Source organism: Vipera ursinii (assembly GCF_947247035.1).
Source record: "Vipera ursinii genome assembly, chromosome: 1".
NCBI lineage: Eukaryota > Metazoa > Chordata > Lepidosauria > Squamata > Viperidae > Vipera > Vipera ursinii.
Window position 1 is genome coordinate 358,680,679 of NC_139512.1, and position 222,224 is coordinate 358,902,902.

The 222,224-nt window shown below is 53.4% G+C and overlaps 10 protein-coding genes across 12 annotated transcripts in view; 5 read left to right on the plus strand and 5 right to left on the minus strand.

Annotated features, from left to right (window-relative positions):
- Positions 1-12,483: 12,483 nt before the first annotated feature.
- TRAF4 (TNF receptor associated factor 4) lies at positions 12,484-23,427 on the minus strand. The gene is made up of 8 exons (XM_083359867.1): positions 23,191-23,427; positions 17,687-17,738; positions 16,789-16,893; positions 16,492-16,653; positions 15,465-15,626; positions 14,662-14,817; positions 12,675-14,192; positions 12,484-12,644 (listed from the first exon to the last, which is right to left on the minus strand). Exons 1-7 carry the CDS (start codon positions 23,331-23,333, stop codon positions 13,560-13,562), a joined length of 1,413 nt encoding a protein of 470 aa, XP_083215993.1. The 5' UTR covers positions 23,334-23,427; the 3' UTR covers positions 12,484-12,644; positions 12,675-13,559.
- An 11,680-nt stretch (positions 23,428-35,107) lies between these two features.
- NEK8 (NIMA related kinase 8) lies at positions 35,108-54,125 on the minus strand. 3 transcript variants are annotated; one of them, XM_083379716.1, is made up of 15 exons: positions 54,027-54,125; positions 52,780-52,985; positions 47,233-47,465; positions 46,289-46,420; positions 44,657-44,865; positions 43,748-43,827; positions 43,413-43,594; positions 41,983-42,133; positions 40,516-40,592; positions 39,745-39,862; positions 38,658-38,808; positions 38,328-38,494; positions 37,536-37,694; positions 37,282-37,440; positions 35,108-35,731 (listed from the first exon to the last, which is right to left on the minus strand). In XM_083379716.1, exons 1-15 carry the CDS (start codon positions 54,071-54,073, stop codon positions 35,703-35,705), a joined length of 2,100 nt encoding a protein of 699 aa, XP_083235842.1. In that variant the 5' UTR covers positions 54,074-54,125; the 3' UTR covers positions 35,108-35,702. The 3 variants fall into 3 exon arrangements, with proteins under 3 accessions (XP_083235842.1, XP_083235841.1, XP_083235843.1); XM_083379715.1 differs by having other exon boundaries at positions 43,413-43,827; XM_083379717.1 differs by lacking the exons at positions 52,780-52,985; positions 54,027-54,125 and adding an exon at positions 51,174-51,203 and having other exon boundaries at positions 43,413-43,827.
- A 2,998-nt stretch (positions 54,126-57,123) lies between these two features.
- TLCD1 (TLC domain containing 1) lies at positions 57,124-67,785 on the plus strand. The gene is made up of 4 exons (XM_083379875.1): positions 57,124-57,355; positions 57,781-57,863; positions 60,881-60,963; positions 67,066-67,785. Exons 1-4 carry the CDS (start codon positions 57,165-57,167, stop codon positions 67,450-67,452), a joined length of 744 nt encoding a protein of 247 aa, XP_083236001.1. The 5' UTR covers positions 57,124-57,164; the 3' UTR covers positions 67,453-67,785.
- A 6,938-nt stretch (positions 67,786-74,723) lies between these two features.
- Positions 74,724-85,484, minus strand: RPL23A (ribosomal protein L23a). The gene is made up of 5 exons (XM_083348637.1): positions 85,381-85,484; positions 79,962-80,142; positions 77,663-77,839; positions 74,990-75,059; positions 74,724-74,844 (listed from the first exon to the last, which is right to left on the minus strand). The coding sequence occupies exons 1-5, from the start codon at positions 85,403-85,405 to the stop codon at positions 74,830-74,832; spliced, it is 468 nt and encodes a 155-aa protein (XP_083204763.1). The 5' UTR covers positions 85,406-85,484; the 3' UTR covers positions 74,724-74,829.
- A 12,871-nt stretch (positions 85,485-98,355) lies between these two features.
- RAB34 (RAB34, member RAS oncogene family) lies at positions 98,356-110,217 on the plus strand. Its single transcript, XM_083350403.1, has 11 exons — positions 98,356-98,423; positions 99,015-99,117; positions 99,373-99,464; positions 101,416-101,481; positions 101,969-102,070; positions 102,185-102,249; positions 102,856-102,907; positions 103,588-103,669; positions 104,457-104,547; positions 107,847-107,954; positions 109,124-110,217. The coding sequence occupies exons 2-11, from the start codon at positions 99,064-99,066 to the stop codon at positions 109,189-109,191; spliced, it is 780 nt and encodes a 259-aa protein (XP_083206529.1). The 5' UTR covers positions 98,356-98,423; positions 99,015-99,063; the 3' UTR covers positions 109,192-110,217.
- Positions 110,218-112,043: 1,826 nt separating this feature from the next.
- Positions 112,044-121,078, minus strand: LOC310650890 (adenine phosphoribosyltransferase-like; the record flags this gene model as incomplete). The annotated part of the gene is made up of 6 exons (XM_083379714.1): positions 120,991-121,078; positions 119,503-119,652; positions 117,680-117,773; positions 116,830-116,976; positions 116,453-116,548; positions 112,044-112,198 (listed from the first exon to the last, which is right to left on the minus strand). The coding sequence occupies exons 2-6, from the start codon at positions 119,623-119,625 to the stop codon at positions 112,044-112,046; spliced, it is 615 nt and encodes a 204-aa protein (XP_083235840.1). The 5' UTR covers positions 119,626-119,652; positions 120,991-121,078.
- Positions 121,079-133,292: 12,214 nt separating this feature from the next.
- On the plus strand, positions 133,293-140,132 carry PROCA1 (protein interacting with cyclin A1; the record flags this gene model as incomplete). The annotated part of the gene is made up of 4 exons (XM_083379823.1): positions 133,293-133,551; positions 135,264-135,396; positions 137,827-137,961; positions 139,303-140,132. 4 exons carry the CDS (start codon positions 133,293-133,295, stop codon positions 140,003-140,005), a joined length of 1,230 nt encoding a protein of 409 aa, XP_083235949.1. The 3' UTR covers positions 140,006-140,132.
- Positions 140,133-142,403: 2,271 nt separating this feature from the next.
- SUPT6H (SPT6 homolog, histone chaperone and transcription elongation factor) lies at positions 142,404-196,259 on the minus strand. The gene is made up of 37 exons (XM_083349579.1): positions 196,171-196,259; positions 189,447-189,576; positions 187,455-187,610; positions 186,371-186,441; positions 184,655-184,850; positions 182,402-182,486; positions 181,114-181,387; positions 178,104-178,205; positions 176,741-176,857; positions 176,493-176,582; positions 172,980-173,122; positions 172,133-172,284; positions 170,676-170,774; positions 169,818-169,947; positions 168,310-168,460; positions 167,789-167,943; positions 167,493-167,688; positions 166,094-166,233; positions 165,863-165,980; positions 164,347-164,423; positions 162,925-163,060; positions 161,375-161,512; positions 160,294-160,461; positions 159,414-159,541; positions 157,420-157,627; positions 157,161-157,308; positions 155,802-155,944; positions 154,419-154,559; positions 152,203-152,398; positions 151,854-152,092; positions 151,638-151,751; positions 151,104-151,228; positions 150,551-150,663; positions 148,714-148,791; positions 148,295-148,461; positions 145,611-145,804; positions 142,404-143,384 (listed from the first exon to the last, which is right to left on the minus strand). Exons 2-37 carry the CDS (start codon positions 189,550-189,552, stop codon positions 143,198-143,200), a joined length of 5,181 nt encoding a protein of 1,726 aa, XP_083205705.1. The 5' UTR covers positions 189,553-189,576; positions 196,171-196,259; the 3' UTR covers positions 142,404-143,197.
- Positions 196,260-196,455: 196 nt separating this feature from the next.
- Positions 196,456-201,805, plus strand: SDF2 (stromal cell derived factor 2). Its single transcript, XM_083379639.1, has 3 exons — positions 196,456-196,642; positions 198,584-198,780; positions 201,072-201,805. Exons 1-3 carry the CDS (start codon positions 196,477-196,479, stop codon positions 201,357-201,359), a joined length of 651 nt encoding a protein of 216 aa, XP_083235765.1. The 5' UTR covers positions 196,456-196,476; the 3' UTR covers positions 201,360-201,805.
- A 1,793-nt stretch (positions 201,806-203,598) lies between these two features.
- BLTP2 (bridge-like lipid transfer protein family member 2) overlaps positions 203,599-222,224 on the plus strand; it is a 32,509-nt gene continuing 13,883 nt past the window's right edge. The window contains exons 1-11 of the mRNA XM_083379726.1: positions 203,599-203,729; positions 206,948-207,077; positions 211,966-212,015; positions 213,209-213,368; positions 213,451-213,569; positions 213,861-213,921; positions 214,800-214,980; positions 215,326-215,437; positions 220,898-221,022; positions 221,813-221,880; positions 221,980-222,134. Coding sequence (XP_083235852.1) covers positions 203,659-203,729; positions 206,948-207,077; positions 211,966-212,015; positions 213,209-213,368; positions 213,451-213,569; positions 213,861-213,921; positions 214,800-214,980; positions 215,326-215,437; positions 220,898-221,022; positions 221,813-221,880; positions 221,980-222,134 — 1,232 coding nt within the window. The 5' untranslated portion in view covers positions 203,599-203,658. The remainder of the gene's footprint in view (positions 203,730-206,947; positions 207,078-211,965; positions 212,016-213,208; positions 213,369-213,450; positions 213,570-213,860; positions 213,922-214,799; positions 214,981-215,325; positions 215,438-220,897; positions 221,023-221,812; positions 221,881-221,979; positions 222,135-222,224) is intronic.

Sequence of the window (222,224 nt, forward strand, 5' to 3'; positions counted from 1 at the left end):
GATGGCACAGCCAGGACTTCGGGGGCTTCGGGTGGGTCAAACGGGTGGGGCGAGTCTGAATTTCAAGAGAGGGGTCCTGCCTCCCCCCCTTTCTCACCCAGGGCCTTGTTAAAGGCAAAGAGGGGGGGCTGCTGGTGGCCTCTGAAATGCGTGGAGGGTTTTGAGGGGTCCCTGGTGGTCTCTGAGCTGGGCGGCTTCCTTGCAGACGTTTCATGACCCAACGAGGGAACCTCCTCGGTGGTGCTGGTGCTGACGAGGTTGCCTCGTTGAGCCACGAAACCGTCTGCAAGGCAACCGCCCAGCTCAGAGAGCACCAAAGACCCCACGGTCCTCCTCCTCCTCCTCCTCCTCCTCCTCCCCTTCCTCCTCCTCTTCAACCCCCTCCCTTCTAGCACTGATGATGTTCTTGTTCCCTGGTTGGGTCATGAAACGTCTGCAAGAAAACCACCAGGCTCGGAGAGCACCAGAGACCCCACAGTTCTCCAGCCCCCTCCCGTTCTTCTCCTCTTCCTCCTTCTCTCCCCTTTCTCCTCTTCCACTCCACAAGCCCCCCTCCCTTCTAGCACTGAAGACGTTCCCTAGTTGGGTCATGAAACGTCTGCAAGGAAACCACCCAGCTCAGAGAGCACCAGGGACCCCACCGTTCTCCTCCTCCTCCTTCTCCTCCTCCTCCTCCTCCCTTCTAGCACTGATGATGTTCCCTAGTTAGGTCATGAAATGTCTGCAAGGAAACCACCCAGCTCACAGAGGACCAAGGACCCCACAATTCTACTACTACTACTACTACTACTACTACTACTACCCACATTCCCCTCCCTTCTAGCATTGATGATGTTTCCTAGTTGGGTCATGAAAGGTCTGCAAGGAAACCACCCAGCTCAGAGAGCACCAAGGACCCCACAATCCTCCTCCTCCTCCTCCTCCTCCTCCTCCTCCTCCTCCTCCTCCTCCTCCTCCTCCTCCTCCTCCTTCTCCTCTTTCTGGCAAACCTCCACCCCCTTCTAGCACTGAAGACGTTCCCTACTTGAGTCATGAAACATCTGCAAGGAAACCACCCAGCTCAGAGAGGATCAAGGACCCCACAATTCTACTACTACTGCTACTACTACTACTACTACTACCCACATTCCCCTCCCTTCTAGCACTGAAGACGTTCCCTACTTGAGTCATGAAACATCTGCAAGGAAACCACCCAGCTCAGAGAGGATCAAGGACCCCACAATTCTACTACTACTACTACTACTACTACTACTACTACTCACATTCCCCTCTCTTCTAGCATTGATAATGTTTCCTAGTTGGGTCATGAAACGTCTGCAAGGAAACAACCAAGTTCAGAGAGGACCAAGGACCCCACAATTCTACTACTACTACTACTACTACTACCCACATTCCCCTCCCTTCTAGCATTGATGATGTTTCCTAGTTGGGTCATGAAACGTCTGCAAGGAAACCACCCAGATCACAGAGGACCAAGGACCCCACAATTCTACTACTACTACTACTACTACTACTACTACTACTACTACCCACATTCCCCTCCCTTCTAGCATTGATGATGTTTCCTAGTTGGGTCATGAAACGTCTGCAAGGAAACCACCCAGCTCAGAGAGCACCAAGGACCCCACAGTCTTCCTCCTCCTCCTTCTCCTCCTCCTCCTCCTCCTCCACCACCATTCATCCCTGAGCTATGAATATTCTCTTTTCTTGGCCGCTGACTGTGTTGGCGCCCGCTTGGCACCCTGGCCGCCTTCCTCGCTCGGCTCCTGGCCAAAACCTGCAAAGCAGCACAAAGGTCTTTTCAGGTAGTGCTCCCTCTGTCCCCACCCCCTTCACACACACACCCCGGCCAACCTGCTTCCTGCCACCTTGTGCAGAACACGTGACTTGCTGAGCCTGGCAGGGCTTCCCCAGAGCGGATGCCAGGAGGAGCAAAGGGAAGCCTGGCATAACACACACACAACCCAACTGGACAGAGAGTCCTTGACTTACGTCCGTTGATTTAAGGACCACTCAAAAGTTAGGAGGGTGGTGAAAGGAAGTGACTTATAACAGGTCCTCACCTTTAGGACCGGCGCAGAGTCCCCGTGATCACGTGATCAAAATCCGGGCGGTTTGCCACCGGCGTGCATTTCCAAGGATTTGCAGCGTCCTGGGGTCACCCGAGCTCCCCAAAAAGCAACACCAATGGAGGAAGCTGGTTTCGCTTAACAACGGCAGGGGAAAAGTCATAAAGTTGGGTGCAAGTCGCTTAACAGCTGTCTCACTTAGCGACAAAAATTCCAGTCCTATCAGCCACAGACTGCTTGTAGTGCCCAGTGGAAAAGGAGATCCGAGCAGCCGGCAAAATGGGCACCTTTTCGGACTCCCCACCCCAGAGTGGACGCTTTTGCCTCTGCTGGCCTTTGGCTGCCTCAATGCCAGGTGCTCCTAGTCCACATGAAGGCCCAGGAGCTGCGCCACAGCATGGCCGCCTTCTGTCACCATTTACAGGTAGTCCTCGTCTTACAACCTCGACTGAGTCCAAAGCCAGGCAGCTGAGAAGCGGCTTTCGTCCCATCTTACGACCTTCCTTGCCACAGACATTAAGTGAATCACCGCAGTCAAGGGAGTCGCACGGTCATTAAGTGAATCTGCCTTCCCCCTTGACTTTGCTCGTCAGAAGGTCACAAAAAGGGAATCGCCTGACCCCGGGACACTGCCACTGTCGTAAGTGCACGCCAGTCACCAAGCAACACGAATTTTGATCCCATGACCCTGGGGAGCGTGAAAAACGGTCCTGTCACTTTTTTCACTGCCCTTGTAACTTCAAACGGTCGCTAAACGAACTGTGGTAAGTCGAGGACCCGCCTGTATACTCCCTTTTTGCCCAGCCGTGACAGCCACCTTAAGGGGACCTGCCTCCCTGGGTCCCTCGGGGGCTCCACCCACTGGGCCGCGCTGTGTCCGCTGCCCCCTCCCCTCGGTGCCTGGCCCAGCCAGGAAGACGGAGCTGCTGACGCCCTTAAAAGCTGCTTGGGGGGGGTCAGGTTGGCGCTGGGATCCCCACCTGGGCGAAGCCGTGCCAGCTCGGCTTGTTCTCCACTTGCAGCTCTGCCCAGGTGCCAGGAGGGCCTCCGGGGAGGGTTGGGGGGGGCAAACACCTGGCCTAGATGTATCCCGGGGGGGGGGGCTCTTAATTCCACCAGGCGCCCAAATATCGTTTCACAGACCAAGCTCACGTTTCAGGCGCTGCCAGGCGCTCCCAGGCGGTGTTGCAGTGCGGAGAACAAAGGATGACAGGCCCAAGGCCGCCTACTTTTGAATTTTATTTTATTATTATTTTTGCTAGCTTCGGATAGTTTTTTTTTTCCTTTGCCCTTCTGAGCCACCCAAGGTTACCCGGAGGTAAGACGGGCAGCCGATAAACTTTATAAATAAATAGAGGCACTCCTCGACATACAACACAATGGCATTTCTGTGACTTAGGGTGGATTTTGGCCCATTGTTCGACTTTTTTTATTGCCACAGTGCTTAAGCGAATCACTGCAGTTGTTCAGTTAGGCACGTGGTTGTTAAGTGAATCACTGAGGCTGAACACGGTTGTTAAGTGAATCACTGAGGTTGAATTAGCAACACGGTTGTTAAGTGAATCACTGAGGTTGAATTAGCAACACGGTTGTTAAGTGAATCACAGGTTGAATTAGCAACACGGTTGTTAAGTGAATCACTGTGGTTGAATTAGCAACACGGTTGTTAAGTGAGTCACTGAGATTGAATTAGCAACATGGTTGTTAACTGAATCACTGAGGTTGAATTAGCAACACGGTTGTTAAGTGAATCACTGAGGTTGAATTAGCAACACGGTTGTTAAGTGAGTCACTGAGATTGAATTAGCAACATGGTTGTTAACTGAATCACTGAGTTTGAATTAGCAACACGGTTGTTAAGTGAGTCACAGAGGTTGAATTAGCAACACGGTTGTTAAGTGAGTCACTGCAGTTGTCAAATCAGTAACAGGTTCATTAAGTGGATCCGGCTTCCCCATGGAGGTCGCAAAAGGGGATCGTGTGACCCTGGGACACCGCAACCATCATAAATACGAGTCAGTTGCCAAGCGTCTGAATTTTGATCCCATGACCATGGGTGTGTGTGTGGGGGGGGGGGGGAAATGCTGCAACAGGTGTGCAAAAAATGGTCCTGTCAGCTTTTTCACTGCCGTTGTGTCTTCAGACGGTCACTCAATGAACTGTTGTAAGTCGAGGACTGCCTGCAAAGAAATAAACAATAAAAATAATTTTACTTTTTACTTTACTTTTATTAAATTTGTATACCGCCCTTCTCCCGAAGGACTCAGGGAGGACCCAGATTGTTGGGGGCAATTAAGCTGACTTTGTAATAATGCCGCTTGGGGTGTGTGTGAAAGCCCTAATAAGCAGGCATATACATAGAATGAAGGCTACTGCTAAGCTTGTAAGCCGCCCTGAGTCTTCGGAGAAGGGCGGGATATAAATGGAATTAAAATAAATAAATAAATAAATAAATAAATAAACAGGGCATATATAAATAACAATGCAAAAATTAAAAAGGAATTAAACAAGTGCCCAATTAAAAATTACAATAACAATAAAAGACCCATTAAAAACCCTAACGTTCCCCATCAGGCCAGACCAGCTAGTTCAAATAAGTGGGTCTTCAGACCGCGCCGGAAGGAGCGAAGGTCCGATGCCATCCGGAGCTCGACCAGCAGTTGATTCCATAATGCCGGGGCGCCCACAGAGAAGGCCCTCCCCCTGGGGGCCACCAGTCGACATTCCCTGACCGGAGGCACCCTGAGGAGGCCCTCTCTGTGGGAACGCACAGGGCGGAGGGGAGTTGACGCCGGCAGCAGGTGGTCCTTGAGGTACCCCGGACCCATGCCATGTAAGGACTTAAAGACCATTACCAGCACCTTGAACCTCACCCGGAAGACAACTGGCAACCAATGCAGCTCGCGGAGCAGAGGTGTAACATGGGAGTACCGGGAAACTCCCAAGACAACTCTCGCGGCCGCATTCTGTACCAGTTGGAGCCTCCGAGTGGTCTTCAAGGGAAACCCCATGTAAAGAGCATTGCAGTAGTCCAGGCGACTACTGAACTCAGCATCAGCAATGCATCCTAATTAAAAGCCGGCCACCGTCCTCCAGCAGGTTCTCGTTTGGTGACCGTGGCCCCCATCTTTTCGTAGGGCCCCCAAAGGTCAAAGGCACCTGCCCCGGAGGCAGTCGCCGCCCCCTCCCCCCTGGCTCTTCAGCGATTTATTGGTTAAGGAAACGCACAGCATGGCTGACCAAGGCGATCACGGTAACTCGGCGCTGCTTACAGAAATAAAACCCCAACTGCCGCCCCTCCCCCACTGCCCTGTGACCCCCGATGAAACCATCCCCAGGTCTGTCTACAGAACACCGTCTTCAGGACCTTTTGGAAGAGTGTCAAGGTGGGAACCAGTCTTATCTCTGCAGGGATGATGTCCCACAAGGTGGGAGCCACCACAGAAAAGGCCCTTCTCGGCCCCACCAGATGGACCTCCTCAAAGGAGGGGACCCATAATGTGTTCTTTCCAAACCTATCTCCGCAGGGTTGATGTCCCACAGGGAGGGAGCCCCACAGAGAAGGCCCTTCTTCTGGGTCCCACCAGGTGGACCTCCTCAAGGGAGGAGACCCATAACATCTTCTTTCCAAGCTTATCTCTGCAGGGTTGATGTCCCACAGGGAGGGAGCTCCCACGGAGAAGGACCTTCTTCTTGGCCCCACCAGGTGGACCTCCTCAAGGGAGGAGACCCATAGTGTCTTCTTTCCAAGCTTATCTCTGCAGGGTTGATGTCCCACAGGGAGGGAGCCCCATGGAGAAGGCCCTTCTTCTGGGTCCCACCAGGTGGACCTCCTCTAGGGAGGAGACCCATAGCGTCTTCTTTCCAAGCTTATCTCCGCAGGGTTGATGTCCCACAGGGAGGGAGCCCCACGGAGAAGGGCTCCTGGAAGAGGAGGCATTTCCTGCTTCCCTGTCCTGGTAGGTCAGGTGGACGTAACAGAAAAGATGGTCCTTCGGATAACCTGGCCTCTCCCACTGCCCTCCTCTGGAGGACCCAGGCCAAAAATAGCCACCCCCAAATAACCTTCCCTGGAGAGGCACCCCAGGCCTGGCGGGGGCACTCCTGGGCGATGCCTGCTGGTGCAGCTGAAGCCTGCAGAACCACCCGTGCCTTGCCTCTTCCTGCTCAGCCAGAGCAGACTCCCTTACACCGGTCTGTGCATTTGGGTGTGAGAAAAAGAAAGAAAGAAAGAAAGAAAGAAAGAAAGAAAGAAAGAAAGAAAGAAAGAAAGAAAGAAAGAAAGAAAGAAAGAAAGAAAGAGAAAGAAAGAAAGAAAGAAAGAAAGAAAGAAAGAAAGAAAGAAAGAAAGAAAGAAAGAAAGAAAGAAAGAAAGAAAAGAAAGGAAGGAAGGAAGGAAGGAAGGAAGGAAGGAAAGAAAGAAAGAAAGAAAGAAAGAAAGAAAGAAAGAAAGAAAGAAAGAAGAAAGAAGAAAGAAAGAAAGAAGAAAGAAAGAAAGAAAGAAAGAAAGAAAGAAAGAAAGAAAAAAAGAAAGAAAGAAAAGTGAGGAAGAAAAAGAAAGAAAAAGAAAGAAGAGAAAAAAGAGAAAGAGGGAAATGAGGGAGGAAGAAAGAAAAGAGAGAAAAAAGAAAGAAAGAAAAAGATGATAGATAGATAGATAGATAAGGTAGGTGGGTAGGTAGATAGATAGATAGATAGATAGATAGATAGATAGATAGATAGATAGATAGATAGATAGATAGATAGATAGATAGATAGATAGGGTAGGTGGGTAGGTAGGTAGGTAGGTAGGTAGAGAGAGAGAGAGAGAGGAGAGAGAGAGAGAGAGAGAGAGAGAGAGAGAAATAGATAGATAGATAGATAGATAGATAGATAGATAGATAGATAGATAGATAGATAGACAGACCGACGAATAGATAGAGGATGGAAGAGAGAGAGAGAGAGAAGGATGCAAGGAAGGAAGGATGGATGATAGATACGGCAGATAGATAGATAGATAGATAGATAGATAGATAGATAGATAGATAGATGATAGATAGATAGATAGATAGATAGATAGATAGATAGATAGATAGGGGGCTGGACTAGAAGACCTCTGAGGTCCCTTCCAGCTCTATTCTGTCAGATTGTATTGGTTTCTTTTTGCCTAGCATTTTTGTTAATTTTAAGGTCTTAATGCTTCTCAACGTTTTTAACCCACTAATTGTTTTATGTTGTCTTTTGTGACGTTGAAGCCCCCTGGAGCAACTCAAAAGCGAGGTGGGCAGCCTATCCATGTAACGAGTACATAAAAGCTGGGCTGGAAAGATGTGGGGGGGCCCGGCTGGGGTCCTCCCCCTCCTCCTCCTCCTCCTCCTCCAATGGGGTGGCAGGGAGGGAGAGCTGCGTAGCGGGGGAGACGGGTTGGGGATGCCCCCCTCCTCTGCAGAGCGGGAGAGCTGGGGACCTGGTAGCGCCGCGGTGGCTGAAACTACGACCTTCCCTTTGCCCCCCTCCAAGTCTGGCCTCCTGTACCCCACAGATGCCGCTCTAAAGCCTCAGGGGGGAATCCTCTCCCCCTCCCCTCCCCTCCCCTCCCCTCCCATCTGTTGCAAATTAGAGGAGCAAAGTGCCCTTCAAAGCCACATCAGGCTAATTGGGGGGGGGAGAGTTTTCCTGCCCTTGTGCAGCTGCTTCCCTGAGCTGGCTGGTGGGTGTGTGTGTGTGTGTGTGTGTGTGTGTGTGTGTGTGTGTGTGTGTGTTTAAGAAAAGGACTAGCAGAGCCAGAGAGCGGGGTGAAAAGAAGCACCAGCCTACAATCCCTACGTAGCCACAAAGAAGCTCCAGGAGCCTCTGTGGATTCCACGGACTGCTCAGACTCCCAAGAGTTAAGGAAAAAGATGCCTGTGCAGAGTCTTTTGTGCCCGACAAGGAGAAAGGAACGTGGGAAAGAGAAAAAGACGAGGAGAATGAGAAAGAAGGAAAGAAAAAGGAGGGAGGGAGGAAGGGAGGGAGGAAGATTGAAAGAAGGGAGGGAGGGAGGGAGGGAGGGGAGGAAAAGAAAGGAAGAGAAGAACTGGCATCAGCCTCGAATCCCTAACCAGGTCGGGATTTCAATTCAGCATCATAGAATTGGAAGGGGCCTCGGAGGTCATCTAGTCCAGCCCCGTTCTCAAGCAGGAGACCTTGTACCCTTGGAGACAAATGGCTGTCCAGTCTCTTCTTGAAAACCTCCAACTTCTGAAGGCAACTTCCGTTCCACTGATTAATTGTTCTCATTATTAGAAAAATTTCTCCTTATTTCCAGGTTGCTTCTCTCCTTGATGAGTTTCTCCATCCGTTGCTTCTTCTCCGGCCTTCAGGATATTTTTTTTCTTTTTTCTTTTTTCTTTTTTTTTGAGAACAAATTGACCCCCTCCTCTTCTTTGCGGCAGCGCCCCCCCCCAAAAAAAAAATTTGGGAGGCTGCCATCAAGTCACCCCTAGTCCTTCTTTTCATTAAACTTGCTAGACATACCCAGTTCCTGCAACCGTTTTTTCTTTGTTGAACTTCTCTGCGCTTTTGGCACAATGCCCTTTTCTTCTGCCTCTGTGAGATGCCCCTCCCACCAGATTGCTCCCCCCCACACCAGCAATTTCCTGCAAGGTTCAGCCGGGCAAGGGGGGAGGAGGACGCCCCCAACTTGAGGGAATTAGCTCCTGCCCTACGGACATGTGGGTCGGAGATTAAAGCAGAGGCTAATGCCCGCATGCTGGGCGGAGAGATGGGGGGAGGAGAGAAAAGGTGGGATTTCATTCTTAATCCTCATTGCCCTGCTGTTCCCCCCCCTCTTGCCCCCTCCCCACACCGTGAAAAGGAGTCAGTGGGACTGAAAGCTGCTGAGATCTGTCTACTTTTCAACACCGGTGACCTTTCAAGGGTGGCATCACCGCCTGCCTGCCTCCCCACGCTGGGCACCCCGGCTGCCCCCTTTGCCAGCCTCGCCCCAGGGAAGCGGTGAGGGGGGGGACGACAAAGAGGCCTAAGGGTAACCCTGGTGAAAAAATTCGAAAGGAGAAACGTCTCCCAAAAGCGTCTGGTGGAGTTGCAAGGAAGCAAGCGATGCAAAGGATAAACAGAGCGGCGGGATTCGAACACGGGTGGCAGGCTTGGCTTCCGAGAGCCCAGCTGAGCATTTCCTGCTATTTTAAAATCTCCTTCCAAGGCCCGAAAGGCGCACGTTTCCCTGGGCGCATCCTTTCGTGAGCTGAGGCTTCCGCTGCGGAATAAAATTGGCGGGTTGCAAAAAGGTTCGTTAAGTCAGGGGTCTTCAAACGTGGCCCTTTGATGACTTGTGGACTTCAACTCCCAGAATTCCTCAGCCAGCTTTGCTGGCTGAGGAATTCTGGGAGTTGAAGTCCACAAGTCATCAAAGGGCCACGTTTGAAGACCCCTGTGTTAAGTCAACTCCTTTTGATTAGGGGCTAACAAGAATTTAATAGGCCTCCCCAGCTGCAAAGTTTCTGGGGCTGGGAGAGAAATCCTGATTTGGGGGAAAAAATGCATTTGGCCAAGGCAGTTTAACCTAGTGGTGAAGCCCCCAGGCTAGAAACAGGGAGACTGTGAATTCTAGCCTCCCCCCCCCCCAAGTATGAAAGCTGGCTGGGTGACTCTGGGCCGTTCACCAGGCGACCGTGAGTTCTAGTCTAGATATTATGTCTTCCTGCTTCTTGAGCTTTATTAATCTTTTTTTTTCCCAACAAGAGCTGAAAAAGAGACAACTCGGTAATGAATCACAGAAAAACCCTAAGGCTGGGAGGGACCTTGGAGGTCTTCTAGTCCAACCCCTGCTCAAGTAGGAGACTCTATACCTTTCCAGGCAAATAATAATAATAATATATAAAGTTGGAAGGGACCTTGGAGGTCATCTAGTCCAACCCCCTGCTCAGGCAGGAAACCCTATACCATTTCAGGCAAATGGCTGTCCCAGTCTCTTCTTATAAAACCTCCAGTGTTGGAGCAGCCACAAGTTCTGGAGGCAAGGAGTTCCACCGGTTAATCAATCAAACTGTCAGGAAATTTCTCCTTAATCCCAGGTTGCTTCTCTCTTTGGTAAGTTTCCATCCATTGTTTCTGCTTTGGAGAATACGTTGACCCCATCCTCTTCTTTGGGGCAGCCCCTCAAATATTGGAACACTGCTATTGTGTCACCCCCCCCCTTAATCCTTCTTTTTATTTTTCTCCCTGATTCCACATTTTTGAAAATCTGGTGCCCGGAATGACACAAAGCATTCAAAGTCAGAACCGCCGCCGGGATTTAGAAATGGTGTTTCGGCTAAAAATGCCACAAATGCCCCCATACACAAAAAAAACCCCAGCCTTCCCCACTCCCTGCATGCCTGTTTGAGGCTTGTTGCCCAAGGAAAAAAACCTTGCATACACACACACACCCACACACCCCTCCTAAATGTCACAGCTATTTTCAGGCCAGCACAGGAGAGTCTGGTGCAATCCAGAGAAATCCAGAACGTGCCCCAACAAAGACCTTTGCCAAGCAGCCTCCGGTGAGCTTCCGGTTCGTCCTGGGAAGGAAAAAAAATATTAAATTTTCCTGCTACCTGGCCTGACTCAGGAGAGGCGTCGGCCTGGCTGACTGGCCTCGATGGGGGGGGGGGGGAGAGAAGGAAACCCCAGACATGCAGAGGAGTGTGATTTGATTCCCCAGGTGGCAACTCTCCATCACTCAAAAGATATTATTTCCATCATTAAAGACTGGCAATTATTTCTTTTAACTGTCCATGACTCACCTGGCGAGTCAGGTATCAAGTCAGCCATTGGCCCAGGCAACGAGCTGAGAAAATCACTGGAGATTTTTAAGAAGAGGCTGGACAGTCATTTTTCTGAGATGGTAGAGATTCTCCTGCTTAAGTGGGGGGGGGGGCTGGACTAGAAGACCTCCAAGATCCCTTCCAGCTCTATTCTATTCTATTCTATTCTATTCCATCCCATAATTCTATTCTATTCTATTCTGAATTCTATTCTATTCTGTTCCATTCTGAATTCTATTCTGTTCTGTTGTTCTGTTCTAATTCTATTCTATTATTTCTATATTCTATTCTAATCTGTTCTGTTCTATTTCTATTATTTCTATTAATTTCTAGTCTACTCATTCGAACCCAGTCCTCTTCTGGTGCTTTGCATGCTCCATGCTCCAACTGGAGAGTCAGTTTCCCAGAAATGTTTGCAGCACAAAAGAGACCCCCCACCCCACCCCAGGCTCCAGCACCCAGGCAGGGCAGGAGCCTCCAGTGACCCTGGGGGCAAAGATCCAACAATTTGACCCAAAACCAGCAAAACCTGCTTGTGTGGACAGCAGATCCTCTTCAAGATTGTTCCTCCTCAAACAAACCAACCAACCAACACAAAATCTCTCTCGTTTTACGTGGATTGCAAAGATTGAAGGCTCGGCCACTGTAGCTCTTCAGGGAAATGGCTCTTCAGTGGCCTCTGGTTGCAATTGGGGAGGTGTGCCCCCCCCCTCTGGTCCCCTCAGCTTCCCTTCTTAGAGGTGGGCTGCAAGGTGGCTGGGGAGGGGTCTCCAGCTCAAATTAGCCCCTACGCTCCCGTAGTATCTTGCAATTGATTCTTCGCCATCTTCTTTTACTCCTCCTGGTCGCAATCCTGCAACCCCAGGCTGGAGCTTTGGAGAGCGGTGGGGGGGGGGGGGAAGGCTGGGAAGCCTCCCCAGGCACAACGGTTGTGTAGGTCACAACTTGTGTGGTTTTTCTTGCAGGCAAAAACGCTCCAAGGCTGGGGGATAATTCAACGTTTTTGGGGCTAGGAGACTTTTAAGTCCCTGCCCACGTTGGAGGGAGAAGGAATCCAGAGAACGCAGCCACAGGGAGGAGAAATGCACACCCAGTCATTAAAAGACCCAAACATATATCTATATCTATATATATGTTTGTATGTGTGTGTGTTTGTCTGTGTGTCTCTGTGTGAATCCCTGGAAAAAACACCAAAGACCCACAGTAGTTATGGCCTTGCGCCTCCATGGGGGATGGGAAAGTGGTGGTGGTGGGTGGGAACAAGTAGCTGCCCCTGGAATTGGAGCTCCTGAAAAGAAAGTGGGGTGCACCACAAGCCTGCAAAGGGGGTCACTGGCAGAGGGGATTCATGGGCAGAGAAGAAGCACTGATTACCTAGTTGGGTCATGAAACGCCTGCAAGAAAATCACCAAGATGAGAGCAGCAAAGTCCCCACAGTCCTCCTCCTCCCCCCCCACAAACCACCCCTCCGATTCTAGCCCTGATGATGTTCCCTAGTTGGGTCATAAAAGGTCTGCAAGAAAATCACCCAGCTCAGAGGGCACCCAGAACCCGTCCTCCTCCTCTTCCTTCCTTCCTTCCTTCCTTCCTTCCTTCCTTCCTTCCTTCCTTCCTTCCTTCCTTCCCTTCCCTTCCCTTCCCTTCCTCCTCCACTCCACACACCCCACTCCTTTCTATCACTGATGATGTTCCCCAGTTGGGCCACGAAACGTCTGCAGGAAAACCACCCAGCCCAGAGATCACCAGGGACCCCACAGTCCTCCTCCTCCTCCTCCTCCTCCTCCTCCTCCTCCTCCTCCTCCTCCTCCTCCTCGTCTACTCCACAAACCTCCATTCCTGGACAAGGTAGACCAGGCAGCTTAGAACCAAATTGGGGTGGGATTTCCTTCCTGCTCCCTCCAAATTCCCAGGAGGAGGATATGGTGTGTGTGTGTGTGGGGGGGGGCTAATCCTGTCCCTCCTCCTCTTTCTGGCAGGGGCCTTTGTGCCACAGCTGAGGCCACCCATCAATCAAGCCCCATTAATAAATACAAGAAATGGTTTATTAAAAAGAGAGAAAAAAGTAACTCAGAAAAAGGGAGAGAAGAGTAGTGATTGAGGCTACAGCTGGTGGGCAGCTCCCCCCCACTGGCAAAGGGACCCCCACCGGGCAATAATATGGCTCTTGAGTGCTGGGCAGGGGGAGCTCCACCCCACCCCCCTACCGGTCTCTGAACAGGTCCAGGACAGCAGTCCAAATGTGGGCCCTAAAGGAAGAATTGGGGAGCTGGCTTTCACACATCCCCAGCTGCTGCACGGAAAGGGGGTGCAGTGCGCATAGGGGCACCCTGCACACATCTGGAAGGCCCTGATCCGGTCTGCACACAGATACCCCTTGCCCAGCAGACTTCCTGAAGTTGCCCAGCGCACGGCTGGGATTGGCAGACCCCAGAGGGCGCTTGGGGAGAAGGTGGGGGCCCAGAGGCAGCCCAGCTGCTCCTGGGAAGAAAGTGACCCCCCCCTCTTCCCCAAGCCAGGCTGGACTCGGGCCCGAACCTGCAGCAATTAGCACCATTTCAAGGAAGGGAGGGGGGGTCAACCCGAAGCAAAGAGGCGGGTCAGAAAAAAAGCAATATCGAAACTGTTCTTCCAAAGTGGGGAAGCCTGGAGATGGGGGGAGGGGCGCTCACCCCAGCACCCCTCGGTCCCTGGGTCTTCGGCCCCCTCAGGAAATGATCTTGGGGGGGATCTCCACCGAGGCCTTGATGAACATGGCGTTGTCGCGCACGTAGTTGCGCTTCTTGATATCCTCGTGCGAGATAAACTTGGGGTACCCGAAGCCCAGCAGACTCTCGTCCAGGGAGGTGCGCCCCGTGCCGGGCTTCTGGAAGTTTTTCCAGGTGGGGTCCGGCAGGAAGGTCTCGGTGATGTGCTGGGGCTTGGAGAGGGAGGGGTCGCTCTGGTCCAGCAGCGAGAAGGTGACCCGGTAGGCGAAGGGCCACTCCAGCAGGTTGTCGTACTGGCCAGGCAGCACCCGGATGTAGACCGAGAGGTGGCTGCCTTCGCCGCTGCCGTTGCCGTTCAGGAAGGCCGACACCTGCAGCCGGTAGCCGTACCGGTGGGTGTAGAAGGGGGGGCTGAAGGACTCGTAATTGCTCCGCAGCCGGGCCTCCTGCAGCTTCCGGGCATAATCGGCGATCTTCCAGATTAGTACGCCGTCACTGCCCACCGCCAGTTCCTCCACCTCGCGGCGCAGCTCGACCAGCTCCTGGCGCTGCCGGGCCACCAGCGCGCACATCAGGCCCAGGTGCAGCTTGGTGTTCTCGTCCAGGTGGCGGCCCAGGGACACTTTGGGGCACTGGGGGAGGAGAGACAGGGCGGCTAGAGGTGGCCGGGTGCGCAGAGACGCAGCGCCAGGTTCGCCTTGAGGGATCCGGCACTCCTCTGCCTCTGTGCTTTAGCTCGGTGCACGTACAACCGAAGTGGGTGTCCCTGCTCCAAGCCAGACACACTTCCCCTACCCTCTGGTGGCTTGCCAGCCTTGGCCACGGAACCCCCCCCCCGCCTGCTACTCCAGAGACACGGCACTACAGCGGGCACAGCACAGAGAGCATTTCCACGTCCCGCTCTCCAACGGGAGCAAAGCAGAGCAAGAAGTTGGGGGAATTTGAAATAAAAATGGACTCTGTGCCGAGGTTCATGGCAGCAAGACGGGCCTGCAGCTGGCAGCTACGGAAGCGGGCAAGGGCAGGCGGGGAGGGGAGGAGGGAGGGGGGACCTGGGGTCTTTAGCCAGCTCCAGGGAAGGCAGGGAGGGCCGTGGCTTACCCGGTGTTTGCAGCCGGCCTCCTTGAAGGGGCAGAGAGCCAGCGCGGTGGAGCAGCTGTCCTTCAGGTGCCCACTCAGGTCCTCCCGGGCGATGTTGGGGACCCCACACTGATTTGGACAGGGCACGGGGTAGCGGGGGCACTGGTACTCGTGGTTCTGGAGAGGGAGGAAAAGGCACAGCGTGGCGCCTGACGGATTACAGGCAGTCCTCGGCTTACAACCATTCGTTTTAGTGACGGTGTGAAGTGACAATGGCACCGCCAGAAAGTGACATAGGCCATTTTTCACACGTCTGACTGTTGCGGCACCCCTGTGGTCACATGACCAAAAAAGCAACTGGCATGTGCCTTTCTTCTGTGGTTTAGTGGTAGACTGCCCTTCCGCAGTGAAGCTCTACTCCGCGACTGCTGCTCAGGAGGAGCTACACACTCACCCCGAGTATTTGGGGGAAACCCCTTGACATCTCAAAGGCCAAGTGGGGATGCAACAGAAGACCCAGCCAGCTCCCCCTTGTCACCCACCCCTCTGTGGCTGCTTGGGGGGGGCTTATGCAGCAGGATGCAAAGGGATCCTCTCACTCCCTGAGCCCCCCCCCAGACATGCCCCCCCCAATCTTTTATGTAGACAGGTTCCTTGGGCCACGAAGGCCCTGCAGTCGGGATCGGGATATTCCCAGAGCCCACCCATGTGGGGGCTCAGCGTGTCATGCGCAGCCCCCCCCTTAGCCAAGCAGGGGGCATCCCTCCCAACGGTTCCCGTCCCCTGAAAGGCCAGTGTGCTCTTTGGGGGCCCCCGTGACCCACCTGGATGGTGTCGTAGAGGAACTCCTTGGCACAGTAGCTGCAAGGCTGGGTGCGCTTCGGACACTCGGCCAGCATGTGCTGCGATAGCAGCCGGCGCATCATGCGCGCCCCACACTTGTTCTCACAGTAGGCGCTCTCCTGGGGGCAGACCCCCTGGTGGTTCTGGAAAGGGGGGGGAGAAATTGGAAAAAGGGAAGAGTGAGCCAGGGGGTCCTACTCCCCAGATCTTCCAAGCCAGGACTTTGGAGGAAAAGCAGGAGGATGGGAGGCCACCAGGAAACGCCCAGTTTGATGGAGAAAGTGGGAGGTGGGAAGTCTATATGAGACAGACGGGGCCAATTGCTTTTTATGCTTTGTTTTGTTTTGTTTTGTTTTGTTTTGTTTTGTTTTATTTTATTTTTTATTTTATTATTTTATTTTATTTTATTTTTTATTTATTTTATTTTATTTTATTATTTTATTTTTTATTTATTTATTTTATTATATTTTATTCAATTTCTACAACCGCCTCTCTCAGTCAGTGACTCTGGGCAGCTTACAATTCAGAAAATACAGTACGGGAAGTCCTTGACTTACAGTTTAGTGACCGTTCAGAGTTACAACAGCCCTGCAAACTGGGACATCCCACCCTTACGACCCCCGGGGTCACCTGATCAGAAGTCAGGCAACTGTCTCCTATCCATCACGGGGGCGTCACGTGACCTCCCCAGAGGGAGAGGGAGAGAGGCAAGGCTGCCCCCTTGAAAGCCCCCCCCAGCAGCCATGGAGCACCTCCCACCCCCCACAGCCGGGGTGCAAAGGAGGGGGAGACATCCAGGGCAGCCAGCCTGGCCAGTCGCCTCCTGCACAAAGGCTGCAGTTGTGGCTCACACCCTCCCCAACACACCTGCAGGCCAGGCGGAGCCGCCCAACTCCAGGGTTGTTTATTTAAGACCCCCCCCCCAGAGAACGGAGGGCAGTCAGACCTCCACTGAAGCTCCTCCTGGTCGTTCCCCCCCCCCGTCGTCCTCAGGTGCCCCCCACTCACCTCAAAGGCTTCCCCCGTGAAGTCGGCCCGGCAGAATTCGCACTGGAGGTGCCTCTGGGGACAGTCGTGCTGCAGGTGGGGGGGCAGGTCGCGGCGGCTCAGCTTGGCCCCACAACGGTTGGGGCAGGGCACCACGTTGAAGCTGCAGGTGCCCAGGTGGGCCTGGACCAGAGGGGGGGGAGGAGGAGAGGGGGAGAAGGGGGGTCACTCGGAGACGGGAGGAGGGCCGGCCGGGACCCCCCCTCCCCTTCGCCACCAACCCCCGAGAGCAGGAGGGGGGGGCGGCGGGTGGCTCACCTGCAAATGGCGGATGGTCCCGCTCCAGCGACAGCCCTCCTCACTGTGGATGCACCTGATGCTCAGGCTCAGCACCTGGGCCTCCAGGTCGGGGTCCGGGTAAATCTGGGGGGGGGGAAGGGGGGCTCTCAGGGGGGGCTGGCTCCTTCCTTCCCTCCTTTTTTCTTTCCCTCCTTTTCCTTCCATCCTCCCTCCCTCCCTGTTCTCTCTCTATCCTCCCTCTCTCTTTCTCTTTGTCCTTCCTTCCTTTCTCGTTTTTTTCTTTCTTTCCATCCTTCCTTCCCTTCTTCTTCCCTTCCTCCCTCCGTCTCCTCCCTCTTCTTCCTCCCTCCCTACTTTCCTTCTTCCCTCTTCCTTTTTTCTTCCCTCCCTCCCTCCTTCTCCTTCCTTCCCTCCTTCCCTCTCTCCCCATTCCTCCTTTCCTCTGTTCCTCTCTCCTTCCTTCCTTCCTTCTTTCCTTCCTTCCTTCCTTCTTTCCTTTTCCTTCTTCCCTCCCTCCCTCCCTCCCTCCCTCCCTCCTTTCCTTCCAGCTATCCCTTTGGACACCAAAGCCCATCCAGGTCCAATCCTCACTGGAGTTCAGAGAAGGCCTGGAGGGTCCTGGGAGCACACGCAAACCCCTTCCCAGACAGGCAGCCCCTCCCCTCCCCTTACAGCCCCCTCCTCGTTCTCCCTGCCATGGGCAAACAGGGCCTTCCATTCATTCGGCCTGGGCAGGGCATGGATTAACACACACACACACACACAAAGAGAGGCAGAAGGGGACACTGGGCAGCAGCAGGGAGGAAGTGGGTCAGAAGGTGCCAAGAGGGGCAAAATCACCCCCCCTCCTGCACACACACACACACACACAGACACACACACACCCCAGCAGAGCCTTGGCCAGCACCGGGCTCACCTTGGCGTAATCCAGGGGCAGCTGATCCTCGGGACACTTGAAAACGCCTTCGCTGCGGGAGGAAAAAGGAGAGTGAGTGGCCAGGCGGTGGGTAAGACTCGCCTCCAGGACAGCAACCAGGCTGTCCAGTTGGGGCCACAAAGATTTTGCCCACCTTGCCACCCTCCGTGCCGATACCCGCTGGCCCGGGGACAAAGCCGGCCAGCCAAGCGCCTCTGTTCCAATGCCCTGGCCTGGAAGCGCTTCACGCCCGCCCTGGTGGGTACAGGGATTACGACACTGAGGACTAGAATGTTTTGCTTTCCCCACCTGTGATTTTGGACTGGGAAATTCCACATTTCTGTGGCTTTTGCGATTGTGTCGGCTTAACTGGGCAGGAAACCCTTTTCTCCGCAGCCACAACCGAGGCGCAACTTCCCCCAAGGGGGATCCTGCTGGCTGCTGGAGGATTTTAATGGCTCAGCTGCAAACCAAGGGATCCCCGGCTGCCATTGGCCAAGCCATTTGAGACCCACGGGCCTCCTTGGCTCCGCCTCACCGGACGACGGCCTGACAACAGCGCAACGGGCAAGACAAAGATTGCTTAACAACAACACAACGGACGGTGGCTCCTTCTCTGCAGCTCAGAATAAACAGACCCAGCTGGGGTTCAGCAGGGGGGGGCAGATCCGATGCCCGGGGCAGCCCAGGACTTGCCGTGCCCACCTCCAAGGTGGCCGATGTGCCAAACTCCCTGCCTGCACGGCTGCATTTGCCAGGCAAGAGAAAGCTGGTGGTCCTCAATTTACAGCGGTTCATTTAGTGACGACGCTGAAAAAAAGTCGCTTATGATCATTTTTCCCACGATTTTTTGTGTGGTTTTCAACTCCCCAAAATGGCCCAAAGTAAACCATCAGTTGGCTTAACAACTGTCACAAAGAAGGTTGTAAAATCAGGTCGGTCACGTGGGTGACCCCCTTCATGACTGTCATGGCTTTAGTGGCCAGGCTGCATGACGGTCGTAAGCCAAGGACTATATGTCCTCCGATAAAGTGCCCCTGCATCTGCAGGTTCTAAGAGAAGGCTGCCCCCCCCCCCCGGGAAAACCTAGCCACCCCAATTTATTTTTATACAGACAGTCCTCGGACGTACGACCACAAGTGAGCCACAAATTTCTGTAGCTGAGCAAGACAGTTGTTGTGAGTTTTGCCTCATCTTGCGACCTTTCTTACCACCGCCGTTAAGCGAATCATGGCAGTTGTTCAGTTAAGAACACGGTTATCAAGTAGTTTCCCCGTTGACTCTGCTGGTCAGAAGGCCACAAAAAGGCCACGGGACCCCAGCATGCTGTGACCGTCGTAAATATGAGTCAGTTGCCAAGCATCTGAATTTTGACCACGCAGCCATAGGGACGGTGCGACGGTCACTAAGTGGGAGAAACGGTGCTAAGTCACTCTACTCAGTGCCGTTGTACCTTTGAACGGTCACTCAATGAACTGTCATAAGTCAGGGACCGACTGTATGACGTTTGTCCGGAATTCAGGTTGGGTGGCTGTCAGGGGGTCTCAGAGGTGGCTGCCCACCCCGCTCTCTCCTGAAGCCGGCCTGTCCTTCTGCAAAGACCCCCTCCCTCTGCCCCACACGCCCCTCCCCGCCACGCTGCCAGCACAACCTGCCTCTCTCGGGAAGTCAAGCCAAGCGGGCAAAGGTCCCTCTGGCGCTGGGTGCCTCACCTTCCATCTGCCAGTCAGAATAACAGAGTGGGAAGGGACCTTGGAGGTCTTCTAGTCCAACCCCCTACTCAAGCAGAAAACCCTGCGTACACCATTCCAGACAAATGGCTTTCCAGTCTCTTCTTGAAAACCTCCAGTGTTGGAGCAGCCACCACTTCTGGAGGCCAGGAGTTCCGCTGGTTAATTGTTCTCACTGTCAGGAAGTTTCTCCTTAGTTCTAGGTTGCTTCTCTCCGTGATCGGTTTCACTCCTGGCAAGAAGGATGCCCAATTCACTCCGCTCCGCGGCTCCTGGCAGGCACCCCAATTTCCTTTCTGGGTCCCCCCACCCAGAGCCCTCTGCGTGGCAGGGGGATCCTCCTTAATCAGGGGAAGTGGCATCGGGGGGGGGGGCTGGCAGCCTAGGCACAAAGCCGCCCAGGAAGATGGGCATTTATGCCACCTGCCAGGAAGTTATGGAGGGGCGCCAAGGCAGCTGGACTGGGTGGGACCCGCAAGGAAGGAGCCTGGGGGAGGGGGAGGGAACTTGGCACCTGGCCAGGAGAAGGCACATGGCAAGGAGCCCACCTGTTCAGCAGATGCCAGCCAGCCCTGCCTGGTTGGCCCTCTGCCCCAGCTCAGGCTGCCAGCCCCCGTTCCATCTGCCACCTTGGACGGTTGTGAAGCCCAGGGGTCGCCAGCCAACTCCCCTGGCCCAGCTCCCAGCTGGTGGGGCAGGGGCCAAGCAGCCCCCTCCTCTTCCTCCGGCAGCTGGGGGCACAGCCAGCTCAGCGAGAAAGGCCTGCGGGCACCAGCCCACTTCCTCATCTTCGGGGTCTAAGCCCGCCAGCCCAGCACTGGAAGTGATGTACAGAAAATACACAACTTGCAAAGTGTTCGTTTCGTGGCCATTTAAACCAGAGGTCTTCCAACTTGGCCCTTTGATGACTTGTGGACTTCAACTCCCAGAATTCCTCAGCCAGACACCTGGCTGAGGAATTCTGGGAGTTGAAGTCCACAAGTCATCAAAGGGCCAAGTTGGAAGACCCCTGATTTAAACTTACAACGGCACTGGGGGAAAAAGGACTCGTGGCCGTGTTTCGCACTTACGACCCTTGCTGTGTCCCCATGGCTACGAGATCCACATTCAGACGCCCGGCCACTGGTTCCTGGGGTCACGTGATCCCCTTTGGCGACCCTCTGACAAGCGAAGCCAATGGGGGGAGCCAGATTCACTTAAGGACCGTGTGACTCGCTTAACAATTGCACTGATTCGCTTAACAACCGTGGCCACAAAACGAGGCAGAACTCACTTAAGCAACGGAAATGTTGGGCCCAGTTGTGGCCGTAAGGCTGGGAAGGCCTTCTTCTCTTTAGTTATTCAGGGCCTGGGGCTTCCTGACCCACCGGCCCGTGAATTTCTGGGGCTTCCCCTTTTGGGGTAGCGTGAACCCACAGGAAGCGCAAGGGTTAAAGAGCAGGGGGGGCTGCCAATCCCCCCCACCAGGAGGGGCTGCAACCAATTAATCCCCTAAGCTCCTCGGCCGGAGAATGTGCTGAGACAGCAGTAACAGCAGCCCTGGCGATGGGGGCTGGGGGCGAGAGAAAGAGGAATCCCACCCCTCCCTCACTTCTGGGATCCAGGCCGGGCTGGGGGGGGGCTTCATTCCCACAGCCCCCCCCCTTCATGGACGGATGGCCTGCAAGCAGCTTCGCCCACCCCAGCCCGAAGCCCTGGGGGAAACGTGCAGTCAAACAAGCCCTAAGCCTTGGTTGGGGCTGGAGAGACCCCCCCTCCCCTAAATCCCTCCAGGCACATTCCTGGAGTCAAAGGCTCTGCTGCTTCCAACTGGGGCAGGGCAAGCGGGGGGGGGGGGGGGGAGGTTGCACAGCCCCGATCCAAGAGGGGGCTTCAAAGCTGCTCCCCCAGTCCAGAAAAAAACAACCCCAGTCTTTGAGGTTGGCAAACAGCCATTATATGACCGCCCCCCCCACTCCTTCCGGGTTTGTCTTTGTCTCCACACCATGCAAGGAGACCCTCTTCAATCCACCCACCATGGGGACACCCCCTCCAGGCTAGGAAAACAGCAGCCCTGGCAGCCCCCTCCCCAAACCCCTAAAGGCAACTTTTTCAAATGGGGTGAGCAGGGGGGGGGGAAGCCCGGCCTTCAAACCCAATCATCCAATTTGGGAAGGGTCTCCTCAATCGGCCCCCAGCCCAAGCAGGAACAAAGCTACCGGGGCTATCCAGATAGTCCAGATACCTGCGGTGTGTCTGTGTACGTTTGGGGCTCCTGCATGCACACACACACCCGCACACGTAACAACAAACAACAACATTCTACCTTGCAAAGCTTATGGCGGTTTTTCAGAGCAAAACAACACTCGGAGGCAGAATTTCCCTGGAGGAGTTTTCTGCCTCACAAGCACACAGGGCTCCCGAGATGGAAAAGGGGGCCAACCAGATGTGCCCCCCCACATCCCAAAGATAGCCAGGAACACTTTCACACGGACCCCAGACCCTTGCAAGAATCTGCGTTCTCTGCAGCCGCCCCCACTTCTTGTTTTCTTGGACTTGCCGAGAGCCGGTGGTCTGGCTGGCTGATGCGGACTTTGTCCAGAATTGGACATCCGTTTGTCCGGAATGGGACCGAGGTGTGTCCAACTTTGGGAAGTTGAAGACTTGTGGACTTCAACCCCCAGAATCCCCCAGCGAAGAAGACGACCGAGAGGAATTCTGGGAGTTGAAGTCCACAAGTCTTCAACTTCTCAAGATTGGACATCCCTGATGTAGAGTCTCCTGCTAGAGTGGGTCAGGGGGGGGCGGGGTTGGACTAGAAGACCTCCCGGGTCCCTCCCAACTCTGTTATTCTGCACACCCACCGGAGCTAGAGAACAAAAGGATCCCCTGGGAGTAAACCTGGCAGTCCCTTAAACCAGCGTTTCCCAACCTTAGGAACTTGAAGATGCGTGGACTTCAACTCCCAGAATTCCCCAGCCAGCTATGCTGGCTGGGGAATTCTGGGAGTTGAAGTCCACGCATCTTCAAGTTCCTAAGGTTGGGAAACGCTGCCTTAAACAGAGCCTTCCTCCCGTTCCTTTTTCTTGGGTGTTTTTGAGGACTTCCTCGTCCAGCCACTGCCCTGCACCTCTCCTGGTGGTCTCCCATCCCAGGGGCGGCCAAGGACGGTCCCGCTGGCTTCCCGAAAGCAGCGAAAGTCGGCGAGGTTCTAGCCAGGCCAGCTCAGCCCCTTTCGGGGTGAAACTCCGCTTCCCGCCCCCTCCGGCTCTCCGGGGACGCCAACCGGCGGCTCTCTCCCCCCCCCCCGCACCTCCGGAATAACCCCCCCCCCACCCCAGAAGAGAGGAGGAACCAGACAGGCAGCATTGCTGGCTGGGTGGAGGGCGAATTCCTCCCTGCGATCCTGCCCTCCCGGCCCGAACTTTGCTCGGCGGAGCTCTGCAAACACGGGCGAGCGGGAGGGGGGGGCCGTCTCCCGGCCAGCGGGCACCAAACAGGGCAGGGTTCAATGGGGGGGGGAAGGGTTGCCTTGCGTGGGAAAGGCAGGCGGGGTGCCCGCGCTGAGACCCCCCCTCGGGAACGCGCGGGGTCCGTCCGATCAGGCCAAGAGGAGGCGACGGGCCCCCCCCCGCCCCGAGGCAGCCCCCTCCCCCGAGAGGCAGGGGAGGGGGCGAGCAGCAGCTGGGGGCTGGGGTCTCTGAGCCCTCTGCACGTGCCCAGGGGAAGCCAGGGCCCGGGCGTGGGGTTGGGTGGGCGTGGGGGGGGGTCTGGGGGTCCCGGGGGTCCACCGACCTGAGGAACTCCTGGAGGCAGGTGTCGCAGAAGCGGTGGCCGCAGGTGGAGACGCGCACCGGCTCCCGCATGGCCTTGGCGCAGAGCGGGCACAGCAGCCGCCGCTTCGGCTTCTCCAGGAACTTGTAGTCGAAGCCCGGCATGGCTCCGGCCGACCCCCCCCCGGCCCCGCCGGCCGCCCCCGAGCTCCGCGCCCGCCGCTATTGTCTGCGCCGCGGGTCGGGCGGCTGGAGGCGGGGGGCGGGGCCAAGGCCGGCCTGGCCCCGCCCCTCCCCGCCCCCACCCCCGCCCGCCAGGCCCCGCCGCCTGCCCACTGGAAAGGCGCCCGCGGGCGCCGCCGCTGCCGTTGCTTCCGCCCGGGCTGCTCCGCGTGGAGCCTCCCGAGGCGCCGGCGGTCCCACCTGGGAAGCCAAGCTCCCAAAGGGGGGTGGGTGGGAGTCGAACCGGAGAGAGACCCCTCCCCTTAGCTTCCCCGCTGCGCCCGAGGCTCGCGTGGAACCTCTCTGCGCGGTGGCAGCCTACCTGTCAATTGCCATTCAGCCTCCGGACGCCTGGAAACGCGGCCCGGCTCGAAAGAAGCCCCGCCTCCCAAAAGGGAGGGGTGAGAGCAGGAGCAGGAGAGACCCCTGCCCCCCCCAGCCCCCCCCACCCGCTGGGGAGGGGGCAGCGCTTTCCCACCCTGGCTTGAAGAAGGTCAAGCACGGGGTGATTTGGGGGGGGGATAAACCAAGGTGGCTTTTGTGAGGCTGTATAGCAACTGATGGGAATGGGGTACCCACCCCTCCTTGCCCAGATTCCAGGGGTGTGGGGGGCATAAGCCCCCCACCCCCCCAAGGAAAACAGGGCACCAAAGGGAAGCTTTGAACTTGCAGGAGCTGAATCAACTTGCAAAATGAGACTTTTCCTCATTTTTTTTCTCCCTCAAACGCTCCCTGAAGAAGAAGTGGTCGCTAAACAGATGGCCGTAAATCGAGGACTACCTGTACAATGCTTCCTATTAAAGGCCCGCCCTCCAAAATTGTTCCTTAAAGCAGGATTTCTCCGTTTCGGCGACGTTAAACCTCGTGGACTTCAATTCCCAGAGTTCCCCAGCCTGCCTAGGGTTGCTGGGGGATTCTGGGAGTTGAAGTCCACCCATCTTCAAGCCGGCAAGGTTGAGAATCCCTGCTCTGGACTAACCCTAACCTGGGTTTGAAAAAACAGCAATGGGCACCAGAGACACAACCAACAGCAGGTTCGAAAGCTTAAATCAGTTTTTCAGGCAAATTCATCCATGTCCAATCCTGGTTTAGGGGTGGGGGCTGGAGAAACCCTCTTTTCAAAACCTTTAAACTCCAGCAAGGGTTGGGGGGGTGTCATGTGAAGGGGGGGCGATTATGGTGTTCCAGTTTCTAACCATCTGCTTTGCGGTATTGCCAGGCCAAAGGCTGCCTTGGCAGGGGTGGGGAGGGGGGTTGACTGTTCCCCCCACCCCTAATGCCATCTCCCTCCCCCCCCCTTTGGCAAAAGCAAACAACCTCTGCCTGGCTGTGCTGTGTGAGTCCTTCAAACTCTAATGTGGAGAAAATGCGTATAAACAGAATCTGCTTTACAGTTAGCATTTCTCAACCTAAATAACTTTAAGGGGACTGAACTTCAATTCCCAGAATTCCCCAGCCAGCGTATGCTGGCTGGGGAATTCTGGGAGTTGAAGTCTGTAGGGTTTAACGTGATTGAAAAGCTCTGCTTTAGAGAACAATTTGGGAGGGGGTGTGTGTTGGGGTTCTGAAATGAAGCATTGCACAGGTAGTCCTCGACTTACAACGGGTCACTTAGTGACCATTCAAGGTTACAACAGCACTGGGAAAAGTGACTTTATGACCCGTTTTCACACTTAATGACTGTTGTACCATCCCTGTGGTCACAAGATCAAAACTCAGACACTTGGCAACCAGCAGGTACTTATGCAGTGTCCTCTCTGTGTGTGTGTGTGTGTGTGTGTGTGTGTGTGTGTGATGTGATCCCCTTTTGTGACCTTCCGACAAGCAAAAGTCAATGGGGGAAGCTGGGTTCACTTAATGACCGTTTGACTCGCTTAACGACCGCAGTGATTCCAGGGGCAAGGAAGGTGGTATAAACAGGGGGGAGGGGAAACCCACTTAACCCCTGTCTCGCTTAGCCACAGAAAGTTTGGGCTCCATTGTGGTCGTAAGTTGAGGACCCCCCTGTATTAATAGGAAAGGTGCTTGTGGTTTTGCTCCGCTACATGCTTAAACATACCCCCCTCCCCCCCAGATTTAAAACTGAACAAACTTAAGGGAAGTTTGCTGAAGTCAGAACTCGTCCTGAAGACAGGGACCCTTCCTCATCAATGGAGGATACCCCAGAGCTGGTCTCGGGGGGGGGGCAGGGGGGTCTCTTTAAGTCCCACTCCGCAAATGGTAGGAGACTGGCTTTCTCCCGGGCGGGAACACAAATTGCACAGATTGGGGTGGTTTGGGGTCAGCCTGCTGTCCCCTGTCTCTGTTATGGACAGAGAGAGATAACATATGACAATAATAGAGTTGGAAGGGACCTTGGAGGTCATCTAGTCCAACCCCCTGCTCAGGTAGGAAACCCTAGGCCATTTCAGACAAATGGTTGTCCAATCTTTTCTTAAAAACTTCCAGTGATGAGGGAGAGAGGGAAGGAAGGAAGGAAGGAAGGAAGGAAGGAAGGAAGGAAGGAAGGAAGGAAGGAAGGAAGGAAGGAAGGGAGGGAGGGAGGGAGGGAGGAAGGAAGGAAGGAAGGAAGGAAGGAAGGATAACAGGCTTGGAAGGGACCTTGGAGGTCTTCTAGTCTAACCCCCTGCTCAGGCAAAAGGACCTAGCCCTACTCTAGACCATTTCAGGCAAATGGTGGTCCAGTTTCTTCTTTAAAACTTCCACATTTCAGAGATGTCCCGGGGGAGGGGGGCAGCCATTTTCAGCCAGAGGGACAGCAAAAGGCACCCAGCCAACTGGGCAAGGAGGCAAAGTTGCAGGCCGGGGGGGGCACACGGGGGGCACTGTCTTTAGTGGAAGCGAGGCTGGCTTCTCCCCAACTGGCTTTCATTGAAACCTTTTTTTTTCTTTTTCCCCAAGTCTGTTTGGAGAAGAGATTGGCATCAAGGACATTTTCTGCCTTGCCCACGGCGGGCGTGGGAGCCACCCGGCCAAGGACGCTGCGTTGATGACACCCAAAGGATGCCTTGGTTGCGCTGCCACAGCTTCCCTCTGGCCCGGCTTCTGATCCTGAAGCTTTGCGTCCAGTATCTGAGGGGCTGCCACAAAGAGGAGGGGGCCAGGTTGCTCACCAGAGCACCAGAGGGCAGGACGAGAAACAACACTTGGAAACTGACCAGAGAGAGAAGCAGCCTGGAATTGAGGAGAAACTTACTGACAGTGAGGACAATTAACCGGTGGAACTCCTTGCCTCCAGAATTCACTCCATCACTGGAGGTTTTTAAGAAGAGGCTGGACAGTCACCTGTCTGAGATGGTATAGGTTCTCCTGCTTGAGCAGGGGGCTGGACTAGAAGACCTCCAAGGTCCCTTCCTGATTCTATTCCATTCCATCCCATTCCATATTTTCTATTCTATTCTATTCTATTCTATTCTATTCTATTCTATTCTATTCTATTCTATTCTATTCTATTCTATTCTATTCTATTCTATTCTATTATTCTATTCTATTCTATTCTATTCTATTCTGCTCTGGACAAGCCGATGCAACTTACCTCTGGCGCGAACAGGCCGTGGTCGGGTTTATGCCTACCCGTTTGCCCGTTCACACAACAACGTAACCACAATTAAGCTAATTTGCCTCCTTTGGGCACTCACACAGCTCACCGGGGCTGGATTTGAGTGTTTGCTTCTTTGTTTATTAAATTTATTTGCTGCTCCCCTCATTTCAAGCGACCCAGGGTGACTCACACAGCACAATGAACACTAGGAGCAGCATCAAAAGTGCTGACAGAGCAGACAGAACAACAGAGCAAAATAAAATGATTGACGCACCGATTTGGCTCACAGGCAGTGCAAAGTGCCAGCCCTGCTTGCAGGCGGAGATGTGGTGATGCCAATCCCTTGTCCCACTGATTAACAGACTAACAGAGTTGGAAGGGAACTCAGAGGTCCTCTAGTCCAGCCCCCTGCTCAAGCAGGAGACTCTATATAATTTCAGACCAATGGCTGGCCAGCCTCTTCTTAAAAGCCTCCGGTGATGGAGGACCCACCACTTCTGGAGGCAAGGAGTTCCACTGGTTGATTTTTCTCACTGTCAGGAAATTTCCCCTGAGTTCCAGGTTGCTTCTCGCCTTGGTCAGTTTCCAATCATAGTTTGTTGTCTTGGTTACTGGTATTTTCTCAGCTGGTGACCCTCCAACTGAAGCCAACATTTCCATTGCTAAGCAAGATGTTGGGGGTTTTGCCTCATTTTTACGACTTTCCTTTACACCGTTGCTAAAAAAAAATGTTGCAGTTCTTAAGTTAGTCACGCGGCTCAGTGAATCTGGATTGCCCGTTGATTTTGCTTCTGGAAAGGTCGCCAAAAAGGCGGATCAGGTGACCCTGGAACACTGCGGCCGCCATAAGTATGAGTCAGCTGCCAAGCCTCCGAATTTGGATCACGTGACCACGGAGGATGCAGCAACGGGTCGTTAAGTGTGAAAAACGGTCCGTAAGCCACTGAATTGGAAGGGGATTCAGGATCCCAGAGTCTTTGGGAAGCTGGTCCCATCTCGGATGAAAGCAGGGTTAGAATAAGGGAATAACGGAAGGGACCCCAGAGGTCCTCTAGTCCAACCCCCTGCTCAAACAGGAAACCCTCTACCATGTCAGACATATAATGGGGAGGGGGTGTGTCGATGTGTTCCCCTGTTACGGGGGGTCACCCTCCCAGACTTGGGGTGCCAGCAGATTTATTTTATTATTTTATTTTATTATTTTATTTTATTACATTTATATACCACCCTTTCCCGAAGGACTCAGGGCAGTTTACAGGGTGATTAAAAAAAAAACAAAGATACAAAAATTAAAAACAAATTTAAAAAAATTATATTCGTCCCTGCATAAATAAAACCCCAGTTAAAATTAAGATTAAGATGGCTCAAACTGGAGCACAAACGTTTCCGGTGTAGCCCGGCTGAGCTGCCCCCTCTCGCCTGGCAGCAGATGAAACGGAGCCCGGCTGGATGGCGACTCCTCTTATCTTCCCAGGAGAAATTGAAATTACAAAGCCAGCCGCTTCTTCAGGGCTGGAATCCAAATTAAGGCACCCCAGGCCAAGGAGGGGAGGGTGGGGGGGGGGTCCAGCCCTACTTGGAGAAGGTCAGCCAAGAGAAGTCCACCCACGGTCCGGGGCCCCTGGCTCCCTCTCTTACTGGGAGGAAGATTTTCCCAACCCAGCGGTGGTGTTTTGTTTTTTCCTTTCCCCAAAAAAGGCAACTGGAATTTCTTAGGGTTTTTTTTTTGTTGTTGTTGTTCCTTGAAAACGTTTCGCTTCTCATCCAAGAAGGTTCTTCGGTTCTGACTGGATTGAAAATAGAACTGAAGAAGCTTCTCGGATGGGAAGGGAAATATTTTCAAGGAACGAAACAGACAAACCAACAAACCAGGAAAGTTCAGTTGCCTTTTGGGAAAAAAAAAAAAACATTTGTGGGACAATTGCGACCTGGAGCAGGGCCCCCCCCAACCTTGGGCACTTTATGACTTGTGGACTTCAACTCCCAGAATTCCTCAGCCTGGCCTGGCTGAGGAATTCTGGGAGTTGAAGTCCACAAGTCATAAAGTGCCCAAGGTTGGGGGAGCCTGACCTGGAGGTTGGAGATTCTCCATAGTCGAGATTTTCCTAACTTGCTAAGCGGTCACCGTTTCTCCTACCTCTCTCCCTTGTGGCCCTCATCAGCCTCCTTCCCTCAGCCGTTACTGAAAACAGTAAGCATTAATTGGACACAATACAGGTCAGTCCTCAGTTTACGACCATGAGGGACCCCCCCCCCCAACATTTCTGTTGCTAAGCGAGACAGTTGTTGAATGAGTTTGGGCCCATTTTGTGATCTCGTTGTTAAGGGAATCACTTCCAACGTTAAGTCAGTCACACAGTTGTTGAGTCAATCCGGCTTCCCCCCGTTGCCTTCGCTTGTCGGAAGGTCCCAAACGGGGATCACCTGACACACACACACCCCGGGGACGCTGCAAACCGTCATAAACAGGAGTCAGTTGCCAAGCGTCTGAATTTTTTGATCATGTGACCCTGGAGACGCTTGTGACGGTTGGAAAGGTGAAAAATGGCTGTCAGTCATTCTTTTTTCAATGCCGCCATAACTTCAAACGGTCACTGAATGAGTGGGTTGTAAGACGAGGACCACCTGAATTCAAGATCACCACTGGCCAAGGCAGAATTAAACCGGAACTCTTATTTGTGTGTGTGTGTGTGTGTGTGTGTGTGTGTGTGTGTGTGTGATTTGGAAACTTTTGCTCATGCACCCTAAAGCTGCCTTTTTCGCAGTGCCTGGCTGATCACCTGTTTGCACGTCTGTTTCGCACCTCTTGCTACAAAGCCAGGTGGGCCCGATTCTCTGCTGGGGGTGCCTTGAGCAGTTTGCCTGTTCAGTTTCGTCCTGTGATTTCCAGCCTATTTTTAAATTCTATTTCCCTTCCCTGAGATATTATTCTACGTAATTTGGGGTCCTCTGCAGATTTTTCTCCCTTGCTTCGTCCAAGCCATACATAAGAATTGGGAGGCAAGCTAGGATTGACACCAGCGGGGCCCTCTCGTTACCACTTGGCTGATGAGGAAGGAGTCTTAAATTAAGATCCCCGAGCCAGCTATGGATCCAATTAACAGCCAGAGCATCTGGCAGACATTTGACTAAATTGCTGATCAGAACGTGATGCGACATTTTGCCAAGTAGCTTGCTGAAACCTCCTATAGCAGCCCTTCGGTCTAGCACGCCTGCAGGGTGGGGGGGGGGGAGAAAGCAGATTGGCACTGAATCCGAGCAAGACAGAGTCACTGGTGGTCTCTGAGCTTCTTTTCTTGCAGATGTTTCTTTACCCAGACTAGGCAGCATCATCAGTGCTGCAGTATGTTTGCAGGATTTGCAGAGACCACCCTCCCATCACTGATGACGTTCCCTAGTTGGGTCATGAAACGTCTGCAAGAAAACCACCCAGCTCAGAGAGCACCCGGGACCCCACAGTCCTCCTCCTCCTCCTCCTCCTCCTCCTCCTCCTCCTCCTCCTCTTCTCAGCTTTCCCCTCCCTCCCAGCACTCATGACGTTACCTAGTCTGGTAGTGAAACGTTTGCATGAAAACCACCAAGCTCAGAGACCACCCAGGACCCCTCATTTCAACCCTGAGTTGCAAATATTCTCCTTGATGGTTAAGACAAGAGTCACTCACTGTCTTTGGGGTTCTTTGCCTGCCACAGTGGTGTCTCATGGTCACTTGAAGTGTTAATACCACTTTACAAGGCCTTGGTAAGGCCACACCTGGAATACTGCATCCAGTTTTGCTCACCATGATAGAAAAAAGATGTTGAGAGTCTAGAAAGAGCGCGGAGAAGAGCAACAAAGATGATTAAAGGCCTGGAGGCTAAAAGGGCTGCAGGAATTGGGTACGGCCAGTCTAGAAAATAGGGGGAGACGTGATAGCAGTGTTCCAGTATTTGGGGGGGGCTGCCACAAAGAAGAGGGGGGGTCAACTTATTCTCCAAAGCACCCGAAGGCAGGACAAGAAGCAACGGATGGAAACTCATCAAGGAGAGAAGCAACCTGGAACTCAGGAGAAATTTTTCAAATAATGAGAGCAATTAATCAGTGGAAGGGAAGTTGCCTTCAGAAGTTGGCAGTTTTCAAGAAGAGACTGGACAGCCATTTGTCTCCAAGGGTACAAGGGCTGGACTAGATGACCTCCGAGGTCCCTTCCAGCTCTGCCCTTCTGCGTGCTCTGGAGGCACACTGCTAACATGAACCAAACAGGCGTCTCAGAAGGACAAGTGGATTATTAAGGTTGCCCAGGGGGAGTTTCAGCAGAATCCTGCGAGGCTCTGGGATGCAAAACCTCAACTAAAGCCACGGCACAGAGAAGGAAGCGGGGGCATTGCTATAATCCAGCAATGGGCTTGTCCCACCCACCCCCTCCTCCTGCTTGCTGTGGAACGACAAGGCAGCTCGCCACTAAGGCAGGCTGAGGGTTGCGCTGACTGTCCCAGGTCCTTGGGTAAACCACAGAGACCTCCTGCGTGACCAGCCTGAAGGCATCTGCCAGGGATTGCCGTTCTCTGGTGCCTGTCCCGTGGAAGACCAAGTCCGCTGGCCCAGCCAGTTCCTTCCTTTTCAGATCACTTGAACAGAACGGAGCTGGAAGGGACCTCGGAGGTCTTCTAGTCCATCCCCCCCCCGCTCGAGCAGGAGAACCTCTACTGTTTCAGACAAGGGACCGTCCAGCAGTCTCTCAAAAACTAGTTGATTTGCATGATCCCCTGGCAAAGGCCTGACCTTGCGCCCCGGCTGTCCTTCCCCAAACGGATGCAGTGGAAACCGTTACAAGGGCCCCTTTCCCGCTCCTGGCTGACCGGCCGGATGCCCTTCAGCCCCCCCAGCTCAGCTCCTCTCCTCCTGAAAGCGTCTTTGGAAATCCTTCTTCCCATCGAAGGATCCAGCCTGGGAGAGATGGAGGTGGCTTTGGCCGACAGCCCCATTTCCTCCCCACCACCTGTTTTTTTTTTTTTTTTTTGCCATTTTGCAATTTACAATTCAGAAGAGAGCTGGAAGGGACCTTGGAGGTCTTCTAGTCCAGCCCCCTGCTCAGGCAGGAAGCCCTGCACCATCTCAGACAAGTGGCTGTCCAGCCTTTTCTTGAAAACCTCCAGTGATGGAGCGCCCACGACTTCTGGTGGCCGGCTGTTCCCATGGTAGATTGTCCTCACTGTCAGGAAGTTTCTCCTTAATTGCTTCTCTCTCTGGTCAGTTTCCAGCCATTGTTTCTCGTCCTGCCCTCTGGTGCTTTGGAGAATAAGTTGACTGCTCCGTCTTCTTTGGGGCAGCCCCTCAAATACTGGAATGCCGCTATCCTGTTGCCCCTGTTTCTTCTTTTCTTTAGACCGGCCAAACCCAAGTCCCGCAGCCATTCTTCGTGTGTTTTAGTCTCCAGGCCTTGGATCGTCTTAGTGGCTCTTCTCTGAACTTAAAAGTCTCAACGTCTTTTCTGTTATGTGGCGGCCAAAACTATTTTGGATGATCCCGGCTGCCCCCTGTGCTGCGATTTAATTATTCTCCTTGTCCATGGTCGTAACTTTGAATCTGGTGCCATAATGCGTTGTCTTACAAGGACAATTTAGGACCGTAAATGATGGTCGTAAGTCAAGGACCACCTGTTACCCTTTTCTTTCCAGCGTTGTTCGACGTCACAGGATCTTACGGCTGGAAGGGGCTTCCGAGGTCACCCAGTCCAACCCTGTAAGTCCAAATTAAAGTACGGGTAGTCCTCAGCTTATGATTGCCACTGACCCCAAAGTTTCTGCGGCTGAGACGTTGGTTAAGTGAGCTTTGCCCTGCCCTGCCTCTCCTGCACCCGAGGACCCACCACCGATTCTGAGACCCCCCCCCACTCCTGTCCAGCTGCATTTCCCCCCACCCCCACCCCCATCTTTCAGTTGGAACCGCCTTTCCTGGAACTTAAAGCCGCAATTCCACATCCTGCCGCAAAACGGGACCCCCGTTTCTCAGGTGACGTCTTCCAGCTGCCTGATAAGGCCCGTCTCCCCACCCCACCTCCTTCCTCGAGGTGTTCAGCTGCTTGAATCTACTTTAATCGCTCTGCACCATCTTGCGCTTCTGTTACCCACCGTTCTCTTTCTCTGAACCAGTTCCAAACTGGGGTGGGTGGTGGGGGAAACGTGCTCTGTTAAGGAAGTTACAGGCTGCGAGGGTGGGGGGGAAAAATTCAAAGGAAGGAGCGATTCGCCCAAAGGCAAAGTTATAAACTTTTAAGCTTTAATCTGGACAAAGTTCCTGCTGAAATCTCCCAGATTTCCTTTCTTCGTCCCTTCCAATTTGTCCTCCTCCAGTTTCCTGGCACTCCACCAGTTTTCCAGGATTTTTAAGCAGGGACACCGAAGGGTTCAGCCAAACTAGCAGCTTTCTCCCTGGAGTATCCGAGGAGTATAATTCCTCTGGAGGTTACTGTGGTTCGTTCAACATCCCTCGACAGGAAAGTGATAGATTTGAACCTTTCCTCCTTTATCCCAGGGCCGCTTTTAAGACTTGTGGACTTCAGTTGCGGCCAAGGCTGAGGACCCATTTCATCCAATCCTTCAAAGTTCCTGACGGAGCCTTTGTGGCTGTTCTCGAACACAGAACCAAGAATGGGAATTCAATACCGGTAGTCCTCGGATTACAACTGTTCGTTTAGTGACTTTAGCTCAAAAAGGTGAACGGTTTTCAGGCTTACGACTGGACAGCTTAGCCTTCCGGGTACAAACATTCCTTTAGCGACTGTTTGAAGTTACAACATCCCTGAGGAATGTGACTGATGACCACGGCAACATCCCCAGTCAAATGATTTGCACCCTGGGTAAGAAGATAGTCCTCGACTTACAGCAATTTGTTTAGTGACCGTTCAACGTAACCGTGGCACTGGAAAAAGGGACTTCTGACCCCTTTTCAGACTTACGACCGTTGCAGCAACCCCAGGGTCACATGATCAAAATCCGGGATGCTTGGCCACTGGCTCATATTTACGACGGTGGCAGTGATCCCCTTTTGTGACCTTCCGACAAGCAAAGTCAATGAGGGAAGCTGGAATTAGCTTAACATCTCTTGATTCACTTAACAACCACAGCAAACAAGGACATAAAATCAGACTTAACTTACTTAACCACTGCTTTGCTTAGCGATGGAAATTCAGGCCCCCAACGGTGATCATAATTTGAGGACTATCCGTGACAGACGGGGCTTTCTGCAAACCGTGCCGGGGGTCTTCCAACTTGGCCCTTTGATGACTTGTGGACTTCAACTCCCAGAATTCCTCAGTCAGGCATGCTGGCTGAGGAATTCTGGGAGTTGAAGTCCACTCCTCTTAAAGTCTATATCAGGGGGTCTTCCAACTTGGCCCTTTGAGGACTTGTGGACTTCAACTCCCAGAATTCCTCAGCCAGGCATGCTGGCTGAGGAATTCTGGGAGTTGAAGTCCACTCCTCTTAAAGTCTATATCAGGGGGTCTTCCAACTTGGCCCTTTGATGACTTGTGGACTTCAACTCCCAGAATTCCTCAGTCAGGCATGCTGGCTGAGGAATTCTGGGAGTTGAAGTCCACTCCTCTTAAAGTCTATATCAGGGGGTCTTCCAACTTGGCCCTTTGAGGACTTGTGGACTTCAACTCCCAGAATTCCTCAGCCAGGCATGCTGGCTGAGGAATTCTGGGAGTTGAAGTCCACTCCTCTTAAAGTCTATATCAGGGGGTCTTCCAACTTGGCCCTTTGATGACTTGTGGACTTCAACTCCCAGAATTCCTCAGTCAGGCATGCTGGCTGAGGAATTCTGGGAGTTGAAGTCCACTCCTCTTAAAGTCTATATCAGGGGGTCTTCCAACTTGGCCCTTTGATGACTTGTGGACTTCAACTCCCAGAATTCCTCAGTCAGGCATGCTGGCTGAGGAATTCTGGGAATTGAAGTCCACTCCTCTTAAAGTCTATATCAGGGGGTCTTCCAACTTGGACCTTTGATGACTTGTGGACTTCAACTCCCAGAATTGCCTGGCTGAGGAATTCTGGGAGTTGAAGTCCACAAGTCATCAAAGGGCCAAGTTGGAAGGCCCCTGCTCTGACTGAGGGAGCCCCCCCCCACAACTCCTCAAAGTATTCCAGACTCAGCAATTAAAAATGTATTTATTTATTTAGAAAACCTTCATAGCCGCCTGCTCACTCACAGCGGCTTGCAAGCGATAAAAAAGAGTGTAGAAAAATAGATATATAAAAAATAAAAAAACAACAGCCCCCCCCCACCGCCACCCCCTGGCGAGAACCCAGGGCCAAAGGAGCTGTTGGATGGGGCCCATCCCAGGCTGGGTCCCGCAGCCACCTGACGGGCACCGGGGACAGATCCTGAGAGGGAGGCAGCAAGGTGAGTCAAAGCGGCCTCTGAGTCACTGCTGGGAGGGCCCTCTCCCCACTGGGAACCCACGCAGCAGCCTGAGTCAGCATAGGGAGAAGAGGCAGCCTGGCCCCACGGCTCCCCCCCCCCCGTTTCCCCAGGGCCCTGCCTGCCGCAGGAGAGGCTGCTCTGCCTTGGGAGGGGGGCACGGAGGCCGAGCAGCCCTGCTCACCCCAGGAAGCTCCAGAGAGGGGAGGGGGCAATCTTGCATCAGCCGGCGCTGGGCTCCCTCCCCCCAGTCCAGCTTCAGCCTCCCAGATGAGGGGTGGGTGGGTGGGGGTGTCAGGATTCCCTGAAAGCCCCACCCCACGGGGGTCCTTTCTGCTTCTGCTGCTCTCTCCCATCTCCATCCGTTAGTTCACTGCGGGCTGGATTCTTCCACTCCGGCTGAAATGCAACACACACACACACTCACACACTGGGGAAAAAAGTAATCAACCAGGCTGCAAGGAAAGGGGGGGGCAAAGGGGGGTATTTCGGGCTCAGCCAGGACCTGCTTCCCTCCCCACAGCATGGGGGGGGAGGACAGTGAGAAGCCGGAGCTGGCCAACCCCCCCCCCCACCAGCATGTGGCACAGAGGGGCTTTGTCTGAACCCACAAACTCAGCCTCTTCCCTTTCATCTTCAGAGCTGCCCATTCATCCTCAGCTGCCCCCCCCCATCAAACACCCCCCCCCCCGTTTTGGCAGGCAGGCAGGCTGATTCACCCTCTCCTGGGGCCACACTTAGCCGAGGAGCTATTTCCGGATTTCCTGCCCTAGGAGAGGAATTTTGAAAACACGGCTTAGGAGGCTTGCCTGCAGCTGGCCTCTCGGTCCCCAGATGTGCTTAGCATCTGGGGAGGGGATTCTGGAGCTGCTGGCCCCCCCCCCTCTTCTCCCTGACATTCCCCCCCTCCCGCAAAAGGGCTGCAGGGATGTCCTCCTATATGTAGCCTTGAGGCTTTGGTGGAGAAGCTCCAGCAGCCACGGAAAAAGCCCGACTGGACTGGCTAGGACAGGGGTCTCCAAAGGCGGCCACCTGAAGACGGGTGGACTTCAACTCCCAGAATTCCTCAGCCAGCAAAGCTTTGGGATAGGGGCGGGCCACCCCGCAAGAAAGAGGCAAGAAAGAGGTCGTAAGTCCACCAAAGACTCTTCACAAGCTGGGCCATGAAACGTCTGCCAGAAAACCACCAGGGACCCCACAGTCCTCCTCCTCCTCCCAGACCCCCTCCCTTCTAGCTCAGAGGGCAATAAGGACCCCACAGTCCTCCCCCTTCTCCTCCTCCTCCTCCTCCTCCCTACAAACTCCTCTCTCTTCTAACACTGGTGATGTTCCCTAGCTGGGTCATCAAATGTCTGACAACGAACCTTTATGGTCCAAGTACAACCATGCATACATGGAGATTGGCTGAGCCACTAAGGTCAGAGAGCACCAGGGACCCCCATAGTCCTCCTCCTCCTCCTCCTCCTCCTCCTCCTCCTCCCCCTCCTCCTCCTCCTCATTTCCTCCTCTTCCTCCTCCTCCTCCTCCTCCTCCTCCCCCTCCCTTCTACCACTGATGATGTTCCCTTGTTTGGGTAATGAAACCTCTGCAAGAAAACCACCCAGCTCAGAGAGCACCAGGGACCCCCAAATTCAACCCTGGGCTGCAAAGATTCTTTGCTGTCAGCACTCTGGTTGACTCTCGGAGTGTGTGTGTGTGTGTGTGTGTGTGTGCACAACTGCCACTCTCCGCAGCTGGGTGGCTTCCGGTGGTTTCTGGAGCTCCAAAGCCGAGGGAGGCCAGCCGCTCCCTTGGAAACCCACTTTGGGCATCCTGGGTCCAATCCCTCCGCAGCCCTCCCAGGGGGAAGGGTGGCCGTGGGGACAGGGCCTTCCCACACTGCCTGCCAGCTGGCAGCTCATGCCCAGCCAGGGCCCCCTTGGCAGCTGTGCCCGCTGCCGGCTACTCACGCTTGAGGGTGAGCAGGGTGGTGCCATGGCAACAGGAGACCGAGACGACCAGGCTGGGGGGGCCCTCCTCCAGCTGCACCGGCTGGGGGGTCCTCGTCTCTTCCTCCTTTCTGCCCAGGCGGCCCCGGGCGCTCTTGCCCCAGGTATAGACCTCGCCATCTGGGGAGGCACAAGCGGCAGGCTGACCCAGCTGACCCCCAGCCCTGTGCCCACAGGCGGGGGGGAGGGTCCGAGTCTCCCGCCCGGCAACTCACCTGCTCCCACCGCCAGGGTGAAGGCGTCCCCACAGCCCACCTTGATGACCCTGGTGCCCAGCAGCCCTTCCACCAGGTAGGGGGCCCGGCTGGCCCGGCAGGAGATGGGCCCCAGCTGGCCGTGCTGGTTGCTGCCAAGGGTGTAGCACCGGCCGGAGGCTGTCGGGGGACAAGGGGGGAAGCGCGTCGGGCCCTGGGGTTGGCATGGCAACTGGGAGCAGAAGCTTCGCCGCTAAGCGACAGGGTCGTAAAACGAAGCGCCGCCCCAGTGCATTGCCTAACTGCCCGGTAGGCGGTGGTTTTGCCTGGCTGGACGACCGCTCTCGCCCGAGTGGCCCCGCGCGTCACTGAGGTGCTGAAGTCCGTAACGTGGACACTAAGCGAGTCTGACTTCCCCCACTGGCTTTGCTGGTCAGGAAGTCGCCAGAGGGGATCCCGTGACACAGCCACGGTCAGAAAAGAGGAGCCGGGGGCCGAGTGTCCAAATTTGGATCAGGTGATATACGGTCGTTCAGTGGGAAAAATGGCCGCAAGTCCCCTTTTTGGGGGGCCGTTGGAACTTTGAATGCCCACTAAATCAGGGCTAGGCAACCTTGGCTCTTTTCACGACTCGTGGACTCCAACTCCCAGAATTCCTGGCTCAGGAATTCTGGAAGTCCACGAGTCGTAAAAAGAGCCAAGGTTGCCTAGCCCTGCACTAAAGAAAGGATGGTAAGTCGAAGGCTCAGAAAGGCTTCCTGGTTTAACGGCCAGGAGAGAACCTGCCTGGGGGCTGCCCGGGGGGGGGCTCACCGGTGATGGCTGCCGAGTGGGAGGTGCCGATGTCCGCGCCCACGACGGCCTCTTCGCTCAGGGGGGCTGAGCAGGCGGGGCTGAAGACCAGCACCTCCTCCACCTGCTCGGCGGCGGTGGGGGTCTCCCCGCAGGGCGCCATCCTGTCCTGGCCCAGCTTGTTGTACCTGGTGGGTGGGAGGGAAGGGTCAGTGCCGAGCTGCCCCCTCCCTCTTGGACCCACCTCCAGACCGTTTCGAGTTCAAGCTCCGCCAGCAGCTGGTCCCCCCACCCGAGACGGGGGGGGGGCTTTTCTAGACTCCGGAGGGCAAACCGGGATGTTTGTGTTACCTATTGCTGCCGCAGGCCAGAATTTGATGCTTGGAGGTGAGGATCATGGACGCGTCGATGCCACACAGGACCACCTGGGCGTCGTAGCCGGAGGGCAGGGGCACCAGCTGTGGAGAGCCGTGGGACTCCTGGGTGCCCAGCCCCAGCCGCCCTGGGCCACAGGAGGAAGGAAAGAGGGGGCTGTCAGAAGGGGCTCCCCCCCAGCTCTCCCCCCAAGCAGGCAAGAGGAGGCCAATGCTTCGGGATGCTTCAGCCATCGATATTTGTTTATTTATTTATCAAAAAAGGATATTCCGCACTTCCTTATCCTTTTCTGCCTTCAGCAGCCTTCTTCCTTGTGCTTTAGCAATAAAGAAAACCCCGCAAAACGGCGCCGGTCTTCCAAAAAAGGAAGAACAGGCCGTGACTAGAGATAGCCCCTCTTAGCCCTAAGAGAGATTAAGGTAAAGGTTCCCTGGCGCGGCTAGTCGTTTCTGACTCTAGGGGCCGGTGCTCATCTCCGTTTCAAAGCCGAAGAGCCAGCGCTTGTCCAAGGACGTCTCCGTGGTCATGTGGCCGGCATGACTAGACGCCAAAGGCGCACGGAACGCTGTTCCCTTCCCACTGCAGCGGTCCCTATTTTTCTACTTGCATTTTTTTTACGTGCTTTCGAACTGCTAGGTTGGCAGAAGCTGGGACGAGTAACAGGTGCTCACTCTGTTACACTGCACTTGGGATTCGACCCGCCAAACTGCCGACCTTCTGATCGACAGGCTCAGCGTCCTAACCCACTGAGTCAGATTAACAGCCCTTAAAAGTGATAAGGGAAGGCACCAGGTGCTACCTGTTTGAAAAATAAATTCCCCAAAGGCTGCTTTTCCAGCTTTCGGCATGCTTTGAAGCTGCGGAAGTGACTGGCAGGCCTTTGCCGTATGGGAGGATCTTGCGGTGGGGCGATTCTAGGACTGCCCCTAAGCCAGGAGGGTCACTGAAGCTAAAGGGGTGCCGGTTCCTCCTGTGGGGTAAGTTCGAAAAGCCACAGACCTAGAGAAAAACTCTCCAGGGATCACCAGGGATCTCAGCGGAAGCCCCGATTCGGGGTGCTCACCGTTGTCGCCCCTGCCCCAGGCGAAGACTTCCCCTTCGCTGGAGAGGGCCAGCACGTGGGAGGCGCCACAGGCGGCTTGTGTGATCTCATACCCCAGCAGGGCCTCCACGATCTTGGGCTGCAAAGACAAGAGGCCGATGGCACTCGCCCCCATCCTCCCCGGCCTTTCTCCCACGCCCCTGGGGAGCCCAGGTGAGGTTCGTCTCGAGGCAGGAGAAGGAAAAAGCTGGAAGCTGGCCACGGCAGGGAGGCCGTCCACCCACCAGCCCTGCTTCGCTCCATCCCAGGGGAATCAGAGCGACAGAAGGGACCCCGGAGGTCTTCTAGCCCAACCCCTTACTCGAGCTGGGGACTCAGTAACAGGAGTGTCCAAGCTTGGAACTCTGTGGACTTCCACTCCCAGAGTTCCCCAACAAGGGAATTCTGGGAGTTGAAGTCCACAACTCTTAAAAGTTCCCAAGGTTGGACGGCCCTGGTACAGGGGGATGGGCTGGATGACCTCTAAGGTCCCTTCCACTTCTGTGATCCTGTATTCTGATATCAACGTGCACCTGAGTTGAGAGACTCTCTTCCTTTTAAATCTCTTGCAGCCCCCTTGTGCAGTTTTCTTCCTTTTGCAGATGTAGGCCGGTGTGTTTGTGTGTGTGTGTGTGTGTATAAAATGAGAATATGCGGCTCCCCCGCTTAGCCCTGAGCCCACCCCGCACTCCTCGGGGACTGGACCTCCCTCCTCTGGCCGATCCAGATGCTTGAGCCGAGGGCAGAACCAACCTGGCTGACGTCCACAAGCGCTCCGTGTCCTAAGCATCCGCTGCTGCCGCTGCCAAAGGTCAGGACGATCCCTCTGTCTGTGGGGAGGAAAAGGAGCCGAGAGGACACCGGGCATATTGCGGGGATCCACTGACACAGCCCCCCCAATCCCAGCCTCCCAAACCAAGGCTGGCACCTGGCTGGGGTCGGCTGGACCCCAAAGGGCAGGAAGATGACAGAGACTAAGGAAGATCATCAAAGAATAGAATAAGGAATGGAATAGATTAGAATAAGGAATGGAATGGAATAGAATAGAAATAAGAATAGAATAGAATAGAATTAGAGCAGAGTAGAACAAAATAGAATAAAAACAGAAACAGAAACAGAAATAGAATAGAATAGAAAGAATAGAATAGAATACAATAGAATAGAATAGAACAGAAACAGAAATAGAATAGAATAGAAAGAATAGAATAGAATACAATAGAATAGAATAGAACAGAAAATAAGAATAGAATAGAATAGAATAGAATAGAACAGAAAATAATAATAGAATAGAATAGAATAGAATAGAATAGAATAGAATAGAATAGAATAGAATAGAATAGAATAGAATAGAATAACAGAGTTGGACGGGCCCTTGGAGGTCTTCTAGTCCCACCCCACACCCAAAATGACACACACCCCTGCCCAAGATGACCCAGGTGAAGACAGGCAGGAACTGAGTCAACATGAGTTTCAAACACCTTCACATTCAGAAGAAGCCCAGACAAATCTCTGGGTTATCAGGAGGCACAGCACAATCGGATGTGGGGGGATTTCAGTATTGCAGCCCAGGCGCCTCCAAACTCGGCCACGTTAAGACCTGCGCACTTCAACTCCCAGAATTCCCCAGCCAACTTTTAATTCCACAACCGGCTGGGGAATTCTGGGAGTTGAAGTCCGCAGGTCTTCGAGTGGCCTAGCTTGGAGGCCCCTGCCCTAATGCTGCCCGGAAAAACATTTGCGCAGGGGAGGGCCTTGGTGGAGCAGTGGGCTGATGCCTCCTTAAGTAACACCAGCTGCCTGCAATTAGTGCAGGTTCGAGTCCCACCAGGCTCAAGGTTGACTCAGCCTTCCATCCTTCCAAGGTAGGTAAAATGAGGACCCAGATTGTTGGGGGCAATAAGCTGACTTTGTAATAATGCCGCTTGGGGTGGGCCCGAAAGCCCTAATAAGCAGGCATATACATAGAATGAAGGCTACTGCTAAGCACATTGGTTTGTGCTTAAATTGTAAGCCACCCTGAGTCTTCGGAGAAGGGCAGGATATAAATGGAATAAAAATAAAAATAAAAAAAATCTTGCAATGGTGAAAATTGAGTTTATTTTTTTTCCCCCAGTCCACTGCGAGCCTTGCAGGTGTCCCGGGGAGGAAAGGCCTGCCCCCACCTGCCGTGCAGACCCACTTCCTGGGACCCTGCAAGGACCCCCCCTTGCCTCCTCCTACCTGTCAAGCAGGCGGTGAAGAGATCCCCGCAGGCAACGTGCTTGATGGTCACCCCGGACTGGCCCTCCAGGAAACGGCACACAAACTGGGGCTGCAGCTGCTCCGTGGCCCCCGGGAGCGAGGGCCCCCCGGCCGTGCCAAATGGGGGCGGCTGCGGAGGGGGGGGAGCAGCCAGAGGGAGAGCAGATCAGACAGAGGTGCTGGGATTCAAAATCCGGGCCGGAAGGAGAGGGCTCCTGGGCACATGCAGAGCTCCTTCCCAGGGACAGCCTACTAACTCTACCCGTGGGACTTTGGCTGAGTTTCCCATTCGGGGCTGAGAACGGGGCTCTTCCAGCAGGAGAGAAAGAAGCAGGGAAGAAGAGGGGGGGGGGTCCTGCGGCTTGTGTGAGCCCCAACATCCCTCTGCTGGCCTTCTCAGGTAGAGGCCTGCCCTAAATGGAGGAGCAGATCCCCTCCCCCTCCTCCACTCTGCAACAAACACACACACACACACACCCTTCTAGCACTGATGGCGTTCCCTAGTTGGGTCATGAAACGTCTGCAAGAAGACCGCCCAGCTCAGAGATGACTAAAGGCTCCACAATCTTCCTCCTCCCTCCTCTTCCTCTCCCTCCACTCCTTCCTCTTCCCCTCCTCCTCCTCCTCCTCCCTCCAACCCCCCCCCCCCTTCTAGCCCTGATGACGTTCCCTACTTGGGTCATGAAACGTCTGCAAGAAAAAACCCCAGCTCAGAGGGCACCAGGGACCCCACAGTTCTCCTCCTCCTCCTCCTCCTCCTCCTCCTCCTCCTTCCCTTCTCTACTCCACAGAAAACCCCTCCTTTCCAGTACTGACGACGTTCCCTACTTGGGTCATGAAATGTCTGCAAGGAAACCCCCCAGCTCAGAGGGCACCAGGGACCCCCTATTTCTTTCCCTCCTCTCTATCAACCCCCCTCCCTTCTAGCCCTGATGGTCTTCCCTTGGTGGGATAACGAAACGTCTACAAGAAAAGAGCCCAACTCAGAGCGCACCAAAGACCCCACAATAGTCCCCTCCTCCCCCTCCCCCCCAAGAGTCTGGCTGCCCCCCCTCCCTCCCCCCTCTTCCCAGCTACTTCACTCCTTCTCTCCCCCACCCACTTGGAGCTGAACTGGCTATTCAACCTATTCAGTTCTCATTGGCAAAAAAGAAAGGGGGGGGGCGTCCGTTTCGCCCTCGACAGGCCTCTTCTGCCTCTGCAGTGCCAACCTCGCTGGTGCCCGCCTAAAGCCCCCCCCTCCTGACCCCACTTGGAGCTGCCAACCGTCCTCCCAAAGGATGAGTTTTCTTGGAAAAATAAAAAGTGGAGCAAACGAGGACCGGGGAGGCGGGTGGGGGGCGAACCAGCATCTCCAAGGCTCCCTTCCTCAGCCCCCCCCATCCCTGGCAGAAGCGAGGGGCTCTCACCTCCCACAGGACCAGCCGCCCGGATTTGGTCACGCCGGCCTTCTGCGTGCGGCCCGTGGACACCTGGACCACCTCGGTGTTCAGCATGGGCAGGCGGAGGGGGGCGGCGATCCCGGAGCCCCAGGTGTAGGTGGAGGACAGGGCTGGGGGGAGGCCGGGCCTGGGGGTCCCGGCGCGGCCACCTGTGTCCGAGAGAAGGAGGCCCGTGGGGTGCTGGGCTGTCTCTCCAGCCGCCCCAGGGCCCGATAAGAGGAGCCGCAAGTCTGCCCCTCCCTCAGGGGAGGACCCCAGGCAGCCCCCCCAGGGAGACCCCCCCGGCACGTGCCCAGCCTTACCCCTCAGTCTGGCCGCCACAGCCGCCCCCCCGGCTCTGCTCTGGGCCACGGGGGGCACCGCTCTCCACGACTTCTCGGGCCTGCCAGGAGCAACAGGACACGGGCCGAAGGTTCAGCCTCAACTTTCCACGGCGACAGTGGCCCAGTGAGCTGTGCCCCACTTTACAACCTTTCTTGCCCCAGTTGTTACGTCGATCGCTTCCGTTAGGACAGGTAGTTCATTTAGCGACCTTCAATGTTACAATGGCACTGGGAAAAGCGACTTAGCACCCTCTTCCACGCTTATGACCGTTGCTCCGTCCCCCGCGGCCACGTGATGAAAATTCAGATGCTGGGCAGCTGACTCACAGTTATGACGGTGGCGTCGTCGTGGGATCCCCTTCTGCCACCTTCCGACAGGCCAAGTTAATGGGGGAAGCCGGATTCGCTTAACGGCCGAGTTGCTAACTTAATGAATTGCTGGGTTTCACTTCACAACTGTGGCGAGGAAGGTCGTAAAATGGGGCGAAACCCACTTGACAAATTTCTCACCTAGCAACCTAAATTTTGGGCTCAACTGCGGTCGTAAGTTGAGAACCACTCATCAGAGTTGTTAAGCGAATCTGGCTTCCCCCTTTGACTTTGCTTGTTGGAAGGTCACAAAAGGGGATCATGTGACCCCTTCCCCCACCCCCCGGGACACTGCAGCCGTCATAAATACGAGTCGGTTGCCAACATTCTGATCAACGGTCGTTAAGTGTGAAAAACGGCCCTCAGTCATTTTTTTCAGTGCAACTGTAACTTCACTCGGTCACTAAATGAGCTGCTGTAAATTGAGGAGGGCCTGTATTTGTCAGGTGGGGGGGGAGGAAGAAGCAGGGAGGGGGAGGGGTGGGGAAAGAGCAGGGCCGCCCCCCCTGCCCCACGTGCCTCCTCATCCGGACGCTGCCCACGTCGGTGTAAAGGTCCAGCAGGGGCCGGACGCAGAGGGCTTCGGCCATGATCTCGTTCAGCGGCGGCCGCTTGGAGGGGTCCAGGTTGAGCAGGCTGAGGATCAACTGGCGCAGTTCAGGGCTGTAGCGGTCCGAGATGGGGGCAAAGGTGCCGCTCATGATCTTCAGAACCAAAGCAGGCAGGTTCTGCGGGAGAGGAGGGGGCGCCCTCAGGGAATTTGCAGGACCCCCCCCTTCCCTGAAAATGCCTCAGGAGGGCAGGGGGCAACAGCAACCCTGTGAGGTGGGCTGGGCTCACAAAGAGGGCCTGGCCCAAAGTCACCCAGCTGGCTTCCATGCCTAAAGCGGAACTAGAACTCACCGTCTCCTGGTGATTGGCCCCATGTCACCCAGCCGGCTTTCGTGCGTCAGGCGGGACTAGAACTCACCGTCTCCCAGTTTCTAGCCTGGTGCCTCCACCTCTCCGCCTCCCTCAGGGCTGCCTGCTCTGACTGGCACCAGAAGCCCCCCAGGACCTGCCCATCCTGTGCGGCCCCCCCTTTCTGAGGAGCCCTCTCTGTATAAGGGGGTCCTTTGCTCCTGGCAAGACCCCCTACCAGCTATTTTGGCCACAGACTCTCCCTGCGGAGGAGATTTAAAACAGAACAGAACAGAATAGAATTCAGAATATAGAATATAGGATGGAATAGAATGGAATGGAATGGAATAGAACAGAATAGAATAAATAGAATATAGAATAGAAAACAGAACAGAACAGAGAATAAAGAATAGAATAGAATAGAATAGAATAGAATAGAATAGAATAGAATAGAATAGAATAGAATAGAATAGAATAGAATAGAATAGAATAGAATAGAATAAGGAAAAAGTATAGAACAGAACAGAACAGAACGGAATAGAATAGAATAGAATAAATAGAATATAGAATAGAAAACAGAACAGGAGAATAAAGAATAGAATAGAATAGAATAGAATATAAGAATAGAATAGAATAGAATAGAATAGAATAGAATAGAATAGAATAGAACAGAACAGAACGGAATAGAATAAGGAAAAAGTATAGAACAGAACAGAACAGAACAGAACAGAATAGAATAGAATAGAATAGAATAAGGAAAAAGTATAGAACGGAACGGAACAGAATGGAACAGAATAGAATAGAATAGAATGGAATGGAACAGAACAGAACAGAATAGAATAAGGAAAAAGTATAGAACAGAACAGAACAGAACAGAATAGAATAAGGAAAAAGTATAGAACAGAACAGAACAGAATAGAATAAGGAAAAAGTATAGAACAGAACAGAACAGAATAGAATAGAATAAGGAAAAAGTATAGAACAGAACAGAACGGAACGGAACAGAACAGAATAGAATAGAATATGGAATGGAACAGAACAGAACAGAACGGAGCCGGAAGAGACCTTGGAGGTCATCTAGTCCAGCCCCCTGCTTGAGCAGGAGAACCACAGAGCTTCACCAAATTTCCGCAGCCAGCTCTTCCGGTGGGTCCCGGCCAGCAGTGGCCAGAGGCCGTGCCTGCTGGGAGTCTGGGGCACCCCGGGGCCCCCCCTGCGCCAGAGAGAAGCCCCGCCCGGTCCATCCCTTACGGCGGCCTCAAAGGCTCTCTTCAAGCTGGCCAGCTCATAGAGGACGCAGCCCAGGGCCCAGATGTCGCTCTTCTGGTTGTAGGGCTTGCCCTCGCACAGCTCCGGCGAGATGTAGCACGGGGTGCCCACCACCTGAGGAGAGAGGCCCCCCAGGGAACGCCCGTCAGCCGATCCGGAAACGCGGAAAAAAGGGGGAAAGCAGAAGCCCCCCCACCCCCTCTTGTCTGGCTCACAGCAAGACACCGCACGGCAACGCACCGTGCGCCACAAGGCATCCAGCTGCAAGTGGCGGCCAGCGGCCGCTGAAGACGTCGAGCAGCAGCGCGACAAGTGTCGGGGTGTGGGAGGCCTGGCTGTAGTGGTCCTAACGTCAGACACCCCCCACCCCAAATTCTGGGAGCTGAAGTCCACCCATCTTAAGAGTTAGCACGTTTGAGAAACACCGGCCAAGACCATTCTTTACGGATGCACTTCAATTCCCAGTATCCTTTGCAAACACCATGCTGGCTGGGGAATTCTGGGAGTCGAAGTCCATACATCTTATCGTTGCTAAGGCTGAGAAACACCAGCAGTGGGGAACCTTGGCTCTTTTATGACTTGGGGACTTCAATACTCAGAATTTCTGAACTAGCCATGATGGCTCAGGAATTCTGGGAGTTGAAGTCTGCAAGTCATAAGACGGCCATAGTCCCCATGCTGGCTCAAGAATTCTGGGAGTTGAAGTCCACCAGTCATGAAAGGGCCATAGTTCCCCCATGCTGGTTCAGGAATTCTGGGAGTTGAAGTCCATGAGTCATGAAGGGGCCAAAGTTTACCCCATGCTGGCTCAGGAATTCTGGGAGTTGAAGTCCACCAGTCATAAAAGAGCCAGAGGTGCCTACCCCTGCCCCCTTCACCCAGAAACTGCCAGCGGAGACCCCCCACCCAGCCGAAAGCCCACTCACAGTGTAGGCTTTGCTCTTGCTGCTGAGGATCTTGGAGATGCCAAAGTCGCCGATCTTGACCGTGGTGTGGTGCTTGTCCAAGAGGATATTCTGGGTCTTGAGGTCCCGGTGCAGGATCTGCTTGGCGTGGACGTGGTGAAGGGCCAGCAGGATCTGGGCAAAGAAGTGCAGGATGGTCTCCTCGTCCAGGAGGGAGTTGCCCCGCTTATGGATGAATTCGGCCAAGGTCCCACCTGGGCAGGGGAGGAAGAGGGGGGTGGCCTTAGGCCCCCAGAGCCCGCGACCCCCAAAGGGTTTGCTCCCCACTGCTAGACCCACTCTTTGCCTCTCAGCGTGGCTGCCAGCAAGTTCTCTGTCTATACTTTCAAACAGGAGCAGCCAACCGTGGCCACTTTAAGACGTGTGGACTTCAACTCCCAGGGGTATTCTGGGAGTTGAAGTCCGGTCTTAAAGCGGCCAAGGCAGGAGACAAGGATAACTGGACTGCCGCGTCCTTTGATGGCCACTGTCCAGATACAGGCAGTCCTCGGCTTACGACCACACTTGAGCCCAGAATTTATGCTGCAGTGTGAGAAATTTGCTGAATGAGTTTTGCCCCGTTTCACCACTTTCCTTGCCACATTCGTTAAACGATTCACTGCAGTTGTTAAATTAGTAACGCAGCTGTGAAGTTAATCTGGCTTCCCCCTTGCTGGGCAGAAGGCCGCAAAAGGGGATCACGTGATCCCGGGACATGCCGACCGTCGTAAATATGAACCAGTTCGCCAAGCGTCCGAATGTAAATCACGTGACCATGGGGATGCTGCAACGGTCGTAAGTGTGAAAAGGGTCATACATTACTTCATTGTTGTTGTAAATTTAGTTATTAGATTGAATAGAATAGAGAATATATAGAGAATAGAATAGAGCTGGAAGGGACCTTGGAGGTCTTCTAGTCCAGCCCCCTGCTCAAGCAGGAGAACCTATGCCATCTCAGACAACAAACCGTCCAGCCTCTTCTTATGTATCAGTCAACTGGGCAAGGAGCCTGTCAAGGCATTGATTTAACAGCTAACCAGGTTATGTAATGTAAGATGTATGATGTAATGATGGGAAGGACTCAGCAGGGTCTGTGTCCCTTTGAGAGCCTTTGTATAAAGGGAAGGCTCTCTGAGGTGTTCTCTCTCTTCCGTTGCCTGCTGTAACTGTGATTTGTTGGATCCTGCTGTATTAGCACAGGTATGGATATTGTTCCTGGTGTATGATATTGTAGACAGTGTAAGATAAACCACCATTTAATATAGACTACTGTTCACTGTGTTTACTCCTGGGTTATCTCGCACCATAAGACTGTGCACGCTCCGACAGAGCCCTCCCTTATCGGATGAGGACAATCTCGGATGGCTTGAGCTTCTTAGTGACTTAGAGATCCTAAGAAAAAGGGCTTTGCCTTTCAGGGCTGCCACCGCACTCGGAGAGAACTGCACCAAAGGTCCAGCATGCTGGACAACCCCATGGCACCAAAGCCTCTCTGGAAGGACCCCCAGAGTAGGCAGATCCCACAGGTCGTATCCAGCAGGCAGGGAGCCAAGACCAGCCAGCACCAAGGCCCCGCCAGCCTGGTCCAAGGGCTTGCTTGGGATAGCTTCCTGTTTCCAGGCCCAGCCAGCCAGTCCTCAGGAAGGACAGGGAACGGCTGGGGAGGCGGCAAAGCTGCTCGCTGGTTTCCTCTCCTCAACCTTCCCATCCTCAAGAGACTGGACAGCCATTTGTCCAAGCTGGACTCTGGAAAGGGTGCAAGGAAGAGCAACCAAGATGATCAGGGGGCTGGAGGCTAAAACATAGGAAGAAAAGTGGCTGGAATTGGGTATGTCTAGAAGTCTTAACGAAGAGAAGGACTTGGAATGACACGATTGCTATGTTCCAATATCTCAGGGGCTGCCCCAAAGAAGAAGGGGGTCCACCTATTCTCCAAAGCACCTGAGGGCAGGACAAGAAGCAACGGAGGGAATCTAGTCCAGGAGAGAAGCAACCTGGAACTAAGGAGAAACTTCCTGACAGTGAGAACAATTAACCAGTGGAACAACCTGCCTCCAGAAGCTGTGGGTGCTCCAATACTGGAAGTTTTTAAGAAGAGACTGGACAACCGTCTGTTCTGAACAGTATCGGGCCTCCTGCTTGCACAGTGGGTTGGACTAGAAGACCTCCGAGGTCCCTTCTAGTTCTATTCTATTAACGAAGACGATGAGGGGACGGGAGAAAATGTCACATTTCTCAGTGCCGCTGTAAGTTTGAACAGTCACTAGATGAACTGTTGTAAGTTGAGGACCGCCCGCAACCAGTGCAACAACTTGCCCCCAGAAGTGGCGGCTGCTCCATCACTGGAGGTCACCCAGGAGAGAATGCACAACCATTTGTCCGGCATGGCAGGAGGCCTCCTGCAGGGGGCTGGACTAGAAGACCTCCAAGGGCCCTTCCAACTCTGTTGTTCTGTGCTGGAAAGCCTAGAGCCAGCTCCCTCTTTTGGGAGGGGGGGGGAGATGGGAAGGCGTTTTGCATTCCAGAGCGCAAGGCAGGGCTGAGAAGGACCAGGCAAGAATCCAACCAAAACTCAAACCCTTCCAACTCCAGGCTCATGGGCCAAGAGGAGGCCAAAGGGGGTGGGGGGCTTCCAGGGCCTGGGAAGCATGGGAAAGCTCCACCCGGGGAGCCACTGGGCCAAGGGAGCAGGCCCGCCAAGGGTTAACCCAGCCTCCTCTCGCCATCCAGGGGGAAAAAACAGCAGCAGCTGAGCCCCACGTCTGGCGGGGCGGATCAAGCCCAACCTGTTCGGCAGCTCTGCTCCCCAGCCAGCCGCCCAGGGGGGTCTGCGGTGTCTCCTCCTGGCTTGCGACTGTGTAAGCAGACACACAAAACGGCCCTTTGTTTGCAAGGCCCAGTGGGGCTGCCTCTGGCAGGGAGTGCCTCTCCTCCCCCCCCACCCCCGCCTCTGAAATCGGACACACACACACACACGTGTACACACCACGGGAACACACACTTGCTTCTGTAACAAGGGGAGGAGGGCTTCTCAGTGGCCTCCCCAGCCCCCCTCCCCCAGCAGCCCAGGTGTTAGCAGGGAGCAGCCCACCGGTTGCAACTCCCCCCCCTCCCCAAACTTTGGAGCCTGGGGCTGGAGAGGAGGAGGGGGCAAGGCGGGGGTCTTCCTTGCTGCATTGGGGAGGGGGGCGCGGGAGGCTGCTTCCTGGAGTCCTCCACCTCTCCTTCCCCCATCACACTATTGTGCACGTATCCCAGGCTGGTGCAACACTCTCCAGCGCGTGCGCGTGCACACACGAACACACACACACAAACACACACAAAGACAGGTGGCTGGCAAGTCCCCCACCACAGTTCCTGGGGGAGGATCCTCTGAGAGGGGGGGAGAAGGCAGTGCGCTTTCATCCAGGCTGGTAATGGGAAAAGGGGATGCAGTCTGCTGGGTCAGGCCCCAGTTCCACACAGTCCTTGACTTACGACTTGTTTAGCAACCGTTCAAAGTTACGACGAGGCTAAAAAAAAGTGACCTATGACCGCTTTTCACACTTACGATCAGTCCTGACCTACGGCCGGTCCTCGGACGAATGACCGTTGCAGCACCCCTGTGGTCATATGATCGCAATGGGGGGGTGGGGGTGGCAACCGACTCCAATTTACGACAGCCAGTGTCCTGAGGTCACGTCACCTCCCTTCCAAGTCAATGGGGCAAACCGGATTCGCTTAACGACTGCACCCTTCCGATCCAGTTAAGAACCGCCTTGCTGGGCCACAGAAATTCCTGCAGCTGTTAATCTGCATAAAGTTCCTCATGCTTGTGGTCAAGGCTGTAATTCTGGCGGATGAATTCAGGCCCCTGAATTTGAACAGGGCCGGTGAATAAGCGGCAAGAAACGCTGGATATTTAGAAATCTGCTTTAAATAACCCGGTTCGTGGTCTTGTTCCATCCGTTCCACGCCAATAACATTCAGACGGAGTGGAGCAAAACTCCCAGGGATGAATACGGACAGATTTCTCAGCCCCAGAGCCGGCTTTGCCAACGCCTTGCCCCCAAGTACGTTTTGACCTCCTTCATTTATTTAATGCATTTATTCATGCAAAACATTTATGTAGCCACCCGTTTTATAATCCCACTCCGGGCGGCTCCCCAGGCGAAGTAAAAACCCATAAAAACCGTAATAAAACCATAAAATGAAGCACATTAAAAACATTAACCATGACAAAAACCTGGCACCAAGCCAGGCTTCTCATGTTATCCAATCTGATCCCAGTGCTTGGGGGGTCTTCCAAGCCTTGGGGGGGGAGGGGGGAGGCCTGCCTAATTTCTGTGGGGTGGGTGCTCCATGGGGCAAGGGCTGCCAGGGAAGAGGAAAATTTCCTAGCTCCCATCAGATGGCAACATCAATCGGAATAGAATTGGAAGGGACCTTGGAGGTCTTCTAGTCCAACCTCCCCCCACCACTGCTCAAGCAGGAGACCCCACCATTTCAGACAAGTGGCCAGTGATGGAGCGCCCACAACCTCTTGTGGGGTCCAAATGAAGTCCAGGGGAAGGGGCTAGGAGCGTGTCCATTCATCTGACCTTGTAGGAACTTTGGAACGTTAAGACTTGTGGACTTCAACTCCCAAAATTCCTCTGGGTCTCCCATCCCAGTATGTTCTTGGTGGAGCAGTGGGCTAATGCCTCCTTAAGTAACACCAGCTGCCTGCAATCAGTGCATGTTCGAGTCCCACCAGGCTCCAGGTTGACTCAGCTTTGCATCCTTCTGAGGTAGGTAAAATGAGGACCCAGATTGTTGGGAGCAATTAAGCTGACTTTGTAATAATGCCGCTTGGGGTGTGTGTGAAAGCCCTAATAAGCAGGGATATACATAGAATGAAGGCTACTGCTAAGCTTGTAAGCCGCCCTGAGTCTTCGGAGAAGGGCGGGATATAAATGGAATTAAAATAAAATAAAATTAAAATGTTCCGGCTCGTCCTGGGCTGAGCTGATCAGAGTCTTCCCAGGGTTGCCACCTTACACTTCTTCTGTGGATGGCCTGGCACTCAACCCTTTCGCGGGCAAGGCTTCCTCTCTTAAGGCCAGTGGCACCTAGGATAGCCCATTGGCACCTGAGGTCCAACCCGATGGTGGGCAAGGCTTCCCTTTCAAGGCCGGGAGGTGCCCAGGCCTGCCCCTTGGCATCTGCCCATTGGAGCCAGGGTTCAACCCTTTGGTGGGCAAGGCTCCTTTGAGGCCAGGAGGCTTCTGGGACAGACCATGGCACCTGCCCGTTTGACTCAGGGGTCAGTCCTAGAGTGGGGCAGCTTCCCTTCCATTTTGAGACCAGGAGGTGCCCAGCGCCAGCTGTTTGCACCTGCCCATTTGACCCAGGGTTCAACCCTTTGACAGACAAGGCCCCCCTCCCCTTCAAGGCCAGGAGGCTTCTGGGATAGGCCGCATTGGACCGGGGGTTCGACCCTTTGACGGGCAAATCTCCCCTCCCCTTCGAGGCTGGGAGGCCTCCGGTGGTGCCCGCGGGTGCCCCTACCCGGCGCGTACTCCATGGCGATCATCAGGGCCTTGTCCTCCAGGAAGTTCTCGTAGTACTCAATGATGTGTGGGTGATGCAGCAGCTTCAGCACCTGGCACTCGTTCTGGGCCGCCAGGCGCTCATCCTTGGTCATCTGCTCCACCGGGATCTGCTTCAGGATGACCAGCTTCTGGTCCAGCCGGCGCAGGCACAGGTGGACGATCCTGTGGGGCGGCCAGGCGGGTCAGGGAGTAGGAGACGGGCCAGGGGATGGGGTTCCTCTACATGGGGGGGGCAGCTCAGCCCCCGCCCACTCCCTCAGCCCCCTTTGGCGGGGCAGACAGGCATGTCAAGGGGGCATGGGAGAGGCATGGGGGTAATGGGGGGGGGATTCCCTCGGCAGGGGGGACCACCTTGGCTCTCCTACTGCTTGTTCCCCCTTTTGTGGGGCAGCTCTGGGTGCTTCAAGAGGCAGGGGGCATGGGAAGGGCATGGGGGGCTTCTGTCTAATGGGGGAGCAGCTGGGCCCCTCTCACTCCCTGAGCCCCCTTTTGTGGGGCAACAAGAACATCAAGGGGGAGATGGGGGGTCATGGGGGGGCTCCTTCCATATTGCAGGGGTCAGCCTGGCTCTCTCCCACTCCTTGAGCCCCCTTTTGTGGGGCAACTGGGTAGGTGAAGAGGCAGGGGGGTATGGGGGAGCTTCTACTTTGGGGGGCAGCGGGCGTATCAAGGGGGAGATGGGGGGCAGGGGTCATAGAGGGGCTCCTTCCACCTGGGGGGGTCAGCTTGGCCCCCCTCCCTCTCCTGAGCGCCCCTTTGGAAGGGGACCCTCCTTGGGTAGCCCAATTGGCCTGAGAGGTGGTGCCCTGTCTGTGCCTCAGTTTCCCCGTGGGCAAAGAGGGTGCAAAGGGGGCGTGGGGGCTTCCTCTGTAGGGAGGGGGGCAGAAATGGGGTTTTCATCGCCAGAGCTGAATGCTGACGGCCCCCCCCATCCACGCAGGGAGGGACTACAAATCCCATCGCGGGAGAAGCCCCGCCTCTTGGAAGGTGGTGGACCAAAGGCCGCCGGCTGCGGACGATGGGCGTGGTAGTCCCGCGCCTCCAGAACCGCCCCGCCCTCAACGCCCCCTCCCCTCCCCCTAATCCTCATCAAGAACCGGTTCTCGAGCCGGGCGGTTCCCATTGGCTGGGGAGAGAGGGGGAAGAGAGAGGAGGGGGACGTCCCGCCCCCTCCCGCGTCGCCACGGCGACCGCCGCCCTCACCCGAACGCCCCCCGCCCGACCACCCGGATCCGCTCGTATTTCTCCATCGGGCGCCGCCGAGTAGGCCGCGGCCGACGGGTCTCGCGTTGCCATGGCGACCCTGCCGGGCGCGGCTGCCTACGGCGGCCGGCGGGGGTCAAGCTGCGCCGTTATCGCGCCGCCCGGCTAGAATAGAATACATAGAATGACAAGAGTTGTAAGGCGCCTTGGAGGTCTTCTAGTCGGTCCCCCTGCTCTGGCAGTGGACCCCAAACCAGGAGTGTGTCCAATTATGAGACTTTAAGGCTGGGGGACTTCAACTCCCAGAATTCCCCAGCCAGTAAAGTTGGCTGGGGAATTCTGGGAGTTGAAGTCCGCCAGTCTTTAATTTCTCAAGGTTGGACACTCTTACTCTACACTATTCTGGACAAATGGCTGTCCAGTCTCTTCTTGAAAACCTCCAGCGATGGAGCACCACGGAGGGAGGACTACAATAACAACACCCACCATGCAGCCCTTTCCCACCTGACACATTGCATCCCACATCCTCTCAGATAGTACCATTGAAGGACCGTGGCCTTCCCTAGTCTATTTCATATTGGCAGGGGATGATGGGATTTGAATGCAACCTTGCTTGTCACACCACCACCACTACCACCATTCTTCCAGCCACGACCTTGCAGGGTGGGTGCAAAGAGATGAGGAAGGTCTCCCCCGTGGCTCAGGACTTCAGTTCCTATCATCCCCAGCCAGCAGGTGTGTGGGGTGCCCAAGGCTGAAGACCTGGCTCTTTGAGCTCTCGGGCCCAGGCTGAGGAGAAATTTATTTTAATTGGGGTTTTTAATCGTACAAGGTTGGTTTAATCTTTTTTAAATTGGTTTTTTAACTTTTGTATGGTTGATTTTTAACTCCCTGTAAACCGCCCTGAGTCCTCAGGGAAAGGGCGGTATATAAATGCAATAAAATAAATAAATAAAAATAAAGGCTCTAGGCTGGTCTATGCACTTTGTGGCTGCTCCCAAACTGGGGATGAGAGGCAACCTTCTGCAGGGAATGATGGTGGAAGATGGTCTCTGGAGTTCTGTTTCCTCCATTGGTGAGGAGGGTTCAGGGTTTTTTGGGGGGGCGGGGTGTCTGGCTCCCCCATCAGTTTTAAAGTGGCAACATTGTGCACAAAGCATCTTTCATCCTCCCTCTCACTGTGCCCCCCCAACCATCGCCCCCCCCTCCTCATCAATGGTGGGGTGTCTGCTCTTGGGGCAGGTGCAAAGAAGTCCCATGCCGGCTGGGGAATTCTGGGAGTTGAAGACCACAAGTCTTTAAATTCCCAGGCTGAGCAGCGGGTTGGACTAGAAGACCTCCAAGGTCCCTTCCATTATTCTGTATTCTGCAAACAAAATGAGCGTCCATGTCCAGGCACATGTTGCACAGGCTTTGAGGTTCCACGTGGCATTCCCTGGACTGGGAGACATACCAGCTGAGCCTCCGGAGGCTCCGGGCAGGAGGAAAAGAGTAGGGGTCGCCCCTCTCAATAAGGGTCTCCATCTCAACTGTTTGAGAAGTCACCCAGAATTGCTTGACTGAGATGGGAGCTCTAAAAATCGATTAAATTATTTCTGCTGGGCGAAGGATAGCCAGAAGCTGGAGAGAAAAGCGTTAAAAAAAAACCTCAGGGAAAAAAAAGAGAAGTTTGCTTCTCCTTGACGTGGCACCTTCCAGTGCCCGCAGCGGGTTGGAAGAGGAGCGGGAGGGAGCCCGAGTGGGCAGAACAGCCAGGAAGTTGGATTTTAATTGACACTCTGCCTCCTTCTTGGTCCCGCCCTTCTCCAGATGCAGCTGCCAGCAGGTCTAAGCTTCCTCTAAAGCGGTCAAGGCAGCTGAAATTATTACAGGAAACTCAAAATGGCTTGCTTTGGGGCAGGACTCCTGGCAACCAGTAATTAAAATATACGCACTGCAGCTTTTAGACATGTATAAACATCTTTTATCCACAGTAAAACCTCCCTAGGTTGGCCTAATTTTCGTAGACCGGACATACACTATATGTACACAAACGGTTGGAAACTGACCAAAGAGAGAAGCAACCTGGATAGATAAATGTACTGATTTTTGTATGATTTTGTATGGATGTTGTGAGTTTCTGTACAGGGGTAGGCAACCTCGGCTCTTTGATGACTCCTGGACTTCAACTCCCAGAATTCCTGAGCCAGCATGACTCAGCTTGGAAACCTCTCCCTTTCCCCTCAGCATGGCCGGCTCAGGAACTCTGGGAGTTGAAGTCCACCAGTCATAAAGCAGCCTAGGCCAGGGGTAGGCCACCTTGGCTCTTTTATGACTGATGGACTTCAACTCCCAGAATTCCTGAGCCAGCATGACTCAGCTTGGAAACCTCTCCCTTTCCCCTCAGCGTGGCTGGCTAAGGAATTCTGAGAGTTTAAGTCCATGAGTCATAAAGCAGCCTAGGCCTAGTCCAGGGGTAGGCCACCTTAGCTCTTTTATGACTCGTGGACTTCAACTCCCAGAGTTCCTGAGCCAGCATGACTCAGCTTGGAAACCTCTCCCTTTCCCCTCAGCGTGGCCGGCTCAGGAATTCTGGGAGTTGAAGTCCACGAGTCCTCAAAGAGCCCAGGTTGCCTACCCCGGCCCTAGAGACCATTCCAGACACGGGGCTGTGGCAGGAAACGGAGCAAAACCGAACTGCCTTCTGACTGGTTTTCACACTTCACGAATCCTCCCCCCCCGCGGTCACGTGACCCAAATCCAGAGGCTTGGCCGCTGGCCTGCGCTTGTGACGGTTGCAGGGTGCCTGGGGGGGTCACGGGATCCCCTTTCACGACCAGCGAAGTCACGGGAGAAGGAAAGTCGCGGGAAAACGGGCAAAGCCGCCTGGCTGAGCCCCAGGAGCTTCGGGGGCTCCGTTGCCATCGCGGCGGCCCGGCGGCTGCAACGGCTGCGGCCCCCGCGCACGTGCCGGGCGGGCCGTGGCCCCGCCCACCCCGCCTGGGGCAGCCCCCGGGGGCGTGGCCGGGGCGTGGCCGGGGCGAGGGGGCGGGGCGTGGGGTCCTGCCCCCCCGCGGGGGCGCACGTGAGCCGGGCCGTCGAGCGGCGGGAGGGAGGGAAGCGGAGGGAAGCGGCGGCCGGTCGGGCGGTCGGTCGGCGATGGCCCCGTGGCTGCGCTCGGCCGGGCTGGTGGGCGGCTCGTCGCTGGCCTTCGCGGCCCTCCGCTGGGCGCTGAGCCGCTGCCCGCTGCCCGCCCACGTCCGCCGCGACGCCACCCGCACCTGGCGCTGGAGGAACCTGCTGGTCTCCTTCGCCCACTCGGTGGTGGCCGGCCTCTGGGCCGTCGTCGGGTGAGCGGGGCGCCTCTGGGCGCGCACAGAGCGCCGGGCTGGGAACGCGGCCGAGCAACGATCGCCCAGGCTTCCAAGCGGGACCCCCCGGGAACCGATCGGGGGGGGGCTGGGGGGGCTGGGATCGGCTCTTTGGCCGGGACCCCCGAAGGGGCTCAAGGGGAGGCGGGGAGGCGGAGGGGGGGCAATCTCAGCTCCCCTTCCCAGCTGGGCTCGCTTTCTCGAGCTGCCTCTTTGCGGGGGAGGGGAGGGTTGCCGAGCTTCCGCCAACCTTTTGCTACGTTTGGCGTGTGGGAAAGCTGGGTAAAGGCCAAGAAATGCCTTTTTTTTTCTTTTCTCCCCCCCCCCTCTAAAATTACTTCCTGGTTGTGGGGGGGAGGAGGGGTCTTCCTTTCTGCTGACCTGGGGGATTCTCCCCCTCGCAGGATGTGGCAGCTGCCGGGGGCCTTGGATGACCTGGTGCAGACCACCAGCCCTTCCGCTCACCTGCTGCTCTGCTTTTCCACAGGTAAGAAGAATGGGGGGGGGCTCAGCCTTTGCCATCGGTCTGGGGGGGGGCTGGCAGGGGTTTCCTGGAAACGGCTTGTTTGTTTGTCAAATTGGTTGGTAACTCTTTGGACTTTCACGGACTGAAAGCCCACCAACTCATTTAAGCCCACCTGCCTCTTCTGCCACAAGGACAACTTGGCCTTTGGCAACGCTTCGGGGGGTGGTGGTCTTGTGGGACCCCAGAGGACCCAACGTCTGGCACTGGAGCTGTTTAGTGGGGCATCTGAAGAGATGGGCTGGGGGGGACACAGAGATCACCCCCCCTGCATCCCCCCTTTAGCGTGGCCTTGAAAGGGCACGGGGGGTCTCGGTGGGAAAGGCCCACCTGCTGCCAGAGGATCTGTTCCAGGCAGAAAATGTTGTTTTAGCTTTGCCGTGTTGTCGTGCAGGAGAACACAATGGGGGCATTAAATGCTTTTGTTCCAGTTGCGTGGTTTGTCCCGCTGCCCCCCCCTCAGAGAGCAGCCGTATTCCTCCCCCCACCCTGAATGTCGCTCTTGACAATGGTGATACGAACTGATACGAATTCCTGGGCATTTCACACGCCCCCCTCCCCCAAATTTGGGGGTTGAGCTGTGGGGGGAGGGGTGTGTTTTAGCACAACTGGGAGATAATAATAATAATTTTATTTATATACCGCCCTTCTCCCGGAGGACTCAGGGCGGTGAACAGGGCAACCATATAAAAATACAAAAAATAGTTAAAAAAGTTAAAAAAGAATTAAACATATGCCCAAGCTAAAAAACAGTAAATACATATATTAAAAATGATAATAAAAACCCAACCCATCCCCCGTCAGGCCAAGCCGGACTGAATTCTCTGCCAAAAAAAGGTGAGGTGGAGGCGGGAAAGTTAAGTTTCTATCATTCCTGGGTGCAGCCGGGCGAAAGTGGGGTGAGACACCTAGGGGTGTTGGACGGGGGGAGCGGCTGAAGACCCCTGGCTATGAGGTAGGCACAGGGACCCCCATCTTTGCAACTTTAACTCCCAGAATTCCTCGCCCAACTTTAAGACTCGTGGACTTCAGTTCCCAGAATTCCCTGCCCAACTTTAAGACTCGTGGACTTCAGTTCCCAGAATTCCCTGCCCAACTTTAAGACTCCAGTCAATTTTAAGACAGCTGGCTGGGGCATTCTGGGAGTTGAAGTCCACGAGTCTTAACGTTGGCCGGAGAATTCTGGGAGTTGAAGTCCAGCGGTATTGAAAGCCCATAAGTCTTAAAGTTGCCAAGGCTGGAGACCCCTGAAGCAGAAGACCCGAGTTCGAGTCCGGCCAGCTGGTAATTTAGGGTCCCTGCCTCTCGCGCAACCCAGCAAGAAGGGAAGAGTAAATCATTTCTGAGAGACAGGGCCAAGAAAGCTTCATGGAGTTATCCAGGAGCTGGACCCGAGTTCAAATTGGAAACCAGACAGAAAGCCCGAAGGGGTAGGCGCGGAAACAGGTTCCTGGTTTAATGGTGGTTCCTTTGACTCCTGAGTGACAGGTTTGAGGGTGGCTGGATGGGCCACAGCGGGATCTGCAGCTTCTCTACAAATACCTGCCCTGCAGATTTATTAAAACCGATTCTTTAAACCAATTTATATACCCGTAGTCCTTAACTAAAGTCCACAGCTGAGCCCAGGATTTCCAGGCTAAGCAAGACGGGTGTTAAACGAGCTTGCCCCATGTTACGACCCTTCTTGCCACAGACGTTAAGCAAATCACTGCAACTGTTAAGTCCTTGACTTACAGCCGTTTGTTTAATTTATTTATTTATTTTATTTATTTATTAGTTTTTATAAACCGCCCTTCTCCCGAGGGACTCGGGGCGGTGTACAGAGGAAGGAAGGTATACAGATTGAACAATAAAGATAATAAGAAACACTAATGAACACAAACTGGGACCCCAATTAACGCTATCATGCCAGGCCAGCCTGCTGAAACAGGAAAGTTTTTAAGTCGCGACGGAAGGTACGGAGGTCAGGGGCCATCCGGATTTCTGTTGGTAAGGTGTTCCAGAGGGCTGGCGCACCCACTGAGAATGCCCTCCCCCTGGGGGCCACCAGCCGACATTCCTTGAGCGGTGGCACCCTGAGGAGGCCCTCTCTGTGGGAGCGCACAGGACGGTGGGGTGCTGACATTGGCAGAAGGTGCTCCCGAAGGTAGTCCGGACCCATGCCATGTAGGGCTTTGTAAGTCATCGTTAGCACCTTGAACTTCACACGGAAGGCAGCCGGAAGCCAGTGCAGCGCACGGAGGAGAGGTGTGATATGGGAGTATCGGGAGGCTCCCAAGAGTGTCCGTGCCGCCGCACTTTGCACCAGTTGAAGCTTCCGAGTGGATCTCAAGGGCAGCCCCATGTAGAGAGCGTTACAATAGTCTAGGCGAGATGTCACAAGGGCATGGGTGACTGTACGTAAGGAATCCAGGTCCAGATAAGGCCGTAATGACCCAAGTTACTGGAAAAAGTGGCTTAGGACTCCCGCTTAACGGCCACTGCAGCGTCCCTGTGGTCATGTGATCCGAATTCAGATGCTGGGTGACTGACTCCTAGTTATGACGGTCGCAACTGTCGCGGGACCCGCTTTTCTGACCGTCTGGAGAACAAAGCCGGACTCACTTAACAACTGCGGCAGGAAAGGTGGTTAAAATGGGGCAGAACTTACTCAACCGCCTATCGGCTGAAACATTTAGGCCCGGCCGTAGCCGTAAGTCAAGGACTGCCCTGCAGCCGGACTTCGATGAGGTCCGGACGACGCAACTCTTCAAAAAGCCTGCGCAACTTGGGAGAAAGGATGGAGGACGGACACGCTCAGCCCTTGGCTGATGGAACCTCCATGTTCCAGAGCACTCTACATTTGCTGCTTTCTTTTGGCTGTCCTGCTCTCGATAGGGAGGGTAGCTGTTCCCCCCCACCCCGCCCCCCCGTTTCACACCAGATTCAAATGTAAAATACAGGGGCTGCCTCACCCCCCCCCCTTTTTCCTTCATTTCCAGGCTATTTCATCCACGACTCTCTGGACATCATCGTCTGCCGCCAGTCCAGGGCCTCATGGGAGTATCTGGTCCACCACGCCGTGGCAAGTAGTGGGGGCTTTGGGGTGTGTGTGTGATCTGCTTGCATTCCAGGGAGTCCTCGACTTAACGACCGTAATTAAGAGCATTAAGCGGGTCATGACGTGGCTGATTTTATCACCCTTTTTTTTTTGCTGCCGTCGTTTAATTGAAACCTTTGTTCATTACGGGGCGTTTTTTTTTGGCAGAAACTGGAAATACGGGCAGTCCTCGACTTACGACAGTTCACTTAGTGTCTGTTCAAAGTTATGATGGCACTGAAAAAAAAGGACTGTCTGGCTGTTTTTCACACTTAGCGACCGTCATGGCATCATCCCCGTGGTCCACGTGGGCCAAATTCAGGCGCTTGGCCACTGACTCCTATTTATGACAGTCACACTGCCCCGGAGGCCACGTGATCCCCTTTTGCGACCTTCTGATAAGCAACGGTCCAATTCACTCAACAGCCGTGTTACTGACTTGAAAGAGTTACGGTGATTCACTTAACAACCATGTCAAGAAAGGTCGTAAAATGGGGCAAAATTCATTTAACAAACGCCTCGCCTGGCAAGACATTATTTTTGGGCGCGGTCACGGTCGTAAGCCGAGGACTATCTGCAAAGACTGGAAAAAAATGTCGTAAATCCCGGACAGGTGACCACCAATGGCCATTTAAGTGCAGATCGGTTGCGGGGTGCCCAAAATACAGTCACGTGACCGGGCTGGGCCGGGGGGGGGGGAATCAGCCATCAGAACTTCAGATCTGTGTTGCGAGTTCCTCCTTCGGGGTCCATCCTAACCTCAAACCGTTGCTAAGTGAGCTGTCGTAAAGCCAGGAACTCGTGTCGGGTGGAGGGTAGATGAGTGAGGGGGGCGCAGACCCCGGGAGAGGAGCCTCGGGCAGCAGAGGGACCCCAGCCGTCCCTTTTTCCTTGGCGAGGGGCAGGGGGGCAGCCTGGCCAGGGGCTTCGGGGAACGGGGGGGGGCTTTCTTATGCTATTTTATTTATTTATTTATTTTTTATTTTAATTCCATTTAAATCCCGCCCTTCTCCGAACACTCAGGGTGGCTTACAAGCTTAGCAGTAGCCTTCATTCTATGTATATGCCTGCTTATTAGGGCTTCCACACACACACACCCCAAGCGGCATTATTACAAAGTCAGCTTAATTGCCCCCAACAATCTGGGTCCTCCTTTTACCTACCTGGGAAGGATGGAAGGCTGAGTCAACCTTGAGCCTGGTGGGACTCGAACTTATACAGCCCATAACTGTAGGGCAGGGATCTTCCAACTTGGCCCTTTGATGACTGGTGGACTTCAACTCCCAGAATTCCTCAGCCAACTATGCTGGCTCAGGAATTCTGGGAGTTGAAGTCCACGAGTCATCAAAGAGCCGAGGTTGCCTAGCCCTGGGCTGGGAGGTGCAGAGGGGGATGGGGGGGCCGGGGGAGAGAGCCCTGGTGCTTCTGGATGCGTCCGCTTGATCCGGATCTGATGCCGGCCTCTGTTTTTTGGCCTGGGAAACCACCCTGGCTGTGCTTCCATTTTCTACTTTAGCTTTTAACCTTCCTTATTTTCCCTTTACTTTTTTCCCTTAAACTCTTTGCTTTATTTTACTTTATTTTTTTAACTGGTTGTTTACTTTCTGCTTTTACTTTTGCTTAACTTTTTAATTTGCTTTTTGCCATCTTTAATATTTTCTATATCCATTTTTTACTTTCTTTTATTTTTTTACTTTTTAGCTTCTTGTTTGCTTTGGACTTTTTATTTATTTTTTATTTATTCCATTGATGGGATTTATATCCCGCCCTATCTCCCGAAGGACTCAGGGCGGCTAACAACAAAACATATAATAAGTACAGAAATCAAGATAAAAATAAAATTGAAATCATCTGGGCAATAAATTAAAATTAAAGAATTAAAAAATAAATTAAAAATTCTAAATATGAATTAATTAAAATGCCTGTCAGTCCAGGTCAGCCTGGTGGAACAGGAGTGTTTTGAGGCCGCGGCGAAAGAATTGGAGGTTTTGGGCCATCCGAAGCTCAGGGGAGAGCTGATTCCACATGGCTGGCGCTCCCACAGAGAAGGCCCTCCCCCTGGGGGTCGCCAGCCGACATTGCCTAGCTGACGGTACCCTGAGGAGACCCTCTCTGTGTGAGCGAACTGGGCGATGGGAATTCGTTCCCGGCAGCAGATGGTCCTGCAAGTATCCCGGGCCTAAGCCATGTAGGGCTTTAAAGGTAAGAGCCAGCACCTTGAATCTCACCCGGAGGGCAACCGGTAACCAATGCAGCTCACGCAGGAGGGGTGTAATATGGGAGTATCGGGGAGCTCCCATCACAACCCGTGCAGCTGCACTCTGCACCAGCTGAAGCCTCCGGGTGGTCTTCAAGGGCAGCCCCATGTAGAGAGCATTGCAGTAATCAATACGGGAGGTAACGAGTGCGTGGGTGACTGTACGTAGGGCATCTCGGTCCAAAAAGGGGCGCAATTGGTATATAAGACGAATCTGGGCAAATGCCCCCCTAGCCACGGCTCCAATATGATCATCAAAACTGAGTCGTGAATCTAGGAGGACGCCCAGATTGCGTGCTCTATCGATGGGAGGTAACATCTCTCCTCCTATCGTCAGAGATGGAACCTCTTGGACTAAACGAGATGACGGTATGTACAGCCACTCAGTCTTGGCCGGGTTGAGTCGAAGCCTGTTTTCTCCCATCCAAATCTGTACCGCTTCCAGGCAACGGGACATCACATCGAGGGCATCACTGGGTTGGTTCGGGGTGGAGATGAAAAGCTGGGTATCATCAGCATATTGATGATATTTCACCCCGAAGCTACGGATGATCTCTCCCAGCGGCTTCATATAGATGTTGAACAGGAGGGGCGAGAGCACCGAACCCTGAGGCACTCCACAATTAAGAGGCCTAGGGCTTGACCTCTGCCCTCCTGCCAACACCGTCTGCGAACGGTCCGAGAGGTAGGAGGAGAACCACCGCAGAACGGTGCCTCCCACTCCCAGCCCTTCAAGACGACGCAGTAAGATACCGTGGTCGATGGTATCAAAAGCCGCTGAGAGATCTAATAGGACCAGGACAGAGGAATAACCTCTATCTCGGGCCCGCCAGAGATCATTCACTTTGCTTTTTCACCTTATTTTTTTTACTTTAGTTTTTGCCTTTCTACTTTGCTTTTACTTAACTTTTTAGCTTGCTTTTTACTAACCTTAGTAGCCATCCACCCGTGGAATAGCTTGCCTTGAGATGTTGTGGGTGCTCCATCACGGGAGGTTTTCAAGAAGAGATTGGGCAACCATTTGTTTGAAACGTGTAGGGCCTTTTACTATTTTACTCACTTCACTTTTACTTTTACCTTTACTTTACTTTTACTTTACTCTTACTTTACTTTTTGACTTTTACTTTACTTTTGCTTTGCTTTTACCTTTATTTTAATTTCACAGTGCTTTTATCCTGCCTTCATTATTTTTACAAAAAACGTCAAGGCGGTCAACCTCCTTGTAATTTCCCTTTGTTTGATCCAAAACAAAACAAACTCACTTGGAATTCCGGCAGCGAAGTTCTTATTTCAAAAGAAGCCTTTGCAAAGGCTTGCTGGACTGAAACACACCCGGGAGTTCAGCCACACCTTACAGAGCTGTTTGACACATTTTTCTATCCTATCCCCGAGGGAGATTCCCCCTCTCCTATCGCACTCAACGCCCCTTCCCTAGTCATCCGATAAACTTTCCGGACCGCCTAAAACCACCGTCCTTCCCACGTTCCAGGAAGCCCCCTCTGTCCATATCCCATCTTTCACCATCTGATTTTGTTACCACAGGCCGTCTCCTATAGTTGTTTCGATATTTCCCCTTACAATTTGTGACTTCTGCTTTTCACACTTGTACTTGTCGGTACTTAGATAAAATGTTATTTCTGATCTTCAGCTGGCTTCTGCTTCAACCCTTAGACTCAATAGAAATTTCTGAGTAATACTTTTCATCCCTTTCACCTTGCTTCTTATTTCCTTCACCCGCATCACCTGCCTTTAATCTCTGTTCCTCCTTCCCTGCCCCAAGGACGGTGTTATTTTTTATTTTTTATTTTAATTCCATTTATATCCCGCCCTTCTCCGAAGAAACTCAGGGCGGCTTACAAGCTTAGCAGTAGCCTTCATTCTATGTATATGCCTGCTTATTAGGGCTTTCACACACACCCCAAGCGGCATTATTACAAAGTCAGCTTGTTGCCCCCAACAATCTGGGTCCTCATTTTACCTACCTCGGAAGGATGGAAGGCTGAGTCAACCTTGAGCCTGGTGGGACTCGAACCTGCACTAATCGCAGGCAGCTGGTGTTACTTAAGGAGCTGGTGTTACGTAAGGAGGTGTTGCTTAACCCCAAATAAATTTAAGTTAGGCAAAAGTCGCTCTGCAGCCGGCTTTTCCCCTTCCCTGCGGTGGAGGCTTTACAAGGGAAGACCTTCAGGCAGGCATGTCAAACTGCCGACGAAACCGCGCCCTCTCCATTGCCGGCACTTGGGAAAAAGTCGCAATACGTCGCCGTTTGACATGCCTGCCTCGAGGTCAACTCCTCTCCACCTGAATTTCCTTTTACTCTTTATTTATTGGGGTCCACTTGATTTGAGTCCCGCCTTGGTCGCAGTATAAGAAACTCAAGGTGGCAAGCATTCCTAATACTCTTTCCTATTTCCTATTTTCCCCACAACAACAACCCTGTGAGGTGGGTTGGGCTGAGAGAGAATCACTAGCCCAAGGTCACCCAGCTGGCTTTCGTGCCTAAGGCGGGACTAGAACTCAGCGTCTCCTGGTGATTGGCCCAAAGTCACCCAGCTGGCTTTTGTGCCTAAAGGTGGGACTAAAACTCTCCCGGTGATTGGCCCAAAGTCACCTAGCCAGCATTCGTGCCTAAGGCAGGACTAGAATTCACCATCTCCTGGTGATTGGCCCAAAGTTATGCAGCTGAGTTTCATGCCCAAGCCATGGCTAGAACTCCGAGTCTCCTAGTGATTGGCCTAAGTCACCCAGCTGGCTTTCATGCCTAAGGCAGGACTGGAACTCACCGTCTCCTGATGTTTGGCCCAAACCCACCCAGCCAGTTTTCATGCCTAAGGCGGGACTGGAACTCACCACCCCCTGCTTTGTAGCTTGGGGCCTCCAACACTGGACCAGCTCTATTCCTGCTTCTGCCGGCCGTCCCAAACAAGCCAGGGCAGACTACAAAGCCCAAAGGAGCTGAGGAGGGACGTCGTGTTCCCTGCCTTACGACACCAGAGTGGCTTTTGAGGGCCTGAAGCACCTTGAGCTACGCCAGCCAGCCACGGAACAGGCTGCCCTGTTCAGGGAAGTGCAGAGAAGCAGATCTGGGTGAAAAAATAAGCGAGGTCGGAGTGTCAGAATGAAGAAAAACAGAGCAGGAAGGGACCATGGAGGTCTTCTAGTCCAGCCCCTGCTCAAACAGGGAGGCTATTCCAGACAAAAGGTGGTCCAATCTCTTTCTTAAAAACCTCCTGTGTTGGAGCAGCCACAACTTTCGGAGGCAAGTTGTTCCACTGGTTAATTGGAGGGCAACAGTTGTGGGGTCCTTGGTGCCCTCTGAGCTGGGAGGCGGTTTTCTTGCAGACGTTTCATAACCCAACTAGGGTACCTCATCAGTGTTAGAGGGGGGTTTACAGGTAGGAGGAGGAGGAGGAGGAGGAGGAGGAGGAGGAGGAACAGAATAACAGTTGGAAGGGACCTTGGAGAAGATGCCTATCCAATCTCTTCCTCCAGTGACGGAGCAGCCACAACGTCCGGTGGCAAGCTGTTCCACTGGTTAATTGTTCTCACTGTTAGGAAGTTCCTCCTTAATTCCAGGTTGCTCCTCTCTTTTGGTCCACCCGTTGCTTCTCGTCGAGAGTAGTTTGACCCCCACACACACACTCTTCAAAGAGAAATTGGGGGGGGGGGGTCCTTCTCTTTCCTGAAAGAACTTGAGCCAAGGCTGGAGAGGTGTGAGGGGGCTGGGTGGTCCAGGGATTAGCAGGGGTCGGCCTTGACCGATTTAGAGCCGGTCGCAGGATTCTCACCCAACACCCCCCCACCCACCCCCCAATTTGGTCTCCTCGCAGGCCGCAACTGGTTTGATGTCCGGGATCGTCCTGAACCGCTTTGTGGCGGCCGGCCTGCTCTCCATGTTTGTGGAGGTCAGCAACATTTTCCTGACCATGAGGATGATGATGCGGCTGGGTAAGCTGCCCGTCCCGACCTTCTACGAGGTCAACAAGTACGCCAACCTGGCGGCCTACTTCCTCTTCCGCCTGGCCCCCCAGACCTACCTGACCTGGTACTTCGTGCGGCACGTGGAGATGCGAGGCCAGGGCGCCTTCCTCATGGTCAACCTCATCCTGCTGGACGCCATGATCCTCATGTACTTCTCGCGCTTGCTGCGCTCCGACTTCTGCCCCGGCAGCCGCCGGCCGGACTCGGACGACGAGAAGAAGTACTTGATCGACTGAGGTCCCGAGGAAACACACCCACCCCCCCGTGCCCCCCTCCCTCCGCAGCGGAGAGGACGCAAAAAACGGGGTCCTTTGTCCGGCTGCGTGGCTGCTGGTGTGCCTTAAAGCGCGGAGGACTAGCGACTTGGTCCACGGTGCCCCTTCGAGGGAGGAATCCACCCACAGCTGGGCCTGGGTCTCGGCCTGGCCTGGTTCCAAAGGAAGGGTCAAGAAGCAAGCCTGGGCCGGAGATGACCGCAAGGAACAGGGAGGAAGAGGAAGCCGCCTGAGGACTTTTGGAGAGAAGAGGAAGAGCGGCTATTTTGTGCATTAAATCTATTTGCAATCCGAGCCCACCTGGTCAGGTTGCTCCTTTGGGGGGAGGGGGCCTGGTCAGGGGTGCAGCACAAGGGGGTCCGGCCTTGGGTGGGTGGGGGGAAATACGGGAAGCCAGGAGGCAGGATCCTGGCTTGGTTGGTTGTATCCCGCCTTTATTATTTTTTACATATAACTCAAGGCAGCGGTAAAGGTACCTAAACCTCTTTCCTCCTATTTTCCCCACAACAACCCTGTGAGGTGGGTTGGGGTGAGGGAGGGGGACTGGCTCAAAACCACCCGGCTGTCTTTCATACCTAAGGCAGGACTAGAACTCACCGTCTCCTGGTGACTGGCCCAAAGTCACCCAGCCAGGTTTCACGAAGTTCAGCCCCAGATTTGTATTGATAAGCAAGACGGTTGTTAAGCGAATTTTTCCCCATTTTGCCACCTTTCTTGCCACAACCGTTAAGTGAATCACTGCAGCGGCTGAGTAAGTAACCCGGTCGTTAAGTGAATCTGGCTTCCCTCATAGACTTTGCTTGTCGGAAGGTTGCAAAAGGAGATCATGTGACACACACACACACACACACACCCCAGGACACTGCGAGAGTTGTAAATATGAGTCAGTTGCCAAGGTCCACGTGACCCTGTGGATGTGCAGCGGTCGCTAAGTGTGAAAAGGGGTCCCAAGTCTCTTCTTCTGAGCCACTGTAATTTCAAAGAGTTGTAAGCCGAGGACAGCCTGTACTGTGGACCGCTCAAGAGTAATTCAGGAACCAGCCATGCAAATTTCCCCCAAGCGTGTTTTGTGGGTGGGGTGAAAACTCAGCTAACTGCCCTTTTCCATCCAGGAAGCAGATCGAAGATAAAATGCCAACACGCTTCAGTCATAGTATCGATGCTGGCCTGAGTTTAACGCAACGCGACAGCCAAGCTAACTTTAGCCGTGAGGAAGGACTTTGGCACTTCCTTCTAGGTGGGAGGTACGGGTTTCGAACCCTTTGCCCAAGGGGTGGGGTGGGGGCTTGTGTCCTCCCCCCCCCGAGGCCCACCCAGCAGCGGATGGGCCCTGAAAGGAAACGGGCGAGTTTTTATTTTTATATTATACATTCAATATCGGGTAAAATACAAAATACGACGAACAAACATTAAGCAAAAGTGAAGAGAGAAGAAGGAAGAAGAGAAAGGCAGAAGAGAAAGAGAAAGCAAGGAACGAAAAAAAGAATGAAGGAAAAAAAGAAAGAAAGAAAAGAAAGAAAGAAAGAAAAAATTAAAAAGAAAGATCTTTTTCCCCTCCCCTGCTGGAGCCAACATTCTCTTGGTGGGGGGGGGGGGGGAAATTGGCTGCCAGCACTCAGCCTGTTTGCCAAGGCCCAGGACGCGCCCCCCCCGCCCTTGGAGTGGGGCTGGCGCCCCCAGAGCCTCCACCACGGGGTCTCCTCCTTCCTTTCCCCCCCCCATGAGGTCTGCCCAGTCCTGGTGGGCTCTAGTGGGGAGGGGGCCCTTGCAGAGGCTTGGCCCATCGCCGGCCCCTCCTCCTCCTCCCGGCCTTTGTGCAGAGGACAAAGGGGGAGGAGCAGCATTGGGGGGGGCTGACCTCCTGGGGCGTCTTTGAAAGGGGTTGGGGGCAAAGGGGGGGTCTCTCGGAGGCAGGGGAGGTGCCCTCAATTGCACCAACCGGTGGGGCCCACGGAGAGGGGGGGAAAGACCTCAAAAGGGCAGCCAGGAAGCCAAAATTGAAAATGGGCCCCTGGCAAACAAAAGGGAGCCCCCCCCGTCAACTGGGCATTTTTCCCTTTTTCTCCTCTTTCCCTTATTCTCTTTTCCTTCCTTCCTTTTCTTTACCTTAATAATAATAATAATGAAGTTGGAAGGGACCTCGGAGGTCATCTAGTCCTAGCCCAACCCCCTGCTCGGGCAGAAGACCCTAGACCATTTTGGACAAATGTCTGTCCAGTCTCTTCTTAACAACTTCCAGTGTTTAGAGCATTCACAGCTTCTGGAGGCCAGGAGTTCCACTGGCTAATCGTCCTCACTGTTAGGAAGTTTCTCCTTAGTTCTAGGTTGCTTCTCTCCTTGGTGAGTTTCCTTGCTCTCCTTCCTTCCTTCCTTCCTCCCTCCTTTATATATATATAAAGATTTGTCCCATGTTTGGGGCCTAGCAAGGTAATTAAATAGTTAACAAGCATTTAACACATATCTCCCTTGCTTCTCAGCTAGCAGACTGAGAGAGCTTGCGGCCTAGAGGTAAAAACAACTGCCTAATGTGCAATCAGCCCAGGTTCGAATCTCAGAAGGGTATGGCTGACTGATGAAAACAAATAAGTTTGAAATGCATATCAGTCTCCCTTTAATTCTTTGTTAGCAATCTAAAAAAAATTACACAAATATGAGCTGTCACTGTTGTGACTACTGCCTGTGGATGGCCTTCGGTTAGGCCGAAACAGGAAATAAAGATTTGTCCCATGTTTGGGGCCTAGCAAGGTAATCTAAATAGTTAACAAGCATTTAACATACATATATATATGTATATGGCTGACTGGTGAAAACTAATGAGTTAGAAATGCATTTCAGTCTCCCTTAATTCTTTGTTAGTAATTTATACAAATAGATAGATATAGATATAGATATATAGAGAGAGAGCGCTTGGTGTTTTAACTTTGTAAGGAAACTGTAATAAAAATGATACCTCAGCTGCTGCTGCTGCACACTTTAATCATTGTATTAGTGACAGGAATTGCTTTGATTTGTTTCACGGTTACTCGCCCACCCAGTCACCTGTTGAGACGGGCACACATATTGAATGAGACATTGACTAAGCGAACACTACAGTTATTCACAGGAGTCATTCAGTGCCAGAACAATTGACTAACTAAACGAATACTCAATCGATGTGGCACCACATCCACGAGCCCCGACAGGTTCCTCGGAGGCGTTCCCCCCAGGGAAGCCAGCCCAGACGGAAAACAATGGCTTGGCGTGCGGAGACAAAATTCTGCCATCTTCAAACATGTTCAAGCAGCCGGTTGGGGAAGGGAATTGGTGTGTGTGTGTGTGTGTGAGACTCTTATCTCTTTGCAAGAAACTAGACCTGATAAAGACAGCTCATCCTCTGAAACTTCTGAGTTTTCTCCTGCCTGCACAAACATACAAACACACCCAGCAGGTTTCACTGCTCAGCTGGGAAAATAATTCACAGCGAAGCACCTGATCCGACAAGTCTCAGTTCTGTGCTCAGGTGACAGGTGAAAAAAGAATGTCTTAAAACTTCCCTCTCTGATGCTATCCAAGTATGCAGAACACAGAATGACAAGAGTTGGAAGGGACCTTGGAGGTCTTCTAGTCCAACCCCTTTGCTTGAGCAGAAGGCAGGGTGTCCAACATTGGAACTTTATGACTGGTGGAGTTCCAACTCCCAGAATTCCCCGGTCAGTATAATCTCTTCTTAAAAACCTCCAGTGGTGAAGCAGCCACAACTTCTCAAAGGCCTGGAGACTAAAAACACACAAAGAACGGCTGCAGGACTTGGGTCCGGCTAGTCTAAAGAAAAGAAGAAACAGGGGTGACAGGATAGCAGCATGCCAGTATTTGAGGGGCTGCCACAAAGAGGAGGGGGTGGGTGGTCTGAAATTAATTCTCCAAAGCACCCGAGGGAAGGATGAGAAACAACGGTTGGAAAGTGATCAGAGAGAGAAGCAACCTGGAATTAAGGAGAAACTTCCTAACAGTGAGGACAATTAATCAGTGGAACAAAAGTTGTGGGTGCTCCATCACTGTAGGGTTTTAAGAAGAGACTGGACAGCCATTTGTCTGAAATGGTGTAGGGTTTCCTGCCTGAGAAGGGGGCTGGACTAGATGACCTCCAAGGCCCCTTCCAACTTTTTATCATCATCATGATCATTTCAAAGGCGAGCCTTTCCATTGGTTGATTGTTCTCACTGTTAATGAATGTTGATCACGTGATCATGGGGAATGCTGCAACCGTTGTGTAGGTACAGATTGCAGAATAAGAGTTTGAAGGGACCTTGGAGGTCCTCTAGTCCAACCCCTGCCCAAGGCAGGAGTCCTTATAACATCCTGGCCAAATGGCTGTCCAATCTCTTTTTTGCAATCCTCCAGTGGTGCAGCACCCACAACTTCTAGTGGCAAGTTGTTCCACTGGTTAATTGTTCTGTCAGGAGGTTTCTCCTTAGTTCTAGGTTGCTTCTCTCCTTGATGAGTTCCCATCCGTTGCTTCTTGTCCTGCCTTCAGGCGCTTTAGAGAATGGCTTGACTCCCTCTTCTTTGGGGCAGCCCCGGAGATATCGGAGCACTGTTATCATGTCACCCCTCGTCTTCCTCTTCATTAAATTCTATCTTGCAGCTTTCTTTCCTTCTCGAGACTTCCCCAAATCTGTTCCTCCTCTGCTGGAAAGACGGTTTTGTTGACGCTCTCACAAAAGGACCAGCTTCCAACTTGACCAGATGCTGGGCAAAGTGCCGAATTGAAATTTTGCCTTGTCTGCAAAGATCAATCAGTCCCTTCCTGGCACTTTGCCCAGCCCTCCCTCGGTTGCATGTTTACCACCTTATTATCTCTTGCCAGTTGGAGCCCAACACTTCTGATCGTTGCCCAAACAATGCAAGGTCTCCCAGGTGGGCCTCAGGGGTGAGACCCACCTGGAGACTGGCACGCCTGGAGCCCTGGCAACCCAGAAGCCCCTGCCTCGCTCCTCCAGTGGGGAAAGAGCAAACAGCAGAGTGATTGGAGAGCTGTGAAACCCACTGGAGAAATACGAAGTAGGGCTTAATTGGATAACTTGTTTTCGAGTGACATCATCTTGCTGCAAGGACAACACTGGCCCACAAGAGGGCAGCAGCTGCTTGAATCACTTTCACCTCGGGTTGGACGGTGCTGACTTCCAATTCCCATAATCCCCATCTGACCTGACCATCAGCTAAGCTGGTGGGGGCTTATGGGAAGCCCAAGACAGATGGAGAAGGCAAGGAGGGGAAAACTGGCTTCAATGCAGGTAGTCCTCAATTTATGACAACTGGGCCCAACGTTTCCATTGCTAAGCGACAGTTGTTTTGCCCCATTTTATGACCTTCCCTGCCAGTCGCTAATTGAATCACTGGCAGTTGTTTCAAAGTGAATCTGCCTTCCCTGTTGACTTTGCTTGTCAGACGTTCGCAAAAGGGGGCACCCGGGTCATCGGAGCCGTCAGTAAATACGAAGCCGCTGCCACAAGCCTCCGAATTCTGATCACGTGATCCCGGGGAACGCGGCAACCATTGTGTGAAAACTGGTTTAAGTCGCTTTTTTCCAGTTGTAGCTTCAAATGGTCAGTGGGTTCATTTTCCCCAACAAACCCTGCCTGTAAATCAAATCTTTGGCTCAAGTAACCAATATCCGTGTGGAGCCTCCCTATGCAGAGGCAGTGTACCTTACAGTAAAATAGCTGGAAGTGGCAAACAAGTGGGGCTCTCTTTGGTTCAGCCTTTGGGGAAATTCTCTGAAAGTGCTGCTAGCAGCTAAAAAGATCCATTGTGGCTTGAATGCAAGCTACAGGTCAAGTGGGAGACTGTGACCTTATAAGCCGCTGGCTTTAGCAGGCAGGGGGTCCAGAGGGGGTCCGGGGTTCTGTGGGGCCAAGCACGAGGCAGCCCTGACAGACCCGTGTATTTATATGACTTTTCTTAGGATGGGGGTCAATCAGTCCGAGTCATTCAGGTGAAGTTTAATTAAGAGGACAGGTGAGGACACCTGGGGGAGGCTGGTGGCCAAGAAGCACAAAACCAGCGGGGCACTGCCGGGTTTGGAAGGGGCAGAGGCTGCTCTTTACCTCTGGGGAATTCTGGGAGTTGGAGTCCACAAGGTCTTGAAAGCGGCCACGGTCCAAACGAGGCCGAGGGATTCAAATTCTAAAAAAGAAGGCTGGACAGTGATGTGTCGCTGAGGATTTGCAGACTCGGAATTGAATCTCTCGCTTTAAAAGCCCCAAGTCCTCCAATTAGCCAGTCTGACCATTATATTACTTTTAAAAAAAAAATTTGTGTGGGACAGATACTGAGCCCCCCCCCCCAAAGACCAGCCTTCGCAATCTAAATTGCCTACATCAGGGGTAGGCAACCTTGGCTTTTATGACTGGTGGACTTCAACTCCCAGAATTCCTGAGCCAGCCACGCTGAGGGGAAACAGAGGTTTCCAAGCTGAGCCAAGCTGGCTCAGGAATTCTGGGAGTTGAAGTCCGTGAATCAGAGATGCCAAGGTTGGCCTAGCTCAGAGGTAGGCAACCTTGGCTCTTTTATGACTCGTGGACTTCAACTCTCAGAATTCCTGAGCCAGAATTCTGGGAGTTAAAGTCCACCAGTCATAAAAGCGCCAAGGTTGCCTACCCCTGGCCTACATCATTGCCGTCACACAACCGAGGAATCCCCTTCATGAATCGCTTTGGCTCAAACGATCCCTTGGCAGCTCAGAAGCTTCTCTCGGCAATCCCAAATCTGTTTCTGGACCAGGACTTAATTTTTTTTATCATCAGGCCAGATTATTCAGGAATTCCTCAAGTTACCACGGCTCTTTTAGCGGCCGTTCAGTTACGACAGCAGTGAGAAAAGTGACTTCCGTCCGTTTTTCACACTTACGACTGTTGCGTCATCCCCCAAGGTCGCCTGGTCAAAATTCGGACGCTTGGCAACTGATTCGTATTCAGGACAGTTGCCAGTGTCCTGGAGTCCCGCGATCCCCGTTTGCGGCCTCCTGACCAGCAAGGTTAATGGGGAAGCCAGAGCCACTTAACAACCCTGTTACCAACTTAACTTTGGTCGTTAAATGGGGCAAAACTTAACTTAAACAATTGTCTTGTTCAGAAATTTTGGGCCCAGTTGCAGTTGTTAAGTGAGGACCACACCTGTCATCAGGACAATCCTTCAGAGGGAAATTACACCAAGTTTTCTTCACTTTTGAAACGAAGGGCGGAAACCGCAAGCGGCGTTCAGGATAATTTATTGTAAGACCTTTGAACAGTTTTGTAAAATGATTTGTAAGCCACTTGTACAAATGCCACGTTTGGAGCAATTCTGGCCAGATCCCGCTCAGATTATTCCAATCTGAAAAAGAACCAGAAACTCTTTGTTAGCCTCCAGCCCGGGTGGATTCGAGGCCCCCCCCAAAGCAGACTTCCTTCCCCCTTCCTAAAAGAAACCCCGCCCCCATCCCTTGACGGAAGCAAGTCCCATAAGGCACAAGCCTTACCTTGTTGGCTACATCGAGGGCGTCGTAATCTGGAGCGAGACGGACGTAGGCTTTTTTCTCCCCGTCCGGCCTGTAAGGAGGAAGGAGGACTTAAGCGCCAGAAAATAATCGGCTCCTCCCCAGGTCTACCCATCGAGAAGGTTGCCATCCCCAGAGGTCTCTAAAAGCACGAATACAGTCCTCGACTTACGACTATCCATTTATTCCACACCTGGAGTATTGCAGCCAATTTTGCTCACCATATCACACACACACACAAAAGATGAGTTTGGGAAAAAGTCAGAGAAGAGCAACTAGGATTGGCTAGTCCAGGGGTGGGCAACCTCGGCTCTTTTATGACTCGTGGACTTCAACTCCCAGAATTCCTGAGTTAGCTGACTCAGGAATTCTGGGAGTTGAAGTCCACGAGTCATAAAAGAGCCGAGGTTACCTACCCCTGGGCTAGTCGAAAGAAAAGGAGGACTGGGGGGGGGGGGACAGGATAGCAGAGTTCCTGTATTTGGGGGGCTGCCCCAAAGAAAAGGGGGTCACGTTATTCTACAAAACACCAGAGGGCAGGACTAGAAACAATGGCTGGAAACTGACCAAAGGGAGAAGCAAATTATTATTATTATTATTATTATTATTATTATTATTATTATTATTATTATTATTATTATTATTATTATTAATTGAATTTCTATACTGCCCTTCTCCCGAAGGACTCAGGGCGGTGTACAGGGCGATAAAATACAACATACAAAAGTTAAAAGTAAAATTAAGTTAATTTAGCCCTAACAATAAAAGAGTTAAAAATAAACCCAAAGCCTTAGTCCAGGCTGTCCTGTTCAAACAACCAGGTCTTCAGGTCACGGCGGAAAGAGCGAATTAAGGAGAAACCTCCTGACAGTGAGGACAATTAGCCAGTGGAACAGCTTTGCCACCAGAAATCGTGGGTGCTCCATCACTGGAGGTTTTTAAGAAGAGGCTGGACAACCATTTGTCTGTAATGTAATTAGGGTCTCCTGCCTGAGCAAGGGGGACTGGACTAGAAGACCTTCAAGGTCCCTTCCAGATTCTATGCTCTAAATGAAAGGCTGTAAGTCAAGGACTAACTCTATTCATGGCACTGATTTTTCCTCTGCAGATCTAGGACTTTATTAATTGGCTTCCTCAGCACAGGAATTGGGGTGCAGTCTGAGTCTCCCTGGGTCAAAGGCAGCTGACCCCAAAGAAGCTGATAATAATATTAATATTTCCAATGCAGATAGCCCTTTGAGTTACAATCCTTCAGTGACCCAAATTACGCCACTGATAAAAAACGGATTCTGAGTGTTTTTCACACTTACGATTATTGCCACATCCCCATGGGTCACGTGATCAAAATTCGGACACTTGGCATCTGACTCGGTTTTATGATGGTCACGTGATCCCCCTTTGCAACTGTTGTGACTCAGGGCCAGCCTGTGGGTCCGACAGCCGGCTCCGATGTATCGGATGACTCAGATGAGGGGGAGGAGGGAGACGAACTGGCTGATGATGGTTTGGAGGCTTTGCAGAGCCCTCAGCCGGGGACCTCTTCTCAGCTGCGTGAGCCCGAGAGTGCGGAGGAAGATGACCCACAGCTGGCCCTGTTCAAGGACGCCCGACGCAGGAGGCAGTCGAGCAGGAACAAACAAAGAAAGGCTGTGGGACTCCTCGGGAGGAGGCACAGGGAGACCACGCCCTGAGCTCTCTATAAAAGGAGTGTTTGGGGAGGGGCTGGTTGCTGAAAGCAACTTTTTCCGCTTGAGAAGACAAGCTCTTGTGTTTTTGTTAACTGCGTAATTAAATCTTGGCAGATGCCTTTTAGCCTTGGACGCTCTCCAGTCTCTTCTTTCTGAATAGGGGTTTGCCTTACTACAAGGCCAGAAGAGGGCTGGTTCAGAACAGCAACCTACTCACAATGGGGGAAGCCGGACTGGCTCCGCAACCCTGTCGCTAACCGAACGACTGCGGTGATTCGCTTCACGACGGTGGCAAGAAAGGTCCTAAAACGGGGCAAACCATTAACGGCCGTCTCGCTTAGCAACAGAAATTTGGTGGTAAGTCAAGGACTGTATTCTCCAGACTCATCTAAGACCAAGTTTTTCCAACAAGATGCTTCTCTTTTCAACATGCCCAAGCTGAATAAAAGCACCGAGCCACTTGCGAAAGGGCTCCAGACCACTTGTACGTATTCTGCTTTAATCTATTAAATCTCCAACCGTTCTGACTTCTGTTCTGCAAGCCAGCATGGCTGGTTTACGGGATGGATCCTTTCCCAAAGTTTTTATGCTTAAGCCTTCAAATGTTTCAATTACACACTCCTTATTTCCTGTGTTCTCTAAACACAGTAGCTTAGCTACTGCTAAGCTTGTAAGCCGCCCTGAGTCTTCGGAGAAGGGCGGGATATAAATGGAATTAAAATAAAATAAATAATAAAAATAAAGCAGAGGCGTTCAGCCTTGGCCACTTTTTAAGACTGGTGGACTTCAACTCCCAGAATTCCCCACTCTTAAAGTGTCCACCGTGGGGACTCCCCTGCTCTAAAGGCCTCTCCGTGCATCAGTGGTTCCTTTGAAAACATCATTCAGCTCAGCCGGAAAGAGTTTCCATCATCTGCACGAAACAGCCCCGGAACCCGTCCCCCTCGCGATCCCAGCTGCTCTCTACCTGATCAAGGTGTTGACCTTGGCCACATCGATGTCATACAGCTTCTTGACCGCCTGCTTGATCTGGTGCTTGTTGGCCTTCACGTCCACGATGAAGACCAGGGTGTTGTTGTCCTCAATCTTCTTCATGGCTGACTCTGTGGTCAGTGGGAACTTGATGATGGCATAATGGTCAAGCCTGGGGAGGAAGGGAGAGGTTTTCATCAGCCCACTGGGGAACGGGCCAAGGGGAGCCCCGAAAGGCCCAAGGCTTTGCCCAGGATTGAGGTGCATCAGCTCATGGCTACAATCACAACCACTCAGACTTTGGTCGCTTAAGCCTCATCACGCACAGCCTCCATCCTGGGGGGGGAAAAAAGGGGCACCATCTGTGAAGTGCAAACATGAGTAACGCGGTTGAGCAGAAAGCGATAAATCTCAGATCACCACCAAGATGGTAACAGCCCAATCTGGGCACTACATTTTGGCAAAGGACACTTGGCAAACTGGAACATGTGTCCAGAGAAGAGTCCCCAGGGTTGGGAAGGGAAGGCCTGGGAGAACAGATGGAGGCCCTGGGCAGGTTTAAACGGATTAAAAAAAAATTGGAGGGGGGGGGGGAGGGGGGAGAGAGAAACATGACAGCCCCGAGAAGGGCTGGAGGGCTACCAGGTAGAGAATAAGCAAGATGGTTTGATTTCTGTCCTATCTTGCAGAACTGCTTTCTCTACGGCCCTTGCAAACTGACAGTCCCTAGTATCTTCCTAGCTGTTGTACTAGCTCCAGAAGCCCCAGAGTCTCCAGGCCAAAACAATTTGGAACTTGATAGCAATGTCTGAACAAGTGAAATGGAGACTCAGCCTGGGTGAAAATCACATTTTCACATTCCTGTAGGCCAGTATGGAAAACAGCTACTAGACTGCCTGTAGATGGGAATAGCAATAGCACTCAAGGCTTATATGCCGCTTCGCAGTGCTTTACAGCCCCCTCTAAGCGGTCTATAGAGTCAGTTTAGTGCCCCCAACAATATGAGTCCTCCTTTTATCCACCCCAGAAGGACGGAAGGCTGAGTCAACCTTGAGCCGGTCAGCAACGAACTCCAGATTTTGGGCAGAGTCTGCCTGCAATGCTGCATTCGGCGCCACGACGGCTCTTGGTGATCCCTCTACCAAAGTGACAGATAGATCCCTCTACTAAGGGATCCCTCTTCCAAACCACTTGGTTTCAACCTGCCTCGCTCTCTATGGATGGGAATTGTCCAGAATTAGTTGTGACACCGGAAGAAGCAGCTCTGCAGCCCCTCTATCCATGGGGATGGAGATTCGGCTTGTTGTGATTGTGGTGTTTTAATGTGTAAACTGTCGAATATAGTGTGCAGGACTGTCCATGACGTGCATTCTCTGGTTCCCTAGAACAGGGGTCTCCAACCCTGGCAACTTGAAGACTGTTGGACTTCAACTCCCAGAATTCCTCAGTTGAAGTCCACCAATCTTAAAGTTGCCAAGGTTGTGGACCCCTTCACGGAGGAACACCAGGGGCCATCGTCTGGATAGCTGAACTGGACATCCAGTGGCCATTTTTTTTAAAGTGCGGTCTCCAAAACTGGACACGGTGTTCTCAATGGGGTCTCGCTAAAGCCCTATACAGCAGGATTAGGACCTCCTTTTCCCGGCTGGTGCAATCTAAAAATGGGTGTCTGGAAAACACAGCCTAATAATCTGAACCATCCCACGAGGGTTCCAACACACACCCATTCAGGCAAACAATTCCAGGGGGAAGAGCCAGCTTCTAAGGCAGGCCTCGCCCACGTTTTGGCTTGCCTGGACCGCAACGGGCGAAGAGGAGTCGTCTTGGGCCACATACTAAATATATCATATAGTTTTTTGTTAGCTGCAAAGTCGTGTCCGACCCATTGCGACCCCATGGACGATGTTCCTCCAGGCCTTCCTGTCCTCTACCATCTTCTGGAGTCCATTTAAGCTCACGCCTCCTGCTTCAGTGACTCCATCCTGCCACCTCATTCTCTCTCGTCCCCCTATTGCTAAAAATCCCATAATGTTAAAGGTGCACGATCTTGTGGGTGCAGTTTGGGCAGGCCTGTTCTAGGCAGGGGTCTTCCAACTTGGCCCTTTGATGACCTGTGGACTTCAACTCCCAGAATTCCTCAGCCAGGCACACGTGCCTGGCTGAGGAATTCTGGGAGTTGAAGTCCACAGGACATCAAAGGGCCAAGTTGGAAGACCCCTGGCTTAGGATCAAGTGGAAGCCCTTTGACATTCGGGGGGGGGGGAGGGAAGGAGAGAGAGACAGGGCCAACCTACTTGTTCCTCCGTGGGGCGCTCTTTCGGGGATACTTGGGCTGTCGCCGTAACCGCAACGTCTTTGGTCTCCGGAAGGTGGGCGATGTCCGGATTTTTTTCTTCTTGTGGCTGTGGACACCTTTCAACACGGCTTTCTTCGCTTTAAGTGCTTTGGACTTTGCCTCAGTCTTCGCTGGCACAGCTGCGGGAGGAAGAAACAGGTTGAGCAGAGTAGAATTCAGTTTACAGCTGGGCCATTTCTCTACTCCCCCCACAAGCACTAAGGATCTGATCCTGACAAACAGATCTGCAATCTCTCCCCCCCCCCCAAGAATCACGACTGATGAGCCCGGATGAACCCATCACTAGGTGGCAGCGTAGCCAAATGTCCATGGAGATTCTCCAGGTCGCGGTTTTTTCCCAAAGGTGCCTCCCCCCCCCCAAAAAAGGCAACTGGACCATGTTGGTTTTTTCCCCCTATGAAAATGTCTTGCTTCTCATCCCAGAAGCTTCTTCAATCCCAACCAAGGGAAATGTTTTCAAAGAAAAGGCCAAGAAAGTCCCAGTTGCCTTTTTGGGGTGGGGAGAAAGCACTTTAGGACCAGCCTAGTCAAAGATGCGTTACAAGAAACTTGAGGGGCACAATTTAAAAGCGAGCTTTAGGATGTAATACTGTCTGTGAAAGAATGTAGTCAGAGTTTATCAGGGATTCTCAAGTTCAGCATCTTTAAAGGTGTGTGGATTTCAACTCCCAGCATTCCCCCAGCTAGCCTAGGAGAATGTTCTTCATGGCTGACTCCGTGGTCAGTGGGAACCTGATGATGGCATAAACTTGGGAAGGGAGAGGTTTTCATCAGCCCACTGGGGAACGGGCCAAGGGGAGCCCCGAAAGGCCCAAGGCTTTGCCCAGGATTGAGGTGCATCAGCTCATGGCTACAATCACAACCACTCAGACTTTGGTCGCTTAAGCCTCATCACGCACAGCCTCCATCCTGGGGGGGAAAAAAGGGGCACCATCTGTGAAGTGCAAACATGATTAACGCGGTTGAGCAGAAAGCGATAAAACTCAGATCACCACCAAGATGGTAACAGCCCAATCTGGGCACTACACTTTGGCAAAGGACACTTGGCAAACTGGAACATGTGTCCAGAGAAGAGTCCCCAGGGTTGGAAGGGAAGGCCTGGGAGAACAGATGGAGGCCCTGCGCAGGTTTAATCTGGGGGAAAAACAGCTCTGAGAAGATAAGCAAGATCAGGGGGTCTTCAAACTCTGCCCTTTTATGACTTGTGGACTTCAACTCCCAGAATTCCTCAGCCAGGCAAAAGGGCCACGTTTGAAGACCCCTGAGCAAGATGATTGATTTCTGCCCTGTCTTGCAGAACAGATGTCTGTTTTGTGAACTCAGTCCCTAACAGAGCCTTGGTGGAGCAGTGGGCTAATGCCTCCTTAAGTTACACCAGCTGCCTGCAATTAGTGCAGGTTCGAGTCCCACCAGGCTCAAGGTTGACTCAGCCTTCCATCCTTCCCAGGTAGGTAAAATGAGGACCCAGATTGTTGGGGGCAATTAAGCTGACTTTGTAATAATGCCGCTTGGGGGTGTGTGTTTGAAAGCCCTAATAAGCAGGCATATACATAGAATGAAGGCTACTGCTAAGTTTGTAAAGCCGCCCTGAGTCTTCGGAGAAGGGCGGGATATAAATGGAATTAAAATAAAAATAAATAAATAAACTTGTTCCTAGCTGTTGTACTCGCTCAAGAAGCCCCATGGACACCAGGCAGAAACAATCTGGAAGTTGACAAAATGTCAGTATATACAAAATGGAGACTCAACCTGGGTGAAAAGCATATTTTCACATTCGGGCCCTAAGGTATAGGTCCTCTTAGAAATCCATAGCTGCAGCCTTACCCATCTGTGCGCCACCTTCTATGTATTCCTCATTATCCCTTAACTTTTAAGAGGTGTGCATTTCAACTCCCAGAATTTCTCAGCAAGTATTCTGGGAGTTGAAGGCCACACCTCTTGGAATTACTGAGATTGGTCTAGATCAGTGGCTCCCAACCTTTTCTAAACCCCGCACCCCTAGAACGCAACTGATATATTCTTGCACCCCTTGCAAAACTTCAAAATAACAGCAACAAATTATGCATATGCACTATAATTTTGAAAAGCCAAGTTTTCATCCCCCCCCTGGAATTTCGTCTCGCACTCCCAGGGATGCCAGTCTAGATTATTGCAGCAGCCAAAGAGCTGCAGCCCAACATATCTAGAGGCATCAGTTTGAGAAAGGATACTTCATCTTAATATTTGGGTCTCAAAACAAATGCAAGAACAGCAGTAAAAGAAAAAAGCACAGGCCGACTGCTCAGAAGGTGTTAGGCAACAGATCACAGGAACAGTTCCCAGCCTAACTTAGCTTTTTATTAAATTTGCCACCCATCTCTCATATTGAAATGACTTGAAGTTGCTCCTCTCAAAAATGGGGAATTCTGTTCAAATATTTTTAAGCAGAATGACTGGCAAAAGGAGGGAATGAGAAGGAAGTAAAAATATATATGCTAGGAAGCCCTTGGCCATTATAAAGTCACCAGGACTATATTCACAAATCTTGAAAAAGTTTGCAAGTATCATCTGAAGAGTGCTTGCTATTTTGGCTCCGAGGACACACATGGTTGTTTAGGGATGGGGGAAACGGCAAAATTTCAAAAAGGAAAAAAAGGTTAGACTGTTCGGCTTGATGTTAGCAAGCACAATACTGGAGTCAAACTGTTTTGTGAACATTCAAGAAAAGGAATGTTTGTTTGGTAGGAGCCAGTATGGGTTAATTAGACCCAATCTCTAACAAAAGAACTTTTGCTGTTTATGGGAATCCAAATGAACACAGTAAATGTTGACCTCAGTACTCGGACTAGGGCACTATTCAGTAAGATACACTGTATGGAAATACACACACACACACACACACAATCACCTATGGCAAGGCTCTATATTTAACTGGCCATTGAGTGCTACATCAAAGAGCTCTATTCTAGCCCCTAACCTGTACAACATATTTACAAATAATTTGGATGGAAAAAAAATAGAGTTACCAAATTTATAAGTGATTTAGAAATGAAAAAAAATAAAATAAAATACAGAATAAGGGACTAGAGCAGGGGTCCTCAACCTTGGCAACTTTCAAGACTTGTGGACTTCCACAAGTCTTAAAGTTGCCAAGGTTGAGGACCCCTGGACTAGAGTATGCAAAAAAGGATGGGGATGTCCTGTGGATTACTAGCTGAACATGAACAATAATCAAAAATGCTGACTGTTACATAATTTGTAGGTGCTTCTGACACAATTAAAAAGCAATAAATTCAGTCCTAGGCAAAGTCAACAAAAATTTTCCCCTTTGTATTCTACAATTTTTAAAATCACTTTAAAAGTGTTCAGATCTGAGTAGCATATTTTAAGTAGGCAAATAAACCACTCTAGGCCAAAGGACATCAACCAAGGGAATAAAAGTTCTGGGGGAAAAAAAAGAGGGTAACTGATGGAGATGCTGGGTACCATCAGCCTGTAGAAGACTGCAGGGGGACATGCTAACAGAGTAACAGAGCTGGCCCAACTCCCTGCTCAGGCAGGAGAACTTATAACATTTCAGACGAAGAGAAGGACGAGGGGTGACATGATAGCAGTGTTCCAGTATCTCAGGGGCTGCCACGAAGAAGAGGGAGTCAAGCTATTCTCCAAAGCACCTGAAGGCAGGACAGGAAGCAACGGATGGAAGAGAAGCAACCTGGAACTAAGGAGAAATTTCCTGACAGTTAGAACAATTAACCAGTGGAACAACCTGCCTCCAGAAGTGGTGAAGTTTTTAAGAGACTGGACAGCTATTTGCCCGAAATGGTATAGGGTTTCCTGCCTGAGCAGGGGGTTGGACTAGATGACCTCCAAGGTCCCTTCTTCTTCTTATTATTATTATTATTATTATATCTCTTCTTAAAAACCTCTCCAGTGTTGAAGCAACCATACCTTCTGGAGGGAAACCATTCCACTGACTGTTTCTCACTGTCAAGAAATGTTTCCTTAGTTTTCATTCATTTCATTTTATTAAATTTGTATACTGCCCTTCTCCCGAAGGACTCAGTTTTAGTCTGGTTTTAGTCAGTTTTACTCAGTTTTAGTCTGGTTCTCTACATCAAGTAGCTCAGGGATTCCCAAATGGGGGTGCAAGATGATATTCCAGGGGTGCGAAAACTTGGCTTTTCAAAATTATAGTTATATGGATAATTCGTTGCAGTTATTTCAAACTTTTGTAAGGGGTGCAAGAATATATCAGAAGCATTCTTGGGGTGAGGGGTACAGAAAAGGTTGGGAGCCGCTGAAGTAGATGAAACAATTATCCCTGGAGAAGAAATTAAGGAGAAGGCTCAGTTTGAGTAATTCCCTGGGGGGGGGAGGGGAGAAGAGCTTTTCTTCCATTCATCAAACGGCCTAGAACCATCCTGTGGGGGGAAATGGGTAGCACAGAAATTTAATCAATCAATCATCAATCAATCAAATTCAACACTGGTCTCCTTGGAATGGGGCCCGGTCTTTGCTGGAAGCACGTGCTGAATAGACAGGGCCAGACCAGATGCTCTTTAAGGGGACCCTCTCCTTCTGGGACTGTTCCCCACCCCATACACAAAAAGACACAAAAGCCCCCCCCCCCGTGTAAAAGCACGTGTTCTATTTGCTAAATAATAAATCAAACTTCCATAAAGAGCACATTCACCCCCCTCCCACCGAACCCAAAAGCCACCCCTCCCCCAAAGAACCATCATCCTCAGCAGCTGGAAAAGGGGGGGGGGTGGTGAGGCAGCAATGGCCTGCCACCGTTAGGCCTCGACCGGCTGGGGATAACGGGCTCTGTGATCCCCAGCAATAGTCTCCCGCCCAATGAGGCCCCGCCAATCACCCTCAAGCCTCGACAGGCCGGGGATGAGGGGCTCTGTAATCCCCAGCAATTTTCTCCCCCCCACCCAATTACCCACAAGCCTCGGCCAGCTGGGTATGATGGGCTCTGTGATCCCCAACAATAGTCTCCCGCCCAATGAAGCCCTGCCAATCACCCTCAAGCCTCGACCGGCCGAGGATGATGGGCACTGTGATCCCCAGCGAGTCTCCACCCCGTGAGGCCCTGCCAAATACCCACAGGCCTCGACCGGCCGGGGATGATGGGAACTGCCATGCAGCAGCGAGAGTCGGGTAGAGAGAGAAGAGGGGGGGGCATCCAGCCCCATTCTGAGGGGGCTGCAAGGAGGCCACGATCCATCTCTGAGGGGGAAACGTGGGGAAGGGCCAGGCCCAGCTCCCAGGGGTGGCGATGCCGAGGCAGTTTGGGGAGTGGGTAAGGGCGACGGGGTCGGGGTGGGGTAAGACGGGGCCCCCTCCCGCCAGAGCCCCTCAGCGCTCACCCTCCTTCTTCGCCTTCGGCGCCATCTTGGCTCGGCGGAAAAGAGGCGGCCGCGTGAGCGCCGCCTGCGCTTATAAGGCCAAATCTCGCGAGAGCTGCCCGGCCAAGCCACGCGGGACTCACACAGGAGGGCGCGCGCTAACTCCGCCTGCCGGGGGAAGGAAAAAAATAATAATAGGAAGGCGTGGCCGGCCAGCCTAAAGGCGGGGGGCGGGGTACGCGTGCGCACCGAGGGCTGCGAGGGCCGGCGGGATCGCGAGGGGTCATGGGAATTGTGGTCTTTAATGACGGAGCGGTGGGAGTTGTAGTCCCGCGCGTCCCCAATCCATCCACGTGGAGTCCTCGTTTGATGTGGCCGATTGTTTTTCTGGTGTTTTTTTTAATGACTGAAGCTCGCCCACAAGCCCTCCAACGGCTTTGCTCTTAAACGGCTTATAAATCAAATGAATGAGTGGCTTTGTTTGGGGATTAGGGCCTCAGATCCGCAGTGCAGGATCCGTGAGGACTAGAGACTTAAGCCAGCTTTGGCTGCGTGAAGACCCATTTACACTTTATAAGCTGCTGCTTGGTGGTGTTTTTATGGCCCTTAGTAGCTTGAGAAGACAGTCTGGTGGAGGGTCCCACATCCCATCTTCACTCCCAGGAAAAAGCACCTTTGGAACATTTTATTATTTAAAAAGAAAATACACAGAAAATTAAAATATAAACTCCAAAAGAAAAAAATACAAAGTAAAATAAAACTAGAAAAAAACCTTTAAAAGTGAATTTTTATTTTAATTCCATTTATATCCCGCCCTTCTCCGAAGACTCAGGGCGGCTTACAAGCTTAGCAGTAGCCTTCATTCTATGTACATGCCAGCCTATTAGGGCTTTCACACACACCCCCAAGCGGCATTATTACAAAGTCAGCTTATTGCCCCCAACAATTAAAACACAGAAACGTGTTTTGTTTTTTTAAAAAATGTTTTGTTTTACTTTTGATAATATATTTTATTATTCATTAAATTTGTCTTCCTTTGCCTCCAGCTGGGGCTGGGCCTCATGGAAGCTGAATCTGTCGCTTGTGTGGAATAATAAGTTTATCTGGGACTAGGGCAGACACAGGCCTTTCCTGGCTTCCAACAGAGCAGGAAAAGAGGAGCAGAGTCTAGAATAGAATAGAATAGAATAGAATAGAATAGAATAGAATAGAATAGAATAGAATAGAATAGAATAGAATAGAATAGAATAGAATAGAATAGAATAGAATAGAATAGAATAGAATAGAATTTAAATGGAATAGAATAGAATTTAAATGGAATAGAATAGAATAGAATAGAATAGAATTTAAATGGAATAGAATAGAATAGAATTTAAATGGAATAGAATAGAATAGAATAGAATTTAAATGGAATAGAATAGAATAGAATAGAATTTAAATAGAATAGAATAGAATTTAAATGGAATAGAATAGAATAGAATAGAATAGAATAGAATAGAATAGAATAGAATAGAATAGAATAGAATAGAATAGAATAGAATAGAATAGAATAGAATATCAACCCTTCTCTCTTCCAGCGCTGATGATGTTACCTAGTTGGGTCATGAAACGTCTGCCAGTTCAGAGGGCACAAAGGACCCCACAGCCGCCCTCCTCCTCCTCCTCCCCTTCCTCCATCTTTGTGCAAACCCCCCTCCCTTCTAGCACTGACGCTGTTCCCTAGTTGGCTCATGAAACATCTGCAAGAAAACCAGCAATATCAGAGACATGCAAAGACTCCACAGTCTTCCTCCCCCTCCCTCCCTCCTCCCCTCCCTTTTTCCTCCCCCTCCCCCCCTCCTTTCCCCCTCCTCCTCTTCCTGGCTGGAGCATTCTGGGAGCTGTGGTGCTCAACCTTTGGCCAAACCGCCTTCCTTCCAGAGGGCACGAACATGGCCATGCCAGGATGCCACTGGCTAATCATCCGTGAACCTCAGAGGGCCATTTGCATCACACAGACATTCTTTGCAAAAGGTCAGCGAGATTTGGCCAGGAGCAGCCCTCCAAACACACCCTACACCTTGCTGGACTTTTGGACACCGAGAACCCTGTGGTCAGATCTTCCCACTAGAGCACCATGGGCATTTGTTCTTTACAAATAGTCCGCAACTTAGAAACATTCATTTAGTGACTGCTCAAAGTTACAATGGCACTGCATCCACCACCACCACCTCCCCTGCCCGCTTTAGCTTTGCCATGAGGGTGGCAAAAGGGGACCACGTGACCCCCCCCCCAGGACAGTGCAACCGTCATAAATATGGGTCAGTTGCCAAGCCTCCAAATTCCGATCACGCTGGGGGTGCTGCAACGGTCATAAGTATGAAAAACTTACTGCTAAGCTTGTAAGCCGCCCTGAGTCTTCGGAGAAGGGCGGGATATAAATGGAATTAAAATAAATAAAAATAAAAATAAAAACAGCCATAACTCACTTTTCTCCATGCCGTTGCAACTTCAGACGGTCACTAAATGAAAAGTTGTAAGTGAAGGCCTAGCTGTAATCACGCCTTTCACATCCGTGTGAAAAATGTGGAAATTGAATTGTCTTTTTAAAATAAATCGACATCAACTGTTTCATTTTAGACACTTTTATTAGAGTACGATTTTTGTTGTTGCTTAGTTTTTCTTGGCGTTGCCCCTGAATTTTCCCTGGTAAAGCAAAGTTATGAAGATGATTTTTTAAAAACTCTTTTATGAACCTCTTTTCGATGGTCTCCTATTTGGGTTTTGTCCTTGGAAGGGACTTTTGACTGTGTCTCACCTGTTAGATGTTTTTGTGCCAGCCATGGCAGTTCCCCAAAAAGGTCATCAGATGGGAGCAAAGAGGCATCTTTGCTCCCACTGGTGGGTCAGGCGTCCCCGGCCCCTGCAGCCCCATTGGAGAGAGAGTTTTATGGCTAAGGAGGGGCTGAGGACCCCTCATAAAAACCTCTGCTCAGGAGGCTGCTCTTGTCTGCTCTCTTTGTTCTCTCTCCTGCTTGCTTGCTTGCTGATCCATGAGCTCAATCCAGGCATGGATGCCTGCATGCCAGGGAACTCTTTCTATTTACTTTATCGTTAAATAAAGCTTTGACTGATTGCATCCCTGCGTGCTGCCTTTTACTTGGAAGCACCTTAACGAACCGTCGGTCTCGTGAGGCCATCTCACAAATTGGTAGCAAAGAGGATGGTTTAAGGCAACGCTTCCAAGCCAGCAGCTACAAGCAAGATGCCTGGAGGTCCCATCAAGAACCCATTTGAGACGGGTGGCAGGAGATCCCCGATTGTGACCAGGAGTCTTCAATCAAAGACGGCAGCCGTGCATCCAGCCCCTGACGCAAGCTTCGCTCCCGGGACCCCTTCGCATGCCTCCCCACAGCTGCAAGCCACAGAGGGAAGCATGGAAGGCTTGCAGTCCGCCCAAGACTGCTCAGATGCAGCAGAAACGGACCTGGCTCAAGCCAAATGCCGCGTGAGCCAGATGACTGAGCAGGAACGCGAAGAGGTGCTCCTAAAGTTCTTTACAACGCAAAGGACGCCACAAGCTTCTCCACGGGGGACCCCAGCGCAGAGGGACTCTGGACGCCGGGTAAGCCTTCCCCCAGCGCCCACGAGCCCCGCTAACATGGCGCCCGCCACCCTGAGTGACCCCGGGCCCCCAGAGCTTTTGGCCCGAAATTTCCCGCCAAATTGTGACCTACAGCTTCCTGGGGCAACCGGAAGCAAGATGGCAGCCCCCAGGGCGCCCACATGGCCTGATACCAGAAACAAGATGGCGGCCCCCAGTAACCCCACATGTTCTAACAAAGATAGGCCTCAACTAAGCCTGAAGGCCCAGCAATCCGTGGCATCCAGCCAAAGCAGCATGCAAACCACCTGGTCCTCCCCACCAGAAAGCCTCAGGGCCTATGATAACAATGAAGCCCGCCCAGCCGCGCCTACTGCAGCAGCGCTTGAAGCAGCCACCCAGGTCCTGGTTGCGGCCCTGGAAGCCCAAAAGACCGCGGCCTCGACATCGGGGGTAGCCAGCCTCCCTCGCTACCCCCAGGAGCCTCCCTCTCCTCCGAGGCCTAACTGCCGGGAGGCGTCCGGCCTGGAGCCTCCCAGCTACCTCCTGCAACCCCAGAGGGCCCCCAGTGAACCCCCGGGCCCTCCGGCCTACTTTTCGCCACTGCCCAGACGCCCTGCTTGCCAGAGGGTCTTCGGGGGGGCTCCGGACGAGGCCCCCCCCTCCAGCGCCGTCTTCAGCCGCCTCCAGGGTCCTCAGGACCAGCGATGGGCTTCTCAGGGCAATCCGAGCCATCCAGGCAATCCATGTGCCATCCAGCCTCCATCCTGCGATCTTCCCCCCCCGGTGAGTGTTCCAGTGCCGGGGGGGCTTCGGGAGGAATCTTCGGGGCTTCTGCGGCCTTCAGCCCCTCTTCAGGCCCAAATCCAGGCCTGCAGGCCTAGGACCGGGCCTAGCCCAGAGGCTGAAATGAGCTCTGAGCATGCCCAGTCGGGGCCATCCAACTCTGAGCATGCCCAGTCGGGGCCATCCGAAAATCAGAGAAAAATACCACCGCCTGCCAGAGTGATCCCTCTTCCATTCACCTCAATGGAGAGCTGGCAGATGTATAGAGAAAGAGCTGGGGAAAATTTCCTCCATTCCCAGACTCCTGCATCTGCTTTAGGCCTCCCAAATAATTTTGAAAGATTGCATCTTGGGGGGCAAAATTTCAGCAGCTGGAATAAGGAAGTGCAGCTGTGTCTCTTGAAGGAAGAGACTCTAGAGATGGTTCTGCACCCTCCACCTCTTCCCTGGGGACCCCGAGAAGAGTGGTGTCATAGGAGAGCATATATCACTCTGCTGAGCTCACTGGATACTGACTTATACGCCAGCATTCCAGATGGGCTCACAGCTGGTGAACTTTGGGGCCTGTTATGTTATTTCTTCAACAGCGTCGTGGCTACCCCAAAATCCTTCTCTGACATCCAGGAGCTGCCCATCGACGAACAGGAGAAGTGGCAGCTCGCGATGGAGCAGGAGATGGCGAGCCTGAGAAAGCTCGAGGTCTTCACCCCCCAGCAGCCACCGACGGAGAGGAAAGTCATTGGCACAAGGTGGGTTTTCAAGGCCAAACCACTTGCCAATGGCCGCTACCTGTATAAGGCCCGCTTGGTAGCGCAGGGGTTCGCCCAGTGCTACATGGAAGACTACGGGGAGACCTACTCTCCAACCGTCCGGGCAGAGAGCGTCAAGGCCGCCCTCGTAACTGCAGCTGCTCTGGGGGAGGAAGTCTACCAATTCGACATCCAGACGGCTTACCTCCACGCCAACTTGGACCAGCAGATCTACGTGAGGGCCCCTCCTGGCTACCAGCAGGAAGGGGGAAACACATGGCTGCTCCACAAAGGGTTATATGGCCTCAAGCAGTCGGGGAAACTATGGTACGACTGCCTTAGAAAAAGCTTAGAACGAGTTGGTTTCAGTGCATCCCATGCAGATGAGTGCGTTTTCACACGCAACTCCAAGGGTACCACAGAACGGGTGTTAGTTTATGTGGACGACCTCCTATATATAGGGCCTGACAAGGAAGGGTGTGATAAATTTGCCAAGGCCCTGGGGGAAAGGTTTACCCTGAAGTCCTTGGGGCGGGTTGACAGGTACTTGGGTGTGCACATCCTGGCCACTGAGAAGGGGTTCGCCCTATCTCAGAAAGAAAAGATTGAGGAGTTATTGGCCAGATGCAAACTGGCAGAATCTAACCCAACGCGTAGCCCGATAAAAAGTGACTATTACAGTCACACTCACGAGGACAGTCCTGAGTTCACAGATAATAAGCTTTACAGATCTGTGATTGGCTCCTTGGTATATATTAGCAATTGGAGCAGGCCTGACATAGCTTTAGCTGTGAATCTATTGTCCAGGCATGTGGAACACCCAAAGGAATTCCACTGGACTGCTGTTAAGAGGGTACTTAGGTACCTCAGGGACACAGCCGATGCTCTCCTTGTGCTGGAACCAGAGAAGGGGAAGACGGCTCAGCTCTCTGCTTACTCGGATGCAGACTGGGCTGGTGACACCGAGAGCAGACGGAGCACCTCTGGTTTCCTCATATTGCTAAATGGCTGTCCTATCCATTGGCATGTTAGGCAGCAAAAATTTGTTTCTTGCTCCATGGCCGAGGCGAAATATGCCAGCCTGTCAGACACTGCCAATGATTTGATTTGGTTCAATGCTCTGGTAACGAGCATCTGGGCATCTCCTTCTCTGCCCATCCGGATTCAAGAAGACAATAAGGCCGCAATTGCGATCTCGGGGGCATACACGGTGGGCTCTAGGTCCCGCCACATAGTCATCCGCTATAAAAATGTCAGGCAGCTTGCCAGAATGGGGTTTATACATGTCAGACATTGTAATACAACTGACCAGATAGCTGACCTGTTCACCAAACCTGTACCCATTGACCAGCACAACCTTCTGTGTAAGCGTTTGTGTTTGGTCTTCTGAACGTGTATATGCATGTCTATGACACCTGCTCGCCCCTTCACATACACTCACTGGTCCCTGTCATTGGCTGGCAAGAAGGGGAATTGTTAGATGTTTTTGTGCCAGCCATGGCAGTTCCCCAAAAGGTCATCAGATGGGAGCAAAGAGGCACCTTTGCTCCCATCTGGTGGGTCAGGGGTCTCTGGCCCCTGCAGCCCCATTAATGGCCCTCCGGCCCCCTCACTCTCATTGGTAAGGGAGAGGCCGGAGACCCCCATAAAAACCTCTGCACAGGGCCTGCTCTTTGGCTCTTGTTCAAGCTCCCTTTGGGACTGATCCATGGGCTCAATCCAGGCATGGATGCCTCCGTGCCAGGGAACTCTTTCTCTCTGCTTTATATCTAAGTAAAGCTTCACCTGATTGCATCCCTGCGTGCTGCCTTTTGCTTGGAAGCACCTCAACGAGCCATCGGTCTCGTGAGGCCTCTTACAAATAACTCTTTTATGAACCTCTTAGATTGTCTCCTATTTGGGTTTTGTCCTTGGAAGGGACTTTTGACTGTGTCTCACCGTTGCAGCATCCCCAGGGTCAGGTGATTTACATTCCCAGGCTTGACGACTGACTCGTATTTATGATGCTTGCAGCGTCCCCTGGGGTCACGTGATCCCCTTCAGCGACTTTATGACCCAGCAAAGCCAATGGGGAAGCCGGATTCACTTAACAACCGTGTTCCTAATTTAACAACTGCAGGGATCCATTTAACAACCGGAGTAAGAAAGGTCGTAAAATGGAGCAAAATTCATTTAACAACTGTCCCGCTTAGCAATGGAAATTTTGGGCTTCAATTGTGGTTGTAAGACGAGGACTACCTGTAAAGAGAAACCAAGAGACAGGGAGTTCCAGTCCAGCCTTAGGCATGAAAAACTGGGCGTGTGACTTTGGGCCAATTGCCTGGAGATTGGGAGTTCTAGTTCCATCTTAGGTGCGAAAGCCAGCTGGGTGACTTTGGTCCAGGCCCTCCCTCTCAACCCACCCCACCTCACAGGGTTGTTGCTGTGGTGAAAATAGGAAGAAGGGGTATTCAATTGTATTAGTATTAAACTTAGAGAGACCATGGGAAGAATTCCATGGATGAGAATCCTAAAGGGGAAAACAACTCAAGAAGCTTGGGAAATTTTGAAAAGTGAGATAATAAAGGCCCAGTCTAGCACAATACCAACAAAGAAGAAAAATAACAGCTCTCAAAAGAAACCTGCATGGCTGCATAAAGAACTCTCTGATAAATTGAAAGATAAAAAGGACAAGTATAAGAATTGGAAAGAGGGGCACATAACTAAGGCAGAATATCAGCAAATAGCCCGTGCCTGCAAAGATGAAGTGAGGAAAGCTAAGGCTCAAAATGAACTAAGGCTTGCGACCAAAGTCAAAAATAACAAAAAAAGCTTCTTTCAACATATAAAAAACAAGAAAAAAGTTAAGGAAATGATTGGTCCATTAGTGGGGGAAAGTGGCAAGAAGGTGACAAGCAATAGGGAGAAAGCAGAACTATTTAATTCGTTTTTTGCATCTGTCTTTACACAAAGGGAAAAAACAGTCCAACCTACCCAAACCAGTGCCATAAAAAACAGAATAGAAACGCAAGTTAAGATAGGCAAGAAAATGGTATTTTTATTTAATTATTTATTTTAATTCCATTTATATCCTGCCCTTCTCCGAAGACTCAGGGCGGCTTACAAGCTTAGCAGTAGCCTTTATTCTATGTATATGCCTGCTTATTAGGGCTTTCACACACACCCCAAGCGGCATTATTACAAAGTCAGCTTAATTGCCCCCAACAATCTGGTAAGTGAGCACCTGTCCAGCCTAGACGAGTTCAAATCACCAGGACCAGATGGATTGCACCCCAAGGTTCTCAAGGAACTGGCATACGTGATCTCAGAACCACTGAACTATATTTTTCAAAGATCCTGGAGCACTGGGGAACTACCAGAGGACTGGAAGAGAGCTGATGTAGTTCCCATCTTCAAAAAAGGGGAAAAAAATAGATCCAGGAAACTACAGACCTATCAGCCTGACCTCAATACCTGGGAAGATTCTGGAAAAGATAATCAAACAACAAATCAGCGAACACCTTGATGCAAACAAAGTCATCACTAAAAGTCAACATGGGTTTGTCAAAAACAGATCATGCCAGACAAATCTTATTACATTCTTTGACCAAGTGACAAAATTAGTGGACCAGAGGAACGCTGTAGATATAATTTACTTGGACTTCAGTAAGGCATTTGATAAAGTAGATCACAACAAACTACTTGATAAGATAGAAAAATGTGGGTTAGATAGCATCACCACCAGATGGATTCGTAGCTGGCTGACAGGCCGTACTCAGCGTGGGGTCCTCAATGGAACCGCATCTACATGGAAGGAAGTGTGTAGTGGGGTGCCCCAGGGCTCTGTTCTGGGCCCAGTGCTCTTCAATATCTTCATTAACGATTTGGATGACGGGATAGATGGGGAACTCATCAAATTTGCAGACGACACCAAGCTGGCAGGAATAGCAAATACTCCAGAAGATAGGCTTAAGATACAGAAGGATCTGGACAGACTCGAACACTGGGCACTATCTAACAAAATGAAATTCAATGGTGAAAAAAGTAAGGTTCTACATTTAGGCAGGAAAAATCAAATCCACAGGTATAGTATAGGTGGTACCTTGCTCAATAGTAGTAACTGTGAGAGGGATCTCGGAGTCCTAGTAGACAATCACTTCAATATGAGCCAGCAGTGTGCTGCAGCTGCCAAAAAAGCCAACACAGTGCTAGGCTGCATTAACAGAGGGATAGAATCAAGATCAATTATGGGACTGCCTTTTGCTGGACTTGCTTGGACAATTATGACTCGCCTTTGCTATACGAGCACGGACTTGTTCGCCCTCAGGGGTGCCCCCCCTTCCTGGGTGCGACCCGCCTTTCTCTCCACTTCTCATCTTGATGAAGGGCCTGATTGTTGGGACCCTGAGAGATGGCTGGGCAGGGACAGGGGCCTCCAGTACAAATTTCATAAGAGGCCCCTGGTTACTTTTTTAGTCAAATTTTTTGTGGGGTTAGGGAGGGGGGTGGGATTTCGTGGTTGGTTGGAAATGGGGGGGAGTCCACCAACCATTGTTCAGGCCAGGTCCGGGATTGATCACGTGGGGGGGGAGCGGGGGTCGGTTGCCTCCGGAGCTCTGGAGCAGGTCGTGGGATTACCTATTCCCACGACGTTAGGGAATGGCAGCAGGTGTACGAACAGAGGGCCGTATCGACATCCGGGAGTGCGTCTCCGCTATCTCCAAGCGGTGAGGCGCTCTGACCCTCTGTTTTCGCCCCGAGGTCCCGGGAGTGAGGATGTGCAGCCACCTGAGCTCCGACTGGTGTACTTGAATGCCAGGTCCGTTGTCAATAAGGCTCCTCTCATCCGGGATCTGGTTGAGGGTGAGCAGGCGGACCTGGCTTACATCACGGAGACCTGGTTGGGCCCAGAGGGGGGTATTCCTCTGGTTGATCTTTGCCCACCAGGTTTCCAGGTGCTGCACCGGCCTCGGGCTCAGGGTAGGGGCGGGGGAGTGGCGGTTGTTATGAGGGAGACCTTGTGTCCGCAGGAGACCACCGTTCTCCAGATAGTCGGGTGTGAGTCTCTCCTCCTGAGATGTGGTCCTAGGGCGCAGTTGGGCTTGCTGCTGGTGTACCTTTCGCCTAGTCGTGCAGCAGCAGCCCTGCCTGAGCTTCTCGATATCCTCTCGGGGCTGGTGATTGAGTTCCCCAAACTTATGGTTTTGGGTGATTTCAATCTACCATCCCTGGGAGGATCATCTGAGTTAGCTCGGGAGTTCATGGCTTCCATGACGGCCATGGACCTGACGCAAGTAATTCATGGACCGACTCATGTAGGGGACCACACCCTTGATTTGGTTTTCCTATCTGGACGGTGGTTAGATGATCTTGGTGGGGGTTTTCCAATTGTTATGCCCCTGTCATGGACCGATCATCATCTCCTGCGGCTGGTCTTCCGTTTTGCCACTCCCCGCCGTGGGCGTGTTGAACCAACTAGATGGTTCTGCCCCAGGCGCTTAATGGACCCTGAGAGGTTCCAGGCAGCGCTGGGGTCCCCACCTGCCTCCTTTGCTCACAGTTCGGCGGATGCCTTAGTGGAAGCCTGGGAAAAGGCAGCCACGGAGGCACTCGACCGAGTTGTACCCTTGCGGCCCCTGACCCGGTGCAGATCCCAGCGGGCTCCATGGTTTTCCGCGGAGCTCCGGGAGATGAAGAGTCGGAGACGGCGCCTAGAGAGCTGTTGGAGATCCAGCCGGTCTGAATCCGACCGATTGCGACTAAGAACCTGTATTAGGTCTTACCTCGCGGCGATAAGGGTGGCGAGGTCTAACCACTTCGCTACCCTCATCACGTCCTCTCTATAACAACAACAACAATAATAATAATAATAATAATCTCAGAAGGGACCTTGGAGATCATCTAGTCCAGCCCCCTGCTCAGGCAGGAGACCCTATGCCATTTCAGACAAATGGCTGTCCAGTCTCTTCTTAAAAACTTCCAGTGACGGAGCCCCCACAACTTCTGGAGGCAAGGAGTTCCGCTGGTTAATTGTTCTAACTACAGGCTGGATGATCTCTTAGAACAGCGTTTCCCAACCTTAGGAACTTGAAGATGCGTGGACTTTAACTCCCAGAATTCCCCAGCCAGCTGGCTGGGGAATTCTGGGAGTTGAAGTCCACGCATCTTCAAGTTCCTAAGGTTGGGAAACGCTGTCTTAGAAGACCAGGCAAAGGGCGGATCATGCTGGAAAGAAGTATTAATGGGACAGTGAAGAGTGGAGACCAGGCGGATGGCAGGAAATGGAATAAATCAGGGGTCTTCAAACTTGGTCCTTTGATGACTTGTGGACTTCAACTCCCAGAATTCCTCAGCCAGGCACACTGGCTGAGGAATTCTGGGAGGTGAAGTCCACAAGTCATCAAAGGGCCAAGTTGGAAGACCCCTGGAATAAATCAACCGCCCAATTCATTAATCCGACCAAAGTGGGCACTTCTCGGGATGAACCGACGGTGCCAGGGCTATTTCAGACTGGCATTCTTCGAGAGAGAGGTCCGCAAGAGGGCCAAGCGAGGGGGCTCCTGAGCGCGTGCAGAGGGCAGCCACCCCCTCCCCGCACTTCGGCCTCGGGGGCGCTTCCAGCCGGCCTGGGCGGGCTCCCACGCCTCCTCCTCCTCCTCCTCCTCCTCCTCCTCCCGGGTCTGCCTGCGCCGTGGGGGGCTCTGCCCGCCCCGCCGCCCGGGCCAGCCGGTGAGTCACTCCGCAGCAGATGCCGCTGGCGGCCGCCTCGCCTGTCTGCGCGCCGCCGGGAGAAGGTAGGGGGGCGCCGGGAGGACGGAGGGGGGGGCTCGGCCGGGAGGGACCCCCGCCTTCCTCCCCGCGGACTTCCCGGCGCTGAGTCGCGGCCGCCCCCTCCCACGCGGGACCCTAACCCCCCCCCCACGCGCCACCCGGACCACCCACGACGGCGAGGGGGTCCCTGAGGCGGTGCAAAGCGCCCACCCCCCGGGATTGCCCGGCCCTCTTTGTTCGGAGAAGGAGCCGGCGGGGGTGGGTGGGCGGGGAAGAGAGGGGGGGCGTCTGCTGGAATTTCCGGGGATGGAAGACGACCCCCGCCCGCCTCTTCCTCGCCTTGGCCCGCCTGGGCTCGCGGGACCCCGGCCAAGACCCTCCCGGGACGGTCGGTGCGGCCCCGGGGAGGCTTCCTCGCCCGCCCCCTCGGGCAGGAGTCCCGGCAGAGCCCCCCCTCCCCGGTCTGGGCCAGCTGGCTAGTCCAGGGGTCGGCAAGCTCGGCTCTTTTATGACTCGTGGACTTCAACTCCCAGAATTCCTGAGCCAGCTACGCTGGCTCAGGAATTCTGGGAGTTGAAGTCCACGAGTCATAAAAGAGCCGAGCTTGCCGACCCCTGGCGGGACTCGGGGACGTCCCGGGGCGTGGAAGCTCCGTGGGCGGGAGGTGGGGGGGGGAGACCGCCCCCTCCCTCCCTCCCTCCCTCCTTTCCTCCCTCCTTTCCTCCCTCCTTTCCTCGCCCGCCGCCCGCCAGGAACTTTTGGCTGCCCCGGGCGAGTTTCGGGCTGCGCCCACGGGCGTCTCCGCCCACGGGCGAGGCGGCTGGCCGTCCCGATCCGGCGTCCTCTTGCAGCCTGCGTGGAAGGGGGATGCCCGGCTCCGGGGCGCGGCTGCTGCTGACCCCCCCCCCCGCGCCCCCTTTGTGGGCTCGGAAGAAGAACCGCTGCGCAAAGCAGGAGAAGCGAAGCAGCGAAGCAGCGAAGGCCTTTCGTGGCGGTTTAATCCGCTTTTCAAACTCTGAAAGTCCCGTTTGGTCCCTGGGAACCGGTGGAACGACCTGCCTGCAGAAGTGGTGGCTGCTCCGTCCCGGGAGGTTTTTAAGCTGGACAGGCGCTTTGTCTGGAATGGTGTGGTTTCCTGCCCGAACAGGGGGTTGGACTAGAGGACCTCCAAGGTCCCTTCCGACTTTTTTGTTCAGGTAGTCCTGACAAGCACAAGGGAGCCCAAAATGAGTGTTGTTAAGTGAGACGTTTGCGAGCTGAGTTTTGCCCCGTTTTACAACCTACCTTCCCACGGTTGTTAAGTGAATCAGTGCAGTTGTTAGATTTCGCAGCCACTCTGGGGAAGGGGGCTGTCTGTCTCTGCCCCCCCCCATTTTCTACCATGTAGGATCCTCACAGATCTTTCTCTGGAGGAGGGGCCAGTGGGTGACTGTGTAGATCAGGGGTCTTCAAACTTGGCCCTTTGATGACTTGTGGACTTCACCTCCCAGAATTCCTCAGCCAGTGTGCCTGGCTGAGGAATTCTGGGAGTTGAAGTCCACAAGTCATCAAAGGGCCAAGTTTGAAGACCCCTGGTGTAGATGAAGGAAAACCAAAATGCTGGCTGGGAATTCTGGGACTTGAGGTCTGCGAGTCTTAAAGTGGCTGGGGAATTCTGGGACTTGAAGTCCGTGAGTCTTAAAGTGGCTGGGGAATTCTGGGACTTTGAAGTCCACGAGTCTTACAAGTTGTCAAGGCTGGACACGGCCGGTTTAGCTCGTCAGTGCCCCCCATTTCTGTGTTCCCAGGTGAGACCCTTGGAGATCTGCGGAGACCCCTCCATCTGGGACCCCAGCAATGAACATCCTGGCCCCTGTTCGGAGGGACCGGGTCATTGGTGAGCTGCCCCAAGTAAGATGTGCGGCACTGAATTTGGGGGGGGGGCTCGGGGCTGGGGTACCCTGCATGCACCCCTGTGATCCGCCGGTGCCAAATCTTGGGGTGCACGGCCGTTCTCGCCTGTGTGGGTTCGCTGAATTGCTCAGAGTAGAAAAGGCCGTTGAAGGGTCTGCTCTGGCCCCCCTCCCTCCCTGGGACACCTTCTCTGGGGCCAGGCGCTCTGTTCATGGGCAGAGGCCCTGGGCTGATTGCCCCTCTGCCTTCCAGTGTTTCACCAAAGAGGCCGCTCTCCACAGCAGGGCCTCCTTCCATCCCAAGGTGGTGGGCACGTGCCAGGCTCAACGGACGGGCACCGTGGGGTAAGTACCACTAGGCACCACCCCCCCACCTGGAAGGAGAAAGGGGAAGGAGGGCCGGGGGGAGGGGCTGCTGCAGAGCTTAAAAAAACACGAGGGGAGGTTGCAGGATGGGCTGCTTCGCTTTGGGGGGGGCTGCTTCGCTTTGAGGGGGGCCGTGAGCTGCTTCCTCTTCTCACTCCTCGAGACCCCCTTGATTGGAGGTCCAGGGGTGGTGGGGGGGGTTGTATAGTGCAGGAATGCAGCTGGGGGGGAGGGCAAGGCAGGACCCTTCCAGCCCCCCCCCCGCCCCCCCTCAGGTTTCCTTTGGTTGAAAGGGGCCTGCTGGGAGGAGTGGGCAGTTCTCTCCCCCCCCCTGCTCCAGGCCAGGGGGCGGCAGCCGGGATTGGCCCTGACCAGGCTGGACCCCCAACTGGCCTCTGCTGCCCTGCCCCCCAGCTGCATTTGCTAAGCTGCATTTCTGGACATAAACCAGTTGGGGGGTGGGATTCCCTGGGTCTGGAGGCTCTGAGGCTCGGGTTTCCTTCCTCCCTCCCTCCCTCCCTCCCTCCCTCCCTCCTTCCTGTGAGATGGTCTCACGAGGTGCTTCCAAGTAAAAAGGCATCACGCAAGAATGCGATCATTCAAAGCTTTATTTAACGATAAAGTAAATAGAAGAAGTTCCCTGGCATGGAGGCCTCCATGCCTGGGTTGCAAGCTAGCAGAAGAGAGAACAAAGAGAACAGAGAGCAAGCAGAGAGCAGCCCCTGAGCAGAGGTTTTTATGGGGGTCCTCAGCCCCTCCCTTACCAATTAACTCTCTCCAATGGGGCTGCAGGGGCCGGGGACCCCTGACCCACCAAAGCCTCTTTGCTCCCATCTGATGACCTTTTGGGGGAACTGCCAATGGCTGGCACAAAACATCTAACACTTCCTTCCCTCCTTTCTTCCTTTCTTTCTCTCTCTCTCTCTCCTTCCTTCCTTCCTCCCGTCTTTCTTTCTTTCTTTCTTTCTTTCTTTCTTTCTCTCTCTCTCTCTCTCTCTCCTTCCTTCCTCCCGTCTTTCTTTCTTTCTTTCTTTCTTTCTTTCTTTCTTTCTTTCTTTCTTTCTTTCTTTCTCTCTCTCCTTCTTTCCTTCCTTCCTCCCTCCCGCCTTTCTTTCTTTCTTTCTTTCTTTCTTTCTTTCTTTCTTTCTTTCTTTCTTTCTCTCTCTCTCTCTCTCTCTCCTTCCTTCCTCCCATCTTTCTTTCTTCCTTTCTTTCTCTCTCTCCCTCCCTCCTTCCTTCCTCCTTCCTTCCTTCCTTTCTTCCTTTCTTTCTCTCTCTCTCTCTCCCTGTCCCTCCCTCCCTCCCTCCCTCCCGTCTTTCTTTCTTTCTTTCTTTCTTTCTTTCTTTCTTTCTTTCTTTCTTTCTTTCTTTCTCTCTCTCTCTCTCTCTCTCTCTCTCCTTCCTTCCTCCCGTCTTTCTTTCTTCCTTTCTTTCTCTCTCTCCCTCCCTCCTTCCTTCCTCCTTCCTTCCTTCCTTTCTTTCTTCCTTCCTTTCTTTCTTTCTTCTTTCTTTCTTTCTTTCTTTCTTTCTCTCTCTCTCTCTCTCTCTCCTTCCTCCTCCCGTCTTTCTTTCTTTCTTTCTTTCTTTCTTTCTTTCTTTCTTTCTTTCTTTCTTTCTTTCTTTCTTCCTTTCTTTCTCTCTCTCTCTCTCCCTGTCCCTCCCTCCCTCCCTCCCTCCCGTCTTTCTTCTTTCTTTCTTTCTTTCTTTCTTTCTTTCTTTCTTTCTTTCTTTCTTTCTTTCTTTCTTTCTTTCTTCTTTCTGTCTCTCTCTCTCTCTCTCTCTCTCTCTCTCTCTCTCTCTCTCTCTCTCTCTCTCTCTCCTTGCTCATCAAAATCTTTCTCCCATCTCAACTTCTTTCTAAATCTCAACTCTCTGGATTATCCAGGTGAGGCCTGTTTCCACCTGCTTCATCCCTTTTTCTTCCCACCAGGTTTAAAATCTCCAAGATCATCGTGGTGGGGGACCTGTCGGTGGGGAAAACATGCTTGATCAATCGGTAAGGATGATGATGATGATGATGACGGGGGGGGGCTCCCATCCCCCAAGAGTTTGGGATGAGCCAATGAAAAAGGTCTGTCGTGGCGCAGGGTTGGGTGGGTGGGTGTCCGGTTTTCAATTGTCTGAATGAGACCCCTGAGTACCAGCCTTCAAACCTGGGCGCTTGTGGACTTCAACTCCCAGAATTCCTCAGCCAGCATGAGGAATTCTGGGAGTTGAAGTCTGGAAATCCTAGAGCGGCCACATTTGGAGACCCCTGCCCTTGAGGATTCCTCCGGCTGCAAGTGGGCTGTTAGAGAGGCACAAGCTGGCCACACAACCAGAGACGGTATTATCATCCGCCCTGAGCAAGGGTTGGACTAGATGACCTCGGGGGGAGCCCTTCTAGCTGCAGCCTGCTCCCTTTCCAGCTTGCAGAGGCTAGGAGGGCGACTTTCCTCACGCGGGTCCCTGTTTCGAATTCCACCTCCTTTCTCCACCTCCAGATTTTGCAAAGACACCTTTGACAAGAATTACAAGGCCACCATCGGGGTGGACTTTGAGATGGAGCGGTTCGAGGTTCTGGGGGTTCCCTTCAGCCTCCAGCTGTGAGTATCCCACGTGGCCTCGCCCCTTCCAGACCCCCACCCCAGCCTCGTCCCCTACGCCCCCCCCTCCCTGTTTTAGCCATCCTCCGACTGGCTGTACTTGCTCCTTGTCAGGTGGGACACGGCTGGCCAGGAGCGCTTCAAGTGCATCGCCTCCACTTACTATCGGGGAGCACAAGGTGAGGGTGCAGGAGGGGGGGGGGCTTTGGGGAGGGGTCCTCCTCCCAGGCCAGCCTGGGCCTGCCTTCTGGTCTTTTCTCTGGTTTCCAAGATGGAAACCGTTTCATTGAACAACCGTGCCACTAACTTAATGACTGTGGCGGTTCGCTGAACAACTCCGGCAAGGACGGTCGTAAAACAGGGCGAAGCTCACTTAAGGACATGTTGCGCTTAGCACAGGGGAGGCCTGAAGCCCCCCTCCCCAAAAGAGCCTGCCGGACTGCAGTTGCCCTTGGGTCTTGAAGGGGGGGCTCTCTTGGGGAGGGGATCTCTGTAGGAGAGGCCTTGTGCCCCCCAGGATCAAGTGTCCTTCCTGGGTGGGGAAGGGGGAGATTGGAGCCCCTTGCCACGGTGTAGAGGGGGGGAAGGCTAATTCCTTGGGGGGGGCTGTTCTGACTCCCCCCAACACCCGGGGGGGGGAATTGATATGCACCAGCCTTTTTCTGCCTCTCCCGGGATTTGCAGAGCAGGAGAAAAAAGGGGAGGGTCTGGATGGGGGTCCCCTCCCCTCAGGGCGCTGAGCCTCCTGTTCTGTGTCCCCCCCCCAAAAAAAACTCTGTTTGCAGCCATCATTATCGTCTTTGATTTGAACGACGTGGCATCGCTGGACCACACGAGGTGAGCAGGAGCCCCCCAACCCTGTGAGTTACAAGAGGGTCTGAGGGGGTTCGCCCTCCTCCCTTCCTCCCTTCCTCCCTTTCTCCCTCCCTTCTCCCTTCCTTTTTTCTTTCCTTCCTTTCTTCCTTCCTTCCCTTTCCTTTCTCATCTTTCTTCCTTTTCTTCCTCCCTCCCTCCCTTCTTTCTTACCTTCCTTCCTTCTCTTATCTTTCTCATCTTTCTTCCTTCCCTCCCTTCTTCCTTCCTTCTTTCCTCCCTTCCTTCCTTTCCTTCTTTCCTCCCTTCCTCCCTCCCTCCCTTCCCTTCCCTTCCCTTTCTCATCTTTCCTTCCTTCCTTCCTCCCTCTTTCCCCCCTTCCTTCCTTCCTTCCTTCCCTCCCCTTCCCTTCCTCATCTTTCCTCCCTCCCTCCCTCCCTCCCTCTTTCCCCCCCCCGTCACTCAGCCGAAGCCCCCCCCGGGGGAACCTCCCTTTGGGGGAGGGGAAGACTCCCAGTCTCTCTTCATCCAGCCTCTCCAGGGGTCTTTGGGGACCCGGCCTGCTGGGGTCTTGCAGGATGGAGAAACCCCCCCCCAACTCCCCAACTGCCCATTGGGGAAGGCAGCGCAGCAGCTTCCAACTCAGAGAAATGGGGGGGGGAGCCGGGGAGACTTTGGGGTGACTTTGCCCCCTCACTTCCCAGGCAGTGGCTGGTCGATGCGCTGAAGGAGAACGACCCGTCCAGCGTCCTGCTCTTCCTGGTGGGCACCAAGAAGGACCTCAGCGTGAGTGGGGGGGGGGGCAGGAGGGCCTCCGGACTGGACGACCCTTCGCTTCAGATTACGACCGTGAATTTGAGTCCTGCCTTAGACGGGAGACCTTGGGCCAGTACCCCTCTCAGTCCAGCCCACCTTGCAGGGTTGTTGTTTTGGATAAAATAGGAGGGGAATCAGATAGGTTTGCTGCTTTGAGTTACTGTAAAACACCATAAAGGAAGGGGATAGAGATAAATACGTTAATCCGAGGGGTGTCGAGGGACAGACGTGCAATTTTGTGACACTTATTTAGGTTGCTTTACGGGACCAGCATTTCCTGATCTAGGGATTTTCCACATGTGTCTTCCGGCCAGACAGGAATTCTGGGAAGTGAGGTCCACATGGGTGGAGGGCACCAAAGCCCCCAAGAGGACGGGCACTGCAGCAGGACCAGGTCAGGGGTGGGCCACGATGGTAACTTGATGACCTGTAGACTTCAAGTCCCAGAATTCCTGAGCCAGCCATGGCTGGCTCAGGAATTCTGGGACTTGAAGTCCACAGGTTGTCAAATTTGCCAGGAATTCTGGGACTTGAAGTCCACAGGTCGTCAAATTGCCAGGAATTCTGGGACTTGAAATCCACAGGTCATCAAATTGCCAGGAATTCTGGGAGTTGAAGTCCACAGGTGGTCAAATTGCCATCCTTGCCCAGCCCTGACCCAAGTGTCGGTTACCTGTGTGATCTGCTCCCATGTTTCACACCCCCTCCCCACCGGGTGCCCCCTGCTGCCCCCCTGAGCCATCCTTTTCCTCCATAGACACCCGCACAGTACAACCTTATAGAGCGGGACGCCCGGAAGGTGGCGAAGGAGATGCAGGCTGAATACTGGGCCGTCTCCTCACTCACAGGTAAGCCACACCTGCTTCCCACATCTGTGTCTGCAGCGTGTGGGGCCCCCTCTGCCCCTCTGGGGGCTGGCAGGGATGGGCCCAACATTATCCTGGGTGCGAATCCCTTTTGCCAGTCCTGCTATCATAGCTCTCTCTCTCCCTCCCCCCCTCTCTCACATTCCTGCATACTTACCTGTCTAGCTATCCGCCTATCATGTCTGTCTATCTGTCTGTCTATCTATCTTATCTCTCTCTCTCTCTCTCTCTCTCTCTCTCTGTGTATATATAGCCCATCCACTCAGAACACACCCCCACCCAATCAGAACACACCCACCATTCAAAACACACTCCCACCCAATCAGAACACACTTGGTCCCCTACCCAATCAGAGCACACCTCCACAGAACACACCCCCTCTGGCAGTTTAAAAAAGAGGAACAAAGAGCAAGAGCCACATGCTTCTCCCAGAAGAAGGAAGCAGAAGCCTGATGATGACGGATGGGATTCCGTCGAAACGTTGCGCCTACACCTTTAATTCTACGCGGGGAAAAACCCGAAAAACCAAGGATCCATATATATATATATATATATATATATATATATATATATATATATATATATATATATATACACTTACCCAAAGAGGAACAGACAGCACTACTTAACCTAAAAAATGACACCAGCATAATCATTCTGCCAGCAGACAAAGGCAACGCCACGGTGGTAATGAACTCATCTGACTACCATACCAAATTATCCAACCTACTCCGAGACTCCACATACAAACTCCTCAAGACAGATCCCACCACCTACCTGGAAAAAACCACAAAATCAAAAATAAAAGCCACACCCATCAGTGAAGAGATCCAGAAAACAATCATTCCCAGAGAAAAATCATCCAGATGTCCTAAGCTCTATGGTCTGCCCAAGATACACAAAGAAGGAACCCCACTCAGACCCATAGTCAGCTCCATAGGCTCACCTCTACAAAATCTAGCCAAATTTCTTGCCAAACAACTACAGCCTTATGCAGATTCCATCACCTCACACGTACAAAACTCATTCCAATTCATAGAGATCATAAGAAAACTAAACTTACAGCCCTGTGACCTACTTGTGAGCTTCGATGTTGTATCCCTCTTCACCCAAGTGCCAATCAAAGAAGCCTTGACAGCTATCCTAAATAAATACAACCCCCCAAAACACATCCTAGATCTGACCAACCACTGCCTATCTAACACATACTTCATCTACAATGGACAAAGATACAAACAAATGGAAGGAGCACCCATGGGATCACCCCTCTCACCTGTCATCGCAAACCTCTACATGGAACACTTTGAAACCCTCGCTCTAGAAAAATCCAACCACAAACCCAAACTCTGGCTCAGATACGTAGATGACACCTTCGTAATCTGGCCACACGGCAAAGAAAAACTGGATGACTCCCTCATACACCTCAATAGCCTACACCCCAAAATACAATTCACCATGGAAACAGAAGCTAACAATCAACTTCCCTTCCTTGATGTCTTAGTCTACAAGAAATCCAACGGCTCCCTAGGACACACTATCTACCATAAAAAAACACACACAAACCGCTATCTGAACGCACTCTCACACCACCACCCAGCACAGATCAACTCCGTAGCCAAGACACTCATCTCCAGAACAAAACACCTAGCTGACGAACAACACCTAAAAACCGAACTACACACTCTCACTAATGTACTAACAACCAATGGATTCCAAAGAAACACGATTACCAACTTAATCCGAAGAGAGACACCCACAAAAACCCAAGACAGAGAACAAGAAAATGGCAAAGCCCTCCTCCCATACTTAAAAGGGACCACAGACAGAATCAGCAAGGTCCTCCAAAAACACAACATCAAAACAGCATTCTACACAGACAGAAAAATATCCACCATCCTAAGAAACCCCAAGGACATAATTGGGTTAGAAAACCAAGGAGTATACGAAATCCCATGCACCACCTGCCCCACCACATACATCGGACAGACCAACAGAAGAATAAGTGCACGCATTGAAGAGCACAAAAACTCACTCAGAAAGGGAGAACAAACTTCATCCCTGGTCCAACACTTTGAAGCCACGGGACATGAAATTGATTTTAAAAAAACCAAAACTATCGCCAAAATTGAATATTTTAACAACAGAATAATCAGAGAAGCCATTGAGATAGAAAAACGCCCCCACAGCATGAATAAATGAGATGATACCTCTCGTCTACCAGCCATTTGGAAACCCGCCTTGATTGACAGACGAGGCCCAACCACCAAGAATGATACCAGACCCAAACTCATGATAACATCACATGACATCACCACCACACAACCATTCAAAAAGCAAATCCGAACCCACAACGATAAAGACACACAACCACAAAACAGAAACCTAACTACAGCTGCAACATCAGCCACTTTAAACCCCTCCAAACCACACAATAAGCAAATTGACACCCACTATAAAAACATGGCACCACCACAAACACGAAGCCGAACAAAAGCAGCACAACTCACCAGCTCAGGTCTGGAGCTGGCAGCTGAGACCAGCCCATCCACTCAGAACAACCCCCCCACCCAATCAGAACACACCCACCATTCAAAACACACTCCCACCCAATCAGAACACACTTGGTCCCCTACCCAATCAGAGCACACCTCCACAGAACACACCCCCTCTGGCAGTTTAAAAAAGAGAAACAAACAGCCACATGCTTCTCCCAGAAGAAGGAAGCTAAAGCCTGATGATGACGGATGGGATTCCGTCGAAACGTTGCGCCTACACCTTTAATTCTACGCGGGGAAAAACCCGAAAAACCAAGGATCCACACACACACACACATATATATATATATATATATATATATATATATATATAGAGAGAGAGAGAGAGAGAGAGAGAGAGAGAATATACTGTATGTATATGTATGTGTATATATTTTTTCTGTCTATATGTATCTATTATCTCTCTCTCTATCTCTCTATCTATCTATCTGTCCTCCCTCTCTCTCATGTCTCTATGTCTGTCTCTCTCTCTCTCTCTCATCTATTCTTTCTCTCACATCTGTCTCTCTACCTGTCTGTCCATCTACCTATCCACCATCCTCTTTCTCTCTCCCTCCCCTTCTCTCCTATCCCCCCCCCATCTCGCCCAGAGGCCCGGCCTCTCCCCGTCTCTCCCCCCCCCGGCTGCTGTGCAGGTGGGTGGGCGGTCTGCCTCTGCCCGGCCAGGGGTGGGGAAGGCCGAGCTGCCCGTCCTGATCCCGCCACGCCTCTCCGTCTTCCCTCCAGGCGAAAACGTGCGGGAGTTTTTCTTCCGTCTGGCCGCGCTCACCTTCGAAGGGAGCGTGCTGGCCGAGCTGGAGAAGAGCAACGCGCGCCGGATTGGGGACGTTGTGCGTAAGTGGCCCTGGGCTGGGGGAGACCTGGGGGTGTGTGTGTCCCGGGTTGGGGGCTGTAAACAGACTGTGGGCAGCAAAAGGTTTAGATGGCAGCTATGATGGTGCAATGGAAGTTTCCCCCGTGATTTTTATTTTTATTTTATTTTATTTTATTTTTTTTAATTCCATTTATATCCCACCCTTCTCCGAAGACTCAGGGAAGACTTACAAGCTTATATCTTCATGTACATAAATTTGGTACTTTTTTTTTAACCTTTGTGTAAACCGCCTGGAGTTGTTTTATTGGGGAGACGGGTGGCGTATAAATTTAATAAATAATCTGGAATTTCAACTGCACCCCCATCTCACCCTTTTTTTTTAACCGTACTTGGGTTTCAGATTCAGATTTAGATTCAGAATCTGAATAACAAAGAGTTGGAAGGGCCCTTATAAGGTCATCTAGTCTAACCCCACCCAAGCAGGAGATCCTATACCATTTCTGACAGGTGGCAGTCCCGTCTCTTCTTGAAAGCTTCCAGGGATGAAGCTCCCTCAACATCTGAAGTCAACTTCTGTTCCGTCGCTTGATTGCTCTCACCGTCAGGAAATTCTGTCCCGCTGGCTTTGCAGTCCCCTCTGTGAATCGGTGCTCAGCCCCAATCATCCTGCAAACGTTCTCGGCCTCTTGACCTATCCATGTGGCCATTGGCATCCTCATAAGGACTAGAAACTTAATATTAAAAAAAAAACAAAGCCTGTTCTTTCCCCCCTACACACCCCAGAGCTGAGATAACCAGCAGTCACAGGGTGGGCAAAGCATTTTAGCAAGATAGTTGAACAGACCCCCGATTGGAGTTAAGTTAAACTGTCATGGGGGGGCGGATGAAGGGCCAATGGGGCTCCCAGACCTGAAGGTTAAAAAGGGTTTTATCACCCCTAGAGGGAGTTTTCAGTGGCTCTTTGCTGCCCTCTGGTGGTGATGTGCAATTGGGCAGCCCAGACCTGGTAGAAGTGAGATGGCTTCAAACCCAGCCCTTGTCTACAGACAGCAGAAGCCCCCTCCCCACGTGCCTGGGAGCTGAAGTCCACAAGCCATAAGAGGGCCAAGTTGGAAGACCCCTGTTCTAGGGCAAAGGGGGGGACAGGTGGGCTGTGGGATGCCAGCCTACGACTCTGCTCCTTTTGCAGGGATTCATGGGGACGAGCGAGACCTGTACATGACGGAGAAGAGGAAGCGGACCAAATGCTGCGCGTGACGGAGCGCCCCTGAACAGACCCCCCCCCTTGCTCCCCGCATTTGCACTGGACTCTTTTCTAGACCAAAGGAAGCCCCCTCCCCATTTCTGACACAGGAGAAGCAGGTGCCCCCCCCCCAAATCTCCCTGACGCTGCCAGACCAAAGATTTGCTTGCAGACCATAGATGTCCAAGCTTGGCCGCTTTGAGACTTGTGGACTTCAACTCCCAGAATTCCCCGGTCCTCACAGCTGGCTGTGGAATTTTGGGAGTTGAAGTCTACAGTTGAAGTCCACAAGTCTTCAAAGGCTGTGGAATTATGGGAGTGGAAGTCCACGAGTCTTCCAGATGGCTGGGGAATTATGGGAGTTGAAGTCCACAAGTCTTCCAGATAGCTGGGGAATTATGGGAGTGGAAGTCCACAAGTCTTAAAGTTGGCTGGGGAATTATGGGAGTTGAAGTCCACGAGTCTTCCAGATGGCTGGGGAATTATGGGAGTTGAAGTCCACAAGTCTTCCAGATAGCTGGGGAATTATGGGAGTGGAAGTCCACAAGTCTTAAAGTTGGCTGGGGAATTATGGGAGTGGAAGTCCACGAGTCTTCCAGATGGCTGGGGAATTATGGGAGTTGAAGTCCACAAGTCTTCCAGATGGCTGGGGAATTATGGGAGTGGAAGTCCACAAGTCTTCCAGATGGCTGGGGAATTATGGGAATTGAAGTCTAAAAGTCTTAAAGTTGCCGGCTTGGACAACCTGCTGTAGAGCATCTCCTCCTGAATGTTTCCTGTCTTCAGACTCACCACTGCCTTCGCTTGCCAGGGCTGTGCATGCTCACCTTTGAGACACCCCACCCCACCCCAAGTGACCGCCGGAGCCCCCCAGCCTTGCTCGGACTGTGCCGGCCGCTTCTTGCTGACCGAAGAAGAAACAACTTTGTCTATGGAGATTCTCAAACACCTTTGTTGCTTTTTCTACCTGGCTGGTGCTTTTTTGCGTCTGTTGGGCTGAGCTGGCGGGGGGGGGGCTTCATCCTTGGGTATCGATCCCAGAGACCCTGCAGGACCGGGAGTCAAAGGGGGAAGAGGCTTTTCATGGCCACCGGTGGTCAGTCCCAAGGGGGGTGTTTGCTTCAGCCTGCTTGGACCCTGGGTGCCCTTCAGGGGCCCGGATGGGACCCCACCCCTGGCTTGGTTGGCTGGGAAATGGATACCCCCCATTGGGAGGGCATTGCCCCCCCCCAGGTGTGCTAAAATACGGCAGAGAGTTTTGCCCACTGAAACCCGGAGTGCTGTAAGAGCTCCAGCTGCCTTTGGCCCAGCTGGGGGGAGGGGCAGGAGTGACCCCCCCCCCACTCCTTGGAGGACACAGTTTGTCTCCTCACCCCACAAGAACTGCAACAAGAAGCAGGGGATCCCCGATTGCACCTCCTTTTTCCTGCGATTCTCCTGAAGTGGGTCCTGTCATAGGCGATGTAGCATCAAGGGAGGCAGTGGAGTCACTTGGGGGGGGCAGTCCAGGCTAAGGGGGAGGAAATCACCACCACCCCCCGGGCACCAAAGGGGTGGATTGCAGCAGAAAAGGAGATCTTCCCTCTCCTTGGAGTTAGCTGTACAGCCATGGAGAGAGACCCTCATGGTGTGCCCCCCCCCTCAGATGCACTGGGAGGCGTTTGGCACAGTGCCAATGTTTGGGGCAGGCAGGGGCTGCACGGAAAGACCAGGTTGGGGACAGAGACATGCACGCATGGGAGAAAAAACCGGTGTAAGTCAGGGGTAGGCAACCTTGGCTCTTTTAGGACTCCTGGACTTCAACTCCCAGAATTCCTGAGCCAATTCTGGGAGTTGAACTCCACAAGTCACGAAAGGGCCATAGTTCCCCCATAGTGGTTCAGGGATTCTGGGAGTTGAAGTCCACCAGTCATAAAGGGGACCATACTTCCCCCATGCTGGCTCAGGAATTCTGGGAGTTGAAGTCCACCAGTCATAAACGGGACCATACTTCCCCCATGCTGGCTCAGGAAGTCTGCAAGTCATCAAGGGGCCATAGTTCCCCAGGCTGGCTCAGGAATTCTGGGAGTTGAAGTCCACAAGTCACGAAGGGGCTATAGTTCCCCCATACTGGCTCAGGAATTCTGGGAGTTGAAGTCCACCAGTCATAAAAGAGCCAAGGTTGCTACCCCGGTCTAGGTGATTGCTAAAAGCCAACAATCAATTTGATGACCCACCAACCAATCCATCCATCCAGGCAGTCCCCAGCTTACGTTCACAATTAAGCCCCAAGTTTCCATAGTCCAGCAAGTTGGTTGTTAAGTGAGTCTTGCTCCATTTTACAACGATTCTTGCCGCCTCTATTAAGTGAATCCCTGCAGTGGGCTAAGGCAGAAATCTACAGCGACTGAATGATTAAACACTAAACAATAAATAAATAAGTAAATAAATAAGTTAGCCACCCGGTCGTTAAGTGAATCTGGCTCTCCCCCCCCCCCCCCGTTGCCTTTGCTGGTCAGATGTCCGCAAAAGGAGATCACGTGACCCATAGTAAATACGAGTGTTGCCAGGCGTCTGAACTTTGATCATGTGACTGTGGGAGGCGACAACGGTTGTAAACGTGAAAAAGGGCCGCAAGTCCCTTTTTGTAACTCCAAACGGTCACTCAATGAACGGTTGTAAATGGAGAACTACTTCATAAATACATACCCGCAGTTTGGCAGGAAGTTTATTCGTTGAGCTTGGACCCGAGAAGCTGCTGGAGGGAGAGGAGAATCTGTGCGGGGGGGGGGGGGCTGGGGGGGGCACAGAGGGCCCAGGCTAAGCTGCTGTCAGCCCCCGGGTGTGGTTGCTGAAAGACGTGGCTCGGGCGCCCTGGCGGCTGCTCCTACTTGGGGAGGCTCGGCCGGAAGGCTTGGAAGGAGTCCAGCCAGTGAGCATTGAACTGGGGCATCAGCTGGGGGGGCACGCAGTGGGACCACTTGTAGTGGGATTTCAGCCAGGATCCGCCCTCACTGTCCTCGATGCAAATGGCAGCGATACCTACAAGGCGGAGGGGGAAAGGGTCAGAGCTGGCTGGAGGGTCAGCTCATCAGAGGTCCGGCTTCACGACCCGAAGGCCAGCCCCGTACGTGACATCGCAGCAGCATGGGATATAACAGTATGACAGAAGGGACCTTGGAGGTCTTCTAGTCCAGCCCCCTGCTCGAGCAAGGGACTTTACACCAGTGGTGTGCAACCTTGGAACTTGAAGGTGTGTGGACTTCAACTCCCTGGCTGAGGAATTCTGGGAGTTGAAGTCCACACGTCTTCAAGTTCCCAAGGATGGACACTCTTAACCTATGAGGGAGAATAGAATAGAATAGAATAGAATAGAATAGAATAGAATAGAATAGAATAGAATACAATACAATACAATACAATACAATACAATACAATACAATACAATACAATACAATACAATACAATACAATACAATACAATACAATACAACACAACACAACACAACACAATACAATACAGCACAGCTGGAAGGGACCTTGGAGGTCTTCTAGTCCAGCCCCCTGCTCAAGCAGGAGAATGCCATTTCAGACAGGTGATTGTCTAGCCCAGGAGTAGGCAACCTTGGCTCTTTTAGGACTCATGGACTTCAACTCCCAGAATTCCTGAGCCAGCACAGCTCAGCTTGGAAACCTCTCCCCTCAGCATGGCTGGCTCAGGAATTCTGGGAGTTGAAGTCCACGAGTCATAAAAGAGCCGAGGTTGCCTACCTCTGGTCTAGCCTCTTGTTAAAAACCTCCAGTGATGGAGCACTGTTCCACTGGTTAATTGTCCTCACTCTCAGGAAGTTTCTCCTTAATTCCAAGTTGCCTCTCTCTTTGGTCAGTTTCCAGCCATTGTTTCTTCTCCAAGCTTAGGGCTTGCTTTCCAAACGTTTCGTTACCAGGCTTGGTGACATTTTCAGCAGAGAGGTTTCCCCTAAACTCCGCTGAAGACACGTCAAGGTTGAATTGCTCAGACGCTTCCTATCCTCCGTCGCTACCCAAGTTGCCCTACAAACCGGGGGGGGGGGGAGAGAAACGGAGAGCCTGGGAAAAGAAAGGGCGTTTCAAGAACCCCTCCCCATACCGTGAGACCCAAGGTCACACGAAGCAGGTGTCTGACGGGAGACGTGGACCATTCCCACAACATACCGAAAGGAGGTGATTCGGTAACGTGAACCCAGGGCGGATGGGGGTCAGGAAAAGCCCTTGTTAACCAACCACCTTTCCATGCTGGGAAACTTTAAAGAGTTGATTTTGCTTCTTCAGCGCCGTGAGGCGTGTTCAATAAAGACGATCTCTTACGGCACCTCAGAAGCCTAGCGTTTATTGTGTAGTGGGTTCTGGACCGCATGGATGACACCGGACAACGGGGTTCAGCATATCAGTTCTTTATTGATGTTAGCACAGACTGGAGACAAAGGGCTATTAGCCCCTCTTATACACCTAGCCAGGTATACCTGGGACCAATCCCCTTATCTGGATTTCCCGCCAAGGACTACCCTGCCAATCCGGACAAGGTACCATGCCACCTGGTGGAGTCCGTGGCTCACTACAGCGGAAATCAGCCTGAAAGCGATGGTGGACTTGCTGGGACTGAAGGCTTAAGAGACTGAAGCAGCCCATGAACGTTGAGCAGGTAGATGGCTCTCTCTCTCTCTCTCTCCTCTCTCCTCTCTCTCTCTCTCTCTCTCTCTCTCCTCTCTCTCTCTCTCTCTCTCTCTGTGTGTGTGTGTGTGTGTTCCTGCAACCTGCCTGCTTGAACCAGTGAGCTTAAAAATGGGGAGCCATAAAGAGATTATTGTGGTCCCAAAGATGGCAAATATTAGGGCTGTCGTGACTCAAAAAGTGGAATCCATCAAAGAGAAGAGGAGAAGAGAAGAGAAGAGAAGAGAAGAGAAGAGAAGAGAAGAGAAGAGAAGAGAAGAGAAGAGAAGAGAAGAAAAACAAGAATAGAATGGAGTAGAGTAGAAGAGAATTAAAACAGGAGTAGAGTAGAGTAGAGTAGAATAGAATAGAATAGAATAGAATAGAATAGAATAGAATAGAATAGAATAGAATAGAATAGAATAGAATAGAATAGAATAGAATAGAATAGAATAGAAACGAAACTGGAAGGCACTTTGGAGGTCTTCTACTACACACACACACACACACACACACACACACACACACACACACAGATCAAGCAGCAGAACCCATACCATCTCAGAGAATTGACTATCCAGCCTCTTCTTAAAAACCTCCAGGGATGGAGTGCCCACAATTTCTGGTGGCAAGCTGGTTGATTGTCCTCACTGTCAGGAAGTTTCTCCTTAATTCCAGGTTGCTTCTCTCCTTGATCAGTTTCCAACCGTTGTTTCTCATCCTTCCCTCTGGTGCTCTGGTGAGCAACCTGGCCCCCTCTTCCTTGTGGCAGCCCCTCAGATACTGGAACACGGCTATCCTGTCTCCCCTGTTTCTTCTTTCTTTAGACTTGTTGTTGTTAGTTGCGAAGTCGTGTCCGACCCATCGCAACCCAATGGACAACGTTCCTCCAGGCCTTCTTGTCCTCCACCATCTTCTGGAGTCCCTTTAAACTCACGCCTCCTGCTTCAGGGACTCCATCCAGCCACCTCATTCTCTGTCGTCCCGTTCTTCTCTTGCCCTCCATCTTTCCCAGCATGAGGCTCTTCTCCAGTGAGTCCTTCCTTCTCATTAGGTGGCCAAAGGATTTGAGTTTCAGCTTCAGGATCTGGCCTTCTAAAGAGCAGTCAGGGTGGATCTCCTCTAGGACCGACCGGTTTGATCGCCTTGCAGTCCAAGGGACTCGCAGGAGTCTTCTCCAGCACCAGAGTTCAAAGGCCTCCATTCTTTGGCGCTCGGCCTTTCTTATGGTCCATTCTTTAGACTAGCCAAACCCAAGTCCTGCAGCCGTTCTCTGAATGTTTTAGTCTCTGGGCCTTTGATTATCTTAGTTGCTATTCTCTGAATTTTTCCCAAAGATCTTTTTTGTAGTATGATGACGAATAGGTGTACGTATTGTTTCCTTAGGTCTACCTTTATTCCTAAGGTAACGACATGTCAAAGTTGAATAGCTCAGATGCTTCCTAACCTCCATCTCTACTCAACTTGCCATAGAAACGGAGAGGGGGGGAGAGAGCCTGGAAAAGAAACGGGAGTTTCAAGAACCCCTCCCCAAGGTCACGTGAAGCAGGTGTCTGAAGATGTGGACCGTTCCCAAAAGAAGCCAGAAGGAGGTGAGCACGGGGCGGGTGGGGGTTAGGAAAAGCTCTTGTTAACTAACCAGATTTTCTCGTGGGAAACTTTAACAGTTAATTTTGCTTCTTCAGTGCCGGGGTGTGTGTTCAATAAAGAAGATCTCTTACTTATAGTACCTCAGAAGCGTAGAGTTCCTTCAATACTGAACTCACCAGAGGGGCGGTTGACAAGATGTTACCTAGCCTGGCAATGCAACATTCAGAAAGCAACCCACAAGCTCAGAGAACGAATCTCCAGCCTCGTCCTACACCCGAGCTACATATATTCACCACTATTGTAAACTCTTACCCAAGGGTAGGCAACCTTGGCTCTTTTAGGACTCGTGGACTTCAACTCCCAGAATTCCTGAGCCAGCACAGGAATTCTGGGAGTTGAAGTCCACGAGTCCTAAAAGAGCCAAGGTTGCCTACCCTTTTGCCTAGCCCTAGCACCCACAACATCTGGTGGCAAGCTGTTCCATTGGTTAACTGTTCTCACTCTTAGGAAATTTCTCCTTAGTTCCAGGTTGCTTCTCTGCTTCATTAGTTTCCATCCGTTGCTTCTTCTCCTGCCCTCAGGGGCTTTGGAGAGCAGCTTGCCCCCCCCCTCTTCTTTGGGGCAGCCCCTCAAATATTGGAAGGCTGCTATCCTGTCACTCCTCACCCTTCTCTTCATTAAACTAGATGGACCCAATTCCTGCAGCTGTTCTGCATATCTTTTAGCCTCCGGCCCCCTACTCATCTTTGTTGTGCCTGCAGCTTTGGGTGGGCCAGGAGGAACACCAATTTTAACACACTGGGAAGGCGCCAGATTGCAATCTGGCAGCCTCAGGTAGACTATCTCTGAACATGGAGGTTGCACTGGGCACCGTGAAATGTGTTTAAGAACCCCTGCTGGATCTGATAGGGCTGTAGCTGCTAAGGTAGACAGCCACTGCATGTGGAGGCTTCAATGACTAGTCCTCGGCCCAAACATTGGGAAGAAATCCATCCTGGGTGCCTCCTCCCGTCCTTACCTGCCACCACACCGCCTTGGCGTTCCACCAGCTGGACGGCGCCTTGCATGGTGCCCCCTGTCTCTACCCACTGATCCACCAGCAGGACCCGGACACCTGGAGAGGAGGGGGGCAGAACCAAGGTGGGTCTGGGGTCTTTTTCACCCAGCTGTCCCCCCGCCCCCACCAGCCCTTGAGGGGGGTCCCGGCACGTGGAGGTGGAGTTTTCCAGCCCACTTTCTGGCTGTGGCCACAGCAGTGGATACCCTGATGCCCACCCTGTGCAGATGCCCCCCCTGGCAGCGCCCCCCCCCCAGCAGAGGGCCCCCAGCTACCAAAGGAACACAGAATTGCATCAAACTGCATATTTAATCAGTAATTAAGAAGGAATCCTCTACCTGGGCTGATGGCGTCGGTGCGGGTTTCCATCACTTTTTCACGATGTGTGTAGTCCTGGTAGGTCTGGGTGCGAGTCTCGACACAGAGGTGGCCGGCTTTCCGGATGGCCACAAAGCCTTTTCGGAGGGTGACGGCGATGGCGGCACCTGGGTGAGAGGAAAGAGTGGGGAGGGGTCATTTGCCCTCCCTAAGAGAAGCCCCAGATCCCGGTCATTAGTAAGGTATTTCTTCCATCCTTCCTAGAATCCTGACATGATGAATTAGAAGGATTTCAGAGGTCATCTAGTCCAACCCCCGAATCCAGGGAGCCACCCTTGGCAGGGGATCAAATGGCCCCGCTTGAAAGCCTCTAGGGAGGGCAGGTCCGTGGCTTAATGGTTGCTGACCTCTGCTTTTCTCCCTGTCTTATCCCAGCCATAACAGCCCTGTGAGGAGAATTCAGCCAATTGAGAGACACTGGCCAGGGACGGGACTCAATGTCCCAATGAAGGAGAGTCTTTGTAGCTCAGGGTTGAAATGAGGGGTCCCTGGTGCCCTCTGAGCTGGGTGGTTTTCCTTGCAGACGTTTCATGACCCAACTAGGGAACATCATGAGTGCCAGAAGCGGGTGGAGGTTTGCCAAAAGGAGGAGGAGGAGGACTATGGGGTCCTTGGTGGTCTCTGAGCTGGGTGGTTCTCTTGCAGACGTTTCATGACCCAACTAGGGAACATCATCAGTACCAGGAGGAAGAGGAGTTTGCTGTCAGTTTGTACTGTCAGTGACCTGTCCCGTCAAAGGGGGTCTCCCTGCCCCCCCCCTGGGCTGAGGATGTGGGTGAGGGGAGTGAAAGAGACGTGAGAGAGACATACCCAGGATGAACCCCATGGCATCAATCCCAACCACCTGGTCAATGGCATCGTCACGAAACGTTTGGACCAAATCCTCAACGCAGTCCTGCAAGGCCTGTTGGGAGAGAACAGTAGGGGGCAGTTGCGTGGATTGGGGGGGGCACGGCTATCCCAGACCCACAGAAATGTCGTCCTGAGCACGGTCTGCAGTTCAAAGGATGCCTCTCCTTATTTGTGAAGTGGCTGAGCTGCTGCTTTCATAATTCCGGCCAGATTCCGACATTTAAGGCAACACTCGGAATATATAAACCATGAAGAGGCACAAGGTTGCAATGCTCGTGCGCGAGAGTTAAACCCATTATGGTAACAAGGATACCATCCTAACACACAGACACACACACACATCTGCTACCTGGATGGCATAATGCAGGGGTCCTCAACCTTGGCAACTTTAGGACTTGTGGACTTCGATTCCCAGAATTCCTGAGCTAGCCATGCTGAGGGGAAAGGGAGAGGTTTCCAAGCTGAGCCATGCTGGCTCAGGAATTCTGGGAGTTGAAGTCCACGAATCATAGAGATGGCAAGGTTGGCCTAGCCCAGGAGTAGGCAACCTTGGCTCTTTGATGACTCATGGACTTCAACTCCCAGAATTCCTGAGCCAGCCATGCTGAGGGGAAAGGGAGAGGTTTCCAAGCTGAGCCATGCTGGCTCAGGAATTCTGGGAGTTGAAGTCCACGAATCATAGAGATGGCAAGGTTGGCCTAGCCCAGGAGTAGGCAACCTTGGCTCTTTGATGACTCATGGACTTCAACTCCCAGAATTCCTGAGCCAGCCATGCTGAGGGGAAAGGGAGAGGTTTCCAAGCTGAGCCATGCTGGCTCAGGAATTCTGGGAGTTGAAGTCCACTAGTCATGAAGGGGCCACAGTTCCCCCATGCTGGCTGAGGAATTCTGGGAGTTGAAGTCCACGAGTCATGAAGGGGCCATAGTTCCCCCATGCTGGCTCAGGAATTCTGGGAGTTGAAGTCTACCAGTCATGAAGGGGGCCATAATTCCCCCAGGCTGGCTCAGGAATTCTGGGAGTTGAAGTCCACAAGTCATAAAAGAGCCAAGGTTGCCTACCCCTGGTATAGACTCCCCTGCCTGAGCAGGGCTGGACTAGAGGACCTGGAAGGTCCCTTTCAACGTGGTCATTCTGTTAACTCTTCTGCAGGACCGCTTGACCAGAGCCCTTAAAAGAGTGATGAGTCAGGTGCCCTCCGAGAGGTTTGCCCCCATTAGAGGGCCAGGTGAGCCCCCACCCCACCCTTCTGAAGGATCCCCCCAGGGGACTCAGCTCCCCAGGTTGCTGCAGAAGGAGAGGGTGAGCCAGAGGTCCCCTCTCCACCTCTGCCCTGGCCCTCCCTCTCTCAGGCTTCTCATCCTGGTGCTAAATTTAGCCCCTTCCATGGGGCATCTGGCAAGAATATTTAAGTGTGGACACCTTAGACAATGTTAATAATAGACTTCGGGCAGGAACTGTGAACAACAGGGGCAGTGGCCTTGCACCCATGGCTCACAACACAACATCAGGTGGAGCAGCCAGGCACACCTGCTTCACAACCCACAGCCACAGGTGATGGGGCAGCCGTGCACATACGTCAGGCTCGGACTGGTGACTGGCGGGCTGTGGCAGCCAACCTGGTGGGTGGCACTGCCCGGGCTCTTCCCCGTGGAATGAGCAGAAGATCAAGAGGGTGGGTGGGTGCAGAAGACCCCAAGAGAGGGAGGGAGCCCCTCACCCTCGCTCCTCCCGTCCCTAGCCCCCCCTTCCTGCAGAGGTTTGAGCGCCCCCCCCCCCCGCACCTGAGGGTGGCAGTAGAGACGGGAGGGGTCCAGCCAGGCATAGGAGGAGCCCTTGATGTTGGGGGCCATCAGCTTCAGATACCAGCCCTGCTCTCGGGAGGCTGGCACCGTCTTCAGGTCCATGGGCAGAGGCTCTGCCAGCGGATGGGGCTGCGGAGGGGGCACAGAGAGAGGCATTTCAGACCGGCTGGACAGAATCAGGGTTTCCTGCCTGAGTGCGGGGTTCGACTAGGTCCCTTCCAACTATTATTATTATTGTTGTTGATCATCACAGAGCCAGCCAGATGTTCCGACTGGATTTGGCATCTTTATCTACCTGTCGAGTCCTTCCCAAGGACCTGGGATAGGCAGATGTGGATGTTTGATGGTATTACAGATCTCATCACAGGATGGAAGCAGTTCCTAGTAAGGCTGCCTTTTGCAATTGACTGATGGTGAATTTGTCAATGCCAATGACGGTGCCCAGGTGGTGCTCCAGTTGTTTTGGGACGGCACCCAAGGCGCCTATTACTATTGGTGCCACCCTTGCTTGCCTTTGCCACAGTCTTTCTATTTCTATTTGTAGGTCTTCGTATTTTGTTGTCTTCTCCAGTTCTTTCTCGTCTATTCTGCTGTCTCCAGGCACTGCCACGTCCACTCTCCAGACTTTTGTCTTTCTTATCGACAATTGTTAAGTCCGGGGTCTTCTTCTTCTCCTTCCTCCTCATCCTCCTCGTCATTATTATTATTATTATTATTATTATTATTATTATTATTATTATTATTATTATTATTATTATGTCCAGGGTGGAAAAAGTAGGGTGCAGCCAGCAGGCAGGGCACTTAAAAAATGCAACCTGGTGGTGGGAAGCTGGGGTGGGGTCTGGTCAGTAGGGCTGGGAGGGAGTAAGGGAGTATGAGGAGAAAATGAGCTTGTAAAGAGGGAGCAGACTCACTAAATTAGGGGTGCCCAACCTCTGCAACTTTAAGGTCTGCTGGCTGGGGCATTCTGGGAGTTGAAGTCCACAGGTCTTAAAAGTTGCCAAAGTTGGACACACACCCCCATTAAATAATCCAAATAAAGCAACTGCAGGCTAATTTGGTCCCCTATGCCTTTAACAGGACTTTGCCCTGACGCTGAATTGCAAAACCTCAACCTTACCCAAATAAATAATTTCCAACAGGTCACCTCACAATTACAGGCAGCGTCCCAGGGACCCCCCCTTCCTCCCCGCCAGGATCCCGGAGAAGCGAACTTTAATCTGAGTGGAGTTGGAGAGGAATTGCACACAAAAAAGCAATTTTAGCTCACTTCAGCTGCAGACTCAAGGCCTCTTTTGTCTATTTGCTGTTCAGGAACCAGCTGGAAAACTTCCTGGGCATTTTCTGCCATTTTGATCCCTGTGATTCTGCTGGGGGGGGGGTCTGCTGAAGGAGCCCCGGGGCCACGCACAGAGCTTGAGAGCTGAGCCTGACCTGGAAAAGCTTTTCAGGATTGGATCCACGTACCCGGGTCAAGGAATTCACACGGGAGCGTCTCTGTCCAAAGTCTCCAGGAATTGCCAAGGACAAGGTTTTGAAAGCGACGTTTGGGCTCTTCCTGTTTCTGGAGAGACTCGTGCTCTTAAATATTAAATAGACAGTTGTCAATTTGCATTTAAACAGCATTTTTAAAGTCGGACTTAACAGGGTTACCTCGCGGTAAGATGGGCAGCCAATAAAAGCGAGCGTTTTCCAACCTTAGGAACTTGAAGATGCGTGGACTTCAACTCCCAGAATTCCCCAGCCAGCTGTGCTGGCTGGGGAATTCTGGGAGTTGAAGTCCACGCATCTTCAAGTTCCTAAGGTTGGAAAACGCTGAACTAAAGGAACAGACTTAACGCGAAGGAGTCTGTTCTTGGGGTGTGTGTGTGTGTGTGTGGAGGGTCTGGGTCTCCCCGTTCCCACCGGGACGAAGCCCACCTGCCCGGGCTCCGAAGGCCGAGTCGTAGCAGCGAATTCGGGCAGAGAATCTCCTCTTGTGGGGGGGGTCCTCTGATCCCTGCAGTCGGCGCCCCCTCCGCGCTCTCGCCTTGGGGAAAAAAGTCGCGCTGCGGGGCTCGGCCGGCAGGTGAGGACCCGCCCAGCCCCCTACCTGGCCGAGGGGCGCTGCCGGAGACCCCCTGCGCCTCGGCCGGAGTCCAAGTCCGGCGGGACCCCCCAGGAGAGGGGCTTCCTCGGCGGCCCCCGCCAGCAAGTGCGGGAGAGGCAGCGGAGGCGCGGGGCTGCTGCTGCGGCGGCCGCTCGGCTCTGGGGCTGGGAAGGGGGCGGGAGGAGGGGCGGGGCTCTCCTGGCGAGGGGGGCATCCAGGGGGGGCCAGAGGGAGCCGGGAGCGGGTGGGGGGGTCAGGAATTCCCAGGCGGGGGGCTTTTGGCCCAAGGGGGGGCGAAAGGAGGGAGCCAAAAGCTGGAGGTTGGATGCGGGGAGGGGGCTTGTCAGAAAGGCCAAGAGAGGGTCCCGGGTCGCTGGACGGGACTGCGTGTCAGAGGCAGGGGTTGTGCGGCCTCCATCTTGACTTTTCTGACCGCGTCCGGCCTGGGTGGCATCTCTGATGAGCTGCTGAAAGGCAGAGGAGACCTTGAAAGCGGAGATTCAGTCTACAAATTAGGAAGAATTATTGACAATTCTTGGGGGGGGGGGGACTCCGGTGCTGGAGGGCCTGAAGGGCCACGCGGCGGGGGGCGAGGGGGGGGGGAGAGAGACCCTCCTCGTGGAGTGGGGCCAATCTGTCCCGCGGGGTCGCCGAGAGTCGCAATCCGTCGATCGACGGATGACTCGGCTCCCCCTCGCGGGAGGGTGTCCAATCGGGGGCTGCCAGAATGACTGAGAAGAGCCCCGCGCCGTGCAGGGGGCTGGACTAGATGCCCTCGAGCTTCCCCTTCGGCTCGCGCGGAGCCTTTGAAGCCGTGACTGCGGAGGGAAGGCATCCGCGGCGGGAAGGTTGCCGTGCAGCCGTTTGGCCAGGAGGTGGCAGCAGACCCCCCCTCATCGCCCGCTTGGCCGCCTCGTTCCCCTTTCTCGACCTTGGACGCTTTGAGGACTTCAACTCCCAGAATTCCCCGGCCAGATGTTTTAGTGCAGGATTATTCAAACTCTCCTGAACCGCCCCCCCCCGAGAGGCGGTCTGCTCCCCCTCTGAGACATTTGGGAGGAAGAGAGGGGGGAGGCGAGGGGGCTGCCTTCCCCAAGGCTGGGCTCAACTCATTTCTCCCCCCCCCTCAATAAAAACATTCGGGTTTTAGTCCTCTACTTACAACCACAACCGAGCCCAACATTTATGTTGTTAAGCGAGACAGCTCTTGAGAGAGCTTTGCCCCATGTTGCAACCTTCCTCGCCACAGGTGGTAAGTGAATCGTTATTAAGTTAGTCACCCGGTCACTAAGCGAATCTGGCTTCCCCCCTTGATGTCGCTTCTCAGAAAGTTGCAACAGATGATTGCGTGACTCCAGGACACAGCGACCGTCATTATTTTATTTATTTATTTATATTTAAATTTATATATACGATCCCTTTGCCAAGTTGTGTCTGAACTTTGATGACGAGGATGCTGCCATGGTGGTTAAGTGTGAAAAACAGTCATAAGTCACATTTTTCAGTGATGCTGTAACTTCGAGTGGACTCTAAAAGAATAGCGAAGAGAAGGACGAGGGGGGACATGATAGCAGCCTTCCAGTATCTCAGGGGCTGCCCCAAAGAAGAGGGAGTCAAGCTCTTGTCCAAAGCCCCTGAAAGCAGGACAAGAATCCTAATGGATGAAAACTAACCAGAGAGAGAAGCAACCTAGAACTAAGGAGAAACTTCCTGACAGTGAGGACAATAAACCGGTGGAACTCCTTGCCTCCAGAAGTGGTGAATGCTCCAACACTGGAGGATTTTAAGAAGAGACTGGACAGCCATTTGCCTGAAATGGTATAGGGCTTCCTGCCTGAGCAGGGGATTGGACTAGATGACCTCCAAGGTCCCTTCCAAATTATTATTATTATTATTATTATTATTATTATTATTATTATTATTATTATTATTAAGTTGAGGACTGGCTGTACGGCCTCAGAAAGTTGAGAGGAGGGGGGCTCATTTCCCCCTTCCTAAGCAACTTGTTCGTGGAGAGATGAATGAATAGAATAGAGCTGGAAGGGACCTTGGAGGTCTTCTAGTCCAGCCCCCTGCTCAAGCAGGAGAACCTATACCATCTCAGAGAAGTGACTGTCCAGCCTCTTCTTAAAAGTCCCCAGTGATGGAGCACCCACGACTTCTGGTGGCAAGCTGTTCCACTGGTTAATTGTCCTCACTGTCAGGAAGTTTTTCCTTAATTCCAGGTTGCTTCTCTCCTTGGTCAGTTTCCATCCGTTGTTTCCTGTCCTTCCCTCTGGTGCTTTGGAGAATAGTTTGAACCCCTCTGCCTTGTGGCAGCCCCTCAAATACTGGAATAACTGCTATCATGTCTCCCCTATTTCTTCTTTTCTTTAGACTAGCCAAACCCAAGTCCTACGGCCGTTTTTCATATGTTTGAGTCTCCAGGCCTTGGATCGTCTTAGTTGCTCTTCTCTGAACTTTTTTCAAACTCTCAACATCTTTTTTGCGATAGGATGACCAAAATTGGTTGCAGCATTCCAGGCGTGGCCTTACTAAGGTTTTATAAAGCGGTACTTAGACTTCATGTGCTTTTGATTCTGCGCCTCTGTTTATACAAGCCAGGATTGTATTAGCTTTTTTTGTTTGCTGCTGGCTCCTGGTCAAGTGATGGTCCACTAGGACTCCGCGGTCCCTCTCCCAGTGGCTGTTTTTAAGCCAGGTCTCACCTAATCTGTACTTAAACCTTTGATTTTTCCTGCCTAAATGTAAATGAAAGGTCTGCAAGAAGACCACCAGGCTCAAAGAAGCACCAGGGACCCCCAGTTCATCTTCTAGTCCAGCCCCCTGCTCAAGCAGGAGGACCTATGCCATCTCAGACAAGGGACTGTCCAGCCTCTTCTTTAAAAACCCCCAGTGTTGAAGCATTCACACCTTTCTGGTGGCAAGCTGTTCCACTGGTTGATCGTCCTCACTGTCAGGAAGTTTCTCCTTAATTCCAGTTTGCTTCTCTCCTTGATTAGTTTCCAACCCTTGTTTCTTGTCCTGCCTTCGGGCACTTTGGAGAATAGCTTGACTTCCTCTCTTCTTTGTGACACCCTCTCAAATACTGGAATATTGCTACCATGTCCCACCCATCCATCTTTTCTTTAGACTGGCCAAACCCAAATCCTGCAATCGTTCTTCGTATGTTTTAGTCTCCAGGCCTTGGATCATCTCAGTTGCTCTTCTCTGAACTTTTTCCAGGGTCTCAACATCTTTTTTGTAGCATGGTGACCAAAATTGGTTGCGGTGTTCCAGGTGTGGCCCCAGTAGGGTTTTATAGATGCCACCCAGAGATGCCCACAAGGCAGGTTCAGCGGCAGGCAGACCCGCTGAGGAGCATCCAGAGGCAGCCTCGCCCCTCCAAAGAGGGAGGGTGCGGGCGGTGGGGGTCCAGAAGACCTGGAGAAAGCCTTGGGGGGAGGCTTAGTGGGCAGCTGAGTGACCTCTGGGAGTTTCCAGCCCTTGCAGCCAGCAAGAAGGGTGGTCAGCTGCCAAAAGGACACCCCATGAAAAACGGCCCATTTGGCTCAGAGATCCCGCTGGGAGCCTGCGCGGTTTGAGCGGCCCGTGACAGCGTGACAGAAGGGCAGAGCTCGGCCTTGGCCTGGAGCCAGAAGCGGGGCTGGCCAGCTATCACAAAAGGAACAACTGCACGGATGTCTCTAAATTTGATAAATAAATAGACAACTTCTGAAGGCTTTCTGCCGGAAATCGTGGGTGATCCGTCCCTGGAGGTCTTCAAGAAGAGACTGGGAAGCCGTTTGCCTGCAGTGGCGGAGTAGGGTGAGGGTGCCCGACTTTGGGAACGTTAAGACTTGTGGACTTCAACTCCCAGAATTCCCCGGCCAGCAGCGCTAAAGTTCCCAAGGTCGGGCACCCTCACCCTACAATCCTTCTTCTCACGTGGCTGCAGCCGAGCCTGGGGGCTCCGGTCCCTGGACTGCGCATCTGATGCACCCGTGCGGGGCTGGACAGGTGCATCTTTAGTCCCGCAGTCAGTAAGCCTCATCCTGTAGGGTGCTGGGTTCTCTCCGAGTCTTCGTAGATGTTTCATTACCAAACTAGGTAACACCAACAGTGCTAGCCCAGTTTGGTAATGAAATGTCTGTAAGAAGACCACCAAGCTCAGCCACCACCAAGGACCCCGCAGTCTTCCTCTTCGTCCTCCTCTCACCCCCTCCTCAAACCCTTCTCCCTTCTAGCACTGATGATGTTACCTAGTGAGGTAATGAAATGTCTGCAAGAAAACCACCCAGCTCATACGGCATCAAGGACCCCACAATCCTCCTCCTTCTGCCTCCTTCTGCCCCCTCCCCTTCCTCTCCTCCTCCTCCTCCTCCCTATGAACTCCCCTCTCTTCTATTGCTGATGACGTTCCCTAGTTGGGTCATGAAACGTCTGCAAGAAAACCACCCAGCTCAGAGAGCACCGAGGACCCCGCAGTTCAAATCTCTGAGCTGCAAACGTTCCCCTCTCCTGCGGCACTTGATGCCATCCTGACGTTCGCTGATCCCAGAGTTCTTCGTTTTGCCTCGTGGGAGGCCGGCTGATCCCCCTTGCAGGCTGTCATCTACAGACCTGGAAACGCCTTGAGTTGCATCACCCTCATCTCGAAAGCGGTCGACTGTCGCTTGTCTCAGCCCCAAGTCCTGGAGAATAACGCACAGAGACTGTGTGGTGCCCAAACAAAGCCATTGTGCCCGAACCTGCTGGCCCCATTCCAGCGCTGTGGCTGGATCCCCACAACCCAAAGAATCTCCTTGTTCTTCCCAACCTCGCTTCAGCTAAAATGTGGTGAAAGTCCAACCCTCCCCACCCCGAGGGTGTTCTGCATGGCTGTTCGCCAGGAGGAAATGGTTAGGGTAGGCTTAATTCATTTTTGTGTAACAAATCCGTGAGTTGCCTCTCTGTCCCTGCTGTGCAATTTTCACCAGCAACCCCTTTGCATTTTGGTGGTGCCTCTGCTTCCTTCATTTATTGGGGTCTTGGGGAGAAGGCCCAGGTTTAAGACTTGTGGACTTGTCAGAATTGCCCAGCCACCTAAGAAGAGAGGGGGGTTTCTATGGAGGAGGAGGACGGGGGGGGGGGACTGTGGGGTCCTGGGTGGTCTCTGAGCTTGGTTGTTTTCTTGCAGACGTTTCATCACCTAACTAGGTAATGTCATCAGGTGATATGCTGGCTGGGGAATTCTGGGAGTTGAAGTCCACAAGTCTCAAAGTTGCAAAGTGTGGAGATCCCTGATTCAGAACATAGAGTCTTATAGCTGGGAGGGACCTCAGAGGTCTTCTAGTCCAGCCCTCTCTCAAAACAGGAGACCCTGGTTTGTAGCTCAGCTCCTACCCTTCTCCTGGGGGGGTGTTTTCATGGTTTTTCTAGAGGTTAATTCTGGAGTCCGCAAACGGCCCTCCGAGCAGGGACAGACCCTGACCCCACCATTCAACAGAGTGTCCTGAACCAAAGGCCCCCACACCGGCAACGCAAAGTATCACTATGCCTGCACGGCTGGACCAGACTCCGGACCGGGAGCGCCTTGGCCACGGAGGAGGACTCGCCCTTGCCTTTCGTCAGAGCAGCTAGGAGTACAAAGAATTCTTTTTCGGAAACAAGAGCGGAAGAAAAGCAACTTCTATCTCCCTCCACCGCAAGGAATTCGGCCCTCCCAGAGAGGAGACCAAAAAAACCCCAGCGGAGTCTGCAATCTCAGGGCTGCCGAGGCCTTGAACCCGCCCGAGCCTTCCTGCCCAGGGAGACTGTCGGCCTTCCAGGCACAGAGACGCTCTTGGTGCCTTTTGAGTCCGGCGCAGGCAGAGTTTAGAAGGGGGCTGCTCAGAAACCGGCTTTCCGGCGCAGCAAGCACGCCTGCACATGCCACGTCTCACACGTGCAGCGGGAGTTGGACGTGCAAGAGAAAAATCGGGCGGTCCTCCACTTACGACCGTAATGGAGCCCAAAATGTGTGTCGCTAAGCGAGACAGTCGTTCAGTGGGGCTTGCCCCATTTTACAACCTTGACATGCCACAGCGGTTAAGCGAGTCGCTCGAGGGGTTACCTTAGCACAGGCAGTCCTCGGTCCACAATAGTTCATTTAACGACCGTTCAAAACTTACAACGGCACTTGGCACACTTGTGACCGTTGCGGCGTCCCCAGGGTCACGTAATCAAAATTGGCAGCTGATTCGCATTTATGACGGCCGCAGCATCCTGGGGTGGTGTGATTTCCCTTTTGCGACAAGGGAGGTCAGTGTGTGGAGCCTGATTCACTTAACAACCATGTTGCTAACTTCACGACTGCACTGATTCACTTGGCAGCTGTAGCAAGAAAAGTCGTAAAATGGGGCAAAACTCGCTTAACAAGTTTCTCGCTTAGCAACGTAAATGTCGGGCTCAACTGTGGCTGTAAGCTGAGGACTACCCGTAACACGGTTGTTAAGTGAATCTGGGACTTTGCTCGTCAGAAGGTCGCAAAAGGGGATCACATGACCCCGGGACGCTGCAGACCGTCATAAATGCGAGTCAGCTGCCAAGCGTCTGGATTTTGTTGATGTGGCCAGGCCAGGGGGATGCTGCAGTGGTTGGAAATGGGCACCAGTCGCTGTTTTCATGGCCGTTGTAACTTGAAATGGACACTCAATGAATGCTTGTAAGCCAAAGGCTGCCGTAATTCCTGTTCTCTCAGTGGCATCTTTCCGAGGGCGATTCTTAGCATCCAAGACAGGACGAAGACTGGATGGGGAATTCTGGGAACTGAAGCCCACCCCTCTTAAAGCAGGCTGGCTGGGGGATGCTGGGAGTGGAAGCCCACCCATCTTAAAGTGGCCACGCTTGAGAAATACTGCTCTATAGATAACCTTCCAGTTATGAAGATTAACAGAGGCCCCCCACACAGTCGTAAGTGGAACTAAGGAGAAACTCCCCGACAGTGAGGACAATTAACCGGTGGAACTCCTTGCCTCCAGAGGCTGTGAATGCTCCAACACTGGGAGTTTTTAAGAAGAGACTGGACAGCCATTTGTCTGTAATGGCATAGGGTTTCCTGCCTGAACTGGGGGTTGGACTAGATGACCTCCAAGGTCCCTTCCAACTTCTTCTTCTTCTTCTTCTTCTTCTTCTTCTTCTTCTTCTTCTTCTTCTTCTTCTTCTTCTTCTTCTTCTTCTTGTTACAGTAGTGAAATTTTATAATGTTAAATTTTGTGGCAATTATTAAGTGAACATAGGAATAATACAACATAAACGTGACGGTTTCCTGGTATCAACGCTGGTGTGTAGCCTGCTGTGTGAGTTGCGTAATTTTGCTTGCTCAACAAGCTAGAGCCAAACGGGGACAAAGGACTCTGATTGCAAATGTATTTATTTATATGTATCTTGCTTTTATTAGTTTTATAAATAAGGTGGCAAACCTAACCAGCACACCTTCCTCCTCTTATTTTCCCCACAACAACAACCCTGTGAGGTGGGCTGGGCTGAGAAAGAGGGCCTGGCCCAAAGTCACCCAGCTGACTTTTGTGCCTAAGGCGGGACTAGAACTCACCGTCTCCTGATGATTGGCCCAAAGTCACCCAGCCGGCTTTTGTGCCTAAAGGCGGGACTAGAACTCACCGTCTCCTGGTGATTGGCCCAAAGTCACCCAGCGGGCCTTCGTGGCTAAGGCAGAACTAGAACTCACCGTCTCCCACTATCTCGCCTGGGGCCTTAACCACTAAACCCCAAAGGCTCTCGCTTGGCCATCCTGGGACCTGGTGCCTGCCCCCGGCTCTCTTAGCCAAGTTCCCTGGGAGCGAGGCCCACCTTCTCATGCAGGAGGACGGGGGGGGGATCCACCCCTTCCTCAGGCGAAGAGAAGAGCTTGAGACCCCCGTATTGCAGTGCTGAGCCCTGGGTAGCCCAGAGCAGGCGCCCTCCTTGCCCTCCCTCCACCAATGCCTCGGCTTGCTGGCACCAGCCCCAGGATTCCTGGTGCCCTCTCGGGAAACGCCTCTTCTCGGCTTGCGTGCCTGCCTATCCGGAGAGAAGATAAGGACCAAGGTCTTCTCCTGTGCCGAGGAAGCCCGGCAGCCCTGTCCTTCCTCCCAACGTGCGGAGATGTTCCCGCTCTGTTCCCAAATGTCCTTGCCAGCGCCGAGCCGGGAGAAAAACCCACTTGGGCTGCCCTCGGCTGCTGACTCAGTGGTCCCAGCCGGAAGAGCAGGGGTCACCGCAGGCAAGGAGTTCTCCCGTGCTCAACCTGATGGCCCCTTGGAGGCACGTTTAAGGCCAGGGGGTCCCCACCCACGCTCCCTTCCCCCCACCCTTGGTCCCGTGCCAGGTTTTGGTTCGTGATAAGCAACGTAGACGCTCTGGAGAAGCAGAGTTGGATAAAGTGCAGAAAAGAATGACAGAATGACAGAGCCAGGAGGGACCTCGGAGGTCTTCTAGTCCAACCCCCTGCTCAAGAAGGAGACCGGAGACCATCCCAGAGAAATGTCCACTTTCTTCTTGAAAGCCTCCAGTGATGGAGCACCCAGAAGGCCTGGAGGGAAGCCCTTCCACTGTTCTCAGTGTCAGGAAGTTTCTCCTGGGTTCCAGGCTGGATCTTTCCTGAACGAAAGTAAAGTGAAGTAAAGTGAAGTGAAGTGAAGTGAAGTGAAGTGAAGTGAAGTAAAGTAAAAAGTAAAGTAAAGTAAAGTAAAGTAAAGTAAAGTAAAGTAAAGTAAAGTGAAGTGAAGTGAAGTGAAGTGAAGTGAGAAAAAGGAAGGGAGTAAAGTAGAAAGGAAAGGGGGAAGGAAGGAAGGAAGGAAGGAAGGTAGGAAGGAAGGAAGGAAGGAAGGAAGGAAGGAAGGAAGGAAGGAAGGAAGGAAGGAAGGAGAAAACTGAAGGGAAGGGGGTCAGGGCTGACCTCTCTGCCCCATCTCGAGCCTTCCCCCTTCCCTTCTGCCCCACAGCAAAACTGAAGAGGGGGGGGCTTCTCTCCTCTCCCAGGGGGCCCATCTCTGCTTTTGCTCTGGCTCCCTTCCATGTGCCAACAGTGGCTTCCTTCCCAGACCCCCTTGCCCACCCGGGCTGGACTCCAACCCCCCCCCCCGAGGAGGGTCTGTTCTCTGGGCAACAGGACCAAGCTCTGTTCAATGGGAGGAGACCCCCCCCCAGGGCTGCTGCAGAGGCTCCCCAGCTGGGGCTGCCCACGGCTGCCTCTTGGGAAAACGCTGCCCCCTCCCTCTGACGCTCAGCGGTTCTGCAAGGGGGGGCTGGGGGTCCACCCGGCCTCTTTGGGAGCTGACCTGGGCGGGAGAGTGATGGGTTTGGTGGTCCTCGGACCCTCCCGTCCCTGGGCTGACCTGGGCCAGTATCTCCCACCCCCGCCTCCCCTTGTCCCCACTATTCCTCTCCTCCTGAGGCCTGGCGGCTTGAGATGCTCAGCGCTGGCCAGGTTTTGGGGGGGCGAAGGAGTGGTGGGGCTGCTTGCCAGGGACGGCTTGTATGCTGCACCCGGGACACAGGCAGTCCTTGACGTACAACGCTTCATTTAGCGACCGTTTGTAGTTGCAACAGTTATGGCCATTTTTCACCCTTAGGACCTTTGCAGCATCCCCAGTGGTCACGCGATCAAAATTCAGACACGTGGCATCTGACTCACGTTTAGGACGGTCGCAGCGTCCCTGGGGGGTGTCACATGATCCCCCTTTGCCACCTTCTGACAAGCAAAGTCAGGGGGGGAAGCCAGATTCACTCAACGGCCGTGTCACTAACTGAACATCGGCACCGATTCGCTTAGCGACTGTGACCAGAAAGGTTGTAAAATGTGGCACTTTGCAGACGTCACACTTAGCAACATAAATCCATTGTGGCTGTAAGTCCAGGACGAGCATAAAAACCAGGCAGGGCTGCGATTTCATTGTCAGGGTGTCATTTTGACCACACACACACCCCCCCCGAGGATTTGTCCAGGTAAAGTGAGGTAGGGAGGACAATCAACCAGTGGAACTCCTTGCCACTAGAAATCGTGGGCGCTCCATCCCTGGAGGTTTTTAAGAGGAGGAGACTGGACAGCCACCTGTCTGAGATGGAACAGGGTCTCCTGCTGGAGCAGGGGGCTGGACTAGAAGACCTCCATGGTCCCTTTCTGCTCTACTCTGATTCTCATGGCTGTGCATTTCGGGGCCTCTTGCCTGAAGCCCCCGCAAATGGTTCACACAAGTCCTCCATCATCCCTGCCAGCTCTCAGCCTCTTGAGCAAGAGGGGGACACCATGTTGACCCTGGTGTGTGTGTGTGTGTGTGTACAGGCCCCATCCTAGGACAAAGCGGTCCCTACCAGGGAAAGAAAACGACACCCCCCCCCTTTGGCGGAGAAATCCCACTACTCTCCGTCTGCGTCCATGGGCCCAACGAGATCACCCCATCACGGTTGCCGCAGCAACCAGCCTCAGCCCACCGCCTTGGAAGCCAGGCATGAATTCAAGACACGGGATGGGGGGGCGAGGGGGAGGGAGAGGTAACTCTCGGTCAGGCAGGGGGCCTGGGCAGCAGCCTTACTAACCCTTTCCTCCTCTGTGGGGTGCAGGTGCAAAAAGGGATTCTCTGGGGAGAGAGAAAAGGGGGTCTGTTGGGAGGGGAAGGTGAGGGGGGGGGGAAGTAGGGGGGAAATAGCCCCTGCCTTCTTATTTGAGGCCAGCTTTCAGGCAGGGAGGGGCCTTTTGGGAAATGGGCGTCTGCCCAGTTGGCAACAGGTGAAAAACTTTCTGATTGGTCAATTAAGAGGATTTTTTTTTTAACAAAAAAAAAGTTGTTCAAAAAGTTTTAAAAAGTTGCTCAAAAAGTTTCTTACAGTTTTCAAAAAGCGTTTAAAAGTTTTCAAACAGTTTTTGAAAGTTTTTTTAAAACGTTTTTAAATGTTTTCAAAAGTTTTTTAAAAAGATTTTAACTGTTTTAAAACTTTACACAAGTTCTTTTCAAGTTTGTGAACGGCTGGAAAAGCCTTGCGGCCTCTAAAACTGTCATAAGCGAAAGAAGAAATCGTGAAAAGTACAGTCGCCAGGCTGGGTGACAATGGGGGCCGGGCCGGAGGAAAGGAGCGGGATCTTCAAAGATCCACTGTCCGTCCTTGGCAGATCTGGGCCTTGCCAACACCTGACCTCGTCAGATGCGAGTCTGAGCGTCCTTCCAGGAACGTGACGCTGGTCTGATCAAACATTGTGACAGCTTTAGGTCTGGACCGCAGCCAATCGGCCCGGAGCGCCTGAGGGGGTGGCCGCCCCGGTGGACGCCCACCTCTCCGTAGCCAGGCAGGTTGGCGGGAGGGAAGGTCTCCCCTTCAGGAGCCCCAAAGGCGGACGGAAGCAATTGGAATGTATTGAGGTGATTCACGGGCTGCCGGCTGGCGATGGGAGATAGACTGCAGCTGCAGCTGGAGGCTCCACGGAAGCAGCCGGCTCTCCTGGACGGTCTTTCCCTGCCGGTTCCTCCTTTGGGAAAGTCGCCGCCGACGCTAAGCTCCCAGCGCTGGGGCAGGCCCACGGGGGGGGGGCGGGGGCGGGGGGGGCTCCTCCTCCCCCCGCCCCCCTGGAATCGGCCCACAGCTCGGCGGGGCTTAAAAGGCGGCGGGCGGCGGGCGCTGTCTCAGCGCGGTGGTGCTGAAGGAGGGTCGCCCGGCAGCCGACAGCAGGGAGCAGTCGCCGAGCACCATGGGCTTGGGGGTGGCGGCGGCGGCAGCGGCGGTGGCGCTCCTGGCGGTGGCCGGAGCCGGCCTGGCCCCCCGCTCGCCGGACAGCGGGCTCCGGGAGGGGGCTCCGGCGGCTTGGGCGCTGCGCGGCCGGGGCGCGGCCGAGGGGGCGCGGGAGGCGGGCTGGGCCGGGGGTCGCCGGCGAGCCAAGCGGGGCTTCACCTACCCCGGGACCCTCTGGTGCGGCGCCGGGAACATCGCGGAGAGTTACGAGCAGCTGGGTAGGTGTGTGTGTGGGGGGGGGGGCTCCGAGGGTCCAGGGCAGCGTCGGTGGGCGGCCGCGGTCCCCGTCCCCCAAAGCCTGGGCATCTTGTGGCGGGGAGTCCCGCAGGGAGGCACCCTGGGGAAGTTGGTGCCAGAACCAAGGGCTCTGCTTCGGGATATGGCGGTGGGCACACGGCAGGCTTTCGAGGGGGGGGGACGCCGCAGTGCCAGCTGTGGGCAGAGATGCTGCTCTGGGAGGGGGGGTGTCACAGACTGACTACGAAAGCCCTCACTGTCCTCCCCGCACTTCCCCCCCCCCCGCATCCTGGGATTGTAAAGTCCAGCCGGTGATCTTAATAAGAAGGGAGGGGATAAGGGACTTGAGGGGGAAAAATGGAATTTCTGATATTATATACATTGAAAATGCTCTGTGGGCAAAGGGGGAAGCACGCTTTGATCTCCCACACCCGGACGGACGAATGACCGCCCGGGTTTGGTGGAGCTGGCAGAGACGGCCAAACGGGCAGCGGCGATTTAAGAAAAGGACGCCATTCTTTCCCCTCGGAAACCCCTTCTGTGCTTTGTGCTTGAGGTGGGAAAGAAAATTAAACTTTGATTTTGGCTTTGGCTCTTAAGGCAGGCTTATTATTACATAAAAATGGCCAGCGCAGGTAGTCCTTGATTGACGACCACAACGGAGCCCAAAATTTACATTGCTAAGCGAGACATTTCTTAAGCGAGTTCTGCCCCGTTTTGCGACCTTTACTGCCACTGTCTTTAAGCGAATCACTGCAGTTGTTAAAAGAACCCAGTTATTAAGCGAATCTGGCCTCCCCCGTTCACTTTGCTTGGTGGGAGGTCGGAAAAGGGTATCGCGTGACTGTCGTAAATCTGAGTCAGTTGCCGAGCATCTGAGTTTTGATCATAAGAGCCTTGGTGGAGCAGTGGGCTAATGCCTCCTTAAGTAACCCCAGCTGCCTGCCATTAGTGCAGGTTCGCATCCCACCAGGCTCAAGGTTGACTCAGCCTTCCATCCTTCCCAGGTAGGTAAAATGAGGACCCAGATTGTTGGGGGCAACAAGCTGACTTTGTAATAATGCCGCTTTGGGGTGTGTGTGTGAAAGCCCTAACAAGCAGGCATAGACATAGAATGAAGGCTACTGCTAAGCTTGTAAGCCGCCCTGAGTCTTCGGAGAAGGGCGGGATATAAATGGAATTAAAAAAAAAAAAAAGTGACCGCTGGGGATGCTGCGACGGTGCTAAGTGTGACGCTGTAACTTCGAACGGTCATTAAAGGAAGTCAGGGATGCCTGTATATATTTTGCCAAAGTAAAAAGTTGCGGTTGTATCTTATTACATTGGGTCCCCAACCTTAGCCCCTTTAAGGCCTGTGGACTTCAACTCCCAGAATTCCCCAGCCAGCTCTGCTGGCTGGGGAATTCTGGGAGTTGAAGTCCACAGGCCTTAAAGGGGCTAAGGTTGGGGACCCCTGTCTTATTAGCTTATTCTACTTGAGCCAAAAAGAATCAGAAGTCGATGTTTTTCCTTCGCTCCCCTTTTCCTTATCTTGCTTTGCATTTTTGCATTTTATATTCCGATAAATACAATCGTACCACCACCAGCCGAGCTGTCTGGGGCGGGCATTGTGGCCGGGGAGAGGAAATGCCTGGGGGCTCGGTGCTGCTCCCCCCCACTCTAACCACTCCCCCTCACTGCCCCCCCCTCGCAGGCGAGCACCGGGAGACGGACAAGTGCTGCCGGGAGCACGACCACTGCCAGCACCTCATATACCCCTTCACCTTCAAGTACGGGCACCGCAACCTGCGCTGGCACACCATCAGCCACTGCGACTGCGACCAGAGGTGAGGAGGGGGGGCGGCCTGGCAAGGGTCAGAGACCCCGCTTCCCCCAAGGGATCGGCAACACACACACACACACACACACAAACACACACACAGACACAGAGAGACACGGTCTGTGTGATGAAAAGACCACAAAAACATGGCTGCATTATTTATCCTTTTATTACCTTAGTTTCCCCTTCCAGGGTTGCACAATTTTAGGCTTATTATTATTATTTTCTCTGTTGTTTTCCAAGAACCCTGTTTGTGTAATGGGGACAAATTCCTTGTGTGTCTAATCACACTTGGCCAAATAAAGCTATTCTATTCTATTCTATTCTATTCCGTATTCTATTCTATTCTATTCTATTCTATTCTATTCTATTCTATTCTATTCTATTCTATTCTATTCTATTCTATTCTATTCCATTCCATTCCATTCCATTCCATTCCGTATTCTATTCTATTCTATTCTATTCTATTCTATTCTATTCTATTCTATTCTATTCTATTCTATTCTATTCCATTCCATTCCATTCCGTATTCTATTCTATTCTATTCTATTCTATTCTATTCTATTCTATTCTATTCCATTCCATTCCATTCCATTCCATTCCATTCCATTCCATTCCGTATTCTATTCTATTCTATTCTATTCTATTCTATTCTATTCTATTCTATTCTATTCTATTCTATTCTATTCTATTCTATTCTATTCTATTCCATTCCGTATTCTATTCTATTCTATTCTATTCTATTCTATTCTATTCTATTCTATTCTATTCTATTCTATTCTATTCTATTCTATTCTATTCCATTCCGTATTCTATTCTATTATTCTATTCTATTCTATTCTATTCTATTCTATTCTATTCTATTCTATTCTATTCTATTCTATTCTATTCTATTCCATTCCGTATTCTATTCTATTATTCTATTCTATTCTATTCTATTCTATTCTATTCTATTCTATTCTATTCTATTCTATTCTATTCTATTCTATTCTATTCTATTCTATTCTATTCTATATTTTCTATTTTCTATTCTATTCTATTCTATTCTATTCTATATTTTCTATTTTCTATTCTATTCTATTCTATTCTATTCTATTCTATATTTTCTATTTTCTATTCTATTCTATTCTATATTTTCTATTCTATTCTATTCTATTCTATTCTATTCTATTCTATTCTATTCTATTCTATTCTATTCTATTCTATTCTATTCTATTCTATTCTATTCTATTCTATTCTATTCTATTCTATTCTATTCCATATTGAATTCTATTCCTTTTGTTCTATTCTCTTGTTAATTTTTTCTTCTCTCCTCTCCTCTCTTGGTTCATGCCCGGATGTTGGTCCTGGATGCATCTACGCCATTACCACGGCAACCATCCAGAAGACCTCAGTACTTCTTTTTATCTGCAGAGGGTGTTTTCCTAGGACAGCCTGTACCTACCCTTGTGATCTCCTTGTGGCCTCCCTTCCTAATAACCAGATTCAACCCTGTTGGTTTGGGGGATCAACCACGCTCGCTGGAGGCTGCCAGGTGGGGAGGGTAGAGACCCTGACCTTGGCTTTTGACCAGGCAACCTCTCTGATCCAGCGCCCAGAGCTCTGAGGCTGGTGAGCTGCTTCCTTGCGTCAGCTCGAGCACGGTTTAGCCCGTGACCTGGATTCACGTGACCCGTGAAAACCTAGTCAGCCTTCAGGCAGGATTCAGGATGTCTTGGGGATTCATCCTAGGTTGGGGCACAATAAGTGTTTTCCCCCAGTCTCTCTCCCCCCCACATACTCCCCCCCGCGGAGGCTCTTCTGCAGCCTGCAAAGATGCTTTGGGGGGGGCATCCCTCTTTGCTGTTGAGATCCTGGGCAAAACAGGGCTTGCGCAATAAGCCACAAATAGTGGTTGGACATGTCTGACTGGAGGATTTCTGATTTCAGTCATGATCCGGGTTCGGGCTGAGGCCTTTCCAAGTCGGGCCCCAATCCAGGCCCAGATAGTGTGCCTGGGAGGGCCCTGGCCTGGCTCCCAAGGCCACAACTCACAGGGCAGGTGAGGTGACTCTGGATCCCATCCACGCTCAGCTCTGTTGCAATGTCCAGCTTCAGGGGAGGGGGACATCCCTTGCCAAGTGTAAATCAGGAGCATCCAGCGTGGGCCCCTTGAAGACCTATGCTGGCTGGGGAATTCTGGGAGTTGAACTCCACAGGTCTTCAAGGGGCCCACGCTGGATGCCCCGTGATGTAAATACTCTTAGTTTGGAATATTTCAAAGATGCCCCCATCCCACCCCCTGCCAGAGTGAACCTGCCAATCTGCTGTTTGAATGGAGGCATTCACTGGAAGGCCTCGGGAGCGTGGGAATGTCACAGCAGCAGTGCATGCTGGGTGCAGAGTCAGTTCCAGGACAAGACCTGCAAACAGACACACACACACCGGTCTCTTCCAGGCTGAAAGACTGTTTGGGTGCCGTGAACAACACCGCTTCCCGTGTGGTGGGACAGACCTTCTTCAACATCATCCAGGTGCCGTGCTTTGAGCTGGTCCACCAGGAAGCCTGTGTGGAATCCTACCTGTATGTGTGGTGAGTGGGGCCGCCCCTTGGCCGGGTGTCTCACCCTCCCCCCCCACCCAGGAGTCCTCTGCAGAAGGGCCAGTGACCCCCCCCGGGAAGCCTTCCTTGCAGGACTCTAGTCTGCAATGGCCTAGGGTTTCCTGCCTGAGCAGGGGGTTGGACTAGATGACCTCCAAGGCCCCTTCCAACTAGGTTATTCTGTTAATCAGTGGAAGGGCTTCCCTCCAGAAGTTGTGGGTGCTCCATCGCTGGAGGTTTTCCGAGAACAGATTGGACAGCCATAGGTCTGGAATGGCCTAGGGCAGGGGTAGGCAACCTCGGCTCTTTTATGACTCATGGACCTCAACTCCCAGAATTCCTGAGCCAGATTGGCTGGCTTAGGAATTCTGGGAGTTGAAGTCCATGAGTCATAAAAGAGCCGAGGTTGCCTACCCTTGGCCTAGGGTTTCCTGCCTGAGCAGGGGGTTGGACTAGATGACCTCCAAGGCCCCTTCCAACTCGGTTATTCTGTTAATCAGTGGAAGGGCTTCCCTCCAGAAGTTGTGGGTGCTCCATCGCTGGAGGTTTTCCGAGAACAGATTGGACAGCCATAGGTCTGGAATGGCCTAGCGTTTCCTGCCTGAGCAGGGGGTTGGACTAGATGACCTCCAAGGCCCTTCCAACTAGGTTATTCTGTTAATCGATGGAAGGGCAGTTACGACCACAAGTGAGCCCCAATTTTCCATTGCCAAGGGCAGCTGAGTTTTGTCCCATTTTACGACTGTTCTTCCCACCTTCGTTAAGCGAATTGCCGCGGCCGTTAAGTTAGTCACACAGTTGTTAAGTGAATCCGGCTTTCCTCCTTGACTTTGCTGTTCTGAAGGTTGCCAAAGGGGGGTCACGTGACACACAACCCCCCCCAGGGAGCTGCGACCATTGCAAATGAGCCAGTGGCCAAGTGCCCGAATTGTGATCACGTGACCCAACGGTCATGAAGTGCGAAAAACGGTTAAACGTCTCTTTTTTATAGTGACGTCGTAACTTGGGTCACTAAAAGGATAGTTGTTAAGTCGGGGGCGACAGACCCAGGATGGATGTGTTGTGGGTCGGCAGTCGAGCAAGGAGACTACATTCATTATAAGAGTTTAAATCGGATCAGTTGCTTTAAAGCAGCGGCATCCAAGCTTGGGCAATTTGAAGACCTGTGGACTTCAATTCCCAGAATTCCCCAGCCAGCAGTGCTGGCTTCAAATTGCCCAAGCTTGGATGCCGCTGCTTTAAAGCAATCCAGAGTTGGGACCCCGTGTCCGGGCTTCCCCTCCTGCATTCCTCCCCCTTGCAAGTGACCCCACCCCACTCTTTTCCTCCCAGGTGTAAGAACTACAGCCGGACGGTCGTCGCAGTCCTCAAGGACCCGGTGATGTTCGACTATGGAGGAGAGCGGATTGACGCCCCAGCAACCCACCGGCCCAAGGCGGCCTCTTCCTCCTCCACCACCACCACCAGCAGCAGCAGCACCACGTCCGCTGAGACCCACTTCCGACCGTTGGGGAGCTCTCCTCCTCCTCCCCCCTGGAAGCCCACCCAGGCCAGGCCGAGCCCCTTGCCCCCAATGCTTCGGAAGGTCAAAGGGAAGGACGGGCGAGGCCGGAAGGGGAAGGGGGCGAAGAAAAAGCAGAAAAAAGGCACCTGGGGCAAATCGGGTACCCCCGTTGCCCACCAGCACCCCACTGCGGAGGGGGTCCCCCTGAAGCGGCTGGCTGTGCAGGAGCTGCCGAAGGGGGACACCCAGGCCCCAGACGGGCACCCCGAGATGGGGCAGGGGGACTCTTTCAATGCCGTCTTGAGTGACGAGCCCGGCCAAGTGGGGAGCGAGCTGGCTCCTCCTGGCATGCCTGAGAGCATGCAGACGGTCCTGCAAAAGGGCTGCCCTACCGCTGGCCCGCCGGGGGGGAGGAAGAGGAGGAGGAGGAGGAGGAGGAGGAAGCTGCAGAAGGAAGAGGAAACCTCGCCACGACATCAGAAGCACTCCATGTCTGGCAGAGACTCGGAGGAGGGAATGTGGGTAGCATAAAGGAGGAGCAAAGAGCCCCCCCGCAACCTCTGGGGGAAGGTCCTCGCGGCTGAAGTGCGAACAAAGTTACAGAACAAGAGTCGCCCCAAAGGTGCTTTTTCCAAAAGGCCACTGGATTGTCTTAAGTTTTCTCTTGTTTTTTCCTTTGAAAAGGTTTCGCTTCTCATCCCAGAAGCTTCTTCCGTTCATGAAGAAGGTTCTCCAGAAGTGAAGAAGCTTCTTGGGTGAGAAGCAAAATGTTTTCCAAAGGGGGGAAAAAAATAACCAAAAACCCAAGAAAGTCCAGTTGCCTTTCGGAAAAAAACACCTGTGGGAGAACTGTGAGACCAAGAGGGTGGGGAATTTCCACAGGGACTTTGGAGGTCTTCTAGTCCACCCCCCCTGCTTGAGCAGGAGACCCTATGCAGAAGACCGGACCTGCTCTGTCGGCCTTGATGAAGGAGGAATAAAAGCAGATTTAACGATGCACTGGTGCCCTCTACGCGGTCCATTTTGTAAAATCCTTTTGGCCTGAGGAGGTGCCCCCCCCGGAAGAGGTCAGTAGGCCAGCCAGGACACAGACACGCCCCCCCCCACTTGGCCTGCTCATGGCTAAACCCAGCTCCCAACAGGCCTGGAGCGACCTTTTTGGAGGCAGCTGTCCCTTTCGAGCCCCCCTGCCTGGCCAGAAAGCTAACTTGGGGGGGGGGTGCAAGGTTGCCCAAGGGGCTCCGTCCGGCGTCTCCCCACCCCCTGCTAGTCCCCAACTCTCTGGGTCCTCTCCCACCCCACAAGGGGGGTCCTGGTTTCAGAGTTTTCCACCTAAATGTCCCCAGATGTTCATGCTGGCTCTGACGAACCTGATTTTTTTTAACTTTGGCAAAAACCACATTCAGATTCTCAGAAGTATAACTGGGGGGGGGGAGGAAGGAGAGACCCTCAGGAAAACAGTGGGGAGGCCCAGAAGACACCAAGGTGCTCAACGTCAACCAAGAGGCACAACAGATGCCAGGAGAAGCTGGAATTCCGTCACCTGCTCGCCAGGCTCCAGTGCCCAGCCAGCTCCCTGTCCAAACCTTCTTTTTTTGGGGGGGAGGGGGGTGTTTCTGACCCCTGGGGAAGCGGCTTCCTTGCTCCCCTCCCACCAGCTGGGACAATTGCTTCCCCCCCACACAGAAATGGCACTTCACCCCCCTCCCTTTCTAGCCCTCCTGCTTTGCTCAGGGAGAGTCTGGGCAATGAACGTGGGGCCCAGCCGAGCTCCCCTCCGCTTGGACACGGGGGCCACCTTGCTGGCAGAGGATGGGGGGGGCCTCCTAGCCCTTGGCCTCCAGGATCTGGGCCAGTCACAGGGGTGGACATGGCCGTGCTCCTCCCCAGGGTTGGGGGCTTCAGGCAGGCAGGAGAAGCGACAGCTCCACTGATCTCCCCCGACACTTCAACAGGGGTCCTGAATCCAGGGAGGTAAAAGATGGCTGCCTATGGGCAGGAGAGCCCCCCTCCTCCTCCTGCATGTGGGGCTCAAGGGGGGAGCCCGAGCGGGGAAGGGTCCAGCCCCCCTGAAGTCTCTAAACAGCCTTGGTGGAGCAGTGGGCTGATGCCTCCTTAAGGAACACCAGCTGCCTGCCATTAGTGCAGGTTCGAGTCCCACCAGGCTCAAGGTTGACTCAGCCTTCCATCCTTCCCAGGTAGGTAAAATGAGGACCCAGATTGTTGGGGGCAATTAAGCTGACTTTGTAATAATGCCGCTTGGGGTGTGTGTGTGAAAGCCCTAACAAGCAGGCAGATACATAGAATGAAGGCTATTGCTAAGCTTGTAAGCCGCCCTGAGTCTTCGGAGAAGGGCGGGATATAAATGGGATTAAAAAAAAATAAATCTCCGCCGCAAGTGCCAAGGAGAGCAGAGTCCGCACCCGCCTCCTGCTTGGCCAGGCCCCCTGGCTGGGTCCGCCTTGGGGCCCCCGAGGAACGTGGCCCCTACCCCCAGCTCCCAGTCCCGGCCAGCGCATGCACGCATGCAGGGCCCAGGGTGGGCGGCCTCATCTCCCGGCGCAAAGGTCAGAGGGCCAGACTTGGGGGGAGATTCTGGCCGAGCGGAGGGCGAGCATCGAGAAGCACCACCCGCGCCCAGAGACGCCCAAGGGAGGGTCTGCCAGTCCCCAAAGACCCGGCCCCACGTCCCGAAGGCCAAGGGGCTGCCGCTCTCCCAGGGAGTCAGCCAGGAGCTGGCCCACAACAGGCAGAAGTCAAGGCAACTCCTTGCCAAGACCAAAGCCACCCTGGGCTCCCCAGCAGACCGTCTGGCTCTGCCAAAGCAAACCTTGTGCCCAACGGAGCCAAGTCTGCCAGGCTGGCCTCTCAGCTCCTCCTCTTCACAGCCGGGGCAGAGAAAAGCTCGAGGGAGGAGGAGGAAGAGGAGTCCGTAGAAACACCATTTATTCTTTTTGCTGTCGGGAGGGGACACGGGGGGGCGGGAAGGGGAGGGGTAGAAGGCGCTACTTGGCATTCCAGCCGCTGCCACGAGACTCTCCCCCTCCTGGGTCACAAAGGCGGCCATTGACTGCGGGTGCAACTTGCAAGCTTTTTTTCTTCCTCTCTCTTTTTTTAGTAACACAACTGAATAAATATTGTCCCGGAGAAGCCCCCCCCCCACAGAGCGACAGCGCAGCTTAGGGTGGAGGCCGCGTTGCTGTCGGGGCTCAGGCAGCGAAGCGCCCCGAATCTTGACACAGCCACTGAGCACAGAATAGCGAGAGAGAGAGAGAGAGAGAGAGAGAGAGAGAGAGAGAGAGAGAGAGAGGGAGAAAGAGAGAGGAAGGAAGGAAGGAAGGAAAGAAGGGAGAGACAGGGAGATTGGACGCACAGCACGTCCAGCCTCCAAGTTTGAGGCCAGGCCTTCTCGTGTCACTCCTGGCCCAGCCCTTCTGCTTCTGCGTCTCACACACACTCCCCGGCAAAATAGTGGTGGGAAGCGGGCATGGGAGAGCAGAAGGCACAAACGCCTCCACGGGTCCGAAAGCCGCAAGGCCGCCGCGGTGCCAAGACTCCGGCAGCTTCCTTCAGTCTCTGCTCTCCACGGTGGGCACCGCCTGGCATCCCCGGCGCGCTTTTCCCCACTGGGGTGGGGGTTGGGGGGGAGAAAACGAACGAAAGGAAGGAGGCGGCGCGAGGTGGCTGAGCAATATGGTTCTGCTTGGCTCCGCCCGCGGGAGACTACCGGTCCATCTCGTCCAGGAGTGGGGTGGCGTCGCCGGCCACGGACATGGGCGTGCTCTCGATCATGGGGCTGGGCGAGGGCCGAGGGGTCAGCCGCTGCTTCTGCTTCCGGCGCTCGGCCTCCTTCTCCTGCAGCCATTGTTCGGCCATCTTGCCCCAGTCGATGGGCGCCTGGGAGGTGGACCTGCCGGGGAAACGGGGAAGGCCATGAGGACTGGTGGCATGGCTCCCTTCAGCTGCGGCTGCGTCCGACGGGTGGCCGTCCTATTGGCTGGGGTGTCCAAGCTTGGCCCCTTTAAGACTGGTGGACTTCAACTCCCAGAATCCCCCAGCCAGCAATTCTGGGAGTTGAAGTCCAAGGGGCCAAGCTTGGACACCCCTGATATTGGCAACTGACGCGTAGGACAAAGCTAGCGTTCATGAACACCAACCAGCATTCAGAAGACAGGATGAAAACTCCTTATTCTCACAACGTGTGGACAGACTTAATCCTAGTTTCAGCTGGGAAAAACTGGTCATCCTAGAGCAAGCCAGGTCCCCAAAGGCCGGGGAATTTCCAGGAGCCTGAGAAATTACAGGCTCGGCAAAAAGAGACGGTCCACAGGCCAGGAAGGGAACAAGCAAGACCCAGGGGCCTCCCCACCAGTAATCGGCATCCAGATGAGCAGAGATGAAACTCCAGGATTAAGGTCAGATCAACAAACAAGAAGTAAACAACGCCCCAATCCGGGCACGGCCACACAAGCCGAGAGGGAACAGCCCCACCAACAATAACAAGGAAGGCCAACAGAACATTAGCTATTCTATTCTATTCTATTGTAATTCTATGCTATTATTCTTATTCTATTATTATTATTATTCTATTCTATTCTATTCTATTCTATTCCTATCATGATTCTATTCTATTCTAGTCTAGTCCTATTCTATTCTATTTTATTATTCTATTATTCTATTCTAGTCCTATTCTAGTCTACTGTAATTCTATTTTATTATTCTATTATTCTTATGATTCTATTCTATTCTATTCTATTCTATTCTATTCTATTCTATTCTATTCTATTCTATTATTCTATTCCTATCATGATTCTATTCTATTCTATGCTAGTCCTATTCTATTCTAGTCTACTGTAATTCTATTTTATTATTCTATTCTTCTGATGATTCCATTCCATTCCATTTCATTCCTTCAGAATTCTATTCTGTTCTATCCTATCCCTATTTTTTCTATTTCTATTCTACACCACCCATCTCAGAGAGCACCAAGGACCCCACACTCCTCCTCCTCTTCCACCCCGCAACCCCACCTCCCTTCTAGCCCCAACGATGTTTCCCAGTTTGGGTCATGGAAACATCCAAGCTCAGATTGACCACCAAGGACCCCGTACTTCTTCCCCTCCCCCTCCTGCACCCCACAAACGCCGCCTCCCTGCCAGCACCAGCCACGTCCCCCCCCGTTTGGGCCAGGAAGGGCGTCTGCAAGGGAGGCACCCGGCGCAGAGGAGCCTCAGGCCAGCCCTGAGCTGCAGACGCCCTCCTGGGGTGACCTGGAGCCTCCTCTGCAGGCGGGGCTGCCGGGCGCCCTGGCAAGGCTCCCCCCTAAACCCGGCGCAGGCCCTGCCAGAGGGAAACGCCCGCAGGCCCGGCTGCCCTGCTGGGGCGCCTGCCGAGATTCCCCGCTGGGGAGGGAAAGGCGCCCGGTTAAGGGATTGCCCTGCCTTTCAAGGCAGCCGGACCCCTCCAGGCCGAAGAAGAGAGAGAAGGGAGGGGCCCCGTAAAATGTGCTCCCCAAAAAAGGCAACTGGGCTTCCGTGAAAAGGTTTCGCCTCTCATCCAAGAAGCTTCTTCGGTTCTTCAGAGCTTCCTTCTTTGTCCGTCTGTCTCTCTCACCGCCCACTCGTCTGGCCTGAGCGCTTTTCTTTCTTTCTTTCTCTTTCTTTCTTTCTTTCTTTTTCTTTCTTTCTTTCTTTCTCTTTTTCTTTCTTTCTTTTTCTTTCTCTTTCTTTCTTTCTTTCTCTCTCTCTCTCTTTTGCTTTCTTTCCCCTTCCCTCCTTCCTCCCTCCCTCCTCTCCCTCCCCCCCTCTGAAGAACCGAAGAAGCTTCTTTGACGAGAAGCGAAACGTTTTCAAGGAAAACCCCCTTTGGCACAACCACGAGGACTGAGTGTCTCCCCAGCCCCTCCAAAGGGGGGGGTGACCCAGGAACCCCCTTCCCGGGCCCCAGAAGGAGAGGTGCCCCCCGCCCCCCCTTCTCCCCGCCAGGCCTGGCTTCCACAGGCTGCTCCTCCGACAGGCAGCCGGCCAGCCAGCCAAGGGGAGGGGAGCCTGGGAGGGGGTCCGTGCTGCACAGTGACTCAGGAACTGGGGTGCCCTCCCACCCACCCACCCCACTTGTGGGGGGAGGTCTCGCTTACTTGGGGGGCTGCCGTTGCCCGGAGCTGGAGGAAGGCTGCTGTGACGGCGGCTGAGACTGGGTGGACTGGGGCGTGGTGCTGGCCTGGAGCTGGTGGTACTGGGGGGTAGTGATGGGCTGGCTGGGGGTGGTGTAGGAGTAGCTGGGGGTCAGCAGAGGGGTGGCCACTGGCTGCTGGGCGGGCGTGGTGAAGACCTGCAAGAGAGACGCGTCGCAAGTCAGGGGCGCAGAGGGGCCGCTGCGGAGAAACCCCGACTTACAACCGTTCGTTTAGCGACCGTTCAAAAAAAGTGACTCACGACCGTTTTTCACACTTACGACCACGGCCACGTCCCTTTGGTCGCCTGATCAAAATTCAGCCCCACGGCCACTGGCACGTACTTATGACGGCTGCGGCGTCCCGGGGGTGTGTGTGTGTCACGTGACCCCCCCCCCCTTTGGGGACCTCCCGACAAGCAGAGTCAACGGGGGAAGCCGGATTCGCTTAAGCCACCAGAGCGAATTGCTTAGCAGCCGAGGCAAACCGTCATACAATGGGGCTCAAGTAACTTAACAAGACGCCCCCCCACCTTACTCAACAACGGAAACTTTGGGTTCCGTTGTGGTCGCTAAGCGGAGGACTGCCTGCAGCCAAAGACGTACCCCGATTCTGTGGGGGGCGAGAAAGCCTGGGGGGGGGCACTGTGCCAGCAGTGGGGATGGCTGGCTGCTGCCCTGCTGGGGGGGGGCGTCCTTTCAGCAGAAGGTCTGGCGGGGCCCATGGCGGAGGGCTCTCCTGCGTGGTTTTCTAAGGCTCACTCCTGACTTACTCCAAATAGAGCTGGAAGGGGCCTTGGAGGTCGTCTAGTCCAACCCTCTGCCCTGAGCAAGGGACCCTAGGCCGCTTCGGACAAGTGGCCGTCCAGTCTCTTCTTAAAAGCCTCCAGGGATGGAGCAATCACGATTTCTGGTGGCCGGCTGTTCCACCGGTTAACCGTCCTGACTGCCAGGAGGTTTCTCCTTAATTCCAGGTTGCTTCTCTCTTTGCTCAGTTTCCATTTGTTGTTTCTTGTCCGGCCTTCAGGAAAATACGCGGACCCCCTTCTTCTTTGGGGCAGACCCTCAAATACTGAAACGCTGCTCTCATGTCCCCCCCCCTCTTCTTTTCTCTAGACTGGCCACTCTAGAAAGTGAGTTCAAGTTCCATCTTTTGTGCCAATGTACATTTGCGTGTTGTGTGAATGCTCATTTCTCCCTCCAGGCTTAGATTTTTTCCCTAGGTGCACCTGGAGAGGACCCTGCCCTCTCCCCCATTCAGTGCCCGCTGGCTGTGCAGCATGGACATCGCTTTGTCCCGGCTCTTTTACTGGCAGGGCGACTGGTGAGCCCCTCCCCCCCTCCCCGGCTGTTGCGGGGGCCCCAACACTGGAGGTTTTCCAGAAGAGAATGGACAGCCATTTGTCTGAAACGGGAGAGCGTCTCTTGGCTGAGCAGCAGGGGGCTGGACTAGAAGACCTCAAGGTCCCTTCCAACTCTGCTCTTCTGCTATAAACCACATCCGTGAGCGCCGACTAGGAGCCTGAAGACACGGCGGAAAGCCCTTAATTTCACAATAGGTGGGCGGATTTAACCAGAGTTTCAACTGGGAAACAGTGACCGCCTCAGATCAAGCCAAGTCCATAAGGGCCAAAGAAGCCGGGCATTCGGCCAGCATGGATGTCGCCTTGTCCCGGCTCTTACTGGCAGGGTGACTAGTGAGCCCCCCCCCAGGCTGCCAGCTTAGCCCATTCTCCCCTGGAGGAGCTTCTCCCTTGGCGGTGCCTTCCCCCCCCCCAGGAAAGCAGCCCCCCCTGGTCTCCTGCCCACTGTTGTGATTCCGTACTAGCCAGTGGATCCGGCAGCTGAGTCCAGGGAATGAGAGGAGGAGGAGGGGCCTGGGGAGCCATCAGAGTCGGAGGAAGGCTCTGAGGAGCCCCCGGACTTACAATCTGATGAAGAGCCTGGCCCCTCCACTCGTGCTCAGGCTGAGACCCAGCTGTGCTGGGAAGCTGAGTCAGACTCTGACACTCGTAAACGCAATCAGGCAACACGAGCAGGACAGAGGGAGGCAACGGGGTGGCTCCAAGGCAGGAGGAGAAGGCACTGAGTAGCCACACCGTGGGGCTGCATATCAAAAAGGGAAGGTGTGGGCAGGGCTGGCTGCTGAAGGCAACCGTTTGCGAAGGACTCCAGTTTCAAGGGATCATGTTTTGCTTGCTTTGCCTGTGAATAATTTCCCTGTTTGACTCGTGCTCCATTTGCTTTTGAACAATTCTCCGTTGGAAAACGTGTTCTGTTGCTTTCGCTTTGGGGACAACTATCAGGTCTGTAACTCAAATAAAAGGGGTTTGTTTTTCCAGCCTCCTTGTTAAAAGAGGGGTTTGTCCTTGTGAGGGAACAAGGACTCACACAGGCTGGGACGGAACGCCCGCTTTCAAAGCAGTCGGGCTCGGGAAGAGGGACTGGGCAGCCCTGAGAAGGAGTCCAGGCCTGCAGCTGGCCCAGCCCAGAGAAGCTTCCGCTCTTTTCTTCCCGATAAACGTGGGGCACCGAGCGGGCAGGATTTGGGCAAAGGGCCTCTGGGGAGAACAGTTGCCCTGCTGCCCAGCTGAGGTGGGGCGCTGCTGGGCGACTCGGGCGGGTCGCAGGCCCCATCCGCCCACTCACATGGTAAGCGCTGCTGCCTCCGCCGCTGCCCCCGTAGCCGTACTGACTGGAAGCCCACTGTGCAGGGGTGGCGTTGGCGTTCTGCCCCTGGCCGGTCACGGCAGCGATGGCGCTGAACATCTGAGAGGTCATGTTTTGTGGCAAGGCGTTGACGGCTCGGGTCAGGTCTGCCGGGACAGAAGGAAGAAGGCGGTTAGATTGGGGGGTCTCCATTTTGGCCCCTTTACGACATGTGGACTTCAACTCCCAGAATTTCAATTCTGGGAATCGAAATCCACACGTCGTAAAGGGGCCAAGGTTGGAGACCCCTGGGTTAGAACACACACACACACACACACACACAAACACACACACACAGAGCCCCGGTTCCTACACACCAGGGAGGGAGGTGGTGCCACGAGGCCTCTGCCGAGACTCACCTGCGAGGTTGATGTTGGCAGGGGTGGCGTTGATGGAGGCGGGAGTCCGGGTTCGGCTGCTGCTGCTGGGAGTGACACCTGAGCAGGGAGGGGAGAAGAGAGGGAGGGCAGCCAGGTGAGAGACAGGTGAGGGAGTGGCCCAGGTAAGAGCTTCGGAAAGCTGGCCACTGGCCTAGGTGTTCCCCCCTCTGGCTGGACTGGCACAAGCGAAGGGAGCAGCCCAGGGCTGTGGGCAGACTGGAAGGGTGCCTCTGGCTCAGCTCTGCAGGAAGGGGACCACCAGGGATGGGGATTCTGGACTTTGTAGTTTTCTGGACAGACTAGGAGCAACATCGTCATCAGCAGGCAAGGTCGACTCAGCTTTCCATCCTTCCAAGGTCGGTAAAATGACCCAGACGGTTGGGGGCTGACTCTGTAAAACTTCTTAGGGAGGGTTGCAAAGCACCGTGAAGCGGGTATATAAGTCTAAGTGCTCTTGCTTTGGAAGGAAGGAAGGTGAGAAGGAAGGAAGGAAGGAAGGAAGGAAGGAAGGAAGGAAGGAAGGAAGGAAGGAAGGAAGAAAGACAGAAAAGGGAGGGAGGAAGGAAGGAAGGAAGGAAGGAAGGAAGGAAGACAGAAAAGGGAGGGAGGAAGGAAGGAAGGAAGGAAGGAAGGAAGGAAGGAGTGGGTGGCCCAGTTGTTACAACACAGCATTGCAGGCTGACACTGCCCACCGCCAGGAAGTTCGATCCTGACCAGACTCAGCCTTCTGTCCTTCCGAGGTCGGAAAAATGAGGACCCAGATTGTTGGGGGCAAACAGGCTGACTCTGTAAAACTTCTTAGAGAGGGCTGTAAAGCACCATGAAGCTGTATATAAGTTTGCTATTGCTTGGGAAGGAAGGAAGGAAGGAAGGAAGGAAGGAAGGAAGGAAGGAAGGAAGGAAGGAAGGAAGGAAGGAAGGAAGGAAGGAAGGAGTGAGTGATGGTGAAGTGGTTCGAATGCAGCACTGCAGGCTGACTCTGCCCACAGCCAGGAAGTTCGACCCTGACCAGCTCAACGTTGACTCAGCCTTCCGTCCTTCCGAGGTGGCTAAAAGGAGGACCAAGATGGTTGGGGGCAAATTGGCTGACTCTGTAAACCGCCGAGGGAGGGCTGTAAAAGTACTGTGAGGTGGCTTATAAGACTAAGTGCTGTTGCTACTGCTATCATCGTCTTCTTTGTGATAACTCCTCAATACTGGAACTCGGAGGCACCAGCGGGACCCTCCGAGGGGCAGCCGCTGGTCAGGGAACCAGGCCCCCCAGCCCAAGGCCGGAGCCGGCAGCAGCATCGCCAACCCCCCCAGCCCTGTTAGCCTTCCATAAAGCAGGAAGGACCGGGCTATGCTCCAGAGCCTGGGGGGGCGGGGGGGACATACGCCGAGGGCCCCCGACTCCTGGCTCTGTTGTTAGAAGGCCGGGGGTCTGGCTCGGCCTGTACTCAAATTAGACATTTTAATTATTTTTTTTAAAAGCATTTCAACGTTTTTCACTGCTTTTACTATTTTAAAATGTTTTTACGAATTCAGTTACAATGCATGTTTTTGAACCGTGGGCCACCCAGGATTGTTTGCTGAGATGAGCAGCTATACAAATAGAAACTAATAATAACAATAAAAAATAAAAATAAAAACCATCCTTGCAGGCCGAGGCAGGGCTTTCCTCTGCTCAGAGTCATTTGCTGAGATGGCTGTAGAAATCAGCCAGCCAGCCAATCAATCAATCAAAACCACCCTTCAGCTGCTCCGCAGGGCAACAGCTACACCACGGAGGAGCCCAGAAAGGGGGAGGGAGGGGGAGGGGGCACCTGGGCCTTACCTGGCACAGGGTCCTGGTAGTGGTCCTTGAACCACCGGAAAAGGCCATTGACCGTGGGGAAGATGTGGTTGCGGTACCGGAATCCCTCTGGCGTCACCGTCACGTACTCAATTCTGTGGCGAGAGACCTTTGTGGCAACCCTGGCCAAAGTGGGCCGTCGCGCCAGCCCAGGGGGAGGGTCGAGATGCCCACCCCCCCACCCTTCTGGTTCTGGCCCGTCCGTTTGCCAAAAGAAGCCAGGAGGGCAGAGAGCGGAGAGGGGCTGAGCACGGGGACCTGCCAGGGCCCAGGTCAGGCCCAGATGCTGCAAACCAGCTGTGGCCTCCTCACAGCTCCTGAGGGAGGAGCTCTGCCCGTGACCCTCCCTCCCAGGATTCATTTGGGGGGCCTGGGGAAGGGGCTTCCCTCAGCAGCAGGAGCTCCGCTCTGCGCCCGGGAGGTCCCCCTGAAAGGGCCGCTGGGCTGAGCCAGAGAGCGGCCGAAAGGCCTGACCGACTGGCGCTGGTCCGGGCGGGGGGGGGGGGGGACACAGGGGGGTGGGGTTGAGACCCACCTGGGCTTCCCTCGGGGCTGGTAGCCCAGCAGGAACTTTCCCGGAAGGTCCTTGCAGGCGCAGATGAAGTAGGGGATGAAGGCGGGTTTCTCCTTCTTGGTCTTAATCAGCAGCTCCTCCAGTTTCTGAGACGGACCAGAGAGAGAGAGTCAGAGAGGGAGGGAGGAGAGAGAGAGGGAGGAAAGAGAGATGGAGAGAGGGAGAGGGAGAAAGAGAGGGGGAGGGAGAGAGGGAGGAAGGGATGGAGGGAGAGAGAGAGAGGGAGGGAGAGGGAGGAGAGAAAAAGAGAAAGGGAGGGAGGAAGAGAGAGAGGAGAGAGAGAGAGTCAGAGAGAGGGAGGGTGAGAGGGAGGAGAGAAAAGAGAGACAGAGAGAGAGGGAGGGGAGGCGGTGATTGGCATTTGCCCCCAGTGGAGGCTCCCCTTCCGCATTTTAACTCTTTGAATAAAATAAAATTACAGGTCAAAGGTCGCTTCCTTGTGGAGGAGGAGGAGGAGGGCTCTGCCCGGCCCGCCCCTCTCTCCCCTCCCCTCACCTTCCGATCTCCCCCGTTGCACTCGTGGTAGTACTTGTGGCCGAGCAAATCGCGGGCGAAGGAGGCCATGGGCTGGACGTAGCGGGCCACGATCTCGTCCAGGTCCTCAAACTCCTGGGGAGGGAAAGGAGCACGGGAGGAAGAGGAGGAGGTGGTCCCCCAGGGGAGGGTACCCCTCTCCACCCCCACCCCCGCCGCGCGCTCGGCCCCCCTCACCTCGGTGTTGATCCAGAGGGTGGCCCCCAGGCTGAAGGCGTTCTCCTTGCCCTCCTCCCGCACGTCCACGTGCTGGTAGATGTTGTCGCAGACCTTCCAGGTGACGGTCAGGTGGTTCTCTCCTTTGCTGCTGGGCCGAATGACCACGTCGCCCTGGTCCATGGTCTCCATCATCTTCTCGGCCTGCTTGAAGTTGATGTTGTGGAAGGAGGGGTGGGCGATCACCCGCTTGATGTAGGCTGGAGGGGGGAAGAGGCCAGGCGGCTGTGGGCACCCGCTCTCCGCCGGGAGCTCCGGCTGCCCCGGCCCCCTCCCCAGGCTGGCGGCCTGGCCCCCGCCGGGCACTCACTGGTCCGCTGCTGCTTCCTCTTCAGCTCTTCCTCCTGCTTGTGGTCAGCAGCCTCGGCCGCAAAGTCGTAGTGGGCGTCCTTGGGCAGCTTCCACTCGTTGCTCCGGTCCATCAGGTCCGAAGTCCTGCAGGTCAGGTCGGCACTGAACTTCTCAATGTCGATCTTCATGATCCTGCAGTGGACGGTCATCCCCACCTGCCGAGGGAGGGAGGGGGAGGGAAGGGAAGGAAAGAAAGAAAAGAGGGAGGGAGGGAATTAATTAATTCAAGATGGACACAGGGGTCCCCCCGGATATGCAGAGGTGAGCCCAGCACCGCGGACGCTTGAGTGGATGAGGCACGTGTGATGGGTTTCACCACCAGTGGTGCTGGTCCATCGGAAGACCCCGAGGGTGGCCCAAAGCGCCTCCTGTGGTCGCCAACTCCCCACTTCTAGGGGGTGGCCTGGTACACCTCAAAGACTCAGGGAAGTGGGTCATTGGGGCAGCACCCCGACTTATATACCGCTTCACAGCCCTCTCTCACCAGCTGCACTCTTAACCACTGGGCCACCCAGCTCAGGGGTTAAGGCCTGCCCTGCGCCCTAGAGGGGTCTCGATGTGGGGAGCGGAGCCCTTCTCGTCCCGCTGGATGCATCGGTAGAGGGCTCTTCCAACTTGGCCCTTGGATGACTTGTCCACAAGTCATCAAGGGGCCAAGCTGGGAGACCCCTGCCTCAGTAGCTCTGAGGGTTGCAGCCACGTTCCCCTCTGGAGGGTCTCCCAGGGGTGGGCCTCCGAGGCACCTTCCTGTGGGATGCCCCAAAGGGGCCTTTTCCAAAAGCCAACTGGACCTCCTTACTTTTCTCTTCGAAAACCTTTTACTTCCCACCCAAGGAGCTTCCTCCGATGCCTTTGGGGGAAAAGCAGCTTTGGGAAAACCACGACCGGATGAGGGAGGAGAATCCCCGCGGACGTCCTGAGGTTTCTCCCCTTGAGTGGACGGGGAAGACGGCGCTGTGGGTGCCCCTCCCCTCCCCCTTAATGTCTACACCGAGGGGCTGCGTGCAAGACATTGTTCGGTGTTCTGGGGGTGCGGGACACAGAATATGCCACCGCGGTGCCCGGCGATGTGCCTCAATGCCAGACAGCTGGCAGAGGTGGAAGGAGAGAAACAGCCTGGGTCTTAATCAGCGGAACAGAAGTGGCCTCCGTGTAGCATGCCTTCTTTCTTTTTTCTTGTGTGTTTGGGTTTTTTTGACAGGAGAAATATAAAAATGCTGGGATGGTGGCACGCAGAGCCCTCTCTGTGGGCACGTGCGCCGTAGGCCCAGTCCTAGGCCTTCAGCTGGGTTTTATAAAACCTTTTCGCTTTAGGCCTCTGCCGCCATGTGCAAAAAAAAAAAAAGGTTCAATCAATCAATTTCAACTTCTCTCGGGGGGGGGGGGGGGGGAAAGATCTCGCAAAGTTGGAATTGATGGATTGAACTTTTTAGTTCCACCCAGTCTGTGACCACCGCAGCCACGCCCACCCAATTGGCCACACCCACAGAGCCCCCCCCCCGACGATACGTAAGTGGGTTTTGGGTTGCAGCTTGGGCACTCGGTCTCTAAAAGGTCCGCCATCACTGGGATAGGGTCTCCCGCTTGGGCAGGGGGGCTCGGCTAGAAGACCTCTGAGGTCCCTTCCCACTTACGTCATTCTGTAAAGTCAGAGGAGCAAGGACTTTGGGCCCCCGGGGGTCTCGGCTCCTGCTAAAGCGGTGGGGCAGAAGCCAAGCTGGAGGGGGCACCAGTTGTGGGGTCTCTGGCCTTGCGGAGTTGGAGGCTGGCAATCCCCCCCCCAAAGGCTCCAGTCCCCGGCCAAGAAGCTGCACAAACACCCAGCTCTTGTCCTGGGAGAAGGGCCCCCCTCCCAACCAAGGCCTGGGGGTTTTCCTTTCCCATCCGCCACGCTGGAGATCTGCTCCTAGCCAGAAAACAAGCCTTTTAAACAAACGGGCGGTCACTGCCCGGTAATTTCTTTGGCCACATTCCCACCATCCGGCCAGGGTCCAGACTGGAAGCATGCTGGGAAGAGGGGACAGGTGTGGCGGTAAAAAAAATGCCAGCTCCGTGCTTGGTGGGAGGATCCGGCGCCAGCCTGGTGCACGGCAGGGGCTGGGAGAAGCCCCAGACATCCTGACCGGCCACTGACCAAGCCTCCTGGGCTGAAAAACACCCCCCCCAATGACCTACCTTGACTCTTTCCTCCGGCCGCTTGACCGCCTTGTCGCTGAGGAATTTGGTGGGGATAAAGCCAGTGACACCGTTGTCCAGACGGGTTTTCACCCCAATGGCCTGACCGGGACAGGAGCCGCTATCAAAATGGTTCCAGACCTGGACAGAGGGGAGGGGTGGCGTTAGCCCGGCCGCTTAGCCGACCACACAAGTCCCTGTGTGACCTACACAGCAGCTTCTGGAGGGTGGCGAGGGGGACCCGACAGACAACAGATGCTGAGACTCTGGAAAGAGGGCAGAGAAGGCCAGAAGGACGACGGAGGGGCCTGGAGGATAACGCACAGAAAGGACGGTGGCAGGAATTGGGTGGTAGGTCTAGTCTGGTGAAAAGGAAGAAGTGGGGGGGGGGCACGATAGCAGTGTCCCAATATTTGAGGGGCTGCCCCAAAGAAGAGGGTGTCCAATTATTATCCAAAAAGCAGCAGAAGCTATGGATGGACGCTTGTCAAAGAGAGAAGCAACCTGGAATTAAGGAGGAACTTCCTGACAGTGAAGACCATTAACCAGGGGAACAGCTGGCCACCAGACGTTGTGGCTGCTCCATCCCTGGAGGCTTTCAAGAAGAGACTGGACAGCCAATCTGGAATGGTTTAGGGCAGGTTGCTTCTAACTCGGCCCTTTGGCGACTTGTGGACTTCAACTCCCAGAATTCCTCAGCCAGGCACGCGTGCCTGGTTGAGGAATTCTGGGAGCTGAAGTCCACTAGTCCCAAAAGGGCCAAGTTGGAAGACCCCTGTCTTAAAGCATCCTGGCTGAGGAATTCTGGGAGCTGAAGTCCACCAGTCCTAAAAGGGCCAAGTTGGAAGACCCCTGGCTTAAAGCATCCTGGCTGAGGAATTCTGGGAGTTGAAGTCCACTAGTCCTAAAAGGGCCAGGTTGGAAGACCCCTGTCTTAAAGCATCCTGGCTCAGGAATTCTGGGAGTTGAAGTCCAGAAGTCCTAAAAGGGCCAAGTTGGAAGACCCCTGTCTTAAAGCATCCCGGCTGAGGAATTCTGGGAGCTGAAGTCCACAAGTCCTAAAAGGGCCCAGTTGGAAGACCCCTGTCTTAAAGCATCCCGGCTGAGGAATTCTGGGAGCTGAAGTCCACAAGTCATCAAAGGGCCGAGTAGGAAGTCTCCTGGGTTAGGGTCTGCTGCTTGAGCAGGGGGCTGGACTAGAAGACCTCCAAGCTCTCTTTTCCAACTCTGTTATTCCGAATAGGTGTGATGGGGTTCAGGGTGGCTTCAGCTTTCCAGCGACTGAGGAAAGGACAGGCCCCCCAACACACACACACACACACACACACACACCCAGCCGCAAACAGTGTGGGCAGAGGACTGGAGGGCAGCCCTCGGGGTTACCTCGCTCAGCTCCGGGAAGTTATCCTGCTGGCAGAAGGGGCATTGCCAGAGCCCCGTCTCGTCGTTCCGGATAGCCTGGTCGTAGCTTTCTCCTTGCGGCCGCCGATGGGCGATTCCCGTCACGTTGCAGATGATCAGTTTACCTGTGGACAGGTAAAAGCCGGACCTTTAGGGGGTCGGGGGGGTCGAGGGCTCAACTCAGACAAGCAAGAGCGTTGCAGAAAATCTATCTCAGAGCAATGGGGGGCTGGTGAGGCCCTGGCTTCTGCTGGAGCTGGGAGGGTGGCCATATGGGGTGAGGCAGATAAATCGAACAAACCAGGATCCCGTTTTGGGAGGAGACGCCCGGCGGAGGGCCGCCCAAGGCAGGCGTGTTTGGAGACAGACCATCCACACAACCATCCAGCTGAGCTGAGGAACCGACGAAGGCTGAAATATTAATACAGCCAGCCCTCCACTGGTCACACAACTGAGATCCCCCCCCAAATTTCCATTGCTAACCAGGATAACTGGTGCGGTGAGTTTCTCCCCCCCCCCATTTTACAATCTTCCTTGCCGCAGTTCTTAAGTGAATCGCTGCAGCTGTGAAGTGAACCCGGCTTCCCCCACTGACTTTGCCTGTCAGGTGGGCTGCCCAAGGGGGGGGGGGGAGAATCGCCATGACCCCCGGGACGCCACGACCGTCGTTAACTATGAACTGGCTGCCACGTGCCTGAATTTTGATCACGTGGCCGAGGGGATGCTGCAACGGTCGTTAAGTGTGAGAAAGAGTCGTAAGTCATGACCAGCTTAAAGGGAGACCCCGGTTTAACTGATCAAAAGCTTAAAAAAAAAAAATCTTAAAAAAGTTTCGCTGGCTTACAAGTTTCTAATATCCCGAGAATAGAATAGAATATTTTTTTATATTTTTTTAATTTTAATTCCATTTATATCCTGCCCTTCTCCAAAGACTCAGGGCGGCTTACAAGCTTAGCAGTAGCCTTCATTCTATGTATATGCCTGCTTATTAGGGCTTTCACACCACCTCCAATATAGGAAAGAGTAATAACATTGTCACAATTTCCAGTGCCGTCGTAATTTCAAACCGTCACTAAATTAACTCGAGGACTAGCTGTACCCACGTTCTTGATCGCTGGTCACACCTGTTGCTCACCACTGTGATCACCTGAAGATCTCAGGCAGCGTTCCTCAACCTTGCTGGCTTGAAGATGGGTGGACTTCAACTCCCAGAATTCCCCAGCTAGCTGTGCTGGCTGGGGAATTCTGGGAGTTGAAGTCCACCCATCTTCAAGCCAGCAAGGGGTTGAGGAAGGCTGATGTGAAGTTTCCCCACTAGCCTCTAGAGTTGGCAGCCCCTACCGATGTAAAAGGTCTCGGGGGTCTCCTTGGTCAACATGTTGAAGACCTCCTCGGAATTGGGGGAGCGATAGGGGCTCCGCAGGTCCTTGTAGCGGCAACTCAGCTCCGCCCGGATGTCGTACAGGGTGATGTGTTTGTCGCCGTAGCCCTGAAAGGAAACCGGGGTGGTGAGTGTGTCTGGGGAGACCCAGGAAGACTAGAATTAGAATTTATTAAATTTATATGCCGCCCTTCTCTTGGCGCCGGGGGTTCTGCTGACCTGCCTCTCCAGCTCTTCCGCGAAGGCATCCAGGTCCAGATCCTTCAGACGCTCCGGGTTTTCCAGGATCTCCTCCAGGGCCCCGGCTGGGTTCGCATCTTCGGCCGATTCGTCGTACTCCAGAGCATCCACGGCCATCTTCCGCGCCCATTCGTAGGTCTCCGGGTGGACCCTTGAGCCGTCCAGGACCTCGATGTAGGAATCCGTGCTAGGGACATCGGGGGAGGTATTATTTTGTTTTGTGTGGTGGGACGGAATGCAAGCACCCGTGCGTAAAATGCAGAAAAACAGCGTATAAAATGGGTTGTGAAGATAACAACGCAGCCCTCAACGCGAATATTCTTGCTTGACAAGAGATGAAGAAGCAGCTATTGCATACGTTAAACTTGTGTATTGCTATTTAAGAGATAGGGCTAAGGCTGGGAGGAGGAAGATTGTACCTCAAGGCCGACTGAAATTAAAGAGGATAAGAACTTGGTGGAAGGGAAACTGATTCTTTAAATTAATTGGAGAACATGATTAATGACAGAATTAGAAAGGTGGAGAATTGTGTTTTAATATATTGTGCAAGGGGGCGGAGATTTCAGATTCCAGCTTCCTTCGAGCAAGGTGTATTGGGCTAAATAAAGGACTTTGAAGGTAAACAAGGCCTCAGAGTCACTTGAGAAGCCCATACCTTGACAGCACCGGTATTAAATGTGGAAATAAAAGAAATTTTGGTTATTAAATTTAAGATTTTAAGATAGAAAATAAGAATGTTATATTGCACTACTAACTTGTTGATGTCGATGGTAAGAACGTATATAGATAAGAGGTGTGTCCGGAACATCAAACGTTTGAGAGGAATTGTGATAAAGGAGTTGGGGTCATTTAAAATTTGGAAATGATAATTATTAAATGTTAAATTTAAATATTAATATTAATGGCAAAATTTAAAATGAGAAAAATTGATTAGGCCACTGATTGCCTAAAAGATTGAAAGTTAAAGCAACTAAGATATATATAAACTAAAAATTACTGATAAACGTTAGAAAGTTATTTTCCATTTGATTGATAGAACAAGAATTGTATTAGTTTAAATATGAGACAGTAGATATTAAGGGAGAAAGAGAGGGAATGGTGATTGTAATAATTTGAGATTTGTACTAACGATATCTATGTGTAATAGAATTATTGTACTCAGCCACCACATTGCTTTTCAAACATTTAAATGTAGTATTAGAAATTCAATAAAAAATTATAAAAAACAAGAAGAAAGCACCAGTACGGTGAATTCTTTTAAGAAACGCAGAGCACGGATGCCGAATAAAATTATGAATGGAATTAATTTTAATTTAATTTAATTTAATAATATTTCTATACCGCCCTTCTCCCGAAGGACTCAGGGCGGTTCACAGGGCAAGAATAAAATACAAAGATACAAATATTAAAAGATTAAATAATTGCCCGATTTTAAAACAATTAATATGCTACAATTATAAAACCCCAAAGATACAACAATAAAAATACAAGAATAAAAACCCCACCAATCCCCCATCAGGCTAGGCCGGCTTGTGCAAACAGAAACGTCTTCAGATCGCGGCGAAAGGAGTGAAGATCGGGCGCCATACATAATTAAATTATGTATGAGCAGTTACTGGAGTGGATAAGCCCACGGCTGGTATCTAGATTGTTTATCCGTTGGTCAGCTGTGCCCTCGTGATTGTGTACAGCAGGGGTCCCCAACCTCCAGGCCATGGACTGGTACCGGGCCACAGCATGCCAGCAACCGGTCCGCACAAACAAGCAAAGCCCCCTCCGTGGGATGCAGGCAGCACACAAAACCACACACCCTCCAGTCCGCGGGAAAACTTCTCTCTACAGAACCGGTCCCAGGTGCCCAAAAGGCTGGGGACCTCTGGTGTGTAGTGAGTCCTTGACTTAGCCCATTTAGTGACTGCCTGAAGTTACAACAGGACTGGAAGAAGGGACGTGTGACCGTTTCCAGCACCCACCTGTCTCCCAGCGAGGCCGTGTCGATCTTGATGAAGCCGGCGCAGTTGATGAAGACTTTGGGCCCCATGTGGCACATGGTGACCAGCTGAGTCCGGTTCTCCAGCCTGGTGTTGTTCTGCTTCAGGATCTGAAAGAGGAGGCAGGGCGGGGGTCACTCGGAGGCCCGGGAGGAACAGGAGAACGGCGGGGGGTGGAGGGGGTGAAGAGAAGGGTCTGGGGGAGGCAGAGGTCCTCCCAAGCCCCCAGACTCCAGCCCCCTTGGACTCCCACCTGGCCTTTGCCCCCCAGGCTCCCGACCGTTTTCCAGCAGAGGCTTACAGCCATTCATTTAGTGACTGCTCAAACGTTACGACGACCCTGAAAAAGGTGACTTGCAACCAATCCCGGCACTGTTGCTTCCTCATGGTCAGCGGATCAAAACCTGGGCCTCTGGCAACTGTCGTGTGTTGCACTAACTGAACACTTTGGTGATTCACTGAACAACGGGAGGAACGGTTGTAAAATGGAGCAAAATTCATTCGCTGTTTTGGTTAGCAACGGACATTGGTGACTTTTCTCGCCTCTGTTGTTAAGTGAATCACTGCAGTGGCTTAAGTCAGGGATGCAGTTGTTAAGTGAACCCGGCTTGACTTGGCTTGTCAGAAGGCCACAAAAGGGGATCACTCGACCCCTGGGCATTGCGACCGTCATAAATACGAGTCGGCTGCCAGACGTCCGGGTTTTGACCACGCGAGGCTGCAATGGCCCTTTGGAAAATGGCCAGGAGCCATTTGCTTCAGTGGTGTCGTAACTTGGAATGGTCACTAAATGGTCGTTAAGTCGAGGACTGCTTGCAAAAGGGGGAATCTCCCCTCCCGCCTGCGGCAGAGCCCTACCTACCTTCAGCAGGTGAGTCCCCTTGCGGGGCCCGAGGCCGCAAACATACTGCAGGAGGGCCTGGCTGTGGGGGTGGGCGATGGCCCGGTTGACGTCCACGCCCACCTCGTTCACCCGGTTGATGAACTCGCAGTAGAGGGCGTTCAGCAGCTGCTCCTTCTCCACGTGGTCCTGGGGGGGGAGAGGGGGGAGAAGGTTGGCCCTCCTGCCGTGGGGCCAGGCCTCAGGACCCCCCCCCAGCCGAGTCCAAGCAAGGGGAGGGTGGGTGGTCTGATGCCCCCCCAATATACACTTCAGGACTGCAGGTCTTTCAATTGGCCAAGCCCACCCAGACCAGCCCACCCCTCCCCATCTTTTAGAGAGAGGGAGTGAGGCTAGCCAAGGGTGGGCAACCTTGGCTCTTTTATGACTGGTGGACTTCAACTCCCAGAATTCCTGAGCCAGCATGGCTCAGCTTGGAAACCTCTCCCTTTCCCCTCAGCATGGCTGGCTCAGGAATTCTGGGAGTTGAAGTCCATGAATAGTTCCCCCATGCTGGCTCAGGAATTCTGGGAGTTGAAGTCCACCAGTCATAAAAGAGCCACGGTTGCCTGCTCCTGGGCTAGCCAAGCTCCGCGTAGCATCTCAGGACTATTTCTTCAAGACCAGCTCTGGGAGTTTCCCACCCGCTGACTCTGTTCCCAATTGTTTCTTTTTTTTCTGACCGGCCTCGGACCCTCACAGCCCTGCCATTTTTCAGGCCCAAGAGCCAGTTTGGCCTAGTGGACACGACGCCGGGCTGGAGGCGAAGAGTTCGAGTCTCCCCCTTACCCACGTAAGCCAGCTTGGCGAGTTCTAGCCCTCCCGGTTTGGCTGGGTGAGTTTGGGCCAACCACAAGGAGGCGGTGACATCTAGTCCCGCCTTAGGCCTGAAAGCCTGTCGGGTAACTTTGAGCTCTCTCGGCCCAGCCCACCTCACAGGGCTGTTGTTGTTGTGGGTAAAATAGGAGGAGGAAGTGGCTTGTAAAGACAACAGAGGGAGGGCACGATGAAACAAACGACCCAGCTTGCCGTCTTCCAGCACGAAGGCTCCCCTTGGGCTTACCTGCATGGGGTGCAGCTTCAGGCAGAGAATGTCCTCGTCCAGGCTGCAGACCTGGGCAAACTCGACCAGCGGGTCCTGGATGCGTCGCGCGAGGGAGACAGCCTGGCGCAAGACCGGTGGGTAGTCCCGGAACTCGGCCTGTGGGAGAGTCAACCGGTCGGTTCTGGTTCGTGGGAACCCCCTTCTCTGCCCCTCCTCGTCCTCTTCTCCCCTTGCAAGGCATCCTCACGTGCACCAGGCCCACAGACACTCTTCCCCCAGGTCTTCCCTTCTTTGAACCCATCCCGTCGTGACTTTCGGGATCTGATTAACTCCACCCGGCCACCACTCCTGGGCCTCTCCTTCCACCGTCTCCCTCCCTTGCGTTGTGTTGCAGTGTAACCCCAATTTGTTTCCTAGGGCAAAAATTTCCGTTGCTAAGCGAGACAGTTGTTAAGCGAGCTTTGTCTCATTTTGTGACCCTTCTTGCCACAGTTGTTAAGCGAATCCCTGCAATCGAAAAAGCCAGCATGGTGCTGGGCTGCATTAACAAGAGGGAGAGACTCAAGATCACGTGAAGGGTTAGTACCGCTTTACAACACTTGGAATACGGCGTCCAGTTTTGGTCACCACGTTGTAAAAAAAGACGTTGAGACTCTGGAAAGAGTGCAGAGAAGAGCAACGAAGAGGATCAGGGACTGGAGGCTAAAACATATGAAGAACCGTTGCAAGAATTGGGGGTATGTCTAGTTTAATGGAGAGAAAGACTTGGGGGGACATGATAGCAGTGTTCCAGTATCTGAGGGACTGCCCCAAAGAAGAGGCAGTCAAGCTCTTCTCCAAAGCGCCTGAAGGCAGGACAAGAAGCAATGGATGGAAACTAATCCAGGAGAGAAGCAACCTAGAACTAAGGAGAAACTTCCTGACAGTGAGGACAATTGATCAGTGGAACAACCTGCCTCCAGAAGTGGTGAGTTTTGAGTTTTTAAGGAGACTGGACAGCCATTTGCCTGAAATGGTATAAGGCCAGGGGTAGGCAACCTTGGCTCTTTTATGACTCGTGGACTTCAACTTCAATTCTGGGAGTTGAAGTCCACGAGTCATAAAAGAGCCAAGGTTGCCTATCTCTGGTCTAGGGATTCCTGCCTGAGCAGGGGGTTGGACTAGATGACCTCCAAGGTCCCTTCCATCATCACCATCACCATTATTGATTATGATCACACAGTCAGCCAGATGTTCAGACTGGATTTGGCGTTTTTGTCTGCCTATCGAGTCCTTCCCAAGGACCTGGGATAGGCAGATGTGGATGTTTGATGGTATTACGGATCTCGTTGCAGGATTGAAGCAGTTCCTAGTAAGGCCGCCTTATTATTATTATTATTATTATTATTATTATTATTATTATTATTATTATTATTATTAAATTATTATTATTTATTCTATTTCAATCTTGCAGTTTATATTTTACATTTTAAAGCCGTAGAGCGTGCCTTACTTTGATGGTGGTGAATAAACAAAGAAAACAAAAGGAGCCAGAAGGCCCCCCCCTCCGCCCCCGGTTCCAGGGTTACCTCCGATTTCTTGCTGTTCATGTAAAGGGTGGCCAGTTCGTTGTCCACCAGCTCCACGCCGATGGAGGAGAGCTGCTGGCCCTGTTCCAGCTCGTGGACAATCCGCTTCACGTCCTCCAGCAGCATCTGCGCATCCCTGGGGGAAACAGGTGGGGGGGGGAAGAGCTGAGGGCCCCCTCCAGGCAGAGGCTCCTCTCTGCGGGGCAGGTTCCCCTCTCCTTGGTGTGTGTGTGTGTGTGTGTGGGTGTGTGTGTGTGTGTGTGTGTGAACTGAGGAGCCAAGAATTCCTTGTCAAAGAAAGCGGGAACCCAACTTATTTTAACCTGCCTTTTAGGGAACCGCTCAGAATTGTTGCGCTAACCCGCTTAGGCAATCAAACGCTCACACAGGTAGTCCTCGACATACAACCACAATTTGCGAAGTGACCTTTGCCCCGTTTTACGACCTTTCTGGCCACAGCGGTTACGTTAGTGACACGGTTGTTCAGTGAATCTGGCCTCCCCCACTGACTTTGCTTGTGGGACGGTCGCCAAAGGGGGGACACGGCGACCGTCATAAATAGGAGTCGTCATAAAACTCCTCTAGGACTGGGGGATGCAGCCGTAAACCTGGCTGTGGTTGCCAAGTGTCCACGGTTCAGCCACATGACTGTGGTGTGTGTTTGTGTGTGAAAAAGAGGAGGGGGAGGGAGGGAGGCAAAGGGGGAGAGGGAGGGAGAAGGGGAGGGGGAAAGAGGGAGGAAGGGAGAGAAAGAGGGGGAGGGAGGGAAAGATGGAGGGAGAGGGAGGGAGGGAGGGAAAGAGAGGGAGGGAGAAGGGGAGGGAGAGAAAGATGGAGGGAGAGAGGGAAGGAGAAAGAGAGAGAGAGAGAGAAGGGAAAGCTCTGAATCTGGGTCATAAGGAGCCCTAAGTTAGGTCCATCATAAGCAACTGGTCACTAAGGTCCTGGCCGTAAGTGGGGGACTTCCTGTTTCACCCCTCCCTAAATTATCAAAAGACAAGAGATGGCAAATTCTTTTTTTTTTTAAAAAAAACACACCTTACGTCTACCAAGGGGAAGCATATAAACCAGGGCTGTCGCGTCGCCCTCAGGCCAGGCCCTCCCCAGCTCCTCAAAGGCCAAAAATGTTGCGCCACGTCACGAGGCGTCACGTGGCGCGACCGGGTTTGACCCCCGTGGCACAAAGGATGAGCGAGGGAGGGGCCTCTGGCTGTCAGCCCCTCCGGGAAAGAAGCCGGCCAGGGGAACAGGGGGGGTCTCCGCGGACCTTCCCCAGGTGGGGCTGGCTAATCCGAAAAGGGGGCAGGGCAAAGCGTCTCCCGGAAGGGAAGGAGAGGGAGGGGGGGTGTCTTCTGAAAGAGCCCAAATGAGAGGGATTTGAACTCGGGGCGTGGCTGGGGGAGGGCCCCCCCCGGAACTCACCTGTTTTCTCCCCCAATGGTGACCACGTGGGGTTTCTTCCCCAGCAGGAACTTCTTCAGGGTCTCCGTATCCTGCGCCTGCCTCGGACAAAAGGGGAGGAAAAAAACGAAACAAACCAGGTTACGGTAAAAGGGGAGGGGCCCCCCCAGCTCTTGCCACCCTCCCCACGGCGGACGTTTGGCGGAGGAGGTCCAGCTGAATAGAGACCCACAACGGAGGCCAAAGTTTCTGTCGCCCAGCGAGGGAGTCAAGTCACTTTCGCTCCATTTTAATGACCATTTTCGCCCCAGCCGTTAACCGAATCACCGCGGTGGTTCACTTTAGTACCACGGTTAAGTGAACCTGGCTTGCAAAAAGGGGACCGTCATAAGAATGAGTCAGTTTCCGAGGGTCCGAATGTTGTTCCCGTGACCCTGAGGAGGCTGCAACGGTCGTTAAGCGTGCAAAACGGTCGTAAGAGTGCTGTTGTAACTGGAAACGGCCGCTAAACAAATGGCTGTAAGTGGAGGATTCTCTGTAAAACAGGGGCCTTCCGACTTGGCCCTTGGATGACTCGTGGACTTCAACTCCCAGAATTCCTCAGCCAGGCACGCATGCATAGCTGGCTGAGGAATTCTGGGAGTTGAAGTCCACGAGTCCTCCAAGGGCCAAGTCGGAAGGCCCCTGCTGTAAAACAAGACACCCCCTTTGGGGCACGGCTGACTCTCGTCCTTCGTTTCTGTCGTGCGAAGCGTGCAAACCTATCTCCGCTCTGGCCGGGCTTTCCCGCAGGGTTCGCACCAGGAAGAGCAGCCCATAATTCCCGGGGGAGTCCCAGGGGGCCAGAGCAGAATGTCTGGTTGAGTTAGTGGGCACAATATGGCGTGGCCAGGATGGGTATTTCCTGGGTGCTGGCAGGTCACAATCCGCCTGGCATCAGACATTTGTGCGGCGTTACTCAAGCGTGGCGACTTTTAAGACGAGTGGACCTCAACCCCCAGAATGCCCCTAGTCAGCACGCTGAGTTACATTCATCTTAAATCATACTGGCTGGGGGATTCTGGGAGCTGAAGCCCCCCTCCATATTAAAGCATGGCTGGCTGGGGAATTCTGGGAGAGGAGGTCCACCCATCTTCAAGGATGCTGTCTGAGAAACTCCGGGAATTAAAGTCTGCCCAATATTAAAAGCATGGCTGGCTGGGGAATTCTGGGAATTGGAAGTTTACCCCTCTTAAAGCACGGCTGGCTGGGGGATTCTGGGAATGGAAGTCCGCCCGTATTAAAACATGGCTGGCTGGGGGATTCTGGGAACGGAAGCCCATCCCTCTTGAAGCACGGCTGGCTGGGGAAATCTGGGACTTGAAGTCCGCCCATATTAAAGCAGGCTGGCTGGGGGATTCTGGGAGTGGAAGTCTATCGCTCTTGAAGCATGGCTGTCTGGGGAATTCTGGGAGCGGAAGCCCACCCCTCTCAAAGTGGGCAGGCCTGGCCCCCCCCTGTTCCAAGCCCAGGCGGCCCCTCCCCCTGCCCGGCTCACCTTCTTCTCCCTGTCTTCCTCCCGCCAGGCGTTCCTCCGCTTGGTGAAATGGGGCAGGCGCAGGAAATCCGTGACTTCTCCGTCCCCGTTGAGCAGGGCGCAAAAGACCGGGTGGTTCCTGCAAAAGGGGCAGAGGTTTCAGCCTGGGGCAGAGCCAGGGGGGGGCGGGGGGGGGAAGCGCTAAGCCCGAGTCTCTATCCCATCACTCCCTCCCCCCGGTGCCCACAATACCTGGCGGAGGAGAAGGCGATGCCCAGGACCCGGATGCCCTTCCCTTGGCTCTCGTCCAGGAAGTCCTCCTCTTCCTCCACTTGCTGGTCGGGGCGATAGGAGGCCACCTTCAGCCAGTTGTAGAGCTTCCGGCTGCAGGCCTGCTCGGAGGAATGGGGTGGGGGGGTGGGTTAGCGAGGGGGCTGGATTTATTTATTTACTTATTAAAACCTGCCGGGAGCCCTGGGCCACAAGTAAGCCCAACCTTTTTAAGGGAGAGATACGTTAGGTGAGTTCTGCTCCATTTTACGACGGTTGTTAAGTGAATTGCTGCAGTTGTTAATTTAGTCACACAGTCGTTAAGTGAATACGGCTTCCCCACGGATTTATGCTTGTCAGGAGGCCACCAAAAGGGGTCGCAAGACCCCAGACCAGGGGTAGGTGACTTCGGCTCTTTTATGACTCACAGACTTCAACTCCCAGAGTTCCTGAGTCAGCGTAGCTGACTCAGGAATTCTGGGAGTTATTATTATTTATTATTATTATTTATTATATTTTTATACCGCCCTTCTCCCGAAGGACTCAGGGCGGTGTACAGGGCAATAAATACAAAAACAAGATACAAAAGTTAGAAGCGATTAAATAAATGCCCAAGGTTAAAACAATAATTAAGATGTATTTAAAACCCCAACCCTAACCGTGAGTCATAAAAGAGCCGAGGTCGCCTACCCCTGCCCCAGACGCTGCGACCCGCTGCAACCTTCTGACCAGCAGGCTCAATGGGGAAAGCCGCATTCCCTGGACCACCGTGCTCCTAACCGAACAACTGCAGCGATTTGCTTAGGGACTGTGGCGAGGAAGGTCGTAAAACAGAGCAAAGCCCGCTTAACAAAGGTCTCACTCAGCAACAGAAATTTGGGGGGGGGGGGCTCAATTGTCAAGATAATCAGCCTGCATTAAATGCACAGGTGCAGGTTGACTCACAACCGCATTTTAGCCCAGCACTTCCGTCGCAAAGTGAGACGCTGGTCAAGCGAGTTTTGTCCCATTTTACATCTTCCTTGACGCTGTTCTTGTGCGGGTTGTTGCCATTGTTACGGCTGTTAAGCAGGTCCCCCACTGATTTATGCTTGTCAGGAGGTCCCCAAAAGGGGACCGTGTGACCCCGGGACGCGGCAGCCGTCGTAAATAGAAGCGAGCTGCCGAGGGTCCGAGTTCCGATCACGGGATCGCGGGGAGGCTTCAATGGGAAGTGTGGAAAACGCTCACGAGTCACTTCTTCCCGGTGCCGGGGTAATTTTGAATGGTCACTAAGCTGAACCGCTATAAGTCAAGGACCCGGCCCCCATCTCGAGGGGCTGGCTGCATCCCACCTAGGCCAGGTCAAGCGCCCCCCCTGCCCCCTGGGTCCCCCCCCCACCTTCATGACGCACTCCTTGGCCTCCAGCAGCAGCCTGTTCATCAGCTCCTTGGCCATCTGCGGGTAGAGGAAGTGGCGCAGGGCGCGCTCGATGGCCAGGGTGCGCTGGCGGTTCCACTCCTGCACCTGGTGGCTGAACTCGTCGCGGTAGTAGAAGGCCTTGATCTCCTCAAAGTAGGTCTGGTCACTGCCGTAGCTGGAAGGCAGGGACGGAGGGGGCGGGGAGGGTCAGGCCGAGGGAGGGTGGCCCGGTGAGGGCAGGAGGAGGGAGGCGAGGAGGAGGATGGAGGACTCACCCCTCCACGCCCTTCATGTCCACGGAGATGTCGATGGTCAGCAGGCTCTCCTCCTTGGCCAGGAAGATCTTCAGGAACTGCTCGTCCCGCAGCTCCTTGACCGGCTTGTTTTTCAGGTACTTGAAGGAGTAGGCGTAATGGGCCTCATCCACGTCCTGCGGAGAGAGAGGGAAGAAGGCCTTGTAGCTCTGGCCAGGGCACCGGCGGGGCTCTATACACCCCCCAACAGCTGTGGGTCCCAGATGCAGGAGGGCCCCCAAGCCAGCAACCCCCGGTCAGGGGCAGCCACCAAACAGGCCACGGGCTTCGTCGTTCTGGTAACTTAGATAAAGGGAAGCAAGTAAGCTGAGGACGGCCTGTATCCTGCACGCCCGCAGCTTCTCCACGTTCGAGATTCCCGTTTCACTCCCTGCCTCTCCAAATCAAGACCAAAGCCTGGGCTGGCTGGGGGGGGGGCTCTTTGGGGAGGCCCCCAGGAGGGAAGGCGGCCGGAGGGCCTCAGCGCCGACCCCCAGCTGTACCTTCTTGCCCTTCTTGGTGGGGGCGACGTTGATCTTGGCCCGTTCCTGGAAGGTCTGTCGCAGCACCTGCCGGACCAGGGGCTCGCGGGCGATCTGCAGGGCCACCATGTAGCAGGCCCCTTCCAGCACGGCCTCGGGGCTGGGGAACTGGCTGCAAAGGGGAGGGGGGTTGTGAGTACGTGCCACAGGACCCTCCGCGGCAATCCCCTTCCTGGTTTTTTTATTTACAATCTACTCTTCTGCTCCCCGACCGCTGAAAAGAGCTCCAGTGCCGCAGGGGAAAAACAGGAAGGAGAAAGAGCGTGGATTATTAGCCTGAAGGGTGCAGCAGCGTCCAGCCTTCTTGTTCAAAGAGGCAGCTGGCGGGAAAGGAATCAGATCAGCGGTTCTTAATCCTGAGGGCTTTAAGAGGGGTGGGCTTCAAGCAAACAGAGGGAGGGAGGGAGGGAGAGAAGGAAGGAGAGGGAGGGAGGGAGGAAGGAAAGGAGGGGAGGAGGAGAAATACTAATGTGTAGAAAATACACATAAATTGACTGTTAATTGTCCTATTGGGGATAAGGAGCAGGAAAAGGAGGAAGGAAGGAAGGAAGGAAGGAAGGAAGGAAGGAAGGAAGGAAGGAAGGAAGGAAGGAAGGAAGGAAGGAAGGAAGGAGAAATACTAATGTGTAGAAGATACACATAAATTGACTGCTAACTCTCCTATCAAATCAAATTCAAGATTCAAGGTGCTGGTTATCACCTATAAAGCCCTACATGGCCTGGGTCCGGGTTATTTGAGGGAACACCTGCTGCCGGCATCAAATGCCCTTCGCCCAGTGCGCTCCCACAGGGAGGGTCTGCTCAGGGTTCCGCCGGTGAGAGATTGCCGGCGGGTGACACCCAGGGATAGGGCCTTCTCGGTGGGAGCGCCTGCCCTCTGGAACCAGCTGCCGGTAGAGCTGAGGACTGCTCCCGACCTCCGATCATTCCGCCGGGGCCTGAAGACCTGGCTCTTTGAGCTCTCGGGCCCAGGCTGAGGAGAAAATTTTAACTGGGGTTTTAATCTACAGGGTGAATTTAATGCTTTTTTAATTGGTTTTAACTTTTGTATGTTTCGATTTTAATTCCCTGTAAACCGCCCTGAGTCCTCAGGGAAAGGGCGGTATACAAATGCAAATATTAAATTAAATTAAATTCAGAATAACCCTTAAGAGGTTGGCTGAAATGGGCAGAAAAAACCAGGCAGAGAGGAGGGGGCTTTGCTTTCAGAAGGGGGGGGATCCGGTCCCAGAGGCGAAGGAAACCCCATCCCCCGTTACTGGCAACCCAGCCGAAGCGCTCAGGCCCGGCCAGACGCCCTCACCTCCGTGGGCCAGGCTCCAAAGCCAAGGCAGCACAAACCAGTCAAGAGCCCCACAAACCTCCCTAAAGCGGAGCGGAGAAGGGCTGCCTTGGCGCTGCCGGAAGGAGGGCAGAGGAAGGGAGCCCCCTTGCCCCACGGCCCTTGGGGAGGAGGACCCCCCCCTCACCTGCAGACGTAGTCCTTGGCCAGCTCCAGGGGTTCTGCAGGAAACTGCTCGGTCTCGTGGCGCTGGTAGCTGTCCCGCAGGTTCTCCCCAAACTGCTCGGGGGTCAGCCCAAACTTCTTGGCCAGGCCGTCTGGAGGAGACACACACACAAACACAAACACACACACACACACGGCGTCCATAAATACATAAAGGACACAGGGATTCACTGCGCAAACGGCGGAATGCGTCGCAACACTGTGCAGAAGCACAAACGCCGAGGCAGACGCAAACCTGCACACCTCTAAGTTCAGCCTAAGCATGCGCTACAGGCAGCCCTCAACTTATGACCACGAGGGAGCCCAACATTTCTGCTGCTAAGCGAGGCGGCTCTTAAGCGAATTCTGCCCCGTTTTACGGCTTTTCTGGCCGCCGCCGTGAAGGGAATCACTGCGGCTATTGAGTTAGCAACCTGGTTGTTAAGTGAAATGAAATCTGACTTCCCCATTGACTTTCCTTAGGTCACAAAAGGATCACGTGACACACACACCCACACACACCAGGACACGGCAACGGTCCTAAGTACCCGCCATTGGCCAAGCCTCTGAATGACTACAGGGATGGTGCAACGGTCATTAAGTGTGAAAAAGGGTTGTCACTTTTTCCAGTGCCGTCGTAACTTTGAACGGTCACTAAGTGAAGGGTTATAAGCTGAGGCCTGTATTTACTGACCTCCTTTGACACACACACACCCCCCCCCGGCGACTGAAAGTGCCTGCTGGCTCCCCCCACTTCCCATCAACGCCCTGCAGGGCTCCGGGGGGGGGGGGGGAGGGAAGGAGAGGGGGGAGGCATGAGGGGCCTGGGAGGTCCCCTTACCTAGACCGGCCGCCTGGCAGATGGTGTACATGTCCCGGCGGGAAGCCTGCTTGAGCTCCGGCCCCTTCGGCTCTTCATCCTCTCCATCCTCTCCCTCGCCTGGAAGGAGAAACAGGCCGGTCACATTCCAGCTGGGAAATGCCAAGAATGCCAGGGGAACCTATCAGCACTCTATGGTAAGGCTTCCTGGGAGACAGGAAGTCAGCAGAAGAGGGACAGAGAGAGAGAGAGAGCGCCCCAGGCAAGCCGAAGGGCAGAGGGAGGACCTCCCCCTTTGGGCCACCCACCCACCCACCCACTCTATGTCCATCAAACCTCTTTCTCTTCATCTCTCTCTCTCTCTCTCTCCTCTCTATCTAATCTCTCTCTCTCTCTCTCTCTCTCTCTCTACCCTGGTTCTCTTATGTCTCTATGTCTATCATCCATCCATCCATCCTCTATCTATGCTCTCTCTCTCTCTCTCTCTCTTGTGTCTACCTCCATGTCCGTCCGTCCGTCCACCTCCCTCTATCAATGAAAATTCTCAAGGCAGCCAGCTAGGGTTGTCATGGCAACCGAACATCTTTTCTTTTTTGGTTCGAAACAGTTCCGTTTCTTCATCCAAGTGGCTTCTCGAGGGGAACCCACAAACCCACCCTGGAGGACATCTATGAGGTCCCCCTAACCAAACATGTTCCAACTTGGATAAGCAGGAGTACATTTCAAACCAAAAAAATAAAAGATGCCCAGATGTCAACTTCTATCAATCAATCAATCACCTATTTTATCTACTTACCTGCCTGTTGTCCATCTATCCATCCGTTATCCATTCATCATCCCTCTCTCTCTCTCTCTCTCTCTCTTATCTATCCATCCATCCATCATCTGTCTGTCTATCTATCTAACTTTGGGGCCACCCATCTCCCTCACGCAGGGTGGGGGACAATAAAACGAAAGCACACACGCTACGGAGGTTGAATTTCAGAAAGAGGCAACGTAGGTCAGGAGGCGAAGGTGGGGGGCTCTACGAGCAGCGCTAACCCACCCCACAGAGGGAGGCCTGCTCCTCTGCACCCCCTAAGCAAGGCCGGGGCTGAGCCAGGGCTGAAGAGGGCAGTGGGAGAGGGTTCCACAGGCTGGGGGCCACAGCAGGGAAGGCACCCTCCCGGGGCCCTGCCAGTCAGAATTAAACTTTTAACTGACAGGACCTGCAGCATACCCCACCCCCCCCAGCCCTGTTTGGGTGGGGGGGTGGGGGGGCTGATGTAAAGGGAGACAGAAACAGCTCCCTCCCTCCGGGCCATTGGCCTTCCCACAGCCCCGACCCTGTCTGCCTTCAGCCCAGGAGCATGGAACAGGAGTCCTCCTCGTGCACAACCTGGCTCCCCCAGCAGGCAGGCAGGCCGGCCGGCCCCGCAGCTGTGCCGGGGGCAAAGGCCCCTTAGAAGCCCGGAAGGCGGGCAGGAGCAGCGCCGCACCTTCCTCCTCCGCGCCATCCTCCCGCAGCCGCTTGTGTTTCTTGCGGCTGGCCTTGGCCGCGTTCTGCATTTTGGGGATGTCTCGGCCGTAGTAGAGCAGGAAATGGTTGTAGACGTCCTTCAGCTCGTCCATCGACTGCACGTCCTTCAGCCTGCAAAGAGAGCACCTTCCAGGAGGGAGGAACGGGGGGGGAGGCACCCCAAAAGGAGGCTGCCCGGAGCCCGTCAGCCAAGAGGTTGTGCCCAGGAGGGGGAAAAGTTAGGGGTCCTCGGTGCTCTCTGCGAGCCTGGTGGTTTTCTTGCGAACGTTTTATCACCCAAGCTAGGGATCGTCACCACTAGCGCTGACGACGTTCCCTAGTCAGGTCATGAAATGTCTGCAAGAATGCCCCCCCCAGCTCAGAGAGCACCCAGGACCCCACAGTCCTCCTCCTCCTCTGCATTTCCCCCCACTTCTAGCCCTGACGACGTTCCCTAGTTGGGTCATGAAACGTCTAAAGAAAGCCACCAAGCTCAGAGAGCACCAAAGACCCTACAGTCCTCCTCCTCCTCCTCTCTGCAACCCCCCCTCCCTCTAGCACTGATGATATTCCCTAGTTTGGTAATGAAACATCTGCAAGCTCAGAGGGGACCAAGGGTCCCACAGTCCTCCTCCTCCGTGCAACCCCCCCTCCCTCTAGCCCTGATGAGGTTCCCTAGTCGGGTCATGAAACGTCTGCAAGAAAACCACCCAAAGGCCCCCATCTCATCCGTGAGCTGCCAATATTCTCCTTCCCTGGTGGGAAAGGGACGCTGGGAGGGGCCTGGCTGTCCTCCGAGCGGCCAGGCCAGAGGGAGGGGGGGGTACCTCTCCATATCGGTGGTGTCCAGGGCCCGGATGCCCTCAGCCAGGGGTTTGTCCGGGTCGGCAGAGATCTGCTCGTACTGGTAGGCCTGCATCTTCTCGAAGAGGCGGGTCAGGTTCTGCTTACGGATCTTCAGCTGGGTCCACTGGAGGAAGAGAGCAGAGGACCCGGCTTTGACTGGGGCCTTTGTGCTCCCCTCCCCAACCGCCGAAGGGAGCCGCCAGCACCCAGGGCACCAGGACAGCCTCCAAATCCTGGGGTTCTTGCCACTGAACCAGGCTGCCTTGCCATGGGGCAGCAGGCGAACACTTCCCTGGGTAGAGTGGGGGTGTCCAACCTTGGCCCCTTGAAGACCTGTGGACTTCAACTCCCAGAATTCCTCAGCCAGGTCTCCAAGCTTGGCCCCTGTAAGACTTGTGGACTCCAACTCCCAGAATTCCCCAGCCAGCCCTGCTGGCTGGGGAATTCTGGGAGTTGAAGTCCACAGGTCTTCAAGGGGCCAAGGCTGGGACTCAAGGCTCACGCATGCTGAGCTGAGCTCCTCAACCTTGCCAATTGGAAGGTGTGCACGCTCCCAGGCTGGCTAGGGAATTCTGGGAGTTGAAGTCCGTACACCCTTCAAGAAGCAAGAGGCCGTGGGGAAGACCCAGGGGTTTATCCTCTTTCCTGCTCTACTCGGCAATCCAGCATGGAAGGCCTGCAGCGTAAGGCGAAAGCCCAAAGAATTCCAGTCTATTCTACAAACGAGAATTGGACAAACTATAGCTTAATAAAGATACAAGAATGAGCTTAACGTCCCTGATAATCACAATGAGGTGGTCACTGACCTCGAGCCAGACATCCTAGAATGTGAAGTGAAGTGGGCCTTAGAAAAGCTGAGCAACAACAAAGCTAGTGGAGGTGACAGTATTCCAGCTGAGCTATTCAAAATCTTAAAAGACGATGCAATAAAAGTGCTACACTCAATTTGCCAGCAAATTTGAAAAACTCAGCAGTGGCCACAGGATTGGAAAAGATCAGTTTACATTCCAATTCCAAAGAAAGGCAGTGCCAAAGAATGTTCAAACTATCGCACCATTGCACTCATTTCACATGCTAGTAAAGTTATGCTTAAAATCCTACAAGCTAGACTCCAGCAGTATCTGGATCGAGAACTAGCAGAAGTACAGGCAGGATTTCGAAGAGGCAGAGGAACTAGAGATCAAATTGCCAACATACGCTGGATCATGGAGAAAGCTAGAGAGTTCCAGAAAAACATCTACTTCTGCTTCATTGACTATGCTAAAGCCTTTTTGATTGTGTGGATCATAACAAACTCTGGCAAGTCCTTAAAGAGATGGGCATACCAGATCATCTTATTTGTCTCTTGAGAAACCTATATGCGGGCCAAGAAGCAACAGTGAGAACTGGACACGGAACCACTGATTGGTTCAAAATTGGGAAAGGAGTCCGGCAAGGCTGTATACTGTCGCCTTGCCTATTTAACTTATATGCAGAGCACATCATGAGAAAGGCAGGGCTAGATGAATCAAAAGTTGGAATTAAGATTGTCGGGAGAAATATCAACAACCTAAGATATGCAGATGATACCACTTTAATGACAGAAAGTGAAGAGGAACTAAAAAGCCTCTTGTTGCGAGTGAAGGAGAGTGCAAAAGTTGGGTTGAAACTAAACATTAAGAAAACCAAGATCATGGCATCCGGCCCTCTCAATTCCTGGCAAATAGATGGGGAAGAAATGGAGGTAGTGACAGATTTTATTTTCCTGGGCTCCAAGATCACTGCAGATGGGGACTGCAGCCAAGAAATTAAAAGACGCTTGCTCCTCGGGAGGAAAGCCATGGCAAATCTAGACAGCACACTAAAAAGCAGAGACATCACTCTGTCAACAAAAGTGCGTATAGTCAAGGCTATGGTCTTCCCAGTTGCAATGTATGGCTGTGAAAGTTGGACCATAAGAAAGGCTGAGCGCCAAAGAATTGAGGCCTTTGAACTCTGGTGCTGGAGAAGACTCCTGCGAGTCCCTTGGACTGCAAGGCGATCAAACCGGTCAGTCCTAGAGGAGATCAACCCTGACTGCTCTTTAGAAGGCCAGATCCTGAAGCTAAAACTCAAATACTTTGGCCATCTAATGAGAAGGAAGGACTCACTGGAGAAGAGCCTCATGCTGGGAAAGATTGAGGGCAATAGAAGAAGGGGACGACAGAGAAGGAGGTGGCTGGATGGAGTCACTGAAGCAGGAGGCGTGAGCTTAAATGGACTCCAGAAGATGGTAGAGGACAGGAAGGCCTGGAGGAACGTTGTCCATGGGGTAGTGATGGGTCGGACACGACTTCGCAACTAACAACAACAAGTCACGGGAAGCACTGGAGTTTCAGGATGAGGGCTACCCTTACGATAATTTATTGATTTATCATTTAGTTAGTTCAGGGGTCAGCAACCTGAAACAGTGAAAGAGCCACTCGGAACCGGTTCCCTCACAAAAGGAAAAACTGGGAGCCGCAAAAAATGTGTGTGCATGTGCGTACATGCACGCATGCACAGAACAGGGTTTGACTGAAGAGTGGAGCCAAGGCGAGATATGCACCTACCCTGCATATTTGAATTGATTGGTTGAACTTTTTCAGTCCCACCCTCTTTTTTTGGGACTGCACATGGCAGAGGACTGGGAGCTGCAGGAGACGGCTAAAAGAGCCGCATGCGGCTTTGGAGCCGCGGGTTGCAGACCTGTGAGTTAGTTTGATCACCTCCAGAAGCTGTGAATGCTCCAACACCGGAGGTTTTTAAGAAGAGACTGGAGAGCCACTTGTCTGAAGTGGTGCAGGGTTTCCTGCCTGAGCAGGGGGTTGGACTAGATGACCTCCAAGCTCCCTTCCATTACTGTTATTATGTTGTTGTTGTTTTGTTATTTACAACAGCACTTAAAAAGGTGACATGACTGTTTCCTCCTTACGTCCACTGTGGTAGCCCCGTGGTCCTGTGATCAAAATTTAGGTGCTTGGCGACTGACTTGCATTTATGACGGTCGCAGTGCGTCCCAGGGTCAGGTGCTCCCCCTCTGCGACCTTCTGGCAAGCGAAGTCACGTTCAACAACTGTGCTGCTGACTCAACCACTGCAGCGATTCACTCAACGGCCGTGGCAGGAAAGGTCGCAAAATGGGTCAAAACCCAACTTTAACAACTGCCTCGCTTAGCAGCGATTTTGGGGGGCATGTCGAGGGCCGCCTGTAGTTTGGGCTAGAGCAGGGCTAGGCAACCTCGGCTCTTTTATGACTCACGGACCTCAACTCCCAGAATTCCTGAGTCAGCTGACTCAGAAATTCTGGGAATTGAAGTCCGTGAGTCATAAAAGAGCCGAGGTTGCCTAGCCCTGGGCTGGAGGCAGGGAGAGACCTAACCTGTTCTTCTCGGCACGGCAGGGCCCCAATTCTGCTTCTCCGCCCAGAAGGGCCACCCACCTTGACCAGAGAGAGTTGCCCCCTCCCCAATGACCCCTCCCCACTCTGGTCCTCACCTTTTCGTCCCACTGCCAGACTCTCCAGAGGTCGTTAATGTGCAGCTCGGGTTCCACGTACTCCTTCCGGTAAAAGGCGATGAAGGGGACCTGCTCCCAGGTAAGACGGGTTTATTAGCGGACGGAAAGGAGGCTGAGGGTGGGGGAGCGGTCAAGGGGGGGGTGGTCTCTGCGGGGAGAGGCAGCTGTGCCCGGAAACCATCCTTAAGTCTGAGGGCTCCGCAGCCGCCGCGGCCCCTTCCACCTGCCTCAAAATGTTGGTTCCTCATGAAGTTGAGGGCTTCCTTGATCTTCTGGATGGTGCTGGGCCCTTTGCGGCTGAAGCTGCTGCTGCTCTGGCCACGATCCAGGTAATCGGAACTCTCCTGGGGAGGGGAGGGGGAGAGAAAAAAGGGGCTGGCACCCACAGAGCTCCCCACAGCTCCTCCGGGGGTCTTCCGAACTGGGCTGGCCGGCCCGAGGTCTCCGCGTCCATCGGGCCCTCTCTCTTTTGCTCGCCCTGCACACCAGTCTTGCCCCCCCACCAACCGAGGCACAAAAGCCCCACAGAAAGGACGGGAAGCGGCTCAAGAGGCCAGAAATTGCTCCGAAAGCCCCAAGTGTAAGCTACTGCTTCTCAACCGTAGCCCCTTGAAGACGCGTGGACTTCAACTCCCAGAATTCCCCAGCCCGCTGGCTGGGGAATTCTGGGAGTTGAAGTCCACCCGTCTTCAAGGGGCTACGGTTGAGAAACTCTAGAGCACGTGGATAGCAGTAATAAAATTATACGAAGGGAGCCCATAATAGCGAGGTACACGCATGGTGAAAATATACGGAGTCCGTTTCGTGGGGTTAGAGCAGAGACGTCAACCTGGCGCCATCCCGTGACGCCGTGAGACGTATCGGGACTCTTTTGCCATTGCCGGCAGCTGGACAGTTCCTGGGTCAGAGGAATTCCAATCCATCACACGCGAGCGATAGGTTCCTTTTTAACATACGCTGCTTCGTAAGGAAAGCCTTAAGGGTTCTCTCTCTCTAAACATCTAGGCTACTTGGCAGGACTTTGGGGCTGAAAGCGAGCCAAGTCAGCCAGCAGGAGGGCGGCGGAGATCTCCGTCCTTCCGCTCACGGTTGTCCCAAAGGAGCTTTCCCCCCCCCCGAAAAGGCAGCTGGACTGTTTTTCCTGGAAAATGTTTCACTTCTCGTCCAAGAAGCTTCATCAGTTCTTCAAACTTCCTTCTTCCTCCCTCCCTTTCTCTCTCTTTCTCCCCCTTCCCATCTCCTTCCCCTCCCTCTCTCTTTCTCCCTCCCTCCCTCCCTCCCTCCCCCAAAGAACTGAAAAAGCTACTTGGATGAGAAGGGAAACGTTTTCAAGGGGGGGGGGAAATAGCCTTTTGGGAAAAGCATCTTTGGGCCAGCCAGCTGGAAGCCCCAGAAGAAGAGATCTGGTGACGGTGTGTGTGTGTGTGTGTGTGTTTGTGTGTGTAGGAATGGCAGCCCCCCCACCCCACCCCCCAGCTTGGCTCAGGGCTCCACAGGGCAAGAGACGCCCCGAGCCACACAAACTCTCAGCGGCTGCTGACCGGCCGGCTGGCAGGGCTCCTGGGGGGACAAGGGGGGGGGGGGTCGTACCTGCAGGGAGATGGTGGGCATGGCAAAGGCGTTCCGGTAGATCCAGTCGGCTTCCTCTTCCAGCTCGTCGTCTTCCGCGCTCTTCACGGGGATGGAGCGCAGCTGGAGGGAGGCAAGGGGAGAAGGGATGGCCTTGGAGACCCCAGCCCCATTTTGCCCAGCCCCAGCCCTCGAGGGTCTAGCAAGGAAGGAAAGGTCAAAAGACAACCTCCCCTCCTCCCCTGTAGGGAACCCAGGCAGTTCTCAAAATTACAACCGTTCGTTTAATGACCGGTCAAAGAGACAACGGCAGCGACTTAGGACCCTACTTCACACTTAGGACCGTTGCAGCATCCCCCAGGGTCGATTTGGACGCTTAGCAACTGGCTCATATTTACGACGGTCGCAGGCTCCCGGGGCCGCGTGGTTCTGGATAGCAACGGGGGAAGCCAGATTCACTTAACATCCGTAGAGCGAACTTAACAACTGCAGTGTTCAACTTACCAGCCGTGCGGGGCAGGAAAGACTGTAGAATGGGGCAAGACTCGCTTAACAATGGTCTCAAGTAGCGACGGAAATTTGGGCTCAAATTTCAAATGAGGTCGTAAGTCGAGAACCGCCTGTATTATTGGCATTTTCCAATCAGTTGTAGCATATTTTTAAGTTTTTAAGAAGGGACTGGACAATCATTTGTCTGAAATGGTTTAGGGCAGGGGTCTTCCAACTGGGCACTTTGATGACTTGTGGACTTCAACTCCCAGAATTCCTCAGCCAGGCACGCGTGCCTGGCTGAGGAATTCTGGGAGCTGCAGTCCACAAGTCCCAAAAGGGCCAAGTTGGAAGACCCCTGGCTTAAAGCATCCTGGCTGAGGAACTCTGGGAGTTGAAGTCCACAAGTCACCAAAGGGCCCAGTTGGAAGACCCCTGGTACAGTGTTTCCTGCCTGAGCAGGGGGTTGGACTAGAAGACCTCCAAGGTCCCTTCCAACTCTATTATTATTATATAAAAAGTAAGGGAAACAGCTCAGTTAGGGAAACCCCCAGGAACGGCTCGCTCTGACGACACCCACCCGCCAAAACAGTCGAGGAACAAGGCGACTCTCCGTGAACCTGTAGGTTCACAAGTGCAGGAAAAAGGTGGCTTTGCTGAAACAGAGATGTATGATTTGCAGGTATGTCAACCACTTCGGAAAAAAGGAACCTGGGCCGGTTGGGGGGAAGCTATAAAGCAATTATGGCACTGTGTGCTTTTTACTCGAAATTAGGGGCAAATGTGTGGATTACTGCCAGACCAGGGGTCCCCAATCCCGGCCCACGGACGGGTCCCGGTCCGTGGCCTGTTAGGAACCAGGCTGTACAAGTAGCAGGCCGGTGAGTGAAGCTTCATCTGTGCAAGCGTGGGATCTAGGTTGCTCATGAAAGTATCTCTCCCCCCGCCCTCCTTGGTCTCTGGTGCCAGGAAGGTTGGGGACCCCTGAGATGCTAGACCAGGGGTCCCCAACCCCCGGGCTGTGGCATGCCGGCAATTGGTCCGCACAAACAAGCAAAGCCCCATCAGCGGGATGCAGGCAGCATACAAACCCACAACCCCTCTGGTCCACAGAAAAACCTTTCTCCATGTTGTGATTCCTCGCCAGCCAGTGGATCCGGCAGCTGAGTCTGAGGAATCAGAAGAGGAGGAGGAGGAGGGGCCCGGAGTGACATCAGAGTCAGTAAGGGTCTGAGGAACTCCAAGACTTGCAGTCGGACAAGGAGCCTGGCCCCTCTACTCGCCCTCAGGCTGAGACCCAGCTGTGCTGGGAGTCTTAAGTTGGACAGGGATGAAGCACAGCTGGGACAAATCCCAGATGCACGACAGCGCCGGCAAGAGAAGCGAGTAGGACAGAGGAATGCAATGGGGCGGCTCCAAAGGTAAAGGAGAAGGCATTAGGAAGCCAGGCCTGGGCTGAATAATAAAAGGGAAGGTGTGGGAGATGCTGGTTGCCGAAGGCAGCCGTTCGTGTTGAGGATCGAGTTTCTGTGGGCTGTGTTTCTTTTGCCTTGGACATTTGACTCAGGTCTGTGAATAATAAAAGGGGTTGGTTTTTTCCTGCGGTTCCTGCCTGCGTATTGGAAGAGGGGTAAGCATAACAAGGACGCACGTAGGCTGGGACAGAACACTCCACGGAAGTGGTCCCTGGTGCCCAAAAAGGTTGGGGACCCCTGAGATGCTAGACGATGCAGGTGGAAGCTAAGCCGCATTAATAAACAGTGATATGGTCATCAGCTGGGCTAAGAGGGCTTGGCTTAAGGCAGGCATATGGGGAAGTTTGCATAAAAACCGGACAGGTGGTCCTCGACTTAACGATCGCGATGGAGCCCAATGTTTCTGTCGCTAAGTGAAACACTTCTTAAGTGAGTTTTGCCCCATTTTGCCACCTTCCTGGCCAGAGCGCTGAAGCGAATCCCTGCAGTGGCGAAGTGAGTCACGCGGCTGTTCGGCCCATCTTGTCAGAGGGTCACCAAAGGGGATCGCCTGAGCCCAGGAAACGGCAACCGTCGTAAATAGGAGCCCGTTGCCAAGGGTCTGAATTCTGATCACGTGACCCGGGGGATGCTGCAAGGCTTGTGTGAAGGGCGGTCGTAAGTCACAGCTTACGCTTCTGCTGTAGCTTCGGTCAGTAAACGAACTGTGGCTAAGCCCAGGACTCCCTGTTCCGTTGAAGGAGGGGCCTTCGCTCCCAGGCAAACCTCCCCCCTCGGGGGGTGGGGGGCTTCGCTGGGCGTTGCCCCCGGGCAGGGGTCGGCAACCTCGGCTCTTTTATGACTCGTGGACTTCAACTCCCAGAATTCCTGAGCCAGCATAGCTCAGCTTGGAAACCTCTCCCTTTCCCCTCAGCGTGGCTGGCTCAGGAATTCTGGGAGTTGAAGTCCACGAGTCATCAAAGAGCCGAGGTTGCCGACCCCTGCCCCCGGGACAGGCCCCACTTCCTGGGACAAGGGGAGGGGCTGAGGCCGGGGTGGTGGGCGGACAAGGAGGGCGGCGCCCTCACCTGGAAGCGCTCGGGCATGTCGGTCACCCGGATCTCGTTGTCCTGGTCGGTCAGGTGGCTGCTCTCCAACTCGCTGGGCTCGTAGATCTCGAAGATGCTGCGACGGCTGACCCGCTTCTTGGCCGCCTTCTTGGGCCGGACGCGGATCTCGCCCTCCGTCTCCTCCGGCTCGTAGTCGTACTCGTCCTCCATCTCCTCGTCATATTCGTTGTATTTCTCAAACTCGTCGTAGTCAAAGTCCACGCCGAAGATCTCCTGAGCTTCCTGCAAGGCTCTGTGGGAGGAAGCAGGGCCACCACCTTCTCAAGAAGGTCCATACCTACAAGTGGATTGAGCTGGCCCCATCCTTAAGAGCCATGCCCCCAACGGAACCACCACCTTCTCCAGAAGGTCCATAACCGGATTGAGCTGGTCCCATCCTTAATAGCCATGCCCCCAACGGAACCACCACCTTCTCCAGGTCCATAACCGGATTGAGCTGGTCCCATCCTTAATAGCCATGCCCCCAACGGAACCACCACCTTCTCCAGAAGGTCCATAACCGGATTGAGATGTTCCCATCCTTAATAGCCATGTCCCCAATGGAACCACCACCTTCTCCAGAAGGTCCATAACCGGATAGAGATGGTCCCATCCTTAATAGCCATGCCCCCAACAGAACCACCACCTTCTCCAGAAGGTCCATAACCGGATTGAGCTGGTCCCATCCTTAATAGCCATGCCCCCAACGGAACCACCACCTTCTCCAGAAGGTCCATAACCGGATTGAGCTGGTCCCATCCTTAATAGCCATGCCCCCAACAGAACCACCATCTTCTCCAGAAGGTCCATAACCGGATTAAGCTAGTCCCATTCTTAATAGCCATACCCCCAATGGAAACATCACCTTCTCCAGAAGGTCCATAACCGGATTGAGCTGGTCCCATCCTTAATAGCCATGCCCCCAACAGAACCACCACCTTCTCCAGAAGGTCCATAACCGGATTGAGCTGGTCCCATCCTTAATAGCCATACCCCCAATGGAAACATCACCTTCTCTAGAAGGTCCATAACCGGATTAAGCTGGTCCCATCCCCAGAAGCCATGCCCCCAAAGGAACCATCACTTTCTCCAGAAGGTCCAGACCCATCAGTGGGCTTAAGATGGCCCCATCCTGAAAAGCCACGCCCCAAATGGCCTTACGGGCACGTCCAACCACCTCCCATCCCAAGGAATGTCTCCCATCTGGAGAGCCTTTCCGAGCAGGAACAGGCTCTTTCTGAAGAGGGAGGAGGAGGAGGCGACTCACGCGTCTGTGTATCCGGGGAGCTTCTTCCTCCATTTGGGCTTCTTCAGTGGTTGCCCATCATCATCCACAATGAAGTCATCGATGTCTAAGAGAAAGAGCAGCAAGAGCCACTGCAGAGCTGCTCTGACCGGGCTCTTGTGTCCCCCCCCCCTGACCAGGTGGGCGGGGCCTGCATTCGCCAGCCGGTCCGGGAGACCCTCGGACCGGGCAAAGGGCATTCGGAGCCCCACAGGGCCAGTTCCTAAGATGGGGACAATGCTTGGGGCATCCCTGGCAGGAAATCCTCTGGCGTTTATTCCTCTCCCGTGCCAGCTTGGTGTGAGCTAGCCTTGGGAAGGGGCGGGAATGAGCCAGAGTAACAGAGTTGGAAGGGACCTCGGAGGTCTTCTAGTCCAACCCACTGCTCGAGCAGGAGACCCTGTGCCATTCCAGACAAACAGCCCACTGTTGGGGAAGGGCCCTTCAGGAAAACCTAACTTGGTCCTGGGAACGAGGGGAGGATGATCAGGAAACTGTAAACTCCAGTAGTCCTTGGCTTACAGCCATTCATTTAGTGACTGTTTGACGTTGCAATGCCACTGACAACAGTGACTTACGACCATTTTTTCGCATTTATGACCAATGCAGCATCCCCAGCCCCAGGGGAGCAAACTTCAGGTGCCCGGCAACTGGGTCATATTTATGACCGTTGCAGGATCCTGGGGTCACACGGTCGCCACGTAGAACCTTCCAACTAGCAAAGCCAGATTTGCTTTAATGACCGCATGACTTACTTAACAACCGTAGTGGTTCACATGACAGTTGTGGCAAAAAAAGGTCGTAAAATGGGGCGCAACTCACTTTAACAACTGCCTTGCTTAGCAATGGAACTGTTGGGCTGAATGGTGGCCCCTGAGGGCTATCTGTGTTCCCCGCCGTGATTTGGCTTGGTATAACACGGGGGGGGGGGTCTCCAACCTTGGTCACTTTAAGACTTGCGGACTCCCAGAATTCCCCAGCCAGCACGGCAGAGCAAGCATTCTGGGAGCTGAAGTCCAGAAGTCTGAAGGTGGCCAAGGCTGGAGAGACTGCCTGGGACAGGGGTAGGCAACCTCGGCTCTTTTATGACTCATGGACTTCAACTCCCAGAATTCCTGAGTCAGCTATGTTGAAGTCCATGAGTCATAAAAGAGCCGGAATCCGGTCCCAGCAGCCCCCCTGGGCTTGTTTGAGGAACCAGGACAGCTGAAGGAAAAGCAGAGGGTCCCAGGGGAGAAAAGGCCCTGCAGTTAAGAAGGCCCCACGCCCCGCTGCACCCTGGTTCAGGTGACCCTGAGGAGACAAACCCCCAGGTTTGTGAAAGAAGGAAGGCAAACGGCCAGCTGTCTGCAAGGAGTATAAATCCTCCCATTCTCCCACCATCCAGTCGGAGCGGAAGAAGCTCCTTGGATGAGCAGCGAAATGTCTTCAAAGGAAAACGAGAAAGTCCAGGTGCCTCCTGGGAAAAAAAGCACCTTTGGGACTTTAGCCACGACCTGGAAGGCTGAGAGCCTCCGAAGACACCTGAAGGAACAGGTGATTTAAGGACATGCTCTCCGTTGTTCTAGGGTAGATTAGCGGCATCTTCGTAGCCACCTCTCTCTCCGCTGCCTAATACGCCTGGACGGTCCAATCTTGGCCCGGCCTGTTAGATGTTTTGTGCCATCCATGGCAGTTTCCCAAAAGGGTCATCAGATGGAGGCAAAGAGGCTTCTTTGCTTCCACTGATGAGCCAAGGGTCTCAGACCCCATTGGCAGAGTGTTTTATGGTCAGGGAGGGACCAAGACCCCCCATAAATACCTCTGCACGAGGGGCTGCTCTTTGTTCTAGTTCTAGCCTCTCTTAAGATTCTACTCCTAGCTCCTAGTTCTTCTTCTGTTTTAGTTATGTAATGCTAGCTTGCTTTTATTTTATTTCTCTCTCACATGCAGGCATGAATGCTTTCATGCCAAGTATTTCTTTCTCTTTGATCTACCATTGAATAAAGCTAATATGATTGCATCTCTGCGTGATGCCTTTTACTTGGAAGCACCTTTAACGATCCATCGACCTCGTGAGATCATCTCACACGGCCTACCTTGAAGGACTGTCGGCTGAGCAAAATTAGCTACTCCTTTAAAAAAAAAAACAACCTTTGCCATTGTCCTTGCAGCTGGACTCGAATACTGGCTGCCCGGCTCTCTTTGGCTACTCGTCTCCAGCGGGGGCGCCCTCTCCCAGCAAGGCACACCTACCGGACTCGTCTTCCTCTTCGTCCTCCTCATCCTCGGCCGTGGCCAGGTGCCCGTCGGCTCCGTCGCCCCCCTCCTCGCCTTCCCCGTCCTGGAAGATCTCTTCCGCGATGGCTTCCTTCTCGTGCTCCTCCTTGCCATACTCCTCCTCCTTGTCGTCTTCGTCATCGGACATTTTCCGCACCCGCCTGAACTTTTGCTAGGGAGGGAGGGGACACACTGAGTCAAAGCTGGCTGAGGAATTCTGGGAGCTGAGGTCCACAAATCTTAAAGCTGCCAAGGTTGAGGACCCCTGCCCCAGAGGAACCCCCCCAAAGGAACAGGCGAGTTGGGGAAGAGCTGCGTACGGATGTCACTAGCAGTGTCACTTTTCCTGAGGCAGAGCGGGTTGGAATGGGACAACTCGCCACGGCCAACTGAACGGCAGGACAAAAGAGTTGGAAGGGGCCTTGGAGGTCATCTAGTCCAACCCCCCTGCTCACCACGGCCAACTCGCCCTGGCCAACTCGCTGTGGGACAACTCAGAGCGGGATTCGCCAACTTCCTTTTCTTTCGCTCGGCCACGTTTTCCTCAAAATGGTTTTACCTCTTCTATCCAAGGAAACCAATCCTATCGTCGTCAGCTTCCCGTAACGCTTTGGTGAATAATAAAACAGAACCGATCCCGCATCGAATCCCCCTACTCTGAGTTGTCCTGCAACGAGTTGGCCGGAGTGAGTAGTAGGCCATGGTGAGTTGGCCGTGGGCCTGGGGGAGTGACCAAAATTGTGGAAACCTTTTGGGAAAAGTGTATTTTTGAGGCTTGATGGCTAATAACACCTTTTTTTTTGGAGTAGTACCATAAAATTATACATCAATGGAAAGATAATCAAGAATGCAATGCAACTAAGTTTGTTCAATTATCTGTACTGTGTTCTACGAAAAGTTACAGTCAAATAACCAGAAAAAGGAAGCACAACTTGCTTAGGTTGATATCAGCTAGCTTTCTTCCATCTGATTGTAGCCAATGAGCATGAGGGATTAGAGAGCCAATCAGGTGTCATCTTGTTTTGGGAATGAGCCAATCAGATCACAGTAGGATTCAGTTATTGATGTCATGTATTGAGAGGACATTTGTCAGTGTGTCATGTGATCACTATCAAGTTGGTTGGAGTTTTTTTGTGTTCTTTCATTGAGTGAGCTTGTAAAACGTAATAAAATCAAAGTAAAGGTGCAAAGAGTTGACTGGTTGCCCAGAAAGCAATGTAAAATAGTATTATTAAGCGAACAAGGCTACAGTTATAAAGAAATTAGAAGAAAAATTGGTGGGAACTTAACCAAAGGTGGCATTTCTACTGTACACTTTTCCCAAAAGGTTACCATAATTTTTGGCCACTACTGTGTTTTATTCGTTCTCTCGTGAAATGTATCGGTTGCCTATCTCACCGTGGGGCCAAGCGGCTTACAATAATGCAAAGGAAGACAATAGCAACAGAACGTAGACTTGTACACCGCTCCTCGTGGCTTTGCAGCCCTCCCCGGGCAGTTTATAATGTCGTCCCATTGCCCCCAAGAACCTGGGGCGTCCTTTTACCGACCTCGGAAGGGATGTAAACGGAAGCCAAAGAACAGAGCCGGAAAATAAACCGTGCAAACGAAGACGAGGAGAACACGAGGGTCCCAAGGACCGCCTTCCTCCCGCCTGACCTTGGAGACCCCCGAGGCTCCCATAAAACTCACCCGTTTCACTTTGACGCCCAGGTTTTCTTCAATGAGGTCAAAGTCATCGTCCTCCAGGCGGTCGTCAAAATCTGCCAGGAGAGAGAAAGTCATGCCGTGTGTGGCCTGGCTGGTTTTTTTTTTTTACCAGAGCCGGTTTTGCTGGCATCAGTGCTGAAATGATGTACTCAATAAAGCTTTACGTACACAGAGAGTTCAAAAAGACTCAAAAGGTGCTTGCTTGGTTGGGTTCATCAGTCAGAACACACACACACACACACACACACACACACACACACACACACACACACACTTAATACTTTTAATAGAATAACAGAGTCCGAAGGGCCCTTGGAGGTCTTCTAGGCCAACCCCCTGTGCCCTAGCAGGAGATCCTACACCATCGTTGCAAATGGTTGTCCAGTCTCTCCTCGAGAACTTCCAGCATTGGAGTACCCACAACGTCTGGTGTCAGGCCGTTCCACTGGCTAATTGTTCTCACTGTCAGGAAATCCCTTAGTTCTAGGTTGCTTCTCTCCTTCACTAGTTTCCATCTGTTGCTTCTTGTCCTGCCTACTACGGCTTTGGAGAATAGCTTGGCTCCCTCTTCTTTTTGGCAGCCACTCAAATACTGGAAGATGCTATCCACCCCCAGCCCTTCTTTTCACTAGACGTACCCAATTCCTCCAACTGTTCTTCATATGTTTTAGCCTCCAGACCCCTAATCGTCTTTTAGTAGCACGCTACACTGGGGTCGCTACCAGACCTTTCCTACCTGAACACGTGGGACGGGCTGATGTGATGGGGCAAAGCCGGTTCCGTGGGCATGCTAGCCCTAGGCCGTGTAAAGCTTTATAGCAGGGGTCCCCAACCCCCGGTCTGTGGACCGGCACCGGGCCGTGGCATGCCAGAAACCAGGCTGCACAAACAAGCGAAGCCCCCTCCACGGGATGCAGGCAGCAGCCGACACCAGGCCCCCTCCGGTCCACGGAGAAACCTCTCCCCACGGAACCGGTCCCGGGTGCCAAAAGTTTGGGGGCCGCTGTTTTATAGGTAATAGCCAACACCGTCCTAGTCATTGCGTGCAACCGTCCCAAACACTCACTGCGTTTTCTCTTCTTGCGGCCAACATCGTCCTCCGAGTCTCCCGAATCGCTGGCCTCTTCCTCCTCCTCCTCTTCCTCATCGTCGTCGTCATTGATGAACCCTTTCAGGTTGCCTTGCTCATCCTGGTCATCTAGGTTCTCCTCTTCTTCCTCCTCTGAAAGGGGCGGCCAAAATTAGACAAAGAAAAACCGAAGGAGACTGGGAGGCCCTAAACGGGACCAAGTGTAAAACCTGACAGAGGCGGAAGGACGCCTGTGTCGCCTGTAGAACGAGGCGTCCCACAAAACCCCTTGGCTTTGGGTCAACAAGCCGGTTTATGAAAGAGTCGTACGGCAAGCAGCTCTCCTTCTGGGGATTGGCAACCCAGATGCGGGTCCAGTTAAGCGAGGAGACCATCAAAAACAGCCGGCAGCTGACCTCAAATTCCAGCAAGGCTGGACGTTGTGGGGCTCCTGACAGGCCAAAGGACTTATCATGACCAAATAAGGCCTTGTCACAAAGGACCGGGGCATCTGTCTGCCATCTCCCGAGGTGATGCCACTTCTCAGGGCGGGTGCTGCGACAGAGAAGCCGAGTCAAGGTCTCTCGAGGGGACCCCCGAGCTGGCAGCTCTGTGAATTTTGGTGAGGCGAGCATTAAGAAATCAGAGAAAGAAAAAGGGCCCCCTCGGCGTGTAGGGCCTGTGTGATGTAGGGCTGTACAGATGGCCAGCTGGGGCTTGAATGGCACTCCGAAAGGGCTTCAAAACTTTGCTCCCTGACGGAAACGGCTGACGGGATCAGCTCTCACACACACACTCTCACACACCCCACTATGCTGTCTGGCTCTTGGTCTTAGTCCTTAGGTAAAGGTAAAGGTTCCCCCGCACATGCGTGCTAGTCGTTTCCGACTCTAGGGGCCAGTGCTCATCTCCGTTTCATAGCCGAAGAGCCAGCGCTTGTCCGAGGACGTCTCTGTGGTCATGTGGCCGGCATGACTAGACGCCAAAGGCGCACGGAACGCTGTTACCTTCCCACCGTAGTGGTCCCTATTTTTCTACTTGCATTTTTACCTGCTTTCGAACTGCTAGGTTGGCAGAAGCTGGGACGAGTGACAGGCGCTCACTCTGCTACGCGGCACTCGGGATTTGACCTGCCAAACTGCCGACCTTCTGATTGACAAGCTCAGCATCCTAACCCACTGAGCCACCGCGTCCCTAGTCCTTACACCTCTCTTTTTAATCATAGCTGCTTTTGCATTTATCTTTCTTATTGTCTGCAAGCCACCCAAGGCTGCCTTATCAGGGAGATGGGCAGCATACACATTTAGCAAATCAGTTAACACGAGGAGCGCGCTGGCTCATGTGGTTAGGATCCGGGGTAAGGGCTTTGCAAGCCCACGTTCAAGACCCGCGTGCTGCTGTGTGGCAGGGTGAGCTGCTGTCCTTCGCTCCACTCCTTGATGGGGACATGAAAAGAGCCCACCCCACCCCACCCCGCAAACCGGGCGTCCCCTGGGCCTCGGTGATGTCACTGGCCAATCCTTCCAATCCTTAAAAGGCGCCTCCGACACAAACAGGGACAGGGGAATCAATTTACGTGGGCATGTTCTGGATTGCCCAAATCGTTGCTGTGCCAGGGCATTCTGGGCCAACTGCAGCCTCTGAATGCTTTTCAAGGGCAGCCCCACACGGAGAACGTTGCAGCAAACCAGGGGTCTTCCAACTCGGCCCTATGATGACTTGTGGACTTCAACTCCCAGAATTCCTCAGCCAGGCGCCTGGCTGAGGAATTCTGGGAGTTGAAGCCCACAAGTCATCAAAGGGCCGAGTTGGAAGACCCCTGCGGTAATCCCACCGTGATTTGATCAGGACACGGGTTATCGTGAATACGGCCCACACAGGATTTATTTTGTTGAATGTATTTGCTGTCCGTCTTCTAACGAAACGGCTTTTAACGTTAACAAATCCAGGGACCGAAAGCCGAACCCGTGTGCTGGGAACGAAGCTCACCATCTTCATCTTCCACAAACTTTTTGGGGGGTCTGGAGACCACTTCCCCATCTTCGTCATACTCCTCCTCCGATTCCTCAGCTTCGCTTTCCACAAAGTCGGACATGGCTGTGGTGCTCAGTCGCGCTGCCTGCAGGGGAAAAAAAAAGAGGCTGCAGTTGTTAAACTGGCCTGGAAAAGTGCTTTTCACGATCGGCGCAGAAATTACGCTTTTATAAGCTTCTGAGATTCAGAACGTTTGCAACCGACGGCCGGATGAGGCCGCAGAGAATACCAACCTTTCCACTCCCCACCAGCCGGTCAGAACTGAAGAGGCTTCTGATCTCAGAATCCATTTATATCACATTCATAAATGCATGTTTAAAACATTATCTCCCCCCCCCCCGGGGATTCTGCCGTCTCCCGAGGAAGGAGGAGCGGATGCGGATTCAGCCTGCCTTAGGTTATTTCAAAGACCAAGGGGAACCTTTTGAACTGGGGGGGGACAAAGGGGAGGGTTAGAGAAGAAGGCATCTGGGTTGTGTCTTCTTTTAATTCTGGAGAGGAAGAAGGCAATAACCATAAAGATCTGAAGTTCCCTTTTTCCCAAGAAAGGGATGACACGAAGTAAAATGATGGGGGGCTGACCAAATGGGGTTGAGGGAAGGGGGATTGAACTGGGAACTCTTTATAAAGTTTCAAGGTCCTGTCTTGTATTTCCAACAAGGTTCAAGGTTTTGGTTATGATCTTTAAGTCCTTACATGGCATGGGTCCGGGATACCTCGAGGACCACCTGCTGCCGGCGTCAACTCCCCTCCGCCCTGTGCGTTCCCACAGAGAGGGCCTCCTCAGGGTGCCTCCGGTCAGGGAATGTCGACTGGTGGCCCCCAGGGGGAGGGCCTTCTCTGTGGGTGCCCCGGCACTATGGAACCAACTGCCGGTTGAGCTCCGGATGGCATTGGACCTCCGATCCTTCCGTCGCAGGTTGAAGACCCACTTGTTTGAGTTAGCTGGTCTGGCCTGAAGGGGAATATGGGTTTTTTAATTGGTTTTATTATTTTACTATTGCTGTATTTTAATTGGGCATGGTTTAATTTTCTTTTAATTTTTGTATACCTATTAATATATGCCCTTTGAACCGCCCTGAGTCCCTAGGGAGAAGGTCGGTATAGAAATCCAATAAATGAAATGAAATGAATGAATGAAATGAAACCAAGCATGTCCTAGTAAAATTTCCTTTTGGACTAGAACTGACTCCAAGGGTTTTTGTTTTCCTAAGACGTGGATTGGGGTGGGTCCTGACATCTGAGATGAGAAGCAAGACGTTTTCAAAGGAAAACGAAAAACCCAGGGAAGTCCAAGTTGATTTTTGGGAAAAGCACCCACAGGGCAACCTTGGCCTGGAGGATGGAGACTCCCCCATGGGCATTTTACTCATTTACAAATAAGACACCGAGGTGGTGGCTAATCAGCACTGCACAAGTTTCACAACAGGAAGAGGTCAGCCTATTCCAGCAGTTCCAAGTCCAAGTTCTTTTCCAGAGAACAACAAACATTTTATAACCGCCCAGGAGCGGACAAGGCCAAACAAACACAAGCTGAAGATACAGCACAGCCTCACTAATTACTACTGTTTTCCACTCTTTACGGCTTGGGAGCAGAATCTCGCCCTTGTCTAGGTCAGGGCTTTTCAACCTTTTCACCCACTGTACCACTTTTAGGATATGGCAACATCCGAGTACCACCAGTCGCCTAGCAAGGTGTGAAACACTTGCTGACCCTGCCCCCCCAAAAAAGGAAAAAAGTGATGAAGTACAGGTAGTCCTCGACTTACAGCAGTTCCAGCTGATCAGCGCTTCTTCTGGGCTCAGCGCCGAGCTCCAGCTGGAGCCTGGCGCTGATCCTGGCGCTTCCGCCCAGCCCTGCAGCTCCAACTGTCTCTCGCTCTGGCTTGTGCGGTATTGCCACCAGTTCAGCTCATTCCCCTCCGCCACTACTTCTCTAGGATGGCCGCGTACTACCTGCCAGGTGCCAATGTACCACAGGTGGTACCCGTACCACTGGTTGAAAAGCCCTGGACTAGGTGACGTCTAGATGCTTTTCTTATAAAAAAAAAAGCTAAATTCCAGCAGTCAGAAGAGTCAGGCAGCCTTTGAATTAAGCTTGTGGGATGGCAGCTCGACTCACAAGCATTCATTTAGTGAACGTTCAAAGTTACAACCGCATGGCTGACTCCGGAATTCTGAGAGTTGAAGTCCACCAGTCCTAAAAGAGCCAAGGTTGCCTACCCCTGCTCCAGGGTCTCCACAGGTATTACCCAAATCTACTAGCCTGAGCCCAGTGCTAGGTAGCTGTGGCAAGGCCGCCCATGCAGTGGCAGTGCTCCAATTGGTTCCTGGCGCCCGAGCCTATCACCTGAGTCCCACACCTGGCTACATGCAGGGCGGCAGCACCTCGGACAGCCACACAGATCCAGCTGCTCCAGGGCCACCTCTGGTGGCAGCAATAACAAAGGCGCAGCCCTAAATTTGTCGTGAGGAGCTACAGTCGCCCCAAGGCTTGCAGCTGCACGGGCCCAGGCCCCTTAGCTCAAGGCGACAGCGGGGCAGGAAGTGAAAAGGGCAGGTTGCTAGACCTGCGCGAGGACTGATGGCCTCTCGCCAGGGTGCTGTGAAAACAAGACAAACAAGGGTAAACCACACTGGAATCGTTCCAGAAGCACGGCGGCCAAGGCAGGCCGCACCCTCTCTGCATAGGTGGTCCTTGATTTACAACGGTTCACTTAATGACCGTTTGAGGTCACAACAGCACTGAGAGACTTCTGACCGTTTTTCAGACTTACGACCGTTGCAGCGTCCCCAGGGCCATGTGATTTACATTCAGATGCTTGACAACTGACCCACATTTATGATGGTTGTGGTGTCCCAGGGGTCACGTGATCCCCTTTTGCGACCTTCTGAGCAGCAAAGTCAATGGGGAAGCCGGATTCACTTAACGACCGTGTTACTAATTTAAGAACTGCGGCGATCCACTTAACAAAAGTGGCAAGAAAAGGCGCAAAATGGGGCAAAGCTGGCAACAAATTTCTCACTTAGCAATGTAAATTTTGGGCTCCACTGTGGTCGTAAGTTGAGGACCTCCTGTAGTTTGGGATTCAATCGTGGGGTCCTCAGTGCCCTCTGAGCTTGGCTGTTTTCTTGCATACGTCTCATTGCCAAACTAGGCAACGTCACCAAGGCTGGTCAGGAGTGGAGTTAAAATGAGAGCAAAGCCCGTCTCCTAATAGTACTGAGGACGTTACCTAGTTTGGTAAGGAAACGTCTGCAACCAAACAACCAGGCTCAGAGAACACCAAGGACCGCACTGCTCTCCCCAGCCTCAGCCTCCCACTAGCACCACCTCCACTGCCAAGGGCCCAGCAGTCAGGGGCCACCTCCTTGCAAGCCTCAACTCCACCTGCGCCCGATCAAACTGCAATTGAGTGCTTGCCATCATTAAGTTTGCAGGTGATACCACCGTAGTGGAGATGAAAGGGGGGTGTGTACAAAAACTATCCATATGGTGTTTAGAGAACAACTTGCACCTGAACATCGGCAAGACGAAAGAGATGGTGCTAGACTTCCAGAGGAAGAGAGGGGAACCAGCCCCACTTTACAATGGGGGGGCGGGCCTGTGTGGAGAGAGTTTCCTCCTTTAAATTCCTAGGAGTCTACTTCTGTGAAGATCTTACCTGGAAAGTCAATACATCCCAGGTGGCCAGAAAGGCCCAACAGAGGCTTCAATTTCTCAGGGTCTTGCAGAAGAACAGGGTAGAACAACAGCTAATGACCCTCTTTTACCGCTCTACTATAGAGACCGTCCTCACACACTGTATTGTAGTTTGGTATGCTGGCCTGACAACCGCGGAAAGTATTACAGAAGGTGGTGAGCACAGCACAAGACATTGTGGGCTATCCCGACACCACTGGATGACCTCGCCAGGGCCCGCTGCCTTGGAAGAGGAAAATTCTTAGGGATGACTTACACCCTGGACAGTATCTCTTTACTCTCCCACCATCGGGTAAGAGATACAGGAGTATAGCCAGCCATGCCAACAGGCTGAAGAACAGCTTTTATCCATGGGTTGTTAGGCTCCTGAACGGGAAATAATTTTATAATTTTATGTATGAGTGACTTGCGAGGCCGGTGCGTTGTGCAATTAGCTCACATGGTGTAATAAGATGGAGGATTTGTGTCACTGTAAGTTGGGGGTGGGGGCACGAAGGGAGGCTCAGCCAATCTCAATGTATACGTGGTTGTACTTTGAGAATAAAGGTTCATTCATTATGCGATCCTTGTTGTTACCTCGTCCAAACACCCATTTTTAATTCCTTGCTTGGTACCTGTGAGCCATTGGCGACTCCTGGCGACTGCCTGCACTGCAGTTTTCTTGGAAGTGGTTTGTTATTGCCTCCCTCCTAAGGCAGTGTGTGTGTGACCGGCCCAAAGTCACCCAGCCGGCTTTCATGCCTAAGGTGAGATCAGAACTCGCCACCTCCCAGTTTACAGCCTGATGCCTTAACTGCTATACCAGCCTCACTCTTTTACTACGTGACTGGCTGCCATTACTCTGGTAGGTGAATAATACTCTGCAGGAATTTTGGGGTTTCCTAAAGAAGTTGCTAATTGCAGAGCTCTGCGTTCTTCCTTTTTTTTCTTCAAGCAAGGGGCCCTCCCTCTCCTGCCAGCCTTAAAAAAGCATTTCAAAGCATCTCCTAAATCAGGGGTAGGCAACCTCGGCTCTTTTATGACTCGTGGACTTCAACTCCCAGAATTACTCAGCCAGCAGGGGGAGGGCTGCTGTCACAGAGGACCCCAAAGCGGAGAAAGACGATGGAGCGGGGTGTCCAGCCATTGGCAACTTTAAGATTTGTGGAGCTCCCCACCATGGGGAGTTATGGGAGCTGAAGTCCACAGGTCTTAGAAGTCACCAAGGCTGGACACCAATGCTCAAGGCGATGTCCGAGTCAGAGCGAGTCCACTGCATGTTCCTCAGTCCCACCTGGGCAAGGGTCAGTGCCCAGCTAAGGCACACCCGCCAATCAAACCCTTTGCAGGATATACGGAAAGTACGAGAACGAGCTCAGGAACCCAGAAACGAGGTCTCAGGGTGGGTGGGAGGGAGGGAAGGTTGGCCGTCCCAAGTTTCTTTCCGTCTGGTTCGCCTACAACTCCTGCATTATTCTGCAGCACTGCAGAGGGCTAGGAGACAGGCAGTCCTCGACTTACGACCACAAAGGAGCTGCAGATTTCCATGGCTGAGCCAGTTTTTTCCCATTTTATGACTTTTCTTGCACCGGTTGTTAAGTAAATCCCTGCAGCGGTTGAGTTAGTAACAGGGTTCTTCAGAGAATCCGGCTTCCCCATTGACGGGGCTGACCGGAAAGTCGCCCAAGGGATCACATGGCCCTGGGACTCCAGGACCATCATAAATATGAGTCGGTCGCCAAGAGCCTGAATTTTTATCTTGCGGCCCTGGGGATGCCGCAACGGTCTTAAGTGTGAAAAATGGTCATAGCTCACTTTTTTTCAGTGCTGTTGTAACTTCAGACGGTCACTAAACGAGCTGTTCTGACGGCCTGTAAACAGGACCCTGCCAGCAGGGGGGTTCTTCACGCCCAAGAAGACCCCTGTGGTATTTCTGACTACCGCCCACCTTCAGTACATGTGGCCCATCAACCAACACACACACACACACACACACACACACAGAGGACCTCAAATCCTCTACTCCTCTGCCTTCTTCACCTCCAGAGGGCGGGGGCCGCTTTGGATGACTGCAGGAAACCTGCCTGAGCAACTGGAAGAAAACATTAGAAATGCAAACAGGAAATCTCCGCCACAAACAGCAGCAGCCTCTTATCCCCTCTGGTTTATCGGCGGCTAGTCCTCGATTTACAACCATTTCGATTAGCGACCGAAGCTACAAGGGCACTGGAAGAACGACGAGTTATGACCCGTCGCGGCATCCCCCTGGGTCCTGTGATCAGAATCAGGGACGCTTGGTGACCGACGGTGGCCGCAGCCTCAGGCGATCCCCCTTTTGTGACCTGCTGACCAGCGAAGTCAATGGGGAGGGGGGATGGAGCCGGCCGCCAACTTCACAGCTGCGGCGACTGGCTTGGAAAAGGGGGCGAAACCCACTTAGCCACAGGGATTCTGGGGCTCCACTGCGGTCTTAAGACGAGGACCAACTTTATTTGGATCTGTCTATGGCAGGGGTCTTCAAACTTGGCCCTTTTATGACTTGTGGACTTCAACTCCCAGAATTCCTCAGCCAGCTGGCTGAGGAATTCTGGGAGTTGAAGTCCACAAGTCATAAAAGGGCCAAGTTTGAAGACCCCTGGTCGATGGTTTTTCAACTCCTCTGCCCCTCCCCCCCCCGCCTCTGGGCAGGGCTGCTTGCCGTGCCAGCTTGGGCGGGGGTGGGGAGGAAGGGGGGGGGCTCCAACTGCAGGTCAGGCCCACCGACCCCCCCCCAGAAAAGACCACCCTCCCCCCTCGCCCCCCTCCCTCTCCCCAGAGGCCCAGCGGGACTCCCGGGGGCGGGGAGGGGGGGTTACGCAATCCCAGCCTGGCCCTCGCGGCCTCCGAGGGCTGCCCGGCTGGGCCGAGGGGCCTCCCCGCCTCCATCGCGGCCCAGGGGCCCGCTCCGGGACACTCCGTCCTCGGCCCCTCCCCCCGCCCCGCGCCGGCCCGCCTCACCTCAGTCGGGGAAAATGGAGGCCTCGGCGCTGCCTCAGCCGCCGCGGCGACGACGACCACGACGACGACGATGACGCAGGGGGCGGGGCGGGGCGACGAGAGGAAGCGACTTCCGGGCCGTGGCGCCAACTTCCGCGGCGGCCAGCGGGGCGCTCTGCTCTGCGTAGAGCTCCCTCTCTGTGGTCAGAGGAGGGCGGGGGAGGGGAGGAAAAAAAAACCAAACCGTTGTGCCGGAAGTTCCTGGGCCGCTCTGCGCGCCGCCGCCTCTGTCGCTTCTTTCCTGTCAGAGTCGACCGGCGGCGGAGAATGACGCGGGCGGCGGCGGCGGCGGCGGCGGCGCTGCTGCTGCTGCTGGTTCTGGGCCCGGGCGAGGCGGGCGAGGCCGGCGCGGTGACCTGCGGCTCGGTGGTGAAGCTGCTCAACCCGCGCCACGGGGTCCGCCTGCATTCGCACGACGTCCGATACGGGTCCGGTACGACCCGGGTTCCTCGCTTAGCCGAGGGGGGAGGGGCGGGTGTGAGAGGGGAGGCGCGCGCTCTGCGCATGCTCAGCGGCGCTCCCGTCCCTAGGGGAAGCGGCTGGTGGGACCCCCCCCGGAGGACCGCCCCTCTCTCCGGACCCAGACCCCTTATTTGGGGCAGGAGGAGGGGGTCTTCTCGCCCGGAAAGAGTCGTGTAGTCCTCATCTAACGACCCGAACTAGGATCTGAATGACCGCGGCTAAGCAAGCGGTCAGGTGAGAGTAGCCATGGTTGTTAAGTGAATCGTGGGGTCGTTAAGTGAATCCGGCTTCCCCTGTTGGAAGCCAGCCCGGGAAGGCCTCAAGTGGTTCCGACCGGTTTACAAGGGCCCGAATGTTGACTGCGGGGGTGCTACGATGGTCGTAAGCGCAAGGACCAGTCGTAACTTACTTCGAGGGGCTGGGTGCGGTCTGCACCAGCTCAGGGGCACTCCTGTCTCTACCACAAGCATTTTACACCATCACCACGAGGCCCGACCTTCTCTCCAGCCGGGGCCCAGGCCCCCTTACTTGGGGGGGGGCTTCTCACCCTCCCTGACCGCTTCACAGCCCCACAATCAGTTGCTGGCCCTAGTGATAAAGAGTCATGTACAGGCAGTCTTTGACTTACAACGGTTCGTTTAATGACTGATCAGAGTTACAACGGCACTGGAAAAAGGGACCTATGGCTGCAGAATCCCCAGGGTCACATGATCAATATTGAGACTCTTGGCAACTGACTCACATTTATGACGGGCGGTCACAGTGTCGCGGGGCCAGGTGATCCCTTTTCTGTTCTGGCCAGCAAAGTCAATGGAGAAGCCAGATTCATTTACCAACCCTGCTTCCTTCCTTGGGATCACCTGATGGTGCCCTTTCCTAGCCTGGTCTCGCCGTCCTCCTCACGGCACAAACGGCCACCAGCAACTCAGGGCAGCAGCAGGGGGGATTTGAGGGCTTCCCCCCTCTTCAAAGATTCTTGGGTGCGTCTAGTGGTGAGCGGGAGATCATTATGGTGAACCAACACCACACCAGAACTGGCGCTGTAGAAAATCCCGCCAAATGTGAAGATGCCAAAGGAGTCCGGCTACTGAAGTCCATGGAGCCTGGTTCGACCATCAGTTCAGACGTCTACTGTGAAACGTTACGGAAACTCAGATGAGCCATCCGTAACGAGTGTCGGGGCCTGCTGACTTCTTGGTGTTGGTTCATGATAATGCTCGCCCACACACTGCTAGACGCACCCAAGAACTTGTGAAGCAGTTCCATTGGGATGTTTTTGATCACTCCAATAGCCCAGATTTGACACCGAGCAACTGCGACTAAGAAATTTCAAACCTCGTAAGACATTATGACAAGGGCCTCCATTTGAATGGTGATTATGTTGAAAAGTCATGTAATGTTGAACAAAGAGAAGCAACCTAGAATTAAGGAGAAACTTCCTGGCAGTGAGCTCAATTAACCAGTGGAACTACCTGCCTCCAGAAATCGTGAGCACTCCATCACTTGAGATTTTTAAGAAGAGACTGGACAGTTGCCTGTCTGAGATGGTATAGGTTCTCCTGCTTGAGCAGGGGGCTGGACTAGAAGACCTCCAAGGTCCCTTCCTGATTCTATTCTATTCTATATTCCTATTCTATTCCTATTCTGTTCTGTTCTATTCTATTCTCTATTCTATTCTGTATTTTCTGTTCTGTTCTATTCTGTATTCTGTTCTGTTCTGATGTGTATAATAAAAGTTCTGTATCTGCGAGTGTCTGTCATTGATAACCAAACGGAGGTTTATCTCCGAATTGCCCTCGTATCAATCACTGTCCTTGGAGTGTTTCGCAGGGTAAACAATCAGGATGGAGGCTGGACTGAGCTGGGGGGGGCTTCGAAGTCACCTGCTTCGTGTGCTTCTCTGTTCGACCAGGCAGTGGGCAGCAGTCGGTGACCGGAGTCACAAGTGTGGACGACAGCAACAGTTATTGGCGAGTCCGGGGCAAGTCGTCTGGCGTTTGCGAAAGAGGCATCCCGGTAAAATGTGGGCAGACAATCCGCTTGACCCACATCAACACAGGCCGCAACCTACACAGCCACCATTTCACATCTCCCCTTTCGGGCAACCAGGTGAGGCAACCAGGTTACCATGAATGGCTGGCAAGGAGGGGGGGGGGCTTCAGCCCTTGTGGAGCTGGCAATTGCATTTTTTTAAAAATTCGGAGTCGCTGTGATTCAGGGTCAGCCTGTGGGTTCGGCAGTTGGGTCGGATGACTCAGAGGAGGAGGAGGGGGGTGTTGAAGACCTTGCTGAGGGGGTTGAAGATCTTGCTGATGAGAGCCCTCAGCCAGGCCCCTCCCACTTGGTCACCACGGAGACCCAGCTGTGTGAGCCTGACAGCGTGGATGAAGATGACCCACAGCTGGCCCTGTTCAAGGACGCCCGACGCAGGAGGCAGTCAATTAGCAGTAAACAGGAAGGCAATGGGGCTTCTCGGAAGGAGGCAGAGAGAAGCCACGCCCTGAACTCTATATAAGGGGAATGTGTGGGGAGGGCTGGTTTGCTGAAGGCAACCGCTTGGATAGTTCGTGTTTCTTAAAGCTCCTGTTTCTTGGTTCGTGGCTTGTTTGTTTTTGTAGCTATAAATTTGGCAGGCGTAATTCCAGCCTCTTGCCGTTTATAAAGGGGTTGTCCCTGCCTATTCTGCAGGGCCGGTAGCAGGCTGGTACAGAACAGTCGCCTAGCAGAGTGAGGCGGCCGTTGGATTAACTTGGGGGTGGGGAACTATGGCCCTGTGGACTTCAATTCCCAGAATTCATGGCTGGCTCAAGAATTCGGGTGGGTGGGTTGAAGTCCACAAGTCATAAAGGGACTGTAGTTCCCCACCTCTGTATTAAATGAACGAGTGAATAAGGAAGGAAGGAAGGAAGGAAGGGGAAGGCAAAGGAAGTTGGGCTTGCATATCCAGGTCTCTTGCTTCTACAAGCCCATGCTTGGTTCTGTGGCAAGGGTGCTTTTGTCTTTGCATGTAGGAAGCTCCTCTTTTAGGGTAAAGACCCCCATCGGCCTGGCTCCTGTCCAGGTCTCTGGCAGGGGTCCTTGCCGCCCCAAGCTGACCTGACGAAGAGGGCTGGCTTCCCCTGTTGAATTTTTTCAGCCTAGGATTTCCAACTGAGTAGAAGTAACTCCATCTCTGCTGCAGCAAAGGGTAAGGGAGTTGCAAGGACCCACCTCTGCTGACCACCCAAGAAAGCAGAACTCTTGAAACAGGCATTGTCTGAAAAGGAAACTTTTATTAGGGGTCAGCGACAGTAGGGAAGTCAAGGCGAGATCTGGGGAAAGTCCCGCTTGAACGGTATAGTTAAACCAGCAATCCTCCTCCTCCCACCAAAGTCACAGTGTCCATTTGAAATCCAGCCAATCCACAGGGGACACGATGCTTGGGTAAGTGGCACGGTTGGTTGGCGCGCATCTCAAGGTCTTCCCCACTTTCGTTTCTCCCTAATAAGTGGAGAGAGGCGGGAGTGCAGAAGCAGAAAGCGAAAGTTATCCCAAGGGAAAGCAAATTCCCCCCCCCCACCAGCAGAATGGCAGGCCCCAAACAAGAGCAGATATGCAGGGAAAACAAAATAAGGATTTCGGGACCAGACAGGAGTCTTACTTACAGATGTTTGGGGAAATCTTCTGCTTCTGGAGTGTATTTCATAGAAAAGTAGGGCTGGAAGGTGACTTTGGAGATCTTCTAGTCCAGGGGTAGGCAACCTCGGCTCTTTTATGACTCGTGGACTTCAACTCCCAGAATTCCTGAGTCAGCTGACTCAGGAATTCTGGGAGTTGAAGTCCATGAGTCATAAAAGAGCCGAGGTTGCCTACCCCTGTTCTAGTCCAACCCACTTACCCGAGGCAGGAGTCCTTATAACCATTCTGGACAATTAGCTCTCCAATCTCTTCAAAATCTCCAGTGATGGAGCACTCACAACCTCTAGAGGCAAGTAGTTCCATCGATTAATAGTTCTGACTGTCAGGAAATTCCTCTTTAGTTCCAGGTTGATCTCCTTCTTCCTTCCTTCCTTCCTTCCTTCCTTCCTTCCTCCTTCCTTCCTTCCTTCCTTCCTTCCTTCCTCCCTCCCTCCCTCCCTCCCTCCCTCCCTCCCTTTTCCTCTGCTCTGTGCAGGATCCTCCTACCATCCCTGGAGGGAAGCAGTTCGATTGGTTCACTGCCCTCCCTGTCAGGAAATTCCTCCTTAGTCCCACCCTCAGGGCCTTCGGAGGATGTTCCTCATTACACACTCGTCCCGCCACCCTTGTATTCACCGAACGCACACAGCCGCCCCCTTTACCATACGGCGACATTCCCATTACGCCCCCCCTCCCTCCCTTTGCACAGTGTTTGAAGCGTCCCTCCCCGCTCTCCGTTCCAGGAGGTCAGCGCGTTCGGGGAGGACGGTGAGGGTGACTTCCTGGACGACTGGACAGTCCTGTGCGACAGCGAATATTGGGAGAGGAAGAGCGAGGTGCGCTTCAGGCACGCGTCCACCGAGGTGCTTCTCTCGGTCACCGGGGAGCAGTACGGACGGCCTATCCACGGGCAGAAGGAAGTTCACGGCCTGACTTACTCCGGCCAGGACAGCTACTGGAAAGCCATGGAGGGTATCTTCGTGAAGCCTGCGGAATTGCTGAAGGCCGACCTCTTCCACGCAGAACTATGACCTTAAAGGAGTTCTCTCAATGCCCGCAGCTGCAGGCCATCGAGTCTGTAGAGTTTTCCAGGCTGTGGTTTGATGACCCAGACCAGGGGTAGGCAAGCTTGGCTCTTTTATGACTGGTGGACTTCAACTCCCAGAATTCCTGAGCCAGCCATGCTGAGGAGAAAGGGAGAGGTTGCCATGCTGAGCCATGCTGGCTCAGGAATCCTGAGAGTTGAAGTCCACCGGTCATAAAAGAGCCAAGATTGCCTACCCCTGACCCAGACAGACCTGGGAGTGGCAGGCACTGCTCGGCTGCCAAGACGGGGCTTTTTCCCACCAGCTACAAAGGACAGTAGCATTTCTGCCCCGGTTCTCCGCCCGCGGCCCACTGGGGGGCTTCAGACCTGGGGGGGCCCCTCTGGGAATCCGCCGTAAATAAACATTGTATATCAAAATACCTGTTGCAAGTGTTTCTTCGCTGGATGCTCACAATAGCTCGAAGTTACATTGGCTCTGAACAAATGATTCGTGACCGTTTTTCACACAACCATTGCAATGTCCCCACTCACACGATCTGAATTCAGACACTTGGCAGCTGAGTCATATTTATGACGGTCGTGTGACCTTTTGTGACCTTCTGAACAATGGCAGCGATTCACTTAACTGTGGCAAGAAAGGTGGTAAAACAGGGCAAAACTCACAACTGTCTCACTTAGGAAAAGGGGTTCAGTTGTGGTCGTAGGTTGAGGACTGCCTGAACCCTCTGCCCATCCCAGGTCCTTGGGAAGGTTAGGTGGACAAAAGGGCCAGATCTCAACACCTGGCTGATTGGGCGGCCAACCGTCCCAGTAAGTTCTTTGGGAAAGGGGCTGCTGGTCACGTTTAACAGGAGATTGGCAGCAAATAAATTTCGTGTCAGAATCCATTTATATCATATTCATAAATGGAATGTTTCAAACATTATTCCATGGATTCTGCCATCTCCTGAAGAGAAGAGAATGGATGTGTATTGAACCGGGATTAGGCATTTCAAAGGAAAGGAGAAGCCTTTTGAACTGGGGAAACAAAAGGGGGGGCTAGCATCTGGCTTGTGTCACGGAAGAGAGCAATAAACATGAAAGGTCCTAAGTTCCTTTTTCCCCACGAGAGGGATGATACGAGAGAAAGGATGGGGGACTGACCAAATGGGGTTAAGGGGGGTTAAACCGGGAACTCTTTATAAGGGTTTAGTTCGTGGAATAATATTAAGTCCTGTCTCGTATTCCTACAACCAAGCACGCCATAGTAAAGATTCTTTTTGGAATAGATTTGACTCCAAGAATTTTGTCTTCCTAAGACGTGGTTTGGGGTGGGTCCTGACATTTCATCATAAATAAAAATAGAGATGGATGGATAGATACACAGATGGGTGGGTGAATGAGAGATGGATATATACATACGATGGATAGAAATTAGATACATACATGCATACATACATAGACATGCAGAGATATATAGAGAGAAAATGGATGGATAGAAATGCCTAGAGATGATGGGTGGATAGATAGAAATTAGAATAGAATAGAATTGGACTTTGGAGGTCTTCCGGTCCAGCCCCCTGCTCAAGCAGGAAACCCTAGACCAGGGGTAGGCAACCTCGGCTCTTTTATGACTCATGGACTTCAACTCCCAGAATTCCTGAGTCAGTATGCTGATTCAGGAATTCTGGGAGTTGAAGTCCACGAGTCATAAAAGAGCCGAGGTTGCCTACCCCTCCCCTAGACCATATAAGACACAGAGTCACGTGGCTCTTCTTTCTCAATCTGGGGCCCCTGAATGTGCACGGACTTCAACTCCCAGAACGCCCCAGCCAACCACGTGACGCTCCTAAGGAGCCTGCCCGCGTTACCAGACGCCGTCCTTGCAGGCGGCTTCCTTTTGCGCGCAGTCCAAGCGGGAGGGACTCGCTTTCCCAGCAGGCTCTAGGCGAGTTTTCGCCGCGCACGCGCAGTACGGAGCCCATGAAAACCTGCCTCTCTCTCAGGCGGGGAGCGACAACCCAGCGGCCGCCGGGAGCCTTGTTGGTGGGCGGGGACAAAATGCCCGCCCCGCCCCCCCCCGCCTTTGCCCCCTAGAGGGCCTTCCCCGCGGCGCCAGGCTGTAGGGGCGGGGCCTTCCTGGCAGGTCGCGGCTTCCTCGCCCCGCCCCTCCCTTGCGCCCGCCTATGGCTGCGCCGAACGGCCGCCCGCCCCGCCTCCTCCGCGCGCGCTCCCGCTGGCCCCGCCCCAGGCGCCGCCGGTGACGGGCGGTTGGAGCGCGCCCCCTCGCGCCCCCCCTCCCCATGGCGGTCCCTGTGCTGGGCGCCCTCCTGCTGGTGCTGCTGGTGCTGCTGGGCGGCCTCTGCCTGGGCAGGTAGGCCCCCCCGCCCCTCCCCCCCGCCCCTGTGGGACGAGGAGGGGGCCTCTGAGGGCGTGCAGAGGGTGGGGGCGCCTGGGGGCGGGGCTGGCTGCAGCCGGGGAAGGAGGGGGGCTGCTGGGGGGGCAGGAGGGGGGTGGGGAAAGGTGCCTCTCGGGGAGGGGAGGGGGCTCCCCCCCCGGTTGTGCTTGGGCAGGGGTCTCCCCCCTGGGCCGCTTTCAAGACCTAGGGCAGGGGTCGGCAACCTCGGCTCTTTGATGACTCGTGGACTTCAACTCCCAGAATTCCTGAGCCAGCATAGCTCAGCTTGGAAACCTCTCCCCTCAGCATAGCTGGCTCAGGAATTCTGGGAGTTGAAGTCCACGAGTCATCAAAGAGCCGAGGTTGCCGACCCCTGTCCTAGACCTAGCACGTATGAACTAGTCCAGGAGGTTGGTGTCGATGAATTCAATTAATGGTGGGCAGGCGTGCTGTGAAACACAGCTGTTGGAACCACCTTTTGTCTGGTGCAGGGGTAGGCAACCTCGGCTCTTTTATGACTCGTGGACTTCAACACCCAGAATTCCTGAGTCAGCTATGCTATGCTATGCTGGCTCAGGAATTCTGGGAGTTGAAGTCCACGAGTCATAAAAGAGCCGAGGTTGCCGACCCCTGACCTAGGGCCTTCAGCTCCCAGAATTCCCCAGCCAGCGTAATGAAAACCAGGAAGCAGGGCTGGCTGGGGGATTCTGGGAGCTGAAGGCCCTAGGTCTTGGGCCCAGGGTGGAGACAACTGGGCTTGTCTACAGCTGTTCCTGCAGCCTCCGGGCTACTCTAAATTTGGAAGGGGGGGGCGCTTCCCTTCCCCGTCCCTGCCTTTTTTTTTTTTTTTGCTTCCAGGTAGGCCTCAGTTTACCACCAGAATGGAGCCCCAAATTTCCATTGCTAAGCAAAGCTGTCGTTAAGTGAGCTTTGCCCCATTTTACGACCTTTCTTGCCACGGTTGTGAAGCAAATCAGTGCAGTTCGATTAGTCACATGGCTTCCCCGTAGCTTGTCACAAAAGGGGATCACGTGACCCCAGGACGCTGCAAGCGTCGTAAATGTGAGCCAGTTGCCCAAGCGCCTGAATATTGATCACATGACTGTGGGAATGCTGCTACGGCCGTAACTGTGAAAAACGGACATGCTGCTTTACTTCAGTGTTGTAATTTTGTACGGTCACTAAATCAATGGTGGTAAATCAAGGACTAGCTGTCCTCAATTAAGAAAACATAGTGAGCTTTGGTGGAAAAAAATCAACGGTGCATCATTTATTGTCACCTTACATAATAGAGTGGAATGGAATGGAATGGAATGGAATGGAATGGAATGGAATGGAATGGAATAGAATAGAATAGAATAGAATAGAATAGAATAGAATAGAATAATAGAATACAGAATACAGCTGGAAGGGACCTTGGAGGTCTTCTAGTCTGGCCCCCTTGCTCAAGCAGGTGCAGAAATTTTCATGAGAAGAAATTGGTTCCTTTTTTACCCAGGTTAAAAAATGTCCAGTTTCCTCTCCTTAAAAAATAAAATAAAAGTGACTCTTGGCTTTGGGGTACCTTCACTGACCCCTCTGTGTGGGACGTCCTGGGGGCTTTCCTTCCTCTTAAGGGACAATGTAGGCCGGGGGTTTCTCAGAAGGCCAAAGCACCAAATGAGGTTCACACAGGTGTAGTTCTACAGGTGAAGTCCAGGAGCGTCTGGCTGGGCCTTTGGGGACTGTCCTCCCCCAGCCCCAATTTGGCAGGTTTAATGCAAGCCCATTCCCCTGTCTTGTTCCTTTTCTTTAACGAAAAGGGGTGACACAATAGCAGTCTTCCCATATTCGAGAGGAAGTGGCATATACACAAACAGTATGTGATCTGCTTGAGTAGGGGGCTGGACTAGAAGGCCTCCAAGGTCCCTTCCAATTCTATTATCCTGTTAAAGGACCAGGGGTGACCTGATAGCAGCCTTCCAGTATTTGGGGGGGCTGCCACAAAGAAGAGGGGGGAGTCAGCTATTCTCCAAGGCATCCGAAAGCAGGACCAGACGTAACAGATGGGAGCTTAACGAAGAGAGATCCAAACTAGGAGACAGTGAGGACAATTGGATCAGCGGGAACAGCTTGCCACCAGACGTTGTGGAGGCTTTTAAGAAGAGATTGGACAGCCATTTTGCCCAGAATGGGATAGGGTCTCCTGCTTTGAGCAGGGGGCTGGACTAAATGACCTCCAAGGTCCCTCCCAACTCTGTTATCCTGTAAATTAATCAGTGAGCATTGTGGAGCCTTTTAAGAATAGATTGGACAACTATTTGTCCGGAATGGTCTCGCTCTAGGGTCTCCTGCTGGAGCAGGGGGCTGGACTAGATGACCTCTGTGCTTCCCTTCCAGCTCTGTTATCCTCTTGTTTTGTTACCTCACAGATTAGAAAGCAAAAGCGGGTTGCTAACCACGATGGATGAAGGAAAGGGTGGGGACGGGGTTCACTCCGTGTCTGGCTGAGGACAGTTACTAGACAGAAATGTGCAGGATACTGCAGATTTGAAACACGCTCACCTTATGGGTGAGATGGACATCAGATAAATCGGGGGTCCCCAATCCCCTGTCTGTGGACTGGCATGCTAGATGCCACGCAAACAAACGAAGCCCCATCCACAGGATGTCGGCAGCACACGAAAACACACCCCTTCCAATCCACGGAAATGCCTCTGTCCCCGGAACCGGTCCCCCGGTGCCCCAAAGATACTGATATAAATGTCACAAATAAATTTTGAATTGTTCTGAGCTTGAAAAAGTGCAGAGGGATTGGTCTAATCCAGGGGTCTTCCAACTTGGCCCTTTTACGCTGGCTGGGGAATTCTGGGAGTTAAAGTCCACAGATCCTAAAAGGGCCACGTTGGAAGGCCTGTGGTCTAATCTAATGTTTCTCAACCTTGGCAGCTTGAAGATGGGTGGACTTCAACTCCCAGAATTGAAGTGGAATTGGAGTTGACGTCCACCCATCTTCAAGCTGCCAAAGTTGAGAAATGTTGCTTTGACCTTTTATTGGAAGTGCTTGAAGCTCTTTTCACCATTCCAGACATGTTCTGAGTTCAAAATGCGCCCCCTTTAGGTTTGGAGGATGAGCAGCTGCGTCTGCCCATTGAGTTAAATGACCCCTTCTGGCCATGTTAGTTAAAGGATTCCCTGGTCTGTCCTCCCTGAAGGTGGCTCCTGTACATACTGATTACCAACTGGTGCCGGCGGCGTCTCCAGGCCGAGCTGAGGATCCAGTCGTTCTGGGTTTGGGGGATCCAGAATCTCAGCTTGAAGTTTCAAGAAGAGCAGCAGACGGTGGTGAGTAGGGAGTGTCTTGTGGTCTGAGGAACAAGGCTTAACTTCTCTGGGTCAAGCTTTCACTGGGTTTCTCCTCTCTCTGGGAGGGAGCACAAGTCTAATTGCGGGAGATAAGCCAGGAGTAAACACAGTAAACTGTGGTCTGTAGTAAATGGTGGTTTATCTTACATCGTCTACAATATCATACACCAGGAACAATATACACACCTGTGCTAATACAGCAGGATCCAACAAACCACAGTTACAGCAGGAAACGGAAGAGAGAGAGCACCTCGGAAGAGCCTTCCCTTTATACAAAGGCTCTTAAAGAGACACAGACCCTGCTGGCTCTTAAAGAGACACAGACCCTGCTGGCTCTTAAAGAGACACAGATCCTGCTAGCTCTTAAAGAGACACAGTGTCAAGCCCCGTGGGCTTGCCGCTTCAGGGAAGGGAAAGGGAGACAGCCGAGGGAGCCCGCGGTTGGACGGCAAGCTGCTGATGACCTGGAATCCCCCTTTGCCTGGGAATCCCTCTGCCTGACCTCTGAGCAGCTGAGGCTCCTGGTTGCATGCTGGACTGCTGGAGACGACGCTGGAGGGGAGAAGTGGAGGCCAGCTATGCTGGTTTTAGGGACGGGCGCTGGATGCTGGCTGGTTGGATGGGGGGTGGAGCTAAGGGGATTGCCTGTATATAAGGCGCTGGGAGCAAGTCACTCCCAGTGCTGACTTTATTTGCTGTTATTTGCCGTCAATAAACACTGGTCAGAACGTTCCTGCCTAGCCAGCTACCTTGTTGACCACCATTTATCATTTGGGGAACCAGGGCTGGTAAGGACTCTGAAAGAAAGTCAGCACTGGGAGCCAACCCTGCTGGCTGTTACAGACCCTACTGGCTCCTAGACACAGATCCTGCTAAGTCATCCCCATCATTACATCGTACATTACATAAGCTGGTTAGCAGTTAAATCATTACTTTGACATGTTCACCTCTGGGCAGGTACGTGCAATGATGCCATAATTCTATTTATTCATTTATTACTTATTGCATGTGTTGCATGCCAACCCATCTCACTGTTGAAGCGACTGCATTGTTATGGCAAGGATTATTTTGGGGCGCTTAGAAGGTGGGCTGGCAATCATTTGTTCTGCAGGACAGGGGTTGTGTAGGTCCTCTGTATCCCCCCCCAATGTAAAACGATGTTGAGAGTCTGGAAAGAGTACAGAGAAGAGCCATAAAGATGATCAGGGGAGTCAAGGCTAAAACATATGAAGAACGATTGCTGGAATTGCGTAGGTCTAATTTAATGGAAAGAAGGACCAAGGGTGACCTGATAGCAGCCTTCCAATATTTGGGGGGCTGCCACAAAGAAGAGGGGGGGGAAATCAACTTATTCTCCAAAGCACCTGAAGGCAGGACAAGAAGCAACAGATGGAAACTCATCAAGGAGAGAAGCAACCTGGAATTAAGGAGGAATTTCCTGACAGAGCAATTAACCAGTGGAACCACCTGCCTCCAGAAGTTGTGGGTGCTCCAACACTGGAGGTTTTCAAGAAGAGATTGGTCTAATTTTTAAATTTTAATTTTAATTTATTGTACAGGGGCCTTTAATTTTAATTTTATCTTAACTTCTGTATTTATTGTATGTTATTGTTGTTAGCTGCCCTGAGTCCTTCGGGACATTGTTGTTGTTGTTGTTAGTTGCGAAGTCATGTCCGACCCATCGCGACCCTATGGACAATGTTCCTCCAGGCTTTCCTGTCCTCTACCATCTTCTGGAGTCCATTTAAGCTTACGCCTCCTGCTTCAGTGACTCCATCCGGCCACCTCCTTCTCTCTCGTCCCCTTCTTCTCTTGCCCTCCACCTTTCCCAGCATGAGGCTCTTCTCCAGTGAATCCTTCCTTCTCATTAGGTGGCCAAAGTATTTGAGTTTTAGCTTCAGGATCTGGCCTTCCAAAGAGCAGTCAGGGTGGATCTCCTCTAGGACTGACCGGTTTGATCGCCTTGCAGTCCAAGGGACTCGCAGGAGTCTTTTCCAGCACCAGAGTTCAAAGGCCTCCATTCTTTGGCGCTCAGCCTTTCTTATGGTCCAGCTTTCACAGCCATACATTGCAACTGGGAAGACCGTAGCCTTGACTATACGCACTTTTGTTGACAGGGTGATGTCTCTGCTTTTTAGTGTGCTGTCTAGATTTGCCATGGCTTTCCTCCCAAGGAGCAAGCGTCTTTTAATTTCTTGACTACAGTCCCCATCTGCAGTGATCTTGGAGCCCAGGAAAATAAAATCTGTCACTACCTCCATTTCTTCCCCATCTATTTGCCAGGAATTGAGAGGGCCGGATGCCATGATCTTGGTTTTCTTAATGTTTAGTTTCAACCCATGTTTTGCACTCTCCTCCTTCACTCGCAACAAGAGACTCTTTAGTTCTTCTTCACTTTCTGCCATTAGAGTGGTATCATCTGCATATCTTAGGTTGTTGATATTTCTTCCGGCAATCTTAATTCCAACTTTTGATTCATCTAGCCCTGCCTTTCTCATGATGTGCTCTGCATATAAGTTAAATAGGCAGTGCGACAGTATACAGCCTTGCCGGACTCCTTTCCCAGTTTTGAACCAATCAGTGGTTCCGTGTCCAGTTCTCACTGTTGCTTCTTGACCCGCATATAGGTTTCTCAAGAGACAAATAAGATGGTCTGGTACTCCCATCTCTTTAAGAACTTGCCACAGTTTGTTATGATCCACACAATCAAAGGCTTTAGCATAGTCAATGAAGCAGAAGTAGATGTTTTTCTGGAACTCTCTAGCTTTCTCCATGATCCAGCGTATGTTGGCAATTTGATCTCTAGTTCCTCTGCCTCTTCGAAATCCTGCCTGTACTTCTGGTAGTTCTCGATCCACATACTGCTGGAGTCTAGCTTGTAGGATTTTAAGCATAACTTTACTAGCGTGAGAAATGAGTGCAATGGTGCGATAGTTTGAACATTCTTTGGCACTGCCTTTCTTTGGAATTGGAATGTAAACCGATCTTTTCCAATCCTGTGGCCACTGTTGAGTTTTCCAAATTTGCTGGCAAATTGACTGTAGCACTTTTACTGCATCGTCTTTTAAGATTTTGGAAAGCTCAGCTGGAATACTGTCACCTCCACTAGCTTTGTTGTTACTCAGCTTTTCTAAGGCCCACTTCACTTCACATTCTAGGATGTCTGGCTCGAGGTTAGTGACCACCTCATTGTGATTACCAGGGACGTTAAGCTTATTCTTGTATAGTTCTTCTGTGTAATTTTGCCACCTCTTTTTAATCTCTTCTGCCTCTGTTAGGTCCCTGCCATTTTGGTCCTTTATCATGCCCATTTTTGCATTAAACGTTCTCTTCATCTCTCCAATTTTCTTGAAAAGATCTCTGGTCCTCCCTACTCTATTGTTTTTTCTATTTCTTTGCATTGTTCATTTAAGAAGGCATTCTTATCTCTTCTAGCTATTCTTTGGAATTCTGCATTTAATTGGGCATATCTTTCTTTTTCTCCCTTGCCTTTCGCTTCCCTCCTTTCCTCCGCTATTTGCAAAGCTTCCTCAGACAGCCATTTTGCTTTCTTGCATTTCTTTTTCTTTGGGATGGTTTTGGTTGCTACCTGTTGTACAATGTTGCGAACCTCTGTCCATAGTTCTTCAGGCACTCTGTCTATCAGATCTAATTCCTTGAATCTATTTGTCACCTCTACTGTATATTCAACGGGGATATGATTTAATTCATACCTGACTGGCCTAGCGCTTTTCCCTACTTTCTTCAGTTTAAGCCTAAACTTTGCAAGGAGAAGCTCATGGTCTGAGCCACAGTCAGCTCCTGGTCTTGTTTTTACTGACTGTATAGAGCTTCTCCATCTTTGGCTGCAGAGCATATAGTCAATCTGATTTCTGTGTTGACCGTCTGGTAATGTCCATGTGTAGAGCCGTCTCTTGGGTTGTTGGAAAAGAGTGTTTGCTATGACCATCGTATTCTCTTGACAAAATTCTATCAGCCTGTGCCCTGCTTCATTTTGTACTCCAAGGCCAAACTTGCCTGTTATTCCGGTTATCTTTTGGCTTCCTACTTTAGCATTCCAATCCCCCATGATGATAAGGACATCATTTTTGGGTGTTAGTTCTATAAGGTGCTGTAGGGCTTCATAGAACCGGTCAATTTCATCCTCTTCAGCACCGGTGGTTGGGGCATAGACTTGGACTACTGTGATATTGAATGGTTTGCCTTGGATTCGAACTGAGATCATTCTGTCATTTTGAGGATTGTATCCCAGTATTGCTTTTCCTACTCTTTTATTGACTATGAAGGCTACTCCATTTCTTCTGAGGGATTCTTGCCCGCAGTAGTATGCCTGATGGTCATCTGAATTAAATTCAGGACATGGGGACATAGGGCGGCATATAAGTCCCAATAATAAATAAATAATAAATAAATAAATAACTGTTTGGAACGATATAAGGTTTCCTGCCCAAACAGCGAGTTGGACTAGAAGATCTCCAAGGTCCCTCCCAACTCTGTTGTTCTGATCATTAATCAGTGGAACGGAAGTTGCCTCCAGAAGTTGTGGGTGCTCCCAACACTGGAGGTTTTCGAGAGGAGACCGGACGGGCATTTGTCTGGAATGGCCTAGGGCAGGGATGTCCATAAAGATTCTCAGCCGTCCAGACCAGGGTCGTCCCAAGGCCAAACGTCTTCCAAGAAAACAAGAAAACTCCGTTGTCTCTTGAAAAAGCCCCTTTGGGTTTCAGACTCCTGGACTTCGACTCCCAGAATTCCCCGATCGTCTGAGTCCACAGGTTCCAAGCTTGGCTATCCCTGGTCTAGGGTCTCCTGCCCAAGCAGGGGGTTGGACTAGAAGACCTCCGACTCTGTTACTCTGTCTTTTCAGGAGATTGACAGCATCTGGATCTCCAGCAGGCTCCTGAACAATGACGTGCCGTAAGTCTCCGGGGCATTTGTGTGTGTGTGGGGGGGTCTTCTGGGCTCTGGGTGTTGAAACGGGCGGCCTCTATCAACAGGATGGCTCTTTCCCCCTCCCCCCCTCAGCCTCTCTTGGGGAGAAGTCCCATCTCGGGAGGTGGACCCTGGTCGCCTTCTGGGAAGGACCCAGCTGGGTCAAGTCTTCAGGCCGACAGCTATAACTATTCCTCTCAACTGAATGAATAAATAATAAATGCACGTGGGACGTTTTGCGCTTCTGGGCCGCAGGGAGCTTTACCCGTCGTGGCGCCTTCTAGAAGCCCCAGAGTTCCCAGCCAACTCTTGGGGTGTCCGGTGGGGAGCGAGGCTTCCTCTCCAGGCGGCAGGGGAAAAGGGAAGGGGGTCCTCTGCATCCCGCTGCCACTGTGCGGACCGGCTGCTTGCGACAACTTGGGCTTCTGTAGAGCGATGTCACGTTGCGCGGTGGCTCTGTGTTCTGTGGGTGCTCCGTCGCTGGCGGCTTTCCAGAAAAGCTTCCACAACCCTTCGGGATGGAATAAGCAGGACTAGATGACCTCTGAGCTGCCCTCCAGCCCTAGGAGTCTATGATTCTGTAAAAAAAAATGAAAAAAGAAAAAAGGGAGGGGAAGGAAGGAAGGATGATAAGAGAGAGAGAGGAGGAAGGAAGGAAGGAAGGAAAGAGGGAGAAAGGAAGGGTAGAGAAGGGAGTAGGGGAGGGAAGGAAGGAAAAAATAGGTTGAATGGAAGAGAGGGAGGAAGAAAGAACGAATGAAAGGAGGGAAAAAGGAAGGGTAGAGAAAGGGGAGTGGGGGAAGGAAGGAATTAAGGAAGGAAGGAAAAAAGGAAAAAGGATGGGAGGGAGGAAAAGAAGGAAGGAAAGGGGAGGGAGAAAGAAGGGAAGGAAGGAAGGAAGGAAGGAAGGAAGGAAGGAAGGAAGGAAGGAAGGTCGGTCACTGCTGGAGTTGTGGGTGCTCCACTGCTGGAGGTTTGCAAGGAGAGATTTTCCGGGCTCTTGTCCGGGACGGCATAAGGACTCCTGCTTTGGACGGGGTTGGACTCAATGACCTCTGGGGTCCCTTGGATTCTATGACTCTGGGCGCACGAGGTCCTCCATCCGTGGCTCTCGGGGTGGGAAGCCGGCCGCCCCTTCCCACCTCCAGCTGCCTCCTCTCCTCTGCCTTCCCCTGCAGGCGCTACCTGGCCTTGTGCTTTGGGGAGGTGCGCATCCGGGTGGACCTCCAGAAGCCCCCCGACCTGCAGCCCCCCGCCCCCCCGCCCCCCGCCCCGGCCGAGGGCCCCCCGGCCGAGGCGCTCTCCCTGGGGCCCTCGCTGCTGCAGCTGCTCAGCCAGGTAAGGCCCGGCTCCCCCGGGGGGGGTCCGACTCCCTCGGCAGGCGCTGCCCACCAGCTCCCTCCCCTCTCTGCCCCCCCAGCTCTGCTCCTTCCACGTGGACTCGGTCAACGTGATGGTGCTGCACGTGGCCGCCTCGGAGTCTCTGTGGCACGTCCAGGTGTCCAGGTCCCAGCTCTTGCTGGGCTGCGAAGGCAGGAGGTGAGTCGCGTGGCTCGGATCCTTCCCGAAGGCCCCTCTGGGGAGGAATAGGGTGGGGGGGAGGGGCGAGGAGCGGCTGCACGAGGACACCCCCCCTCAGGCACGCATGGGGGGCCCGGCTGAAGTCCTGGGGAGGGGCCCCGTCCCACCCCAGGCAGGGCCAATTCCTGCTCCATCCCAGAGCGGGGCTGGAGGGCCCAGGCTGTGTGCGGCTGGGGTGGGGGGCTGGGGGTCTTTGCATCCAACGCCTCCTGTTGCCGCCCCTCTGAGCTGCTCTCCCTCCCCCCCCAGCGTGGCCTGCGAGCTGACCTGCGGCCAGGTGAACAGCAAGGTGCTCAAGAGCAGCCAGCAGGTAAGGGAGGCCGGGTTGGAGGGGCAGGCGAGACCCCCCAAGCCTGCTTTCCTAGTGTGTGGCCCGGGGTTAAAAGTTGTTTTGTACTTATTTACTTACTTATTAAATCTTTATGCCACCCACGTCCCTTGTAAGGTGACTTTTGGTGGCTAAAATAGGAAAGGAACAACATCCAGGGGGTCTCGGGCACCCAGCCCTCCCTCCCTCCCACCCATTAATGAACATTTAACGTCCACTTTAACCATCCTTGCCTCTGTTTTAAATTTCCTATTGAGTTTTTGTTTTCAACTTTTTATTTGTACACTGCCCAGAGTCCCTCTGAGAGGGAGGTGGGATTGATAGGTAAGTAGGGAGGGAGAGGGATGATGGGTGGGTGGGTGGATAATAGACTTGATAGGTGATGGATGGATGATAGATGATATATAGATTGACAGATGAATATATCATGGACAGATTGATGAGGGAGAGAAAGAGAGATTGGTATACTGATAGATGATTGGATAGATGATGGTTGAATGATAGACAGAGATAGAGATTGATAGACGATGGGGGGTGGGTGGATGATAGATAAATATTAGAGACAGACAGATTAGGGCCCTGCTGGGCTGGGGGCGGGAGGGTCTTCCCTGGAGGATTCTGGCCCAAGGGCTGGACCCAAACTGGCCAACTCCGGAGCAGAGCAGGGCAGCGTTGCTGAGGTCAGTTGCCAGGGCAGGTGACCCACAAGGGTCAAACAAGAGGGCTGCCCCTCTCTCTGCCCCCCTGCAGTGTCTCCTGGCCGGGGGGGATTTCAGCGGGGGCCTGCGAGGGGCATCCTCCAAGGGGCTTCCCTTTTCTTCCTTACAAGCTGTCTCCCCCCCCCCCGTTCCTCTGCCCAGGATGATGCCTGCCTGGCCGAGCTCTCCCTGGCGCTCTCCGTCTCGCTGGACGTCGGCCTGGCCAAGCCGCAGCTGCAGAGCGTGGCCCTGGGGGTCTGGGGGCTGCACGCCGAGCTGCACGAGGGGCTCTTCCACAGCGAGCTGCTGCAGCGCCTGGGCGGCCGTCCCGGGAACGGGGCAGGTGAGCACCCCAGGGACCCTCAAGGCAGGAGGGGGTGGGCCGAGGGGGTGCCCCCCGGGAGCCGATGGGCAGCGGGCAACGAGCGTGCCCCTCTCCCACCAGCCGGCTCCAGGGAGCCAGTGGCCTCGGCTGGTGCCCACCAGGTCAAAGGGGGCCGAGAGGCGGGGGGGCTGCTTTGCCCCACATATCTGGGTCAGTCGGCTGCCGCCTGGGTTTTAATCGCTGGTCCGTTGGGCATCCTTGGCTGGTGCCCAGAAGAATGCTGGGGGGGGAGCTTGGCTGTCTCCCCCTGCTTCTGTTTCACGGGGCCCCGGGGGCTTTCTTCTCCTCCCTGTCGACCCCCAGATTCCCCGAAGGCCCTCGGTCTGGGCCTGGCCAGCCTGAAGTCCCTGCCCTCCCAGCTGAAGGTAGATCTGGAGACCACCAGCCTGGTCCTCTCCATGAACAGCCAGAAGAGGTAAGGGGTGGCGGCTGAGGAGGGCTCTGCTCTGCAGGCCAGACCCGAGTCCCCCCCCCCGAGAGCCGGCAGGGGCTCTAAGCGCCAGAGGGCTTGGGGGACCCCCCTGTTCTGAACCAGCCCTCTTCTCGCACCCCTAATCAAAAGAAGAGTCTGGAAAGCGTCCAAGACCAAAAGGCTTCTGCCAAGTTTTAATTACACTGATACAAGAATACAAGAGCTTGACTTCTCAAACGGAAAAGTTGCTTTCAGCAACCAGCCCCTCCCCAAACACTTCTTTTATAGAGAGCTCAGGGCGTGGTCTCCCTGTGCCTCCTCCCGAGGAGTCCCATAGCCTTTCTTTGTTTGTCCCTGCTCGTCTGCCTCCTGCGTCGGGCGTCCTTGAACAGGGCCAGCTGTGGGTCATCATCCTCCGCACTCTCGGGCTCACACAGCTGAGAAGAGGTTCCCGGCTGAGGACTCTGCAAAGTCTCCAAATCATCATCAGCCGGTTCGTTTCCCTCCTCCCCCACATCTGAGTCCTCCGATACATCGGACCCGGCTGTCGGACCCACAGGCTGGCCCTGAGTCACAACACTATCCCGCACCGCAGGGCCCTTCCCCCGGGTCTGCCGATCCGGATGCGGTCGGGATGGGAACTGTTCGTGAAATGCAGTCACCAACGCAGGGGCATGAACGGCGGTCGCGTCTTCCCATGTGAAGTCCTCCGGCCCGTACCCTTTCCACTCGATCAGGTACTGGAAGCGACCTTTCAGCCAGCGGGAATCCCTGATGCTGGCGACCTCGTACTCGGGGGTGCTGTCGCCATCACGAGGTCCTGATGGGGGAGGTTCCGCTTGGCGAAGTGGACAAGCCGGTTGTTCGGGGACCAACAAGGACCGATGGAAGACGGGGTGCACGCGCAGGGAACGTGGCAGAGTTAAACGATAGGCGACCGGGTTGATGACGGCCTCGACTGGGAACGGTCCAAGGTAACGGTGGTCCAGCTTCCTCGCCGGCCGAGTGGATGGTAGGTTCCTGGTGGACAGCCAGACCCGATCCCCCACCGATAATGGAGGCGTATCCCTTCTCGACCGATCGGCGAACCTCTTGTAGTCGGCCTTGGCCTTCTCCAGCTGCCGTCGCACCAACCGATGGATCGCCTGTAACTCCGCCATGAATTCGTTCGCTGCCGGCTCCGGTGAGTCCACGGGAGAAAGGGGGAAAAACCGAGGGTGATAACCCACATTGGCCAAGAACGGTGTCATCTGCGTGGAGGTGTGCTGCGAGTTGTTAAAGGCAAACTCGGCTATGGCCAAATAGTCCACCCAATTGTCCTGCTGCAGGTTAACGTAGCAGCGCAGATACTGCTCCAAAATGCCGATGACCTTCTCGGTACCCCCGTCGGTCTGAGGATGATGCGCGGACGAGAGGCAAACCTTAATGTCCAACGCCCGCATCAACTCCTGCCAGAAGCGGGCTGTAAACTGGGCCCCCCTATCGGAGACGACTCTATCGGGAAGGCCGTGCAGCCGGAACACCTGTTGGATGAACATGCGACTAGTGGCGCGAGCTGACGGTAAGCCGCGACAGGGGATGAAGTGCGCCATCTTGGTCAACATGTCCACCACCACAAACACTGTCGTGAAGCCGGAGGATGGGGGTAGATCCGTCAGAAAGTCCATGGACACAGCCCCCCAGGGTCTCTTGGGCGTTGGCAAAGGCTGCAGTAAACCAGGCGGGGCCCCTGTCGCTGACTTGGCCTGCCTGCATGGGACGCAGGAGGTGACATAAGACTGGACATCGTGTCGGACTCGGGGCCACCAGAATGTACGGGAGACCAGGTTCAGAGTCTTGAACAGGCCAAAATGCCCCGCAGCCGGGTTATCATGACATTGGCTGAGGACGAGTCCCCTGAGTGGCCCTCCTGGAACATAGAGCCGGTCACGATAATACAGGAGTCCATCCGTGACCGACCAAGGCGAATCTGGCCCCACCTCTTCCTTCCGCTGAGCCACCCACGCCTCCTGCTGCTGCGCCTCCCGGATCCGAGCCCGTATATCCACCGGCTCCCGCACCGCAGCAAAAGACTCGACGGGGATCACGGTCCTGGGCGGAAGCTTGTCTTCCACTCGGGTGTACTCGGGCTTCCTGGACAGAGCATCCGCTCTCTGGTTGTGCCCGCTTGGTATGTACCGCACCCGGAAGTCAAACCTCGCAAAGAAGAGGGACCACCGGATCTGGCGTTGGTTCAAATTCCGAGCGGTCTGCAGGCTTTCCAGATTCTTGTGGTCCGTCCGGACCTCGATTTGATGCCGCGCCCCCTCCAGATGATGCCTCCAAGCCTCGAACGCCGCCTTGATGGCCAGCAGCTCCTTCTCCCAGATGGTATAGTTGCGCTCCGAGGGATTCAATTTCCGTGAGTGATACGCGCAAGGGAAAAGGGTACCGTTGGGCGTCGCTGCCTGGAGTAACACGGCCCCAATGGCAATGTCGGAGGCGTCCGCCTCCACGACAAACGGCCGTTGCGGGTCAGGATGCTTCAAGATGGGCTCCTTCATGAAGGCGTCCTTCAAAGCTTGGAACGCCTGTTGTTCGGGGGCGTTCCACTGGAACCGAGTCTTCTTCTGCAGGAGCCGGGTGAGGGGGGCTGTCAAGGCAGCAAAGCCAGGGATGAATGTCCGATAGTAGTTGGCAAATCCAAGAAGTCGCTGAATATCCTTCACGCGACGCGGGGGTTGCCAACTCTGCAACGACTCAACTTTACTCGGTTCCATGGCGATGCCCTCAGGAGAAATGCGGTGACCCAAGAAATCAATGGTCACCTGGTAGAACTGGCACTTCTCCAACTTGGCAAACAGCCGATGTTTCCGGAGGCGCTGCAGGACCTGACGGAGATGCTGATGATGCGCTTCACGCGACGGGGAGTAAATCAGGATGTCGTCCAGGTAAATCACAACAAACTGGTCCAACAGATCCCGAAAGATGTCATTCATAAAATGCTGAAACACAGCGGGGGCGTTGGTCAGGCCAAACGGCATCACCGTGTACTCGAAATGTCCATAGCGAGTACCAAACGCCGTCTTCCACTCATCACCCGGCCGAACCCTGACGAGGTTGTAAGCTCCACGCAGGTCCAGTTTCGTGAAGATCTTAGCCTCCCGGAGTCGGTCCAAGAGCTCGGGGATGAGGGGCAGCGGATAGCGGTTACGCACCGTGATAGCGTTGAGTTTCCGGTAGTCACAGCAAAGCCGTAACTCGCCCGACTTCTTTTTGACGAAGAGCACGGGCGCAGACACTGGCGAGGACGAGGGCCGGATGAAACCACGAGCCAAGTTCTTCGTCAGGAAGTCCCGCAATGCAGCCAACTCGGGCTCCGACATGGAGTACAAACGCCCCACTGGGAGAGGCGCATCAGGGACTAGGTCAATGGAGCAGTCGTAGGGCCTGTGCGGGGGTAATTGGTCCGCCTCTGACTCGCTGAACACGTCAGCAAAGTCGGACAGTTCGGGAGGCAAGGAAACCCCTGGGGAACCCTCCACCTGGCCGGCACAGATATGGCGGGTGTGGTCCACGCACTGCAAACTTGGGAAGGTGACCAAGTTCTGAGACCAATAGATCTGTGGATCATGCGCCCGGAGCCACGCCAGTCCCAAGACCACGGGGAAGTGCAGATCCGAAGTGACGTAGAACTGAATGGCCTCCACATGGGTACTGATGGCCATACACACGGGTTGCGTGGCGGCCGTGATAGGCCCGGACAGGAGCACTCGACCATCGATGGTCTCCACAAGCATGGGCGGATCCACTGGACACTGGGGAACAGCCCATTTGGCCACAAAGGCCGAATCCATAAAGTTAGTGGTAGCCCCAGAGTCAATTAAGGCATGGACTGGAATCCCCTCTGGCTTGCCAGGAAGGATCAGACGTGCCTCCAAAATCAAATGCCGTGGAGGTTCACAGGCACCGTCGGAACAACGTCGCTCGGTGTGGATGTTGTGGGTCGCCCGATCTTTCACACCGTCTAGATCGGGCTCGGGCCGTTTCCCGATAGCAAAGCAGGGGACTTTCTCGGGGCAGGCTTGGTCACTGACGCCCGCTGACGCTTCTTCGGGCAAGAAGCAGCCAAATGTCCAGGGTCCCCACAGTAAAAACACAACCCCTCCGATCGTCGTCTGTCTATTTCCGTCACCGATAGACGGGACCTGGCGGCACCCAGCTCCATTGGCTCCTCCCTCTGGACTGGGGGCTCACGCACAACAGGGGCGGCAGGGGTCTGTGGGGTGGCACGGCGACTCTTACGCTGCTGCAGCCGGGCATCGATCCGCAGACAAAGATGGATCAGCCCATTCAGGTCTGAGGGAATGTCCACGCGGGCCAGCTCATCCAACATCTCCTCTGACAAGCCATCCTGAAAGGCATCCACGAGCGCAGCCTCATTCCAGGCGGAATCCTGGCTAAGCAGCCGGAAATCGCTGATATAGGCCTGTAGAGGGCGCTGACCCTGCCTCAAAGCTTTCAGGCGTCGGGTGGCCGTCTGCGCCTTAATCGGGTCCTCGTACATGAGGCGCATATGGTCACAAAACCCCCCAAAGTTATCCAACAAAGGGCTAGGCTGTGCCAACAGAGGCGTGCCCCAACGAGCTGCATCTCCCGACAGAAGGCTCAATACGAATCCCACCTTATCTCGGTCAGTGGGGAAATCAGCTGCTCTCACGCTGATATAAAGCTGGCATTGTCCCAGGAAGGCAGGAAACAGTTCTGGTTTACCAGCAAATTTATCCGGCATAGCTATCTGACATTTCCTCCTGGGTGGGGGGGCAGCATGTACCTGAGCCTGCAGTTGTGCCACCTGAGTGGCCAGCAAGGTGAGTTGCTGGTTGAGCTGGGCATTCTCGGCAAGAAGCTGCTCCATCGTAGTATTAAGGGGTGGGTGGCTGAAAGCAAACTGTTCTGAACCAGCCCTCTTCTCGCACCCCTAATCAAAAGAAGAGTCTGGAAAGCGTCCAAGACCAAAAGGCTTCTGCCAAGTTTTAATTACACTGATACAAGAATACAAGAGCTTGACTTCTCAAACGGAAAAGTTGCTTTCAGCAACCAGCCCCTCCCCAAACACTTCTTTTATAGAGAGCTCAGGGCGTGGTCTCCCTGTGCCTCCTCCCGAGGAGTCCCATAGCCTTTCTTTGTTTGTCCCTGCTCGTCTGCCTCCTGCGTCGGGCGTCCTTGAACAGGGCCAGCTGTGGGTCATCATCCTCCGCACTCTCGGGCTCACACAGCTGAGAAGAGGTTCCCGGCTGAGGACTCTGCAAAGTCTCCAAATCATCATCAGCCGGTTCGTTTCCCTCCTCCCCCACATCTGAGTCCTCCGATACATCGGACCCGGCTGTCGGACCCACAGGCTGGCCCTGAGTCACAACACCCCCTTCCCCCGCCCAGGCTGGGCCAGGCGGCCAGGAGACGCTTCCCTCTCGCCCCCTCCAGGCACCTCAGCTGGACCCTGAAGCTGCTCCATTTCGCCCACCAGTGCGATGAGGAGCAGATCCCCCTGCGCAGCTTCACCCCCACCTGTGACCTGCCCCAGATGAGCCTCGAGCTGGTGCTGGAAGGCAAGTTGGGGGGGGGTCCCACTGGCCTGGCCTGCCCTAGAGGAGCCGGCCTCACTGGCCCAGAGGGAGGGGCGCAGGGGGGGCAGGGCAGGAAGGCCGTGGGAGAGGGGGACCCCCAGCCGCCTTTTGGGTGGGGGCTGATTTCTTTCACACACCCCCTAGAAATTGTTTGGTTTAGGGGTGGGGGCGTTCTTGATCCACAAGCCTCTGAAAGCCCCCCCCCGGCTGCCTTACAGGCAGTCCTCGACTTACAACCAAAATGGAGGCCCCCCGTTTTTGTTACTAAGTGAGACATTCCTTAAGTGAGTTTTGCTGTCTTGCCTCGGTTGTTAAGTCAGCAACACGGTCGTTAAGCGAACCCGGCTTCCCCGTTGACTTGTCAGAAGGTCGCGAAAGGAGACAGTGTGGACCCCCCCCCAGGGGACGCTGCGACCGTCATAAATTGGAGCCGGCTGCCGAGCATCCAGATTTTGATCCCGTGACCCCAGGGAGGCTGCGACGGTCGTGAGCGTGAAAACGGTCACGCCTTTTTTGGTGCCGTTGTAACTTTGAACGGTTGCTAAATGAACCGTTGTAAGTCGAGGACTCTGCAGCCCTGGGAAGGCGTCCCCTTTGATTCGGGGACCTTCGGGCGGAGGGGGGAAGCCCCTCAAATCCCACCCAGCCGGCCGGTTGTGCTGGGAGGGGTGGGTGGGTCCAGGCCGGGAAAGGGCGCCACCAGGTGATCCTGAGGAAAGGGGGGAGCTGTCCTCCTCCAGCTCAGCCCCGCTCCCTCTGCCCCCCCCCACAGATGGGCTGCTGTTGTCGCAGAGCCGCCAACGGATCGTGTGCCTCAACCTGCTGAAGGCCAGCCTGCAGGTGAGCCCCTCTGCGGCCCTCGGGGTCCCTCCCCCCACCCCACCCGCTACCCCCACGGCCGCCCCTCCCTCCCTGCCTCTCCGCTTCCCCCCCTCGCAGGTCATGGCCATCGACGTCTCCGTGGCCGTCCTGCTCAACACCTGCATCGTCCACTACCGGCACCAGGAGTTCTGCCACTGGGCAGCCATGCTGGCCGCAGCCGAGCGCAGCCCCGCCTGGCCCCTCCCGGCCCGGCAGGGCCCCCCCGGCAGCAGGTGAGTGGGCAGGGACACGGCGGGCGGGAGGCCAGGGAGCCCAGAATTCCCGTCGCTAAGCGAGACCGTTTTGCCCCACCTTATTATTAT

Coding starts and splice junctions, on each gene's coding strand:
- TRAF4 (XM_083359867.1), bottom strand. CDS start 23,333: ATGCCGGGCTTCGACTACAAGTTCCTGGAGAAGCCGAAGCGGCGGCTG. Junction 17,739..23,190: donor TGCCTCCAGGAGTTCCTCAG/GTCGGTGGACCC, acceptor TTCCTCCCGCAG/CGAAGGCGTTTTCAAGTGTC. Junction 16,654..16,788: donor GGACCATCCGCCATTTGCAG/GTGAGCCACCCG, acceptor CCTCTGGTCCAG/GCCCACCTGGGCACCTGCAG.
- NEK8 (XM_083379715.1), bottom strand. CDS start 54,073: ATGGAGAAATACGAGCGGATCCGGGTGGTCGGGCGGGGGGCGTTCGG. Junction 39,863..40,515: donor CGCTTGTGGACGTCAGCCAG/GTTGGTTCTGCC, acceptor TTGTCTTTGCAG/CCCAAGATCGTGGAGGCCCT. Junction 37,441..37,535: donor CACCCTGGCGGTGGGAGCAG/GTGAGTTGCCGG, acceptor GTGCCTCCCCAG/ATGGCGAGGTCTATACCTGG.
- TLCD1 (XM_083379875.1), top strand. CDS start 57,165: ATGGCCCCGTGGCTGCGCTCGGCCGGGCTGGTGGGCGGCTCGTCGCTG. Junction 57,356..57,780: donor GGCCTCTGGGCCGTCGTCGG/GTGAGCGGGGCG, acceptor TCCCCCTCGCAG/GATGTGGCAGCTGCCGGGGG. Junction 60,964..67,065: donor ATCTGGTCCACCACGCCGTG/GCAAGTAGTGGG, acceptor GTCTCCTCGCAG/GCCGCAACTGGTTTGATGTC.
- RPL23A (XM_083348637.1), bottom strand. CDS start 85,405: ATGGCGCCGAAGGCGAAGAAGGAGG. Junction 80,143..85,380: donor GCCGAAGGCGAAGAAGGAGG/GTGAGCGCTGAG, acceptor TTCCTCCCGCAG/CTGTGCCAGCGAAGACTGAG. Junction 75,060..77,662: donor AAGGTCAACACCTTGATCAG/GTAGAGAGCAGC, acceptor TCCTCCTTACAG/GCCGGACGGGGAGAAAAAAG.
- RAB34 (XM_083350403.1), top strand. CDS start 99,064: ATGAACATCCTGGCCCCTGTTCGGAGGGACCGGGTCATTGGTGAGCTG. Junction 99,465..101,415: donor CAACGGACGGGCACCGTGGG/GTAAGTACCACT, acceptor TCTTCCCACCAG/GTTTAAAATCTCCAAGATCA. Junction 101,482..101,968: donor AAAACATGCTTGATCAATCG/GTAAGGATGATG, acceptor CTCCACCTCCAG/ATTTTGCAAAGACACCTTTG.
- SUPT6H (XM_083349579.1), bottom strand. CDS start 189,552: ATGTCCGACTTTGTGGAAAGCGAAGCTGAGGAATCGGAGGAGGAGTAT. Junction 152,093..152,202: donor GAGGAAGCAGCAGCGGACCA/GTGAGTGCCCGG, acceptor TCCCCCCTCCAG/CCTACATCAAGCGGGTGATC. Junction 151,229..151,637: donor GCAACGGGGGAGATCGGAAG/GTGAGGGGAGGG, acceptor GGTCCGTCTCAG/AAACTGGAGGAGCTGCTGAT.
- SDF2 (XM_083379639.1), top strand. CDS start 196,477: ATGACGCGGGCGGCGGCGGCGGCGGCGGCGGCGCTGCTGCTGCTGCTG. Junction 196,643..198,583: donor CGACGTCCGATACGGGTCCG/GTACGACCCGGG, acceptor CTGTTCGACCAG/GCAGTGGGCAGCAGTCGGTG. Junction 198,781..201,071: donor CTCCCCTTTCGGGCAACCAG/GTGAGGCAACCA, acceptor TCTCCGTTCCAG/GAGGTCAGCGCGTTCGGGGA.